This window comes from Rhipicephalus microplus, chromosome 3 (genome assembly GCF_043290135.1).
Source record: "Rhipicephalus microplus isolate Deutch F79 chromosome 3, USDA_Rmic, whole genome shotgun sequence".
Lineage (NCBI taxonomy): Eukaryota > Metazoa > Arthropoda > Arachnida > Ixodida > Ixodidae > Rhipicephalus > Rhipicephalus microplus.
In genome coordinates, this window is record NC_134702.1 from 126990168 (window position 1) to 127258264 (window position 268097).

The window sequence follows — 268097 nt, forward strand, 5'->3', positions numbered from 1 at the left end:
GGACAAGCTCTACAAATTCAGGCAACGGCGGCCAACACAGGCCTCTTCGACTTTGACTGCTGGGTTATGCAGTTACAGGAGGACATTTGCCAAAATACCCAAACGATAGATACAACCCAAATCTCCGTTATCGACAGTATAAGAGCGCACATCTCCTGGAAGCTCATGTTAACATTACGCAAAGACGGAAAACTCAAAAACACTACCGGGAACTAAGAATTCAACCCGAAGCGCTTCAAGTGCGAATAGAACAGCACAGCACAACCCATTGCAAACCTAACTGGGCTCAGATTTGTGAGAATCTCCCGGAATCCTCGCCACAGCCTGATCTTGAAATCTGTTGAACCACATGCTAGACCCCACACAATCTAAAAAAGAGACGCGTCTTAGCATTCGCCGCCTCACTCATAACCTTCGGCAGGACAGCGATGCCTTCCTTACACAGGTGATTGCACCTAAACTACACCTGGTCGTCCTACCAAACACCCCGAGTATACTGGCACACCCGAAACCCATCCTAATGCCCTTATTAGAAAGTAAGAATTTCACGCAGATTACTAAAATACGTAATACAGTACCCAGCGAAGATCTTATTACTAACGCTGCCATCCGAAATTTTGATGATGCTTCCATGTCTGATCTAGTGAACTACTTTATTGAACGTTGGGCAGCTGGTATCTTCCCTGCCTCCTGGAAACACGCGAAAATTATATTTATCCCTAAACCTCACAAACCCATCACATTTGAAAATATTCGTGCCATTTCATTACCATTTTGTCTAGCCTTACTAATTTCTAGGCTGACGATGCACATGAATAAAAATCAACTTCTCCCCCACGGTATGTAAAGATGCCATGCGCATCTTTTTGCGCAGGATGGCCTGCTCAAAATTACTCATGACATGCTTGACGATACCATTCCCCACCTTACTAAAGCTATCCTCGTGGCAGACCTGACTAAGGCATTTAATAGAATTTGACACGATGACATCTTAAGGCAACTGCAGGCACCACAAGTAGGCCTCAAAACTTAACACAATGTTTGCACCCTTCCCTCTGGGTGCACTGCCTTCTTGCACATTGATAACTTTAGCATGGCCTTCAATACGCTCGGTGAGGTCAGATCTCCTCAAATCGCAGTTCTCTTCCCCTTTCTCATTAATATTCTCATTTCCTTTCCCCGTAAAATAAATCTCATCTAACACCTGAAGCATACCTTGTACGCGGGTGATATAACGACTTAGACTACGTATGACTCTGACGGGCAAATAGAACAAACTCTTCAATTAGCAGCGGACACCGTCTCAGCTCACGCTTCATCTATTGGGCTCAAATGCTCCCCCTCTAAATCCGCGCTCCTTCTTATGAGACCAAACTCGGCCTCTAACTCGCCCATCAAAATCACATTAGGAAGAACCGCTATTTTCCTCACGCCCACACTGCGTATTCTTGGCCTTCACTTGCAGGATTCCGGACAGAATGACCACGTCCTTGAAACACTCAAGGCTTTTACGCGATCGTGATTGTACCTTTTACACTGCATATCTTCTATGCACAAGGGTTTAGATGAACCGGACAACATGAAAGTTGGACATACTTTAACACTTAGCCGCAATCTATACGCCACCCCATATCTTAAGCTGAACCGCACAGAAACTGAACGCGTGGAAGCCTTGATCCGCCTCAAAACTAAGGCAGCCCTGAACCTTTTTCGTAGCACAGCACTGCTAAACTTTTTCAGCTGGGCATGCACAGCACCCTTTCTGAGCTAGTTGAGGCACATCTTCAAGCACAGTATTTAAGAATTTCTGCTAGCGCCACTGGCCGCAATATTCTCGCCTCCCTTCACATAAACATACGCTCTAATCAACTAACCTGCCTGGCCATTCCAAGACACATTCATGCCTCTGTAATAGTCAAACCCTTGCCTCACAATGTCCACCCTCAACTGCACATCGCTCGCCACGTAGCTCGTGTAAAAGCCCTTCACAAGTGTTTCGCCCAAGCTTGGGGTGACATTTGAGTAGACGCCGCTTGTACAGCAGAGGAAGCTGTGGCAAATGCCTACAACCCTACGCCAACACAACTCCTCATTCATCGTCTGCTCTCAGGCTCTAGAAAAGACCGCCATCGTCTTAGCCCTTGCGCAATATGATGCAAAGTACTTCTTTACTCATTTAAAAACTGCTCTGTACAACTACGCCACAGGCAGAATACACCTCTCGGACTGGTTGTCGTTGAACACCCCCACGCCAAATTTACCGAAAATAGTAGAGCTCCCGAGGATACCGGCTCATTAAGAGAACCCCGGAAATGAGGCTGCCAGTAAATGAGCCCGAGCGTTGATTTGCCGGGCTCATTACAGTCTAGATTCAGGCTTCTCGAAGGAGTGGCCGCACACTTTCGCAGAGCTCACGCAAATACCTCGTTTCAACCGTTGGATCTACCCTCCTCCAAAACCCTCTCTTACACACTCCCAACAAGTCCTATGGAGACATCTCCAGACTCGCATTTTTTCTTAGCTTCAGCTGCAGTACCACTACTGTGGCACCTCTCCGGATGGTTTCCTCTGTGGTGAACCTCACGACACCCTTTCCCACATACTATTGAGCTGCCCTGCTCATTCTCCCTCACAGAGACAGCCTGCCATCTCAAGCTGGGAGGACTGGGAGGTCCTGCTTTCGTCGGGGACCCGGCATTGCAACTTGCTGCGGTGACTAGGGCAGCCGATGTTATCGCGGCGAGAAGCATGACCGTGTAGACGTAGTGCGGGACGGCGCGGTTTTTCAACGGGAGGGGGGGAGGGGTCCAAGCACATTTGCTAATAAAGATTTCTTGTCTGTCTGTGTCAGAGGAGGCACAGATCCTTCTGTGTCTTGAAGTGCCGTCGGTGCTTGCTGTTTGCCAAACAACAACTGCGTTTCCCAAGCAGTGAAGCAGCGCAGACTTACGTGCCAGGAGGCTGTCATTTTGGTCGTTTCTCTTCGCGTCACGTGATCCTTCGCTCACAAGGACAAAGGTGCAATTTTAAATGCGAAGTATTTCTTAGTGAACTTCGGTGACCTTGAGCATATCTATCTATCTATCTATCTATCTATCTATCTATCGATCTATCTATCTATCTATCTATCTATCTATCTATCTATCTATCAGCTCCCTACGACATTTAGCGCTCCTGGCCGTTTAGGTAATGCAATTCATACAAACCTTGTATGGCATAACATGACTGTATCAAGAACATATTGGACTAGTCATAACAAGGAAATCATGACATGTATGCCATAAAAGTCATGATTTACATTTAATGTTCCTGTTGCTCTTGCGGTGTTTTTCACATCGCATGTTGCAAAACCGATGTTGTATGACACGATTGCATGGCGAGCACAAGGACAGACCCTAACATGAAAATCTTGACATGCGCGTCAGGTAACAACATGACTACATGCCACGCTCATGATGCGCTGGCGGCCGTTTCACTAGCGTCACTAATGCAAAATTTGATATTAGAGTACTTGAATGGATGACAAAGGTATGTGACTGGTGCAAACATGATAATCATGAGATGCGTGTCATGTAACAACGTGACTACATGCTACGCTCATGATGCGCTCGCGGCCGTTACGCTAGCTTCACATATACCTAGCTCGGCAATACGCGACGCGAACGTATGACATAGGTAAATGACACATTCAAACATGATAATCACATCATTACATGACACATGCGTGTCATGTAACAACATGACTACATGCCACAGTGATGATTCGCTCGCGGCCGTTTCGCTAGCTTCACATTTACCAAACGTGATACCAATGAATGACGAATGTATGTAACTGGTGCAAACATAATAATCATGAGATGCGTGTCATGTGAGAGCATGACCACATGCCGCAGTCAAGGTGCCAATACATTTCGACTTGACGTGGTGCGCGTGCTCGCCGGCGTTCATTTTGTCGCGTCACGCCTGCGTTGCCCCGCTAGGTGCCGGTCACTGTGCCCAGTGTCACTGTGCCCAGCGTCACTGCGCCCAGCGTGCGCGCGCGTCAATGCTACATTGGAGAATTTGGTCCCTTCATAATGCGCTCGCGGCCGTTTTGCTAGCTCCACTTATACCAAATTTGGTGTTACACGAAGTAAATGGATGGCAAAATACATGGCTAGTGCAATGCATCATAATCCTGAGACGCGTGTCATGTAAGCACATGACAACATACCACGCTCATAGCGTGGCACACGAGCCCTTCACTAGCTCCACATATACTAAATTTAGTATCGCGTGATGCAAATAGATGACGAAGATAAAGGAAACATCGAAACATGATAATCATGACACGGAAGTCATGTACGGCATCATTTACCTCCACCTCGTAACGTGGTGCTGGCTTTAAAGTGACATATCAACCTTCCTCATTCGTTCTTCGCATATCATGGATTCCCACTGTACGCGGGATTGGCCAATTTTGGGATGTGTATAAAAGCATTCCTTAGGATTTTAACATCATTCGCCGCATGTTTAACCTTGTTTCAAAGCCTTCGTTATAAGGGGAATGTGGTCCATTCCCTGCACATATATCTGTGTCACTGTCAGTGTTTTCTGTGTGTGTTTCAATCATTGCTTACTCCTGTAAGAGACTTGGTCAGGTTACTAAGAAATTTAGCCTTTGCGTAAAAACGTTATTAAAATTGTGACCGATTGAACACAAAAATAAAAAAACAAATATGCATCAGTAAAAATTTCTAAAAGCCTGAGCTTGTCTACAGCACACTTTTTGACTTGTGTCTGCTATGCCATTCTTTATAAAAAAATAAAAAATAAAACAGGAGGCTTCTTACATTCATACTCGTAGTCAATGATGGCATATGCCGTCGAGATATCATGATACCACTCGTTCCTGGGGCTGAACCAGCGCAGTAGTTGTGCGTAGTATCGTAGGTTATAGTGCTCCTTAAAACTACGGCGATGATGCATCCAAAACTTTTCTTGTACACTGACAGAAAACTGCAACCATATAAAGAAAGCAACATATTAGAAGTGACAAGACACTTGGCTTACCTATAATAAAGCGGAACTGAGATATTTGACAAATGAAGTCGAATGGGCAAACTGCAAAAACCAAGGTATTGCGTGTCGCCAAGCGTTAATAATTGGAATTGTATTGAGATGTTTCTTGGATTGTTTGTTTTGTATATGAGAACAAGCCGTATTTAGGTATATTCTCTGCAAGAAGTGCGACATAAAGGGCGCTGTCGCTTCTAAGTTATGATTATATCTACGTAGTCGAGACAACTGCGTAATCTAGTTCGAAAACGCATGAATATTCTCGAGCAGGTCCTTTAGGCCAAATAAAATTGGTTTGGAAGTTATATAATTTCTGATACATCCCGCTTCTACTACGTCAAATTTATTTTCGTATGAATGCACCCAGTCACGGAAATCTAAGGCCGATCGATATGTTTTCTACACTTTACACATGTTTTCTTTTTTATTTTGAGCATCAGCCTGAAAACAATGTTTGACTGACTGTAGCTTTCACTTTCACGCTGCCAATTATATCCTTTAATTTTCACTTTTTGTACTTGACACACAGTGCCTAGCGCGCCTTGCAACGTGGCGAAACCTTCCGTTAGGAATGTTACCTACAGATGCACCTCGGCGATGGTTTCCAGAAAATTTTTACAAGCTCTGGTTTGCCTAAAATATTTCACGTTTAATGTTTGAGATGACATGAGCACCTGGACAACACCATGGTGATTCTCTGGCATATATCCGATTGCGTTGTAGACTAATTGTGCAGCGAAATTACTTTGTGAACGTGACATAATGCATTAACAGCTGTCAGTAGTCAGTGGCCGTGGCACAAGAGGTCACCGTTTCACTTCTGTCGCCTGACGAGGCTTGTCAGTTATTTACAAAATGGACACTGTTTAGCAAGGCATCACACTGAGTGGCAGCAACAGACAATCACGCTGTCGTGTTCGCAGCATGGCTAGCCGTTTCTTTTGTATATGGAAGCACGTCCGCTTCGTTTTAGTGTAAGCATGTCTGTTTCACGATACAACTAAAATCAAGATGTCAAATTCAAGTATGTAAAAAAAAACTGAAATAGCCCCAAACATTTTTAAATTCACACGCTATTTCCTTAGATAAGGTGATTTCGACAAAACGTTTTTTATTAATAAATCGAGAAAAATAAGTAAAAGTAGCACAAAAAACAAAAGGTAGAAGTTAAGTGCGACAATACTGTACAACATGGGGTCTTTTTCTTACCTGAATGCGCAAAAAAAATTTGACAAACTTTTTTTCGCCCCCTCAGTCAACATGAACTACCAACTCGCGTAGCAGTTCCTGCTTTTCAAGATAGGGTCACAACGGCATGTGAGACAGGTAGTATATAGCACGTGTCAATACGCTGGGAGCCTTTCTGCTCATAATCTTTAACCCTACTTCCGAGTAAAGATTTTCTGTGGTATGTGACATCTTGATTGATATGTGGTGTTTAACGTCCCAAAGGTATGTGACATCTTTAACATAGTAAATATACAGGTGAGTTAGTACCTATATATGCTCCATTGCAATTGCTTTTTTTATGTTTACGTTTGAAACACATAGACAAATATTCTAAAACTTGCGTATACTGGCTGTATTATACTTGAGGTAAAGAACGTCATAATTTATCACCAGCGCATGTCGCTGGGTAAAAATTTCTGATTGTCCATTTCTTTTCAATAGATCCTAAGGTGATAGGTATGGCGCACAGAAAGAACACACTGTCATGTGCGTTTTGCGTGTAAACTGGAAAAAAAAATTAGCTCACCTCAACCCGTCTCTTTCTATTATAAAATATCTTATCTTTCAGTTCAAATTCAAACACAGCAGAGACTCCCAAGTCGAGAGAGCAGCGCACAATGAGATCAACAGGGTTCAACAACGACAGTTTGGTTCCGTTGCTCAAGTCGAGGTCCAGGGATTTCATCCATGTGACGAGTTCTGCAGTCTGACAAGGATACGCGGGAAAACAATATGCTCAGGAGGTGAACATTAGATGACACAGCAATGTGTTACATGGAGTCACTATAAAGTTGACAAACAAAATAATTGCACCAAAATGAGATAAAATACTTGTTGCGCACAGGAACTATATTTTTAATAATGCGATGGCGTTTAAGAGCTCTTGTCACGAAAGTTGCGTGGTGTCTGCATTGTTGCATATAAGCAGACAAACTCGATCTTTTACGAGAGCAAGAAATTCATTCAGGCTCATAAATTTATGCACACAATCGTTCAGAAATTCATATATAAGTAAATGAGTAATAGAAGACTTGTTCTCAAGCAGGAATCAAATCTAGTTAGTCCGCACATGAGGTGTTTTTTCACAAAACGAGGACAGGACTTCTATCGCGAAAAAAATTATATGCTGATATCAGACGTCCCGAGAAGAGTTTTTTACAAGGCCAGTCAAGAGGCCCCAACTTTTTTTACACCCCCCAGAGAAGCTCAGCAATTCGTGAAGTAGGCCGTGGCGATCACGCTTTCACTATAGTACATCGCTGTGTGCCGGGCAGAGCCTCCTTTTTTAAAAACGATTCCCGTGCTTCTTTCTTGGTCCTGACAAATCCTCCTTTAACGTGCAGTGACGCTAAGTCGCCGATGGGTGACTTCACGTAGCATGCAGCTCTTTGGTTGGTTTAAAGCAATCACGATAACGGGCCTTCCCCTCCCTGTAAGGGAGAGGAGTTTCGAGGCCGCGCGAGAAGTTGAAACAGGCTGAAACCGATGTTATATTTCTTCTAACTTCTTCAATATAGCAAGCATTCACGAAATTCTTGCGGCAGGCATTTCGTAAAGAAATATTATATTAGTACGATAAGTTTATTTCCCATATTGGGGAAATACAGATGGAGGAAATGTAGAAAAAAACTGTTTACGGACAGCTTGACTAGCCTACAGCCCTTTGTATTTGAAAATAAGGCAATATTATACAGAAACATATTACACCCCACACAAACACACACAATATATATATATATATATATATATATATATATATATATATATAAACTTCGGCATTACGCATAATTATACGAAAACAAAGCTGCACAAACACGCTTATGTACAAACAGGGGCATACTAATACTAGAGCTTTAACATATTTCAACACATACTTTCAGCTTAAATGGTAACAAAATCAAAGACGTGTCAACATTGCACATGAATATATGCTCAAACCACATACATCCTTTTAGTTCTTTGAAGGAGGCCGTAATAAGATCAAACTACATCGATTTATCGCTGTTTAGTAGTGTAGGTACACATACTCCCTCTTTCATCAAATTGGAGACCGGAGGGTCGTTTACTAGCCCTTAAAAGACATATCTGTGCGTGTATAATGACCGAAAGGCTCAATATCAGCAGGCCTCACATCATGCGCGGTACGCATGGGGTGTAGAAGTAAAGTTTACATAATGACAAGCGCACACGTAATTAATCGTTATCAGATGCAGCAACGTTATCAACAAAGTATGCAGATGCTGATACCACTCATGTAAAATGTACCAACCAGCATTACGGACTCGTAGTTCTGGTTCGCTTCTTCGCAATATGGCGAAATGATGTCAGGGGCCTGACGGAATCCTTTTTGTCCAGGGATAAATAACGTTAAAGGGCAACTCACCAGGTTTGACAATTTTGAGCTGACAAACGCAATGCGTAGACGAGGCGTTCATGATCACGTCTGCCAAAACTTGCAACGCTACGCGCCGCGGAAATGGGTGAAATTTTAAGATGAAAGCTGCTCCCCTTCCCCTCTGCAGGCACACGCGTAGAGAATAAGGGCATGACGTGGGCGTAGGAATAGCCCTACGTACACGGCAATACAAGGACGTTGGTCCTCTACGTGGACGACTCTGCTCTGACGTTGTGAAAAGTATACCACGTGACATGGCAAAATCTTTTTAACGCAACGTGCGTACTTTATGAATTCGTTGCTTTCTCTCACTCACCAGGCCCCATAGCGAATTTTATACTCGGCTCACCAGGCCCCATAGCGAATTTTATACTCGGCGACAGCTTTTCTTGACATTGGAGCGAAGGCTATGGAGGCGAGGCCTCCGCACATTTGTGTTACTATGCAAGTAGTCCGGCAGCTTGCAGCCGATTTCGGTTCCAGTTTCGGTTTTCGCTTGCTCGCTGCGCTAGTGTGTTTAGCGAAATGTATGCATGCAAAATGGGAACGTCAGAGTTAAACTTTGATGAGAGTGCATACATGCAGCTAGTTACTGTGCTGTTTATATACTGGTACATATAAAATTTTCTGTTGTTCAGAACGTTTTCCCAGCATTGTATTCAGCCTTTATAATAGTGAAGTTTAGGTTCCGTGTTCAGCCCAGTATATACGGGTACGCGCTACACGTGATGGAATGTTAACGTTTACGGTATTGATCCCTGGTACAGGCAAAATGGAAGGCCGGTTGCGGCACGATCCGGCCACGGGCCTGTCTTGTTTCAGTTTTGCTGTATTCGGTTTACGCCCTCAAAGGCTGTCTGCAATGATCGGCGCAGACTGCGCCTCAGTGTTCGAGAAGCCTCACAATTGTTGTAGATCGTTGTTAAGATTGCGTGCAAGACGCGAACAGTGAAGCTTATTTCAGAGCTTGCGCGGCCACCAGTGATAAGGCTGGAAAGTTCGATGCGTGACGTATAAAAGACGGCGCGTCCCAACGATGAGCAGCTTTTCCACGGCTGATGCTGTGCTCGCCGCTGCAAGAGCAAGCAGCAGACGCAGCCGGCGTGCGGAAAACGTGGTGCCGTCCAAGAAATAAAAAAGAAAAAAAAACTAGGGCGCACGATAACTTCTTTTTAATGAACAGCGTCCCATACTTGTTCTATCCTTATAATGAAGAAAGTTTTATTTATTCGGGCCAAGTAGCTATTAGAATCAGAAAATAAAATAGGTACTAATTCCTGGCGCGCGCGCATGCAGGCGGTTCGGCTCTATAGCTTCCACAGTGCTGTGAAGAAAAGCTGTCGCCGAGTATAGTTATACAGTTGAAGTTGTAGGGTGACGGATGAGGAACGTTTTGCCGCAAAAATTTTTCGAATCCGTTCATTACGAGCGTATAAAACAGGTTTTTTGAAGCGGCGCGAAACGAGGGTGAGAGGAGGTGATCTCGAAATCCTTGCCGCTCCTCCGCGTAGCTTTCGCAAGCCAAATTTCTTCCCCACACTCTCCGGCATACGACCAAAAGGTGACGTGCGCATGACGTGCCTGAACAAGCCTAGCACCCGTGCACGCGAGCGGCGTTGCTTTGTTGACCAGCGTTATATTGTGGTCTTCTGCTGGTTTCTGTGGGATTGTTTGGAAACGCTGGCTTAGGCGCGGTAGAGTAGATGAGTACAATGAGTGAGCGAACGCGTAGGAGCGTTCCACGGTGGTCGTTTGCTGAGTACGCTGACCGTGAAACCCGAACGGATGCGAAACGTTGGCACGCGCACACGTCTCGTAGCATTTCGAGGGAAAAAATGTAAGGACAACGCGCACAATTGTTTATTGCGTTTTATTATTTATTTCAACTTTTTATTCATCTCTTAAACCAACAAGTACATGATTGATATGTGGGGTTTAACGTCCCAAAACCACTATATGATTATGAGAGACGCCGTAGTGGAGGGCTCCGGAAATTTAGACCACCTGGGGTTCTTTAACGTGCACATAAATCTGAGCACACGGGCCTACAACATTCCCGCCTCCATCGGAAATGCAGCCACCGCAGCCGGGATTCGAACCCGCGCCCTGCGGGTCAGCAGCCGAGTGCTTTAGCCACTAGACCACCGCGGCGGGGCAACCAACAAGTACACAAACTACGCATGTTGTTTGATAATTTTTGCCATGTGATGTGGTATACTGTTGATAACGCCAGAGCAGACTCGTCTAGGTAGAGGACCAACGCCCCTGCATTGCCGTGTACGTAGGGCCATTCGTACGCCTACGTCATGCCCTCATTCTCTACGCGAGCGCCGGCAAAGCGGGGTGGGGTGGGGGATCAGCTTTCGTCTTGAAATTTGACCCATTTCCGCAGCACGTAGCGTTGCAAATTTTGGCAGACGTGATCATGAACGCCTCGTCTACGCATTGCGCTTCTCAGCTAAAAATGGTTAAACCTGCTGAGTAGCCCTTTAAGAGATGAATAAAACTTGAAATAAGTAATGAGACGCAATAAAAAACTGTGCGCGTTTTTCTTACATTTTTTTCCCGTGAAATACTACGAGATGCGAAGCTAATGTGCCAGCGTTTCGCATGGGTTCGTGTCCCCGTGGTCAGCGCATTGAGCGACGACCGCCGTGGAACGCTTTACGCGTTCGCGCACTCACTGTGCTCATCTACTCTACCGCGTTTTCCAAACAATCCCGCCGAGACAGGCAGAAGACCTCAAAATAACCATGGTCAACAAAGCGACGCCGTTGCGCTCACGGGGGCTGGGCTCGTTCGGGCACGTCATGCACACGTCACCTCTTGGTCGGATGCCGGAGAGGGTGGGGAAGAGGTTTGGCTTGCGAAGGCTACGCGGAGGAGCGGCAAGGGTTTCGAGCTCACCTCCTCTCACCCTCGTTTCGCGACGCTTCAAAAAACCTGTTTTTCCGCTCGTAATGAACCGATTCGAAAAAAACCCTTTGTGGCAAAACGTCGCTCATCGGACACCCAACAACTTCCCCTGCCTAACTAAAATTCGGTATGAGGTCTGGTGTGTGACCTTTAAGACATGCGGTGATGAAGGTAATGTCACAGAATTATGAAATTTGTTCCGACTCCAGCATTGGAGTCTCGTTCGCAATGACAAAAATTGTATATTAGGCTCTTCTCAAGTTCGTGATATTAGGTTTTGTAAGCATCGCGCATGCCCGCTGAGGAGGGTTCTGACTACACCATTTGCTGGTATTTGAAACAATGCTTTCGTGAGAGAACCGAAACGTCGTTGAAAATTTTGTGGCTTTCAAGAAGATCGGCCTATTTTGTTTACGGACGTTTGCTATTAGTGGGGCAGAAGGAGAATGGTGTATAATGAGTACAGGAATAATTTTATTTCTAGGCTCTGCAAACACTTGGAATAAGGCCCAAGTTTCCTGAGCTCCTTCACTGTATACAGGAGGTAAACAAAAGGCTACGAAGATGACGCCGCTTTCCTGACGTCTGAACAATGAGGAATTTTCATCAACAATTTAGGAGTACAGTGAACTTGGGTCGATAATACTGGTTCGTAAGCTCACCACATGACAACAAGGAGGAATAAAGCTAAGGTTCACAAACGATGAGCATTGTCATTGGTATCTCTTAGCTTATTTTCTCATTCTTTTCACTGTGTAACATAATAACTTGAGGCAGGATATGCCAGACTCGCAGGTAAATGTTTTGTAATAGGAAAAAAGCCACAGTTTTATGGCAAGGACAAAGAAAAATAATGCAATAGCAACAAATTAGAATTTCAAGCTAAGAAAAGCAAGCAGATCGAAACATTCAGCACATTGCACAAGCACAAAAGGTGAATGAAAAGAAAGCATAAGACGAAAGCTAACAAGGTTCACAGCTCCACACTAACTGCCTGCTCAAGCACAAAAAGTGCACGAAACATACGCACAGATGTATCATAAAACACCGAGCATGTATCCGCTTCTTTTTTCGAGAGATCTCAAACAGGCGGAATGACTCAGCACTCTTCCCCTTTCTTTCCGAAGTCTCCAAAACCCATACCGGCAAGATGATATATGCTTCGTATCCCAGGCTTGCCCCCGTAATCCGGAACATTCCTTCACTCAATGCTTCACCTTCTCTTGAGAAAGCCGATGGGAGCGCCGTCGCTAGGCATGGCAAGTCACTGTATATCAGTGATAATCTGCTGTGATTCTTGAGTAGCGCAGCGTCATTTTGAGCCGAGCTGTGGTGCAGTGCTCAACTCTGTCAAGTAAAGGATGAAACTCGAGTCGAGGAACATTTGTGAATACGACGGTTAGGCAGCCTTTTCTGCAGAAGTGGGGATTCAATCATTCCCCGGGTGTGGTGTATCTTGTGCACTCGGTGGCTCAGAGAATGATGCGGCGCACGCCACACTCTCCGGTGTCAGTGACGTACCGACAGAAGACCGCAGATCTCCAGACTGAGTGCTTGAACCGAACGTTTGCGTGCGGCTCTGAGGAGCCGTTTCAAGAGTTTGCAGGGACGAGGGGAAGTGAAAAAAATAATGCATGAAGCTGTGCATTAAAAATACTTGAAGAAGATTTCAGAGCACATGACCTCACTGTGCAGCCAGAGCTGCAATCACGTAGCCGTAGCAGCTGGCGCATGCGCAGATGCCTGAGGGGCGTAGTTGTGAACCACGCTTTCTGCTACGACGGTGCAGTTTATTCTGTGTTTATGGACACAAGAATCTTCACTTAGAGTGACCACCCAACATTTTTTTAAACTTGTGTTACTACACCTTCAAGTTATATAAGATTTTGTCGTACACTAATGAAAAGCATTTTTAGTATGAAGGAACATACATGAAGAGATACACTCACCTCTGACCTGTTGCTTTTCAAAAAATATAGGCAGGCCTGGTACAGTCCGGCTGCTTTTTCCCACAAACGCTGATTAGAACGTGGTACTTTTGTTTCAGTAAGCCATTTAACGGTTTGCTGTTCTATGTTAATAGCAACCTGTAAAGTAAACAATAAACATTATAAACGCTATCAGAGATGAACTGTGAGTGCATATATCTTTGTCTCATTCTCTTCTAGCCTTGAACATCTATACTGTCACAACCTGCCTTATGGCTTGCAGCAGAACAACAGAACAGCGGTCATCGTTGATGTGGTATGCGGAAGATGTCGCGAGTGACATGTAAGTTGTTTTGCAGATGGAAGGCCTGCAACGAAACTTTTGAGCTGGATGACAACTATGGCGCAAACGGAGGACCAGGCACAGCGCACCCTCACGCGCCGGCAATCTGCTTGTTATGGCAATGAACACACCAACGTGTATAGCACAATATTTTGCCAAGCAATATACAAATATCTACCCACTTCTAAATGCATTGCAGTATCTGTGCAAACTTTGACTTTTACAAAACAGACCCGGCGTGACAAAGGTAGTCCACTACTGACCCGTAGCTCCCGAGATCGAATCCTGGCTGTAGCGGCTGGATTTTTGATGGAGGCGAAAATGCTGTACGCCCGTGAACACATATTTGAGTGCATGCTAAAGAACATCAGGTGGTCAAAATTTCCGCATCCCTCCACTAGAGCATCGTTCTATCACATGCTGCTTTTGGGGCGTTTAGGGGCTTTGAAACGCTTTTTCAACTAACCATGAAATGGATCCACTAAAAGGAATAATTGCCTCGCCAATTCAATGCCACAAAAGTTTTAAGAATCCGTCCAGAAGGAGCACAGTCACAAAGAACTGTAGCACGCAGCCATCGCATTCTCTTTTTTCTCATCCCAGTGAAATCACTGAAGGCTATGTAGGAAAAGGTGGCAGGGGGAAAATGTAAAAAATACGTCACGCACGCCTCGTTAACTAGAGCCCTTTTTCTTTTGTTTTCTTCGAATACACGGCTTTTCCGCATGATCTTCTGCGCATGCGCGGACAAGTCGCGGCCTCCCGCGGCGATCCCTGTAACGACAGAGCACGCCATGCTCAAATCAGCCAATGGTTGATATATAGCCTTCTACGCACAATTTTTGAGTGTCTTGCATCAATTCTCGAGAGAAAGCAACTTTTAGCTGACTCATAGTTTATTTTGGAATCTAGGCCACATGCTGTACTATAATATTTGGCTCTCGTGTTCTCGGAAGCATCTACTACTGATCTGCAGCGTTTTCTGACCATGCTCAAAACGTGTTGCATGGCCTCTTTACACAAAACATATCAATCAAATTTGTAAAATAGCATCTTTTTTCTTTGAATTGAGTGCACGAACAATTTTAAATGGCAGTTCATTCATGTGTTACTGATACGGACACCTCTCAAAATCTATGAAACTTTCGGCAACTGGTCTCGAACTGGGCAGTTGTGGCACATTAGTAGAAAAACCGACAGTCCGGATCAAAGAGGCCTATTTGAGAACGAAGCGGCTAAAGACAAGCATTTCATTGTGTTATTGGAAATTTTATTCTATAACGCCGAAAAAATTGCTGCTAGGCATGACTTTCCACGCTTGTATACACAGCATTTTTAGACATGGTGTCAAACTGCCTGACTATATTGCTGGCTCAACGCCCTTGTGCGTATTAAGCACATATTTGAAATGGCGACACGATCAATAAATTTCACAGCAATAGCGGACACGTCTTGACAAGAATGAGACTCGCCGCAATGAGGACGTGTTAGGCTTCACTACGGGTCTTTAACATGATGCAAACCAACGGTTGAATTCACATCTCCTCGTATTAGGCTGAATAAACAGCATTCTTTTCGCAACTAGTATTGCTCAAGCTTTGCTTTGTCTGTACCTTCACTCGCTATTCTGGACGACCGACATTTTGAATAATATTTTCTTCAAATAAATTCCTCCATACTTACGGTACATGATTATTATTATCTCAAGTTTTACGTGCCAAAATAACGGTTAAATGCCGGTATAAAATGCTTTTGTAGTGGCCTTCGTAACCACCTAATAATTGGTAATCATTAAATTAGACTAATATCGCACAATATACGAACCTGCAGCGTTTGACCGTTATCAATATGTGAATGCTCTGGTTTAGATCAAACCCGTGGTTTTCGGGTCAGCAGCCCAGCCCCGCAACTATACTGCATCTTCGAGGCAGTGTAGATGCAGGAATAGTTTACAATATCTTTCTTCAATTTACCGAAGGTGTAATTCGGCATATAACACCATGTCTTAAGGGAAGAAAAAGAGCGTACTTGATTCATCGTGCTGTATCCCCTGTGGGTTCCACAAACGTAACTGTAGAAATCCTTGCATGGGTTTTTTGTTGGGTCAAGTTTTGACCGAATCCATTGAGCGGCAAAGCGGCAACGGCTGCTTGTGCATACGCCAGGGCTGTAGCTTGGCCGCTGTGGTAGATAATGTGAAGGACTTAAAGGCAGACGACCTGCACAAGCAGGTGTAGTACGAGGTCCAGGCTTGGGTGAAATCAGGCGCGGCTTGATCGGCACAGGAACACTGGCAACCTGGAACCCAGGCAATGTGTCTGCCAAGCAGGTAAGTAAAAGGTAATGTTACTGCTGGTTATGCTCGACACCTAACCACCATTTGTATAAAACAATGCTTTTTAAATGCTGAATGCTAAACTTTGGACATGTGCAAGGGTCAGTAATTTGTGTATCCGCTTTCCGATACAATTAGAAGAATCAGCACGTCCAAATAATTTCTTAAAAATGCTGTCAAGGGTATGTCTTTTCCATTGTTTTATGTTCACAATTAAAATGTACTTCATAAGACACTAAAATGTAATTCGCAGAATTGGCAAGAAGCATTCATTGTAGTTTAGGCACTTTGGTCACTTGGACGTGGTCGACTCCGCACTTGGAATGGATATATATATATATATATATATATATATATATATATATATATATATATATATATATATATATATATATATATATATATATATATATATATATATATATTTATATATTTATATATATATATATATATATACATATATCTAGCTTTCTTCGTCACTATACTAACAAGCCGTACTACAAATGTTGCGTGCTAATAAGTCTTCATTGGGAAGCACCGCGTAATTTGACCAGTAAAGTAGCGCGAGTTGATTGTGACAGCTACGCAAACCACACGCACCAAAACGCGCAATTCTTCTGAATTCACTTGAGCGAGATTGCAGTCAAGCATTACGGAGCTGTACGGTACCATGTCTCTCTTCGAGGGTATAAATGATGTGTAAAGAACCAAACTTTTGTAATAGAAGAGCCGTTCCTCCACAGACACCACTAGTGTCTGGTCAAGGTGATGACCCGACACCAGTGGAGATTGTCACGTAGGTAGTGAGCATCTCTGGGGCCCTTTTTGCGTAACAATTTCTTCGCGTGACACTGACGCAGATTGTTTGCTTTCCCAGCGACGCAAACGGGAGACGTCGTCTAGTGGTGAGCAGGCACTTCATGTGAGTACAGCAATTTTAGGTTTCATGTATCATGTAGAATTTTGAAAATCTGAAGTGCATAAAAAAGCATCTGGATTGAATTTCACAGTAGTAATGGTCTTGATCGGTGAAGGGTGGCTATGAAATATCTGAAAACTAGCAACCTATTTTCTAAGCGCAAAGGCTAATTATTAGACGGCTGCGTATGCAATGCTAAACGACACACATGCTTTGAAATGGTGTGCGAAACAATTAGCAAAAGCCTTCTCATAAGCACTTCTTAAAATTCTAATAGGCGCAAGGAAGGTACAATGAAATCGCAGGACCTCATTTTTGTGCACTTCGCTTATAAGTAAAGAAACATAAAACGTGAACAATGAAATAATATATCCTGTGAACTGTACTCTACTTCATAGTTTTCGCGTTAACTGAATGATATCGCATCATAAATATTCAGTTATGTGGCTTTTCAACATACCCAATAACTTTTTTTTGCCACGACTTCAGAAATTACAACTTTGCCACGGATCCAACACACCTAATTTCTTATATGAACTAAAGCACATGCATTTGAGTTCGATCGCCAAAAGCAAACAAAAAAGAATACACGAGAGAGAACGAATGAGTGTATCATCAAAGCACGCCTTGTTGCACATCTATGGCACAAACAGGGAAAGTTCCAAAGCATCTATTTTGGCGTAAAAAATTTATATCCAGATTATCACCACGTCACAAACACGCTGACTACATTTTCCCGTCAAATTGCGTTTAGGCGTTCGTAATATCTTTGGAGACCCCTTAGAGAATTCATCACGGTAACACCAATTAAGTGAGGTGTAGTGCTCAATAGATGAAACAGTGCGTGACAATGTACCACGAGACGGCTTACATTACCCGATCGGCTGCTTTATTAATGTAAACACAGTGCATTACAACTGTTCCGTACTTACCATATCAGAGGTAAACATCAACATACCACAAGACACTTTACAGTATTCAATTGGATACTTTAGAAATGTAAACACAGCGCATTACAGTGGCCCAGTACTCACCGTTTCGGTGGTAACTTCTTTGGTCTTTGTGGAAATCATGAGTATAGCAAAGAACAAGCAGCACAGCACCGCTGGCAGAACAACGATAAGGCACAAGACAGACAGTTTGCCACAACTAATATCTCGTCCGCAGCGCTCCTTTTCGTAAGTATCGGCGTACAGAAATCGGCCACTGCCTCCCATGTTTATCCTGAGATCCTGGGTTACAGAGTATATGCTTTTAAGAGAATTGGTCGAAATCGTATACCTATTTCACGCGACTATGAAATAAAAACAATGCGAAAGAGCGTACACACTAAGCAACTCAATTCAATGTAAAAAATAATCCCTAAAAACGATAAAATATACATACCCAAATGTTTGTTGAAACCCTACATCTACCATGTATGACTGCAGATATCTTGTATTTGTGCTTGCGAGAAAGTACCATCAATCTTCCTTTGGTCAACACGGTGATAGGTATGCTATTGAGTATATTTTTGGGGATACAGATATATGTAATTAAATGAGTTCTTAGTGAAATTTTCTTTTTGAACCACATCAAAACACTGAATTACAATCACTATGGAGTCCTCACGATGCAGGATGTGTAGTCACCAGTTCAATACGCACTGTTGTCTGATAGCTATTCGCAAAGGTAACTAACGTTCTTGTATATAGCTTAAATCACAATATGAATCGATTGATGGACGGTGGAGGAGTTCTCTATTTTGGAGATGCATCATTATGTGCGCTTCCAGGAATTCGTTTCAAGAGATATATAATCTTACTGATAATCAAATAACTATGTTTTTCAGAGTACCATCTCAACTGGTCCAATTTTTCCTTCTTCTTCCACCAAAAGCTAAATTCTTCGACGACCACACAAGGAAAAACCCAGGCTTCATCAGTTCCCACATTTGTAGCTTTACACAAGCCAGATTCATATAATATGGAGAATTCACGCTCTTGGAGTTACCTTAAGCAGGACTCGAAAGTATATCGTGGGAGAACGTACCAAGCTGAATTAAAACAACAAAAGTGATATTGCAATCTGTTCAAGAATTATTTGTTGCGATATCTTTGTGAGTCTCTGCGTCTCTGTGGGTGAGCGCGTTAATAATGTCAGGTGTTAGGTTCACAACACCGTACTCGTAAGAGGAAACTTCGAGGACGTCAAAGAGAAGCGAACATTGTCTTTAAGTTTACAGGCATATGAGGATTTTTTTTACTCACCAGTACGTGCACGGAAATGCTAAGGAAATCGCAAAGTGTGAATTCCAAGAGCCGTTGATGTACTTGTTAGGACCTAAAATTGCGCTACATATGTGTAGTTGCAAGCAATCGCGAGGCTTCTCCAACTCATACACGATAAACACGCAAATACAGTGCTACAAGCTAGCATCTGATCACGTTAATAATGTAATACTTTGCAGATTAACCTATAGCATCAATTTGTTCTTGAAAAATACCAGCTCTCGAATATAATGGCTTCTCTGAAACACTCTGGCGCACAAACACCGGCTATAGTCAATGTGGGTCAGCAATAACTTTTAGTCGCACTCGCTCGCTGGATTTTGTACCGACCAATTGTGCCCCCGGGATCTCCGACGACAGAGCAGCTCTGGTCGACTGGCTCGCTCTACGCCATCTCTTGACGCTGACAAAAGCTGTCGCGGAGTGGTACCCTGTTCTCGGACTCCTGCGACCATGCCCATCTTTCCTATCTTCTCCTTACTTCCGTATGTGGCTGTCCCTGCGCCTCACTCTCTTCCTGCTCCTCTCTCTATCTCGATACCTTTTAATTTTTGCTATCGTTTTAATTCCTATTTACCCCCATTCCTCGTGAACTACTGTCTAAGTGTCATTCCCCTGAAAGACAGTTACGGGGCTCACTTTTATCTTGTTTGCATTTAGGATTGACTCCCCCCCCCCATTTTAGTCGCCATTGAAAAATTTAGAATACTCATCTTCAATGAAACAATCGATATGACCTCAAACTTATGGTGTACTTCTCAAGTGACAGCTTTGTTGCGTTGCAGACTACCATCATCACCACCTGCTAGAAGTGTGGCCCACCCGGTTTCTCGCGCTCGCGTTACAAGCAAACTTGTGTTTGCCTGATTTCATACTGACGTGAAATAAACGATGCGCAGCGGCTGTTTCATTCCTTGAGTGATTATGCGCTTTCCCTACTGGCCACGCTTGATACCTAGAATCCACTTTTTTCGTGACTGGAACGTTCGAGTTCAATCCTGCTGTGCAACCGGTGTTACGTTCATGTGATATTCCTAGTTTTCCAACAGCCTCGGTGGTCGGCATAATGCCGTTGAGTTTTGTTGGTATTTGATACCCCAGCGAAAAATCTGCTGGAGACTTGCGCTCCTTCACTAGCAGGCTGGGGTAATGGAACAGAGGTGTTTATATGCTGGTTTGTGCCACATGTCTGTTTTTCTCCAATGCTTCCTTGAACGTTCTTACGGCTCGCTCCGCTAAACCAATTGATTGGCCATGATAGGGAGCTGCAGTATTGTGTTTCAATTGGTTCTTAGCTAGAAAATTGTGGAACGCGAATTGAGGTCCATTATTTGTCACAAGAGTACGAGGTAGATCGAGCATTGCAAAACTAGCCCTGAGGGCCTCCACTGTCACCTCCGCTGTCGCACAATTCAATGCAACAGCTTCTATTCACTTCGTTTCGGAATCCATAAATACGAATGTTATGTGACGTTCAATAGGAGCTGCACAGTCAGCGTACAACCGACCCCATTTTCCTCCCGTCGTGGGCTATGGTACATGTGTTTGCGCTGGAGGCATCGCCACAGCTTGTACAAAAGCAGTACACCTACGCACCACTCGCTCAATTTCACCGTCTACACTCGGAAACTAAAACAGAGATCTTGCAATGTTCTTCGTGGTCGCTATGTCTGGGTGCGTTTCATGAAGCAAGTTCAATGGGCTTCAGTTTAGAGCCGTGGAAAGCACGATGCGGTGTCGCCAGTAAACTATGTCTTGGTAGTAAGTGAGCTCCGCCTTCTTGCTGAAGTACGGCTGAAAGCAGTTTTGCTTTTCTGAAAAAACTTCGGCCAGCCTTTCTTTATCCAGAATTTCACTTGCTGCAGCAAATGATTCGTTTCTACAAAGTACCATATCTCTGAAACTAATCGCTTCATTTTGCTTACATTCCGTGTACAGGAATGCACGGCGGATTTTCCCTGCTTGTATCGTGTAGTTTGTCCGGTAATGTCAAGCTACTTGAAGCATGCGCATTTGAATTTTCTGTTCTTCAGTGGTAGTCCAATGTATATTTGTAATTGTTCAAGAGAAGAGCCCATCTTTTCCTTGGCTAAACAAACTGGCCAGGGGTTTATGGTTGGTCACCGAAACAAAGTGATTCCCATTTAAGTATTCCTTGAATCGCGTCACGCCGAATTCAAGGGCCAATCCGTTCTTTTAGATGCGGAGCATCTTATACTCGCGCCTTGTAGTGCGCCGTCCGCGTCGTCCGCGCCGTCCACACCGCTTCTCGAACATTCGACAGCTGACGCGCGCGCATGCGCCGTCGCGCCGTCGCCCACTCTTCCACCATCTGTGCATCCCTTCCTCCTCTACACACCGCGCGCGCTTCACTCCTCCACCATCTGTGCACCCTTCCTCCTCTACACACCGCGTTCGACATCTACAATTCTCCTGATTCTCCAGTGGACGCGCATGTGGCGTCGCGCTTCGAGAACATTCAACAGCTGACAGTGCATGCGCCGTCGTGCTGTATATATACTCAAGGTCGGCGCTCGCTCGCTCAGTTGCCGCTCGTCGGTTGGTTTGTACGGCGCGTCGACGTCCAAGGTCGCGGTGAAATGAATTCCAACGAATCCACAAACACAATGATCGACGTCCCTTCGACCAGCGCCGCCCTTTCGCATACGTGTGTACGTGTTCACTCATTTAACACCCCCTCCTACAACCACGTTAACCAATTTAGCCATCGACCCAAGTAAGTCGCAATTTAACACCCCATTTCACAACCACGTTAACCAATTTAGCCATCGACCCAAGAAAGTCGCACTTTAACACCCCGTTAACCAATTATATGGTCCGCATCCTCCTCAGTGTTCCCCCGAGGGAAGCTGCGGGCAATTTCTCACTCGAAGTAGTTTTGTACCGCTTTAGGCAGAGTTCCGCAGCAAAATCGACTTGAATAGTCTGTGCCATTGATGCAGTGAGACAGTAGTGCCCCCCCCCCTTTTCAAGTAAAGCGTCATATTCCAACTGCAAAGGTTCGTTAAGGTGAAAGAGTGGCAAAAACTTGGTCGCTTACATGGCCTTTTCAATGATTCGAACCGCTTCCTTGTGTACCTGTTGCCATTTAAACGTCACTACTCTTTCAACGCACGATACTCATTCAACGAAATAGCTGTGGCACGTCGTTTATTCTACATCAGCTGTTTGGTTGAGTGAGTTCCGTGCGCTGTAACACGTATTTGAAAAAAGAAGACGTTATACAAGTCGGCATTTTCTACGAGGCTCTTTTTTAGGTTACCCAACGCTCTCAGTAAAGTGCCGTAAACTAGTATCTTCTCACCGTGCTTTGACCCTGCAGTGGCGAAGCAGAACCGGAAGCCTTGTGACGACTGCGAGCACGACGAACTGCTTCACGAGCGGTGTTTTTGTTTTGTTTTCCTTGGATGATGGCTCATACCCACTCAGGGGGATTGGCCAAGAAAGTGTAGTGCAGTTTTTCTGTGATCATTTTAACTATGTGTAATGAATTGGTATTATAATAAGACTAATGTAAAAAAAAACAACATAAACAGAGAAAACGAAAAAAAATCAAGTTGAGCAATTTTGAGACTTGAGGTGTTATGATTACCACTCAGCTGCGTTTACTTCACTCTGCCCTGGGGAGTAATAAATAATTTTTTGATTAAAGATCACAAAGGTATAAGCTTGGTTGTCTGAATATAATCGCAAACGGCATTGAAAGCATCTCTGTGGCAATGTCCCAAAACTGAGGCATCAAAGCTTAGCGCTGTTTCCGCCGTCAATCTAACGCCTATTTTCAGAAATGGCATAACTAGTAACCTTTTTCTAAGTATATCGTAGCGGCGACAATACAAAAAATAATGATCTAGTGATTCCATTTCTCCGCAGAATGCGCAGAGGGGTGATGTTGTCTGACCAGCTCTGTGTAGATACAGGTTTAGGGGGGGGGGGGGGGACACGACATCGAAATTTAGTAATTAAGACTTCTAGCTTTCTGGACTGACTCCAGTGGGGTTGCCATGGAAACATGAGGTGGCTATAGTCTGTCCATGTAGTTACTTTTTCTATCATATCAGTGGAGATTGCTGATTTTCGATATCTTACTGCCGTGATATATTCAACATCTGGCAGTATGGACAAAACTGGCCCATCAAGTGCGGCTCGTGCTAAGGAATCGGCCAATTCGTTTAATCCTAATCCACAGTGTCCCGGAACCCATAGTAACCTCAGGAGTGTCAACTGCGGGGGTACTAATGTTTTGAACGTGCTTAGAATTCGAGAGTTCTCTGAAGCTGTCAGAGCTGCACAAACTGAAAGAGAATCCGTCATTATGACTGCGTTGTTTTGATTTGATGGAAGTTTTCGAAGAGCTAAAATAATCGCCAAGAGCTCCGCTTCAAAAACTGGAGTAAAATCAGGCAGTCTCACTGAAAAGGACCAGTCAAGCGAATCAGAGGTAATGCCTACACCTGCCTTTTGATTATTTACAGAAGCATCTGTGGCTATTATATTTTTAGTTTCTGCATGTTCCAAGTAATCTAATAATATGTTATTTAAAAATTTGAGAGATTGTAATTTGGCGTTTTGGGGGAATATATCATCATATTCAATAGTAACATGACAATTCGAGCCATTAGTCTCAATTACATTTCTAATGTTCACATTTATACTTTGTAGATTCTTTTGTACAAACATTATTTGAGGTGTGTGAAACCGTGGCCAATGAGCAAGAAAGAAGGCGTCTGGGTTTGCGATAAAAGCATATTGAGATCTTCTTGCCGGTAAGCTCTAAAGCTTTAAAAACGCTTGTACGGACAAAATTCGAAATCGACAAAGTAGTGTAGGCAGGCGCGCTTCCTGGTACAGTACGTTGATACCCACAAATATAGAGAGTCCCAGACACATTCGCAGTGCTTCTCGCTCCAAGACAACTAGAGGTTTCGTTTTATAAGCAGGCCCGCCCGAGAATAATATGCAGCCGGATTCCATGATGGGGCGCATATAAATCTTGTACAACGTTATCAAGGTGTGCCTCCGTAAGCCATATTTCCGGTTACTTAGCTTGTGTAGTAAGCCTGAAGCCCGCTGTGCTTTGGTAGTTATATACTCTATGTGTGGACTCCAGTTAAGTTTGTCATTATAAATGATTCCCAAAGATTTTATAGAGTCTACTTGCTGGATGGGTTCCTGTTTATATAAAATTGAAATTGAAATTGGTTCTGCAAGCGGAAACGCCATGAGCGCACTTTTGTTGATATTTAACGATAACGAAATCGACTGCAACCAAATTTCTAACATGTTAATATATCTTTGTAATTTAAGTTGTAGTGAGTAAAACCACAGTCAGCAGCAAAGAGTGCGATGTCATCAGCAAAAGAGTAGACAGTAACTTTTTGATCTGTTGGAACTGTGCTCATTAAAGCATTAAATAATATTACAGATAAGACTGCTCCTTGGGGAACTCCGCGCGTTTGTTTAAATCTAGATGAGGAGCATCCATTTTTGACGCAGTAGAATTCTCTTGATTTTAAGAATTCTGCCACCCACTCAATAAAATATTGTGGGAAGTTCAATCTCTCTAGCGTATTTAACAATATGAAGTACTCCACACTGTCATACGCCTTGGCTATGTCAAGCGTTACTAAAGCAGCGTATTGCCTTCTTTTACGCGCGAGCTGTATTCGGCTCTCTAAATCAGCATGGGCACACCAAATAGAGAAATCACTACGAAAGCCGATTTGCTTCGGTTTTAATACTAAATTGTCTGCCATCCAGATACTTACTCGGCTATGTAGGACCCTCTCTACTAGTTTGACCATGTTAGATGTTAGAGAGATTGGTCTGGTATTATCGACTGTTAATCCTACACCCGGATTTTTTAGTATAGGAATCACCTTTGCTATCCTCCAGTCCTGCGGTACCCATGAGTTTTTTAAGGAGTAGTTAATAACATTGGCGACGTCTCGAGGCGATAAATTGAACAGAATTTTAATCATGGGTACTGTGATTCCATCTGGGCCAGGAGATGCACAGGGTAAATGTTTAATCACGTTGGATACTTCAGTCTGTGTCACTTCTTCAAAGTCAGATTTTGTCGTAGACTTGTGCCAGTTGTTTGGCACTACTGAAGTGAATCTGCTTTCCAGACCTTTACCGATTGCCTCTAAGGTAGTGGTCATTTCTTGTGCCGACAGAATATCACAAGCTACATTGACTGGTGATGGCAAGATTTTCCGAGCTCTCATATATCGGAACAGTGCTTTCATATGTTTAGGCTTCGACAGGTATTCATAATGTCTTCTGTCATATTCTTGTTTAGCTTGAGCTACCGTTCTTTTAAAGCCCGCAGCAATGAATATATATTCGGCCCAGTTTTGGGGGGATTGATTATGTAAGAGCTGCTTCCAAGCTGCCTGACGTTGTCGGTGCTCTCTTGTACATTCATCATTCCACCAACGGCTATATATTCTTTTTGTGGATTCAACAGTAAATTCGGCTCTTTTGTAGGATCTTTTAATGACTGCGTTTATTTTCAGTGCTTTTTTATCATCGCTCTCTTCCGAGTGAAAAGCCAATGCTGACTTCAGATCATTCTTAAGTTTAGTGTAATTTACAAATACTCTTACATTTCAACAAGATGGAATCATCGGGCAAGAAATTTGAAAACTTATCGGTAAGTGGTCACTGTTGGTGCCACAGTCCAGCGCTTTCCAAGAAGTAGTAGTAATGGCTGAACTGACAAAACTTAAATCTAAGGCCGACCTGGAGTGATTACGAATAAATGTGGGGGTTCTGACGTTGAGGCACGTCAGGTCATTAGCGATTGTCCACTTTTACAAGCGTTTCCCACTCAGATCAGTTCTAAAACCCCAACTCGTGTGGTGGGAATTAAAGTCTCCAACTAAAACTTTGTCTTTGCACCACGATTTTGTAACTAGATCCAAACTTCGTGTGTCTTGAACTCCATCCTGATAATACATATTAACTAAAGTGAAAGGAGTGCAGTTGGGTAGTGTAATGTCTACTGCCAAAATTTCGCATTCTGGTGATATATGTTTGCATGAGCATTTGACTTTCATACTAATTCTATTATTAATGAAGAGAGCTAGACCCCCACCTCTCGATGGACGGTCTAGTCGAAAAGATCGGAAGTCATTTAAATGGAACAAATTATGTACAGATAGCCATGTCTCTTGTAATGCTATAATATCAGGAGCGAATTTAGAAGTCAATTATACCAAATCCGTAGATGCAGAATGGATTAATCGGCAATTCCAATGGAGAATTTTAAGTGACCCTACGGTTTCGAAAGAGCTGCTTCCGCTATAGCTTTCTCTAGAATGCTTTCTTTCGAGAAATCCTTCTTTGAAAGGCTCTCCTTTTCTTTCAGATACTTTTTGTTCTTTGTTTGTTTCGGTGAGTTAGTTTTCCTTGACACAGGGGATCTAGATCGCTTCAGGGACCTAGGGTCCAAATCCATGTCATCTGAATCTATTGTATATGCAGCTTTGTCCTCACTTACACTCTGTATATCTGCTGCAGAGGATGCTGCAGACGGAGAATACAATGGTGCGGTTTCAAATTCCTCATTTTGGGTGTGGACGCCTATTGCAGAGGCTCCTGCGGGCGGATAATACGATGGCGCAGTTTCAGATTCACCGTCAGCTATTGGTCGTGAACTCTCAACATGTTCGGATACTAGGCCTGACTCTCCCGTTGTACCAAATATGCGAGTCACCTGGTTAGCCAAAATTTGAGATAGAGAATCGCAAAGGTTAGAAGTCAGTCGTTCCATGGCTTTTTCTAGAGCCTTTTCTATGGCCTCCGCTATATTCAGGGAAATCGACCCATTCATTTCCGAGAGATGTCGTGCTGCAACACTGGCATACCCCTGAGTTCTAGTCTGTATTTCCGCTATGGCTTCTCGTCGAGAACAGCGCCTACGCCCTATAATTTCAAGAATTTGCATTTCTCGAGCCTTTGCTGAGCAATCAGGATTATCTGCACAGTGTTGTTTGTTGCAGAGACAACATTTCTCTTCTTTAGCTTTGCAGTGAGCGGTGACTCAACAGTCTTCTTCTTTTTCTTCTTCTTCTTCTCTATTGAGAGTGGCGCATACCCACAATAGGAGATTGGCCAAGAATTGAGTGGTTTTAAAAATTACTGTTCAGATTCGGAATAATGGAGGTTGATTGATTGATATGTGGGGTTTAACGTCCCAAAACCACCATATGATTATGAGAGACGCCGTAGTGGAGGGCTCCGGCAATTTCGACCACCTGGGGTTCTTTAACGTGCACCCAAATCTGAGCACACGGGCCTACCACATTTCCGCCTCCATCGGAAATGCACCCGCCGCAGCCGCGATTCGAACCCGTGACTCGCGGGTCAGCAGCCGAGTACCTTAGCCATTAGACCACCACGGTGGGGCGGAATAATGGAGGTATAAGATAGAGATTACCGATAGCGTAGGAAAGTGTTGTGCTTAATGTAATGCATACAAATATTTACATAAACGAATTTATTCTTAGAACATAGCAATATTTTAATTTTATACGTATATAATTATGTTAACATGTTAGGATAATGGAACTGGTTAATTAGTCAACCTATTACTTTCATCAATATAGTCCCGGACGGCCGCGCATACTGTCGCACTAGAGAAACAAGAAATGGAAGCTCCAAAAGACAAAATGACAGGCACCGATAAGTCCAATCCAATACCACGTAAAGGTACTTTTCTAAGAGTTTTTTGTAATGTGTTAAACCGCCTGCAGGTAAAAAAAATGGTCTATTGTTTCCAGCTCATCACAGAATGCACACAGTGGCGAAGGTGCCTGAGCAGACCTGTGTTTATAGAAATTTAGATTTGGTACCCGGCAACGCAGCCTTGTGATAGCTACTTCTTGTTTACGAGCGCGGCAAAAGTCTCTTTGCCAGGGATATAATAAATGGCGATATTCTGTAGAGTTTGTTAGTGCTGAACCTTCAAAGACTTCCATAAGCGTACGTCTGCGGAATCGAGCAGCAGTCACATAAGCGGATGATGGACAGTGCGGTAGAATCAGTTCGCTGATTGACGACATAACTAAGGAATCGGCTATTTTATTTAGAAATAAACCTTTATATCCCGGCAGCCAAACTAATCGTACTTTTCTCAAATATGCAGGTACTAGTTCAAGGAACGCCTTTGTTACTTGACTATCAGCACTAACAGAAAGTGCCGCACAGAAAGATAGGGAATCTGTTATGACAGCTGATGTAATTGCTGTATCCAACTTGCGTAAGGCGAGCACTGCTGCCAGAAATTCAGCCACAAAAACGGGTATAAAATTGGGTAGTGGAAGGGAATAAATCCAATCTAAAATTGGGCTGAAAATACTAACACCTGGCTTTTCGTCATATCGCGATGCGTCTGTAGCAATAGTAACGTTCGTTGTAATACTGCGCAGGTGATCTTGTAGTAAACCATCTAAAATATTATGGGGAAGTAATTTGGCATTATTAGGAAAAATGTAGTCTAATTGAATTTCCACCGAGGCTGAATTATCAGGACTCGGAATGATGTCGCATATACGTACGTTTAGAGACTAAACAGTCTATCAAGCATTGGTGGTGTGCTAATGGTGATGATTATGCTTTCTTATTTATTCTCATGAACCCACTATGGAGTTAATAAAGAACTCAAATTCATTGTCGGAAAAATAAAGAAAACCTGTTTGCTAAACTTAAAACGCAAAAATATGAACTCACATCATCACGAAGTAGTTTTGAGAAATGAAGAAAATTTCAGAAAAGAAAATTTCAAGCATGAACAGAAACCCACTGCGCTGATTTTTTTATTTTTTTTAGTTGTGCGTGTTGATTTTTTTTATAATTGACGTATTAAGCCCCGAAACATCTTAGCGAGAACTGGGCCTGCTGCTATTGTTTCTGGCGTTCTAAGTTCATATGATGAAATTTGTGGCAGTTTATATATTTTGGTGCACTTTATATTCAAGCAGCTAAGCTCGAAAAACTTCATGCAAGGTACGATATACAGCCATTAGGCGTGGCAGCATGACGAATCTGAAATATTCGAAGGGTGGCCATTTAATTGGTGCAAATTTGTAGTATTCACATTACTATAACATTCACCTTATTCTCGACCCGCATTATTCAGACGTCGCCAAGTAAACTCAAATTGAAGACAGTAGACTAAAAAGCTCACACAGCAATGCTAGACAAAATGATGCCCTCGTCTATGAATGCATGATTATTACCGGCAATAGCTTTGTGACTCAAAAGAACGGCATCCCATTCAGTCGCCAAACTCTGTAGTGCACCAACCAACGACAAAATATTTCAAATATTATGTGTAATTAGAAGCTGTGCTGAGGGGTATAGGTTATCTTTAAAAAATATCAAGGGCCTCAGACCTTGCCAACGACCACGAAGACATGTGCCGTATGACCTAACAAAAGCGAACTGAAAAAGGTACAAATAGTCTTGTGGGAAGCTGGATACACAAAAGAACTAAACGAAATTCCACCTAATCATCAGATACACTAGAAAAGACCGACGTTTAAGTGTGGAATATATTACAAGTGCGGACTGCTGTTTGCTGACCTATGCCACCGTCATCGCTGGACGTAGCGCAGTCAAAACTACGCCATCCTTCTAAGACCCGCAGTGAATTTAGGGCCGTGAATTTTCGTGACAATGGTGGGAATGCTTTCTTGTGTGCAAATGGGAAACTTATTATATATTTATTATGCATTTGTTGTGACCTGTATGCAGCACGCTGTACAATATATTGGCACTGCGACTGCTTGGAGTTTCAAGGGAACAGAGGGTTGGTCATACTGGTGGCCAGTGATTGAAAGAAGACATTTCGCAACACGAACGTACGTTCATAATTTGCTGCTTCAAGTCTTAGCGAACAAATCTCAATGGTTGTCAAAGTTTCATGCAACGAATCTTAGTAAACTTGAGTGGGCATTGTAAATAAATTCGGCGTTCGTTCGTAATCCAATAAAACCATGGACACATTCGTGCTGAGACTTTCTATCGTGCAGCAAGAAGCAATACGAATGACCTCTTCTCACGGGAAAATAAAAACCAGTTTTTACCTCATTTGAATAGGAAGCAGTCCAGATCACTGTCTGGGCTGGTGCCAGTGTGAATCACTGCCGTTGTGTGCCGGAATCTACAGCGCTTCATTTATTATAGCATCTGCGGCAGAGACCCTGACATCAAAGAAAAAGAAGGCGACGTCCACAGCTACACCTCTGCTTGTGAATACTGAGAAAATAACTTATTTGATTGAAAATGCAGTGAAATAAACGTTCACGCTTTACAAGCACGCGTCCTGCATATGTGTTTCGCAACACAACATTAGATATATGCTAATAATGCGCAGTACAAGCGTACGTTGTCATCGGTCGTAACAACACAGAATTATCATAACGGCTCCGTAGTTTAAAGCCTATAACCCACTACTAAAGGCACACACGTTACGGCACCCTATTGGCCATGTAGGAGACGGATGCATAGCAAGTTTGATTGATTTGTGGGGTTTAACGTCCCAAAACCACCATATGATTATGAGAGACGCCGTAGTGGAGGGCTCCGGAAATTTCGACCACCTGGGGTTCTTTAACATGCACCCAAATCTGAGTACACGGGCCTACAACATTTCCGCCTCCATCGGAAATGCAGCCGCCACAGCCGGGATTTGAACCCGCGACCTGCGGGTCAGCAGCCGAGTACCTTAGCCACTAGACCACCGTGGCGGGGCCATAGCAAGTTTGAAAAGATTTTATACACTAAGAGTTCGAAGTACGCACTAGAAACAGATTGTCACCATCGCGCCAACTTTTAAAGGCAAAGCTTATGGGTCCTCCAAGTTTCTTATTCATTTTAGTAATACCTAATAATAATAATAATCGTGAAAGCAATATTTGTAATAATAAAAAAATTGGCAGATCGCACGTACAGTGTGAATCGATGATATGCGAAGAACGAATGAGAAATGTTGATACGCCACTTTAAAATGAGAACAATGTTACGAGGTGGAGTTAAGTGATGCCGTACATGACTTCCGTGTCAAGATTATCATGTTTGAATATGTTGTTTACCTTCATCATCTATCCACGTCACGTGATACCAAATTTAGTATATGTGGAGTTAGGAAAGCGGCCGCAAGCACGCTATGAGCATGGTATGTTTTCATGTTCTTACATGACCTGCGTGTCGGGATTATCATGTTTGCGCCAGTGATATATTTTGTCGTCCATTGACGTCACGTAACACCGAATTTGGTATATGTGGAGCTAGGAAAACTGCCGCGAGCGCATCATGAAGGGCCCGATATACTCCAATGTAGCGTTGACGCGCGCCCACCCTGGGCACAGCGACGCTACGTTAGCAAAACGCGAGCACTCTATATTCTGACGCCAGGCGCGACCAGCGTCTGTCAGCGTGGCCAGGCCATAGAGTAACATAATACGTTTACCTTGTTACTCTAAGGCCCGACGGCAACCAGCGCGAAACGCAATATGCCGCATTTCGCGCCGATGCGTTACCCAGACAACACTGCGTCTCCCTCTTTTCGTGACGGAAGGACACCAGACGCGCTGAAACACGCATGAGTCAAAGCAATGCAGCGCGGCGCACGCCTGAGAGGATATGGCAGGATCCTCGCCTGGCGTGGAAACCCTGGCGTGACGCGACAGAATGAACGTTGGCGAGCACGCGCACCACGTCACGTCGAAATGTATTGGCGCCTTGACTGTGGCATGTAGCCATGTTCTCACATGACACGCATCTCATGATTATCATGTTTGTACCAGTCGCATATCTTCGTCATCCATTGGCGTCACGTGATGCCAAATTTGGAATATGTGAAGCAAGCGAAAAGGCCGTGATCAAATCAAAAACATATCATATAGCCATGTTGTTACACGACACGCATGTCGTGATTATCGTGTTTGGATGTGTCATTTACCAAGGTCGTCCACTCACGTCACGTAATACCGAGTTTGGTACATCTGAAGCTAGCAAAACAGCCTCGAGTGCATCATGAGCGCAGCTTGTAGTCATGTTGTTACATGACACGCATCTCAATTTTATGATGTTTGCACCAGTCACATACCTTTGTCTATCATTCACGCACTGTAATACATATATTGGCACTGTAATACACATATTACACATATATATTAGCACTGTAATACACATATTGGCATATGTGACACTAGCGAAACGGCCGCGAGCACATCTTGAGCATGGCATGTAGTCACACTGCTACATGACACGCATGCTATGATTTTTTGATGTTAGGGTGAGTCACTTTTGTTCGCTATGCAATCATGCCATACCATAGCAGTTTTGCAACAAGCCATGTGAATGAAAACACCACAAGAGCTGCAGGACCATGAAATGTAAACATGACATTCATTTAATACACATCATTAATTTCATGTTATGATATGCCAGTTATGATCGCCAAACAGTCATGCTATATACATATCATACTAAGTTTGGTATTGATACCATTATCCAAACAGCCAGGAGAGCTAAACGTGGTAGGTGGCTAGATAGATAGATAGATAAATAGATAGCAAGCTAAAGCCTGAAGACAAGCAGAGGGAGAAAGCAAAGCAGTGAGCTGCGACCGCGCCCACGTTGCGTGGTTCGTTCCGAGCAAATTTGATGAACGGTGGCGGAGTCGCTGCTGCTCTCTCATGTAAATGCGAAGCATTTCTTAGCGAACTTCGGCGACTTTGAATCTATCTATCTATCTATCTATCTATCTATCTATCTATCTATCTATCTATCTATCTATCTATCTATCTATCTATCTATCTATCTATCTATCTATTTATCAAGCCGCCTACGAGCTTTAGCTCTCTTGGTTGGCCGTTTCGTTGATAGTATCGACACCAAATTTGGTATGGCATAACATGACTGTATGATTAGCATAATAGACTGGTCATAACATGATTATCATGAAATAAGTTATTAATGTGATTATTTACATTTTATGGTCTCATTGCTCTTGCGGTGGTTTCGTTCACATGGCATGTTGCAAAACTGGTATGGTATGAGATAACTCCATGGCCAACACAAGTGACAGACCCTAACATGGAAATCATCACACGCATGTCATGAAAGTATTGAGTCATGACTACACACCTCGCTCATGGTGTGCTCAGAGCCGTTTCGCTAGCTTCACGTGTACCGAATTTGGTATTTCACGACGTGAATGGATGACGAAGGTATGTGACTAGTCCACACATGATAATCATGAGATGCGTGTCATGTAACAACATGACTACGTGCTACGCTCATGATGCGCTCGTGGCCATTTCACAAGCTTCACATTTGGAAATTCAATATTATGTGACGCGAACGGATGACATAAGTAAACGACACGTCCAAATATGATAATCATGACATGCGTGGCATGCAACAACATGACTACATACCACACCCACGATGAGCATGTGGCCGTTTCGCTACTCCACATATCCCAAATTTGGTATTACGTCCTGTTAATGGATGACGAAGGTATATCACTGGTGCACACATGATAATCATGAGATGCGTGTCATCTGAGAACAAGACTACATGGCGTTAGTATATTTCGACGTGACCCGGCACGCGCTCGCACCAGTGGTCGTTTAGTCGCGCCACACCCGGAATGCCACGCCATGCACCGATCCGCCTGTCATATTGACGGAAGGTAGGCTGGCAACTATAGTGGCCAGCCCTTGAAGAGGATAACGAAGTGCTTTGTGAGTGCGTACTCTGGTGTTCGTGCTTTTAGCTTTTGGTCACGAAAGTAAACGCCCTGCTTTTGTGCCTGCGTCCCTGTGCCTTTGTGACATTCTCTGGTGAAAGTGCTGGGTACGGTAGATGATACGGTTCCCAGAGAGTGCCCCTGAAGCAAGCCCATCGAGTAGCTCAGCGGAGCTTACCACTGTGCACTTACGTTCCAGCTGTCGTCTCCAGGGACTCGAGCCACAGCACGGTTTGCTGCCTGAACGTTAGAGGACCATGAACCAAACAGTACCTAACGTCACCGCGCCAGCACCGGCGCACCTGGCTGTCAACCAGCCCAAGACCCCGAAGACATTTCACGGAGCTGCTTTTGAAGATTCCGACGACTGGCTCGAGCATTTCGACCGGGTTGCCGTCATCAACGATTGGACCCCAGAGCGTAAGCTACGCTCTGTGTACCATGAAGCAACGCTTACGTCATGCGATGAGTTTCACCGGCAGCTCCTCAAGGTCTTTGCGCGACAAAAGTCTCTTCGCCAGGGATATAATAAATGGCGATATTCCGTAGAGTTTGTTAGTGCTGAACCTTTAAAGACTTGCATAAGCGTACATCTGCGGAATCGAGCAGCAGCCACTCAAGCAGATGATGAACAGAGCGGTAGAATCGGTTCGCTGATTGATGACTTAGCTAAGGAATCGGTTATTTCATTTAGAAACAAACCTTTATGTCCAGGCACCCAAACTAATCGTACTTTTCGCAAATGCGCAGGTACTAGTGCACGGAACGCCTTTGTTACGTGATTATCAGCACCAACAGTAAGTGCCGCACAGAAAGATAGGGAATCTGTTATTATGACAGCTGATGTAATTGCTGTATCTTGTAATTGCTGCCACAAAAACAGGTATGAAATCGGGTAGTCGAAGGGAATAAATCCAATTTAAAATCGGGCTGAAAATACTAACTTCTGACTGTTCGTCATATTGCGACGCGTCTGTAGCAATAATAACGTTCGTTGTAATACTACACAGGTGATCTTGTAGTAAACCATCCAAAATATTATGGGGAAGTAATTTTGCATTATCAGAAAAAATGTTGTCGAACTGATTTCCAACGGGGCTGAGTTATCACGACTCGGCATGATGTCGCATATACGTACGTTTAGAGGCTCCAGTAAGTTTTGCACAAATATAATTTGTGGCGTGTGAAATCGCGCCCATCTAGCAGCAAAAAAAAAAACTGATTCCGGGGTGGAAATAAAGGCTGCTTCTGAATGTCGTATTGGTGATTCATAAATTCTTAAGAATGTCTGAACAGTCAGAAGGCGAATTCTACAAGAAAGCCGTGAGACCCTCGATTTGAGATACAACACATTGTTGGCAACTGTTTTGGGAAGGCCAAGGCATAAGCGCAAAGTTTCTCTTTCCAGAAGAATTAGAGGCCGCAACTTGTAAGCTGGAACTTCAGAGAAAAGTACACAGCCAAATTCCAAAATGGGACGAACGTACATGCGATATATCATTACCAATGTGTCTCTTCTCATATGTATGCGGTAGTTGCTTAGCCTACGTAATATGCCAATGGCCCGCACACCTTTTCCGGCGATATATTCGATATGAGGTCGCCAGTTAGGCGAGGTGTGATAAATTACTCCAAGGTATTTAACAGATTCCACCTGTGGTATATCCTCATGATGGTAAGACAGAGAGGTATTCACAGGGTATTGCAGCGGGAAAACAAGGAGGGCACATTTGCTCGGATTAAGTGAAAAGCTGTTGCCATCGAGCCAGCTCTCCAATATATTAAGGTAAGTCTGCAGCCGTTCATGGAACGTCTGACGGTTATCTGCCATTGCAAAAAATGCGATATTGTCTGCATAAACATAAGTTGTTATGTCCTGTTTACGTGGAATGGTGCTCATTAGTAAATTAAAAAGCACCGGGAAAGCACCGAGCCTTGCGGTACTCCCCTCATTTGGGTATGAGTAGATGATGAAAGCCCATCTTTAAAACAATAAAATTTCCTGTCTGCAAGAAAATTGTGAACGCACGCTACTATGTATGATGGAAAATCAAGGTATTCTAATCGATCTATCGAAATACAGTGCTCCACGGTATCATATGCTTTAGCGATGTCTAAGGTAACTAAAGCTGCATATTTTTCATGTAGCCGAGCTAATTGAAGCTGACTTTCTAGATCAACGTTGGCATCCCAAATTGAACAACCAGCCCTGAACCCAATTTGACAAGGACTTAGAATTCACCTCATGGTAATAAGTTCATTATTTCGTATATTGATGATTCTCGCAACCAATTTCACTGAGTTTGATGTCAGTGCGATCGGCCTTATGTTATCCAACGTGTATGCATCATTTTCATTTTTTATCAACAATAAATTTTGGCAAGTTTCAGTCTGGAGGTATTCATGCGTTCCCTAGCGATTAATTCACTAGTTCTAGCAAAATATTAGGCGATTTCTGGAGTAAACATTTCAACATAAAGTTCGCAATCCCATCTGGTCCGGGAGCCGTCCTCGGTAAGCTTAATACTGTCTGACTCAATTCAGCTAAAGAAGCTTCTGGAAATTCATGCAAGTTTACCAGAACGAACTGAATAGCCAATAAATTAGCAGTGAAGCGGCCTTCTAAACCTTGCGCTATGTCTTCCAGAAAGGTGTTGATTTCTACCCCGGCGTCAAGACGCATGACTGCAACGTTAAAAGCGCTGGCAGTACTTTTCTAGTCGGAAGATAAGCGAACAAAGCACGCTTATTGTTAGATTTATAAAGATAATGAAAATGTCTAGTGTCGTATGCTTCTTTTGCGCGGTTCACTGTACGCTTAATACGCCAGCAAGGAATTGATAGTCCTTCCAGTTTGTTGGGCTCTGATTACGAAGTTTTTTCCAAGCGGCTTTTCGCCTTCTATAATCACGCGTACACTCATCATTCCACCAACGAGAGGAGGGTTAGGCGCTGTGCTCCCCGTAGACCAGGACGCCAGCGGAAATGACAGCGTTGACGACTTCGTTGAGAAAGCCGAGGAAGTCCGCCAGCTTGCACGGAACCGCATTCACACGTAGCAAGATATCGACGCTTGCCGTTAAAACCAAGGTCGAAGGAACGTCCACTATCAACCAGGTGACTATGTATGGGTGTGGGCACCGGTTCAACATTGTGGGCTTTCGGAAAAGCCATTGCGACACTACTTTGGGCCTTACGAAGTTGTGCGTTGCCTCAGTGACGTGAATTACGAGGTAGTTCCTCAAAGCTCCAATACCAGTTTAAACCGAAGACGTCCACGTCCAGAAGTAGTCCATGTAGCACGGATGAAACCGTAATACGCCCGCGAGTTATGAACACTTCGAACTTTTCTTATTATCCACAACAGCGCGGGATTATGTTTGTTTGTTTTTTCGTTGACGTGACCTTTTTTTATGGCGATCTCTAACATTTTAGTCAATTGACCGGGACGGTCACTCTTGAAAAGGGGGAATTGACGCAAGGTAGGCTGGCAACTATAGTGGCCAGCCTTTGAGGAGGATAACGAAGTGCTTTGTGCTCTGGTGTTTGTGCTTTTGGCGTTTGGTCATGAAAGTAAACGCCCTGCTTTTGTGCCTGCGTTCCTGTGCCTTTGTGACAATATACTCGCAGGCGCGCGCCGCGCTGCGTTCCTTGGACGCATGCGCGTTTGAGCGCGCCCGGCGTCCCTCCATTACGAAAAGATGCAGACACAGTGCTGTCTGAGTAACTTCATCAGCGCGAAATGCAGCATGCCGCATTTTGTGCTGGTTACCACCGCGCCGCGCTGACAAACGCTGGTCGCGTAGGTCGCGCTTGGCGTCAGACAATGCTCGCGTTTAGCTAGCGTAGTGTCGTTGCACCCAGCGTGCGCGCGTGTCAACGTTACGTCGGAGTATATTGCGCCCTTCTGATGCGTGCGTGGCCGTTTCGCTAGCTACACATATACTAAGCTTGGTGTTACGTGATGTTAATGGATGACAAAGGTATTTACTAATGCTAATATGATAATCAAGATAGGCGTGTCATGTACTAACAAGCCTACACGCCATACTCATGATGCGCTCGCGGCCATTGCGCGATTTTCACATATACCAAACGTGGTATGACGTGACGTGAATAGACGACGAAGGTAAACGACATGTCCAAACATGATAATCATGGCGTGCATGTCGTGTAAAACTTGACTACATGGTACACTCATAGCACGCTCGCGGCCGTTTGGCTAGCTCCACAAATACCAAATTTGGTATCAAATGGCGTGAATAGATGACGAAGGTAAATGAGACGTCCAAACATGATAACGATGAATCGTAAGTCATGTAAGACATAATTTAACTCCACCTCCTAACGTTGTGCTGTGTTTAAACTGACATATCAACATTCCTCATTTGTGCTTCGCATATCATCGATACCACTGCACGCGGAATCCGCCAGTTTTTTATTGAATCCAGAAGCTTCACTATTGTACCGCGTAAATAAACAGTAATAAAACATTGTGCACTTGTTATTATGTTTACGAAGAGGACAATGACATGCTCAAAAACAAGAAAACGTCTTGTTGAAACGTGCACTCGCTGCAAGCTAGAGTACTGTGCATAGCACTGTGGTGAACGACAAAGTGGCGCGGTGCACAAGTAAAAAACAGGAAATTAATAATATTTTAGAACCAGCACTGTGCTTACCCTTAACTGCTTGGCACATGCATGCAAGGTAAATCACTTGATATTGTCGCCTCTGTACCAACTGATGTTTTTGTTGTAATGTTTCGGTTATCATTTTGTCGGGACTTCTGTTTGTGCATGTTGACTGACCACTAAATGCATCATAGTTAGAGCCTAATAAATGAGAGTATGAACTCATAAGATAATAATAGTACGTTCACAAGCAGCAACGCGATGAAATGCTGTAATCGTTTTGATGCAAAAACACCGCACTTCTTTATCATATTCGAACTTTCCAATATCTACGGCTTTAGAACCCGGTTCATGTCTTAACAACTGAGTTTAAATGTTCACATAGACATGTCTCTCTAATTGAATATTTTATGCTAATATTTTGAACTGAAAAACGATCAAGTACATTATGTGATTCTTTTGAAGTACATATAAATATCATAGATCATATTGAAATACTTAACCCTACAAACTGGAGCTCTTTTACATAGTATGCTTTTCAAAAGTCTTGACTACTCTTATTGATCCGAGATACGGGAGATATCGTAGGTAGCCAGAAGATACAAATAAAAAATATCCCGGAGTTGCTTGCTCAATACTAGACAAAATATAGAAAATTATTTTACGTCGTGACCGCATCGTCAGTACTGATTCTTCAGCTTGTTTGCTTCATTGAGCAATGGTGGACAAATTATTAAGTGTAGAATTAAAGTGTGTGCAGATATGCATCACTTTATGACCAGATATTGCACTTCTCTTGCGGGCTCATTGGCTGTCCTGCAGCACAGTCAAACGCATTCGAGAACTCCGGCATGTTCATCAACGGCACGACACAGCGGAAGCGGAACGGCGCTTGCTGGTGTACTACGTTGCTCTCTTTAGAGCACCATTTCAAGCAGTGGCCAATAAAGAACAGGCGTTCTGTGGAGATGTTGAGGCCGCCCAATGTGAGCCTACGCTCGTGGTAGAGCAGTGAATAGAAGGCCCTGTAAGCAATTTTCACGTCCACAAGGTCGTCTCTGTTCTCAGAGTCGATCAAGTTATCCGATTCCTGGCGAGCCTTGTGCGGTATCTGCAAATTTCAAAATCGCAAAAAGTTACAAGTCTCATACCAACACCGCACAAATGATAATTGCAGAAGGTACCGCCTGCAGCTTCATTTTAATCAAAGCTGCCACGCAAAACATGTCGCACTGAAAATAACAAGAATGAAGGTTATATGGCGATTTTACTATTAACGAATATCGCTAACTATTGCTACTATTCAGAGAAACGAAAGTTACGTCTGCAATATTTAGTGCATATTTTACGTTAGTCGTAAGGGACTGATTGCGCAAAGTTTTTTTTTGTGAACAGATTCGGCAACTGACAGTCCCTGTCACCTTTTCAAACTTGATTTTTCATGAAATCTAATGATAGAAGGGCATGACAGTTCAGCAACTGTGACAATGTGTTGAGTTATAATAAATAAGTATTATAATGTACACGACATTAAGGCATAAAACAGGCCGACAAACACCAAATTAGCGTATCGTGTAGTGCCTTTTGTGCGAATGACTTGGTTCTGCTTAGTGCTTTACTGTCAGACAAAAGCTATGCAGGTTAACAAGATCTCCTCAGTTTGCCACTTTTCAGCATTTTTTCAGTTATGCGGAACGACATAGCACAACATATATCTCTTACAATACACTCCGTTTATGTACTCTCGCACTCCACATAGAGTTTTGAGTGCGGAAAAGTGGCGCCGTGGCATTGAGATGTCTGTCTCACCCCAGCTGAGCATCTTATGTTTCAAAATCGTTAACACAAAGAGCATCTGGGCCTCAATATATGCAGTCATTCGAAGAGCTTCGAGCACAGGAAGTACGTCGCACAGAAGACGTCACAGCGTGAGCTCGGAAGTTGTTACTAATGGCTACAAATACGAACATGATGGGCGTTTGATGTAGATTTGTAGGAAAATCGCATTTAGAATTAATTAGGAATTGCTCATAGTTTCAACGCTTTATCAAGGAATTTTTATTGGAAGGTGAAAGAAAGGGGCTTAGTGGTATAGATTGATTGCGAAAACATTAACAACGAAAAAGCTTGGCAGCGCGAACAAACTTCATATACGCTTGAAACAATGAAAATTTATTGCTATACGTCACAGTTTCTTCATATCAATGATCGTCTGCAATGACCACTCGAGTCGAAAAATGGTCGCCGTATGTAAGCTGCACAACTGCACGTTGGGCAACTACATTAAAGTTAGACTAAATATAGAGTGAATCAGTACTCATGAAAGCCCGTTTACGATTCAGGTTGTCAGGCTGCTTTAAAACACAAAAAAATTCTGTTTTCCATTGTCTCCTGTGACAAGATAAAAACGGAATAATGTTTCTTTACACCGTAGCCCTCAATTTCAGTGAATTGTGAACATCACAACTATCACTTCATTACCTGTACATGTACACAACTGCGTATTTTATGTTCGGAAAATGTCAGTGACCACTTTTAAGCATTACTAGTGCTTTGTCTTATAAACCATCAGTATTTTGTTGTTTAGTACCTAACTGGAACTATTGATGGCACTGTTATCAACCAAGTTTCATTATTGTCTTTGTGAATGTCTCAGAAAAATCAGCGTTCGAGATGAAGGCATAAACTCTTTTTGCTCTGCTGAACATCTGTAGTTGCGATGTGGCACTAATTCCGTAATTCTCTTGGCTGTTTAGGAGCTTTTATTTTTCTGAGACCCTCCATGTTGTGTGCGTCTTGTGTTAAAAAAATCGAAGTTCGGCTTTATCTTCACACCCAAGATGTCCGGTTTCACGTTCTCACAGCGGCTCCGTGGGACTGTCGTAAACAGAGCGCTCTTTGATAGTATTCTCTTGTAAACAAAGCTGAGGCCTAAGGACGTGTTTCAGCCACTTCGTCGTATGCAATTCCCGTGACATCATAGGCATGCATCATCTTGTTGCTGACTATCTGCTGGTTGGTGAATTGTTCGTTGTTTTTAAAACTGCGCCATGGAAAAAAACCTTTAGAATCCTTATAATGAAGTCTCTCACGAATGAGAAATCGTGCCTAAACGCCACCCCTAGGTTAAAAAAATAATGTAACAACAAAACACATATGAAGTTCGAAAGTTTACCAGCACGTCTTTCTTATTAAGCACCTTTTTAATGAAAACTTCCAAACAATAATTCCAAAGTAGGCTAGGGGATGGTATTAGCAGTGGTTGTAATTCTGAGTGTAGAAAGAAAAATCAACAAAAAGACAACTTGCCCCCGGCAAGTATACAGTCTCTAATAAATAACCATTGTCCTAACAATTTTCATTTGTGTGTTTATTCATATTAAAAAAGTTGGTGTAAAAGACGCGGCCCACGATCTGCATGTGGGTGGCGGCTTGGCAAAAAGACCTTGCAAAATGCATCTTACTATATTTACTCACATATAGCGTTTACTAACGCATTGGTCATTGGTCGGACGGGACAGCGAGAGCGCATAGTCACTGCGACGAGAATGGGAACAATATGGGTTGAAACACAACCATGGAAGAAAATCTATATTCCAGGACCGGCCTCCACAATCCAATAATTATCCAGAGAGCTATAAATATGCGTCTAAAACGCTGAGGCCAAATCTCCCCCAGATATTATTCATATGACATAATGTAAACACTTTATTTCTAATGATGCTTCCTTCTTTTGTCACTTCTCCTCCCCGCCCTCCCTCTCCCAGCTTCAATTTCAAGCTTATTCACTGTGCCAGCTCAAAGGCGAATAAATTTCGTGATTGTGGCGTACTAGATGAGGTGAGCTTGAGACCTAAGTTCTAAAATCTGGTTACCTACTTTTATTGCCACATACCAACATTTACGAATGTTTAGCCTAACATTGTTGTTTTATTGAAGTGACAACACTCACCGTTCCAAGGACGCCATAATTGAGAGCCGGTGGACCCTCGTAGAAGAGTATTGGACGTGATATAATGGCTGTCAGTATGACAAGTGCATTTTGGGAAGCTTCGTAATATGCTTGCGCCTCACCGCAACGCCACGTAGTCGAGTCAGCCCTCAGATTACGGACGGAGGGCGAGAGCGCCCTTATCCACGATGGTTAAAGGCGGTCGAGTGGTACGTCCGGGTACGAATCTGTTGATTTCACAACCAAATTTGGTTTCAAGTGACGTATTTCATTTAGCACATTTGTTCTCGGCGTTCCTATAGTGCGTGGTTGATTCAAATTGAGAACGAAAAGTATTCCAGAAGAGAAGTCACAAACATTGCAGGAAAGGTACCCTTCAAATTAAAAAGATTGCTATGGCGTAGCTCGGCTGAGCACGGCTATCCAATCAAAACCTTGTTGCTCACAAACGTTCCGCACATTTGTAAACTGAGTGTGCGTAAAATTAATTTCGAACACATGATACCCGAGGCATGTTACGAACGGAAATGTATGCCTAGAGAAACGTTCCGCAGTGCGAGCACTCACTTGCGTCATTTCATCAATTTTAAAGCCTGTGACCGATTCATAGGTGTGGCATTGATAACCACCTCTAAAATTTCCCACTGTCATAATTCTGGATATTTATGTCAATGCTTTTGCTCACCGAAGTTCCTTTCAATCACTTGTTTTATTTAGCCCTTTAATCTATAATAAATCACTCCGTGCTTATTCAATCAACTTGATACAAAAAATGGTTACAAAATTATATTGGACCTAAAGCCTTTTTTAGATAGTTAGTGAGTAAATCTCTTACATGAGCTTTTAAATGAGGAGTATTTTAGGTGCGAAGCTCCTTAAGCCGTGGGTTGTGCGTCCCCGATGTATTTAGTAGTAGTATTAGTACATAGTCGCCTCTCGTTTAGTCCTTGAAAGGTCTGCTGAATGGCGGTACTTGTATTTGATGATTATATGATGAAAAAATGCGACATGACAGTACTTCGAATGCTTACTAGATCAACGGACGAATGAATGGACGGACAGACAGACACTATAATGGACGAATGGCCATACAGACAGAATGACGGACGGATGAACAGACACAAAATAAGATAACGGAGGGACAGAAAGACAAATGAACGAACGCATGAACAGACAGACAGAGATGAATTAATGGAGGAACGGAAGAACGGACGGACGGGATGGATGGACGCATGGACGCTCGACGAAGGAAAGCACAGACGGATGGACAGTTTGACGGACGTAGAGAACCACGGACAATCAGATGGACGCATGAAAGGACGGCGGATGGGCAGACTGACGGAGGCATGGACACATAGGCTGTCGCACGGACAGATGCACGGACCGACGGACTGATGAAAGCTTCACCCCCCTCATCGCCATTCACTCCGCGATCATGCTGTAATTCTTCAAAGTCACACCTATCTCAAATCTGGCGTCGGCAGTTTCTTACACACCCCCACCACGCATGCTTGCATCTGCGTCTCGTGCCAACGGTCGCCCTCTCCCTCCCCTCTCGCCTCACAATGGCAACTCAGGCAGCGCCTGCTAGGAAAAACTGACAGCTCACGCTGCACATCTGTTAACTGGCCATTCCGTATATGTAGGCACCAAACCACGTGCTCGAATAATTCAGTCAAGGTTGTCTCTACTTGGCTTTCGCTTGACTTGACGCTTTGATTCTATTGAGTATGTGCAAAGGAAGCAACAGTACCTTCAACCGGTCGTACGGCACAACCCAACATCAGCGTCACACCACTTGTTGAAGGCAACGCTTCTTTACATTCAATAAATAAAAATGATAAAGACGAAATAACTCTAAAGCATTCCCAAACCATACCCAATTAAGCGACATTCAAGCGATACCCCTACCAATCTGTGACGCATTTACTCGGGTTCTCCCATGGAGAGACGCGGTTGACTTTTTTTATTGCACTTAAGAAGCAGACGCGTATTCAATAAGTATATGAATCTATACGTACTTAATGACAGGGTAACTTCAAAGGTTTCTTGTATCTAATTAAATATACACGGCAACGAATACGAAAATTTCTTTAGTAATATAATTAGAGAAACAATAAAAACACTAAATCTACGCTTTGTGAAAGTACACTAAATAAACGTACTAAAAAAGATTGTGCGCAATTTGTGCTTAACACTGTGCTGAAAAATCAAAACTGTTGACTTTACATCAGAACTCAAAAAAGAAATATGTGTATGTCAAGTGAGTCATCCGAAATCGTGTACATGAGCTTAACTCTATTTCGGAATATGCAGGATTAACAAAAAGTATTTTACAAGTCAAAGTAGACTTGCATGAAATTTTTATTTCAAGTGATTTTCTGTTTCAGATTTTACCACCAGTTAACTGAATTGACCATTAGCCATATACATTCACACAATTGAATATTTTAAGGTTTCCATTGCCTGCACGCCGTGTGTTACGGGTCGGTGCAAAAAACTTACAGATAGTGGAAAGTTGGTGTTAATGACAGAGTTTATCAAAGCCCCAGATTTATAATTTTGTTGAGACGAGAAAGGCAGCATTCATGAAGGTAAAAAAAATCGGAGCTTGTAAAGAATAGGATAAACAAGTAATAAATCTCAAGACACGTTTTTGTAATTGAATGGTCGATTCGGTTTTAAGAAGGGCCGAAGGGAGGCGCCAATAATATTTTTTCCACCTACATTCTTGATGCCAGCAGATGTGAGTAGACGTAAAACGTTCCTTGCTAACAGGCAAAATTTGGGCAACAAGAATCAACGTGTAGACCTGATCAACCATTCTCGCTAAACTTTCTATCGTTTTCTGGCTGGAGTAGAAATGACGGTAGTTATAGCACGAGAACAGAATGACGACAAAGGGACAAGAATAAGTCCCTTTGTCGTCGCTCAGTTCTTGTGTTATAACTACCGTGATGTCTTACCAACTAGCCCAAAGCGCCACACTTCTGGAGTAGAAAGCGCAGTTTTGTTTTAGCTGCCTGACGGCATTATTTCCTCACAGCCTTATAATCATCTAAAAGTTGTACATTTCTTCGCATTTTGGCCCCCTCGAACATAACCTTCCTTCCTCGGTTGAGTTTGGTTCGGATATCATCACATTTCTATTTGTATACCCTTCTTAGCTATAGCAAGACAGAGCTGTAATCGTTTAAACGAACCAGAAGCAGTTTGCGGTGGTAATGGGACTAGTTTTCGCAATTCATTTGAGAGTAAAATTCCACCGCACGTTAATTGCAATCCTCCTCTCAGGACAATTATCGCTTTGAAACAGTGGTAGCCTCCACAATCGTTTCTTTACTTTATTGCTCGAAACGTTTTCACTACTTCATTAAGGAGACATAATTCTACGTGGTCACACTAGGATAAATGTTATCTATTTCGCAGCCTTCTTTTTCGAAAATTTTTATTCATATACTTATTTGGCTTAATAACATCACCTCATTGCTTCACTCCTCAAGTAATGAACTATAATCACAATTGCAAGATCGAGTCACATGAACGTACAAAGCAAAGAGCTAAATTGTCAACTTCATAGTATACCACTGTACCAGTATAACGTTACCTGAAATTTCCATAGGCTCATTCATAGCATCTCAATTGCGGCTCTCGTAAGAATACTTTGCACTCAACACTCAATGATACTAGCTATGCAAGTTTCTCTCTGACTGAGAGATTTCCGTTCTCGTCGCAGTGGTATGAAGACGTGTTAGGACCATGACAACTGCATCAAATTCTCGCAGTAGAAAAAGAATGTTCCCCATAAAATATTATAGTGGCACCTTCGTACTAATACACTCGAATTCTTGTACGTCCGCCATATAAAATAAGTCATCTTACTTTCAAGGATAATGAAGGTACCGAACGAGTGTGATGTCTTTTTGCGGATCAAGAAGAGTAGAGAATATTCATATCTGCGGCCTTCTTTTTGTTACGTCTCACACCTAGGTTACTGATAGCTTTGCCCGATAACTAGTATTCGCTTGTCTACTGCCTTAATAATAAAAGGCGGGTACGTCACTTATTAGTAGTGACTTCATACGCTGGTGGCACTTTTTTAAGATTGGTTGCCTAATATCGCATACATTCGCAAGCCGGAAACAACGCATAAGTACGGCTAGAACTACCTAGAATGCCTGGAACTTTTTTGTTGCATGTCTCTTTCAGAAAATATTTTTCTCCGGGTGCCCACATTGTTGTTTCTTATTCTTAGTTAAGCAATTTGAATCGAAATATTTATTGACAGAATGCATTCTTCTCATGTCAAAGAAGGCAAAATATGGAAGAAAAAATTGCAAATGAATCAATGGCATTGTATTGTATATTTGAACTAAAACCAGAGTCCACACTGTCTTCACTGCAGCGACGGATACCTTGGGCGAAAGCAAAACCTAAAACACCTTAAATCGACCTGATGGGATTTGTAGCTGTCATTTCACGTTAAGAGAATAACAGTATTTGCAACTGTAATGTCGTTCTTAAAGAGTATTTGCGTGCACATTCCCACATAGTTTGGAGTCCAACAACTATCTTTGTTGTTAAAATGTTAAGGTAACTCTAGTTACAGTGTAGGCAAGGTTAAAAAATTTTGTTAAAATAGCACCCATTCTTTAAATGGCTAATGTTATGTGGCCTACTCTGTTTCACGCAAACGGTATAAAAATAAAGCAGTCCTTACTGTAAAGTTTTTCCAGGTAGTCATGTTCGAGGTGCTGTCGTCGATTTCCCACAAAGTTTCTCATGTAGGCCAATTTTTTAACTACGACTCTTCGATCTTCTCCTGTGACCCGATTTGATAGCTTGAATTCTTCTTGTAAAGCATCTCAGATGTTGGACAACCATGGCCGCTGGATGAAAGAGCACATGGTACGGCCTGCCATGTCGAGCAGCTTTCTATGGGAGAGCGCGGGTCAGCCGTAGGGTCAGTTGCTGCCGCTGCAGCGCGTCCGGGCGGGGACAGGAGGGACGGGAAAACGAGTGGCGGCGGCTCCCTCGGAGCAGCAGCCGCAGCAAATTAGCTGGTGTTTGTCACAACAGTGACCCACTCAGTTGTTCTAATGAGCGTTTTTTAAATCTCATTCATCGCAGCGATGACTTATCGCATATTTAGTAGACTACGAGGCGCTATCTAGTTAAAAAGCCAATTAATTTTTCCGGAGCATGCCAAGCACCTGACTTTTTTTTTCAACAGCAGCATCTTTCTTTGAGGCTGAATAAAATATGCATAATGCGAGTGGCAGAGTGATATAGCACTAAATGTGTGACAAAGTCGTTGTTCGATTTATGAAGATGTCTGAAACTAACATATCTTGATTCTCGTGACGTTTATTAAGCACTTTCGCGTTTTCTCAGCCGGAATACTTGACAATTATTTTTTTAGACACTTCACGATAGACGCTCATAGTTTTTATTATATGCTGAAAGCCTATCAAAGAAACATCATATGAATATTTTTCATGTTATGCGGTACACGCTAGTGTGCCGAAATGTAATGAGGCTTCTAACGTTGAATAAAAGTGGTTTCTACAAACATAGTGATGTGCTCCTCATAACTTTATTAAAGAGGCGGCGAATTATAGATCATTAGAAGTGACATGCAAATTTCCTTATAGTTCTTACTAGTCAGGCCAACACACACAGATATATATATATATATATATATATATATATATATATATATATATATATATATATATATATATATATATATATATATATATATATATATATATACGGCCGGGTGTAACGCGAAAGGTTATCCCCACGTTGACTAAAAGCGCTTAACGTCATCTTTTTTGATCACATGATAACGTTGCTTGTAACATTCAGGACGATATAGCAACGTTCAGGATCACACTTTCAACATCATGGCAATGTTTTCGCAACATAGCAGCAACGTAATGTCAACATACCGTTAACGTGATGTTAACATACCAGCAACGTGATGGCAGCATGCCAGCAACGTGATGTCAACATTGTTGTGTGGCATGTTGACTTTCATGCGACGTATGCAGAAAATATATACTACTGTGTGCGTTATTATTAAAAGCATGTTGACTAGTTACGGGAACTGCCCCGAAGCTTCTGGGCAGGAAAAAAGCTTCGGTATGGTGCGGAAAGTTGCATTATTATTGTCTATGCACAAAAACTGTTTCCTAAAAGCACTTTATCAACACATTCGTGCACGCATAAACAAGTGGTGTTGGAACAGCCAAGGTATAAAAATGTCAAAGCACACTTGTGCGTGTCTGTAAGACCAAAAACACACTTTTCGAATCAAAAACTTCAAACACATGTAACATACATACTGCATTTTTAGAGCATAGAAAATGTGGTTTTGCTTTGTGTAAGCAATGACTCCAATAAGTGAGCGTGTGTTGAGGGTGCAGTATTTTTATGTACAGAATTGCAGCAACCATGAGGACATGCAGTCACACAGCCTAGGCAGGAAAGAACATGCCGAAGTGCCTGAATACCATATGAAAGAAAAAAAAACATTTATTTTGAAGCTTACTTACTTCTTACTGATTTGTAGTTGTCATAGCGCAAGACATTAATGGGAGTGTTACAAATTACATTTTAGGCATTCAGTAATATATATGAACAAGGCACGTTGCAAGTTTCTTTTATACTATGTCTACTGCAGGGTCGTAAAAAAAGAAATACAGGTGCAAAATGAAAACACAACTTGTTTATACAATCTTAGCAAAAGTTCGATGAAAAAAGCTTTTATCGATAGTATTTACAATAGCAGTGGAAAAGTGAATAGGCGAGGAAGAAGACACTGGCGAAAATGCTATGTGTTAAATACATAGGAGGAACCGAATACCATAGACAGCCATTGCCTTGTCAATAATTTTCCAAAAGTTATGTATTCATTGTATACAGTGATGATTGCCACTGCTGTTGACTCTCGATGTCATGATTTCATGAACAGAGACAATATAGCAGCATTTAAAAACTGGCACATTCCATTCAGGTACAGCTTGTTTTGATGGAGCTTAAAAGCTTTAAAACAAGGACTTGCTTTTACCAAAAGCAGAAAAACCTGCCAATATCTGTGTAGCAAAGCATGTTGCACATCAAAAGAAGCTTATCAGTTTGAAAGCAACTCAACTTCCTGAATACTGCCTGACACGTATTTAGTGAAAAGCCGCTCATTAAATGTGGCCGATTGATTACAATAAAAACATGCCTTTAAAAGCTATACGCCTTTGTAAAATACGCCTTTGAAAACACCTGGTCAGAAAAAGCGAAACGCGATCAATGGGGCAACATCTCAGTGTGATTCGCGCAAAACAATGACCTCCCATCCACAACCAAGCGAGAAATATTGATCACGAAATGAATACACAAGGCATGCAACTATTTTTTGTCCAGTTCATTACCAAGTTATTGTCCTTTTCTTCTATGGATAATTAAACTGCCTTCACGCAATTATTCTTATTCATTCAGTTCAGATTTTGTTCATTTGTGTCTAAAGGTGAGCTCAAGTTATCTTTAGATTGTTATGCACTGCTCTTAATAACTGTCTAGTATTTTCGTTTTGTGCATTTCTTGCGTTCTGTGTGCCACTAATTTTAGCATTTCAACTTTTTTGGATTTTCAGTGAAGGCAGCTTCTAAATTGATACTTTGTAGTGAGTGGTTATGCGCAACTTTGGAAAACTGGCAAAGTATCTTCACTTGTTTGCGGAAGTCGTTAGGAAGAAAGTTGATTTTTCGAAGGTATTCAGAACGAGTATTATGACCGAGTACTCTATTTCTCACCAAAAATACACCATAAATGTCAACTAAGGATACACATGCAATCATACTTGTGGGCCCAGGAACAGCAGCAGGCACAGGAAATGCAATCTTTTAGAGTAGAATGACAAATGGACACCAACCTGCATCACCTGCAGACAGACAGACAGACAGACAGACAGACAGACAGACAGAGAGACAGACAGACAGACAGACAGACAGACAGACAGATTCATCTTAGGATGCCCTCAAGAGGGCATCCCAAGATGGAATGCTCTTCAGAACCTTTTTTTTTGCCTCAGCATTAAGATCCATGGCACAAACGGAGGAGGCTGGACGGCGCGGGTATAGTGTCTAGGAGATACTTAGCACGAGGGTCGGGACTTCTCACAATGGGTGTGTCTTGTAATGCACCGTCCACTGGAAAAATTCTTCCTCCATCTGCTCGCGTGAATCTACTTTCTCTGATGAATTTATCTGGAGCTCGCCTACTCATCGACGGTCACCTCGTGGATATGTTGTGTTTTTTTTTAGATGCGGAGCATCTAATCCTCGAGGCCTGTAGTGCGGCGCCGTCCGCAAGCTTCCTCCTCCTTCTTCCACCATCTGTGCATCCCTTCCTCCTCTACACACCGCGTGCGCTTCACTCCTCCACCATCTGTGCCCCCTTCCTCCTCTACACACCGCGTGCGCTTCTCCTCTTCACGAACATTCGCTAGCTGTATAATGTAGCGCGCATGCGCCGTCACGCTTCGAGAACATCGGCAGCTGACGCGCGCGCATGCGCCGTCGCGCTTCGAGAACATCGGCAGCTGACGCGCGCGCATGCGCCGTTGCGCTTCTCCCCCTTCTCGAACATTCGAAAGCTAACAGTGCATGCGCCGTCGCGCTGTATATATACTCAAGGTCGGCGCTCGCTCGCTCAGTTGCCGCTCGTCGGTTGGTTTGTACGGCGCGTCGACGTCCAAGGTCGCGGTGAAATGAATTCCAACGAATCCACAAAAACAATGATCGACGTGCCTTCGACCAGCGCCGCCCTTTCGCATACGTGTGTACGTGTTCACTCATTTAACACCCCCTCCTACAACCACGTTAACCAATTTAGCCATCGACCCAATTAAGTCGCAATTGAACACCCCATTTCACAACCACGTTAACCAATTTATCCATCGACCCAAGTAAGTCGCACTTTAACACCCCGTTAACCAATTATATGCTCCGCATCCTCCTCAGTGTTCCCCCGAGGGAAGCTGCGGGCAATTTTTTCATGCGAAGATTGTGATGTGGACGGCACACCTCGTGTGTTGAGCGTGAGATTGCCCAATACAGATGTTAGGCGTAATAGTTAACAGCACGACTGCCTTTTCTTGTTTTTAACGACTACACACATGCACCCAACTCTATCCCTTTTTCGTGTATAGTAATTTTATACTTTAGTGCTGTATCTCTTCTCGTTATTTTTTAAAGATTATATTGCATTCATCACCTAATTATTGTAAAACATATGTGCTTTGATCCTCCAGACATTATTTAGCAGGACTTCCGCAGCGTTTCACTAGTACCCCGGTTGTGGTGACTGTAGCTGTTCCCCCCCCCCCCCTCCGAATTACAGTTGCAACAATCATGCCCCACGCCTCAAGCGTGATACTTTATGGATTATTTCGAAAACACTAGTCCATATCTTCCTGGCCATATGTGACGTTCTGTCTTTTCAATCAAAGAAACTCTTACCTTCAAGTAGATAAATTTTAACGACATGCTTAATCTCTTTGCTCTAGTTCAATTGGCGTCATGGAAAAGAAACTATCAGACTGGCTATACATCTGAGAAACAAGTATTTGTTTCTTGAATTGTGACTAATTTGATGGCTGCCTTAACTAGCTGGCATATGGCAGGGCATTCCTGATAAATAACTCTTAAAACTTGTCACATGTCGAGCTGCGATCTTCAGTTTTATCGAAAGCCAGTCGAAGGTTTTTGTGTGGTGAGTGCGTTCATTGTGAGCCATCAAGTTTATTGTAAGAACGTATTGTTGATCTGCTACCGCAGGGCCTTATCCAGACGCACCACGGTAGCCTTTTTTCCCCACGTGGATGAAGGTGCTGTCTTTCTCTTCTCACTATACTTGGAGAGACCAAGATGCTTTGCTGTACAGCGAGGCTGCACCCAACGGTTTCTACATATTACCCTACAACGATATTGTCGTATCCCCAGGCATAATGCAGAGTTCATTCTTGCATATGTACGGGCCAATCACCCTCAATAACGGTGGGCTTGGAAATGTGAGCAGCCATTTTTTAAAACAAAAAACTTTAATGTTCCATTCGATCCAGTTTAGCTGTGTACCTCCGTGTGGCAATGACACGAAGAAAGGACACTCCGTCAAGAGCGACGCGAATATTAGTTCTGGCGTTCAACTTGTGCTGAAATCGAGTGTTAGTGGAAGTAGCATTTATTTGTTGTAGTGCAAGAGATGTACCACAAATTAGGAGCCTTTGAAAGAGGACGAGAGAATACCCACGTTGTGACTGCTATTAATAATATTGGTTACCAACGTTGTCACTGTTATTATTACTATTAGCTACAAAATCATTTCTAAGACGCATAAAATTAGTTTTTGTTGCCCGTGCTGACTTGTTTTTTTGGACACTACTGGCCGAGATTTTGTAGCCTCAAATTCTGGTTATACAGCGCTTTCTAGATATACTCGGCGTTAAACTAATGCTGTACCTTAAATCACTACCACCTAAAGGCTGTTAAAATACAGTTTAATGATATCTTGATTGATAACTTGGTTTATACCATGTAGCTTTTTAGAAGCTACATTAAGACATTACGTGGCACATACGTCAACACAAGCACCCATAGCAACTGATGCGTCACAAAGCGAAAAAAAAATTTGGAATTGGCATTTTTCTCCTACCCTATATTTGTCGTCTTCTGTTCGCGTTCGAGATTTTGTGCCAATTTTGGAGCACGCGTTCTTGCGAAAATTCTAGCTCTCCGTAAAATAACGGCTTCAGTACGTTCGGCAGTAACTTTGACATACTCACTATTAGTATGTGCCTCTCTTGCTGCAAACAAGGGCTCGCCAGCTCAGAGTGCTTTAAGAGCATTAGTTTCCCCGAAGTTCGCCCAGATCTCAATTAGATCACATCGGTCTTGATTCCAGGGCATAAGAACCTATTATTCACGGCAAAGAAAGAAACTACTGTTAGAGAAATTTCCTTGATTCCAGGGCATAAGGACCTATTACTTTACGGTAGAGAAAGAAACTACTGTTAGAGAAATTTTCTGCACCTGCACTAACGACCACATCAGAATTTAAGCACTTCGTGTATCAGTGCAATAGTGAAATATGTCCAACTAGTGGATTATAAGTCGCAATCACAAGACTGCATCGTCTAATTATGCAGCTAAACTTATATTTACACAGAGCTGGTCTGGCAGCTCCCCCTCATTGTTCTTTTTGTGGAGTAAATGAGTCAACCGAACATTACCTGAATTTTTGTTATAGATACTCTGCCTTATGCAAAAACACTTTAAGTGGCGTTTGCCAATAGCGAAGATAGTGTCAAGCAAGTTTAGGGTGCTTAATGGTAGGCGTTCATTTTCCTTTCTCCTCCACCAACTCCAGGACTGTGGAGAGCGAACGCCTTCATCGGTTTCTCCATCTACATCTCTAAATGCCCTTTCTCAGCGTTTGAGAGGAAAATGCAAGGACTGCATGAGCATGAGCCTGTGTTGGTGGTTTCAGAGCTTGGTGTTTCTCACGTCGACTGCGATCACAGCATCAGAAACTATAGGGAAACAACGGCTGTTTTTTTAAAGCGATGCTGGTCTTTATTTGAAGACCATTCAACCGCTGATCTTATTAGCACTCATCTACAAATTCTTTTTCAGGATTCCTCTTACATGTTTTCTTAATCACAGATAACAGCACACGATATCATGCACGCATTCGACGTGGATGAAATACAAGTGAATAAACACAACTAAACAATTGTCACGAGCGAGTTTGTGAAGGAGTACACTAAAAGGGCACTCTGCTTGAAGCACTCGCATAAATTTGTTGTGAGGATGATTTATTTTTAACGTCTTTTTAGAATCAGTCTATTTGGCCATGAAACTTTGGTATGAAAATTTGTTTTTTGTGTCACAAGAAAATGTTTCTGCAATATTTTAGGGTACAAAATGCTCACCATTTGTAGTTCTGAGCAAGATACGCTTTATGAGGTCAAACTACTTCTGCAAATTTTCATAGTGCACTTACAATTTTGCTAATAGTTCCCTGTATTTTGTAGTGCTGAAGCATGACAGAGAGAAAAATTACAATGTCCTGCATGTAAGGTAACCACTTTTAAGTAGCTGTCAAAACCCTTTCTAAGTGTGTGAGATGGATAGCGCCCGTATAAGGCACAAACTAAAAATCAGTAGAGTAAACACCCTCTCAGATCGCATTTCATCTGTGCATCTGGTACATGTAGTTAATTCACTCTACTGTTTTCAGTTCAACGTGGTTAACTTTGTAGTGATTTCGCTTGCTGTCGTGGTATAATTACTTCAAAAAACGAACCTCTGTTGCGTTGTTTTGGCTTGCTAGAGATAAGTAAAAACGTACAAAATGAATATTGAAAACGTGCTTTTACAAAAGTTTGAAATTCGCGTGTTAGAAATTCCGATAAAATGACTACACGCTTTGTGGCGCTATTACCTGGCGTGCTTGAAAATGACAATTCACAGCAGCGTCTCACGTGCTGAAATTCAGTGCTTTTGTGCTGGATGTCTATATGGCATTGAACGTGTTTGTACTCTCAAACGTGCTTGTCACTAAAGAGTATTATATTCGTTGGTAATTGTCGAAGTGTTAAATCAACAGTGACCATCGGCAGCTCTTCTGCACGTGGCAATATAACAACAACCTGAAAGTTTGCAATGCTCGGATCTTTCGGCTAAAAAATTGCATATTTATTGAGTAAAGAAACCGAAGCTTCATGTCGACAGCAAGGTAGTTTCATTGTAGAAGACATATCAGTGATATCACATTGTGTGCTCGAATCAGGTTTCGGTGTCGCAACTGGTTCAAAAAAAACGGGAGATCAGCGAATGTTGCTTATCTGAATCTAACTTTTGTTACATATTTTTGGCGGGAAGAAATATATTCCAGCACATAACCCGCTCCTGCCTGTAAGTCACTCTTATTTTCGACCAAAAAACACAGAAATGCATTCAACCCCTTCATAGAACCAGCAGCTCAGCTTCTAAGCATATGACATTTGTTTTGTTTGTGCCCGTAATGTGCGACACAACATGTTATCTACCAAAAACAGTATGCACTTTAGGTATTTATGGGGCAATGTGTGACAGGAGGCTTGCGACATCAAAAGCTTTCTCGACTAGCAGAGGTGTCCATCAGAAGACCGTACAGCAACGCATGTGGCCCGATCCTCGTGAAACAAAGGGTAGAGTACTGAAGGGAAATAAAAGTGTTTTTTGATATATCTGATGAGCTAAGCGGATGACACTGCTGCTTTACTTTGATCAGCTTGAGTTGTAGTCCAAATACTCGCCGTTTACTTCCAGCTGTCCTTGAATGGCCTGCACGAAACCTTGAACGACACGGTGGACTCGGAGAATCTGGCCGACCTTGTGGGGACCATGGTCGCGTATGCTACCTACTCATCGTTGCCCCCAAAACACAAGTAAAAGTAGTAAACCTCGACATATCAACGGAGTGCCTGTTCTTCATCAACCATTGTGTGAACTGGTTCGCTGAGCGTACAACGTTAGAGGAACGGTACGCGCCACTCCGCTCTAGGTGCATAGTGCCTCTGATGAACATGCCGGAGATTTCCAGTGTCTTTGACTGCACGCCAGGACCTCCGATAAATCCACCCGAGAAGTGCGCCTTTTGGTAACAAATCATGGACTTCTCTTTCACCCTATAGTTCCTATTCGAACTTGCTTTGTTCACATTTTTAACGGGAATAAAGATAGGTTTTATGAAAATGGAAGTGAATAGGTCCATAAAAGTGAGAATAACTTGAATTGATTTCCGGGCCTCAACAAATAAGCGCTCTTGGTAATGAGTGTTTGAAAACATTCATACCGTTATAAACAAATCACCGATCGCCACTGAACGGTCTTACATTGTCATAAACGTGCCTGAATATACGGCGCAGCATCAGCGGGGTCAGAAAATTCAGTATTATGAACACCTTCATGAGCGTGCGTGTTCCCATCTGTAGAATGTGACAGATGAATTCAAGTTAGGTTTTGGCTCTGTCTGAGCACTTCTGTTCTGCTAATATTATTTAAAAATAAAATAAACATCACTTTTTCAGTTCATCTACTCAGCTTTGTTTGGCTGCTGTGGATTTCAACTTTTTCGCCTACTGGGTAACAAATAGGGTACCGTTGTTTTAAAATCTACTGATTATCACAATTACGTATCTACGGGTCTAAATTTGTGTTGGCAATATAATAATGAGCTTCTTTCAGAAAGCCCTGAGAAGTAGTGCCGTGTGTCTAGTCATATTCGCAAAACAAGCGAACGAAAATGTCTGAGTACTGCACAATCGCTCGTATGCGTACTACACTAACGCTCGGCTGTGTCCTCGTGGTAAGTGACAGCTCTTTTTCCTAATTGTAGCTTGAACGAAATGCTTAGTACATCTATTTAACTGCGAACACCCTGTAGATCACATTGAAGGTAGTTTTGGTCTGATATGTTTTTGCACTCAATCTTAGAGACTTCAAAAGATCAGAAGTGCGCAAGTGGGTACCATCATAATTTGAGACAACCGCTCAAGTTTTAAGATTCGTAATTTTTCTGCGTTTGTTTTTGAGGGCAGGGAACGAAATATTATTGTTTTGCAAAATCTTTTTTTATTGGTGCTGTCTTGAGACTCAGACGGTTAAACCTCCTTGCAGCGAGCGATGGTGAGCGCTCGTGGCTTCGGTAGTGGCATTGACGTCAATCGTGGGCTCCCCATAAAAAGGACCATTGTGACAGATTATCATTAATCTGAGTGCAAACTTCTGGCTGATAGCATTGGTACAGACGGGGCAAACAAGTTCCCCTCGTCTGATTTCAGTACAGACGACGATGCTGCAACAAACTGCCCCGGTACATCAGCAGGTATCCGCCAGTAAATTTCTGTTTCTCTTGGGTATTTTTATCATTGCCGCATGTTCGGGTAAGCTTCTATACGATGCGTACTTAAGGCTACGTCTATTGTTTCCATAGTGTCAGCTTCGCTCGGGTGGGAGTACTTGGCGCTATATGCTTAAGTTGACCAAGAGCGGTGGTAGTAAGATAGTCATGCACCCGCAAAAATAATAACATGTAGATGCGTTTTTTTCGAAGAGCTCACACATAGTGAGACAACCTTTCTTTCGTCGTGTCGAGAAACGTCTTCGCACGATGGCGTGACAGGCACAACTGCTTATATTTTGTTTGTATCTAAAAGCAATTGTAGTTCCAAAGCTCGAATTTGTAGTAATACTCGACAACAGCTTTTTCTGCAAAACGTACATCTCAGTCTTTTCAGTGTTTAGCTGTGCAGAGTATCAATGTTGCCCCTATGAATTTCTTGATAGGTTCTAAAATAATATTATATGTGAACATTTTGTTTGAAATGAACACTGTTTGTAAGGCCAAAATTTCTTTTATCATTTCATACCAAACACTTTATTTTTTATGACGACAAGAAGAAATGGTTGTCTTCTGCAGTAAAAAAAGAACGCTACCTTTTTCGCATTCAATACATTTGGAGTAATGAAAATGGTATGGTAGTAAACGCTAAAATACTTTGCTGGCTTAGCCTGTTGATGTGCCTGCGCAAGCCACAAAAACACAAAAAGTATGACGGTTTTGTACGATGAAATACCTAGAGTACAAGGTCATGCCAAAGAGCCCAAACGTCCGACTGTTTATTTATTATACTCTGCATCAAAACATAAAGGTTGACACATGCGCATGAAGCCAGGCACACATAGCAAACCACCCTATTCACAACCATCTACAAGGTTGATCATTGCCTTGGGCAAATTTGCCTGGGGCACTTTTGCATAAAAGCACGATGTTCGTTCTGCATCAGTGAACCTGATACTTTTATATAGAATCGTTCTAATAGTTCTCGAGTCGTGGTGTTCCTGCTTCTGCCGATAGTCAGAATCTTATTTAGGCATGGCTTACATTTATGAAAATTGCAGTGCGATGGCAAGTGCAAGTACCTCAGCTTTATCTTTCAGTGAAAGCTCGCGTTCTCGAGCACGCTCATTCACGCACCTTCATATCTGGCGGACATGCGTCTTGCCGAAGCATAGCAGGAATTCACAAACGACAGTGGTTGCCTATTTTAACGCGAAAGTCCTAACCGGCTTGTTTCGGAGACGTTCCGGTGTCATAGTCAGCGTTAGTGCGGGCGTAGTTAGAGTATAGAGCGAAAAATCACTTTGTGCGTGATCAAACATTCAGATAGATATAAATAACATAAATTAGAAACAAATCTGGGTGTGAGTAAGAGCCTAAAACCAAGGCTATCTGCGTGGCAAGTAGGTGTTCTACCACATAGCCATACATCTGCTCGGAAGTGCAGTGAAAGGAACTTTCATGCTTTACGAGGTTTCACAATACCACACGTAAATCACAATATTATTGTGTCTACAAGCATATATTACCATCAGGCGTTGAAATATGTGATTATGACGATGACTTCACGGGTTAAAGCCAGTTACCCATTACAAAAGCCGCACGCGGTAATGTACACATTTCTCTAAAACTATGTCGCAAGTGCATAGCTTGGTGGAAACTTTTCAACGCGCATTTTGCTCGTGTTCGAATCCATGCTTCCAATTACGAAAAATTCAGCCGCATGTGAAAGCTTCACTGGCACAAGGCACTTTCACTTTTATAAATAATATTATGAAATCTACAATTTAAACTTCATTTATTGATATGTCGCGTTTAACGTCCCAAAACCACCACTTGTATAAGAGACCCCGTACGTAGTGGAGGAGTCCAGAAAATTTTAACCATCTGGGGTTCATTGGCGTGCACCCAAATCTGATCACACGGGTCTACAGTGACCTCGCCTCCATCGAAAATGCAGCTGCCGCAACCAGGATTTGATCCAGCGACCTGCGCATCTGTAGCCGAGTTCCATCACCGCGGCGCACAATTTCACCTTTTCGAGTGGCATCAAACAATCAAATGTATGCACTAAAAAGTTGAAGCATGCACTAGAAACAGTATATAACTATCGCATTCAAGTTATAGGTGAAGCTTAAAGGTGCCCACTTCTTTGTGTGGACTTTCGCATGCTCTTGCCGCACCCACCTTTGTTGCTCCCTTGAGACACACAGCTCAGACAGCTTGCGTGGCGCAAACGATTATTAGTAATCAGTGCACCACGTCTGTTTGCAACATTTTCTTTAGGTTCTGTGCAACCTGGTGCACTTACTGCTCGGCTTAAGGTCACACTGTTCTTCAATCTTGTTCTACCCCAGTACCATGGTGTGCAGTCTCAAGCCTCCGAATGAGTGACTCGGCTATGTCGATGAGAAGCGTGCGAAGAAAATTAGCAACTGACAAGCGATCCAATTGGTTTTGAAACGCCTTATCCATGTTCAGTTATGACCATTTTTACGATTTCAGAATGAACCACTCGTAGCCGTACACTGTAAAACATTTTACACCCTAAAAGATGTAAAACGGGTGTGCGCGTTAAAAGCACCCAGGTGAGCACCCTTTTTACGCCCCATTTTTTTAAATTTGAGGGGTTCGTAATTAAAACACATTCAAAACACCCCATTTACACCCTTATCTTTGGGGCGTAATGAGCAAGGCTACTTAACGACCCAAAACCACGAGATGATTATGAGAGACCCTGTAGTAAAGGGCAGCGGAAATTTCGACCACCTGGGGTTCTTTAACGTGCACCCAAATCTGAGCACACGTGCCTACAAGGCTACAAATGCGCGACTTTTTCGGGCCGTTTTGCTGATACTGTTAGTATACGTTAACCATCTTCATACCAGCAAGGCTCCCACTACTAGCAGCTTGCGAGTCTAGTAATGTATTGAAGCAGAAAGTAATGCGACCGAAACGCAGTTTTCATTGATAAAGCACGCAAACTACTATAAGATGGAAGATACAATGGGAGCGACGCTTGTTGAATAGAGTAAGGGCCAATTCTCCTGTACCTGTTTCTTTCATCTGTGTCATTTGCGTGATTAGTCAACACCCACGAAGTACACTGATTTACCTGAACAAGCTAATGTTGCGCACATTGGTGTAGCCATGCATAGAACACTCCTCCCTCCCCCCAACCCCCATAAGACCGAAGCTTTTAAAGCTGGAGATAAAACAACCACCACCTGCAAAGAAAAAAACAACAGCACAGTTGTTTAGCCATAACCACTACGTCAGCAGGCCATCAGGTCCCTTAAAAACGAACATTGACTTCATGTATTTTTAGCAGGCACGTTTTATTTTATTACTGTAGCGAATGTTCATCTTCATGTGTCCTTAAGAGTGCGTCTTGGAAATTAAGAAGAGGACACCGACCATAAAGAAAAATGCAGAATAAGGACATTTCGGTGACCTTGACGCAGCCTTGCTCACAATGACTGGAGCCTTGTGGACTGAATTGCGACAAAGCTCTCCTCAGGGGAGCCGAAACGCATTCTCTAGTTCTCTCTCTCTCTCTCTCCGTTTTTTTTTTGTGGATCCCCTTCTTTTACTTTATGTAACTTCCCTAGCAGACGTGCTTCGGTCAAAGCCTTGACTTTGTAGGTAGTGAGAAAACAGCATTGATGAAATACTCTCAGCCGTGGTCTTGTTACAAGGACTGCAAGCTAAGCACAAATGTATTGCCGCAACGTGAAGACAGAAGTAGTATTTAACAGGTTGAGAAAGTAGCAGCAGGTCAGTATTTTTATTTACTGTGTGCCAGAGCGTTCCTCATGTTTCTTGTTATTGCTTGCTGCATAACAGCGTGCAGATGCGCGTATGCGCTGTCGTCTTCGTCTTCCTAGCAGTACGCACGTGGCAATATGTTCTCACCGAATAGTGTGACGGCCGATGCATGCAACGTTGCAATGTATTTACCGAATTGAAAGTGCTGATGAAATATCGCCTGCGTGACCCTGAATGTGCAGTTCCTAAAGACCTATAGAGCTAAGCAAAACGCATCAGCTTAGCTTTTTTACCAAAATTCACTACATTAGGTCGGTGAAGGTGCGCTAAACATTGCTCCTGAATATTACAAATGCGCGTTTTGACTAGTAGCTCGTGCTGGCCGCACTGCACCGTCACAAAGTTCACTGCATTTCAGATGCACTGTTAAGCAACGAGTATACCGCAAGAAATCACTGCCGCAAAAAGAAAAAAAAAAAGAAAAAAAGCAGCGCCCGCGTTATCAGCAGATGGCCGGAGCTAGCGTTAAACCGCATCTAGCCGGTCTGAGAGCGCCAGAAGGCGCCATCAAGTCTCGTCGCCTAGGCAACCTTGGCTGCCCGCCTTCCTCCTTGGCTGCCCGGTATTGCTGCGCGTCGGGCGCACAGCGCGGAAAAGGGGTCGACATAGTCTTACATGTCACTGCGTGCGCTGGCGATAAACCCTCCCATGTGTGTGCGTGTGGTGCGCGTGACTTCTCGATCGATAGAGTTTATTAGTCGGTGTTTAGTTTGAAATATGCCTGCGCTCTGTGCTCCACCAGTGTGTTCTATCAGTGCTGATTATTGCGAAGGTGCAGCATCCTGAAGACTGGACCTGTGGATTCATATTGTGGAGCACTCGAAGTGAAATAGTGAGTACCGCTCTCACGTTGTTCCGTTCAGCGCTTTGTTAACTGCGTTAGCACAAGAATAACGCCTTCAAACAATTTTGTTTTCAACTAGTTGATAAGAAATCAGCATATGTTTACTTAGCGAGAATATTTGTCCAAACTGTTTCACGTGGATGATGGCGAAGTGTGATTGTGGGCAAGTTTTTTTGTTTGTTTGTTTAGATTGTTTGGAGTACAAAGCAGAGTGAGCGTGCACCGCTGAGGTTCAGCGAAAAAATTGAAGAGATTTTTGCGGTGCCCTTTGTTGGCAGCCGTTTTTAACGGGGCCCGCTCGTGCTGCACATCAATTTTAGTTTACTAATTACATGTGTGGGGACGGCGCCTGTTCGCTCTAAGCGTCAACCGTATGTAAGACGCATATGCTTGGGCATGTCGGTAGTTCATTTACTTTCTTTTTTTTCTTATTGCACAAAAAGACCAAGAACGGAAAACAAGGGCGTGGTGTCCACGTCGTTCTTTTCGGTTCTTTTTTGTTTTGTGCGGTAACACTACCGTGATAACTCGGGTTGATGCATCGGGTGACAACACAGCATAGTGTTTGGCGTTAGGTGCGCCTCGCGAAGTTAGCCTACTTGCTAATTCAATCAATTTCGTTAAATTTGTCTTCACCGGTATTTTCGTTCACCCGCAACGTAGCGTGACACTGCCGACAGCCGTGCCTATGTAGCGGATCGAGCACTGAAGCTGGACTTTTGTTTGAACAGACCTTTCGTCTGTGTGTGTGGTCGAATTGCCTACTTGAACAGCGCAAACGCTTGTTTGAACATAACTGCTAACGTTCGAGCACATTTTATTCAGATTGTTTCCATCATGTGTAACTTTCAAAATATTCTTGTTATTCAGAGTTTTATTGCCATCGCTTCGCTTTGGCGTTTAACTTCGCTAAGTACTTCAGATGTTAAAGGTATTTTCGCTATGTGAAGCTTAATATTCAGACTTCCAGTCTGGCAACCACTTATGCAACGCCAAAAGGAACCTTGCCAGTTTTTGTTGCACAAAAACACTTTAATGTTATACATACTGCTCGGTATCCAAGCATGCGTTGCAGCCAAAATTTAAGACTGGGCAGCATATCTATCTGGGAACACAACACGCACAGCCACTGAACAGCCTACGCTGCATTGGGAAGTAGTTATGCTTTCTCACCCTGACAGCTTGATTGAAACAAATGGCCCTAATTTAGCAGTATGCAATGATCATTGAGTGAAGGTAACAGGGTCACTTTATTCGACATTTCCCAGCCAATTTTGCGGCTATGGCGAATGTGTTTGAAAAAAAAAATGTGCTGATTTAATGCACTGAAAACAGTGAACTGCTTGATTATTTTGGAGAGAAAAAGTTTTTGGTCACGTGATTGTCTTTCAAACTTTGTAGACTGTTGTTTGAGTGGTTTTTGTGAAAAAAAAATATTTTACAAGTTCCGCACCTTTTTTTATACCAAGTTTGGTACACGTTAAGTAAAGGGGCTTATGTAAGGTGTTTGAAACTCAGCCATAATAATACAAATTTTCCGCCACATACGTCTGCAAGAATTGGTCAAAGTGTGTTAAGTTTGCATTTTCTCATTGCTATACTGCACTTTGTATGAATATCTGAGCTGTGACTACTTACTTCCAAGAACAGATATTTTGATGAAAAATTATTTTTAGACATCTTAAGCTGTTAACCTCTACGAGAAAAGATCACTCATTTCACAGAATTGTCATTTTTGTCTGTATTGAGACGCAATTTGCACCATGTGGTGGTCCAATAAAAAACACCTTTTACCTAAATTGAAAGCAAATAAAAGTGTATGTGACAAGTTTCATCATTACAATTTTTATTTCAAGGAATAAAATATATTTTTTTAATTTTCCCATCAACGGCAATGGGGAACTTCGAGGCGTCGGCTGCCAGATGACCAAATGGCAAATGGGGACCTTGGAACTTCAAAAATCATTTAGGGGCAAAGCTCTTGAGGCCGTGGGTCGTTCCTTCCTCTGTAGTCGTACTAGTATTATGTAGCCACTTGATGACTTGCACAATAGATAGCGTTGTGGTTTTCACAGCATATACACGGAAAAAATGATGATTCGTGGGGCGAATCGTTCGTCCGTACATTTGTGCTTTCGTCCGTTCGTCTGTGCATCCATCCGTCTGGGTTTCCGTGTGTCGGTCTGTCTCTGAGTCCGTACGTCTTTATGTTTGTCCATGCTGGCGTCAGACTGTCTGTCTATTCTTTTGTGCGTCCGGACGGATGAACGCTGCGCCCAACTCATCATCATTCACTCCGTGGATATGATGTGATCTTTTTCTCAAAACATAAATTGCTATGACAAAATTTGGCACATGAAAAGAACTGTTTATTTGCTTCGATTTAGGTACAAAGTCTATTTTAATTCAACCACCGCATGGTGCAAGTTGCGTCTCATTATAGACAAAACAATTATTTTGTGAAATTGGCGATTTTTTCTCGTAAAGTGTGACAGCTTGAGAGGTCTAAAATATTTTTTTCCTTCAAATATACCTTATGTGGATTAAGTATTAACTCCTCAGATATCCATTCAAAGTGCAGTATTGATATAGAAAAATGGAGATATTACACATTTTGGCTACATTATTTGAGGCGTATGTGGTCAAAAATGGTAATATTACTGAGCTTCAAACACTTCACACAAGCCCTTCACTTAACTTGTAGACCGAATTTGGCACGGAAGAAGAGATACTTATGAAAGATTTTTTTTCCCAAACATCCATACGAGATTCCGGGAAGTGCAGGAGCCAGCCACGTCATCAATAAATTATTTGTCTGCGAAATATTCTAGCAGTTACCCTTTTTATTGCAGTAAAATCAGCGCGATTTTTTAATACATTTGCGGTGGTCACCAAAATGGCTGGGACGTCTGATGTAGAATGACCTAATAGCCAATTTTTCCATTATATAATCGTGTCAATGTGAGCCAGTTCAAGAACACTAGTATCATTTGCATTTTAATACGTAACTGTACATTACTTAATTTTACAAGTTACCTGCACTGAATACCTTCTCAATGCGCATACCATCATATATATTAAGTGGCATTGTGCTTTTGTGCAATACATATAAAATATGTATGTGTTGTTGCGCGTCGTACTGTATTCATTTTAATAAACTAATCAAATGAGTACCATGGTAGATCTGCAGAAATACACATGCAGCTGTGTTGATGCATACTTAAGCATAGAACTTGACATTCACTTAGATTGGTCGTTGCATGCAGCTAATGGAACATTATCAACTTGGAGCAGCACCTGTTTATTTGCTGCGCGAGAGGGCTGAAAGGGTAAAGTGAGGTTCATATACGGCACGAAAGGTATAATTATTCTGCCACAGCGTGCTTTTTATGGCGTTTATTGCTCAGCATACCTTTTCTAGCATTTCTCACTGCAGTGGAGCCCGATGCCACTGAATATGTTTGCTATGCACTCAATTTACACTTACACATAAGAAATCAGTTAGTTATGCATGGTGTACACTGTATGTTGCACTCTTTGTGAAATTTCAGTCATTCTTCCTTGTGTACTTGTTTTAGGTTTCCGGGATTGAATTTCCTATACAGAAAGAACAGCTTCGCCCCACTTCTCTCAAAAAGCACCAGTCGTCTTAGCAGCTGAAGATGATTGTGCAAGCAGCAGTGACGAGTGGTTTTGCAGTTAGAAGTGTACCAACACTGACATTACATTAATACAACCTCAATTACACTACCTTGTCGAATGTTCTCTTTTTTTAATGTCGAAATTTATACGGCAAGATGTAATATGTTGCAGATGTGACTCTAGAAACTCGCTCACCTTTTCTACGTGTTTTTTTTTATATTGTGTAGGTGTCAATCAAACGTCATACGTCTCAGTCGTTTGCCCGACCAGCCGAAATGTTTTTTGAAAGTTGTGGAGACTTATTTTGTTCAAAACAATGAACATTTAGTATGAAGAGAAAGAAACTTGGTCACGTGACATATTTCAAAACATTGCAGAATGCCATCAGAGTGCTGTTTTTCAGAGTTGCAGTTTTTCTTTAATAAAGACAGATGTTAACATATGGGCTTAATTGTTTTATGCTTCGGCGTTATGTTCGGTTGAACCTTACGCAACTGGTTACTGCTTGCACTACTGTGGTGTGGTGCGTGCGTGCGTGCGCGCGCGCGGTTGCGCTTGTGTGTGTGTGTGTGTGTGTGTGTGTGTGCGTGCGTGCCTGTGCCTGTGCCTGTGCCTTCCGCGTCTTTGTCGTTTACGGCCCAGTCTACGTACACATATATACACTGGTCTCATGCAGCTCATTCAAGACCATGGCACCTTATTTTGTCAGCCACAGAGAAGGTTCATACATGCTTCTCCCTGAGAACAATTGAGGCTTGGGCCAGTTGGTGATGCGTACTTGATAGAATGAAGTGCTATGAACGGCTCTCCTCAACACACAAGTCTAATCGTCACCTCCTGTGTCTCTGCTTTTGTTGCGTGTTAATTGCGCTTCATTTAATCAAGTATGCTCATCCATAAAACTGCCAGCGTTTCAAGGGGATTTTCAGTGTACACCCCACTCGCATGGGTGTAGCTTCATTGAACACTCATAGTTTAGGGGTGTTTATAGACGCTTATTAAAGTAGGGTGTAACGTTTCTATATACCCTACGGTTCAGGGTGTTTCTAAACACCTTATTGTTTAGGGTGTTCCTAGACACCCTAGAAGGGTGTTGCCCATGGGACAAAACAAATGCACACTTATAGGTGTAAAAATTTTTGAGTGTATGTAAGCAAACTTTCTTTCCTAACTATACAGAAAGTTTGCACAAGGAAAGGCCCGAAACCAAAACCGTGCAGGTAAAATTTTACTGGGTAGAAATGACACAGGATGAATGAGATTCAAAGTTCACTGAACAGGGGCTGTTGCTAGAATACATTTTGATCATCTCCATAAATCAGTAGCTAGCTAGAAATTTCTTTCAAGAGAAAGGGTATTAAATACACGTGATGTGTTTCATGTGGCTGTTTGCGTGCGTGTTCACATACATAATAAAAACTGAAAATTCTTTTGTGGGGTGAAAACTTTCACCCCGTTCCTAAACCAACTGGTGCTACAAGTACACTTGTCTTGACAGGTGCGAGATCGCATTGCCCGCAGCGACATCACTTGTTGATAAGGTTTTCCATACTACCGAATCAATTAGGTGTAGATTCTAAATTTTTGGCTAATATCCATTGCAGGATACAGACGAAAAAGTAGGTCTCAGCTTCCCCCTTATCATCATTCTTGTTTAGACAGTATCTTTTAGTGAGGAGTAATTCAATCTGAACTGCATAGATTAAGTGAGCTGTTGATACTGTGAAGTAGATTAGGACATGTGGTGGGAAGCAACTTCCTAAACATATTTGATATACTAAAATCTGAGAATTACTGAGGCAAACACACTTTGCCAAAAAATAAGGTGATGTAGCGCAATCTTTGTCTGTGGGATTGTGAGGCCATCATCATATACACGATCATAAAAATTAAAAAGTTCTATTGCTATTCCTCTACAGCTGAGTCTCTTAAAACTTTTATGACCACCTAGCAATTGCGGATTAAAAGTGAATGAAATTGCGGACTCATTATTTCAACGGCATTGCATAGGCCAATACTTTCGTTTTTTTTATTGAACGGTATGACTGCGATAGTATAGAGAAAGTTTCTCTCCGTACAGACGCCATAGAATCGGTAACATCCATGGACAGAAGTTCGACATTCAGAATTTTCGAGGAATAACGAGTGTTGGTCTGGCAATATCACACCAGTGTAGTTTTTTCAGTCAAGTGAAATAACTAAAACACCATTTTTGTCATTTTGTCGTCACAGGTTCCGAATAAAAGACTCCTTATTTTCTCATTCGCTAAGCTAGGGCTGAACGTCGCAACTGACAATATGCTTAGATTTGGTGCTTCGGCTCTCGGCTTCAGTCACGGGGGCGCTTCTGATTCTGTTTGCAGTTTCCTTCACAGAACAAAACGTACACGGCTTTAAGTTCCTACTTGTATGATTAATATTAAAGGATGATTTGGCGAAGCGCGACAATTCGGTGAATTGACACTAGTTTGTAGAACTACATTTATTATTTTCTGCATGCAAGTCGCAAGAATGCGAAAACCACATTTTATTTCAAAGCTGTTGCATCCGCCTTCAGAGAGAGAGGGACAAAAAAAGCGGCGGGAGGGGGTGGGGGCAGGAGGCTTTGACGTCGTGCAGAGTGGAGCCTAATGCTGCCACGTGGGCAACAGGTTGCGGACTTCTGGCGCACACACTTAGGTAATGCAACCCCTGAAGGAGGAAAATCGTATTTGGTAATCGAAAACGAAACTTTTTGTACGAGTAATTGCTTCCCATTGCTATAAAACTCATGCCTATTATCTGCATTATCAAACAAGCAAGTTGTCACACTCTTCCGAACACTCTTCACACTCTCGAAAGCATTCTACAAAATTACCTATCCTTAGATGAAAACGGGTGTGCAATCTGGTTGATCACGACCACTATTTCCAAAGGCAAAGTCATACATGTACGTATCTTGCAAGCAGTCGAACTCGAAATACCTCTGGAATTTAAACTCAACGAACTTGGCATATGTAGAGAATTACCGATACCTTGAAGTTATTTTTCGAATGCTCTAAAATGATCGGATCACATCACACACGTATAGTAGCTGACTTATCAAAAAAGCTTGTTTACATCCGAGGAACTTTATGCCTATTACCTCCTACAGTTCATAAAATTGATTGATGATTGACTTGTGGGGTTAAACGTCGCAAAAGGACAATATGTATATGAGAGACGCCGTAGTGTAGGACTTCGGAAATTTCGACCACCTGGCGTTCTTTAACGTTCAGTGAATTATGAGCACATGGCGCTGCAGTATTTTCGCCTCTGACGAAAATGCAAGCCGCCGCAGTAGCGATTCTATCCTGCGACTTGCGGGTCAGCAACCACGTACCTTAGCCACTAAACTACCATGGTGGGGCAGTTCACAAAATTGTGTACGTAACCTTCGTTCTTACTAAGTTCGAATACGCCTCCTATATTTGGAGTCCTCACAAAACCTTCCGAAATAATGTGTTGTAACTTGTTCAAAATAGGGCTGCCCGGTTTACTACGTACAATTACCATCACCAATCCGGCATCGCTTTTATTAAGGAGTCTTTAGACTTGCAGAGTCTAGCTGACAGGCGTCAATTCCGTCAACATAAACTATATTGCATAGGTTTATTTCATAAGTTTTTATTATTTTTTCTCACCTCCATGGCTCTCTCTTACCTGCTCTATTCCGCTACTCTCACCGACGATTTAATTGCAGAAGCCTCCAGCGTCATTTCAGTAGGACTGTTGCATTCAATAAGTAATTTCTTCCTGTCACCATCAAGGAATGGTATAACGTTCTGGAAGCCATAGTCTCACAGCGTGGTTTGTGCGCAAACAAACAGCTACTAACAGCTCACCTGAACTTGAAAGCCTATTACTCTACCACGGCATATTTGTATAAGTGTATTTTATACGCGTCTGTTCTCACAAACTGCAAAAGTATTGCTCCTGTATTTCTACAGTATTGTTAGTTTTATTAGTTTTTTTGTATTCAGTAAAACGTTCTAACCCTTTATGCTATGCCTCAAGGGGGCCCTTAGGGTATAATTATTTATGGTAATAATGATGGACATTACCAATTAAGTAATACACTGACACTTGCTTTGCTGAATTTTATTCCATAGGTTGGAATGTCGAAGCTTCCAATAAATTCGGTCCCGGTTCACGTGGGACTTCTTCGGCTCAAGGTCTTCTTTTTTAGTTCACGAATAATGCTTTTCTTCAATTTTTGAGGCTGTGCATATTTCGAGGCTGTCCATATGTAAATCACGAAAGAGATTAAATATGGCATATGTGACGATTTTTGTTGCGATGAAATGAACACAAGGCATCACCAATGTCGTTCGGAGGCAATGCTCTGAGATTTGGGTAGAACTTCTGCCTAAGTTTAATTGCCCATGAATAATAACAAAACAGAGTGTACTAAGGAAATTTTGTTGCTTTTATTTTTGAAATACAATATTCATTATTTTGCAGGCACTGGAGACATTCAAATTGAGTGCGCTTTAGCGGCCGCCTGCCGCGTTCGCAGTGCTGGGGCATGAAGGCGGGTCGCAGGCCGGTAAGTGAGTCTGAGGCAGTGATAATCTGCACTGCAAAATATCCGCGCACTGTCATCTACTTGCCTTACCTCAATTCGAGCAGTATTCTGCTTGCATTGTTTTTGTTTGAATAGCTTCTCTCTGCATGGCAATTATCAGTGAAAATGTTTTGCAACGCGATAACTCTGCAGACTGGGTATGATGCAGCATGACTGGCAAGGTACAATCATTCGCGAAAACACAAAACGCTGTTTTCGGCAAAAAAAAATTTAGTGGTATTCATAGTAATTTTCTTGCGTGAATAAATCAATATCAGTTTTTAACTAGTAGTATGTTAATACACTCAGACAATCCGAGTGGTAAGCAATCAGAAAGGTTAATAATCTGCTGACTGTAAAACTGCCACCTATTACACTATGAACGATGGCTTACGGTAGTCATTGAGAGAAAAAAGAAGGCTGTGGCCGGGTGACAATAAATGTTAATAATTTCCTGACTGTAAAACTGCCACCTATTATTCTATGCACGATGGCTTAGGGTAGTATTTGAGAGAAAAAAGAAGGCTGTGGCCGGGTGACAATCCCCCATAGTGGGTATGCGCCACGATCGATAGATGAACAAGAACAAGCAGTGATTTTCGCCGTTCCACTCTACTTTTCTCTTTGATGACAAGACAAGGAGACCTAAAAAAGCAAGAAGGCAAGCAAACAGCCGACGGGAGTACAAGCCTCGTTGTTTCCACGATACAACAATCAACAGATTTTTCAGCTATGAGAACTACAGACCAGGTAAAGGTTTTATGCGATTATGTTGTTTGAAATGACGCTGCGATCGGCTGGTCGATGCTCACGAATACGTCATCGCCGTTTAAAATCCAGCCGCCCGGCGCTTAAGAGCACTTCCGCCAGGATCAAGGACTGTTGTACTCTGTATTACCGCGATAGCGTTAGAAAGCTCGTGTCGCAGAAGTTCCGCCATCGGCGTCGGCACCATTGGTTGTGAGTGAAAAATTGTCTGTGGGTAAAAGTCAGGAAAGAAGCAAATAATATAAAGAATAATATTTTCGGTCTCATTGCTGATTGAACCTTGGCCATTGGCGTGGCAAGCAATTGTCCTACCACAAAGACACGATGTTACTTGCAGCGGTTTTGAGAAAAACGCTACACAAATGCCATGTAGTGAAAGTAGTCGCCTTAGCTTATTTTGTTCGGTAGGTGTCTCAATGAAAGCTAGCCCATTCGGCGATTTGTAGGCGTATTTGGGAGACCATCAAACTACGTCAAAAAAGGCCGGGATGATGCAGCCATCGCCGCTAAAAACACAAACGAACTTTCAAACAGCTCTAAAAAAGGACAACTTTGTCCATCTAGCGGAAAACATATTATGCCTTTCAAGAGGCGTTGATCAAGCAAACAGCAAACGCTAAATATTGTGTTGCCATCTCTGAGGCATTATGAGACTCTTCATGCTCTGATGAGGCGAGTGCGTGGCGTATATCTTGGAGGCCATGCGACTCTTGCTTCAGATCAAAAACCTGTATGTACAATTTCCGCGCACGCACGTAAGTGTGTGTCTGTGTGCCATCTGTGAGACATTGTGAAAAACGTGTCTCGACTACAGCAGAACGCCGCTCTAGCAGAGGAAAGTGCCTAGACTACAGTCATTGCATTGCAATAGATACGTCGTGCTAGCGCACACGCGTTGGTGATTGATTGATTAATTGGTGGTGTTTAACGTCCCAAAACCGCCATATGATTATGAGAGACGCCGTAGTGGAGGGCTCCGGAAATTTTGACTACCAGGGGTTCTTGAACGTGCTGCCAAGCCAGAGCACACGGGCCTACAGCATTTTCGTCTCTATCGAAAATGCAGCCTCCGCAGCCAGGATTTGATCCCGCGACCTGCGGGTCAGCAGCCGACTACCTTAGCCACTACACCACCACGCCGGCGGCACGCGCGCATTTGTGTGTGTGTGTGTGTGTGTGTGTGTGTGTGTGTGTGTGTGTGTGTTTGCGTGTGTGTCGCACACTAAGGGCAGGATTTCGCTACCAAGTTCAACTCTTAAATGCGAAGCTTGAAAGTCCCCCAACTTTATTTCTGTCAAGCAAGGGGAAAATTCGTGCTAGTTGGTGATTCACGCTTAACGACAGCTCAACTACCAAAACAAGAATTCAAGGAATAATTGCGAATGAGTCACCGTCTAAATCTTCCTTCGTAGCTGTGACGTAACGAGCAGTGACACTGGTTGCGTGTCCACTTGTTACTGGCGACCATAATGGGAAACGAGGCAGCCAATGTTGATACTAGTCTGTGACCTAATGCTGTCGTCATGCAGGCTTTGCGTCTGCTTGCGCTGTCGTGGCTACGTAATAGGAGCGGAACTCCAGTTATTGCATTTCATCAGTGTATGTTGCCACCTTTTTGAAAATATTCTTAGATTTTAACTTGAACTGATGGCTTTGTGTTTGTCTTAAAAAGGTCCGTATCAAAACACAATTCATTCATTGTAGGTAAGAAGAGTGCACGTAATGACAATTTATTTTTGGACATATGTTCATCACGCCCGAAATATACCCATCACGTGAAACATGACATCTATAGATTGTCACACACAAAGTGAAAAACAGTTGACAGCGATGCAGTTGCGATTCTTTGTGTGCAATTGAGTATAATATTTCTTCTGTCGTCAATATAAATACAGTATAGCCAAAAAATCTGAACATGTGTAATTTCACCTGGTTGCGCTTTCAGTCGAAAGCTTATAACATCACAAGCCATGGTTAGTTCTCACTTGTTCAAGTTCATTTCATAGATTAATTTTCTCAAAGAGAGCATCGCAAGTGTTATTTGAAGATATTGGATCATTGAGATGTTATGACTTTAGCACCGAAAAAAAAACAAAAAGCTTTACAAGCGTAACAAAACAGCCGTTTGGGCAGGTTTAGTGACGGTTAATTGTGACTGCAAGAAGTGGGGCACAGTAAGTAACGGGGGCTGGAAAAGAACAATTCAGGCGCACACTCGGAGTTGGAACTTTTTTTGAAGAGACAACACATATTTTTACCTGGGTTATAATGTTAACGAAGGCAACAGCTCGTATTAGACGGAATGGGGGAGGGTGGATAGCGGTAATTAGAAAGTCCCATTGCAGCATAACGCTATGGCACGGTCAGTGGTGAACAGAGCATTGGCCGCTGATCAACTACCAAACAGTGAAGCTCGTCGGCAATTATACAAGTACCGTCGAAGTTTCCAGCGTTAAGTGTAGTGCCCACGTAAGTGCCAAAATATTTCATGATGTCCGCGTCGGGCGCTTAATCTCAATAAAATGATTACGACAGTCCTGCAGCTTCTCGAACACTTCAAACACCAATTCCACTTCACATTTGTTACAGTTTTGTATGCGCATTACACTACCGCTGCATAGAAATTAATGTTTTGTACGCGAAGATTACGTAGGGAAAGATGGCGTCACACACTTTGTGTTGGACGTCGACGTACGTGGCCAGCCGATCAGCGATAGCCTTGCTTAGCCGCTGCGGGAGGCCATTGATCTCGGTGTGGTACGCTACCGTACGACGGCGGCTTGTCTGGCTGTATTCGAAGAAAGCCTGAGTTAGGTCAGTAGTGAATGTCATACCTCTCTCGGTAATGAGCACCTATGGTGCACTAAGGCGCTGGACAATGTTTTAAACATAGAACTTTTTACCTCGGCAGCACTACTTTCGAGCGGTGCCTTTGCCTAGGCGAAGCGGGTGGGGTACAGATTAGCAAGGACAATCAATGTGATTCCGGAAGTCGACGTCCGGAACAACCCCGCTTAGTCCATGCCTATTAATGGGAACGTATGGTGAGGTGGTTCGATAGTTGCACGTGCAGCTGGCTTAGTTGGTGGTGCCTTCCGTCGCTGAGACTCTCGGTACCTTTTTACCTAGAGGGTGATGTTGGCAGTAAAGCAGGGCCGGTAGCGCCTTTCCTGTATCACAAACTTGTGTGAAAGTTGAAGGCGCCCAGCCGTCGAGTCAATATACAGAGTGTCCAGAATTTCTCGATGTAACGCCGAGGGTACTAACATAAGGTAGTTGGCCCGATGTTGTTAGAAGTTTTTCTTGAGGAGGATGCTATTCCCCCCAAAAAACGGTGCGATTCCCCTGGTCGATTATCTTACAACAATGGCAGCTTTGCCCTCGAGGTATTACACAAGGCCACTGATTTGAGGGTCCACTCGCAGTCGTTCGGTGAGGTCATTGACGTTTCAGGTTCCCAAGAAGTAGTCATTGCCCTCGTCATTCTGTGGTTGTGGGTCAACAGGTGTGTGAGACAGGCAGTCGGCGTCAGAGTGCTTTTGTCCGGATTTGAGAGCGATGGTAACGTCGAATTGCTGAAGTCTTCACATTGCGTCGCGCAAGACGCCCTGAAGAGTCCTTCAAATTAGCTACCCACCACAAGGCGTGATGGTCGCTCGCAACTTTGAAGGGACTTTCATATACGTAGGAGCGAAGATTCTACGTAGCCCAGATGATCGTAAGAAAGTCTGCTTCTGTTGTAGAATAGTTGCCATCTGCCTTCGATAGCAACCGGCTAGGAAAACTGATAACGCCTTCTTCTCCGTTAGTCTTCTGCACAAGAACTGCGTCATGACCTACGTCGCATGCGTCAGTAGGGAGTTTTAGAATACCGTTTGCAAGCACTGCGGACATTCCGGGCGTAGTGGGCGCCATATGAGCTTAAGAATAGCGTTTGCCCTGCCGAACAGCAACGCATGATCGCAGCGACACCGTAGCCTCGAAACCAGCACTTGTGGGCTACATGCGGGCCGCCATCACCGCCCGTAGCCTCGAAACCAGCGCTTGCGGCCCACATGCGGGCCATGATCACCGCACTCAATTTCAGTTTCTTTGCGTGCGGTCCGCGAACGCGAACGCCGACTCGCGTTACGACGCATGTGCAGTGGCAGTGACCGCATCACAAGGGCTCGCGGTGCGTTATTCTAAAACTCTATAGTGCGGATTTTCGTATCGGCGTATTCGTCAAAATGTACAAGTATGGCAGTGATATGAAGGTGTCGTTTCAGTTCATGCAATAATTCCACTTGCGCCATTCCCCATACGAATTCCCCGTCGGTCTTCGCGAGCTGCGTTAGTCGCTCGGCGGTCTCATGAAAATGCTTGGCAAAGCGGCTGTATGACCGCACACGCTGAGAAATCGGTGCATGGCTATTTGTCGATTGAAGGTGGCAACCCAGCAATGGCAGCTGCTTTTTGCGGGTATGAGTGCACTCACGTCCTGTAAAACAGGAGCTTGTAGGCGAAGCGGCATTCCTCTGGTTTCAGGTGAGTTGGAAGCGCCTGATTACTTGATGTACATAACCCAAGTGCCGGAGGTGTTCGTTGAAGCCCGAGAAAAACACGACGTCGTCCAAGTAAACCGGTAATATCTTTCACTTGAAGCCAGCCAGTACTGTATCCATGACTCGTTGGAAAGTCGCAGGTGCCGAGCAAAGACCAAAGTGCATGACCTTGAAGGCCACCCGGCGATATGAAGGCAGTCTTTTCTGTGTCTCTCTCATTGACTTCGATTTGCCAATAGCCGATCTTGACGTCCATCGTAGAAAAGTACATCGCATTGTGGAGTCAATCTACGGAATTCTGTTTTTCTTCGTATTTTCTTCAGGCGGTAGTAATCGGTGCACAAGCCAAGAGTTCGTTCCTTTCTTTTTCACTAGCACCACCAGTGAAGCCCATGCACTATCTGATGACCAAATGGTGTCATCATGTGGGTTTTCGTCGGAAGGTTTTTTTTCATTACCTCAAGATCGCGCGTCGAAACTCTGTGCGGACTCAGACGAAGTTGCTTGGCACTTCCTTCTGTTAGGATTCAATGTTTTGCAACAGGGGTCTGCCGAAGTCTTGGCGATGACGAAAAGCAGTTTTTTTTACTTCAGGAAAAGGTCTTTAGGCTATTGTTTATGCATCGAAAGGCTCGGATTAACGTCGAAAGCTGATTGAAGAGTTTCAGTCGTGAGAATAGATTCGGCTGAATCGGTGAGAGCGAAAGCGCGTCTGGCTCGCAGTATTTCTCCTTCGTGAGCATCATGCACGCGTTTCCTCCTCGCATCTCAACTATTCCTCTGGCACCGCGAATTTTGTGGTTAATAAACAGGTGATGAAGCTTTTTTTGAAAAATAAAGTTTTTTAAATAAATAAATAAAGTTTTTTCATTCCATAAACAGCTGTTAGTCTCGTCGAGCGACGTTTGCATGTCTGTGCATTTTTGAGTGCCAATGAAAATGCGGGCGCTGGAGCGAGGAGCAATGGAGGCAGTGCTTTTTTTCTGTGGATAGCAAGATTGACTCAGACCTTGGGTCAATTTACGCGTTTAACTATATGTGTCGGTTCACAGTGGTAAATGTGGTTACAAACAAACATGGCAGCTCCTATGCAGAAGCGACCACACCCTTTCGTTAAAAACTTGCTCCTGCTAAATGCTCACAGCGCAGACAGCCACAAAGAGGGGTAAAATCAGCCAATGATTTGTTTCATTTTACGCTGCCGATGAATATGAGGTACATTTTGTCGTTATTAGTGAGATTTGCTACTTGCGTAGCCATATTTGATAAGCTGATGCACCGAGGCCAGAGCTAGGGCTGTGTCGCCAGACTAAGAACGCTGCATCACCAAATATCCGGTATGCATCCTCACACAGCGTCCGTGCGCATCGGATGATCCTTCGGTGAAATGAAAAAAGATAAAAAAATCACTTCAGTGAGAGGCGGGAAGGAACGCTTCGACAGAGAAGCAGTCTTACGAGTGCCTCGACTACCTTGGGAAGAAAACGGGTACCATCCGTGTTTCCTGCCAACTGTCCCCACTTAATGATTGGAGCGTTTCGAACACAGTCACAGAGCCTGTGTGTCTACAGATTTTTGTACGAGCTACCAATGCTATTGTTAAGACACCAAACTTCCTAATGGCATCGCCTCTGAATAAAAAAACTGTTTTTCATCGAGCGGCCATGGGCATAGTGTTTCTTAATATACACTAGAGGGAACTCTGGCACTAGTGTCTGTGGGAGCTGCAACACACGGCACTTCAGCGAGCAGTAGCATGATAGGTAGTACACACATTTGTCTAATTTTTGTACTTCTGGCCTGCTTCTGGCTCCGTGTGTGTTCGTGTGGTTGGAGTTGTTTTTTTATGAAAACATAAATTAGCAAATTTTCACCGTTTGCGCTTCACAACCTTATTCTTTTAGGCTTACCATTTCGAATCAAGTCACCAAGTTTAAAATGGTTCGTTCTTTCTTTCAAAACAAAACCGTAACCAGCAATAAACGAAGCCGCAAGAGCGATTCGCCGCCGCAAGTACGAAGACTAGGTAAATGTGTACTACCCATAATTCCTATGGCCGCTGAACGATCGCAGCGCCAGAGTCCCTCTAGTTAATTTTGGGAAACTTTATGGCCATGGGGATGGCCTATTAGACACTTTCTGAGTGACAGAGAGACGAGCCGTCTAAAGCATTTGCTTTCAACTTGTGCACAACTGCAACACCACAGCTATAGTTAGCGCGATTTATTTGTCACGGGGTGAATGAGTGAGTGAATGAAGATTGATTGGATCTAGCAAAACGCTACCGAACTCCCGCCGTCTGGCATGATTATCGCGGCAAGTGAACTGACGGCGCTGATAGGTCTTTCCATTCTGTCCGATCGCGGCCACAATTCGGTCATCAAAGATGGCACTTCGCATGAGTGTGTTAAACTAAGGAACGCTGAATTGGGGTTGTGTGACGTGATTTATTTCTACGTATACTTCAGCGTCAGTCAAGAGACATTACGTGTAGAACATCGAAAAGCGTGGGACATCAAGCACCTTGAATCTGGACAAGCGCGAGCTCGTCTCTCCTTATGTGATTGGCACTAAGGTTTTGTTCCTTCCTCGTGTGTCTTGTCTACGTCCTCCTTTCACTATGGAAGTAGTTAGCTTGCAAATGTCAGAAAAGGTTTATCTGCATCCTGACGAGCTTGGAACGAGGCAGCAGGCGGCTGCTTCTCTACTGTAAAGGAGTTCAAAATCATGCGCGCTAGCAGCACCTCTGCGTCCTGGCGAGGGGAACTCGTCCGATGCTAAAGTAGTGCGGTAGGTGAAGCCATGCGCAGCCTCATTGGCCGATTCGTAGAAGTTCACAGTCCCCCCCTCGATCAACGTGACACGAGGAGTTAACCATAAAAGGCCAGGTAACCAAAAGCAACTAAGATGTATTACATATCCGCGTGTATTTCAAGACGATTCCGTAGTGACTGTTTCTTTTCTGGTTCATCCTGCGGCGGCCGCATTTCCGATGGTGGTGGAAATGTTGTAGGCCCGTGTGCTCAGATTTGGGTGCACGTTAAAGAATCCCAGGTGGTCGAAATTTCCGGATTCCTCCACTACGGCGTCTCTCATAATCATATGGTGGTTTTGAGACGTTAAACTCCTCATATCAATCAATTAATCACTCAATCATTTTCTCGTTCATACCATCACTAAATATGCGTCAATTTTCTAATCTTCAACGCTTTCGCGCTGTACATGAATGTGAATTGCCAAAATAAATGAGAAAAGGTTTTTAATGCGTACCAATCTCAATTCATTATTAAAACCAGCGAAAAAAAAACTTGGGTTGCTTTCTGATTCCCGCTGCCGGTGGTGCGCTGTCGTCATTTCGACGGGAGCGACAACATGAGGCACGGCTGGGAAGGTCGCGCAATTCTAGTGGCTTGACGTCACTGTTGCCAATAGTGACGTTGATCCAGCAACAATGCAAAGGACGCTGTTGCGTCTGCTTCTTTTTTTTTTCCTCCTCAGCGAGGATCATTGCAATAGAGTTGAAACAACGAATAATTTTGCCTGTGATGTTATCCCTTGTTTGTTATTTGTGTTGGCTGTTTCTAAGAAACAAATGAGCTCTTCGAACACTCCACTTCTTTCAAGTGGAATGATGACACGCTGCAGTTACTGGTTTCTTAGTGTACTGACCCGTGAGCTGCTGTTTCTTTAGTGTTTTTTTTTCTAGATGTGGGAAATGTGCCGAAATATGAAGACCTCAAGTGATGTTGCACCGCCGGCCTTTGCTGGAATTACGACACAGAAGGCCAACATTACTATGTATCGTAACTCAAGATTTTACGCAGAAAATCAGAGTATGGCTGCTGCCTTTCCAGTGATTATAAATGTGGACATTGATCTTGATGAGCTTTTGTCGCAGAAAAAAAATTTGGAGGCGTGCTAGCCGTCACAGTTGTTCATCGCAGTTTGAAATGCACTTTCTTACCCAGGTCTTTCTCAGCCAACCGTGGTATGAACTGCCCTTCGAAAAGTCAACTGAGAACTTTGTGCAGAATACTGCACAGGGGAGCAACGAGAACATCACAAGCTTGTTTGCCGTATTCTTCTGCGTGATCTCTGCGGTTTTTGGAATCCTGACCTTCGTGGCTCTCATATTATATTATGTCTTAATTGATTCGGCATCCTGGACAACCCTTCAGGTAAGAGCCGTTTTTACGTTTAATGTTCCAGAGGAACAATAAATGCAGAGCACAGATATACAATACATGCGAAGCGAAGCAGCGAAATGATTAATACTCAGCTTTTTATAGCAAGCTTTATTGGCTTTGATAGCATAGTCACGTCTGCACATGAAAAAACGTGGTTGTTCTGGACGGCTTGTGGGTGACCTATTTTCCTGGCACTGTCTGCAGCGTGAGTAAACATTAAACTTGAGCTATTCCTCACGCTCATTTTGCAGTACTCATGGAGTGTCTGACTGAAAAAATAGAAAAGTTTATGATATGTGGTGACGAACGCTCTTTAGGTGTCGTGGCATTAGTTATACAAATTATAAAAAATTGAGTCACTAGTAATATTAGCAATGAGATAATCATGTGTGTCATGATGGGGAGTGCACGTTAATTTCAGTACGTTTCATTTTTTACCATCGTTTCTTGTTTAGGCACACCTGGAACTTTACAGTTTACACCGTTATATAGCTTAATGTTGATTAAAATTAAGAAACTTCGCCTTCGCACATACTCAGTTCTCGGCCACGCGAAAGAGGACAGAGGCGGAAACAACTATATAGTAACCGACTAAAACCCAGTTTGCTAAAGAGCAGGGCATGAATGTGATACACGTGTACCAATGCACAACACCAGCAGTTACCCTCTCTACAGATATGATTTCCTACAACTGTATTTAAAGGTCTCTTGTGTGCGAGAGACAGTACAGTGAACGAGAATTTTACAGTTAGACCAGGCGGTGTAGCTATGTCTTGTGTTCCTGAACCTCACCTTCATGCCCACTCACATGCCGGAAGATCTCAACGCTGAACAGGAAAGACATTCTTTCACGACGGTTCAAGCCATCGCCAGAGGTGCTTGCTGTGTTTTCGAAAGAAGCTGCTGTAAGTTTGGTAGTGGTTATAATAACGTGCTCCGATCAACAGTTTTATGGTTCTCCACATCCGATTTTCTGTCCGTTTTCCGGAGTTTGGTATCATATAAATTTGACTGCTAAAACTAGCCATGTCCTTTGGCACTTGCAATTATCACTAGCTTAGGTTGGCTTGGCAATGCAGTGTAACGGGCAATCGCATGATTCTCAGTGGAGCCATCACATGGGGCCAGCTCCCGGCTACATTATTAGCTCTGATGGGATTGAGAGCATTGTGCAGTAGCACACCATGGCATCGTACACTCGTATTATTTTTAATACAGAAATGTCTAATATAGAGTAATATACTGTATTATGTCGCTTATGTAGCTCAATGGTCTACACAATTGTTATTCTTGTGTTTACAAAAAATCAATTATTGTCGAGACGGTGATTTGTAGCTCCGAACGCGCCTTGTAACTACCGGCTGACTGAGTGCACAAATGTATGTAGGTTCTGAGAATACACAGTCATCAGTCAAAGTTCCGAGACTTTGTTGAAAAGACGGACGACGAAACAAGAGAGAACGTTGCCTAATGCTCATGAACGCATGAAAATCATGAGTGCGTTTATGCAACTTTTACCAGGAAACAAAAGCCGTGGGAACTGCGTTGCAGTAAAGTAGAACTCATCCCAAGCAGCCTTTGGGTCGAATTGCGAAAACTAAGAGTCGTCCTTCTGATAATGATTTGCTAATTGGATTTACAATTTCATCGCTTGAATGTGCACCACTGAAAACCTGAAGTTTTTTACACTCACAGAACTTGAGGGGGTACAGTGCAAGAGCAGAGGGACTGTGTTACTCTCCCCAGAATTCTTTTACTCCGTGGTAAAGTAGGTCAGATTTGGCCGCGGAAGATACTCTTTCTTTGAATGCAGAGTAAAAGATACTGCGAACTCTCTGCTACTCAAGTGAAGTTAGCAATATATGCAACTCTTGTGTGCCGATGAGACGTGAATTAGAGGTGGCACTCCGTCCTTGCTGCGGAGTACGATAGAGCGCGTGCATGTTACCACTAACGCCGCAAAGCAACATAGCTGTGTTCTAACTATACGCCTCGGCGTATAGCCTCAGGTGTAAGTTTAATACGTCAAGTAATAGAATAGCTTTCAGTGATAACTAAAGCATGCTTGTGTAATCATGAACGCTCAGTTCATGATCACACAAGCATGCTACCACTAACAATACCTTTGAAGCAAGAAACAGCGGCAACATCTTAAGCGTCACCAAAAGTTAGTTTACCACCCAAACGAATTGCTACGTGGGTAAGGTAAATCCTAGCACATATCGTAAAAAGAAGTTTTGAAAAATTTACGCAGCGGGGTTAGAACTTGCCGCCTACGTATGACGAAGCGGGTACTCTACCACTACGCCGCGTTGTGTCATGCTCACTGCTGTGTAAAAAAAAGCCAGATCCCACGTAGAGTGGAAATCGATGATATGCGAAGCACGAATGAGAAATGTTGGTATATCACTTCAAATTCAGCTTAACGTTACGGGGTGGAGGTAATCGATGCCGTACATGACTTCGCTGTCATGATTATCATTTTTGGAGGTGTCGTTTACCGCCATCATCTATTCATGTCACGTGATACCAAATTTATTATATGTGAACCTAGCGAAATGGCAACGAGCATGCTATCAGAGCGGTGTGTTGTCATGTTCTTATATAACACCCGTGCCAGGATTATCATGATTGCACAAGTCATATATTTCGTCACCCATTGACGTCACGTAACACCAAATTTGTTATATGTGGAGCAAGCAAAACAGCCACGAGCGCATCATGAAGGGCCCAATATACTCCAATGTAGCATTGATGCGCGTGCAAGCTGGGCACTGTGACGTTACGTTAGGAAAACGCGAGCACTCCATAGTCTGACGCCAGGTACGACCAGCGTCCTTCGGCGCTGCCTGACGGACATGCTTCAAAATCAGCGCGAAATGGACATGCTCCATTTCGCGCTGATGCGTTACCCTAACAGCACTGCGTCTCCTTCTTTTCGTGACGGAGGAATGCCGGACGCGCTACAACGCGCACGCGTCAAAGCAACGCAACGCGGCATGTGCCTGCGAGCATATATGGCAGGACCGGCGCCTGGCGTTGCAACGCCGGCGAGATGTGACGAAATGAACACCCGCGAGCACACGCACCACGTCACGTCGAAATGTATTGGCGCCTTCACTGTGGCATGTAGTCTTGTTCTCACATGACACGCATCTCTTGATTATTATGTTTGCACCAGTCAGATACCTTCGCCATTCATTGGCGTCACGTAATACCAAATTTGGTATATGTGAAGGTAGCTAAACTGTCGCAAGGGCATCATAGGTGTGGAATGTAGTCATGTTGTTACATGACAAGCATGTCGTGATTATAATGTTTGGATGTGTCGTTTAGCTATATCATCCGTTGGCGTCGCGCAATACCGAATTTGGTACATGTGAAACTAGCGAAATGGCCGCAACGCATCATGAGCGTAGCATGTAGTCATGTTGTTACATGACACGCATCTCGTGTTTATCATGTTTACACCAGTACCATACATTCGTCATCAATTCACATCCCGTAATACCACGTTTGGTATATGTGACGCTAGCGAAACGGCCGCGAGCGCATCATAAGCGTGGCATGTAGTCATGTTGGTACATGATACGCATGTCACGATTTTTGAGGTTGGGGTCTGTCGCTTTGGTTCGCCATGCAATCATGCCATACCATACCAGTTTCTCAAGATGTCATGTAAACAAAACAGCCGTGAGAGCTGCAGGACCATGAAACGTAAATCATGACTTTCATGAGAAGTATGTCATGATTTTCATGTTATGACTTCTCAAATTTGTTTTTCATACAGTCATTCTATGCTATACCAAGTTTCGTATTGATACCATTATCGAAACGTCCAGGAGAGCTAAAAGTTGTAGGCGGCTAGATATATATATATATATATATATATATATATATATATATATATATATATATATATATATATATATATATATAGATGAAATAGATGATGAGAGTTTCTTCCGGCTACCGTAATAAAAGTTATAAACTTCGAGAATAGTGCGGTATAGGAAACAAAACAATAAAATATTTATTTAATCCTAACAGTTTCGGCTGGTGGACCAGCCTTCTTCGGAGGATGTAAGTGAAATGATACAAGTTCCCGTAGCAGAGGGTCACCCTCACAGTCACCCTCTCTTTTTTTTGGAGGGTCTTTAAACTGTGAGGGTGACCCTCTGCTACGGGAACTTGTATCATTTCACTTACATCCTCCGAAGAAGGCTGGTCCACCAGCCGAAACTGTTAGGATTAAATAAATATTTTATTGTTTTGTTTCCTATACTGCACTATTCTCGAAGTTTATAACTATATATATATATATATATATATATATATATATATATATATATATATATATATATATATATATATATATATATATATATATATATATATATATATATATATATATATATATATATATATATATATATATATATATATATATATATATATATATATATAGATATATATATATATAGATAGATAGATAGATAGATAGATAGATAGATAGAAAGATAGATAGATAGAATCAAAGTCGTCGAAGTTCGCTAAGAAACGCTTTGCACTTAAATCTATAGTGAACTAGATTATGATCTAGTGGCGCGACCGGCTTGGCTACGGTGTCAGCTTTCACGCGGATGCCACCAGGTGGAACCGTTGCTACTTTTCATGTGTGTGGTGAAGGAAGCTGAGACCGATATGTGGAGAATTGGCATGATTAAGAAGCCCGCACTAGAGATATATCGAACTTTTAAGCAGAAAATTGCCAAGAAAAAGATCTATGATAATACTCGGGGTAGTTCTCTACTGTTTGAGGCCAGGACGGCAGTGTTGCAAACCAAGACATATCGGGCCAAATACGAAGGGGTAGACAAGGTTTGCAGTGCGGGTGTAGAGGAAAAAGAAACTGCCGAACACTTGATAGTGTTCTGTAAAGGGCTTCACCCTATAGTTCAGGATGATGGCGCACAGTTTTTCAAAGCACTGGGGTTTAGGGACAGGGGGGAGGGGCAAAATAGACTTTAAGCGGGTAGAAATAACTAGAAGGAGGTTATCTGATTGGTGGCTAATGTCAAGGCATGAGTGAAAAATTAAACCCTTCACTACAAAGTACGAATCCTTAACCTCGCTATTCAAAGGTAAAAAATAATAAATCTAGCTTTTGGTTCATTAAGTATTACGGCTTGGTGGCGCTAGCCACCGCCCGATCTAAAGGGTACAGCCATATCCATCCATCCATTCATGCCTGCTTCGGCTGCGTTGTCGGGCTGTTGCGGACTCCTGCAAAGCTGCGGATGTGGTTACTTCTAACGCGCGTTTGCTTCGTGGTTCATGCAAATGTAAAATTACGAGGTTAGTTACTTCGTGCACTACCTGGCAAAAACGTTTGCGTGGCATCAAGAACCAGTGAGGAGTTTCTTCGGGGAATACGCACTTCACTGCCATTTATAACGTGCACATATTCGCGCAGGGTGTATCTTGGCTGAAAATGGTGTTCACACGCCGCTGAAGTTTCTGTCAAAGGCCTGTCAGCCCTCTGGAGGTTGCGCTTCCACTTTCAGCGGAGATCGTCATCCCTGGAAGCTACAAAAAGCAACGCCTTCGGAGCGCCCCGGTAACCGATTCGGCAATCGGGAGCAAAGCAATGAGAATCCGTTCTCTGCTTAGACATGTCGCGAGCTACATGTTTGTTGGTGCGGGATATCTCTTTAAGTACAGACCAGTATACTGGTGAAAGAACGTAGCAGATTGCCCCACACGTGCAGTAGAGTAGCTTATTAGAACTGTAAAGGCTCGTTCACACCGAAGGCGGGGCGGCCAAAGCGGCGAGACGGCAACGCGGAAAGCGGGAAAAACCTCCATTCCAGGCGGCGAAAGCGGGAGAAAAACCAGGCGGCAAGGCTGATCGCTCTCGGAGCAATTTTTTGCCGCCTGCCGAGGCTTGCCGCTTTGCCGCAGCCAATCAGAACGCCACGCAGTGGAGGTGTGGCGTTGGCGTGGGTGTACGTTTCGGAGAAGCACTGACACGTCATAGCAACGCGTGCACAAAATCGCGAGATGCCCGCCTCTTTTGCAACGCGGCCACAGAAGGAGGCATGCGGTCTGAACAGGTTCACGCTCTCGCCGCTTCGGAAATCCCGCTTCGCCGCTTTGCCGCGCCGCCTTTGGTGTGAATGAGCCTTTAAGTGCAATAATCCGGCTTGCAAGAGATGCCCATCGGCTTCGCTCGCTTTGGCGTCTCACGTCCCACAAGGGCACGGTACTTGTACCGAGAGAACACTTGTTGAGAAGCGTGCACACGGACCAGAAAAATAAAAAGCGCGTCTTGTGTGCGCAAGGTTTGCTTTCTCACCGTCGCTGACTCTCTAGTCGACATCACTCGGGCTAAAAAAAATATTTAGAACATCTGCGAATGACAAAAAGGTGGCAGCATTAGGCTTCCCGTTTATGGTATTGGCCTGTACGCGTCCCTCAAAACGCGCGCATAAGATAATACTGACACGAAATAACATGGAAACAACACGGTAATAGATGCAACTCAATACAAGAAACGATTGAAAATCAGTATATTTACTTTTTTCATGTTTTGTTGGGCTAAAACTTTCCCTTATGATAGCCCGTATCTATGCCTTCTGTGCGCCTTGGTCAGTCAGAAATACAATACATACACTCGCGACCTAGATTCACGGTTTCCACAGAAATGTGGACATAACACTTCCTTGGCACCGGAGCTGCTCGCAATCTGGTCACTCACCAATGAACCCGAGCACAACCACAAGCACCGCACATCACAACTCTGAAGAGCCCGACAGCACACAGAACGATGCAACATTCGTCGTTTCTCATCCAAGCACCATAATGCTCAAAAACTGCAACGCCAAAGCGAACGAACTGCCGAATGCCAGCGTCGGTTGCGATGTGTGCCACCACAGCGCACAACACAACCAGCGTCGGCTGCCCGTTGATATATGCGGTAGAGCTTCCAGGCCTTGACGAAGTTTCTTCAGGTGGCGGTGGCTCAATTCGCAAAACCCACACACATACTCACGCACACGCACTGATGAAAAGCACACGCACACGCACATGACAGGAAAAGGCACAGTGGCGCCGCGAGAAATCCTAGCGGGCATCGATGTCATTCTAGACGGCCGAGACAGCAGCCACGGCCTGCTGGTTGCGCCGTCCAAATTATCATATTCTACTTCACTATACAAAAAACTAAATTACATGCGTGTGAAAGTGTCACATAGTGTTACTTTATGCACGCACACCGAACGAAAAGTCTGTGTTTCCACGTATAAGGGACTGAACTTCAAGTTAGCGAAGCAATGACAGTGCCGCGCCTGGCTCTGGCGGCGAGATCCGGAACACTTGTGGAGACACGCGGGAGAGTTCGCAGGCGACTGAGTGTGTTTTGCCGAAACGGGAACGCGTCCAATACACGCTCCCGCGCAACGCGTTCTGCAGTCGGTGCGGCGAAACTAGGTGCCATGCCGTCAGCTTTGAGCGCAAAAACGAAATGCTCGCTCTGCGAAGTTGCCTTTCCGCGATGTAAAAAGCGGCCCCACGGAAGCGTTGGCGAGGTCCGAAGTATTGTGTCGTTGGCTGCCACAGCAATGCAGAAAACAAGGAACGCTCTCCCCGTGTAAAGCTGTATTAGTTTTCCATCGAGTCAAGTCTGGTGAACACAGTCGCGTTCGCGAAAGATGCAGCAATCTTGACACGAGAGCAGAAAAAAAAAGGGCGAGCACTTCGACTTGACTCTCTGTGGCTAAACTTAGCTTGCAGCTTGGCGGCGACGTCAGCGGGTCATGTGCGGCATGGTGGACATGACTGAAAATTCTCGGACATTTTAATGCCATGACCGTATAACTTTATTCTAGGGACGTAGCTCTTTATTGCGGCACCCGTTCGTCCCTCGTAGCCATTGTAGTCTCTAACAAGTATAACATTTTGACCTCCAAGGAGGTGCTGGTGAGAGATTTCTTCTGTGCGTTGTTGAAAAATAAAAAAATAGTGCTCAATGTACATGCCAATGGCTACTAAGGGGGAATAAGAGACAGGAGAATTCGGCTTTCAGTAAACGCGCACTCTGCGAATTTTTTATTGTTCAACAACGCACAGAAGACAAGAAAGGGTTGCTACGGTATACTTGCTGGGCATAACCCCCTTGGTTTTATAAGAGTTTTGCGAGCGTTGGGCTGCAGTGCCATGAATACAGTGAACTAGTATATACCGTGAACTCGAGGTGGTTAAAGGTGGGAAGTAGACACGAAGCGCAAGCCATAAGAAAGTGTGCGTACGCCTCCTCTCGTTCAGTGCTTGGAATTTCCGCTGGATGGCGGTGCTTCTATTTGAGGAATATATGATAAAAAAATGCGAGATGGTGTTACTTGGAGTGTTGAATAGATGGACGAACGGACACACAGACAGATGCATGGACGGACGCACGGATGACTGCACGAACGGATGGACGGACGCAGGAGCGGATGCATGGATAAAAGCAGGGACGGACGCACAGATGAACATGCGGACGCACGAACAGACGCACGCACGGACGGGCGGATGGATGCACGGGCGGCCACACAGATGCACGCATGAATGGACTAAAGCAAGAACGAAAGAACGGATGGATGCTTCGCCCCACTATCCATCATTCCCTCTGTGGATATGCCGCCTTTTTTTCTAACGTAGCGTTGCTGTGCCCAGCGTGCGCGCGCGTCAATGCTGCATTGAAAAATACTGAACCCTTCATGATGCGCTCGCGGTTGTTTTGCTAGCTCCACATATAACGAATTTGGTGTTACGTGACGTCAATCGATGACGAAATATATGACTGGTGAAAACATGATAATTCTGACATGCGTATCATGTAAGAACATGTCAACATACCACGCTAATGGCATTCTCGTGGCCGTTTCGCTAGTTCCACGTATACTAATATTGGTATTACGTGACGTGATAAATGACGAAAGTAAACGACACATTCAAACATGACAATCATGACATGAAAGTTATGTACGGCATCATTTACCTCCACCTCGCAACATGATGCTGATTTTAAAGTGACATATCAACCTTTCTTATTCGTGCTTCACATATCAGCGATTCCCAATGTACGTGGGATGGCGATTTTTTCAGATGCTGACGCTTGTCCCACGCATGTGCGGTGCGCATGTGCTCTGCTCGCTGTCTTTCCACTGTGCATGCTGCAGATAAGGGCCCATCAGTTCGACACTCCCCCCCCCCCCCCCCACTGAGTGTTTAAAGGCAATAATGAACACCACACTCTAAGCCAAAAATGGCCAAAATGGGAGCAACGGCTGTTTTTACTCCTTCAGACCGACTGTTACTCTCCGAAAAGACCAAGCGGAACAAGATGGCCGACTTGTTCGAGAATGGGGGAGCAACTGTATTCATCTTAAGTTTGTAAGGGAGCAACGGAAGGAGGAACCGCTGTAAATGCTCTCGTCACGCAACGGTTACTCCCCGGCAGGACACCGCACACAAATATGCATGCCGCCCACATTGATATTCATGGGCCAGATTATTGTTTGTTCTGTGTGCCAAACTTCACCAAACCAAAACAGTGATTTATTTTAGCATCCGTAGATAATAAGATAGCAGCGCTGGCTGAACACAGAAGGCCTGAGAATACAGTACGGCAAATACCTAACACACGCAGCAGCAGGATGGAGAGTTGGCACGTCAAAGCGGACCGAACGCCGAAACACGTGCAAAACAACGATAAAAAAAGCCTAGACACGCCGTTCGTCCGCGAAGTAAGGGCGTCAAAGTCGATCAAGCACCGAAACACGTGCATAAGGAGCCCCCCCCCCCCCCCCCCCCGCCCAGATATATCAGAGAAGAAAAAAAAAGCGGACCCAGACGCGCTTCTCATCAGCTATACACTTAGTAGCACGCTTCACCGTGTACTTTGAGGGCAGAATGACAAATCTGCGCCATCTGCGCCCGCACGACAATTGTGGCACTAGTGTAGCAACCGATGTAAGTTACAAAGTAATTTTTATTCAGTGTTTATGTTGACTAGCACTAAATAAAAATTACACTCAACTTTTTATATTCATTTATGAGTTTTAGTGTACCTCAGTTTTTTTTATAATTGTATTAGGAGAACACACTGAAATTATTGCGCTGACGCCTGTGCTGCCACTGCTCGACGTTTTTTTTTTTCGGCGCAACTAGGTTCGCGTTCGCACTACTTACTCATTTTCATATGGTCTGTGGTTGGCGAGCACATGGACGTGCGGGCTTGTGAGCTATGTTTTGATCGTGTGTGTGTGTCGCAGATTTGCGTTTCTACTTATTCGTCATGAAGGTTAGTGTATATTTATCTTTATGGAGCGCGAAGTAGTTGTGGATTTTGCTGCTGGGTGGAACAAACACATCGTAAATACGTCTTCAGCTATCTGCAAGCCTGTTCGCTCGTCGGACAAAGGACTGTGCATGCATCAGCGTGCAGGTGAGTGGCATTTCCAGCAACATTTAATGCTCTTACAATACATTGTTGAGTGGTTGCGCTATTGAAAGAGAAATGATTTGCTCTTATTCACCTTATCCATTGCTAGCCGTATCGGACTAAATTACCTCGATTACCGCCTGCATACCATCTTGCTTCCCCTGTCACCACTGCAGTGCCAGTGTACTTTTGCAGTTAAAAGTTCATTTCCGCAACACTACCTCGCTTGAAAAAACATTGGGGCGGGGTTGTAGCTGTATTCATACTGGCACTTTTCTACCATTGGCTTTATGTAATGTTAACGGCTGAGTGTTGGGGCCTTGGGCCGCATTTTTTAGAGATGTAAAGTGTATGTAAATCAGTAAGTGAACAAATCATTGTCGCATCACTTCACTGGCATAGCCAGGCGGTTGCGCACAGAATTTTTTTAGGCCGGGCGTAGGGAGCCCAAATTGACGGCCATATTCGCTTGCCCGGCCTATTCAGATAAGCGGACCCCCCCCCCCTCCCCGCACGCCTAAAAAAAAAAAATCTGCCCACATCACTGCGTCACTTGCTTCACCTCTGCGCTGAACGTACTATTTTATAAGCGCACCATCAAGCAAGCAGTTTACATATTGACAGAACAATTGGAGGAGGAATGACCCAAATCTTTCAGATTTCTTTAGTGATGCAAAACCTTAGTAAAACTGAATATTGTAAAAGACAATCATAAATGCTGTATGTTCTCGTTAGCGCTGTCATTATTCTGCATCATGAAATCTTTATGCGCTGTGAAAACTTGGCATGCCGTTGAAGTCACATATCGACGTTAATACCAATCGATGAAAATTTCGACAACCTCAATAACGCCGTTTGGGATTTGCTGCATGCACATAATCAGGCTGATTCCCACTTGGCTGTTCTTAACCTGACTTCACTGCTACCAAATGAAACAATATTTGATGCATGTCTGTTACTTTTTTTCAGTGATATGACACAAATTTGGTTATACTGCAGATAAAGATGCTCCCAAGGATGCTAAAGTACAGAAAGCAAGTGAATTTTGGTAAGTGCAGACTTTTTGTACTACGTATATGAAAGCATCGCTTTTTAGGGGCAAACTGTGCATGTGTTGGCCAGAGAATAGTTCATTATGCCACATGGTTACACTGGCACTGACAATTCGACATGGCTCCGCTGGCCCGTGTGTGTGCTCACACTGTTACCGTTAAGATAAAATGTTTATGTTTTCATTGCAGGGATTGCTGTTTGTACTAAAAAGCCAACTGCCAAGATTTCTTTACGCTGGTACTCCTAAAAGTATGCTTTCCCTAGTTACATGGATTTTGGCTTGCACAAAGCATAACACTTGGGCCTAGATTCACAAAGCTGTCCATGCGCAGGCCTTCATAACAGTGTTTCTTGACTTGCCTTTACCCTGTTTTCTGCAGATGTTTCGTGGGTTTAAAAGTGCCACAGCATGTTGACCTCCCCCACTCTGAAATATTCGCGTTCAAAGTTCCGCAAGAGTGGGCTTAACTTTCTTGTGCATCTCTTTGCTAGTCCAAGATATTGAAGTGTTATGCTCTTACTAGAGGTGGCAGTGTTTCTAATGTTTGTATTTCCATCACATTAACCAAGTATGCGATCTTGGCTTGACTGGTAGCACATCCTCAACAAATGTCTTTGTGGCACATGTAGAAGGCAGTACAAAATAAATAGGCAGACATTCACACCGGGAGCTAACTTCTAATAATGATTTTTTTTTGGAAACCATGGTGCGCTTATTCCAATTTGTCTAACAAGCAGTAACCTGTTTGGCTGTGAACCAACAAGACGTTGAACTAATAAAAGCTTTAGTTCTTGTTGCTCTCAAATATACATGTATTGGCAAGCTATCTGTGACACTGTCAAACAACGAATCAGAATATCTGTGCATGCCTTAAGATATATTGCTTCGTTTACATATCTCGTGGCTGTGACTCGTCAACCGAGTGAACAAATGCACCCTAGTTTTCTAAATTTAAAGCATTTTTTGAAGGTAGCACGGTCTACATTTATTTGTCTATAGTTTTGTCCAGCCGTTTGCGTCAGGTACAAAGAAATATACTGAAGATTATCATGTAACCTCTGCAAATGGTTGCTTTCAAGCAGGCTTTGCATGCTTGGCTTGTGCCTACAGGTATTGCACAATTCAAGACGCAGCAGCGTATGATAGAACAGTAGAATCAAGAGCAACTTTGTGCACGAGCTAAATAAGTATTTTAACATGAGCGGATAGTACGTGTTATTTGCCACACACATGACCTCATTTAGAATGCCCATTGGTGAATGGGCTCATAGAAATGTCACTCAGCTGTGTATAGGAAACAAGTTAACTGAACCTAAGGGTATGTTTAGCTACTACAAATATGCCTTGTTGAGGTGCTGCACATTTTCTTCCAGAATATTGCTGTCTGAGACATCATGTGAAGAGCGTCTACCACATCAGCATTTATATGGCTTGCCAAGTAACGTTTGGCCGAACCTTCCTTTTTTTCACATTTCGTTTTGCAGTAGACATCCTAGAATGTAAGCGCTGCTGCAGTGTGTGTGACTCATTGTTATGAATTGATTCTGGCATGTTTAACCTCACACTTCTATTTTTTTTTTCTTGCAGCAATGAGATGCTTCACATATGCCTGCGGTGACGTTCTGCTGCGCTAGCCTAATGGAAACATCAGCTGCGAAACTTGAGTTCTTCAGAATTGGAGAAGTTGCCCTTCTCTCACCAATGATGACACAGACTGCCCTATGCTAGAAATTCAAGATTGTTTTTCCACGGATGACGCAGAAAACCTTTGATGTAATATGGTGTTTGTTTAGTGCTGGTTGTGGTGTGGCGAAGTCTACTTTTACGTGTGGTCAAACGTCGCCTCATAAAAAGAACAATAAAGCATTTATTTTCCTTTCAATATTGTCCACTTTTTGTGTTAGAAGCACCCAAGCAGTGCTCTTCCAAGGAGCTCTCGCCATGTGTTAAGCGTGTGACAAGCATACTCGAGATAAATACTCATTTCCCCAAGGAGTAACTGGAAGCATGTGCAGTTGGTTTTCAGAGAGTAACTGCGAACACGTGGGAGGAACGGTAAAGAGTAACTGTTGCTCTTAGAAGAGCAACTGGTGGGAGTAATGGTTGGTCGGCAGGGAGCAACTGGTGGGAGTAACTGTTGGTCTGCAGGGAGGAACTGGAGGGAGTAACTGTTCATCCCCCGAAGGAGGAACTGAAAGGAGAGCAACGGTTCCTCCCTCTGCAGTTACTCCTTTTAGGACAGTAATGGGAGTGGCAATGCAATTGCTCCCTGAAAGGAGCAACCCCTATACCCCTGTTGCTCCGTTTTGGCTTAGAGTGCACAATAAAAGTGAACTACGAAGCAGTCTCGTTTTAGGGTGCGCAGTTCCTCGGGCACCACAATTCACTATTAGTGGCATGTCACTGTCTACGCAGTTTGTCAGGCACTACAACACATCTCCACTTGCCGCATGCCTTTGTCATGAGTTGCACCGAATGGAGCTGGCGCGCAGGTCACACATCACATAACTTTTTCGTGGCCTGTTTTTGTCCCACAGGTTGCACAGTGTGCAACGTGCACACTGTGCACGTTGCACACTGTGCGGTTGGTGTTCACAGCAGCCTGTGGCGGTGTTCCATGACGGGTGTCCGCTTTGTGCTTTGTCGCTGGCCAGCAGGCACTGAACATGCTGCGGGTGTTTTGCAACACGCAAGATTACTACAGGAGGACAACAAAAAAGCACCACATTCTGATTGACAAGCAATACATAAGCAGGACAGCATCGTCGACGATAGTGGGGGAATGTGTTAACGTCTCTAGTGGGTGCTCGTCATAAACTTTGAGGTCACACACGTTTACAGGGCCTGTTACCCGACAAACTCGTTTGTTTTTGAGAAGGTATGCTAACCTAGAAATTCGCTTTGCAATCACGTATAGGGACCCTCGCATCGTGGTGATTCTGTTCGAATGTTGTGTATTTGCAGCGTGGTGGTTCGAAGTCATAGGTGAGCACTTGTTCGATGGGGAATTTAAGCTCGCGACCTAATAATATAGCTGTCGGATTGAATCCACTTGAAAGATTCACTGTTGTTCGCGTGGCGAATGCCATTTCCTGTACGCGGGCAACCCAGTTCCTGTGCCGGTCAGTGAAAGCCACCAAGATTGTTTTGGGTTTCTTTGACGTGCTCAGTAACGTATGCCTGAGGGTGGTAAGGTGTCGTTCTTTCATGGTGCACACCATGAACTTTGTGAGTGTCCACAAATATTCTGCCTGTGAAATATGTGAAGTTTGTTGTTAGCTGCTTTGGAAAACCGAAGAGAGTGAACGTCCGCAGCAGACATTATCAAATTATTTTTTAATCCAGCCAGCGTAACGTGTACCATTCTACCCATTTCGAAAAAGAGTCAGAGACTACTGACAAGTATCGGCACCCCTTTGCTGATCTGGGACATGGGCTCATTGCATCACAGGCAACGATATCCAATGGGTATTCGCTTTCCACAAATTGCCTGAGGCCTGGTAGTTTGCCTCGGTCTTGTCGGTGTTGCGTTCTGGCAGGTAGGTCAAGTGTGAACGTGTGAGGTCACGTCCTTTCTCATGTGCAGCCATGTGGTGACACGACACAACTTTTGAAAAGTTCTCCTGCCATCAATGTGACCAGCGAAGCCTGTGTCATGAAAGTACGCCAAGAAAAGTCTGTGTAGAGTCCGAGGAACGAAAATGCATATTAGGAGCTCGCCCTCATGCATATCAAGTGAAGGTACATAACGCAGATACAGGCCGTCCTCGGCTTGCAAGTAGCTGCGATAGGTGTTTGTGGACCATGTTTTCCCGTTGGCACTAGTGACGGCCAGGCCCCTGCATATTTGATTGCACTGGTCGTCGCTTCTGTGAGCGTCAAAAAAACTTCTGCCATGAGTCCAGTGTTCCTCATGCATCTGCAGGCATTGTCACAATCAGGGCGTTGGTGGCTGGTTCGCCATCTGCAGGCAGTGGCGCTCGGAAAAGCGCGTCAGCCGCTTTGTTGCCAAAGCCTTTCTTGTACTCCGCTTTGTAATTATATTTCTGAAGTGAAAAAGCCCACCGGGCCAGATGACTGGATGGATTTTTCAGCTTCGACAGCCATGACAGTGCCTCGTGATCGGTTTGAATCGTTAATGAAGCTCCGTCCAGGTACATGTCAAATTTCTTCATCGTGAATACAATTTCAAGGCACTATTTCTCTGTTATGGTGAAGTTCCTCATGCGCCCGAGAGCATGTGGCTCGCTAATGCTAGTGGATAAAGCATCTCTTGATGTTCCTGGAGCAAAACTACTCCAAGGCCATATTATATAGCTTCGGTCTGCACAAAGAAGGGTAAGTTTAGATCAGGGAGCCACAGCCGTTATGTATCGGCGATAGCCTCCAACAAAGCCTGGAATGCTGCCTACTGCACGTTAGTCCTAGACCAATGTACACCCTTGTGCAAGATCTCGTGAAGCGGCCTTGCGAGATCGGCGCAGTGAGTAATGAGGGGGTGGTAGAAGCCTGTTATACCCAAAAAACCGTTGCAGGCTCTTGACGCCCGTTGGTGGTGGATAATTCAGTAATGCCTGGAGTTTCTGTTCATCTGGTCGTATTGTGACTTGCTGGACAATAAAACGTACAAGGTTGATTTTCTTTGAGACCAACTGAACTTTCTTGGAGTTGATAGTAGTACCTGCTTCCTGCATTCGTTGCAATACGGTGGCTATGTGAATCAGGTGCTCGTCGAAGGTTTCCGAAGCGACTACCACGTTTTCGATGTAGGCCACTGCATAGTTGAATTGGGCGCCTATGAGCACAATGTCTATGACGCGCTGAAATGTCACGGGTGGATTGCACAATCCGAAAGGTTACCTCGTAAACTCGAACAGTCTTCTTTGGCAAGTAAATACCATTTTCTCAGCATCAGATTCAGTTAACAGGATTTGCAAAAATCCTTTGCTACCGTCAAGGGTAGTGAAGAATTTGGCGGCCCCATCGGAGTACATAACAGAGCCGATTGATAAAAAGGGGTACGAGTCTCGAACCGTGACGGTGTTTACTGGTGGTACATAACACACAATCACGTAAAGCCGTCCTTCTTTGGAGCTGAAACATATCGTAACGCCCATGCATTGTTGGATGCTCTTACAGCTCCCAGCGTCGAGCGTTTCTTTAAAAGCAGCGTCCAGAAGTTCACGCTTGGGTACACTTAAGAGACGGGGATTGAAACGGATAGGGCATACGTCACCTGTGTCGATCCTGTGTTCCAATACATTGACGTTGCCGGGAACATTAGTGAACATTGGCGCAAAGCGCTATAGGGCTCTTTCAATTTTAAATTTTAGCTATGATGGCGCTTTGAAGTATTCGATAACACTAAGAAGTCGTCTGTGGTCTCAAAGAACGAATGCACAGTTGTTGCAAGGAGATCAGACGAGTGTTCAGGTGAAGTAGGCACAAACGTCAGCTGTTTTTCAGTGATGCTATAGCTGTAGGTGCCCGTACGGATATCAGGCACGATACGCATTTTGGCTGTAAAATTTCGTCCCAAAATCATGGGCAGGAAAGTCCGGGTAAGAGTAGACGACGTTGACGAAATTTCCGCCCATCGAATGTAACCACTAAACAAGCTTCGAGTGCAGCAGAGACGGCATGAGCAGAAGCAACGCGCAGATTAGTGTTTACCCTTCTATATGCTAGGGCTCTAATCTCGCAAACATTCGTGAGGCGATCCCTGCAAACAAAAACAGTTGAGCCAGTATCTAAAAGTGCCAGGACGTTTACTACTTTAATGAAAACCATCACCAATACGGCTTTATCAGCGTGGGTGACGAGAGCCGGAAAATCCCTCAGCGTATTCTATAGTAAATCGTGGCTGTTATCAGCCGGGGAGCACTTTGAAGGAGCGGTGGTAGCTTGGTTCTCTGGTAGTTGTCCGGGTGGGAAGAAACGTGGCTTTATTTTATCTCTTTGGGCATATGCTGCTTTGCCGAAAGTTTCCTGTTGTTCTGGTTACCGGTGGCTGGATAATTTGAAGATATATACACCTGGCGTCGACGCCTCTGCGACGCGCCTGGCTGCTCTTGAATACGAGCCGTTGTCCACGCAGGGGCCGCAGTAGGCTTTCCAGGACCTGCGTAAAGTGAGAGGACCCCGGGGGGCGGTAGAATGTGGGCCGGTGATTGGTATGTGCTCACCATTGCCGGGCCCGGTCATTTCCCGGGCGGCTGGGTCCTGGTCTGCTTAGGCACTGACGTCTATACAGACCCCGACCTCCACACTGTTCCTGTTTGCGCCTCCTGCACTAGAGTGGGTGGCGGCTGCTACGGACTGACCTTGGGTCGAGGTGCCCGGTGTGCGTCTCTCACGTTCCTTGGTCCGTGACGTGAAGGCTGACGGAGCGGAGAAATTGTGGTGGCTGGATGGGTCAGGGGTCCTTGGTAGGGCCGTCGGTAAGGCCATTGGGTTACACCGACCATGCCACGCACAGGACGGCCCGAGAGTAGATTCGGGAGGGGCGGTTGCGGGTATGTGAGCTCCGCCAACATCCCGGACTGAATATCACCTGCTGATCTAGCGAGAACGTCTAGTGAAGGGAATGAGCGAAACCTTAAACACGTGAAAACGCGTATGTGACTGCACAACTGCCCGAGTCCTCTTTTTCGCTTCAGATGCTGAAGGATCGACCTGGTCATAAAGGGAGACCTCCTTCCACCGTGCGTGCTGCAGTTATGGGCCAGTCGGCCCGACAGTATACAAAAGCGTAGTTGAGAGTTCGTGGGAATGCGTGATTTAGCTAAAGCAATTTGGCCTTCTTCATGCGGAGTAGTGTGGACCGTCATTGATTGCAGTTGGATATATTTAGAGTGTCAATTATAAATAGTTTATGAACATGTGTTACGGCAGTGTCCAGTGCCTCTCACAGGCTGTTAGGGCTGGTGGTGATGAGCCAGTCACAGCGAGGTTTCCCTCCCGCACAGGTCGTCCAGAAGACCAGAAATACGGTGGTTAGGCTGACGCTCAAGCCCCCGATGCCGAAGTGCGTTAGCTTAAGGGTAGGTCTTGAGGACTCCAATAAAGTCTGTCATACCATACGATACCTATATAGACAGGCTTGCTAAGTCTTAACGAAATTGTGAGGCGCATCGTTTTTTTACTTAGTGAGCCAAATATTTGCGAGTTTTATAGTCAAGCATGACACGTGGTTGAAGCTCATAGTATTCGCTTTCATTGTTCTGGCTACATCGGGTTTAGCAAACCTCAAAAGGTGGATCAGCATTTAGCAAAGGCTCAAAATGCTACAGTTTTCAGACCTAATAGTAGCTGCTAGGGATATCAATAAATTCCTTTGTCGACCCCTGACAATTAAATGGTGGCGCGAGTTGTACTGAAATAAAAATACTAAACTCCAACCCCGAAACATACACGTGTAGTTTAGGAAGATGTGTTAACGTCGAAAAATGTCACCAAAACCATTGAAAGAAACTTTCCTTCATTCGTCTGGCGCCAATAGGGGAGTTCACGGCCTTCCATGGAGATAGGGATAATAGGGGCCGAAGATAACGACGTACTTTTTAAAGGGACCCTGCATTACCTTTGGAGCATGGTCACAAAACGAGGCGATCGATGAATACAGGCTCCCGAGAATACGCGTATCATATAATATAGCGAAGCACGTGGTCTATTATTTGCAATGAATTATCCAATTCATCTCTAAATCGCTTTCTCTTCTTTCGACAAATGATGGAGGACGCTCAAAATAGTAATTACAACTTCTTCTAAACAGAACCATCTGTGTGTAGGTGCGAAGCAGCGGGTGATAGCTCTAACACTGACGATATATGAAAATGCACAGCTTGCGCGTTAACTAAAAGCAAACAGCAGCGATAAGCGCTAGCGTAAACACTAACCTCAGCGTAAGCGTTAGCGCCCGCTGCTCTGCATATGTACATAATTCCTTTCAGCGGGAGATGGTGTAACTTTTCTTTCCACTCACGTGTAATATTTAGAGGTGAAGCTCCTTACGGCGTACGCTTGTCTGCCGTAGTTGTCTGTCATAGCCGCCCCCAGTACGCCGGATTACGACAGGGGCCTGCAGTCAAGCACTCACGTTTAAGAATTATTTAGTATAAAAAAAGTCACTGCCTATAACGCCTGCTGATCACAGTTTTATGCCAGCTGGAAGAAATTCATTTCTATTGCTTATTACACAGGGCGAGCCAGGATCAGAATCTCGCACCCCCGGCTCACTTGGATCATCGGGTGATGGTATCGTCGTACCAGTGATTAAAGGGTCAATGCCTGCCACAATCAATATTACGATGAGTGCTCTCGTTTATACAACTGTTCGAGCTACCACAACGTCTGATCACGTGACCACCACGCCTGTTCAACTGACCACGACGCGTGCTCCGGTTTCTACGACGCCACTCCTGGTGACAACAAAAAGTGTTCCAGTCTCTATGGCGACTGTTCGGGAGACTACGGCTCCTACTCAGGTGACCACGATGCCTGTTCGAGTCCCTACGACACCTGTTTGGGTGACCACGATGCCTGTGCGAGTGACCACGAGGAGTGTCCCACTTACTACAACGACTATTCGAAAAACTACGATGCCTATTATGGTGAAGACGACACCTAACCAGCTGACTACGACGGCTATTCGTCTGACTACGATCCCTACTCAGGTGACCACATCACCGGTTCCTATGACTAACACACGTCTTCGGGTCTCTACAACGCCTGTTAGTGTGACCACGTCGAGTGTCCCGATTTCTATGACGACTGTTCGGGAGACTACGCCACGTGTTCTGGTTACCAAGACGACAGTAGTAATGCCTACGACTGTAGCGAAGGTGACGACGACACCTATTCCGGAGACTGTTTCACCATCACCTGGAGCCAACACCACCGTCTGTATGACCGAACAATGCCACTACCTGGCCCAGTGGCTGCGTCAGAAGCTGAACCCAACTGCCGACCCTTGTGAAGATTTCTACAGCTATGTGTGTAGCTCGTTCAAGTGGCCGGGACCCGACACCTTTTCTGAGGTACTCCTCGATTCGGTATCTTTGCGCTATACGCTATACGCAGCTATCACTTCTATGGTCTATTTCAATGATAACACGACTTAACAAAAGAAGCAGGATAAAATAACAGTAAACCATAAACATATGAATTACTTTTTGATCTACAAGCAAATTATCGGCATCAAGTTTCGCAAAAGAACTTCGATTATAGAGTTTAAAAAATGTCAGCATCGTTCTTCTGAATTTGAGGGCCTGATTTGAAAAACAAATTTCGAGTGTACCGCAAGCATTTCGTGTAAATTATTTCAACTTTCATCCACACTAATTCATAACTTCCAAAGGTTTTCCAAGACCTCATGTGCTAGGAAGGTACTCTTGGAGCGGAATGTATTCGCTGCTAAGTAAAGATTAGTGAAGATGCTATAGCAGGTGACTTAAATGGCACGTTTGTTAAGTGGTGTTTTCTCTTACTTGGGTCCTTTTCTTGGTGAGATTGCTGATTTCTTTTATTGTGAAGCAGTCACCTTCTAATTGAAAAAAAAACAGCGTGCTTCTATTTTACCTTTTTAACAATTGGGACACTTTACGGCATGAAAGTAACTTTTATTCTCTACAGCGCAAAAATAGCTAGCCAACGTTCACATTAATAACGAGAACCAGTGCAGGAGTTGAAGTAATTTATTATTACTAAGATGTCATATTGTAATGAATGTGCCAGCCTTACAACAAGGATGTTCTATTTAGACGGTTTATTAAGGGCGAACTTGCGCTCAAAGTGAACGACGCACAGCAGTCAAGAAGATCCGAAGGTCGGTAGTCCTCGTGAGCCTCTGCCTCGAGCACCCTTGCTTTCTTCTTCTTCACGCGCGTTGGCCGTTCGGTTGAGCACCGTGCGTATGCAGGGCCGGCTCGTGCATTGCGGCTGGCTTCGTCGCTCGTAGTCGTGCCGTTAGCGTTTCTCTTGTTTCCCGACGTCCGCGTCGCGCGGAGCCATGGTAATTTCCTATGGCAATATATAAATGGCTTCGGAGGAAGAATATATTACATGCTTATCCGAGAGCTAAACCCTAACAAAACTAAGAGGCTGCAAGAAAACAAGTGATAACTCTTAAATATTACGTGCCAAAGAAATCAACTACGCCAATTCTTTTTCTAGTATGACTATCGATGGCCCGCTCAATCAGCAGCTTCAAGCGATCGTCGCCGTATCACATACAATTCTATTGCCTTCGTTAGGCTGGGGCGCCAGAACCCTTGCCTTTTCAAAGAGTAGCTGGAACCCCCATTCAGAAGAATGACAGCTCAAAAATTAAGACTTCCTGGCAATGTTCTTACAAGATTCTTACAAGACACCTGCCCGTCTGAAATTATTATCACCATGAGGCAAACACACACACACACACAGACACACACACACACACACACATATATATATATATACATATATATATATATATATATATATATATATATATATATATATATATATATGTATATATATATTCGAGGTCTAATAGGCAATAATCCCTATGAAATTATAGGGGAAGTTATTAGACCAAATCGTTATGTAAATGTGGAGAAAGAAAAGTGGAAAGCGGGCATATATATATATATATATATATATATATATATATATATATATATATATATATATATATATATATATATATATATATATATATATTAAGGAAAAGAGGTGTATACCTAAGGGCTCGTTTTTCCGTGTTTTAACACAATAATAATGAGATCTAACAGACAGTAATGCCAAGGAATGTACAGGGGAAGTTATTAGAACCAATGAAATGTAAAATAAGAAGAAAGAAAAGTGGATGAAAAAATAACCAGCCATGGGCAGGAATCGAACCTAGGACCTTTGAATAATGCTTTCGATGCTCTAACCACTGAGCTACCCCAGCGGCCTTCGCTCCATCCACTTTTTTGGGTTTATATGTGAATTTAGAAGTAGGAGTGACAGTCAGCGCCATCTATAAGCCAAGCGACGAGTGTGAAAACACTCTTTTATGCACATGTTTGGCGTCACGTAGCACGTGAACTTAATATGAGCGGGCAGCTGAATAATGGTCCCTCGTATACAACCTAATGACACCAAGTCTGCCAGTACGAGACCCTCGTTTAATGAAATAAGGGAAAGAGGTGTATACCGAAAGGCTCGTTTTTCCGTGTTTTAACACAATAATAATCAGGTGATTTTTTCATCCACTTTTCTTTCTTCTTATTTTACATTCCATTGGTTCTAATAACTTCCCATGTACATTCCTTGGCATTACTGTCTGTTAGATCTCATATATATATTGTGGTGAAGCCTTCGAACAGTGGGTCGTCCTCTCCAGCGCCTTCTAGTGGGTTGCCCTTTTTAGCAAGAAGAGAGCAGCTCGTGCAGAGAGTCGGTACCCGCATTGACTGTCACTGTCAAGCATCGTCGACAACAGTCCGCCAATAAACGTCTCAACAATTTGGTGGAGAGTGCTGGGCCCTTCTAACACCTTCGGTTAGCATTTGATGCCCCTGGAGCTACGATCCCGCACCGTGCCTTCTACCATGCACCAAGACGCCGCACAGCAAACGCTTCCTCCTGCGCCGACGCCATGTTCCGGTGTTCCCCGCATCCGGGACCCTCCTGTCTTCACCGGCGCGGATGGCACCGACGTCGAGGACTGGCTTGCTATGTACGAACGCGTCAGCGTCCCCAATCATTGGGACGAGGCAGGAAAACTCGGCAACCTGGTTTTCTACCTCGCGGGTGTGGCCGGCATGTGGTACAACAACCACGCATCCGATTTCCCCACTTGGTCCGCTTTTAAAACCGCCGTCGTCGACGTGTTCGGCCGTCCTGCCGTTCGTAAGCTCCAAGCCGAACAGCGGTTACGTGAACGAGCACAGCAGACCGGTGAGTCCTTCACAAGCTACATAGAGGACATTCTTGACTTGTGCAAGAAAGTGGACGCGAGCATGTCAGAGGCCGACAGAATTACCCATGTTCTAAAAGGCATCGCCGACGATGCCTTCACCATGCTCCTGGCCAAGAACCCTCGCACTGTGGCAGAGATCATTACACTTTGCCAAAGTTACGAGGAGCTGCGACGGCAGCGCTCGATGACCCGTCGACCACCCTCACGTGACGCTGATCTCTCGGCCTTGTCAACACTTCCGGACCACACCGCCTTGCTTGCTGAAATCAAGTCATTCGTGCGTGAAGAAGTTGCCCGCCAGGTCTCTTTACTGGCCTTTGCTTCCCCGCAACGTGCTGAACAGTCGTCAAGCACACTTCTGCCTCCCCTCCGCCGAGCCATTCAGCAGGAAATCGCGGAGGTCGTTCCAGAATATCACCAGCCCCCTCCAGTATCTACACCACTCAGTTACGCCCAAGTTGTCGCCAGGCCACCCCCACCGATTCCTGTGACTGGCCCTCTTGGTTACACCGAAACCATCGCCAGACCCCAGGCCTTCGGAGAAACTGTGCCGCCTACATATACCGACGTCATCCACGTGCCCCGTGTGCCGCCCACTATGCAGTTATATCAGCAGCCGGCTCGCCCATCGCGTTCTTCGACATGGATGGGACCCGCGAACCGATGGCGCACTGCGGACAATCGCCCCATCTGCTTTGCTTGTGGTTGCGTCGGGCACGTAGCACGCTACTGCAATCGTGTGCAGCGACCGCAAGTCGCCTCCAATTTTCCCAGCCAATCGAGCCGCTTTTATGACCAACCGCCACCTACGTCACCGTCGTCCCGCCCCGCTCCATCTACCCGCCGCTCACATTCTCCGCGACGTCGCTCACTGTCGCCGATGCGGCCACGTCCACTAGAGGGTGACCAGGAAAACTAGTCGTCGCAGTCCACGAGGCAAGGGCTGCGACGCTGTCGAACTGCGGAAGCCCTCAGGAAAGACCATCGAACGTGATAGACGTGCTTGTGGATGGTGTTCGTGCATCTGCCCTTGTAGATACTGGAGCCGCCGTATCCGTGATGGACGCAAAGCTTAGCCGATTACTGCGCAAAGTGACCACGCCACTTTCCGGGCTCTCCCTCCGTACAGCCAGCGCCCAAAGCATTCACCCTACAGCGATGTGTACAGCCCGCCTCATGATTCAGGACGTGATGTATGCCGTTGAATTCATCATAATTCCTTCATGCTCTCACGACGTCATCCTAGGATGGGATTTTCTCTCCCGCCATGACGCCGTCATTCATTGCGCACCAGCAGAAATAGAGCTAACACCATTCTCTTCTTTGACGCCGGCCGACAGTCCATCTACTGCAAGCAAATTACTCGTCAGGGACGACACGCAAGTGCCTGCAAACTCGTCCACGGCGGTGTCGGCGTACTGTGCAAGTCTTTCAGACACCGCTGCACTCCTCTCACCATTTCATTGTGTTTTCACCAGAAAAGGTTTGCTGGTTCCTTTCGCGACCGTGCAAGTAACTCGCGGCAGCACCACTATTTTTGTTCTGAACTCATCCCCGTACAGTGTTACGTTGGTGCGAGGGGAATGTCTCGGCAGCGTGGAACCCATCGAAGACGCACAAGTCATGGATCAACCTGATGACACGCACTGCCGAAGTTCCAATACGCTTAGTGCTGTTTCTACATCTGTTTCATCATCCGCTGATGTATTTGGTTCTTCCATTGCTGACAACCTTACGCCGGTCCAGCGCTCCCAGCTTCTGGCCCTGTTGGAAGAATTCCGCTCTTCTTTCGATGTCTCTCAACCTTCTCTCGGCCGCACATCCACTGTTACGCATCGCATTGACACAGGCGCCCAACCACCACTACGGCAACGTCCATATCGCGTATCTCCCACAGAACGCCGTGTAATCAACGAGCAAGTGGACGACATGCTACGCCGCGATGTTATTCGACCCTCTAACAGCCCCTGGGCATCTCCTGTCGTTCTCGTCGCGAAGAAGGACGGTTCTGTGCGGTTCTGTGTGGACTACCGACGTCTCAACAAGATCACTCGTAAGGACGTGTACCCACTACCGCGTGTGGATGACGCGATTGACAGCCTGCAAGGAGCCGAATTTTTTTCATCTCTAGATTTGCGCTCAGGGTACTGGCAAGTACCTATGGCTGAGGACGCTCGACCGAAGACCGCTTTCGTCACTCCCGACGGCTTGTACGAATTTAACGTCATGCCGTTTGGGCTGTGCAATGCGCCTGCCACCTTTGAGCGCATGATGGATACCGTCCTGCGTGGCCTGAAATGGCACACGTGCCTGTGCTACCTCGATGACGTCGTCGTTTTCGCTCCGGACTTCTCAACGCACCTTCAACGCCTGCGGCATGTTTTAACGCGTCTGAGTGACGCCAGTCTGCAACTGAACCTGAAGAAGTGCCGATTTGCAGCTCGGCAGTTGACAATACTCGGCTACGTCGTGTCCAAGGACGGAATTCTCCCCGATCCAGCCAAGCTTCGGGCCGTGACCGAGTTCCCCAAGCCGACATCCATCAAGGAACTGCGCAGTTTCTTAGGACTGTGTTCCTACTTTCGGCGCTTCATCCGAAACTTCGCGTCTATCACATCGCCGCTGACAAAACTCCTCGGTAGTAACGGGCCTCTCCATTCGTGGTCATCACAGTGTGACGACGCATTCACAAAGCTCCGTCGTTTACTGACGTCGCCTCCCATACTCCGCCACTACGACCCAACTGCCCCTACAGAGGTACACACGGACGCCAGTGGTGTCGGTCTCGGCGCTGTCCTTGCGCAGCGCAAACCAGGGTTCCCGGAATATGTCGTGGCGTATGCAAGCCGTACGCTTACAAAAGCCGAGACTAATTACACCGTCACTGAGAAAGAATGTCTGGCAATCGTGTGGGCCCTTACCAAGTTCCGACCTTATTTATATGGTCGCCCATTTGATGTAGTCACCGACCATCACGCACTATGCTGGTTGTCCTCATTGAAAGATCCCTCAGGCCGTCTCGCCCGGTGGGCACTTCGCCTGCAAGACTACGACATCCGCGTGCTGTACCGCAACGGAAGGCAACATGCTGACGCCGACGCCCTGTCGCGCTCTCCCTTGCCTGACGACAATGCCCACGACTCAGCGTCTCACCTTGCCGTTTCTTCCATTAGCATTCATGCCGTTGCTACTGAACAGCGCAAGGATCAATGGATTGCCTCACTGATAGACTTGCTGACTGATCCATCCACTCCATCCACTCGCGCGTTGCGTCGTCAAGCCCACCATTTCGCCGTTCGCGACGACCTTCTCCACCGACGCAATTACAGCGGTGACGGCCGCCAGTGGCTACTAGTCATACCCCGCAGTCTGCGCTTTGACATATGCGAATTCTTTCATACTGATCCGCAATGTGCGCACTCCGGCGTATCGAAGACTTACCAGCGCATTCGCCAACGGTACTTTTGGCGCGGCATGTACCGCTATGTGCAGAAATTCGTTCGCTCCTGCATAGAATGTCAGCGCCGCAAAACTTCAACGCACCTGTCGCCGGTAGGTCTGCAACCTCTACCCTGCCCTGCCAGGCCGTTTGGACGCGTTGGCATTGATTTGTATGGACCACTTCCACTAACGTCGGCCGGTAACCGCTGGGCCATTGTTGCTGTGGATCACCTCACGCGATACGCCGAAACTGCCGCTCTCCCCGCGGCTACAGCGAGCGATGTGGCCTCCTTCCTGCTCCAACGATTCATGCTGCGACACGGTCCACCTCAGGAACTGCTCAGTGATCGAGGCCGCGTCTTCCTGTCTGAAGTCGTCGAAGCCAATCTCAAAGAGTGCAACGTTGTTCACCGCAAAACTGCTGCTTACCACCCGCAGACGAATGGCCTTACTGAACGCTTCAACCGTACGCTCGGCGACATGCTCTCCAAGTACGTCGCCGCCGATCACACAAATTGGGATTCCATTCTACCCTTCGTCACCTACGCATATAACACCGCCCCTCAGAGCACTACTGGCTTTTCACCTTTCTTTTTATTATATGGAAGGCACCCGTCGCACACCATCGACACTATACTTCCGTACAAGCCAGATCCGTCAGAGTGGGCGCCTATTTCTGCTACAGCCAAGCTTGCTGAAGAGTGTCGAGAGCTCGCAAGGACCTTTACAGCGCATGATCAAGAGCGGCAAAAAGGCATTCGCGCTGACACCAGCACTCCTGCGCCCATGTTCCTCCCTGGAGCGCTCGTCTGGCTCTCGATCCCTACCACTTCAACTGGCCTATCTTCAAAACTATTGCCCAAATACGAGGCCCCTACCGTGTCGTCGAACGCACTTCCCCTGTAAATTACTTGATCGAACCCATCGAACCATCTTTGGACATGCGCCGTCGAGGGCGCGACATTGTCAACGTGGAGCGCCTCAAAGCCTACCACGACCCGCTCATAGCTGCTAGGTCGCCAGGCGGCTCCCTCTTCGTACCCGGGGTAGTTGTGGTGAAGCCTTCGAACAGTGGGTCGTCCTCTCCAGCGCCTTCTAGTGGGTTGCCCTTTTTAGCAAGAAGAAGAGCAGCTCGTGCAGAGAGTCGGTACCCGCATTGACTGTCACTGTCAAGCATCGTCGACAACCGTCCGCCAATAAACGTCTCAACAATATATATATATATATATGTATATATATATATATATATATATATATATATATATATATATATATATATATATGTCTTTTAGTATTAGTAACTCAGTTGATAAATTTTCGCACTGAGCAGTTTAATTAGGGAATACAATCTAGCTCAATAGCACACTTATGACAGATGGCTGATCCATGGCCAATCCAGGGATATCTTCTAAAGAACCTGACAGAACGATTGGCTTGGTCCACAAGAGCTGAACCATCATTCCATGAGCCGTGGTGCAGCAGCTTTTATGGCCATCGGCTGCTGATCTGAAGGACTTGGGTTCGGTCCAAGTGTTAGTGGAAACATTTCGATGGAGGCAAAATGCGATACGCTTGTCCTAATTAGGACAGTGCGCGGTAAAGAACACCAGACTGGCAAAATTTTTGGAGCTGTACACTGCAATGTGTCACGCTATCACGTCGTGTTTTCGGTGCGTGAAAGCTTAGGACAGATAGAGCGTGGATCTGGGAACTTTGCATGCAAATACTAAGAATCAGTCAGAAGCAGTTGAGCATTTCACACAAATGCTCCGCAGCGTCTCCTGAAATATAGTTTGACGCTAACGCCACGTATCTTTGGGTTCTGATGCCAGGACTTTACCAATGCATGCCGACATACTTCTGAAGCATACCGATGTTTTAAATTGGCAGCAGCATTCATCGCTTTGCGGCTTGAAGTAGTCATAGTGGTGCCGGTAATGCATTGGAGAGTTCAGGTTAGGCTTGCTGACGACTGTACACACGAGAAGTGACACCCGCTGGGCATTGCGCAGCTTCCATGCAGAACCCATAGAAGAAGTAGCATGCGTGAATTGAAAGCGGCACGGGCCCGACAAAAACGCAAGACTGCAAAATTAATATGACTTCCTCAATGCGCGCATACGTTGTGAAGCAACGCGACAAAAATCGCGAACTGTTTACCTGCCCTTCGCTAAGATGCGATGCGTGTGTTTGTGAGGTGGAAGCTTCAGGAATGCGTCTTGAGGGCTTCTCTTTAGTGTTCATTCCTCCATGGTCCACATATTCTGGAGCTCTTCAAGGATGTGATTGTGGCAACCAGCCCAACTTTCTATCCTGCTATTTTCAAAAATGATTATCTTCTAATTGCGATATTCGCTGGAAATTTTTTGACCACTTTTTTAGGCTCTCTTCCCGCAATATTGTACATTCGTAACTTTGATTTTGTATTTATGCTACATTTAGGTTATAACTTATCACATGACTGCCGCTTTTGCATGTTCATATAATTTCGCTTTTTGGTGCTTGTTTCATCATGAACTTATAACATGTGCTGTGCTGGTTTGCGCCGTTATGCAGTAGCAAATTCATTACACCGTAATAACGGGAAGCTGCTGTTACTTCATCCGAACTCGAAGAGCAGTTCATGGTAGAACAAAGGGCCCGCAACAAAGCAGAGAGACTTCATGCTTGTGCCCCGACGTGGGAGTAGCCCGCAACGTGTTTAGTGAGAGCCATCAAAAACCATAATAGGTTTTTTTTTTCATCCATCCATGGATTCATCGCCCTTCCGAATATATAGCAGGAGTTCGCCTTGCCCACCATATAATATCCGTACAATAGAACAGATCGGTTTGCCTTAATATGATTCCGGCACAGTTAAAGTAAATGGGAAGTTTTTTAGTTATGGCACGTCATGCTAACGCATCCTAAATACGGAAATCCTCATTTGACGTTTTTTTCTACCTATAATACAGTGAATTCCTAGAACCACTCGAAGGAATGTGGAGCATTTTTGAAGTTCAATTTCGGGCAACTCTCATGCCACACGTATCGTAGTCAAACAGCAACGGAGAATCGTGCCAGTGCTTTTTTGCGGCTTCCTCTTGATAATGAAAACTTTGATTTGGTGGTATGATATACAGTATACCTGCTATGTGAGCTCATTGACGTGTCGTCATGGAACTTCTCGTGACAAAGCGAAAGAAGAATCCAAGACCTATATTCTATAGGTCATTTGTTCTTGTCTAAACGTTGTTGCGAATGATACGGGTCATTATCTCACTGATTGCAAGCACGTGAATGGGAGTGGCCTGATGCTTTATTATGTCTAGTACTCAGCCATCCATAGGGATGGCTGCCCTATACAAGTGAAAAAAAATGTTAGGCTGTACTGCGATAGTGTGCCATGTACCGCTGCAGATTGGCTGTTTGCTATACAACTTACTTTAACACCGCCCTAGCATATCTCTCACTTTATGAAAAAAGGCACCAACACAATGCTAAATTGTGTGTATTAGTTATATCGTAATCGTATCTATTCAGCCCGTAATAGCACCATGATTGAATTAGTCTTCTCTAATAGCCGGTAATATAGAGCTCTGTTAACAAGAATAACAATATTACCACTATTAGATATTGCTGTCATTGATTTACACGCTCAAGCAACTAAATGTTTGTGAAGCATGCGGTAGCCGCAGATACCGCCATCAGTTTATCCCATGGGAATCTTTACAGAGAGCTCAAAACTGTACGAAGCGAAAATACACTATCGCATGCGTTTCTTCCATTTGTTCACTTTGTATTTGCAGATTGATAGGTCCATGAAGAGTATGATAATTGGAGCTGCTTACACCACCCGTGTTCCACAAACCCGTCAGAGTTCATGGCAAAAAGCTGCTGGCATGTTCCAGGCTTGCGTTGCCCTCGTAAAATCAGGGCGCAGCCAGGTACGTGTTTAAAAGTGTGAAAAGTAGGGCCGTTCCTTGAGAAATTGTAGTTTTTATAGACGCTTAGCATGAAGAAAGGATGGTGTAAACTTAAGGGCTTACCTTGAACAATGCTTTTCATAGATATTAGGTCTAGCGAGAAGGACACCAGTGGCTGGTGTTTTTGCAGTCGTCTCTGGGGTTGGTGGTATCATCTCACACACACACACACACACACACACACACACACACACACACACACACACACGCACACGCACACGCACACGCACACACGAACGCACACACACACACGAACGCACACACACGCACACACACACACACGCACACACGCACACACGCACACGCACGCACACGCACACGCACACGCACGCACACACGCACACACACACACACACGCACGCACGCACGCACACACGAACGCGCACGCGCGTGTTAAATTTGAAGGGCGCGGAAAGTGTGAATTTCAGATTGGTCGAACTGCAACATGCCTTGGCTGTCGCTAGGCGAATCAATGACTGAAGCTGGCGTCATCGTACGACTATAAATTTTGATCCGGTTGAAACTTTCGCATCGTGCGTGTGTATCGAGTGCTAGAGCGGCTGCATACGGTAAACACCTGCGGACCATGAGTGCAAGTTGGAGTGGGAATCTAGCGCTACGTCGACGCCAGCTTATAGTACTAAGTCTTCATGTTACAGCCAAGAGATGCCGAAGTTCCACTGATTCGAAAGTAGCGCCTTCCGCAGTTCGTGTTTCATTACATCGTGATAGTACGTACTGATGAAGTAGCTTTTACAACCTACTATGCGCATGCTGTAGATTTTTCAGAGTGTCGAGTAGGGTTCCGGACCTTTTACTCGAAAGCGCACAAAATTGTAGAACGGGAAAAGTGCGAAACCATCTTCCAACCGGACTCGGGTTACGAAGCGCTGCGATAGATGTGCAAAGCGTCTGATAGCATGGCAGTGCCAGGTGTCGCTTCGCCACGCTTCCAACAGATGGCGCGACGCGCAATCTCAGGTATCTAAAGGGAATGGCTAAGTAGCTGGGCTGAGACGAAGAACTTGCTGACGGAACTACAAAATGGGTTTCGTTCGGGTCGTAGATTGGAGGATAATATTTTCACTCTGACCCAGTGTGCCGAAACAGCGAAGCTTGAAGGGCGATCTCTGCTGTGCTGTTTTCTGGATGTAGAGAAAGCTTACGATAGTGTCCCGCAGGCAGAATTGCTTGATTGCATGAACCACTTGGGCCTTCCAGAGATCCTCATCTCGACCGTGAGACGTATGTACAGAGGCAACACTGTAGTGGCACACTTCGGGGATGTTGAGTCAGACCCCATTGTAGTAGTGAAAGGCCTGCGTCAGGGTTGCCCACTTTTACCATTACTGTATATTTTTACGTCTCAAGCCTCGAGAGGAAGCTTCTTAGCTCCAGCCTTGGTTTTCGGCTCCACCACACGACCAGCGGTATCGACGAGAGGTGTCGTCTACCGGGATTAACCTTCGAAGATGGCATCGTGATCATGGCAGAAAGCACCGAGGAAATGCAGGCACTGCTGGACATCTGCCAGAATGAAATCACCCGCCCTCTGCTTCAGCGTTAAGAAGACAGCCCTTCTCAGATTTGTGGGGGAGTGCACCAAGAAGAGTGTTGTGACCCTGGGAGATGCCGAAGTCAGCAGCTGCACCGAATACAGGTACCTGAGTGTAAAATTATCAACATTGACGGACATGTACAGCCTACATGAGGCGAAGACGCGTGAAGCTGGACTGCGGGCTCAGAACATCCTCCGGTGCCGCTGTTTGTGGGGCTGCGACCGGTATTTAATGGTACGTGACCTTTGGAAGCTCGTCCACGTGCCTGGACTGACATTTGTGGACGCAGTCGTGCTTATGTCAGCTGCCACCTGGGAATGGTTGGAGCGGCGACAGCGGGAAGTAGGACGCATCGCTCTGGGCGGTAATGGCATGGTGTCGAACGAGGTGGTCCAGGGCGACATCGACTGGTCGAGCTTCGAAGTGCGTGAGGCGGCCAGCAAACTGACGTTCCACTGCTACCTGATGTACATGGCCCGCGAGAGGTGGTCTCGACGAATTTTTGACTACCTCATGGCGACATGTATGCGCACCAAGTGGGTACGACGAGTGTACCAACTTGAGAAAAACTTTGGGTTTTTCCAGGTGCCATTGGCGGCCGAAAACCAACGGGGCACACTAAGGAAATTCACCAACGTATTAAGGAGGCCGAGGAGGAGAAGTGGAGGCAGGCACAAGTGAACAAGTCAAGTCTCCTCCTCTACCGCCAGCACAAGGACACCATTGCTCCAGTCCCACTGTACGACAATGGCCTTGGAAGTGTGCTGTTGTTTGAGGCGAGAGCAGGGGCCCTGCGTACTCTCGTCCGTAAGCAAGTCTACGACGGTGAACTCGTGAGTGTGGTGTGTCGCGCGTGTGGTGGGGCTGACGAGACCATCGCACACATCGTGACTGAGTGCCCGCAACTGAGCCCATCCAGTTCGAACACAGATCTCGCTGCCGCACGGGGTTTTGTGGACACAGGTGATGTGGTGGACTACGCCGCAGTGAGGCGCAGCAAAACTCGCCTAAAACAATTGAGGAAAATAACTTTCCGGGAACTTCAGGAGGGTTCTTAACTCGGCAACCCGCCCAGTCTGTATTTTATTTTCTTATTTTCTTTGTATTTTTTTACTATCGGCTTGGGTGCCAAAGTGTGCCCGCCCGTTACAAAGGAAATGGCCTCATTATCATGATCGTCATAACATAAGGCAGCCCACACTGAGCTCACTGTGTTCTTTTTTATGTGACTAGGAGAAAATAAAAACTAACTATACGGCATTGGTCTCGCGACTGGTCTTCATGAGCTGTGTTATGGGTTATATCGTTTTCAGCGTCGTACCCAAGCATGTGCTTCATTGGCTGCGTTATGGGTGTCGTTTTTCATCCCGTCGCAGCCATGGCGCCTTGCACGCACACATCAGTTTCTTCTGAAGAGTTCGACATGTGCAAGCGAGGGACGACTCTAGCAGAGCGCCAACAGTCTAAAGATGACCGAGTTCGCAATCACCGGCCGATGCCGCAGTCCGGAAACAAAAACAGGCCCGGGAGGCCGAGTGCCGATCGCAGCAGCGAACCAATTATTCTGCTGCTTTCCAAGCCCCGCTAAATTCTAAACGGATATGCAAGCGCCGGTGGCGGGTGGATCCTGCAAGCAATGGCACCTTGTTAGCTCGCCGTGTCAAAAGTTTGCAACAACGCCACGCCGAACAAGTGGCTGTGCGGGCTAAACAGCGCCAACGCGATAATTGCGCGTTCGCCCGGCGAACGATGGCTTTCGGTGGTAATTTCTCCAGCGGCACTTTGCCTTCGGCGGCCACGTCTGTGGTTTGGAGAACAACCACTGCGATTAATGCATTTAGCCAATTATTACACGAACGCTATCATGTGAGGCACAACGTGCGACGTGTGAAATAAACACAAACTCAACGTGTGTCTAACCCCATTAAGGGCCCTGCCAGGGTTGTCTAGTGGCTAAGGTACTCGGCTGCTGACGCGCAGGTCGCGGGATCAAATCCCGGCTGTGGCGGATGCATTTCCAATGGAGGCGGAAATGTTGTAGGCACGTGTACTAATATTTGGGTGCACGTTAAAGAACCCCAGGTGGTCTAAATTTCCGGAGCCCCCCACTACGGCGTCTCTCATAATCATATAGTGGTTTTGGGACGTTAAACCACAGAAATTAATCAATAAATCTCGTTAAGGGGCACTAACAGTAACGAATTGTTGTGTAAAGCTTCAATGCAGCATCGGATTGAGACCACTGCTATACACCGGAGCCGCACTTTTCAGGTTTCGCTGGTTCACCCTTAGTACGGAGGTCATGGTCAATTCATTTGCTTCGCCAATTCCTGCATTGTGCATGCATTGCCTGATCAAAATTTGCTGGCACAAACCTGTTCTTACAAATATTTTCCCAAGTCTATGCACTTAAGATAAGAGCACTATGCACAAGAGAAGCGACAATGTTTTTTTTATTTCCTCTTTTCGAGTAATGCGTGACAGAATAGCAAGACGCGTGACAAGTATGGAGTATAAGATATCATTTATTATATCTATTTATGAATGTATTTTTCACGCAGAGGGATGACCTTCTGAACTGGTTGGCTTCTGTACATCTGGACCTGAGAGATTGGACAGCACTGAACACCATCGATCCAAAGGACATGATAGTGCGGTGTTCCCTTGACTTTGGTGTACACGTGATCATTGCTATAAAACTATACGATGAAGTTTTTGCCAGAAAGAAACGGCAGATTTATGTAAGTAATCGATACATTTATTCTAAGAGCAATGTGTTGTCAGTTGCTTGCATTGGTTGTGGTGGTCACAGTGTTTATTATGGGTGCGGATGACGTGTACTTCTGGCAGAAAAAAAACGGTGACATGCACCGCACATGCACATTTCTTGTCTGGTACGGTAAGCCATTTCTGATCAAATGGGTAACTTTATAGCCTTTTTGAACTGCGACAAGAAGGAACATTTAAATACAGGTTGTAACATAAAGTATCATTATATTTGTCTCAAAGTTATCGCTCCACGCAAATATTTGCTGTACGTTGCGCTCCACAGAAATTAGGTGTGGCTAATCGCACAAGTCAGTTGTTAATAATCATGCTACGAATTAATTAATGACAATACAAAAAACACCTAAAATATGTGAAAGCTCAGGATACAAACGAAAGCATTTTTGCAAAAAGAGTGACCATGAACGGTTGTGCCAGTTCGGGAAACCTGTGTTGGTTTTGAAGACTAGGAACTTGACGACCGTTTACTTCGTGATGTCAGTTCACATAAATACCACCAGGTGGTTAAAGTTTTTAGCAACCTCCTTCACGGTGTCTCTATTGCCTCATAATTGTTAATTATATTTTTACTAATATTACTGAGAACTGTGATCATTGATAAAAACTGAGATCACACAGGGAGGACGCCTAATAAAATTGTGCCAGATAAGAATGAAAATGGCTATTTGAGAACGTCCACACATGTGCCATCAAGTGTGTTGGTCGAGAAATCTCGTTAACGAAAGCGAGAATTGAAACTAAAAAAAAATTCCCTCGTTCGGCTTGAGGTCATATTAATTAATATGTACACTATGCCAGTGTTGCTATAACGAGACATTTCTGTATAAATAATGTAAGTGACATGTGGTAACATAGAAATCATGATCTCCCTGTCATTAACGGGATGACTTGATTTCTATGGTCATGGTGTACACAAAATGGCTATGCTACCTGGCTTGATATATTAAGTGATATGTGAGATTGAACGTCCCAAAACCATCACATGATTATGAGAGACGCCGTTGTTGAGGGCTCCGGAAACTTCGACCACCTGGTGTTTCTTAAAGTGCACCTGAATCTGGCACACGGGCCTACAGCAATTTCGCCTCCATCAAAACTGCAGCCACCGCAGCCGAGATTCCATACGTCGTGGAACCACGGTGCGCATTTGGTTCTACAGTGGTGTCGACTTTCAAGGTAAACACAGCTCCACCGGGCAGCTCTCTGCCGAGTGCTAGTGCAGTCAGCATAGTCGCGTATCGAATCTAAGCGGCGCAGGTGCACACAAACACGTCGCTTTTGCTCTACTACAGACAAGCAAGATCAGTGCTTCGCTACTTCAGAAGAGCGCGCTACAGTGATGCAGCAGACGACATAAAGCTTATCTCACGTGTCCGTGTGCGCATGCGTCCCTACGCTGCGATGCGCCGCCAAGAAGGCACAGTGGCGCTGCGGGGAGTGTGGTCACAATAAGCGGTGTTACCTTTTACAGTGGACTTATCTGCACCCGTGTGTGCTTCCTCTGCTTTCTCCGCAGCGCTGAACTAACACATGCCGTTTTAAGGCGTGAAATAGAGGTCTGTTATGGAACCCACAGCATGCATAACCGCCATGCGCTTGTCAGCATTATAACGAGAGTTTGATGAGATTATGACCGTATATGTTACAACCGACTTAAAGAAAACGATGACCTAGCTTCTGAGTTTCATTATTCTCATCGTCAAGACACTTGGGGTTATGAGTACAATGTGACATCTACAAGCTGTTCCTGTTCTAGTTCCGAGTATATCTCTCTCTTCACATCCTTTCATGTATTATTAGGGGCGGTCATGTTACGCACTGGCGCAAGGATGTCATTTAGGCCACGCTTTATAGTAAGTTTTTTTATAATTTGTCGACATTGTTTTGCTGGGGAATGTGCAGAGTTTTCATTAAGCTACGTCACAAGTAGAATTTCTAGCCTACAGCCGGCACCCACGACAAAATCCCGCAACTTGCTGTAGTCGGAGCCCAAATTATTTCAAGCAAGGTAAAATTTGTTGCCAGTTTCCAATGAAGCTGAAACTTGTTCTCTACTTTATTAACATTACTTCTATTCATATACATATGAAACACTAATTTAGTTTGTTTTCGCTTAAACATTCCCCTGATTGTGTCAGAGAAAATAAGCAGTGGTTTCGCGGCCAATAATCCTGATCTGTATTCGCCTTTAGGAAGTAATGAAACCATAAAAAATCGAACAGAAACCACGCTGGTAATTGTGTTTATTTGTACAATGAATATTCTGAATTGACATTATATGCCCAGTGTTGTAATAAGAACATTTTTTTATCTTATGCTTTAGTTATACACTTATGGTATATGCCCATTGTTGTAATAAGAACATTTTTTTTTATCTTCTGCTTTAGTTATAGACTTATGGTATATAGCAACCGAATATCAAGTCATGCATTTCTACATTTCTTAGAGAAAGTGCACCTTACTGTCTTTGAGAAAAAAGGGACAACGTTATGTCTCTGAATTGGCAGGAAATCGTGATTATTACTTGCGATCTAAATACTAGGCACTGTCATGGGTGAAGCACCGTGTTAACGACACCTGAAAAGTTCAACAAAACACAAAGCAGAAAGTTATGACCTGGCTTCTGCGGAACTTGGCAGGCAAAACAGGTATTGATTGTCTGCAAAGCAGTGTATATATATGTTAACTGCTTCAAAATGTGAACCATGTACGCTGGTGCTGGACCAAGATTTCTCTTCTGAGTATTACAACCAAGTCTTTAGATTGTTTTCGCAAGGATGCATTAGTGGCTATTGCATCGAATTTACTCTGTGTGGCCATTTTGGCGGAGCAAGCTCAATTGAAGAAGCTGTGCGCAGATGGATGCAGTAACCATGTGACTAAGACTTCCTTCACGCTGTGAACTGTGAAGGCACCAGGAAGCTGTCAAAGTAAATATTATAAACTGTTTTTTTGCAGATGGCTTACAGCGAAAGTGATGAACAGTGGTGGATAACAACGAGAAGCCTTCCTCAAAATGAGCTATTTGAGATATACATACACTTCCTGAATTTGTACGGCTTCCATGATGAGATCGCTGTCAATCTTGCTGAATATATTAGCCTAATTGAGAGAACAAGTGAGTAATATATGTTCTCTCACAGAAAGTATTCCAATTGATTGACTGAAAATATTATTTACAGATAACTGTGAGCAATAGATTGGCAAAGACCAAATAAGTATCAGACGGTGCTATGTACGATAGATGGGGCTTTATTTATTGGAATTTGCAATGATCTAATCTACGGCCCCTATTTTTCAACAATCCGATAATGCTTATTAAAAGGGCATATATACTGATCAGCGCGCAGTGCCATTCACTGATTACTGTACATGGTGCCCCTTAAATGTGGTCGACAAAGTTGGATGCTGCCTTAGAACCAGCCCCATCTTCGTTTATTCATTTGTAGTTAGAATGCGTGCAGAAGCGGACACATGCAAAAAGAGTGCCAGAAATTGTTACTAATAATATTCTTTGAAGATAATTAGGAGCTGTTCTAGTGTATTTTAAGAGCTTAATAACTGCAGTAAATAAAGCTCTGAATAATTAATGTGTGTCCTGCGAGAATTGATCGTGCCGAGTGGTTTTTAACGCCACGTGGCAAGAGCTCATCACCAAGGTGACGTGTATGATCACAAAAGTCAATTTCTACCTACTAGCACGTTGCTCGAAGGCTTCCCTCCCTCCTGTTTCAGTTCGTCGTCTGTTCGCTCCCAAATACGTGCGCTTTGCTGTTAAGCTAGTTATCTGTGTGGTGGACCAAGATAATTGCGTCAAAGCATGCGATGACAAAGCTAGTACAGCCGTGTTTATCGAAGACTACACTTACTGCGGCTGTGTCACGTGAAACCACGGTAATTACGAGTCCACTAAATAAAATTATACTAATGACATTAGCCATACAACTTCATGAAGGAAGACGTTCTGTAAAAAGTTAGTTTCTAGAAAAGCCAGAAGTCAAATTACTGCTAATTCCTGCCCTGTCTCTTATCTGGTAGACATGGGCTGCCAGTCAAGTAATTTGTTTTGCTATTGCATATTTGCACAGCATATTTTTTTTTCCGTGGTTACCAATACAAGTGTTTCGCGTTGAATGTTATCCACGTCATCCCGCTGCTGTTCGGACATCGTAAACAACGAATTTCTCAACGGTGAAGTGTACCTCACAAGCTCGCGCACACAAAAAATAAACTTTCTCCGCAATAATTAAGAGACCACATGCATGCTGCTGCCATCAAGCAAGCACCCCGGTGACATTTGCGACAAGAATAGTCAGTGTTTACTTGTTTCTGGTGCCACAGTTTTAGTAATTTGTTACAGCAGAAGACTGACCATTTAATTAAAAGTGACATGGCTGTACACTTGCCAGTTAGATGTATAAGAATAACAATAACCTCCCAAATGTGCTGCATGTGCATGCTCACTCGGCTCTCGAAGACAAATTTACTAGCGGCAAGAACACGCGCGAAATTCTGCGTGCGGCACGTGCGTAAAAAATGAGTTTTCTTCATTGGAGCACGGATGAAGATTATCATATTCACCATCTCTACGTTTGAGTTTGGCGACAACGCGCGCGTTATACTAAGTCCAAACAGCGCAAATCATTCAAGCATCCACTGTGGACAAAACCGTGGTCACTAAAGACACGTCGTAGCATCCATGCTGTTAAAAAGACGTGCGTGCAACCTACGGCAAAAGTTGACTTTGGACGGCTGAGCATCGCATATGCCATTAAAGATGCTCTGCTCGCAAAAGCAATCACGAATAATGACGACGCTATTCTGAAGGCCCCCATTTCAATAAGCTGCCTTGGCTGCTTTGCGCGTCACACGTACGGCACTTCGTGCTCGTTGCACTCCGAGGTTTGTCCGAGTTAGGTGAGTTACAGCCAAAAACGACCGCATTAGCGACAGTTCGGTGTCATTAGACAGCGTATGTTCTTCCCAGTACAACAGAACACATCCGAATCATGGGATGTTTGGACGATGAATTGACAGATGTTTACTGTAGTAAGATAAGAAATGACACAAATATATTGAATAATGCACCAATTTTATCGATGCTTTCTTAACTGTTTAAACTATGACACGAATGTCTTCTGTTTAAAAGGAAATGTGTTTCTTGTATATTGTAGTTGACAGCATTGCCCTCAGCAATAGTGCCACCTATTCCCCGGTTGTGGTTGGATAAATACAATACATGGGGCAGCTGACAGCTCCGTACATAACCGGAGGTACGTGCAAATCTCTCAGCACCTACTTTGAAAACATCCAGAGCTAGTGATTAGGAACGTAAGGGTGACGACAACACATTGCGCATTGTCTTTTCGTCTCCCATACTTCCTTGTTTCTTAGCCCTCAATATGTTTTTTTACGTTTCCGTTTACCGACATGCCCCGAAAAATAGCAATGCTGATTTCTTACAACTCCTACGTGTAATTGAAACTCGCGCCACGTTTGGTGGGTGGCATCTGCAAACGCTTAAAAATCACAGTCGACGACGAGAAATTGAACCTTTACTGTCGATGAAGTCGGTGCTCTAGGCTGAGCGATGCAAAGTCTACAGAGCATGACTGGAACTCAGACGTTTATACACGAGCGTGTTATTCTGTTGAAGCGCATTAAGAAATAGAAACAGCTGCATACCTGATTTTGGCAACAGAGAGAACTCGTGACGCAAGTTCTTGCGTGTTTTGTCTTTTCGTGAGTACCACTGGTTTTCATAGCAACTGCCATACTGTACGCTTGTCTTCTTGCGGCTTTCAGTGGAATGGGCCTCCGCTTTTGCCAAACACACCAACAATTCCTACCTGGGTGGCGACTCGATTATGTACACAGCGCACCCACTCTACACTGTCGCGGGACTGTTCGAAACTGTAAACGCAGGAGGGATTCGCTTCCTGATTGCATGGAGCCTGTTCAGACAGCTGGTGCCGTTTGCGAATCCGACGTTCTTTCTGAACGACGATGCTTTAACCGACACTTGCTACACGGACGTCCAAAAAGTGATGAAGCTCGCATTTGCGGCCCCTTACTTGCATCACGGTAGGTGTGCTCCTTTGTTCTGCTGCTTTCGAGACGTGATTATGTAAACTCGTATATGAGAAACTAAGAAGAATGACACGATAGAAAGAACTACAGAATCACTAAAAACTTTTTATTTAAAAAATTTAGGTCTTCAATATAATTGTGCTGTCACGCAAGAGCAACAACTAAAAGAAATACCAAAGCAGGACATGTTTATTTCTTATGAGCAACCACCATAAGAAAGCAATTACTCTGACTACTTTCCAGCATATCGGAAAGTGTCAGACTGACTGTGAAGGCGGGGTCATTAGTGGCAATGTTTCGTGTTAATTGTCATACCTCAGTATTGTGGACAAGCGCCCTCAACACAATGTAATACCTTTTAATCGGCAGTTCTGTCAACAACACATTAGCTCTCCTACCGGCCATCCTATTTTCTTCTGGCAGTAGCGGTTTTGTTTGTTCTTATTGTACCCCTAAACCCTAAACTTCTTGCGGTTTTATATATATATATATATATATATATATAGTGTAATTATGCGTGTTTCGTATTACTCGAGGAAAGATGATGCAATATTAAGGCAACCGTGATTGCGCAAGCGGATATTCTCATGTCGGCAGCAACAGGATAGAGGTTGAATAGATAAATATGCGATACATTGCACGTTCACTCCATCTGCGCATTAGTAATGCTTTCATATCTATTCGTGATTGCGTAATTTCGGCAGCCCTTGCAATGTACAACATTCTGTTCCCCCATCTTTCACTTCTCTGTATTACTACTGATGCCTGGTCAATTTAAATATTAGGAACCAGTAGCATTGCATTTCTTACAATTTCACCATGCAGATGCTTGAATACTAACTGCCCCAAGCTGGGTGTTTTAGAGGCTACACGTACACAAAGCTTGTGATTTGCGTGAGTTTGTCACAGAATAAACGCTTCATTCTCTTGCTGACGAAAAAAACGCTGGAGTGAGTCAGACGCATCCCACAAATACATAGACGAACAAATTTTTTGAAAAGCTAAAGTAAGACTGGCCCCGCCGCGGTGGTCTAGTGGCTTCGGTACTCGGCTGCTGACCCGCCGGTCACAGGATCGAATCCTGGCTGCGGCGGCTGCGTTTCTCGGAAATTATGTAGGCTCGTGTGCTCAGATTTGGGTGCACGTTGTTGCGATCGACGAGCCTGCCTGGGCCGCGGATGCCGAGATGGCAGAAAGACAGCCACCGATAAGAAGGAACGCGAAGACTCCCGGCTACTTTTCATAATTGGGTAGATGCGTGGTTGTAATTACTGCACGCAGCACTGCTGTCTCTTCACTCTTGGAAAAAAGTTAGTAAAATGGTAGCAACTGCAAGCAAACAGGTAGTAACTGCAGCGCTTACAACATTTCTCGAAACATTACTACCCTTTTGCAACATTTTTACTACCTACGAGAGTAAGCAGTAACTAGCTGCAGCCGTTACTAACTCCTTGCGACCTGTTTACTACCTATGTTAGTAAACAGTTAGTAACTGGGTGATTCCACGAGAGATCGACACGGGCCCAAAAGTTGATATTTTAGATTTTATTGAGTATTTTGTTTTGTATTTTATGCACCTCTCACCAGGTAGCCCGAAAGTCAACTTCGTTTCATGATTAACGGCATAACTTACAAGACAAAAAATATCAAACTTCACCAACACGGAGGCACCTATTTCGTCACCTGTCATTTTCGAAAACTGCAGATGCTATAAAAAGAAAAATATTCTTGTTTCAAGGAAGATATTTTTTACCTGAAATTCATGTCTAAGTAAGAATGAATTCGTACGGTTTCAAGTTTGTAGACCTGAAGAAAATAGCTTTTAAAAATGTCTACTTTTGCGACAGTTTAAAAGAAGTTACGTATTCCCCAATTTTTTTTCTCCGAAAGTAATGCAAGCAGCGTTTTAAAACTTGACACGTTTTAAAGATATAGTGTGTTCATTAGGTACATAAATTATTGTTGCCGCAGGGCAAATGTAAATTTTTATATATTGCCTAAAATTTCTCATATTGGCAAAAGTGTACTCCACTGATATGTGAATAATAAAAAACCACATCTTCGATTTTTCTTAAAATCTCGTAAGTAGACAACAGAAGGCCATCATACAGTAACATAGAAAAACATGTTGCATTATTTTGCTTTTAGCGACAATATTCGAGGTACAAATCAGAGCTTTTCGAGAATGCGCTGATAAGTTGAGAAATCTAGAAATCGGAACGGAAAAGCGGCAATAAGCTTCAAACGCGAGTAAACGTTACAGTACACCTCATGGTGGCTCTGTCCTACTAGCTGGTTCGCAGGCAACTCGCCAGAGCAGCGCATCGTGTGAAATGTATGCGCGTATAGAGTAAGGGTAGGCGTGCCACCTGGGCAGCGCTCGCTTCCCATTGAAATATCGAGTGGTGGATTCAAAGTGCCATACACAATTATTAGACGAGTGTGGCGCCAGATTCTGGAAGGCTGGTACACTGTCTGACGTATGCTCGACGCGGACCCGCGGAAAATCCGTTTTAGGCCAGAATATGGTTCCCAAATTGTTTTCAAAAATTCTGTTCGAGGCTAGATTGCAATTCTGACTAAAATACAATCACTGCAACAAAAAAAGCATCACATTAGAACAAATAACTGTGAGTTGGCGAAGCTAAAATAAGCCCGTTGATGTATACATATAGACTGCAAGGTGACTCACACACGATACCGATTCACAACACTTCAAAAACAAAAAAAATGTGTTTTTTCCTTACTTTGCCTAGAGCTCAATTCCGATGGCGTATACTTTAATCACCTTGTTTGGAATTACAGATTTGGGTCTCTCAGTACTCGCGACACCCTCGCAGTGTTCCGGATCACAGCGCACATCTGGCAGAATTGAATACCAGACCAGCGCTACATACAATTGATTGATATGTGGGGTTTAACGTCTGAAAACCACCACATGATTATGAGAGACGCCGTAGTGGAGGGCTCCAGAAATTTCGACCTTCTGGGGTTCTTTAACGTGCTCCGAAATCAGAGCACACGGGCCTGTAACATTTCCGCCTCCATCGGAAATGCAGCCGCCACTGCCGGGATTTGAACCCATGACATGCGGATCAGCAGCCAAGTACTTTACCCACTGGACCACCGCGGTGGGGCAGCTCTACAGACAAAGACTGACGAAAATATTACACAGAGATTTGTGTGTTAATGTCGTCATTCTAAGACTGCAGTGCTGTTTTTATATTCAATGGTGTCTTATCAAATTCGCCAAGTTGCGACTTTTCATAGTCAGCTATCGAGTTTTCATAGTCAGCTATCGAGTCAGCTATCGAGTCAGCTATCGAGCAATACATATCTTTAGAGATGTAGTTCATAGTTTATTGTGTATTTGTGTATGAGAACTTTTACAATGTATATTTGTGTTTGGCTGCTGTACAACCGTTTGACGGTAATGCAACCATGTTGACGCCTACAGTGGTACATATCCACCCTGAAAGCTAATGCCCTCTGTATTATTTATTACTTGTGATAGCTGAAGTCGTTGCCATAAGCCTGGGTACAGCTTATCGTGAACCTCGCGCAAAGCCGTAAATCCGGAGATAAAAAAATTGACACATTCCACGTACAGTGCGAATCGATGATATGCGAAGTGCAAATGAAAATGGTTCATATGTCACTTTAAAATCAGCACAACGTTACGAGGCAGATGTATATAGGCCTTACATGGCTTCCATACATGTTATGATGATAATATTTGGACGTGTCATTTACTTTCGTCATCTATTGCCATCACCTGAATATATATTTGCTATAAGTGGAGTTAGCGAAACGGCCGCTACCGTGCTATGAGCGTAGCTTGTAGTCATGCTTTACATCGCACGCATATCATGATTATTATGTTTGGACGTATCATTTACGATCGTCGTATATTCCCGTCGCGTGATAGCAAATTTTGCATATGTGAAGCTAACAAAAAGCCCGCCAGCGCATCATAAGAGTGGCATGTAGTTATGTTTTTACATGACCCACATGACATGTATTTCATGTTAATGTCTGTCCCTTGTAATCGCCATGAAGCATGTCATACCATACCAGTTTTGCAACATGTCATGTGAACGAAACCACCACAAAAGCAGCAAGACCATGAAATGCAAATCATGGCATTCACGACATACATATCGTGATTTTCATGGTATGACTAGTGACTTGTGCTCTTTGCACAGTCATGTAATAGCATACAAAACTTGGTATTGATATCATTATCGAAATGGCCAGGAGAACTATATGTCGCAGGCGGCTAGATAGATAGATAGATAGATAGATAGATAGATAGATAGATAGATAGATAGATAGATAGATAGATAGATGATAGATAGATAGATAGATAGATAGATAAATAGATACGCTCAAAGTCACCGAAGTTCGCCAATAAACTCTTTGCAATAAAAAAAAACTCAGTTTCACCGTAAGCGCAAAGGAAGCTTTATATTCGAAGTTGATGCCAAGATCGACAAGGAGCTACAAAATTGCTGCGGCGCTGTTCCGCCACTAAAGATGCTGCTGAAGAACACCACAGGACGATTGCAAACGAAGAACTGTCAAAGCTTGGCGCTTAATGAACGCTGTATAAATCGAGGTATACGTACGAAATGAACACAAAAGTGTAGAGATTAGCATGGACTGAAAATTGTCCCAGGTTTTATCTTTATATGTTTGATTAGTGCTTTGCTTTTGCAAAGCCCTTTGCTTTGCTTTTGCAACTATTAAGTGCGCGTTGATGGCGTTTACACGCAAACCAATGACGCCATACCTTGTTTACATCAATGGGCAGAGTGTCAAATATGCACGGACGCATCGTTTCCTGGGCATAATAATCGACAGAAGTCTTTCGTGGAGCCCACATTGTGCGTACTTGAAGAGACTGCTATGCATTGTGCATATAATGAAATTCATGTGCGGGAAAGCATGGGGAACTTCTGTGGCCTCCATGCAACAGCTGTACAGGGCCCTATTTCTGGGTCTATTGCGCTACAACTTGCCGGTACTAACACTTGCAAATCCAATACTCATTCATTGGAGAGTTTGCAGGGTCAGGCACTGCGTATCTGCCTCGGACTGCCCCGATGCGCTTCTACTCATGCCACAATCATGCTTGCCAAAGTATATGTACTTTGGAAGTACGTCATGCTTGCCAAAGACCATCCGGTCAAGACAAATAGAGTTGTGGATTGCCTCAGAGCGCACATTCGACATGCTAGCCGTGTCCCTGACCACCACTTGGCCCTTCTACCCTCCGGAAGACCACGTGCTTCGTTTTCAGACGTCATAGCCAAGCACCTAAACAGCATTCCATCAGGATATACGCCAGCTGCGAGAATGGCATGTCCTTTGTGGTGCCTCGACCAGCCGCAAGTACGTCTAGAAATTCCGGGTATCAAAGAGAAAAGCAATCACTCCAGAGTAGCATTGAAGCAAGCAACACTGCTAGTATTACATGAGTTTTACTTGGACCAAACGCAGATATACACTGATGGGTCCGTCTCGTCCAGCAGCTCATCAGGTGCCGCTGTAATTCCGGCTGCAGCAATGACAATCAAGTTTAAGTTGTCGCATATGGCTAGACCTACGGCATCAGAGCTTGCTGCTATAAGGGCTGCTTTACAATATCTCGTTCAAGAACGTCCAGGAAAATGGGTCATATTCTGTGATTCGAAGGCAGCGCTTCAGAGTTTGCAGTCTACCATGCGTAGGAGGAGTCATGAACAATTGGTACAAGAAATAAGACATTGCCATCATGAAGCTCTAGCACGAGGGCATGATATTATATATCAATGGCTGCCTGGACATATCGATATTACCGGAAATCAATTAGCCGATGATGCAGCCCGCTCAGCCCATGAAGGAACCCGTGTAGCCCCGATTCCTCTATCAAGGAATGATGCAGCAAGACAACTTTATCTGCTGGCTCGAGATCTCACACGCACGTTCTGGTCGTCTACCAGCTTCCAAAGGTGTCAATTTTATGAACTGGATCCTTCGCTCAAGATAAAGCTACCATCACAATTTTCCCGCTCCGATGCGACACTGTTATGCCGCCTTTGGTTGGGTGTTGCAATTACAAAGGTGTACTCCTTTCGCATTGGTATGGCAGACACTCCTACATGCAACTACTGCGGAGCTGAAGAGACCATCGAACACGTCCTGTGCAGCTGCGCTTGCTACGACACACAGCGATGCCAGCTCCGGATGGTTTTGAATCAACTTGACCCCGGACCTTTTTGTGTGCAGAAGATACTAGGACCTTGGGCATCTGCCTCAGTTGCGCAGAAAGCGACTAAAGCACTGCTACTTTACTTAAAGTCAACAAACCTGAGCGACCGCCTGTAGACTGTGTGTGCTCCCCGAGTGTGCTCGTGATTGTGTGTACCTTCTCATCTCTCTGCAACCTCTTTTCTCCCCTCATCCCTTCCCCAGTGCAGGGTAGCAAACCGGATGTGCATCTGGTTAACCTCCCTGTCTTTCCTTGCATCTTTATCTCTCTCTCTCTCTTGCTTTTGCAAATGTTGGTGCTGTAGCAAACAATGAGACCTTCGTGTGCTTTATACCTTCAACTGAAGCATTCTCGTTAAAAGCACAAGATGTAGAAACCATCCCCATTGCGAGATAAGCACATGCTTCCTTTCAAAGCACTTCCCTGTAATATATAAGCGTCCAAATCATAGGCCACTAGCTTTACACACTTGTCATAGACTGTGGTCTTCAACTCTGCTAACAGCTTTCTGGGTCTGCCAGCCTGACATTTCCGAGAGGCTCTAGACAAGAGGAAAAATTAGGTGTGAAGACAGTGAAAGGCGTAATGAGCATAGAGCTCGCTAAGCTTACGGTGGTGTAATGCCAGCTCGCTCGTCTATGTAGACTGGTCGTCACATGCAATAAAGCGCAATTCAAAACTTTTAAATGAAAATAATTGATGTAGTGTAGAGATGACGACTATTTATTATCAACGTGCGAAGATTCGAAACCTGCAGAGTTTAATTTGCAGAATACACTTTTGAATATGATTCACAAGTTACATCCACTATCCTAAATATACAGACATGAAACTTCATAGGTATTACAATCGGGGCCAGGAATTTCATGCATGTGCTTTATTTTGCCAAATTCCAGGTAAGGATGTAGAAATAAGGGTCACATGCTGAATCACCCTGCACTAGATACTGTAACTATTGTGGCAGTACTCTAGTGTGGTGCCCAGTGTGCGATACAACTGTGTATCAGCGAGAACATTCTTTTGCAACTGTGTGTGGTAGTGAGGGTGAACAACCTGACCAAAAAAAAAGGAATTCATTTGCAATGTTGTCCTTCGATCAAAAATAATAATGCATCACACTGTTGATAATTATTCCAACAAATGATCTCTGCAATGAATATTTTGCAGACCAGTTGTCAAAGTCATTTTTATTCTAAAAGGATTCTGAGAATAATAAGTTCCGGCAGCGCGCTTAGCACTCTGGAAGTAGAATGGCTAATGAGCAGTTGCTTCATTTGCCCAGAGCAGGAACATGTGACATTCCCTACAGTGGCACTGTTACCCCTACCTATGAAGCAAGTATCCATACTTCCGTTTTTTTACCAGATATGTGGTACTACGTAGCAGCATTGTTTCAGTCATAAATTTTGCGAGCTTGAGTTTTTTTTGTCTGGTTGGAGATCAAAACTTATTGCTTTTTTGCTATAGAGTTTTCCTATCCTGATTAGGCAATGAAATAAATATTTGATTCAACTAAAACATTGTTTTTTATGGAAATTCGCTTATAACCCTGAAATCCCATAATGCCATACACCTTCTACTTATTTTTTTTCCTCGCTGCTCTGGACTACTGTACCGACAGCCTCTCCATGTTTCTTGCAACAGAGCATTTGCACTCCGTTTCTTACTTGAGCACCGACTGGTGCTTTATCGATGCGTATGACAAATCTCAGGCTGCTTTGTTTCCTTTTATAATATGTGTGCCGTGGTGGCCAAGTGGTTACTGTGGTTAGCTTTTGACATGAAGAACCGCAAGAAGCCCATCTACTCTACGATGTCAGTGCATGGTCGAAAACATCAGCTGGTCAACATTTCCGAAGTCCTCTATTGCGTGTTCTTTTTTTACAATGATAACGTTATTTTCAGTTTGACATTCCAGATGGTAATATACATGGGTAACATTTGTTCTAGTTACTATAATTGAACACCCAAACTGTGCAAGTACTATTGTTACAAGAATACTATTAGGTTTCATTACTTGGTAATTCCTGGTGTAAGCACAGCAGCCCATCTTCTGCACTATGTGTGTACACTCTCAACCCTATGCAAGGCAAGCAAACACATTTAGCAGAGGGTATTGAATTAACATAAGCAGGTACCTTCCTCCTTCATGTGTCATCTTCACTGCACTACCTGTGATAAAAGTTATACCCAGCAATGCTATGCCCCGAAGAAATTCTACACTTGATGTGTCTCATGATAACTCTTCTGTGTCTACCTTCTGTGGATTTCTGCAGGTATATCTGTTGCAAATATCTCTACCCTTGGGAACGTTCTTACAGTTGATACGCAATAATCTATTCATTCAATGATAATCTTAGTACCATGCGACAATGTCATAAAATATAAGCATGCTCATTTCGCAGCATCTGAATAAGCCTATGAGACTCAGAAAGATATTTTATCACGCGAGTCTTCTTGGTCATACGTAGTGTTTTCCTCTACTGCATATGGATGATCCTGAAGCGATGCGTGAAGTACGAGGAATTCCATGTAAACTGTTTCACCCACTGCTCGGCCATATTTTAAGCGTTCATATCTGGTGCATAAGTATTGAACTCAATGCCAGAAATTAACGAAGAACTCTGTTTTCGTTTTGACACACGCAAAACAGTGACAAATATTGACGCAGTGAAGATGGCAACATCAATGGTGCGAAGAATTCGCGAGGCCTTCCGGACAGCCCTGAACACTTCGAGTTGGGTGACAGGCGTCGCGCGGGAAGTTGCAATCGAGAAGATCAGCAACATGCAGTCCCACCTCGGAAGTCCTGGCCAGCGGCTCGACCCTGCTAAGATAGATGACTATTACGGTAAGGAGTTAAATCAAAATAACTATCCTATGATTCATGTGGCGAAACTCGACAAAACTTCTTAAAAAGAGTCATTCCAATTCTGGGTGCGTATAATTGACCTCCCACTTTAAGTACACTGAGAGACGGCTGTGGGTCATAAACCCTATAGGTATGGCGGTAAATTATTTTGGCACTGTTTAGTTAGTCGCAACTAAATTAATTTTCATATCACCATTTCAGTTCAGTTTGGTTATACTCACTCAATCAGTATGTCCTGTAGGCTGGTCTTCTGTTGCAAAATATATACACATTTATGTGTCATACTGTGTCACATACCATAGAAAAGAGCAGTGTATTATTAACGTGAAATTCAGACAGTATATTTGAGCTATATTTTCTGTTTCTGCAATATCGAGGGACAGCAACAGCGAAATACTATGATAGCACACGGCGATTTTGAAGGTGCACTCTGCAGTTCCATTTCGCAGTGTAAAAGTCTGAGTACGTGAGTTAGCAGCCTGATATTGTTCAGGAATGCGTGCATTATCGATGTTGAACAACGGAAGTATTGCCACTCTAGCGAGAACGTCAATTTCTTGGCAGAATACAAATTATTAAGCGCATATTAGAGGACATGACCCAGGAGTTGTGTTGTGCTTTTTTGTCCTCACGTCTGGCTGCATCCACTTCGCACGTGCAAACAAATATGTCAATACTAAATTACTAAGTCACCAGCCGTCCCAAACTACTGTTCTATGATATGCAAGATCAAGAAGACCATCACCGCGCATATATATATATATATATATATATATATATATATATATGGAAACGTATACACTTCTCTAAAACTGTTTATTTGTCAAACATTCGGTCTTCGTGAATTGGGTATTCAGACCAGTCTTCCCGAAGACATGAAGTACCAGGTTTCAGCGCGCTTTTAAATATCTATTCTCCGATCCAAGAGAGAAAGAAAAAAGGTTAAAAGGTTGAAAGGATTCAAGGGAAAGATTGTCAAATGAGTCACCGAAAGAACACGCGCACAAACTTAGGCACACGCACAACACACGTTTTCTTCAAAAACCAAATAAACAAAAAGACAAAGGTGAACAAAAATAATTCTGGATATACATATATGGTTTTGGTTGACCAAATAAGTGCATTATTTCCGTCCATTGTCACGCCTTTTTCTGCTTCCCCGTCCTCATTTGGTGGCGAAGCCTATAGCTAGGAGGTGAAGATTCACAAGAAGTGATAAAGGCTAAAAAATAGATTCAACGGTATAAACGCGCAGTTCAGACACGTGAAAAGTTTAGGATATAGGTGAAGTCTGGTCAAAAGTCGTCAGGGCGCTCTTTTACAGCAATTCATGGGATAGTGGCCTGCGAAGTTTTAATTGTCCCCCACCCTCCTTCATAAGGTCAATGAAAAGCAGATAGCTACAAACCAAGGCTTGTCACTCAAGATGTTTTAAAATAAACTGCAGAATACCCTTCAGATTTCTGACAGGGGGTTAAATTTTTCAGTCGCTTGAGCGTCGGAGCAGTGGTGTTAGTTTAAGTGAAAATATTCGAAACCTGCCCATGCTTTCTCAGAATGTGTTTAGGAATGTTGCATGTACGACACCTTGCTCCTGGCGATACCTAATAATAATTAAAAAGAGAGCTTTCGTAAAGATTTCCAATATCTTAACGCATATAAAATAGAAACTAAAGACAGTATGACCTGACTGGACTTCAGTTCAGCCTTGAAAGCTATACATTGTTCAATGATAAGGCATTCTAGCTTTTGACGCTTCTTTTTACCGCAGAAACTGCGTGCTAAGAGTACAAACTTGGTGGAATCAAGTGAACGAGTATAGCAATATACACGCCGATACAGAGGAAGCCCCGAAAGCAAATCAGCCTATACATATATATGATTATTCCTTTCTGGGTCTGCCTTTATCTCGACCTGACATGTGCATGAGTTTAGTAGTTTTTTTCGTTTAGTAATTAGGCGTTTGTTAATTTCTTTGGCGTGTCCATGGCGCAGTGGCTAGTAGACGACAACACCCTGATCAATACATGGCAAATTCATTTGAAATAAATTCTACAGATTCAGTGCCGGATGTGGATACGGAAAGGTTTTTCGAAGCGTATAGAGCCGCTCTACAAGCTTCGGCCCATCGACCATGGAAAGACCCGAGGACATTCATCTTCGACGAAACTGTACCAAATGCTTTCTATAGGGCCAATATCAACAATCTCATTGTATCCGCAACATTGCTTCAGCATCCATTTTTCAATTTCGAAGGTCCTGCTGCTTTGAACTACGGAGGCATTGGCACAGTGAGTAGCATGTGATGCATACGCGTAATATGAGAATAGGATTGAAAATGCAGAGGTATACCTGAGAAAGAAAGAAAATTTGCTGAGCTGCTCTGGAGTCAATCCAGGTACGTCTCTCTTGGTTCTCTCAACTTTCACCAATCAGGATTCACATCTTGTTCCACAGACCGTGCCCTCCGGTGATTCAGTTGATAGGCTAACGGTCAAAACAGTTGCGGCTGGCGGCCTGTGATACCTGTGGGTTGCGGCACTGGTGACCATCGGTAGTGAGTCCAGATACTCGGTGTATAAGATTAGTCAGGTGGCCGAAAACTTGAAACCAGCTTGAGTGGCGGGCCGAAAACTGCTGATACAAACCCCGCTTGTGAACCATTTATAACCAGACCCCCTTTTGTGTAAGCGCACCCTTTTAATTGCAAAGCATTTCTTAGCGAAGTTCGGCGACATTAAGCGTATCCACCCACCCACCCACCCGTTCATCCATCCATCCATCCGTCCGTCCGTCCGTCCGTCCATCCATCCATCCATCCATCCATCCATCCATCCATCCATCCATCTATGCATCCATGCATCCATCCATCCATCCATCCATCCATCCATCCATCCATCCATCCATCCATCCATCCATCCATCCATCCATCCATCCATCCATCCATCCATCCATCCATCCATTTCGATACCATTTCGATAATGGTATCGATACCAAACTTGGTATGGCATGGAATGACTGTACGAAAAACAAATTTAAGTTGCCATAACATGAAAACTATGACATGAATGTGATGAATGTCATGATTTAAATTTCATTGTTCTGCAGCTCTTGCGGTGATTTTGTTCGCATTGCATGTTCCAAAAGTGGTATCGTATGGCATGATTGCATGGCGCACACAAGCGACAGACCCTAACTTGATAATATTGAGATGCGTGTGATATAAAACATGACTACATGCCACGTTCATCATAAGCTGGCGGCCGTTTCGCTAGCTTTACTTATACCACATTTAGCATTACGGGACGTTAATGGATGACGAAAGTATGATTCTGGTGCAAACATGAAAAACATAAGATGCGTGTCATGTAACAACATGACTACAAGCTACGCTCATGATGCGCTCGCGGCCGTTTCGCTAGCTTCACATTTACCAAACTCGGTATTACATGACGCGAAAGGACCACATAGGTAAAGGACATCCAAACATAATAATCACGACATTTACAAAACTCGGTATTACATGACGCGAAAGGACAACATAGGTAAAGGACATCCAAGCATAATAATCACGACATGCGTGTCATGTCACAACATGACTACAAGTCACACTGTTGATGCGCTCGCGGCCGTTTCACTAGCTTCACATATGCCAAATTTGGTACTTCTCGACGCCAATGGATGACGAAGGTATGTGATTGGTACAAACTTGATAATCACAAGATTCGTGTCATGTGAGAACATGACTACATGCCACAGTCAAGACGCCAATAAATTTCGACATGACGCAGTGCACGTGCTCGCCAGAGGTCATTTCGTCGCATCACGCCGGCGTTGCCACGCCAGGCGCCGGTCCTGCCATATACTCGCAGGCGCGTCCGCGCTGCATTGCTTTGAGGCATGCGTGTTTCAGTGCGTCCGGCGTCCTTCCGTCACAAAAAGAGGGAGACGCAGTGTGGTCTGGGTAACGCATCGGTGCGAAATGCAGTATGTCGCATTTCGCACCAGTTGCCGTAGGGCCGCGCAGACGGACGCTAGTCGTGCCTGGCATCAGATTATAAAGTGCTCGCGTTTTGCTAACGTGACGTCGCTGTGTCCAGCGTGCGCGCGTGTCAATGCTACATTGGAGTATATTAGGCCCTTCATGATTCTTTCGCGGCCGTTTTCCTAGCTCTACATATACCAAAGTTGGTGTTACGTGACGTCCATGGATGACGAAGGTAAATGACACAGCCAAACATGATAATTATGACACGGAAGTCATGTATGGCATAATTTACCTCTACCTCGTAACGCTGTGCTGATTTTAAAGTGACATATCAACATTTCTCATTCGTGTTTCACATGTCATCAATTCCCACTGTACGTGGGATCTGACAATTTTTGTTTACCAAACGCAGAAATTGCGGCCGTCGTAACAGGTCCGAGAGCGCTGTCTAGATGGCGTAGCTCTGAGGTGTGCGGCGTGACAGGCTATCGCAAAATAATGAGCGCTGCATAGTGACTCGGTCATTGATGGTATGCTTTCACATCCAGCTTGAAAAGCGGAACAGTTTCGAGAAAGCTTCGATTGACACGCGCATAACGCACAGAAGAAGTCGGGGTATCCTGTCGGCTTACGCGTCTTTGTGTTGTACGCATATATGATGGAGAAGTGTACCTTGTACACTTTATTTTTCTTGTACTCAACGTAAGTTGATAGTATCCTTGTTATAGTCCTGTGGGTACCTAAAGGGACAGTAAAGTCAAACATTTACGTCAGAGTGAAAACTGAATGTATGAAAACACCTAAAGTGACAATATTATCAACAACAGTGCTCCAGTTACCGAGAAATTAAAGTAAATGCACAAGAACACAAGCACCGCAGTAGGACAATTTCAAAATGGTCCCGATGACATCAGACGGACCACCTAAATTAATCACTAGTAATCGATCTGACTGCACTAAATAAAAAACGTTCCGTACATTCAAAGACGCAATAAAATGCTGCTTGTTTGTTTCTGGTTGATTCATGGGAAAAGGAAGCGCTGGACGCTACAACGGGAAATGGCACGACTGATTCAAAAATTAACTTTCGCATGGTTACACGGAACAAGTGGTGCCATCTAGTGGGCGCAGTGGAAAGAAAAACGTCTGTATTTTTGAAACGTATGGCGGGAAATTGATCGATGGCTGTCGTTGCAGGTGTGGCTCCCACTGCTTTCAGTCTGCTGCTACTAGAGCTGTTAAGCCGGGAAATGTTGCGCATGGCAACAGTGGCGTGAGACGGTCTGGTCGGTCCGCTTCTTGAGGCGGGTAATTTGAAGTGTGCTAACCCGATGTGGAGCACTAAAACAAGATTTTATTAAAAAATAAGCTCTTCCTTAGCACATAAGTACACTACGAAGTTTCTGGTCCGCCATTTCAACGTCAACGTCGAATTAATCGTTATCTTTAGTGTACCTTTAAGAAACATTTGGTGACGGGCGACAACGTATGTTACGAAGAAGCTGGCAGGTGAACAAAACCTGAGTTTATTCAACGGCTCAGCGGTACTAACGTCCTCGATGGTTAATTAGTTCTAGAGGACCGGCGGCCAGAATGGCTTGCAAGGCTGCTGAAGTATGTATTTTTGTGATTTTAGTGTATGTCATTAAGAGGTCAGTGCTTATGAGGACCCATAAATTTGTACTCGTTGCATACGCGTATCGGCGTCCTAGGTGGACACGAAAAATCTGGAAGCGAGAGTTTGGAGGTGTACAACATGAAGAAGGGCGGGTGGCATATTAGTGAAACGCTTTTGACGTTCAAACTGTATGCAACCCGCTGAGCTATTTTCATGTGGCGTCGCGTTTAGGGTAAATATAAGCCTCAGAATGTAGTATCTCAAACCATAAAATGTAAAGAGCGTTGAACTTTAATAAACAGCTTCATGGGTGCCCTGGAGAGAACACTTCTCGTGTAAAGGCTGTGGTAATATATAAAAGACCTTCGGTTTGTGTTGTCATTCGCACAGGCTATTAGATTATCTCAAGAACGGTCCTCGTGTCGGTGCGAGGGTCGTTGGCCCGAGGAGCGAGTGTATTTCAAAAACAATATTACAGCGTTTTCTGAAGCAAAGGGTCCTAAGCACTCTCATTTGTTTGAGCTGCGATTTCTTTGCTAACAGCGAGGGCTCTTAGCGTGTCTTTTACCCAATGTATCTATCAAGCCCCCCCCCCCCCCCCCCACGTGTGAATGCCCTCGTGATCTTTCGCTCAACTTGGAGTAAACCAAAATTAGTTGGGGAGGATCATATGGTTCAACGAAAATAACTGGTTGTTCACGGCATGAGTTATCTGAAAATGCCATCACTTACCTCGTCACGTCTTTCCCGCCAGACACGAGTGAATCATGACCATGTACTAAAGGCCGGTGTGTGCCACAGGTTTGCGGGTACGCGCCACAAGTGTCTGATGGTTTACACCTGCACTGGAACAGCAAGAGCACGTATTGGTAGTTGAAATGCATAGCGTTAAGCTAAAATAGCATCGACAGTGTTGACACAATGAGTGCAAGAAATATTCCCAGCTGAAATCAAACCCAAGTATTTTGTGTTGCAATCAGGTATTCTACCACAGGGCCATGCCAGGTCGCGGAATCGCTGTGAAAATATACCTGACGCAAGTGGTATGTTCCTAAAACTTCAGTTCTGTTTGCAGTGCTAGATATTCTGTAACCATCACATATATACTTCTATTATAAAGCCGTCATGTTGCGTTGCCGTCAGTTCTAGTACAGCGCAATCCACTGAAGTTGAGTTATGTAGCGGTGTCATGGGCTACCAACCTCACGAGCACACACGCTACATTTCAATCTACTGCTTCTGATGCTGCTAGTACTCCTGTTTCTGTTGGCATTAAAACGCAACTGTAATCTGATTATCTAAATCAGATGAGATTATTTAACATACGTTATTGCATGTGAGATGTGTACATATCTATGACAATATTTTGTAACTTTTCACTCAATATAAAGATTGAAACACAGTCACCTTCCCTCCGCATGCTCCGCATAACATGTACTCGGTGTACGCGGGATGTTCCATTTATTTTTTTTAGTACGCACTAACAACTTTATGTATGTGGTAACATTTTTGGGAGGATATGTGTGTTGGTAGTTATATAAGCGGATGTTGGTTATACAACTTCTACTGTATGAATTTATAGTTAAAATTACAATAGCCTTGACGGATCACGTTTTGAATTGCTTTTGTATCACAGATAATTGCCCACGAAATGATGCACGGTTACGACGTGGATGGAATCAACTATGGTGCGGATGGCACGCCGCAAGAATGGGTAACACCCGAGTTTCTAGAAAAGTACACGGAAAGGACGCTTTGCTTGAGAGAGTCGCACAAAGCTGCAGTGAGTGTGTGTTTCTTCGCTTGGTAGGCTAACGTGAATGTACCTTCCAGCAATTTCGAAAAAAAAATTTGAGCGCGCATGCTTGAGACAGTGGTATTATTGATGGCAAATACATATACCATTGCAGCATTTGACTCGTTCCAGTAGCAAACACTGGTTCAACACTGTGTGCTTAGCGCCTCCCCAGGTTTGTCTCGTGTAACTCGGTGATGAGCGCCAGTGTCAACGCCACTCTCAGTGTCACTGTTAGCACTAGCACAAGCTCACGATAAAGTAAACCGTCCCCCGCTCAATGGAACCATCTCCTTGCTGCTTCGCATCCAGGCGTGGTTTCCTTTAGCGGGAGATAGTTTAATGTTTTTAATGGGCTTCTTTAACACTTGGCGAAATGTGCGGTGTTATTGCCTAATAATTATAAACAGTCAACTAGGTTGAGAACTGTTGCTAAATCAGTATTTACATGAAAGAGCTTGCAGTTTATTCACTAGGAATGATCAATAAAACTTTGTATTGAGGGCGTGGGTGCAGGCGCCAATGTTTCGACCAGCCTACTTGAAATGTTCAAGTCTGTAACTGATTTTTTAGCACTTGTGCGTATATGCTTTGTCCTCTCCCATATCTAAGCCAATTAGGCGCAGAGACCGGCTACAAAATTTGAGTGAGTTTGAAGGAGATGCCACCATGACTAATTGGTTGAGTGAACAAGAGCTGTATCGTAAGGCAAGAACAAAGGCGCTACATGCTTCTTTCAATTATGGTTTTTTATAGCTTTCATTATGTGTGTACCTTATGGTGTGATGTGAAAAGCCCCTTCTGATTCTCCGGTTAACCTTCTCTGTTTGACTGAAGGACATAAAGTTTGAGATCGTGAAGATGTGACCTGGTACGTTAAAATGTTGTGCCACTGCTTCAGGCAATTTTTCGTCAATATGGTTGATTGGGCGAGTTGGTGATTCATGACCGTTTTGAAGCGCTTGTTCCTGTCTTTCTGTCCGCGTCTAAGTAGTGCGCTCTCATTTCAATTTTTTCGCCATGGCTAAGCGATGCCCGTATTACTTCGCATACACATGATTTCCTCATTTACTAGTCTATGCGATTTGTGACAATATAAACATTTGGTTTATATGATGTACGTGTTCATTTTCGGTGCTTTCAACCTGAACCTTATCAATTGTTAACCATAATTATGGCATGACTGCATGGTGAACACAAGCGACAGGCCCCGACATCAAAATTATTAAATGCGTGTCATGTAACAACATAACTACATGCCACGCTCAGGATGTGCCGGCGGCCGTTTCGTTAGCTTCACTTATACCAAAATAGGTATTACGGATCGTGAATGAATGACGAAAGTATGTGACTGATGCAAACATGATAATCACGAGATGCGTGTCATGTAACAAGATGACTACGTGGCACGCTCATGATGCGCTCACGGCCGTGTCGCTAGCTTCACATATACCAGGTTTGGTATTACGGGTATTGAATGGATGAAGAAGGTATGTGACTAGTGCAAACGTGATAATCATAAGATGCGTGTCATGTAACAACATGACTACATGCCACACTCATGACGCCCTCGTGGCCGTTTCGCTAGCTTCACATATGGTATAACGTCACGTGAACGGATGACGAAGGTAGGTGACTGGTGCAAACGGGATAATCATGAGGTGCGTGTCATGTGAGAAGGTGACTACATGCCGCAGTGAAGGCGCCAATACATTTCGATGTGACGCGGTGCGCGTGCCAGCAAGCGTTAATTTCGTCGCGTCACGCCGGCTTTGCCAGCCCAGGCGCCGCTCCTGCCATATACAGGCAGGCGCGCGCCGCGCTGCGTTGCTTTGACGCATCCGCGTTTCAGCGCGTCCGGCGTCACTCTGTCACGAAGAGAGAGAGACGCAGTGTTGTCTGGGTAATGCGTCGGCGTGAAATGCAGGATTTCACATTTTGCGCTGGTTGCTGTTGGGCCGCGCTGACGGACGCTGGTCGCACCTGGCATCAGACTATAGAGTGCTCGCGTTTTGATATAACGTAGCGTCGCTGTGCCCAGCGTGCGGGTCTGTCAACGCTACATTGGAGTATTTGGGCCCTTCATGGTTCTCTTGCGGCCATTTTGCTAGCTCCACATCTACCAATTTTGATGTTACGTGAGGCCCATGGATGACAAAATATATGAATGGTTCAAACATGATAATCCTGACGCGCTTGCCATGTAGAAACTTGACTACATACCACGCTCATAGCGTGCTAGCTGCCGTTTCGCTAGCTCCACATATACTAAAATTGGTATCACGTGAATAGATGACGAAGGTACACGACACATCCAGACATGATAATCAGGACACGGAAGTCGTATAGGGTATCATTTACCGCCACCTCGTAACGTTGTGCTGATTTTAAAGTGACATATCAACATTTCTGATTCGTGCTTCGCATGTCATCGATTTTCCCTGTACGTTGGGTCTGCCAAATTTTTATGAAACCTTCGCAGTTGACGACGAGAGCCCGTCAGGTTGTGCTCAACGACATCATCGACTCGGAGAACTTGGCCGATTTTGTTGGCACTGCAGTTTCTTACGCGGCCTTCACTTCCTTACCGCCTGTTGAACGGGATGTGACGCTTCCGGGCGTCAACCTTACTGCCGAGCGTCTTTTCTTTATTGGCTATTGCAGCAAGTTGTGTGCGAGCCGGTATGTGTTTACCGAAAGGTACGCCCCAGACCCCTCCCGCTGCATTGTGCCAACCATGAACATGGCCGAATTCTCGGACGCTTTCGGATGTGCACCGGGCTCTCGCATGAACCCGTCTAAGAAGTGCGCCTTCTGGCCATGAAGACATCTTTTGTGTCTGTTACGGTGGTTTTGATTTTCTTTTTCCAAATATATATTTTGTAAATTCGATGTCACTAACGCGAAAACCTAAATTACTATGACCCAGACGTGTCATGTGACGTGAAATTTGGAAACAGTGGGTGGTATACCGGCTGCCGATGTTCGGACAAGCGGGCTTTTCTTTTCTTCTTTAATTTTTATTACTGTGCTGTGACACCGTTTGCTTCCGCCTATTCACCTAACAATGCCCCAAAAAAGAGAAAAGGCATGCAGCACGAAAACCCGAAAGCGCACTTACACAGTAAAATTTTTTACACCCTTAAGGGTGTAAACTGGCTTGTCGCCAGATGAACACCCCATGGGTGTTTTCAGATACACCCTACTGAAAGGGTGTTAGCTGAACACCCTACACAAAGGGTGTTCAGCAAAATGTTAGGGTGTTCAACACCCTTCTAAGAGGGTGTTGAAAGGGTGTGCGACCTTCGAGTAAGGCAATATTCGAAGGTCGCAGGTTCGGTTCCTGTCCATGGCAAGTTATCTTTTCACCCACATTTCTTTCTTCACATTTACACAACAATTCGGTCTAATAACTTCCCCTATACTTTCATTGGCAATATTGTCTGTTTGATCTCAATATATATATCTGTATATATATATATATATATATATATATATATATATATATATATATATATATATATATGTGTGTGTGTGTGTGTGTGTGTGTAAGCAAGCTTACTGAATTGCAATGATATTCCTCAAAGCCTTCTTTGTAAAGCCGACTATAGAAATTTAGACTGCCTGTTATGGTTATAAAATTAAATACAAATATTTAGTGTTAAATAGCAAGCATCTCGGGTATATCAATTGGTGGCTCAGTGAGTTGATACAGCAAAAGTGCTTGGTATGCATACGTTTGTGTAGACACAGAAACACATTATATTGAAAACATTATTACCCGTAACAGTGCACACGTCTCATGCAGGATGTAGACATATACATATTTCAGCAACTTAATTTGCAGTTTCACTTGGTATCGCGAAACCATGCGAGTTCAGCCTCGTGTAGTTTATTTCAAACTTTCTGATTATACAAAAATAACAGAGCTGCTTTGGTAGACATCGTTTCCACTTATAATTAAATATCTTTTCCCACTTCCTAAAAGTAGACATATATTAGCGTAAGATAAATGTCAAGTACATGTAGCACAACACAGGTTTTCTCTCAACTGAAAGCAAACACATTTATTTTGATATTTCATACATACTACAGTTAGAGAATTTTACCGCCAATATTCGAACAGGTAAGGTCTGCGGCTGAAGAAAGATGATTAACAGATCAGCCCTCACCCCATGAAGCTTCACCACATATTAAAATTTCAAGTTTTATTTTTCAGCATCTTTTTAGGTAATAGAGACAGCATCAGCATCCATTTCTCAAAAACACACTCTTCACAACAAAATCAAAATGAGGGCCGACAGGTGGAAACGCCTCAGATAGGCTGACCAAAGTTTCGTTAGGAGAACCTATCTTCGTCAAAGGTGCCTAGCCTTCTCATCCTTGGCATATTAGTTTCAAGAGGGTTAGTAAGGACGTCATGTCCTGGTGGTGGCATGTGTCCCTGTTATCAATCGTAGCCTGAAAAAAAACTATGAAGCAGAGGAGTGCAGTCCTTGCTTCATTTCAAGTTGGGTGGTAGTGATTCAGACTGTTCTCAGAGAGTGGAGAAAAAAAGAAAGGAAAAAAAGGAAACACCCAAAGTAGGAGCAGTGTGCTGCCAATGAGTGGCCGCTACAGACACGAAAAAAGCAAAGAGCTTGAAAGTTCGAAGCCAACAGACGGTCCCTACGTTTGGCCATCACAAAGGGTTGCCGGCAATAACGGCCTATGCTGTTCTCGAACATCTATGAATGGGAGTCATAAGAAAGAGGTTACGAAAAGGCGCAAGAGAGAAGCAGGCGGCTACTTTTAAATGCCAAGATGTCAAAGGTAAGCGACACCAGATGTGTTCGGAAGACAACGTGTTTATAGGGGAAGGTCATTGGTTAAAATATGCTTTCACTATCACCGCAGGTGTCCCGCTCAACGGAATTGCCTCAAGAATTTGGTGGCATGTTGGCAGAGAAATAGGCAAGTTCGGAATGCAAAGGGAATAAGCAACAACGAGAGAAACACAAAAGAAAAGAAAAATGAAAGAAAAAAGACGGATTGGTGGTAGGTGACACGCTAGCGTTAACAGACGAGGAAAGGAAAAAAGAGACGCAGAGAAATTTGTGGCTTGGCAATGACTTATTTGTGCACGGTAGGAGTGTTTTTTGAAGCAACAAAAGAGGAAAGGAAGTTGTGGTTGAAAGGTTCTGGAAAATAAAAACTTTGTAATTGTGTGTATAAGACACATGTATATCTATAATTAAAATTTTAAAATTTTAGAGTGATATTATTATTACAATATGTAGGTTAGGAGTGATTCCACGTAATACCAGTTATGTCTATTTGAAGGTTGAACGTTTCTAGTCCCTAAATACGGCCGCAATTATGCAATGGCTTTCAGCAATTCCAAATTACCACGTGCAACATTGATTCCTGATGGGTGTAGGGACATAAATTTGTGTATAAAGTATGATTTCATGTATTTGTTCTCTCGTGGTGACCGGAAATTATTTTGTAGAACGTAAAGCTTTGCTTTTTCGAAATTGTGGTCCTGTTGGTGGAAGTGACCGGCTACTACTTTCGGTAAATTGTGCTTTGTGTCTGCACGGTGGCCGTTCAGTCTTACGTAAATTGGCGGCCCAGTTTCGCCTATATATTGTTTTCCACAGCTGGCACACTCAGAAAAGTATATTAGGTTGTTTAAAAGTGCAGGTGAAGCTCTATGTGACCTTGTGAATGTAGTCAGATGCTGTGCTTTTTATGTTGGTAGCCGGCTGTATATATTTGCAGGGTGAGCACCTGGGCCGGCCACAGGGATCAGACGTCCTAGTATAAGTTTGCGTGAACAATCATGTCTTTAAGTTAGCGTTGCAAATGCCACGTGCCACGCATTGCGAATTCCCGCAAAACTTAAAGCAAACACTAGGACGTTTGGTCCCTGTGGCCGGCCCAGATGCTCCACCTGTAAAAATATATAGCTGGCTAACAACTTAAAAAGCACAGAATCTGACTACATTCACAAGGTCCCATCAATCTTCATCTGCGCTTCGAACAACCTAATATACTGTCTTAAGTGTGCCACCTGCAGACAATATATAGGCAAAACTGGGCAGCCAATTCTTGTAAGACTGAACGGCCACTGTGCAGACACAAAACACAATTTACCAAAAGCAGCAGCCAGTCACTTCAACCAACAGGGCCACAATTTCAACCAAGCAAAGCTTTATGTTCTACAAATTTCTGCTCACCATGAGAGAGGAAATACATGGAATGATATTTGATACACAAATGTAAGCACCTAGACCGATCACGAATCAATGTAGCACGTCGCGATTTGGAATCGCTGAAAGCCATAGCATAATTACGACAGCATTTAGAAACGAGAAAGGTTCAACCTTCAAATAGACATAACCGGTATTACATGGAATCGCTCCTAGACTACAAGTTGTGCTATTGATGTTCTCTCAAAATTTTTTAAATTATAAATATAGATATACATGTGCCTATATACACACAACTACGAAGTTTTTATTTTCAAGGACCTTTCGACCACAGCTATCTTTCCTCTTTTGTCGCTTCAAAAAACACTCCTACCGTGCACCATTAAGTCACTGTCAAGCCACAAATTTCTCTGCGTCTCTTTTTTCCTTTCCTCATCTGTTAACGCTAGCGTGTCACCTACCTCCAACCCGCCTTTTTTCATTTTTTCCTTTCTTTCTGTGTTTCGTTGATGCTCAACTCCTTTGCATTCTGAATTTCCCTATTTCTCTGCCAACATGCCGCCAAATTCTTGAGGCAATTCTGTTGAGCGGGCCACCTACGGGGATAGCGAAAGCATATTTTAACCAATGACTTTCCCAATTAAACACATTCTCTTCCGAACACATCTGGTGTCGCTTACTTTTGACATCTTAGCATTTAAAGGTAGCCGCCTGCTTCTCTCTTGCGCTTTTTTTAACCGCTTTCTTATGAGTCCCATTCATACATGTTCGAGAACAGCATAGGCCTTTATCGTCGGCAACCCTTTGTGATGGCCAAACGCGGGGACCGTCTGCTGGCTTCGAATTTTCAAGCTCTTTGCTTTTTCGTGTCTGTAGCAGCAGCACACCGCTCCTACTTTGCGTGTTTCCCCTTTTTTGCTTCCATTTTTTTCTCTACCCTCCGAGAACATTGTGAATTGCTACCAGCCAACTTGAAATGAAGTGAGGACTGCACTTGTTTGCTTTCTAGTTTTTTTTTTTCGGTGGCAATTGCCAAGAAAGACACGCACCACCACCAGGAGATGACGTCTCTACTAACCCCCTTAAAGCTAACATGCCAAGGATGAGACACTTTTGACGAACATAAGTCCTCCTATTGAAACATCAACCAGCCTATCTGAGGAACTTCCACTGTTCACCCAGACTATCCCACTCTTGACAACAGTTTTTTCTGATCCTAAGGTAGTTTTCAAAGCATTAGAAACACTAAGGGCTGTTTATACAAGCTCTCCACACACAATTTAGCCATCTGATGTACAATATGCAAAGTATATCAGAGTGATTGTTCGGCTTTACACTCTTACAGAGTATAAACGAAGGAAAATTCGTAACCTCATATGTAACTCAGAATACATGCAACAATCATTACCTCTTGCAAAAAATTAGGAATGTAGTAAGCACCAGCACACACTTCGCAGAGCTGCTCAGAAATGCATCTTGATAAAATAGTTAAATATTGCAGTAATTTATGAATGCAAAAACACAACACCAGTGCCCTAGTAGAGATGCCTGGTTGGCAACAAACTGCTGTACTTAGGATGCATCATGGAAGCAAGACCACAGCCCACAATTAATATACGCTTCAAGTAACCCTTGACTGCTAAACTGAAGGCCACAAAATCAAACCATGGCTGTGGTGGCTGCAATTTCGATTAAGGAGGAAATGCATGACACCTGTCTGCTTAGACGTGGATGCATTTAAAGAACCCCAGGTGGTCAAAATATCTTAAACCCTCTACTCCACTGTCCCTGATAATTATATCGTGGTTTTAACACGTTAACCTCGGTAAATATTATTTATCAGTACACTTGACATGAAATAAAGCAAGCAGATATTACTATGTAGTTGAAAAAATTCACCATTCAACCCCCCGATCCAAGGACTCGCGTTACAATATTCTAGTATGCCTTCTATCAGTTATCATTAACAATGTTAAACATGAGTATGTATCACTGTAAAATATCCGACATGGTTTGGAATTCGCAAAGTTAGTTACGATGAAGCATGACAGTGGGAAAACACTTGATTGTACTTATGAATTAAACTTCCCAAAGGCAATGAAATAACTACAGTGACAAAAATATATTAAAATAGAATATTCAGTGAAGGTTACACTGAAGATAAAATCATTAATGTGCTACTTTTTATCACAACACAAAAAGGGCTTTTAAATGGCCAATTGCACATAAGGCATCAATTAACATGACATGCAAGTCTGGCGAGCAACACACTCAGTAGATCTTGGAAAAAACAAAATATCCAATAAAGAGCTCAGTAAGCAGCACTGACACATTCTTAAATGCACTGCCTAGTTACATTGAATTTTAGCCTTAAGAACAGAAAAACACCTTGGCAGATTGTGTCCAGGGGGACACAAAGTAATAAAATAATGCTGTCATCTGCCCTATCAACCAAAAATATTGAAATTTTAGTAACGCAAATAAGCAGGTATGTTTGCATTAAAAAGTTGGAGGCAGTCGTGTTTCTACACAGTCCCATTTGGAAAACTTTTTTGATTATGTTTATGCTCCTAGATATCCCGTTTGAAAGTTTAATTTTGCTTTTCATGATTACGCATGCAAGGCAGTGAGGTTCAGCAAAATATCACTCCATAGCGGAACGAGCAGTCGGTTCTTGCTATCGCCAGCGAATAGCAAGAGTAACCATTTTAATGTTTGCCCATGCCTTCCACCGACGGTCAGATTAAATGCATGAAATCAGAGTCTGTGCTAGTGCTCACTGTCCTGCACAGATAATAATGCAAGCCGCAACTAAATTTCCAGCAGGACATCTGAGCACAGGCATGCTAGAATTCTTACAAGTGATAATATGTAGAAATGTGACTGGCTCAAATATTTAACACATACACGATCTCCTGCTGTGGTCACTATTAAGTTGATTAATAAAACTTAATGGCACCGCTGACAGTGATAATTAATGTCTCACATTGCATCCTCCTGGATACATAGCTATCAGCAGAAATGGCTTTACGTACATAACTTACAGCGCTGACTTCTCTTTAAAAAAAACAAAAGGGTTAACTTTGAACACCCTGATCCTTTGTGCTCCTTGAATACAGCTACCAGGTGGCTCTCTGCAGCTCGCTTTTCAGAAGAAACAGAAGCCATGCACCGCTGATGTGCACCAGCAGTCGAATTTTCCACGAGCCAGCCTTGATGATGGGCTAGTCCAGACGTCTCCCACACTCTCTTCCTACGACGAGCATGTATAGACTGCGAGAGAAACAAAAAAAACAATTTACTGATGTGTCTGTTAGCGAAGCAGAATTTGGAACTAAATTTAGAATGATCTGGAACGTTGTGTTTTAAAAGAGTAGGATGTACGAAAACCAGACATGCTACAACAAAAACATCCTCAATGTTTTTGGCGAACATAGCTGCAACCTTACGAAAGAATATGCATTTTTCACATAACAGATGTGTCACAAAATATACTTGAATAGCGCTCTGGCATAGTGCGTATACATGCCAATTCAATAATAGGGCAGCGCGTACATGACGGTATGCGCTTTGATCAAGTATCCATTGGAGGTAACACATAAAGTTATATTACGAATTTTAGTTTGAACACAACTAATGTAACTTTCTTTCGGCTGCCTACATTAGGACGATTATGCCGATAACATAAAAAATTGGTTTCACTAAATTACTATTGTCAACTGCTAAATTATGGCTGTTAATTCAATGATTCCAGGTGGCTAGAAAGGCAGTGCCGCTCACTCATCCCTAACATACCCCTCATTACAGGCTGTCTAATAAATAATGAAAAAAAATGTGGAAATGCTAATACAACGCACCCATCTTGAGCTAAATACCATCCCAATAAAGCATGCAAGCTTCTGCAACGTTCTCTAGTAACAAGAATACTGGAAGGCATTGGTCACAATTTAGCAATACACAATAAACGTTTGATTAGACTGATTTCTGAAGTTGTTTAATTGCGTCAATGCCAACAGCTTGGAAACATGCAGTCTATATTAATGATTGTCAGATGAACATACTGTCCAATTTTCCATTTTCACAGCAACACGTGCATGCCTTATGTATGCATACAATGATGTATAACATTATTGCAAATTTTGAGCGTTAAATGATATATTCGTTTCTCCAAACACCACAGATCCCTTCTATAACTGTAGCGCATGCCTATAGAATTTACTGAAGCTTGTCATCTGATGCGAAGACAAAACAACATGGTGACCCTAATTGAAAGCATGACGTTTTGGCCCCCACACAAAAGCCCTATTCACAAGTGACAAAAACTGTGCTTTTATTCGTGGCCAGTGTGTGGTTTTTCAATATTTTCATGTGTGTTTCTGGCCAGATCGGCATAAGCTTGTAATCTGTTATTAAATGCCATTGGAGGTGATGGTCTAAACTGTTCTTACTGTTCGTACAAGTAAAATTGCTTAGCAAAGTTTGAACACAAAGTTTGGGCGAGGCACATACAATATTTAATAAACCGCCACAAAATAATGAAATCTAAGCATAGCGAAAACAAGCTGAATAAAATAAAATGTGCTCTACCGCATGAACTACTGTTCGAATTAGGGCTTGTACAGTTAAGCTACAGTTATTCGGCCCCAATAAGCCATGAAAATTTTGTTCGGAAATACAGTTTAAGTTTAACGAACGGCTCAAAATTAATGGGTTCCGAATGCATCAGACAACCTATGTTGCGGGTGTATAACGTAAGCTCAGATTTGACTAAACGGGCTGCATAAACACCTAAGCGTACATACGTGCAAGCCTTGCGAGCCGTACCTAAGACGAGGCAGCATGCTGCACGCGAACTTGAGTAACACGGTAGTTCAAAGATGCGTGCCGGCGTGGATGCATACACCGGCATACGTTCGGCTACCCGCAGCAATTTCTGACCGCAGTTTAAAAAAAAGGGCGTACAACATATGAAACTTTCCAAACTGCTTTGGACGTACAACATATGAAACGTACAACATATGAACCCGTTGACTCCTGTAGCACACAATATGAACATTGATTTGTGGGGTTTAACGTCCCAAAACCACAATATGAACAGGCATGCAAAAAAAAACAAAAATCCTCAAGTTAAGATATCCAAACATACGCGCCCTAGGCGTAATCAACGCTTACAGCTAACAAACGCCGTCTTCGCCCAACAATTATTTAACCAAAATATTGGTCCATCGCGAGCAGGGCTCCCTGCCAACACCACTGCCGACAGAGGCGAGCGCCGTCACAACTCGCACAAACCCGCCGCCAAATTCCCACTGCGCACGCACGCGCCATGTGCTTCACACACCGAAGCATGCTTGAATCGAAAGAAAAAGCTCGCCCACGCTTGACTTCCTACAAAAACGCCTACATCCTGATGAAATGACACACACAAACAGGTTCGCTACGTTAAAAAACTTCACTTATCGCCTACATGTAACGAAAAACGTAGCATGGCGTCGTTATCACGCTCTCGGTGTTGACAAAGCACCGACAGCAGGAATGTGGTACGTACCTGGCGAGTGTTCTAAAATGCGACGCCACACGTCCTCGCTTGAGTAGAGTTCATCTTCGTAATAGGCAGCACCGGCAGAACACAAAACACGAACGCAGCGCGCAAGCACACCTCAAAAAACGAGAAAAAACGATGCAGAACCGACAAGCTGCAGCGCCCGACCAGCGAGCAAGCACGCCAAAACAAGTTCGGAGTTACAGCTCCGCAGACGTACAATGGCGCAATAAAATGCTTTAGTGATGCGGCTAAGTATAAAAAGTAAACGGAAATATATATAACATAAAAACAAAGAAGGCAAAATAATTTTATCTTCACGAAAAAACAAAATTAGAAATTAACACAGGACTTTCGCGCGCGAAGTTTGAAACGCTTGCAGGTACAATGCATTTTTAACAAATGAAGAACAGCGGTAATAATCACCTAAAACACTCATGTTCTTGAATACGAAATGTACTATTGTTGACGCACACATTTACACACAAAATTTTATTGCAATGATTGGTGGTGCCTATGCATAGGCGTGCCCACCACGGTGGAAGGGAGGCGGGGGCGGCCCTTGGTCACTTAGGGGGCAATGTAAATCCCTATAGGTACATAGAGAAATAGAGAGCGGGCACTGTAACTCGACGTAAGTTTTTTAACTCGACGGGGGTTGCAGTGCCCCCTGCTGATCACCTCATACACCCCCCCCCGAGGGGATGTCAAACAGAATAGATAGCAAATACAAATTTTACGGCGTGGATCGCAGTGTCCCACAATATATATATATATATATATATATATATATATATATATATATATATATATATATATATATATATATATATGTGTGTGGGGGGGGGCGAGAGGCGTGTCTCTCCCTCCTCTCGTACCCTTCTCCCCTTCGCTTCGGAAAGACGCTGCGTGCACTGACCGTGCCATTCTCTGACCTTTATTTCTTCACCTAAAGAACCACTTCCCGTGCTCCCGCATGGTTGCAGAAGGTATACTGCATTGTTTTCTTTTTCGACCAAGCACGTCTCGTCTTCGATAATCTTGTGAAAACAACTTGCACTCGAACGGCTTTTGACCGAGCAGGGGTTTTTTGTAATAAATTCAACCTTTTTTGTCTCAATTGCTTCTAAACATGAATATGTGCTGTCCGTAGATCGTGACAGTAGCCCATTCATTTATTCACATATAATGTGGACGATATAAAACGGCAACGCATGTCGAATCATACAGTGCGAGAAGAAGTTAGTCTCTTTTACATTTTCTCAATTATTCTTAGTGTTTTGTAAAATTTGTCAATGCCTCAATCATTTGCTTGATTTTTTTCATCCCTACGACATTGTTATCTTAGGAAAGGCATGCATTCCTTGCGCTATGCGTGGTATTTGATTTGCAAGCATGGATGCAACTTGATTCTTGCACGTGCACTCCCGCGCCGGTGGTCTGGTGCTTATGGTGCTGAACTGTTGACCCGCAAGTCGCAGGATTGAATCCCGGCAGTTCACGGCGGCCACATTTTTAATGGACGAGAAAGAGTGCGAGACCTGCGTAGTTAGACTTAGGTGCACCTTAAGTAACCCCAGGTGGTTTAAATTTTCGGAGCCCTTCGGTACAGCGTCTCTAATGATTATATGAGAACTTTGGCACGTTAAATGGAACAATTTTTATTCCAACATTTATAGGTGTACACCCTTCTGTTCTTCAACACCCTCACGAACGGCATATTATCACCCTTTTGCCAGTTACACTCTTCTCTGAGGGTGTACCAGCAAAGAAAAGGGTGTTACATTTATTCAAAAAGGGTGTAAATCTTGAAAACACCCTTTCTACACCCATAAGGGCGTAAAAAATTTTATTGTGTACTCCTCACCTTGCTTTCGCAGTTGTGTCTGTAGCTAGAATCGAGATAGATCGGCAAATGTACTCATTTGTCCTATTTTTGCCATGCATTGAGTACACTCATTTGCAAGAGTAGTCGGATGAACAACTATTGCATTGTGGGAATTTAACAACTCATTTTGCAATAGGCATTCAATGATACCTTGAAACTGGCAATAATACCAGTACAGTCAGTTGTTCATCATTCTTTTGAGAAGCGTGGTATCCGCAAAACACTTGCAACGAACTTTGTGTTGCATTCAGTGGCTGACAGCGATGAACAGTAACGCATGAAGTGGGAATGTGCCACAGTTGATAAGCGATGAAGACACAAGCATATTAATTTGTTGGAGAATTGGACTACCGACTCGTTACGCAATTCGCATTGTGTGACGGTTGCTTCTATTTTTGCGGTTCTAATGCGCTTTATTAAGGTAAGCTTGCGAACGGCATGTTTGAGGCATGTTTGCGAATGAATCCTAAGGACCAGCGTGTTCAGCGGTAGAATACTGGGGTGGCTCGCAGTGGACGCGAGCTGAATTTCACTATGTCAGCACATATTTTTGATCTTTCTTATTTGAGTTTCTTTTTCTTATTTTATGTGATAGTGGTTACGGACACTAGCAGTTGCGGTGGACAACTACGGCGCTGCGCGTGAATCATGTTGTGGTCTCATACCAGTTTTACTGTAAAATGGCTGCTAGTTCGCTCTACACAAACGTGGCCACGGCTAAACTCCTGGTAACAATAGAAACCGCTCTGCTCGAAACTTTTGCGGAAATATATTCTAGGATGGGAGCATTCGGGGGGGGGGGGCACAGGTTGTATTTATTTTAGGCTTAACAAACTGCGTACGGCAGGCCATTGTGCGTGGGCTAGTTTTATTTGTCTAGCGGCTAGAAGAACATGAAGACACTGGCTTCGATGATTGGGTGTGGTTCCACGAATAAGAAAGGTAGCGGCTTCGTTAGGGGCCAAGAGTGAAAAAAGTATATCATTCCCTGTGGTAGATAGAAGCGTAAAAAATATTGACTAGATTTGGCACATCCCATGAAAATGAGGGTAAGAAATTTGGCAGACTTTACCCATTGTGGGAATCAATTTCGTGCGACGCAGTCGGTGAGTGATTATCTGTGCTGCATTTTCTAGTCTTTGACCCAAGTGTTACAAGGTTGATCAAGCCGTTTTAAAGTATGATGTTGTGCGTACATTTTGGGATTACCTGGAACGATGAATGCATGTAGCGCGTAAAGAATAAGTTATGCGGTCATGTAACATCAGCAATCTCGGTGTAGCGCAGACAAAGCTATTGTTTTTTCATGTGCACTTTAAGGAGTGAAGATGCAAATATCATAAGCTTATTTCGTAAGCCTACTGGACTAGCTAGAGCAACTTGAACACCAAATGGTGAATCACGGGAATGCACGTGCAATGGTTATTAGACTTTCATCAAAGCAGTGCCTACACTGGAACCACATTTCTCCTTTATTGATTTGTTGCGAAAGGAGCTGCAAACACAGTTGAAGATGCACCGACATTAGGTATACATAGGACGGTTTCTCAGAGCTGTTTAAAGACACGACGTGGCTTTGAAGTAGTGTACCTTACGCCAAAGAGAACAATTGTTTTCTGCATGGCAGAATCCTTATTTCATTTTTTTTATTCTTTTTCCTAGTCTCACTTTGATTCTTTTTATTGGCCGAGTCAAAACTTCAGCCTTTTTTTAATTTTTCTTTAAGTTATCAACGTCTGTTCAAGCTGTTCCTTCAATCTCGAACATGTAATTGTACAGGTATGCACTTATAACACCATGTATCGATAGGGCAGTTATGTTTGGGGCACGCGAATGATGGGCAGTCGGTAGACGGCGCCCGACAAAAAGGTAAGTTAATGAAAAGAGACTGCCCAGACGCGGACTAAGCCGTCCTCCTGGGAACGCGTCTTTCTAGTTGCACCCCGTGAGCCTTTCTTCACCGCATCTTGTGCTGGGGACTCATCTGCACCCCAGTAGCGCTCTCACGGTGAACCAGACTGAGAAATGAGTAGCCGCTGTCGCGACACGGCTCCCGACCAGATACTGTGGTGCCATGCTGTAACAATACTTGTGGATATATGGCAGAATCGTGTGTACTAACACCAGATAGACGACCGGCCATCTAGATAGGCTTGTTGTTGTGCGAAAGTATCATTTAAGCTGTACGTCGATAAAATAATGGAGTTGTTCTTAGCTGATGCTCGGAGGATAGCAAAGTGTGGGAACGCAGTGGCGGAGACCAATCTCCGAGGAAAGGACAGTTGTTTGCTCCATTGGTGGAGCATCGAGTAGAAAGTATCCATTGAGCTGTACGTCGATGAAATGATGGAGTTCGGGGGATTTTCGGAGGATAGCAAAGCCGACGTTCGGAGGATAGCAAAGTGTGGGAACGCAGAGGCGGAGATCCATCTCTGAGAAAAGGGCAGTTGTTTGCTCCATTCGTGGAACATCGAGTAGAGTTCGTCCCACGAGGCTGTCTCAAATGAGACGGGGGGTATTTAATGAAGAGAAATGAAGAGAAGGGGAGCTTGGTGCTCGAGAACAAAATCGGGAAGCGGGTACAGAGGTCGTGCTTAGCGCAGACTCTGATCCAAGGTTGATACTACGTTGAGAGGGTCAGAGTGAGTGCTTAGCGCTGACTCTGATCCAAGTTTGATACTACATCGAGAAGTTGGTGTAGATTTTTGGGAACACAAAAAGCTCGGCAATTAACGCCGACGATAATAATAATCCAGGTTAGTGCTTACTGTGTAGTCGGTTTAGTGGCCACCCCGGTTTTTGTTTGTAAATAAGTGTCAGTGTATATGAACCAAAGTTTGCCAGGAAGTCAGCAAGCGGTCCAGTCTTTCAACGCGTCGTCGTGATCGTCTGAACCATCGGGATTACATCCATCATCCCTACCTTTACTGGCGAGTCGACAGCATGTCGCGGCGGCTTCCTGGAGGACAATGAGACATCCTGCCTTTCTGGCACACACACACACACACACACACACACATCGAAAGCCAAAAGTGAGAGTGAAAGAAGATCATCAGGTGACGTCAGAGCAGACATGAAAATATGCAGTTCAAGAAACCTAAAGTCTGCGCAACACTGACCGGGGCGATCAACTGAGCCAGAGTTGAGAGCGACAACTTCTTACGCTTGGACATCGGCTTCTCACACAGAGTGGCTGACGACGACTGGAGTTATGAATAAAGCCAGTGGGTGACCAGCGACCGGCACACCTATGAATGGATAGACTGAGTGGTGCACGTACATCCAACTGCAGCAGAAAATTGGTTCCACTGCCTTCTGACTAGAACTTCTACCCGGACGTGGTGTGGCGACTCATCTACGCACAGTGAACCACATGTGGGTCTCTGTTCCATTTTCTTCGCGAGCACCATGGCGACTAAGGTGACGAGAAGTCAGAGGGCAGAAGGAACTACCATTACGATCTGACTCCTGTCTCATCGTAATGAGACAGGAGTCAGATCGTATTGAGATCGCAATTGTGGTTTCTAGTGAAAGCACTGATCTTGCTGTTCTAGTTCGAAGGAAGGAACTAGAAATGTAGAGATTGAAGCTCCAAATTGAGCTAGAAAAAATGAAGCTTCAGTCTCAGAGAGGAGATGAGGTGGAGCGGAGTGACAGGTCTGGTTTGGCATGGTATGCAGATTGGCTGCGAGCAGTTTTTCAACCAATGCCGGTTTCCGATGATCTGGTGCCCGCGTGGTTCCGCAGCACTGAACATATGCTTAAATGTTGCGGTATTCCCGAAGATGTTCAGGTTGCTATCATTATGCCGTTTCTGATTGAGAAATCTCAGAATTGGTAGCAGACCAAGCCGAGGAACTGAAGCTTACCCCCGAGGAATACAAACGCCATCTTCACACATGTCGGGAGTGAGATGTGACGGTGGGGGTAGTCTGTCACTAGGCTTGAGATCCTACTCGACTATTACCACTGTAGTTGGGAGATCATAACATTACAGGACCTACGTGCGTTATTGATTTCAGACCACGTCCAACCGCTAATGAATGAAGACATGCGGACACACGTCCTACAGAATTAGACAGCAGAGTGCCTCAGGCCCCAGCCTCTAGCGAAGCTTGCGCAGAAATATGACGAGAGCACAGAGCAGATGGGAGAAAACCAACGCCGCTAAATTGAAGAGAGGGGAATCGTTTAATCACCACGCGGTGGATCGGCCAGCGCCAGGAAACAAAAAGACGACACTTCAATGCTATGCTTGCAGGGAAAGCAGACACTATCAATGGCAATGCCCGCAAACTACACCGGAAACATCGGCAGCAGAAAGGGGCAAGACGTACCCCTGCCTGAAAGTTTAACGGTGAGGGCAGTGTGCGAAACTATGACAGGAGGGAAAGTTTCTGTCACATACTTGATTAATACACCAAGATTAACATGGGTTGAGTTAGTAAGCGGGGGAGCACACTTAAGGCCCGACTAGATTCAGGATCTAGCATAACCGTTCTCAGAGAGAACTTCATTTTCGCTGTAAAAAACACAAGCGAATAGGAAAAGTATGTCAGAGAGGAGCATTTGGGCATGCTGCTCAGGCTGACCTGATGTATGTGCCGTTAGTGTTGAACACTTCTGAAAGAGCTGCTGCTCCTGAGCTGATTGAACTGTGTTTAATCGCAAATAAACTTTCATGAGTAGATGCTCTACTAAGGCCAAACACTTAGGACAAACTCAAGCACATTCAAGCAAGGTCGGCGGAATTGGCGGTTCATATATTAAGAACGGAGCAGGCTATCGTTGAGGCGGTCGATCGTAAAGATGAAATGAAAGCAGATGAGACGCCAGAGTGGCCAAATACAAAGGTTTTATTCCCCGAGGCTGCGATGCAAGTACAGGCTTCAGGTAGTGAGAAAAGGGCGAGATTTCCGTGAGAAAATGACGAAAATAAAGCTCACTGCGGATTACACGCGATTACGGACTGGACAGTGAGCGGGGTATGTTCATAGGACAGAAAACAAGTAAGTGCATTCGGAGAGCATAATTTTGGCTCACACTAACTTTGGTTCTGGGTGTTATAATGTCAATGGACCTTGCAATGAACCTGGAAAGATATTCAGTCCCACAAACGCATATCAGCTATCCCGGACACATCTTTGACAGTTGTCACTATCCTAAGCTTGATAGGGTAGGCGTGGTTGCGCAATTTAACACTCTGCGTCCTATACAAGAGAGACCTGCACAGTGTGATGGCACATGTAAAACATTACCAAAAACAGATACCCGCGCAGTCAGAGTTAGTGAGCCTGTTTACGGACCTCACGAACCACTTTGTACCTATTTTTTAGGGAGCTGGAATGATAAAAATTACTTCGATTCTGTTACGCTGGCTCTGAAGGTCGTATTTAAGACAAGTGCCCCGCATCTGAGAAACGGGATAGCATTATTGACAGGCGCCCTTGTTGCTCAAGGGAAAAACAGAGACGAGAGACCTATTACGTTTCTCAGAAATAATATCAGTCCTCAGCAACTAGATTGTTTGCCAAGTAAAAGAGCGGTGTTTACCGTCGTATGGATGCTCAGCCTGTCGGACATGCGGCCTTAAGATAGTAATCGCACGTAACCCGCTCGTGTACCTGACCCTATCCATATGATCTGGTGCTCGCCTGACCCGTTGGGCTTTGGCATTACACAAGGAAATCTCTTTTTTTGTCACATAAAACGGATCTCTTAATAAGGTCACCGATGCCTAGTCGCGATTGGACAGCGGGAATCTGTAGAGTAAGCCCAGGGAGACGGCTGGAAGGTCTTTTTTTTTCTTTTTGTTGACTACTACTACAAAATGGGCTTGCTCTGAAGTACTAGTATGGAAGTTTGTTAAATTTAAGAAGATAGCAAGAGAATGATGTCTGAATGTTCATAATTTCCATGGTGCACCAAGGAATGTACGGGACAGGGTTCAACCTGCGAGTTACGATACAACCAGTGCGTGGGTGTGACTACTCGAGTACGTTTCTCCGCATTTTTTTTTATTTTCGAGTGTGCCTCTCCTCATGACCTTCTGCGTGACTTTGTGCATTTGGGTGACCACAAACATTTTCGGAAGGGTAACTTGTGCGATAGTGCTTTGTAATGATGTAATTACGTTATAGTGAATCCCTTGTAAGACGTTTTTGTTGTTGTTGTTTACGTACTTTTGTATGATGTTTACGCAAGACGCGAAGTGTCGGCAGTGCGCCTAGTGCGACCCCCCTTTTCCCATATGGTTCTTGAAGTTGTATGTACAACAAGCGTGCATACAACATTCTTGGGTTGAAAGGAGTGGTGTTTGGGGCATGAGAAGGATGGCCATTCAGTAGACGGCGCCCGACGAAAACAGAACTTAATGAAAAGGGGCTGCTCAGACGTGGACTGAGCTGTTGACCTCAGAACGCGTCTTTGTCGTCAAAGCTCGTGAGCCTTTGTTCACAGCCCCTTGTGCCGGGGAGTCACCCGCACGACGGTAGCGCTCTCACGGTGAGCCAGACTGGGAAATAAGTGGTCGCTGTTGCAACACGGCTCCCGACAAGATAATGTGGCGCCATGCCGTAACAATACGTGGGGATATACAGCATAATCGTGTCTACTAACACTAGACAGCCGACCGGCCGTCTAGACAGGCTTGTTGTCGCACGAAAGTATCATTGGGGCTGTACGTCGATGAAATCTTGGAGTTCGGAGGATGCTCGGAGGATAGCAAAGCCGATGTTTGGAGGATAACAAAGTGTGGGAACGCAGAGGTGGAGACCCATCTCTGAGGAAAGGGCAGTTTTCGCTCCATTGGGGGAGGATCGAGTAGGGGTTCGTCTCACGAGGCTGTCTCAGATGAGACGGGAGGTATGTAATGAAGAGAAAGGAAGACAAGGCGAGCTTGGTGCTCGAGAAGGAGACAGGGAATCGGAGACAGAGGTCTTGCTTATATAGAGGAGACTCTAATCCAAGGTTGATACCACATCGAGAAGTAGGTGTCGATGTTTGGAGTATATCAAGGGCTCGGCAAGTAACGCCAACATTCATATTAATACAGGTCAGTGCTTAGTGTGTGGTCGGTTTAGTGGCCACCCCGGCCTTTGTTTGTAAATAGGTGTCATTCTTTAAATAAACCGAAGTTATCCAGAAAGTGAGAAGGCAGCCCAGTCCTTCAACGTGTCGTCGTGATGGCCTGAATTATGGGGATTACATCCATCATCCCTATTTTAACTGGGGCCATCGTCAATGAAGCCAACAAGCATGTCAGGAGTACCGAATGCATCTTTCTGTTGTCTTTTCACAGGGTATTAGTAAAGGGCAAAGAAGCTGTCAATTACCTGTGGCGCATACGCGTATAACACGGCTCGTGGCATACAAATATATGCTACTCCTGTCCTGTGTGACGGATATGGTTAGATTACATACCTGATATGGTTTCCAGGTTAATCACGCCATGAGCAGTCAATGATATTTGTCTTTGGCTTTCTTTATTGTCGAGCATGCAAGGCTACAAGTATGAACCTATGATTTGTAGTTACCAAGTTCTGAACACCACTTCAGTCTTTCAAGGGGGGGTTAAGTTCATTGCAAAGGAAAGCATATGTAGCACCATGAATATTGATAGCTTGTTCTCTCAGGTCTGTTACGATACACCATGAAGCTTTTCACTTTCTATTTCTGATGCCAAAAGCAGGTCGGGAGGTCTGGGCGGCTCAATATTGGGTAACCTGAGCACCTATTATCGGTTACCCAGTTCAAGGCTTCAAGGGATCTCATTATTTTGTGTGCGTACTAATGCAACCTCGATGTTAAGAAACGAGTGGGTTCAATTTAAATATTGGTATCATCGGAAATTTCAATCACCAGGACACATGACAAATCAGGGAATGACAGGAGAAAGCTGCCGTAATTTTTATTGATTTTTTCTAGCGGCCGCGGTTAATGTTAATAACAACACTGAATGGCTACTGATAAAGTTTTCCGATGTCCACGATCCTACTAGTGCGCGGTAATTATGCAGCGCTCATAATAATTGAAACAATCTGTTGTGGTGATAAACAGTAGCGTATGCCAAAGAAAATGATATATGCACATTCGAGACGTCACAGCGCTAGGTGCCTCAAAAAAGGTGCTACGCTGTCTCGAATGTTTCTTCCTTTTTCTTTGCGGTTAGCCTGTACCGCTATTAGTTAGTGTGTCACCATACCAAGAAGCCCAATTCGTCACGATCATCAAAATAATTTATTGTCCCCATTGCTCGTGGCCGCTTATAAGCCTTAGTCCGCTTTTATTTCACGAAAAGCAAGAACCGTGAAAAAAAAGGCCTTGAAAGCAATTGGCACACGATAAATGAAAGCCGAAAACCTTTAGAAGCCCGGTTCTTTGCTTTTAATATCTTCTTATGGAAGTCATGCTGGGGATGTTTTTTGGGAGGTCTACGGCCTTGTTACGCAATCGGAAGGTTTGGCCATAATGCGGATGTCTCCTTTGTTAATCGGAGAGTTAGTTGGCTGGTAGAGGCGTTGCCAGTCTTCGCTTATTTGCCGAGACCGTTGGCCTCATCTTTTGGTCCTTGTCCACCTTTTACAAAGAGTCTGACTGGCATGATATGGCTTGCATCGATGTGGTTGACGCATGTAGGCACACTACAAGAGTGGTACTTCAAGCAAAGAAATACGCGTTCCAACTATAGAGAGGGTGAGAACTCGACGCCACAACCACAAATGTGCACTAAGGGCTCCAAAATTCCTAGGCAGAATCTCGACGCTAGAACACACCACTGATACGACAATAGGGTGACATGGAGCAAATGCCAGCGAGTGACTTCAATGTCTTCCGCAACAGAGCGCGAATCACCTGAGCGTACCTGCGCAGCAGGATACGTTGCGGGCTCAAAGTTCATTGGCAACAACCACGCACTGCGACACTGCAGCCTTGGCCAAGACACCACAAAAAATGGAATCGCACTGAAATACGTGCAAGTCGATTGTTTCCCGGATGTCTCACTGTATACGCTTCGTATAGTTTTCTTCAACAAAAATGAATCGAGCGGCAACCGATAAATTCAGGGAAGAAAAAAGACGAGCCCGCATGCCGAATAAGGTGTGTAAAAAAGACAGCGGAATAGTTAGCAAAAAAGGAAATAAAGCAGGGAATAGCCGTTTACCTGAATCTAACCTCCCTGTCCTTCCTCATTTATTCCTCCTCCTCCTCCTTGTCTCTCATATGAATGCACCAGCTGGCAATGATAGTTTAATTGGAATAAGGATGGTTAATACTTTCTAGAGAGTCTTAGAAAAATTTGTTAGAAATATGCATAGTTAGGGGTTCTCACCGATTTTCGTTGCGCATATATGAGAGGTAACGAAATCAAGTGCCGCTTCGGAAACCTTATTTTTAGTTAGCAGGAGTGTATCTAAATTGCGATTAGTGAGCGTCTCTAATATGTGTTGCCAGTTGGTGACCAGTCAATTGGCTGAAACACGTAAAGTTTCAGGTCACTCGAGTTGGGGGCGTGCTGCAACAAAAATACTGTGCCACTGGTTTCCGTACTGTCTTGGCCATGTCTGTGTGATTCGAATTCAGTAGAACAGGCTCGTCAATTACAACGGCGCCCCTTGGGCGTCAGTAAAATAAACGAAGATGAGAGCAGTCAGCCTAGTAATTTATGACGATGAAAGGAAGACGACGGTGCATTGTTTCTTTCACCTGGTGACAGTACTAGACGTTACTGATGTCTTATGCATGTGTTGTGAGGTTTCTAGGTTGAATGTGCCCTTAGGTTTATTTTTAGTTGCTAGCTCTAGTACTGCGGGTCTACCATCTTTCTGGTGTCGCGATATTTTGCAGGCTATTCTTCAAGCAGCTTATTTCTTTCAGTCAAGAGAGTATAGTATCATAGAAATGAAGCTGCTTCTAACAATATTCTCATTTCAAAGAGCATGAAACTATATGTACATGTCAAGAGAAAAAATTAATGCCTACCCACGGAGTAAGTGATAATAAATGGAGCGAAGCATCCGCCTGTCCATTCGTCCATGTGTCCAGGCGTCCAATCTCGTTCGAGAATGCAGATGGCACGTGGGTCAAGGAAGCCGAAATGCAAACAAGGGAAGCTGTGAGCAAGCGTCTTCAACGCACCCGCTGGTGGGCTTCGTCGATGCCCCGCCAACGATACGCCACGTACAATGACTATCCAGGAGACTAAGAGAGGCTCTCTTTTTTCGCGTGCCCAGGTGCAGCCCGCGTAGCTGTGCCTGGCACAGCAGCCAGTCAGAGAGTAGCGGTAGAGTGCCATCTATAATATCCTCACTCAACTGCAGTTAGCATGTATTTAAATGAGACTGCGCCGTCTAATCTACTCTTTAGAATATACTGCCTTCTTTTCTTTCTCGTTTTTTGTTATTTCGGTTACGCACGACGCGTCACGCGTCACAAGGCTACAATAGGAGGAGCTTTGCCCTAATATCTGAAATATTCAATACCGTGCCTTATTTCGCGAGTTATTGGTATTGCACGCAAAGCGCAAGTTTCAAGAAAAACACGGTGGAAACACCCCACTTTCACAAACTCATCTAATATGTGTCACATACGTCTCACACTTAGGGACAGTAAGGCAGACGCTAAAGATTACTACGGCAACGTGACATTGAAAAACATTCATAACGCAGCTCCGCCTAAATTTTGGAGGCGTTTATTGTGAAGGCGGAAAGGCCCTTCAATTTTTCGGCGAGTGCTGACTACGTGTTAATAATACATAACTAGCATTCACTTTTCACAAAATTTTTGCTATGTATTTGTACGGGATGAAGATCGCGATAGTATTTCAATGCTGGGCAAGACACTCCATCTGTAAGTTACAATTTTGTATCAAAGAGTGGGTTATTGCACCACTGTTGAAACTGCAACAAAATTGTTTTTGAATTGATGGTAAAATGAATAGCTTCTTAGTGACGTCCGCTGGATGGTACTTCTTTTTCATAATCAAAAGCTCTATCAGCAGCTCAATTGCCAAAAGAATGGGAGTATAGTGTAGGTATTCCGATGCCTTAAGGTGGCGACTTGCCCTGAGTAATCTATTACAGGCCAGTCTCCTTGCTCCTCTGTTATTAAAAGTACTTTAAGACATAACTTTCACGCACACATTGTCATTCCTAAAAAAACAGCCTTATTGACAATAGGTCACATGGCTTCATTGAAGGGAAATCAATAAGAACAGCTATGTTTGACACCACTCATCATTTTTAGACTATCATAGATTGGCAGTCTCTGTACTTGACGCAAATTTTCGGTAGACTTCCAAACAGCATTTGAATTTATTTAGTGTTAAGAGCTGGTGTAAAGGGTTTAGGCATACTTGGAAACATTCCACTAGTGTTAGAAGTAGATGCCTCCTTTAACAACGGACAGCCAGGTGTATCAACTAAAAACGTTTGCTCAAAGTCCCGCAGTTGTTTGATTAGGTGCTCAACAAGTATCGGCGTTTGTCACTATATTTTTTTAATACGTAATATATAAAAACGATAAAGTGCCTGTAAGAATTTAAAAATTGGCAGGCGACTGGAGAATTTATATATCACTCCTGTTTACACTCAGAACCAAGTTTAACTTTAAAAACCTTGAATACGTTAAAATATACTGTAAATCCTCGCAAATAAAAAGTAATCACCCACAAACGAGTCTCATGGAGATCACCAGAAAGCATTCACCACCAAATTTCGGCGACTGCCTAAATCTAAAAAAATCTTGTTTGAAGTAGGCAAGCTGTTGTAAACACCTAGGCTTCATCTCCCATGGTATCTTCCATGTAACGAGCAAGGTTTTGAACACAAAAAAATATTATGATCCACTTTCCTCCAAGGTCTTCAAGATAATAAGGTATTACTTTGTATTACGTTTATCCTAGCAATAATCGAATACACATCAGTAGTGTGCGACAACCTAAGAAAAGAAGCATTGCCCACTTAGAATATGTTCAGTGACAAGCAGTACGTCTTCTTTTTAGTGTGTACAGCAGGTAAACACTGGCAAGCACACTTGTGTATGGGGCTGAACTTGAACCCCCGGTATTCCTGCGTCAGACAAAAAAAAAAAGAGACTACAGACATAAAGCCCTGGTAATCCTGCATTGCACGAAAAAAGACCAAAACCTTGAACTAATTTTTCCTGCATGGTATAAAAGTAGACTACAGTAGCTATACGATATTCAACAGAACCTAACGTAATTGAAAAAAAATCGAGGCCTACGCGGAAGGCGCGCAGGCCTCACACAGTCACAGCAACACAGTCAGCACAGTCACAGCAAAAGCTATAAGAGCGGCTTTTCAAAACCATTTTTAAACACTGATTGGGTAACTGCTGCAAGAATACTTGCTTAATGCCCACTACGGCATTAATAATAAAAGATAGGGTAGTAGACTGGCATTCGCTATGGTATTTTTCGTAGTTTTTCTGAGAAGCGAGGTATCCGCTGAACTACTGCGAGGAATTTTGTACCAATTGTTGATGCAGTGGTTGACGACGATGAGAAGTTATGCCTCAAGTGGGTATGCGCCACAGTTATTAGCCCAACAAAAAAAAAACACGCTTTTGTAATGGGTTAGAGTACTGGACGACCCACTCATGACGCTATTCGCATTGTGCGACGACTGCTTGTTCTTTCGCTGTTTTAAAACGCTTTATAAGTCGTAATTACGCGATCGCTTTCGGGACATCAAGCCTGCCTAAGGCACGTTTGCCAATAACTCGCAAGCATCGCTGCAGCTAAGTGGTAGAATACTGGGCTGGCACCCAGCGGACCCGGGTTCGAGCCGCACTGTACCATTGGTGAATTTCGCGCGATGTGGTTACGAACACCGCTGGAGGCGGCTGCGGAAAACATGCAACTGTGCTGGTCCAAAAAGTTATTTGATAACAGCTTTCTCTGTAAAAAAAGAGCCCTTAATTGAACCTTCATAACAAGGTTTCATTACTCAAAAAGCCAAAACTACGAGTCTATAACTGTCAAACAGCAGTGTTTGAAATCAGATTTTTTTTCCCGTGCAGTAAGAAAATCGAATTCACTTCCAACTCATATCGTGAAACTCACATTACATCGACATCCGTCATGCATCAGTAATGGGTCACTACCTACAAATGTCTTAAATTCACGAAGATATTTTCAATGTACTCAAAATTACATACCGAAAAAGAAAGTTAAGCAATGCGTCATTTTGAGCGAGTTTCAGTCAATATTTATTATTCGCATATAAAAGAATATTTAGTTTTTTCCACATTTATGAACGTTCCATCTTGACACAACGTTAGGAAATAATACGACGGGCTTTGTTTCACCTAGGTGGAGAGGCGGTCGCTGGAAGTGCTCAGCGAGCGGAGGGCCCCCATTTTTCAAAACCGCCACAACGTATTGTGAACCAAACAAATGGGATTGTCTAAATAAAAGCGTTGCCTGCAGTACGCAACTATCCCAGAAAAGCACCAAGGTGTGTAGAAAATTATGTGATCCAGTGGGTTTGTTTTTTGTTTGTTTGTTTGTTTGTGTGCATATTGCTGCTAGCTTAAGAAGGTCTGTAGGCAGTAGTGGTAAGAGAACAATGATGCAATATCTACAGAATAGGCAAAAAGCGATAACGACGGGCTCCACTCTATCAGTACTTCTCTACTGCAAAACTACCAACACTCATACTAAGATAATCACAATTGTGCATAAACCCAATAAATTTTATCTTGTATATACTAAATCTATATACCCGACACAGCTTAAAAGTGTGTATGCATTTTCACATGAAACATGACCAAAATTGCCTTTATGTATAATAAAACATACAGGTAGTTGTATACCAGAGGGCATTGACAAAAGAAATCTTGAGAGGCAGACTTATTTCCTTCTGTGGTGATAGTTTAGTTTGTGTACGCTATTTATTTACGCTCGCGGTGACAATTTGTAGTGAAGGATGAATGGAAACATCTCCATAGACAGTAGGTCTTCATTAGAGAGCCAGCAAATGATCCCGAGGTCTGAAAAAGAGTTATATACACCTTTGCATAAAAACTCGAGTGCGGACGTGCCGAAAACACACTTGGAGGCATTCACAACGAGGTCAACTGCTGTATGCGTTGAAACGGAGCACGCAGATGCTGCTCATGTTCTTCAGACGTCCGGCTGGCGATGAGAACATCAAGGTACGCAAACACAGCAGGAAGGCCTCGTGTGACCTTAGAAATGAACTGCTGGAAGGTCTGAGCGGAATTGCGCAGTCCAAACGGCATCGGCACGCCTTCAAACAAACCACAATGCGCAGTGATGGTGGTCTTATGTATGTCAGGGGGCTCGACGGGAATCTGTTGGCATGCTTTTGCAAGGTCTACTTTGGTGAAAATGGTGCAGCCGTCCCGACTTGATGTCAAATCTTGGATGTGAGGTAGAAGATAGCCGTCATGGGCAGTCATGGAGTTCAGCAGTCGATGGTCTCCACAAGGACGCCAGTCACCGGGGTCATGCTTTGGCACCGAATGCAGTGGAGAAGCCCATGCGCTTGACGACGGGCGTGCAATGTCGAGCTGCAGCACGTGGTCAAACTCCCGTTCGGCAACCACTAGGCGGCCCCCAAATAGGCGGTGCGGTCGAGTGCCTACTGAAGGACCATAATGGTGTAGTGCCCGCAAACGAGGGCACTACAAACCTGACACGCACCTATCGTACGCGTTGAAGCATGTCTGTACGTGTCACCTCTCCTTCGCTTCATCATCTCTACATCTGGCAACACTCGAGCGCACATCAAAATGTAACACTCGGTTAGTTTATCTGTGACGGAGAGGACGCCGTAAGATGACGCTGCATCGCCCACTCAAACTTCCACTGATGTGAACACGCGTAAACACACAGTAGCCAGCGCTGCGAAGGTTAGCAAAGCCTAGCGCGTTCACGAATGGCGACGTCGTTTACTCGAGTAAACGCTACACCAAGTTTCGCTTCAAACAGTCGGTCCGGAACCCCCGTCGACGCCCGCTTCAGCCGGGCGAAAGGTGTGCGCAACGCTGTGGCTTCGCATATCATAAGGGTTGCCTTCGGAGAAGTGGCAAAGTATATGTAAACTGGTAGCGTAACTTCCATAGAAGCCCATGGATCCAAATGTCTGTGGCTAGCTGCCACCGTCGTTATGCACATGAGGAGTGGATAACCAACAGCAAAAAGTATTATTAAAGTATGACTTCACAACTGGAAGTGCTTGCGATATCGCGCAATTGTCCTACATGAAGCGAAATCGGAATTTTGCCAACTGATGACCTGCTACGTGCCTTTATTATTACGCGAATTTATTGCGCCCTAATGGTGTCTTGTTAATTGCATGCGAGAGAGAAAAGAAAAAAAAGAACAAAGATTGAGGAAGCAAAGTTGCTTTATTATCCAAATGACGCACTTGCAATATAAGACACCTCGCAGAAGCAATGGTGAGACAGCTATTCACGGGCACAATAGTATATTAGTTTGAAAACTCACGTTTCCCAATCGGTGAAAACCACTGCAGCGATACAACAGCTTTGAAAACAAAGCTTTGACAGCCGCAGAGTGCAGTGTCTTGTTGCTTTGCCTGTCGCGTTTAGTCACCAAAGGTGAGGGCACGCCAGCCGTGCGCCAGGGAAAGCAGTCGGCTGTCAGAGGAGCGGCTATCTGTACATTCTGTGAGCTAGTTGAGCTCTAAAGTGCACATAAAGAATGAACTTGTGAAGGTACACACAAAACCACCACGGAAAGGTGAGCGATGCCTCGCTGACCTCATTTTTTGCCGAATAAAACAACACGACAAACCAAACACAATTTCTGATGGCATATAGTTTAAATACGCTCCCAAATCCGTTGGCCCATATCACCAGACTGCCTGCATGTGGCTGCTGTTCCAGAAGCCAAACGAAAAAATAAATGACGCTCAACCACCTACCAAAGACCGAACCTTTATTGAAGTAATCTACTAATTTTTGTAACAAAAAAAAAAATACCACTATTGAAAATAAACTTCTAAATAATTTTGCAGTTTTCGCTTTTTCTCCCCCCCCCCCCCCTTACCTATTCACGCTTCAATCATCACGCGGTTGTTGATGTCTATGTCAATGGGTTTCAGACCACATTCCGTTCCGACTTTCACGACCTACTTAGAATGACCATGGCAATGGACCAAGTTTTAAAGACGATAATCTTTCTTGGGGTACTTCGACGTAAAATATTCCGCAGACTCCACGTACCTGAGAATCGACGTATGCAGAGAGGAGATTACCGCGTTTCAATTATTTGATTGAGCGACACGTCATGAGCTCATGCTTATTATATTTACATATGTTGCACGCACAGAACTATGTAGAAGAGTTGCAGATGCTTATATAACCAGTTGTATGCGCTTACGCAATGATGCCAACTGGAACATGCGTATTAGCAACATAAGAAGCTGATATGAAGCGCTGATGCTCGCGAAGATGCTGGCCCTGGACAATGCTACATAAGTTAACTTCAGCGCATGGCAACTAATCACAATTGACGTTAACCCGACATGACGGCTCTATCAAGAGAGTACAAATGTAATGTTTAAAAATTGAGTAGGCAGCACTGCAACCAATGTTGACGTTTCACGAGAATAAGCGTCTATTTATAAAATGGCAGCATATCCACGGGGTGAATGATAGAGAGTGGGGCGAAACATCTGTCCGTCCTTTCGTTCTTGCTTCCATCTGTCCATGCGTCCGTCTGTGTAACTGTCCGTGCTTCCATCCACCTGGCTGTGCGTGCATATGTTCGTACGTCCATGCATCCGTCCGTGCGTTTGTTCATACATACACCCCTGCGTCCGTCCATGCGTTCATCCGTCCGTGCAGCCATCCGTGCGTCCGTCCATGCATTTGTCTGTGTGTCCGTTCATCCATCAAGTCAACACTCCAAGTACCATCACCTTGCATCTTTTCATTCCGCGTATAAAACCGCCACCATCCAGCGGAAATTCCAAGGACTAAATGAGAGGTGGCACACGCACACTTTCTTAAGGCTTGCGCTTTGTGTCTATACTTCCCCTTAAACCACCTCGAGTTCATGGTATCTTTTAGGTCACTGTATTTATGGCACTGTGGCCCAACGCTCGCTAAACCTTTCTAAAACCAAGGAGGTTACGCCCAGCGAGTATAACATAGCAACCCTTTCTTGTCAGATAGGGCTCAATGTTTATGCCAATGGCTGCTAGTGGGGAATGAGAGACAAGAGAATTCGGCTCTTGCTTCGTGTCTACTTCCCACTTTTAACCACTATACTATACACTAGTTTACTGTATATTCTAGTTTACTGTATTCGTAGCACTGCAGCTCCACGCTCGCTAAACATTTCTAAAACCAAGGAGGTTTCACCCAGCCAGTATAACGTAGCGACCCTTTCTTTGTCCGATAATGTTCGATGTACATGCCAATGGCTGCTAATGGGGAAAGAGAGACAGCAGAATTCAGCTTTTACTGAACGCGCATGCTGCGAATTTTATATTGTTCAACAACGCACAGGAGAAATCTCCAACTGGCACCACCTTGCAAGTCAAAACGTAGGACTGTTTACGCACTACGACTACGACGAGGGACGAATGGGTGCCGCTTTAAGGAGCTTCGCCCCTAAAAAAGTTCTGAAACCTGGCGTAACTCTGTGGTAAAACGCTTCATTGCCACGCAGACTGCTTGAGTACGATTCCAGCTGGGAAGCTGACATCAATTCTTTGCATTTTTCAGGTCAACGCTACCGACGTAGGGTATTTCTTAACGCTCGCCCGTTAAAATTGTCCATGTGTGTTCTCGTCGTTGCTGACTAGATACTAAGTTTTAATCACCTATGGCACATACCCACCCGTGGGTATGTGCCACTGTCTGGTGGGAAGTGTAACGACGTACGCGACACAATTTTCAGATTACTCATGTTTTGACTAGCGCATTGCATTCGTAAAACTATCTTACCCTCCCATGCTAATTTTTGTTCATGCCAAGTGAAAGGAGTGACCACAAAAGCACACAAACGTCAGCGACTAGATCAATAGATAGATACGCTCGAAGTCACCGAAGTTCACTAGGAAATGCTTCGCAATTAAATGTTTGACCGGTCTGTCTGTATTTTTGTCTGTTTGTCCATAAAACGATATCCGAAAAGGTCAAAATTGACCCCATCCGCAGCGCACACCGATATTTTTAAGTTTCCGCATTCATACTTGTGCGATTGTGAATCATAAAGCAATTATTGTGCATATCTGAGGCCAATAAGAACGCGTTTGTATTCTGTGGTGTGTCTCTTTCACTAGTTAAGGCACACATGAGTAATATTAAGGGGTTGTAGCGTTTATCACGCTGCGCTGATAATGCAACGCTATGGTCAAAAAGGCAATTTTTCACAACGGTTTTCAAAGACTACATGGTGGTGCCACCTACCCCTCGCTGTGCTCTATACACATTATCGCCTCTGAGACAGGCGCGCACGCCACCCCTTGTTTTTGAAGATAACAGCCACATAGCACTCGTGTCCCACGGGCGTCGATGCACTCGTTCGCCTCCGCTTCACGAATCGAGACACTCTAACGCAGTGCCCCCAGGACACAATTCACCAGTTTTTTCGCGCAAAACACCAAATAAACGTTTGGTTCACTCTCCCCAGACACAAGACATCGTCTTTCGTAGACATTTGCCGTGAAACATGAATAAAAGGCGTGATTTTTTCACCAGACTTCGAGTCTCGACTTTGTGCTATCATGGTTCTTTGGTTTATAGGACGTATACGGTAACTGAAATGGCATAACACGATTGTATGGCAAACAAATTACAGCTAGCATTAGAAAAGTCACAAGTATGCCATAAATGGTATACTTTGCTCGCCAGAGTGTTGGCACTCCTGCAGCTATTCATTACCTTAATATTATGATAATCTGTATGTCCGAACAAAAGGGAAGACATACACAACTGACCAGCCTCAAGGTGAAAATTGTGGCAAGTATGTCATTTCATGTATGAATGGTAGTTCATGGTCTCGTGGGCGTCGCAGAAGCGTAATACGTGAAAAATTGGTGTTTCGTGACGTCATTATATCACGAAAAAAACTAACAGGTGTTAAATTTCCAAGCTCTTTCCAAGCTTTTTTCCAAGCTCTTTTCCAAGTTTTCCAAATTTTCCAAGCTCTTTTGCAGTTATAATATTTTGCAGCTGTATACAAGTGTATTTGCCCCGCCACAGTGGTCTAGTGGTTAAGGTACTCGGCTGCAGACCCGCAGATTGCGGGAACCAATCCCGGCTGCAGCGGCTGCATTTTCGATGTAGTCGAAAATGCTTTAGCCCCGTGTGAACAGATTTGAGTGAACGTTGCAGAACCCCAGTGTGTCGAAATTTCCGGAGCCCTCCACTATGGCGTCCCTCAAGATCGTGTGTTGGTTTTGGAACGTTAAACTCCACATATCAATCAAATAATCAATACTTGAGTATTTCTTGTTTAACTAGATCTTATTCAACTCGTCGATATTCTCACTTTCAATGTATAATTGTGTGAGGATGTGTTCGTCATTGCTATACCATATAAATATTTTAATTTCTTGAACGTTTCAAGCAGCGGTGTTCAGGCGTATTCCCCAGACGAAGAAGAACTAACCTGCAATTTCTCCCGCCAGCTGTTCTACATTCGTTGTAATAAGAAGTGTTGAGAAATTTGTCCAGCATGATCGTTGGAGATTTTTGTTTTTATATTTCACTTTCACAAATTTATATGCATTGGCATTGTTGTGCAAGAGTATTTCTTATCATTGATAAACAGTGCCCGAACTAAACCTGTCTATTGGACTTTTGTATTAAAACTATCAGTTTTGTCATATTCCTGCAAATGCGAACTAAAGAACATTCACAAAAAAATGAAATGCAGCGCGAAATTTCACCTAATACACGAAAAAAAAGAACAATGATCACGGTTCTTGTGGACACTATGGCATATATCCACTCTATAGGAATGATTTAGAAAAAAAATATAGTAGCCTATGGACAATAACCCTTCCAGTTAACTAGAAGACCAGCCGTTTGTTTCCATTACTGAAGCCTGGTAAGTCGCCATTGGTGCTCACATCGTACCGCCCGATTGCACTGCCTAGTTGCTTGGGCAAAGTGATGGAGAGGATGGTACTAGGACGGCTAGAATGGTTCCTGGAGCATCGCAACATCTACCCGGACGCTATTACGGGTTTTCGCCGTGGCCGGTCATCAATTTATAGCGTCATAGACCTGGTCAGCTACGTGAAACACGAAAAAGGCCGTAAGCGTCTCAGCGCTTCTTTATTTCTTGATGTTAAAGGGGTTTACGATAACGTCACATATGAAGCTGTCCTCACCGCTTTTAAGGAGGTAGGAGCGGGCGGTCGGATGTTTCAGTGGCTACGCAGCTATCTCTCTGAGCAATCCTTTTTCGTGAGAACAGAGAATGGTGACACTTCGCTACATTACAGCCACCGTGGTGTTCCCCAGGGCGGCATACTTAGCCCTGTACTATTCAACCTGACGCTAATAGCTCTCAATCAGCATCTGCCAAGTACTGTCAGATTGTCAGTGTACGCGGACGACATCTGCGTTTGGACGTCGGCAGTAACACGTCTACAGCTGCGAGCGCCAATTCAGTGAGCTGCCACTCAAGTTGCTATTTACTTCCGTGAACGAGGTCTGGAAATTTCCTCTGAGAAATGCGCACTTGTGGCATTTACGCGCAACCCATTCAGAACTACAGCGTTCTGATGAACAGCGAAAGGATACGTCACCTCCTATCATACAAGTTCGTAGGTGTTATAATTGACAGAGACCTCTCATGGAGACCACATGTATCATACATGAAAAGGCGATTGACAGGCATCTGTGATTTGTTCAAGTTCTTCGCTGGAAAGAACTGGGGAATGTCCACAGCTGCTGTGTTACGACTATAGAGGATTCTTTTCCTTGGATTCCTTCGGTACAGCCTAGATGTGTTAACCAACGCGAGTAAAACAAGCATACGAATGCTTCAAAGTGTCCAGGCTCAATCACTCCGGATTTGTTTAGGGATGCCCCAAAGTGCATCAACAGCGGCAACTATCGCCATCACAAAGGACCACCTCATCAAGACCCACATTAATATTGAAGTGCTCAGGACACATATACGACACCTTGCTCAAACTCCTCTACATCACCTAGCCTCTCTAACAGTGGACCGACCATGCACATTTTACTGCAAAACAGTGACCGCACATGGTGAGTAGACCCCAACTTCGTTCTCTCCAGCCGCTAGACCTGTGACTCCGCCATGCTGCCTCGCTCAACCCATCATTATTATGAACATACCTGGCGTCCAGAAAAAGACCAATTTGTCGTTACCGGCTCTTAAACAGCTCACACTACTTCTCTTGTATGAGAAATACCAAGACTCCACATGTATATACACTGACGGATCGGTCCAGCCGGACAATTCTACAGGAGCAGTAGTGGTACCAAGGCTGGCCACGACAATTAAATTCAAGACATCTCACGCAACAGCATCAACGGCAGCAGAATTGGCAGCACTTCGTGCCGCGTTGCAATTTGTCGTTGATCAACCTACACGCAAGTGGACTATTTTCTGCGACTCAAAGACGGCACTGCAGTCTCTACTATCAGCCTTACGCCGTGGACCACACGAGCAGCTGGTACTAGAGATAGCAGAGGTTATACACCACCTGACTAAGAAAGGGCACCAAATTACATTTGAGTGGTTACCCAGTCACTGCAGAATCATCGGCAATGAACGGGCCGATCAAGCTGCCCGCTCAGCCCACACAGAAGATCATAAACAACTAATACCACTTTCTAGGACAGATGCTGCACAAAAGCTCCGCAGGCTTGCTCGTTAGCAAAACACATCACAATGGAATCAGCCACACGTCAAGCATACCCGACTATACTCGCTTGACCCTACGCTAAGTCTTCAAGACCCGTCGAGGCTTTGCCGAGCAGAGCAGACCCTGTTATATAGGCTGTGGTTGGGCGTTGCGTTTACCAACGCCTATGCTTTCCGCATTGGGATGGCCGACACTGCAGCCTGTGGCCACTGTGGCAAAGAAGAAACAATCCAACATATTCTTTGTGACTGCCTAGAGTGTAGTAAACGACTATGCCTCAGCAAGGAACTAAGCAAATGCGATAATCAACCTCTGTCGGAGCAAGGAATTCTACAATATCGATAAGATGCAACTTCACTGAAGAAGGCCCTGAAAGCGCTACTACACTTTTCGCGATTGACCGGCCTTACTGAATGGTTGTAGCTAGGACGCCCTTCCTGTGTGTGTTTTCGTTTTCACATGAGTGCGCGTGTTTTTTTTTTCTCTCTATCTACCCCCTCTTTCTTGCCCCTATTTCCCCGCCCCCAGCGCTGGGTAGCAAACCAGTTGCCAATACCTGGTTAACCTCCCGGCCTTTCCTTTCTCTCTCTCTTCCTTACAATGAATGATGTAAAAGACAGAAAATATTACAAAATAGAGCAAAAACATAAGCAGTGAAAAAGGAAAAGAAATAAGCACTATTAAAATAATAAAAATATAATCTTTCAAGCTGACCAGACATTTTACTTTGCCTGACGTCATTATTTGAGATGCATGTCTTACATTTCATGGCATTTTAAAATTACTTGGCGAGTAATATGCGAAGCATTTCTTAGCGAGCTTCGGCGACTTAGAGCGTATTTATCTATCTACCTATGTATCTAGCCGCCTACGACTTTTAGCTCGCCTGGCCGTTTTGTAATTGGTATCAATACCAAATTTTCTATGGCATAACAGGACTATATGACGAGTAGAATTGACTAGTCATAACATGATTATCTTGACATATATGTCATTGTTGTCATAATTTATATTTCAAGGTCTTGCTGCACTTGCAGTGGTTTCGTTCACATGACATGTTGAAAAATTGGCATGGTATGACATGACTGCATGGCAAACACAAATGACAGACCCTAACGTTAAAATCATGACATGCATGTCATGTAAGTCATGATTGAAGACTACGCGTCACGCTCAAGGTACGCTCGCAGTCGTTTCGCTAGCCTCACATATACCAAATTTGGTGTTACGTAACGTGAATGGATGACGAAGGTATGTGACTGGTGCAAAGATGATACTCATGAGATGCGTGTCATGTAACAACATGACTACATGCCACACTCATGATGCGCTCGCGGCCGTTTCGCTAGCTTCACATACACCAAATTTGGTATTATGGGACGTGAATGAATGACGAAGGCATATGACTGGTTTAAACATGATAATCATGAGACGCGTGTCATATAAAACATGACTACAGGCCACACTCATGATGCGCTCGTGGTCGTTTCGCTAGCTTCACATACACCAAATTTAGTATTAAGTGACGCGAATGGATGACGAAGGTATGTGACTGGTGAAAACATGATAATCATGAAACGCCTGTCATATAACAACATGACCATCTGCCACGCTCATGATGCGCTCGCGGCCATTTTGCTAGCTTCACATGTACCTAATTCGGTATTACTTCACGCGAACGGATGACGTATGTTAATGGCACGTCCAAACATGATAATCATGACATGCGTGTCATGTAACAACAAGACTACATGCCGCACAAATGATGCGCTCACGGCCATTTCGCTAGCTTCCCATGTGACAAATGTGGTATTACGTCCCGTGAATAGATGGTGAAGGTAGGTGACTGGTGCAAACATGGCAATCGTGAGATGTGTGTCATGTAAGAACATGACTACGTGCCAAGCTCAAGGTGCCAAAACATTTTGACGGGACCCGGCGCGCGTTCGTTTCGTCGCGTCACGCTGGCGATGCCACGCCAGGCACGGATCTGTATGAAATATACTCGCCAGCGCACGCCGCGGTGCGTTGCTATGACGCATTCGCATTTAAGCGCGCCCGCCATGTTTTCGGCGCGAAGATAAGCAGACGCTGTACTGTCTAGGTGACGACGTCAGCGCGAAATGAAGCATGTCGCATTTCGAGCTGGTTGCCGTCGGGCCTCGCTGACAGACGATGGTCGCGGCTAGTATCAGAATATAGAGTGCTCGCGCTTTGCTAGCGTAGTGTCGCTGCGCCCAGCGTGGGCGCACGTCAACGTTACGTGCGCTCGCCGCCATTTTGCTAGCTTCACATATACCAAGTTTCGTATTACGGAACGTGAATGGTCGACGAAGGTATGTGACACGTCCAAACATAATAATCGTGATATTCGTGTCGTGTAAAATAATACTACATGCTACGCTCATAGCGTGCTTGCGGCCGTTTCGCGGGCTGCACATATACCAAATTCGATATCATCTGACGTATATAGATAACGAACGTAAATGACACGTCCAAACGAGATAATCATGACATGAAAGTCACGTACGGCATTATTTATTTCCCCCTCGTATTGTTGCACTGATTTTAAATTTACACATCAAGCTTCCTCAATCGTGCTTTGCATATTAGCGATTCCTACTGTACGTGGAATCTGCCAATTTTTTTTCTAGCGAGTATTTATGAAAGTAGGCTTTTTAAGGTGGCATGCGTTTAGTTGGTTAAAAGGACGCTGAAGTATTTTAAAAGAAACGAGTTTGTAGTGTCGAGGTAAGTGGTTTCGTTCAATGCACTCGAAAGTTAAGTGAGAAATTTGCAGTAAACGAACGCCAATAAGTTTCTATTGCAGAAAACAAGAAACAGGCGCCGCTGCCGGCTTCGCGAGTCTCGCCGCCACCATTGATTGCCCGAAGCTTCATGGCATCACACTCGCGGCAGTGAGGACAGCTGACTGCGGTCACCGCGGCAAGTGATGCGAGGCTTATCTGTTGAAATCGGCTAGCTGCTCTTAGTATGACAAACTGCGGAAGTGATAACGTGTTCACTGTATGTACACCCGTTGCATCGTCGTTGCACCAACTGCATCGTCGCGCCATCTGACATGGAGAGTGCGCCTGCGCGTTTTTCCAGTTACGCAGCCATACCCTTTTTCTCTCTTGCAGCGTACCAGTGATTCGTGCTAGGCGTTGTTTTCTTCATTCTGTGACGTGCTCAGGTCAGCGAGGGCACAGTGGCGGTGAAGTGTTCGCGGCTCGCTTCACACACAGCGCGGAGCAGCCGAAGTTTTCACATAACGCGCTCGTGGTAAAAGCTCCTCTAACAGAAATTCCGGTGTCGATGTCTACGTGAGCGTCCTTGGTAGTGGGCGAAAAATAAGCGCGTTCTGCGCGGCGAAAATGTGTTGCTGTTACACGTATAGGCTTTCTTTTTCTCATGGCAGGTTGAGGACAATTGTGGAGAAGGCGGTGCCAAGTAATATCGATCGAAATTCTCGTGTTCTGCTTTTGCGCGTGTTCTATTTGTTTGTCCTTTGAAGGTCAACCCATGACCTCGCCTACTAAAGCAATAGTTTTTTTCTTCTTTTTTTTTAGTTCATTCGCCTATTTTGCTGCATGTGCAGGGCGATCTGCCTGCTCCTTGTGATGCTAACAAACTGAAGCATTGTTTAGGCCCAACGCCCTTTCGTTTTCGATGCACTCGTTCGTGTTTCCCTATCACATAGTACAATTCAACTACAATTCAACTGCGAAGAAGAGTATTATTGACGTGCGTGGCACCAGTTTGCCACTGAGAAAAGATATGATATCTCTTCAATCAGGGTGCAGCGAGTCGCATACACTTCACCACCACCAGACACCCGTCGAACTGAGCTCTTTATAGAATGAAGGAAGCGACGCCTAGCACGAAACGGTACGTGTAATCACTGGTACGCTGAGAGAGAGTAAACAATTATGGCTGCGAAATTGAAAGGACGAGCATGCGCACTCTCTATGTCAGATGGCGCGGTGACGCACTTTTATCAGATTTCGATCGTCGCTCGCACGTACCGATTCATTTTGTCAACGGGTACATGTGTGCATTTGTGCCTTTTCGAGCCGCTCGCCACTGTAGAGTGACAACTGAAGACGATATCAGCGCCCATGATGCGACACCGGAAAACCAGTCGCAACCGACAACTTTCACCCGCGTCCGAAACACAAACTGGTACGTATATGATTCATGCTAGTGCTTGATTTCGCTGTGGTGAACTGATAGAAATGATGCGTTCAACAATTAACAATAAATTCAATAAAGAACGGCAGCATGGGCTCTCGCTTTTAGCCGCGTGTTCGCACGGCTGTGGCTACGCATGAGCATCGTACGGAAACATAAGTTCTTCGTGGATTTCCCTGCTCAGCATGCAACTTTGCTTAAGAAGTCAGTATCGCTCTTCGCTACGGGCAAGGAGCGTATGGTGAGTCATTGTGCTACGACGACAACTAAAAAGCCACACGAGTGCCACGCTTTTGCCCAGTGGTGACAAGTGCTCCGCACAGCGCTGCAAGGTTGCGAATAATAGTATGTCGCATATATATCACTTCTGTTTAAAGCAACTTCACTTTTTAGTCAACACTACAGTGATGGCGTGTGAAAATGCAACTAGTATATTAGCTGCGTTAAAAACATGCGACTGTCTTGTAGAATGCGCGATTTCGATGCTGCGCACCGATATCTGTGTACACGTTTTTATGCCACACGTGCTTACGTAAGCACTGCGTACAAATGGGGAAAGAGAAAACGTAAAAAAACAAGACATGTCTAAACATTCATGCTAGCAAATTGTATTTTGCAGTCCCACATTTCTTTTCTTTTTCTGTGCAGTGTCAGTAAACTAGAAGAGTGTTTCCACTTAAGATTGAACATAACATGGCTTGTCGGCCTAATAAATGTATTTCATAATTTTGTGTATTTTCTTTATGAAATTTCCGCAATCGGCTTTGCCGGAAAATTTGATTTGAAGCACAGCAAAGAATCTTCACAATGAAACGCCGTGCCACGCTGAACTTTTCAGCTGCTTTTTCCGACTTTGATGAAGTACACAAAATATATAAAAGCTATGCACCTCAAGAATATTCACCTAAATTTCATACGTGTTAAAACTTTCGTTCAGCTTACTGTTTGTCTGGGTAATGTATGCAACTTTACAGGAAATCTCGGAATCGACACAAGCAGCGTTTTTTTTTTCATGCCTTTTTTCTAGGTCGTTATTTAAAAAGGCCTAATGACAAAGGAGTGAAGATTCTGTATTGCGGTTTGAGGATATTTATTTTTTAAAACTGCCACATTCGCTCACGTGATGAACAACTCCGTACAATTAGGTAAATCAAAACTGCCAATGTTTATATTGTTAAAACTATTGAATAAAAAATATAATCTTGCTAACTTTGAAAAAACAGCATACAATGGGAACTTCGAATATCAATAACTTAAAACCTACTTTAGCCTTTTTCCGAACTTTACCCACCTATTTATTCTCTTGTATACGAGCTTTCACAATAAAGACATGTTGCACAATTCGTTCTCACTTGCAGTGGTGGCCCATCAAATAATGCTCTTGCGCATAAATAGGCAATCGTATATCAGATTTTCTCCCCAATAAGTGAGGAATGCAGGCCGTATTTCGGTTTTTAAAAGGCAAGCAGCACTGAAATGCCTGTCGGCTGCACTGAGAATGACAATTTAAAAACGATTGGGTCACGCGAGTGGCAGCGCGCATAGATGGAAATTGATCCAAACACGTCCAAGTAATGTCGATGTCTCATGGCAGGGAACGTGTCGATGAGCCTTGGACGCTCTTTGTGCTTGAAACGTAATAACTGCTGCATAACGAACGTAACTTACACAGCGCTGAAAAATCTCCCGCATACCAAGCAGTCGAATGAATGCCACATCTGGAATTGAAATTTTGGTGTCACTGCCTTTTTTTAAGGTTCAATTCATGACAAGCATGTCTTTAAAGTATAATTTCTATGTCATCGTCTCGTGACCCTCGTAGCTGTTTAATTTAACAAATACGCAACAAAATTATTATTACGTGAAGTGACACTATCGCGAAAATAAGAGGCAGGTGTTAACATGAACTTCGTTACATGCATATCGTTTGCCCTTTTTATTTAAATGCCAAAGGCAAAGGGCGCTCACTGTTGTGTTAACCGCTTTTTATACACCAAAAATCGAATGCGTGACGTCACTGTATGACGAACACACACAAGAGGTGGTAACATGAATATCATGACATGCATGTCATGTGCACTATGACTTACGTGCTACGCTCATAGTCAGCTCGTGGCCGTTTCGCTGGCTTGATATACACCAAAAAAACCTCGTATTCCGCGATGTGAGTGTATGAATAATGTATATGACAGTAGGCATGAAAAAGATTTACTATTATGTCTTGCATACCAGGGTGTAAATTCAATGCTGACGGTGAGCTCTCGGTCGTGGCGCTCACTAGATATACAATAAAATTGGGGTTGTCGGATGTCATCGTTTGGTGATCATATATATCAGGCGTTGATATGAAAATATTGGCATGTATGTCGCGAATGTTATGGCAGGCTCATTGAGCTCGTAGTCATTTCACCCAATTTATATGCACCAAAGTAGGTATTGCATGACGTGACTGCGTCATGACTTTATACGATACGTGGTAAAACGCGTACGTCGACAAGCATCTGTTGGGCACCCTTATTTACGTGTCATGCTCATAGTAGGCTCACAGTCATTTCGTTTTTTGATGTACACTAAGATTGGCTCTGCACGAAGTGACTGTATATCAAAATTTTATGAGAGGTCTTACCATGAAAATGTTCAATTGCATGTCGCATGACATTACTTACATACCACGCTCATGGTGAGCTCGCGGCCGTTTTGCTAGATTGATGCACACATAAAGTTCTATTACCTAAGCCGATTGTACGAGCAGCTTACACGGTAATACGAAAATATAACATTTATGTCGTGAGCATGTTTACTCACAAGTATGTCACTACTTGCTGGATGCTTTGCATTACACCAATTCCCCGGTACGGAGGATCGGCTGGACATGTTTTACTACTAGGAAACACCCATGAAGGAAAATGACCAACAGTCAGTGAAAGATATGCAGTAAAGTCTATTTTTTTACTACCAAAAGGTGCACTTCTCCTTTGGATTCATCGCTGTTTTGGCCGCGCATCCAAAAGCACTGGAGAACGGCCGCATGTTCATAAGTGGCACCATGCAACGCACACGGGGTGGTGCATGTGGTGGGTTTACTGAGTTGTCCTCAGAACACCACCTCGCACAGTGTCTGATGAAGAACAGCTGCCGCACTGACATATTCAGCCCGGGGAGATTTTGGTCTCTTTGTTCACTCACTAAGTACTCGAAAGCATCAAACGCCATCTTGGTTCCAACGAAATCGGCCAGGTTCTCACTGTCCAGCTCTTCACTCAAAGTTTCTTCCGCGCCACTTAGGGACAGCTGCAAAAAGCGGTAATTCTTAGAATGCATGGAGTGTGGACATTTTACTCCTAAAATACTTGTGCGTATAAAATTCGTGTTTATTACACGTGCAAAATAGTGAAACAGTACAGTTTTTAACGTTTTTATCTGGTTTTAAATTCCATGTATGAATTCATAGGCACTTTGTGTGCGTACAGACATTACGCATGTTTCCTCTTGTTCTTATGCCATTTATGGTTAGACCCTGAGACATGCGAATAAGAATTCACTGATACAAGCTCTCTCCGCCACTCTTCAATAAGAATGTTTAGTGAATGGTGACGCTGGCACAACTTTGTTACAGGGCGGCTACATATGAGGGTCCTGAAATGTAAACTTTCACGTCTTTGAAGGAATACACCGAATATATAGGCAAAACCACATCCTAACTGAAGACAATGTTCACTATGACTGCTCTAGTTTTTTCCATCGATATATTTTGCTGATTTATATTTTCCCGCACCTTTATATCCTATTTTTACGATATAAATATTGTGCCTACTATATTTTATTCCTGTGCAACGCATTCTCGCTATACCTTTTGATTATGTTTCGCGCCCTACTCTTACTCCTGATGACTTAGCCACATTCCCTTTCTTTTTCAATGATTTTTCCTAATGTTCTTCATTGATGTCCTTTTTCGCTTGTATCATATAAGCTTATGTCATTTAAGGTCTCCATATTGCCATTAGGTATATAATGTTCAACGTGTTATCATGCACAAGAGGTCTCTTTTCAATCTTTGATCACGGGACCTCCATCTGTATATTCTAACGATGTACCTAACCCTATGTTTGATTTGAAATAAATGATTCTGATTCTGATTCTGAATTCGCTTTGTATTATCTTACAGGTGTTTTTGGCATGGAAAAGCATGTGAAATGAAACGAAGACCTTAGTGGCTGCCACGTCACTCCAGATATGGCATGCTTGCCTGCGTTGACGTATAACGAAAAAACACCAAAAGGTTCTAGTGAGACCTAAGTTCGAATGAATATAGAACAGACATACACTAAAGATGGCTATGCTCACTCCTCACTTCTTAACCGTGACAATAATTGCACACCTGTTATTTTTCTTTGTCGCTTTTGGTGATGGCGTGATCAGACTAATTACATTTCTCGCACTTCCTCGGCTATCTGTGTGGACTCAATAATGTGAGGCTTGTGCCCTGAATTGTCACTTATAGGCAGCATTGCGGTTAAAGGCGTGGTGACTATGGGGCCATACACAATCTCGAAGGGCGTCAGCTTACCAGTCTCCTGCAATACGAGTGAATGTTGCATATGGCAACATCTTCCCATGCACGATGCCCCAAGTGATGTGAGTGGACAAACCATCAGTGAGCGTTCTATCGGTGCTTTTTTATTTACGAACTTTATCAAGGTGATAGGCAGTATTTTAACTTGGCAGGATTGAGTTCAACTTGGTTCTCTGCTCACTGCTGCCGCTTTATTCCCGCAAACTTTCGAATGCATTGTGCGCACGTAACTTCCCGTTTTTCCTTCACACGCATATCTTCTTTTGGAATCCAAACAGCAACCCTTATTGATCAGCCTACGCGCTACATGCCCGGACCATGTAAACTTTTTTTCTTGATTTCAGCTATGACAACCTTGACCCCCATTTGTTTTATGACCCACTCTGCTCTGTTCCTGGCTACTAAAGTTAACCTATGATTATCCTTTCTAATGCTCGCTGCATTATTCTCATTTAATTTGAAACCTCTCTGTATGCCTCCAGGTTTCTGCTCCGTTGATAATTAAGGCAACAAAGAGCGGTTATATACCTTTTTCTAGAAAGATACTGGCAGACTGTCATTCGTCAATTGAGAATGCTTGCTGAATGTTCACTCAATTCTTATTGTTCTACTTATTGTACTGTCAGGTTTTCCTTCCGCGGTTACTACCTGTCCCAAGTAGAGTTATTCCTTTACAGTTACCATTGTGTCGGCACCTATCGCAAAGCGCTGTTTTCCGCCGACACTATTGCACATTACTTTTGTTCCATCAATAATAATTTTCAGACCTACTCTTTTGCTGTTTGTGTCAGGTTAAGTAATAAAAGGTTGTAATTGGTTCCCTGTGTTACTGAACAAAGTAATGACATGAGCGAATCAAAGTTTCCTAAGATGCTCACAATGAACTCTTATTCCCAAATCTTTTCAATATAGAACCCCAAAAACTCCCCGCAAATATTGCGAACACGTCGGGAATAGCACTGCAGAGAACTTGTCTTGCTATCTTATATATTTTTTGGATTCTATCACTTCCTTTATGGAGGATGTGATGGATGTGGATGTGCTGTATATTTCCTCCAGTATGTCTATACAGGCTACCTAGATGCCCCGATTCCACAGTGCCTCTATGAGTGGTGATATTTCCAACGCATCAAATGTGTTCTTGTAATCAACAAAGGTTATGTATAGAGATATTGAGGTTTGTTGTATTCGACATTTTCTCTATCAAATGAATATATATATATATATATATATATCTATATATATATATATATATATATATATATATATATATATATATATATATAGTGCGTGGAAGCTCAGTGGTAGACCATTGAACGCGTTATTAAGGTAGCAGGTTCGGTTCCTGCTCAAGATAATAGGCGGTCTAATAACTTACTCCATACATTCCTTGGCATTATTGTCTGGTAAATACAAGTATATATATATATATATATATATATATATATATATATATATATATATATATATATATATATAGATATAACACTTCACGGGTGAGTGGCGGAAAGGACGATGAGAAAGATGAAGAGCCAGAATAAACTGGTGCTTTGACTGACGCCATGTCGCATCCGTTACAGTAAGCCAGCCGAAATACTCCGGAGCTGAAGACGGCATCCCTGTTGACAAGTGGTTGCACCTCTTCGAAACAAAGGCGAGCAACGTCAGCTGGTCCAAACGGAATCGCATCGACTGCATCAGCGAGTACCTCGAAGGTGAGGCATTCCGCTGGGTCCTCACCGAGATTTTTGACGCAGAAGTTACGTGGGAAGGCATCAAAACAAGCATAATAGCACGATTTTCTGCACGTGTCAGTGAACTTTTCCACCAATTCTTACACTGCAGGCTCAAAAGAGAAGAGCGAATCAGGTACTACTACGAAGAGAAGACGTGACTTGGTCGCCTCACAGACTTGAAAGACGCTCACGCAGTATCAGGATTGACCAACGGTGTACCTGAGATGATCGAAAGGCGCCTCACTGGACTGACACTCACCAGCCCGGCCAAGTGGCTTGCTGCTGCGCTTCAAGCGGAAGACTCTGTTCACAGAGATGCTTCCCATTACTTGTCAAAGTGGCAGCTCGTGGATCGAGAGCCCCGTTCTACGCGACCATGGCTCCCTGCAACATCGATGCGCACCCCTCGCAGTGAGTGCCGACATTGTGCATCCGCTGGTTTGCCAAATCAGTTTCACGTACAATGAGTGCCCTCGTCGTGAAATGGTGTCTGCTCTAACTGGCAATTAGGGAAACGAAGAGGGCAACCCAAAGATTTATTATTACGTTTAGGTGCACTTGTGAACAGACACATGGTGAACGCAACTCTGTATACAGGAGCGACTATTACCTGTATCAACGAAGTCGCTTTAAAAAATAACTCAAGCAGCAGTTGCACAAAAAGTTATGCATTAGTGTCCAACAAGCCACTTCAACCGCAAAAACTTTGGGCCGCACACACATACAGTTGGAAATAGGGAAGATAAAGCAGGGAGTCCAAGCACACGTTCTACCAGGCACGAAGACTGAATTCTTGCAAGGCGTTGCCAACGCCTTCTTTTTCAATCTGTCACTGGACTTCCACACCGTGACTTTGCTTCAAGACAACAAAGCTCTGCAGAAATCCTTTCAAACTCAAAAGCGGGTCTTCAGCGCCGATACAACCCCACTCCGAGCCGTTGACGTCACGCACCTTCCACCATCGCAGCAAGCTCCTTTGAGAGAGATGCCTCACAGTTACGAGGACGTTTTTTTCGAAGTTTCAAATAGACTTCGGATGTATCGTGGTTGTACGACACATCATTTCCCTCAGCAATAACGTCCCTACCCACAGACCTCCGTATTGATGCTCCCCGGCAAATGAAGAGGAAATTGTTAGGCAAGTGGGCTTACTTCTCAAGCAAGGTGTAGTGGGTCCATTTTTTCCCCCATACGCGGCTCCCGTCATTTTTGCAGAGAAAAAAAAGGTGAAGGACGCACACGTTTATGCATTGAACATCGAAAGCTTAACTCTGTCACTGCGCCTGACTACCAACCTATTCCGCGTATAGACGATGTTCTAGACTACCTGGGAAAATAAAAATTTCTTTCCACATTGGATATCACATCAGGCTACTGGCATGTCAAAATGAACCCACGGGATATTTCAAAAACAGCTTTTGTCACGCCGAATGGCCATTATAAGTGGCCTGTTACGCCTTTCGGTTTAAGAAATGCCCAAGCTACGTTTGAAACAGCTGTGAAATCAGTTATCAGAAAACGTAACCTAAAAATGTCGTTAATTATTTTGATGATTTTGTAGTCTTCGACTTATTTATTGAGCCTCTACAGCACATCTAAACTCTACTGCATGTCCTAAAAATGGAGAATTTAAAACTTAAACTGAAGAAGTGCAATTGTGCCCAAGATTCTATTGAATATCTGCGTCACAGAGTGTCGCACGGTACAGTGTCGCCTATACGAAGAAACATAGAAGCTGTATTGCGATTCCCAAGACCGAAATCCCCGAAAGAGCTTCAGCGTTTTTTAGGCACCACCAACGTTTACAGCCAATTTATACTGCCATTCATTGACAAAATATTCCCACTTACGAAGCTGTTGAAAAAGGACACACCATGAGAATGGGATTTCTCATGTGAACAAGCTTTTCAAAACATGAAATACTGTCTGACCAATGAACCCATTTTGAGAATTTTTTCTTGCGAGAAACCGTGCATTCTTTATTGCGGCGCATCTAACGTAGGTGCAGGTGCAGTTCTGAAGCAACGAGATCATGTTGGTAAAGAACGCCCCATTGTCTATCACTGGAGCAAGCTACTCACGCACGAACTAAATTATGCCATTACAGAGCTTGAATGCCTCGCTATAATTGACGCTGTTGACAAGTGGCACTTCTATCTCTATGGACAACCATTCACTGTTCTCATCTATCATGCTGCTCTACAATGGCGGAAAAACATAAAAAAACTATGACCGGCTCTTTCGATGGTCTCTGAAGCTGTCGATGTGTGTCGTTAACATTCGACATCAAAGAGGCAACAAAAACATCGAGGCGGTCGCATTTTCGCGGAGCCCTATGGTTCAACTCCTTTCATTACCAGAACTTTCATTACCAGAACGACCGCTCTCGCTGCAAGTACACAACGGAAAACGGGGTCACTATCGTAACACGTAAAGGTATTCGCAAATTGTACGTTCCTCTCAAGCTTCGACTGGGCCTTCTGCAGAAAGCACCGTGTCAGTTGGGACACGTCAGAGTAAAGAAAACTCTGGGCTTGTTGTGATCATCCTACTATTGGCCGGAAATCATCACAGACGTTTTATCCTACATCCGTCACTATGAGATATGTCAACGTTGCAAGAAGTCGAAAACCAAGAGATTCAGATCTCTCGAGTCACTACCACCTGCAGAACAACCCTTTAATCTTTTATCAATGGACAGTATAGGTGACTTTTCAGGATACGGCTCGACAAAGAAGTTTATTCACTTGGCGATAGACCACTCTACGCGGTATGTCTTGGCGTTTCCCCACAAGAACAAAACTTGTCACGCATACATTTCGTGCATCACCGCCATCTTTGCTGCAAGAAAGCCAAAGGAGTTCCTATCTGACGGTAGACCAGCTTTTACATCTGGAAAATTCAAGCAGTTTCTAAAACACATTGGTGTCCACCAATTGTTCACGTCCTCCCAACACCCTCGATGAAATGACATGAACGAACGTATGAATAAAAAAATTGTAACCCGGCTAAAGTGCAAAATGAATGAGCAGCCAGAAAAGTCTTGGGTCAAACATCTTTCGAATGTCGTAGATGAACACAACAGAATCCCACATGAAGTAACACAGTATACGCCATCGTACTTCATGTATGGAATCCGTTCATAAGACACAATTTTAGACGCACCATCGGAGAGTGTACAAGAAGCAATGAAAAGTGCAATCAAGAACGCGCTTGCCTACCATGACAAGAACAAGATCATCTACGACGAAAACTTCCTACCACAAGATCTACAAGCTGGCGAATTGGTTCTCTACGAAACACCTTGGCACCCGAACAAAGGAAAGCTCAGTTCGGTCATAGAAAGACCTTACACAATTCCTCGCAGAGTCTCTCCAGTGAACTATGAGATCGACCGCTACCTAGCACCGTTAAGCAGAACTACTGACATTGTGAACGTAAACAAACTGCGTCGCTACTATTGTCCCATTAGGTTGACGCTCTCTCGGGGGAGGAGGAAACGTGTGACACTTCACGGGTGAATGGGGGAAAGGAAGATTACGAAGACAAAGAGTCGGAATAAACTAGTGTTCTGTCTGACGCCGTGTCTCATCCAACACACACACACACACATATATATATATATATATATATATATATATATATATATATATAGTCCAGTAGATCCTCCGTGAGTGGTCACAACGTGGTTTATTTCGACGTTTCGGCCTAGAGTCTGGCCTTCATCCTGATGAAGGACGTTCTGTTGTCGTTCAGGACGTTCTGTATGTCGCCCAATTCATCATCATTCCTGCATGCTCTCATGACGTCATCTTGGGATGGGATTTTCTCTCCCGCAACGACGCCGTCATTCATTGTGCCGCCGCCGAAATTGAACTCTCGCCCTTCTCGCATTTGACGCCAGAAGACGGTCCCTCGACACTGAACAAGATTCTTGTGAAAGACGATACTATAGTGCCTCCAAGCTCGACGATGGGCGTATCGGTCTACTGCACCGGTCTCTCCGACACAATTGCACTTGTTTCGCCATCCTACCGTGCTTCCAGGAGGAAAGGGTTGCTAGTACCTTTCGCGACCGTGCAAATCACCCAAGGCAACGCCGCTATTTTTGTGACCAACCCATCCCCGTACACTGTTACCTTGGTTCGAGGGGAATGTCTCGGCAGAGTGGAAGCAGTCGACGACGCACAAGTCCTGGACGTACCCGAAGACTCGCGTTGTCCCGATTCACGTACCATCAGTGCTGTTTCTACTTCTGATCCATCATCTCCTGATGTATTTGGCCCATTCATTGATGACAACCTTACGTCAGTGCAGCGTTCCCAGCTTCTAGACCTGTTGCAAGAATACCGTTCTTCTTTCGATGTCGGGCGAAGTTCTCTCGGTCGCACGTCCACTGTTACGCATCGTATTGACACTGGTGCCCATCCACCATTAGGGCAACGTCCATACCGCGTGTCGCCTGCTGAACGCCGGCAAATTAACGAGCAGGTTGACGATATGCTCCGACGCGACGTCATTCGGCCCTCGGACAGTCCATGGGCGTCTCCTGTTGTTCTTGTTGCGAAGAAAGATGGTTCTGTGCGGTTCTGTGTGGACTACAGACGGCTCAATAAGATCACTCGCAAGGATGTCTACCCACTGCCGCGCATCGACGACGCAATTGACAGCCTTCACGGAGCCCAATTTTTTTCTTCTCTCGATCTGCGCTCGGGGTACTGGCAAGTACCCCTGGCTGATGACGCTCGACCGAAGACTGCCTTCATCACACCCGACGGCTTGTACGAATTCAACGTCATGCCGTTTGGTCTGTGTAATGCACCTGCGACATTTGAGCGCATGATGGACACCGTACTGCGCAACTTGAAATGGCACACGTGCTTGTGTTACCTCGATGACGTTGTTGTCTTCGCTCCAGATTTCTCCACCCATCTCCAACGTCTAAAAGAAGTTTTCGCACGTGTGAGCAATGCCGGCTTGCAACTAAATCTGAAGAAGTGCCGCTTTGCAGCACGCCAACTCACCATCCTAGGGTACGTCGTGTCCAAGGATGGCATTCCTCCTGACCCAGCCAAGCTTCGGGCCGTGGCCGAATTCCCAAAACCTGCGTCCGTCAAAGAACTGCGTAGTTTCGTGGGCCTGTGCTCATACTTCCGACGCTTTATACGAAACTTCGCCACGATTATATCACCGCTGACGAAGCTCCTTGGAAGTAACGGGCCCCTCAATTCGTGGTCGTCAGAGTGCGACAACGCGTTCTTGAAGCTCCGCCACTTGTTGACGTCTCCTCCCATTCTCCGCCACTATGACCCTACGGCCCCGACAGAAGTGCACACGGACGCCAGTGGTGTAGGCCTCGGCGCTGTCCTGGCGCAGCGCAAACCCGGGTTCCCTGATTATGTTGTGGCATATGCAAGCCGTACGCTCACAAGAGCCGAGACAAACTACACCGTCACGGAAAAAGAGTGCCTGGCGATCGTCTGGGCTCTTACAAAGTTTCGACCTTATTTGTATGGTCGCCCATTCGATGTCGTCACTGACCATCATGCACTATGCTGGCTGTCATCATTGAAGGATCCCTCAGGCCGCCTCGCCCGTTGGGCTCTTCGCTTACAAGACTACGACATCCGCGTCCTCTACCGCAACGGACGCCAGCATGCTGACGCCGACGCCCTCTCGCACTCCCCTCTGCCTGAAGCTAACGTGCTCTGCTCAGTATCCTCGGTTGTTGTTTCTTCCATTGATGTTGACATCATCGCTACCGAACAGCGAAAGGATAATTGGATCGCCCAACTGATCGACTTGCTCTCTGATCCGTCCGCAACGCCATCCACGCGTGCCTTGCGTCGTCGAGCTCACCATTTCGCCATTCGTGACGGCCTCCTACACCGACGCAATTACGACGCCGATGGCCGGCAGTGGCTACTCGTGATACCCCGCAGTCTGCGGTCGGAGATATGTGAATCCTTCCATTCTGATCCACAGTGCGCGCACTCTGGGGTATTCAAAACCTACCATCGCATTAGACAACGCTACTTCTGGCGCGGGATGTACCGCTACGTCCAGCAGTTCGTTCGCTCCTGTCTCGCTTGCCAACGCCGCAAACCGTCCGCACACATGTCACCAGCCGGTCTGCAACCGCTACCTTGCCCTGACCGTCCGTTTGGGCGCATAGGTATCGATTTGTACGGACCACTTCCTCTGACGTCCACTGGCAACCGCTGGGCCATCGTCGCCGTAGATCATTTAACGCGATACGCCGAAACCGCCGCTCTCCCTGCGGCTACTGCGCGTGATGTTGCGTACTTCCTACTACATCGATTTATATTGCGCCACGGTCCACCCCAGGAGCTTCTCAGCGATCGAGGCCGTGTCTTCTTGTCAGAAGTCGTCGATGCCATTCTCACTGAGTGCCATTCTGTCCACCGCAAAACTACTGCTTACCACCCGCAGACGAATGGTCTGACCGAACGCTTTAACCGCACCCTCGGCGACATGCTCTCGATGTACGTCGCTGCCAACCACGCGAATTGGGATACCATACTCCCCTTCGTCACTTACGCCTACAACACCGCCCCTCAGAGCACGACTGGTTTTTCACCTTTCTTTTTGCTGTACGGAAGGCACCCGTCACACACCATCGACACGATACTCCCGTACACGCCGGATCCATCTGAGTGTACACCTATTTCCGAGACCGCCAGGCTTGCTGAAGAGTGTCGCGAGCTTGCCAAGACTTTTACGACGCATGAGCAAGAGCGGCAGAAGAGTATTCGTGATGGCTCCGCCACTTCTGAGCCCACCTTCCTTCCTGGTTCCCTTGTATGGCTCTCAATCCCGACCTCTGTAGCTGGCCTTTCTTCCAAACTACTCCCGAAATATGAAGGTCCCTACCGTGTGATCGAGCGCACATCTCCGGTCAACTATCTTATTGAGCCAATTGAACAATCTTCGGACATGCGCCGCCGCGGGCGCGACATAGTCAACGTGGAGCGTCTGAAGGCTTACTATGACCCACTCGTAGTGACAAGCTGTTAGGTCGCCAGGCGGCTCCCTCTTCAATCCCGGGGTAATTGTACAGAAGCCGCCGAACACTGAAGTGGGTCGAACTCTTGTGCTTTCTAGTGGGTCTGCCCAAAGAGAACGCCGCTCGCGCGGAGACCCCGTGTTTTGGCCGTTACTATCGCCATTGTGTAGACTCGCTGTGTGCCGGCTAGTAAACGCCATAACAATATATATATATATATATATATATATATATATATATATATATATATGTATATATATATATGTATATATATATATAGGCAGGCATGGTGGCTGAGTGGCCGTAGCGTTGCATATAGTCCAGTAGATCCTCCTTGAGTGGTCACAACGTGGTTTATTTCGACGTTTCGGCCTAGAGTCTAGCCTTCATGGCCTGATGAAGGCCAGACTCTGGGCCGAAACGTTGAAATAAACCACGTTGTGATCGCTCACGGAGGATCTACTGGACTATATATATATATAAATTTCGACGCGTCGATGCGAACCAGCAGTTCATCTATGCGTAGCGCAGTGCGTTAGAGAACTCAACTCATGGAGTTTCTTCTATAGGAGCTAGAAGGACTTTAGCGCTACTGCCTATGCGGTTTGTTTCGATGGCACTTCAAAAGATCACATCAGAATAGTCTGGAGCGCCCAGCCCACAACTCCTGCTGCTGTTTGCTTCAGAAATATGTCTGTATCGTGACAGGCCGCCATAAGTATTCGTCTGAATTCGGCAAAGTTTAACGCTGGCATCCTATATAGTGAGGCTGGTCTAGATGTGCTATTCGGGTAACTTGAGGGTGTTAAATGGGCTCAGTGAAGTCAGGAGGATATATGAGGTCTATACAGTGCTACAGAACTGACAAGTCCTTTACTATCGTGGCTTGTCTGACAAAAGAGAACTCGGGTAGGATTTTCTTTCCACAGAAGTATAGGTATTAGCACAGAGTTATAATACAGCATGATTGAACAGGTGGCAAGTATCGTAATTAAACTTATCAAGAGACACAGGATGAAGGTGGTTGAGGCCTATGCTCATACACCCAACCATGATGACGTATTAGTGGAAATGTGTGAAGGCATGTAATCAGCATTGAACAAGGTGAAAACACAGCATACTATACGGTTGGGTGACTTCAATGCCAAGGTAGTGAAGAAGTCGGCTAGGGAGCAGGCAGTGGAGGATTACGGCATTGGTGCTCAAAATAACAAAGAGGAGTTAATAATAGAATTAGTAGATCTTGAATAGCTTGTACCGAAAATGAGTGAACCATAAGGGGACATGGGGGAGGCCGAATCGTAAAAGTAAGAACGAAATATACTTTGTACTGAGTGCACACCCATGAATCGTGCAAGATATGGAAGTCCTCGGAAAGGTACGATGCAGTGACCACAGAATGGTAAGGTCTTGAATCCGCCTAGACTTGAATAAGGAACGACAATAAATGATACGCAAGAAGCCAATCAATGAGCTGGCCCCAAGAAGGAAAGTGAAGAAATACTTATTCTCGCTTAGAGACAGATACTTGACACTAATCGAGGAAACCGACCGTTGCGTTGAGGCAAAAAGCAATATTCTGACGAAAATTACTAAGGAGTGCGCAGGGGAAGTTCTTGGTAAGGTAGTTAGACAAAAAGCAAGCTGTCCTGGGAGACGAAGAAGCTTCTTAAGTAAAGTCAAAGTACGAAACCTCAGACACAACAGGTAAAAAGTACTGGCAGAGTTGTCGAAGTGGATTATTATGTGTAAGCTATCTATATGAATGTATAACATGGAAAGAATTGAACCATCTGTAAAAAACAGAGGAAACTTCAAAGCGGTGAAGAGGAAACTACGGTTAGGCAAAAACAGGTATACGCACTTGGCGAAAAGGAAGGCTAAGTAAATACGAATCTTGATAGGATAGTGAAAGTAGCGGAGTTTCCATTCATTTCTTTTAAAGTTTACTTTAACCTTCAGGACTGAAATATTACAGAGTGGTGTGGTTAACAATACCTAAAAAGTAAGACAAAACAAAGCAAGAAGGTTGCTAGGCAACACAAAAAATATTTGGTCTGTTAAGTCCAGGAGTTATCATGTCCGCAATGGCCAAGCGAAAGTTAGAGTGGTCCTTCATAAAAACAATAGTGCCGGTAAAGTAGTTCTACTTTTGAAACCTACAGAGAATAAATGATTCGTGACAGGTTCTGGTAAAGCAGTGCATTGTTGCAACCTTATAGACATGATCATTGTGACAAAAATGTAACAAATGATATATAGTTATAATACAGGTTAACTGTAGATACATAAATTAGGGAATAAAGCTTAGTGAAGGCTGAGTTATTCAATCATATGAGTTGTAAAACTGCATTCCGAAATCCTGACACGCCATTGGCCGACCTAGCGGGGGTGAGCAGATCGTCGAGCCATCAGGGAGGGACAATACAAAACATGGCATTGCCACTTGCGCGTTCGTTTTTTTTTTTGACTGCTCAACTGCGCACGCTTCACTCAAGTTGTCGCCTCAATAAGGGGCATTGGCTTGCACCGTTCCCTGTTCCGCCACCGCTGTCAGCTGTTCTCACTCTGCGAAACTGTAATCAAAGCCGAGTTGTAGCGTCAAGTTTTATTTCGTCGAAGGTAGTGCTTGCGATGTCGTGCTACTAGGGTTTAAACGCTGTGCCCTTATTATTTCTATTATTCCTCGTTTGCTCGTTTCAAAACGTGCGCTTGAGACCGATGCTCACGGGAAGTTTGAAGAGTCCTTTAACTGCTTCGCTCTGCAGTTCACGATGTGTCTCTCTAACACAACGTGAGTTGTGGTCGCAAAGACAAGACACAGATGCAAACCAAAGCAAAACACTACTGATCAGTACTTATCCCGAATTGGCTGCTTTGTCTTGCACGCAGCGGTTGAATTCCACTAATCGCGAAATGACTGAGACACTGACTGGGATACCTTATAATTATGAAAGCCCGATAACAAGAAAGTCAGAACAGTGAACATTGCTATTTACTTGCAACTAGGACTGCAAGCGCTCTTTTTTTAGGTGTGATGTTCGTGGAGTCTTTTCAATAGCACTGGCGTTTGCTGCTCGGCCGACGTCGTCTGTTGCCAGCCATTGGCAGACTTACAGGTTGTATCCACTTGGATCAACGCTGCATCCCTCTTGTATCACGCCTTGCCACTTCCTATTTCGCCAAAATGTAAACATCGTAGTCTCTCCGCATAAATCTAGTAAACTACCGACTTCTCTGCGTCGTATATTACGCCGCTTTTGCTGTGCGGTCATTGAAGTTCAGCGGCGACGGATTCTGTGCCACTGAGATAAAACAAACAACACGTTGACCACACGAACATGCCGTTTATAGCCACATTACTTCTAGCGCAATGCAGAAAACATGAAAAAGGACGGAGCATTAATAGAACGAGCAGCTCCTCTGCCCTTTATCACGCCTCCACCACTGCGTCAAAGTAAAGGCATGTTCAGCACCCTTAGGCGCCAACTCACCTAAGAACAAGTTCTAGCCACTGTCATGCTGTTTAGTAGAATGTGGCTGCACTTACAATCTTGCTAAATGAATAAACTCAAAATATTGCATTTTCTGGTTATTTTTGCTGCCAAGAGATTGCGCCAGAATCTGCTCAATAGGTATAACACGGCCAATGTCATGTTAGGATTTTGATACATGGAGCCTATAGGGAGTTTCGCAACTGGTATGCTTGAATAACTTTGGGTAAAAGCACTTATGTCGGGGTGAAAGGGCCTAAAGTCAGAAAATATTAAGGAATTTTTCATGGAATTTACGCTTGATGTTTGCCTGTAAATGCTATAAATGAAATGAGCGCCATTATTTTGAACTAGTTCAAGCGATTCGAAATGAGTTGCCGAGTGAGAGTCCTAGGCGGATGACGCGTAATACATTTTACTTCTAATGAGTGCTTTACATAAGATTAATTTTAATTAGAAAGGTGCAGAACATGAACTTTGCCGGATATAACCTATCAATCGGTCAGTCTTGCTAATTACCTTATAAATATGTAAAAAGCAGGAAAGTGCCGAGGTTATGTCGACGCCAAGGTATTTGTAGAATTCTGTGCTTCATGGTTTCTAGGGAAATGTTATTTAGACAATAGTTTGGCAGAGGAATACTCTTAGGGGTAACACAAATTGTTTTATATTTAGCCACTTTAGTCACATTATCCATATGTTACGCCAGTTAGAGCCAGCATTAATATTGTTTAAACAGTCTTGTTATTGTTGTTATCTGAGACCTTGCAGATATTTTTACAGTACCAACGATAACCACTACAAATATGCAACAACTTGCAGTACCTCAAATGACACCCCACCAGTAATGACAGAAGAAGTAAGGAAAGCATTTTAGGGAATGTGAACATGCAAAGCCGCTAGTGAGAATCAGGTAACATCAGATCTGCTGACAGACGGAGGACAGAATATGTTAGAAAACTGGCCACCCTGTTTACGAAGTTTCTTCAGAAGGGGAGAGTACCACTATCTTAAAAGCTGGTATTATCTCATTTCATAAGAAAATGGACGTCAAGGACTTGAAGAATTACAAACCGATCTGCTTGCTTTCCATCATATGCAAGCTATTTACAAAGGTATTTGGCAATTAATTAGGAAGACTTTAAATTTAATCAACCAAGAGATTAGACTGAATTTTATACAGGCTACTCAACAATCAACCATATTCATGTTGTCAATCAGGAGATAGAAAAAAGCTCAAAATACGCCCAACCACAACACATTGCCTTTATAGATTACTAGAAGGCATTTCAATCAGTAGAGATATCAGCAGTCATGCATACATTGCGAAATCAGGGCATCGACAAGGCGCACTTAAGCATCCTCGAAGAAATGTTTTGTGGATAGACTATTGGCATGGTCCTTTCTAAAGAAACCGACAAATTGCCATTATACAAGGTAATATGATCTCCTCAATGCTCTTTACCGCGTGCCTAAATGAGGTTTTCAATTGCCTAGAATGGGAATAGTTAAGGATACGAATTAATGAAGAGTACATTAGTAACCTACGCTTCTCTGATGACATTTCCTTGATGAGAAACTCAGGGGGCGAATGGTAATTCCTGACTACTGAATAAAAAAAGAAGAGCAGAAAGGTAAATATTGAAATTATTCAGCAGAAAACGTAAGTAATGTACAACAAGCTCCGAAGAGAGCAGCGGTTTGAGATGGGTAGCAGTGAACTTGAAGTTGTAAAAGAGTACGTCTACTTAGGACTGGCCGTAGCGGCGGAGATGAACCACGAGAGTGAAGTAACTAGAACAATGAGAATTGGGTTCAGCACAATCACCAAACATTCTGAAATCGTGAATAGCAGACTGCCACTGTTCCTCAAAATAAAGGTTACAAAATCTACATCCTTGGCTGCCTACCTTCAGAGCAGAAAGCTGGAGGATTACAACAATTGTTCAACCTAAAATGAGGACGACGAAGCGGGTACATGAAATGAAAAAGATAGGTGTAACACTGAGAGATAAGAAAAGAACAGAGCCTATCAGGAAAGAAACGCATGTTAAGGATATCATAGTCGAAGTCAAGAAGAATAAATAGTCATGGCCGGGTACGCGTAACACGAGGGTAAGATAGCCGCTTATCATTATGGATCACAGATTGGATTCTTAAAGAAGTCAAGTGGGTGTAGGGGAGACCGAAATTTAGATGGACAGATTAAGAAGTTTGCGGGTATAACGTGGCAGCAGCAAGAACAGGACCAAGATCACTCGCGGTACATGAGAGATTCCTTTGCGCTGTATCGGGCGTAGTCAGGCTGAACATGTAGTAGGTGTACTTACCACAGATCTGCGAGATTCGCGAAAGCAGAGTGCCCGCTTCGTGTATTCTCTCATGACTTCGTCCTTTGGATCTGGCACATAGCCATTGAGGGAATGTATGCCTCGTGGGTCCAATGCGCCCATAAGCGCTTGGCCAATCATCTGTAAACAGCAAGACATGATTGATCAATCGGCATAGGAATCTGTATATTACAAAAGTTATATGTCATCACAGATTTATATTTACGCTTACTTACATAAAACACGCCTTCGCTCTGTTTATTGGTGTTTCACAGTGATACGACCATTTAACGGGGATGCACTTGTGGAGTTTTGATGTAGGGAGCGTCACCATGCTCTTGGAGTGAACAGACACAGTATATGCGCTAAAAACAAACGGAGCCAAACACATTTATTTTACATCGAGCACCACCATGCTCTTGGAGGAAACAGACACAGCATACGGGGTCGAAACAAACCAAGCCAAACGCATTTGTTTCAGTTTTTTAGAACGACGATATCTTCAGCGGAATCAATCTACATCAATTGTGCTGAAACTCGCTCAATCAATTTTAGACATAATTACGCAACACATAACAGCATAACAAGCACAAGGCGGCAGCGCCTACGCTTGACTCACCACAAGGGTCCCCGGCAGATTGCTCGCGGTGCGTCGTGGACCCAGGCGAGGGACAACCACCCGCGCCCGCTGCCACGTGCCAAAAAGACCCGCTTATCTCTCCCACGCTGCCACAAAGGCTTCCCGCCAGGCGTCACTGCCAGCGCCATCGTCCTAACCATGAGGATGATGGTGGTAATAACCGCTGGCGAGCACACCGCCCCCCTACTGCTCGATAGTTGTCACTCTGAATGTGGCTTATGCGCGAGACACGATCGCCATGAGGCGCAAACAACAATACAGGGGGTATCAGCACCCCCACACACTGTAAATGAAAATAAGGCCAGGTGGAAGTAACTGACTAGTCCTCTAGCGCACGCCCGATGGGGGATTTTCAAACACTGTCTGGACGAAGTGAAAAAGTTACTCCCTGACAGAATGAATTTTTTGATGAATTCAGGGGAGTTTCAGGGCGAAGCTCTTTGAGCCGTGGGTCTGTACATCCTCCGATGTTGTCGCACGTATCCACTGGTGGCACATACCCGCTCTAGAGAGGGTATGTGCCAAAAGCAATGCGCGACGGAAGATGGCGGTACTTGAAGTGCGGACTGGATGGACGCACTGATGGGCGCATGGACGGACGAACAGACAGACTCACAGACGCATGGACGGAAGGATACGCGAAGTGGGTATATGCCACAGGGGATGCAACATGGTGGTACTCGGAGTGTTCACTAGATGGACGCACGAAGGGACGGACAGACAGCGTAGAAGACGGATGGTCAGATTGGGGGATGCACGGATGTACGAATGGATGGACACACGAACAGACGGATGGATGGACTCATGGAAAAATAGATGAATGCATGAATGGACGCACGGATGGTCGCGGAAACAAGAACAAGCTGACAGATGGAAGAACTGACGGGCTGACCGACGCTTCGCCCCACCCATCATCATTCACTCCGTGCATATGCTGCAATTTTTCTAATGAGATAATGTTACTAGGGCATCTATTGAACATTGTGTATAGGGTGTTATTACGTGGTAACCAGGCAGCCTATGAGAGTCTTTTTTTGGGAGAATGTTACTAGGGCGTCTATTGAACACTGCTGATAGGGCGTCACTGCACCAGACAGCCTGTGAACATGGTTCTATTTAAAGTTGGTGGCCAAATGCAGCCAGAGAGTTGACAGATTGTTGGTAAAGCAGTCTAAAGAGAGTTTCTAGACACTTTTTTGAACTTTGGTAGGTTGGTAACAATCGCTTTTAGACAGTCAACTTATCAATCCTAAACAACTTTATTAAGAGATGGCCCCTTTCTGTCATTTAACAGTGAGAGTAAGCGCGTTCATTAGCCCTCAATTTCAGTCAGCGAGTACAGTACATATTGCCACGTTCCATTTCCCAAGTTTTTGTTATCGTCCCAAAACACCACACGATTCTTAGCGCAAACCGCGCCTGCAGTTTTCTAGAAGGTTCCGGACTGTAGTGGATCATTTCGATAAGATCACGCCCACTGTGCGAACGGTACAGATTGTTCTGGAAGCTACGCCACCGCTAGCGATAACGCTAGAACATTCGACGGCAAGAGTATAAATGCCGACGCGCTTCGCCGCTTGTCAGTTGTTGATCGAAGGCCGACGCTCCGTTCGCCGCTATCAGTCCGAGACTGCTATCTGTGCGAGACTGCTGCTGTAATTGGACTTTCCGTTTACCGGGCACAGGTTCGCCCAAATAAACAGTTAAACTCCAACACGAAGTCTCCTGTCTTCGGCCACGTCACGACCCCGTGACATCTGGTGGAGGTGCTGCTTCGTTCATGTACCGCACGCCCCCGTCAAGCCGTGAACCCAGCCCACGTCGCGGAGAAGACACCGACGCCAACCAGGAGCAGCGAACAAGCCGCCGACAGCAAGGGCTACCACCGGAGTACGGGATTCTAGAAGACAAGGCGCGGAAGACCAAGGCCATGACCGCGACTGCAGCGACAATGACAACCGCCGCATCCCTGCCCACGATGGTCATGCATCAACCCAGGGAACCACCAATTTTCCATGGGTCATCGTTCGAAGACCCGGAGTCCTGGTTAGAAACATACGACCGTGTGGCCGCCCTCAACCACTGGGACAACGAAGAAAAACTCCGGCGTGTGTACTTCTACCTGGAAGACACCGCAAGGACCTGGCTAGAGAATCGTGAGTCCACGCTCCGAACGTGGGATGTCTTCTGCGGCGCATTTCTGCAAACGTTCGCGAGCGTCGCTCACAAAGAAAGGGCCGCTGCTCAACTAGAGACCCGGGTTCAGCTTCCAAATGAGAAGGTTGGAATTTTCACAGAGGAGATGACCCGCCTATTTCGTCACGCTGACCCAGACATGCCTGAGGAGAAGAAAGTTCGTTTCCTCATGCGAGGGGTCAAACAGGAGCTCTTCGCGGGACTAATGAGAAATCCACCAAACACCGTCCAAGAATTTGTATCCGAGGCGACCACCATCGAAAAAACCCTTGACATGCGCACCAGGCAGTATAATCGTCGCCTGATTCCAGAATGCGCTGCTGCTCAAACCAGTGACTCTGAAAACCTGCGTGAAACGATCCGAGCGATCGTGCGGGAAGAGCTGCGCAAACTGTTGCCTTCGGGGCACCCTCAGGTGGATTCGATCGCCGACATTGTGCGAGAAGAAGTTCGGCAATCGCTTCAAGTTCCCCACGCATCGCTGCCCGAGCCGGAAGCTATGAGCTACGCCGCTGCACTGCGCCACAACGCTCCTCCCGGCCACGCCAAAACGCCGCCCCATCGCACTTCCGTCGACAGACGCCACCGCCGCCACCACCCCCACCGACGTCATACCGTTCGCCAGCGGCCCAGCGCAGTGCACCAAGGAAGACTGACGTCTGGCGCACCCCTGACCATCGCCCGCTCTGCTACCACTGCGGCGAGGCCGGACACACATACCGCCGTTGCCAGTACCGACAGATGGGACTGCGTGGCTTCGCCGTCAATGCACCGCGTCCACAGCCAGGAGAACGACCACGTGACATCGCCGACTACCTGACAGGAACTCGGTGGACACCACGAAGCCCTTCGCGTTCCCCGTCGCCCAGCCGCCGCACGTCACCGCACCACCGGCAGTACTCTGGCCCAACGCGGGGCCGGTCTCCTAGCCCGTATCCGGGAAACTAAGGGCAGCAACCGGTGGAGGTGCGGTTGCTGTGCGACGAACTACCGAAGATCCTCCTCCGACGACGACGCCGCGACGGAGCTTTCCGAACACAACGCCAAACAGGCAAAGCCCTGACGGTGAAAGCTCACTTACCGAAGGTGGCCTGACGACGCAACATGGAGGCAGCGGAACAAGCCGACGCAGCCGTGACCCGACGCCACGCCCTAACTGTAATGCGAGACGGCGAACTAGCGACCTCGACGTTCTTATCGACGGCCACAGTGTGACCGCTCTCGTCGATACTGGAGCCGACTATTCTGTCATCAGTGGGTCGTTCGCCGCGAAGTTAAAGAAAGTTAGGACAGCTTGGAAAGGCCCTGAAATCCGCACAGCCGGAGGTCATCTCGTAACGCCTGCAGGAATCTGCACAGCGAGAGTCACCATTAACGGCCGTATTTATCCTACAGACTTCGTAGTCCTACAGCGTTGCTCGAGAGATGTCATCCTTGGCATGGATTTCTTATGCCTCCATGGTGCTGTCATCAACCTAAAAACAAAGTCGATAACGTTATCCACAGAAGAAGCACTACCGCCGCGCACGCCGTCAGGACACCATGCCTTGAATGTGCTGGAAGAACAAGTCACCATTCCGCCTCGCTCAAGCGTCATTATTTCAGTCGGCGCTCCTAAATCACCTGACTTGGAAGGCGTCGTTGTAGGCAGTCAGCACCTGTTGGTCACCCGAAATATTTGCGTCGCAAGAGGAATTGCAGAGCTGCGGGGAGGCAAAGCAACGGTTATGCTCACGAATTTCAGCAATGAGTACAAACATGTGAACAAAGGAACAACGGTCGCATACATCGAAGAAATTGTCGAAGCCACCAGTGCTTTCGCCCTCGCCGATTCTGCGGAACCTGCTCAGAGGAACCAAGCCCCTCCTATAGCTTTCGACGTCAATCCCAGACTTCCGAACGATAAGCAAGAACAGCTCAAGGCCCTGCTCCTGCAATACGAAGATTGCTTTTCGTCGTCATCGAAAATTCGGCAGACCCCAATCACGAAACATCGCATCATAACCGAAGAAAATGCCAGACCACTCCGTCAGAGTCCGTACAGGGTTTCGACGCGAGAACGTGAGGCCATGAAGAGACAAGTTGATGAAATGCTGCGGGATGACATTATCCAGCCGTCCAAGAGTCCATGGGCATCCCCCGTGGTGTTAGTGAAGAAAAAGGATGGGACCCTACGTTTCTGCGTCGATTATCGCCGCCTGAACAAAATCACAAGAAAGGACGTGTATCCTCTCCCACGAATAGACGACGCACTTGATCGGCTGCATAACGCCAAGTACTTTTCGTCAATGGACCTCAAGACTGGCTATTGGCAAATCGAAGTCGACGAAAGAGACCGAGAGAAGACGGCGTTTATAACACCGGACGGCCTCTTCGAGTTTAAGGTGATGCCCTTCGGCCTTTGCTCAGCGCCTGCAACTTTTCAACGCGTTATGGATACAGTACTGGCAGGATTGAAGTGGCAGACTTGCCTTGTGTACTTGGACGACGTCGTCGTGTTTTCCTCGAGTTTCGACGAGCATCTTCGGCGCCTTGAAGCTGTACTTCAAGCCATCAAGACTTCCGGACTCACACTGAAGCCAGAAAAGTGCAGATTTGCGTATGAGGAGCTCTTGTTCCTGGGGCACGTTATCAGCAAGTCTGGAGTTCGTCCCGATCCACGGAAAACAGCCGCCATCGCCGACTTCCCGCCGCCCACTGACAAGAAAGCAGTGCGCCGATTTCTGGGCCTGTGTGCCTATTATAGGCGGTTCGTGAAAAACTTCGCCCGCATCGCCGATCCTCTCACTAACCTTACCAAGGCCGACGTGGAGTTTAAGTGGGAAACGCCGCAGGAACACGCTTTCCAGGAGCTAAAACATCGCCTCCAGACGCCTCCGTTACTTGCCCATTTCGACGAATTCGCCGAGACAGAAATACATACTGACGCAAGCAGCGTAGGTCTTTGCGCCGTTCTTGTGCAGAGGGCTGACGGACTTGAAAGGGTTATTAGTTACGCCAGCCGATCGCTATCCAAAGCAGAAGCAAATTATTCCACAACAGAAAAGGAGTGCCTCGCCATCATCTGGGCTACGTCGAAATTTCTCCCCTACCTCTACGGCAGGCCCTTCAAAGTTGTGAGCGACCACCACGCATTGTGTTGGCTAGCCACCTTGAAGGACCCTTCAGGTCGCCTCGCACGATGGAGCCTGAGACTTCAAGAATATGACATTACTGTCATTTACAAGTCTGGCAAAAAACACTCCGACGCCGACTGTCTCTCTCGTGCGCCTGTCGACCAACCGCTACCCGACGACCCGGATGACGACTACTTCTTAGGAACGATAACTACCGACGACTTCGCTGAACGACAGAGGGCCGACCCGGAACTTAAGGCCCTAATAGAATACCTCGAAGGCAGGACCGCCGAAGTCCCGAAGGTATTCAAGCGCGCACTTGCGTCGTTCTTTCTACGGAACGGTCTTCTACAAAAGAAAAACTTTTCACCGCTTCGAGCTAAGTACCTCCTTGTGGTGCCTTCAGCTCTCGACCAGAACTCCTGCAGGCCCTACACGACGATCCGACGACAGGGCACCTCGGTGTTTCCCGCACGCTCGCGAGGATACAAGAAAGGTACTACTGGTCACGTCTTACCACCGACGTCACTCGTTATGTGAGGACATGCCGGGACTGTCAGCGACGCAAGACACCGCCGACAAAGACAGCGGGACTTCTGCAGCCAATTGATCCACCTTGCCGACCTTTCCAGCAGATTGGTATGGACCTACTGGGGCCGTTCCCGACGTCGGCTTTCGGAAACAAGTGGATCGTGGTAGCTACCGACTACCTCACCCGCTACGCCGAAACAAAAGCCCTGCCAAAAGGCAGTGCATGCGAGGTAGCTAAGTTCTTCGTCGAAAATATCGTCCTACGTCACGGCGCCCCGGAGGTCCTTATCACCGACACAGGAACGGCATTCACTGCCGACTTAACTCAAGCGATCTTGGCATACAGCCAAACAAACCACCGCCGGACGACAGCGTACCACCCACAGACCAACGGCCTCACCGAGCGGCTTAACAAGACGATCGCCGACATGCTGTCAATGTACGTCGATGTCGAACACAAGACGTGGGATGCCATTCTTCCGTATGTGACCTTCGCATACAACACGGCGGTGCAGGAGACGACGCAGATATCTCCATACAAATTGGTCTACGGAAGGAGCCCGGCAACGACGCTCGATGCCATGTTACCCAACGTCACCGACGAAGAAAACCTCGATGTGAGCGAGTACCTTCATCGCGCCGAAGAAGCCCGACAACTTGCGCGGCTCCGTATCAAGAATCAACAGACGACCGACAGCCACCGTTACAACCTTCGACGACGCTTCCTGGAATACCAGCCCGGTGAACGTGTTTGGGTGTGGACGCCAATACGCCGACGTGGACTAAGTGAAAAGCTTCTGCGACGGTACTTCGGACCGTACAGGGTGGTTCGACGTCTCGGCCTTCGTCAGTGTCTCAAAGAGTACGAAGGCGATGGTGTTTTTGGGGTCATTTGAATTCCGTAACAGAAGAATGCGCATATAAATTTGAAATAGAAAGCAGCCAAGTACAAAGCTTGATTTTGGCATTTCCCTAGCCTGGAAATCACGGAATAAGAAAAAAAACAAACAAAAACTCTGTGTGTCATTTAACATACAGCTGCAATAAGCTTCAGATAGGCCCTCAAAAACGTTTGCAGGACTGAAAAGTGTGTCGCATAGCGGCTAGCATTATGCAAGCATTGTCAGGATGTATTTATTATTTCGGAGAATTATCAAAAAATGTTCGCTCATGATGCAATACACGTTCTTGAAATGAACTTAAGACATGGAAAGAAAGGCCGCATAGAAGAGAGAAAGAAGCAAGTTGAAAAATTTCGGCAGATCATATTTTCATGTAGCAATCGGTTGCATGCAACGAAGTCGGCGAGTAACTGCCTATGCTGCGTTTTAGGGGCGAAGCTCCTTAAGGCGTGGGTCTGTACATTCTCCGATGTAATACGTAGCCACCGGTGACGCATACCCGCTATAGAGCAGGTATTAGCCACAGGGGATGCTAGATGAGAGACGGCGGTACTTGGAGTGTTCCCTAGATGGGCGAACGACAGGAAGCATGGACGGACGGACAGACAAACTTGCAGACGGAGGGGCGGATGGACGGATGGACGCGCAGAGCAGGTATGATAGATAGATATGTGGAGTTTAACGTCCCAAATCCACCCTATAATTTTGAGAGACGCTGTAGTGGAGGGCTCCGGAAATTTCGACCACCCGGGGTTCTTTAACGTGCACCGAAATATAATTACACAGGCCTACACCATTTCCGCCTGCATTGGAAATGCAGCCGCTGCAGCCGGGATTCGATCCCGCGACTTGCGGGTCAACATCCGAGTACCTTAGCCACTAGACCGCCGCGGCAGAGTGCAGAGCGGTTATGTTCAACAGGAGATGCGAGATGCGAGATGATGGTACCTGGAGGGTTCACTAGATGGACGCATGGACGGACGGATGGACAGAAAAACTAAAAGACGGATCGACAGATGGACGGGCGCGCGGAAATGCTTACAGATGGACGCACGAACGGACGGACAAAGGCATAGACGGACTCACGGAAGGATGCACAGGACAGACGAATGGACGCATGCATGGACGCGCGGGTTGTCGCGCGGACGCTTCGCCCCACTCATCATCATTCACTCCTGAATATGCTGTATTTTTTTATTTACTTTCGTATGAGAACATTTTGAGGTAAGTATGGGAGTAAATATTTCTATTTATTGTGGGAAAAATTCCCATCCACAATCATACTATGCTCAAGCGGAAATTCAAAAAAAAATTATGTCGAAGAACGCAATATTGTTACACGAAATCGGCAACGAAAGAGCATCGACCACTTGCCCGACAAATCCTCAGACCATGCTGCCGACTCGACGCAACCTTATTGACGTTGAAGTAGATGACACACCCGTTGTTGCAATTGTGGACACAGGGGCTCACATATCAGTGATGAATTCAGAACTTCATTGCCGCCTTAGGAAAGTTTTAACACAACCCACAGTGCGACTCATCCCGGTCGCCGACGGCGGCACGTTTCCAGTGCTTGGAATGTGCTCCGCGCGTATAGGTGTGGCTGATCGCTCCACGACAGTGCTATTTGCTGTGCTCGAGAAATGTTCCCATGAACTTATCCTCGGCATGGAATTTTTATCCGCCCACTCTGCCCTTATTAATTGTGGAACCGGCATGCTTCAACTTGATTTACCGTGTTACCATGATGACCCAACACCAGCTCAACCCCGTCTGTGTTCTGCAGATCACTTTCGCCTAGCACCTCAAGCCGTTACATACGTGAACCTGAGACCTGCCCCTCCTGTTCCCGATGATGACTTCATGTTGACACCTATTGCTGACATTATGCTGGGCAAAAACGGTGCCATGCCTCACACACTTTTGACAGTCATGGGAAAAACAGCATCTCTTCCGATCCTAAACTTCAGCTGGTGCGCTCAAGTTATTCCAGATGGTATGACTTTGGCAAAACTTTTTTTATAGATGCTGTCATTTCGGCGTTCGTTGCCGAATCTTCTTCGTCGTCTGCTCCGTTCTCATGCTTGAAGAGCGCAGCGGATGCCACCATCGACAAGACGATCGGTCCGGACCTTTTTCCAGGACAGACAGCTAACATCAGGCACCTGCTGAAATCCTACCGCCACATCTTTGATTTTGATGACCACTATTTGGGTCAGACATCCTTTGTAACTCATAGGATTAACACTGGAGACGCCAGCCACATCCGACGACGTTCTTATCGCGTGTCTAATGCTGAGCGACAAGTTATCTAGCACGAAATTGAAGAAATGCTCACAAAAGACGTCATCGAACCTTCCGGCAGTCCATGGGCATCGCCGGTCGTGCTAGTCAAGAATAAGGATGGCAGCTGGCGCTTCTGCATGGACTACCGTCACTTAAACAAAGTAACACGTAATGACGTGTATCCACTGCCGCGGAGTGACAATGATCTCGACTGCCTACATGGGTCTGCCTACTTTTTATCTATCGACTTGCGATCAGGATACTGGCAGATTTCTGTCGATAATCGAGACCGTGAGAAAACCGTATTTATCCCACCGGATGGACTTTTCCAGTTCAAAGTTATGCCAATTGGATTGTGTATTGCGCCAGCTACATTTGAAAGGATGATGGACTCTCTCGTGCGTGGATACAAATGGACCACGTGCCTGTGCTATCTCGATGACGTCATCGTATTTTCACCTACATTCGAAACCTTAGGCCACCTTAGCCGCCTGACGGCTGTTCTTGAGGTTTTCCGGACAGCAGGAATTCAGCTCAACTCTTCCAAATGTCGCTTTGGTTGTCGGGAAATCACTGTGCTGGGCCACCTTGTCAGTGCTTGAGGCGTGCAACCTGATCCTGACAAAATTCGAGTTGTCAAAGATTTTTCCATACCACGTTCCGCAAAAGATGTACGGAGTTTTATCGGCCTTTGTTCTTACTTTCGACGTTTAGTGAAGAATTTTGCTGACATTGCCCGACCACTTACGGAGCTATTGAAAAAGGACATGCCTTTTTATTGGGGTACTGACCAAGCAGCTGCCTTCAGCACCCTTACAACATTACTTACTTCCCCACCCATCTTGGCCTATTTCGACCCGTCAGCCCATACTGAAGTTCGTACCCATGCCAGCGGACGTGGAGGTGGTGCTGTTCTCGCCCAGCGACAACGAGGACAAGATCGCGTCATTGCTTATGTCAGTCACCTCTTTTCTCCTTCGGAGAGCAAGTTTTCCATTACAGAGCATGAGTGCCTCGCACTAGTCTGGGCAGTCGAAAAATTTTGACTGTACTTGTTTGGCCGCCCCTTTTCGGTAATTACAAATCACCATGGCTTGTGCTGGCTGTCGTCCCTTAAAGATCCATCTGAACGACTTGGCCGTTGGTCCTTGAAACTACAAGAACACGGCTTCGACATGGCATACAAATCTGGCCTAATGCACCAGGATGCTGACTGTCTATCCCGTCACCCCGTGGACCCACCTGACCTTTTAGCACGTGATTCTGACCCTTGTGTCTTCGCCATGTCGGCTTTCCCTGACATACACAAAGAACAGCTCAGCGATGTCCACTTACGGTCTATCATGCAGAGTCTATGTTTGCCCCACGTAGACCCGTCGCTACACTTGTTCGTTCTACGCGATGGCATTCTTTACCGACGCAACACCAGCGCCGAGGGAACAAAGCTACTACTCGTAGTTCCTGCGACACTCCGTTCCGCTGTACTAGAACAGCTTCACGTCGCTCCAACCGCGGAACATCTCAGGGTCACGCGCACGTACGATCGCGTGCGGCGTAGATTCTTCTGGCCAGGCCTTTACCGTTCTGTGCGCCGATACGTTGCTGCATGTGAGTCCTGCCAGCGCTCCAAACATTCCACCTTGCCACCAGCTGGTCCGCTCCAACCAATAGACATACCCAGCGTTCCCTTCTACAGAGTCGGTCTTGATCTCGTTGTACCATTTCCTACTTCTCTCACTGGAAACAAGTGGATAGCCGTAGCCACTGATTACGCCACAAGATACGCTATCACACGAGCGCTACCGACAAGCTGCGCCACTGACGTCGCGGACTTCTTGCTTCATGACGTAATTCTGTATCAAAAAATCATGAAAGCCTTGTGTGCATGAGCTGTTTTATGTGAGGAGAGCCGCAGTGCTCGGTCGTGATGAGATCTGGAAGATTACAGTACTCTCAAGGACGAGTTGACAATGTAGGTGATGATAATAACTCTAGTTTTTCCTGGTTGCATCCATCACACAAAAGGGTGTTTTCGTGTTGGCATTCATAATTCTAACTAATAACTATCCAGGCAAGAGGTCGGTCGCAATTGTTATCTCTTCCACTGAAATCTTTATGCATGATTCACCGAGATCTCGTCTGATTTATATTAACGTGTTCTCCTAGAGTTTTTTGCACAAAAAAATTGGACACCTTGTTTTTTATCTTCACCCATTGAACATCAGCATCGACCGATGCTTCACAAACTTCTGCACTGAAGTCACCTTTCTTTATTTTAGCAAACGTTTTATCCAAGAATGACTTCCTCGACGATGAAAGTTTGTTGAGGAGAATGTGGCCTTGAAGTAACGGTTTTTTTTAAGTGCTGCTCCCACTGACGGTTTTTTTTTTCACATGAAACCTGCGAGGCGAATAGCACGCATTGCACTAGAAAGGTGTTTTTCTTTTGTAGACCTTTTTTAGTGAACTTGTGCTTGTACTATGTTTTCCTTTGCGGCTGTTGGAAAATTAGTTAAATAGCATGAGTTCAAGCGTCTGCCGACTGAGCACTGCCGCTGTATATACATGCAACAGCTTATGTGCATAAGGCTGCTGCACTTGTATATCCTGAATCTATATCCAACCAAGAATGTGCCGAACATTGTTCACAGGTGCAGATATAAAAATAGCAAAACAATAAATCCTAATGCACGTGAAATAACCACAAAATTCATGTTCTTTGCGCTGGTTCAAGAGCTATTCAAAGTGGTGATTGCGTAAGCAATGATGGGAGCTTTATGCTGCTGCTTCTTTCAAAGTGGACGTCAAACGCTAAATATTGGTGACCTTTCCAATGTCTTCTCACCTGCTTTCACATGTATGACAAAACAATGTTTCTCTACACCAGTTGTATGCTCATAACTGCTTTCGCTATATAAAGATTACAAAGGAAATAGTTCTGTTAATTATAGCCGTACCGGTAACCTCTAATTCCAGAGAAGGCGCTAGGGCACGCAATCAAGCTTACCACGGTCACAAGCGCCTTTGATATCTATAGCACTTTCCACTGAAAGCGGTCTTGGTCGTTGGGGTGGTGTCGCCCTGTGCAAGCGGTACAGTTAGCTTATGCATCATGACCGTGGCCTTGCGATTAGCTCTGCAATCCGTAGCCGCTAAGTGTCCATCTCATTTGGGGCCTTTACAAAAGAAGTGCACTTGATGAAGCCCTCAACACACTGCGAGAGGCGACCTCAGGCCAAGCGTCGGCCCCACTCATAACTAGAGACCGGATCTTTAGACAAAACGCCTATTTTTTTCCTTCAGTTTGTTTCGAGCCTATTTAACATTTGAGGACACACTAATGGAAGATAAATGTTTAAATCAAACATTTATTCTGTTGATAAGTGCCCATTCGGAAGTTCATGTCTATATCAGCCTATTAGAGCCTAAAAATTTCTTTTAGCCTTTGTCGAGTACACGTTCTGCTTATATGACCCACTTATAAGCAGAAAACTAAAAAGCACTTGGTAGGGCGTTAATAACTACAACACGCGTATAACGTGCTAGTTATCTTTTGTTTTTGTTCACGTTTTTAACTCCTTTTGAGGCGCCAGCATAGTGCGACATATGGTAGACGCACGCACTCACCGCGGGTAGTCTTTGGGCAAAAACAGATCATAGTTCGACACACTGCTACAGCCAACGTGTAACCAGACTCGGCTGATTCACTCCGACACATGCAACGCTCACCAACGCGGTGGTAACGTCGGACAACAAACACGCCTTTTCGTGAGCGGGGCTGTACTGTACCACACCGAGGTGAAGCGACGCTAGCCTAGCGCTAGTGTGCCCCCTCCCCCACCCCCCTAGAAGACTACCAGTGTGTTGAGGGCTTCATAAAATGCACTTCTTTTGTAAAGGCACCAAATGAGATGGTCACTTAGCGGCTACGGATTGCAGAGCTAATCGCAAGGCCACGGTCATAATGCATGAGCTAACTGTACCACTTGCACAGGCCGACGCCAACCCGACGACTAATACTGCTGTCAGCGGAAATTACTTCAGATATCAAAGGCGCTGTTTGAACGTCGTGTGGTCGATTGCGTGCCCCGGCTCCTTGTCTGGAATTAGAGGTTACCGTTACGACTATAGTTAAGAGAACTATTTTTTTTCTAAGTTTTTTGAGCGGAAGCAGTTATGAACTCACAACTGGTGTCTTGCGCAGCACCGTGGTTCTGTATACCGCCGCCTCCGCTGCCGGTGCCCGTAACTCCATCGCACGAAATTATAAAAAAATCCTAGCACCAATGACACAGCTGTGCTCAAACCCGGGTCCGCTGGGTGCTAGCCTAGTATCATACCACTGAGCCACACCGGTGCATGGGGCTTGTTGGTAAACTTCCCTTAGGCAGGCTTGATGTCGGGAAAGCGATCGCGTTATTACTACTTATAAAGCGTTTTCAAACAGCGAAAAAACAAGCAGTCGTCGAACAATACGAAAAGCGTTACGAGTGGGTCGCGTGATACTCTAACCTATTACAAAAGCTTGTTTTTACTCAGCAAATAACTGTGGCACATAGCGACTCCAGACATAATTCCTCATCATCGTCAGCCACACCATGAACAATTGGCGCAAAATTCCGCGCAATAGTTTAGCGGATACCACACTTCTCACACGAACGACAAAAAACAGCTTAGTGAATGCCTGCCTACTGGTCTAACATTTTTATTAATAATGCCGTAGTGGGAATGGCGCAAGTGCGCTCGCAGAAGTTACCTAATGAGTGTTTAGAAAAGGTTCTGAAATGCCGCTCTTCTAGCTTTCGCTGTGACTGCCGCTGCGCATTCCGCGCAGGCCTGGCCTTTTTTTAATGTTGCATTGAGGCCTGATATAATTCACTGACATCCTCGTGTACTTGAGCATAAACACTTTAGTGGTAAAAAGAAAATGAGAATAATTTACGAAACAAGCAATATAAAGTAGTAGCCTGAAAGTAAACATTCGACAAAAGTCTGTCTGGTTTGTATGAAACTGAGTTTTTCCCAAAGTAGTAGCTGCTGTAGCCATAAGTAGCTGTTGCTCGCATTGTCGACCTATAATGACGACACGAGAAGCGGCCACCATAAGCCATCCAGTTATCCCCATGAACAATAAATACAGCCAAATCGGTGTGTTGGGCTCCTGTCAAAGGTGAAGACCAAAAGGCACGCTTCCATCGACGCCCGTAGTACATGTGAAACGAGATCGCTCTGCGGGTTTAAGGGACGAAGCTTCTTAGGATGTGGGGTCGTTTCCTCCTGTGTAGTATGGATGTAGGCAAGTCTACTTCCTGAATTGCTGAATAGATACCGTTGTGTATACATGTCCTTGGAAATAATATCACAAGATGGCGTTAGTGGTATTCATATAGTGAACGATATCAAAAGTTGACGGACGGAAGTACGGACAGCCAGACATTGAGGAAGAAATACAGACGCACAGATGCTTCGCTCCACTTATCATCATTCACTCTGTGATTTTGTTTTACGCCTTGCTCTGCTCATCGTCGTTTACTCTATGATTATTCCATGAGTGTTTCTGTAAGAGAGCAACAGATGTCACTTTTTGTACGGCGGTGAGGGGTGTTGTCGAGATGAAATGATGAAATAGACACTCAGGCCTTGCAGCCTCAACGTGATGATACTGAGTTGCATTATTATATGTATTCCCCACGTACCCGTAGGATTGTTCTAAAACTTGAAGTTTAAGCCAGCATTGACAACGAGCTTACAATAGCGTTTTGTATCTAGTTGCGAACAAACACAAAACTATTCGTGCTTGAACAGTGCAAAGTACACTTGTAGAAGGTTGTAAAAACAGCAGCATTATGTCATTTGCCGCACAAATACAATACAGAAAGGCTTTAAAATATGCATGCACAGTGACTTGAATTCGTTGTAGCAATCGACTGAACAAGGTCGTGATCCATCGGCTGTAAGAGTGTTTCTGCCTTTCTGCCAATGTGAATGATCCAAGTGCGGTTCAATCCCTAATTGTGTCGCCATATTACAGCGAAAGTTGTTATGAGATCACTTTTCGGGTTACGTGCAGTTGTTGTTTTCCACCGCGGCCGCCGCCGCCGGTGTCCGTAACCTCAACGCGCGAAATTAGAAAGAAAATCCTTGCACCATGCAATGACACAGTGGGGCTTGAGCTCGGGTCCGCCGGGTGCCCGTCTATTATTGTACCACTAAGCTACACCGTTATTTTTTTCCTGCTTTATTGCCTGTTTCCACACACTATGTACACGAACAATGCCGTAAAGGTCGCGAAATTAAGTGGTGGCAGGCCTACTGAATTGACACTAGCTTTAAAATTCCTTGAGAGCTGTCACCAGTTCCACCCTCGACAACCACTTTGTCTCTCATGCCCTGCTTCTTGCCATACTAGACCACGTGAATGTTGGTTCGCTAATCAGAGATGGTCTTGCTTTGACATATCGCAAATGTCTGTCACGTTTAGTAGAAAATAATACATAAGGGGACCCCACTAGCGCTAGGCGTTCCGTCGGTCAGGGATGCCTGCTTGGTCCTTTTTTTTCAGCGTCTATATAGAAATGTTATGCATAGCTATAAGCGAAAGCAGCAGCATTCACGGTTTTAGTTTGCAGGCATCAGAAGAATAAATTCTGGCATACGCGGATGATGTCGCAGTTTGTTGCACAGAGAAAGAAAGTGTAGCGGAGGTTATCAATGTAGTGACGAGTTTCAGCAATGCCACTGGTAGTTGGGTGAACTGGGGAAAGTGCTTGGGTTTTTGGCACGGAGAGTGGTCATTCATATTGAAATTGTTCACCATTATGAAGCGGGGGACGTCACCTGTCAAATACCGGTGGTTACCACTAGGACAATATAAAGACAACAATGGCTATTGGCAAGAACAGGCTTGCGGAATTCAGTTGAAGGCGAGTAGGTCGCAGAAGAATCACCTGTCGATGTTCTCGAGAGCAACATTTGAAATTTGTTCTTTGTCTCGAAACTGTCGTACGTGAGGCAGGTGTTGCATTTTTCACGGGCCAATATACAGAAATGCCATAGTGTATTCGCGGTGTTCGTGTGGACCTCAAGTTGGGAACGATGGAGCCGAACTAATCTATTTAGGCGTGTTGATAAAAGTGGCTTGGGACTACAACACCCATTCATAAGGCAACTCATAAACATGTTTTTCTTCTTTCGTAACGTGAGTCATCCATTCCTGCGTACGGTGTGCGAACTGAGGCTCACGAGAGCTTTGCCTGCCTATGTAGTGGGCACAGACCACTGGAATCGTGCTGTGTGCAGATATCTCAAGGAAGTGATCTTAAGTGTCCGCTTTTTGTCTCTCAGATTTTCCAATGAGTACTTATTTTCAATGTCACGCACAAAGCAGTACAGAGATGTTTGTGATATCATTTTACCTGTTCCGCTGTACAAGGCCATATACAGTGGAGGTCAAGGGCAGGACGTGCTAAAAAGCGTTAAAATAATGCAAGTAGTTCCTGCCACAAAGACCTTTGTTTAGGCTTCACACCGGCACTTTGCACGTCAAGGTATTTCTAGAAGAGCGGGGTGTATTTCTACCTTGGAGGTCGGACCGTATCATTTGTAAGAGGCCAGAAACTATTTGACCACGTTTTCTTGTATTGCTTAGAGGGAGTGTATTTTTGGAATGTATTGCAGAGGATAATCAAAAAAGAATTTCCGCTAGACCCCTACGGCATCAGATCTCTGCCAACTGAAAACGAGGATGGTTTGTCATTTGACCCAATATAGTTAACAGGCTTCCACTGTTTATGGCGGGCCCGTATAGCAGATTGTCACTGTGATTCAGATGCATGGCCTGCAAGATTGTACTTTCGAGAGTACATGGTGAGATTTGTGAAACTTCCGAAAACACAGGAGTCTGTTACTGAGTTACACTTGTGCTTGTGACTTGTCGTCAAACTTACCTTAGGCAGGCTAGATGTCGTGAAAGCGGTCGCGTCAATACAAGTTATAAAGCATTTTACAACAGTGAAATAAAAACCAGTCGTCGCACAATGCGAATAGCGTAACAAGTAAGCCGTACAATGCTTCAAATCGTCACAAAAGCTTCTTCATGTTCCCCTAATAACTGGGTCACATACCCACTTCAGCCATAATTCCTTACCGTCGTCAACCACTGCATGGACAATCGGCACAAAATTTCTTGTAAGTGTTTGGCGGATACCACGCTTCTCAGAAGAATGACGAAAAGCATGCAGCATAGTGAGTTCCGGCCCAATACCCAAAAGTTTATTAATGGCCTAGTGGGTACCAAGCAAGTGTACTTGTAGTAGTTACCCAATGACTCTTCTGAAAAGACTTTGAAAGGCCGCTGTTGTAGCTTTCGCTGTGACTGTGCTGCTCCTACCACGCAGGCCTGGCGTTTTTTTTTCCTTCGCTGATGCATGACAGCCAAAAGTGACTGCGCTACTTTTTTTTATAAAAAGCTACTATATGCTGTTGTGACACTCTGTCAATCGTGGTGGTAGGATCTGCTAACGCACAAGCTTCTGGCATTCTGTGTGTGCATTCATTTTTGGGCACCGTCACTACTTTGTAAGAAAGTGTAGTGAGATCTGCAGAACTGGAATAACGGCACCCTACAACCCTACTTTTTATTGAAGGCCTGCCAATGAGCCACAAGTAGATAGAAAGATAGATAGAAAGACGAATGGTTTGATAGATAGATGGATAGATAGATAGAGAGATGGATAAATAGGTGGATAGATAGATAGATAGATATATAGATAGATAGATAGATAAATAGATAGATAGATAGATAGATAGATAGATAGATAGATAGCTAAATAGATAGAAATATAGATTTTTTCCTTCGGCCGTACATGCTTCAGATATACACAATGTGAAGGATAGCATTTGGCGATAAGAATTTGTGATTTCATACAAGCCTTAGCATGCGGGTCAAGACACGCCTTTATAACGTGTCAGAAGCGCAAGTATTTTTCCTAAAAAGTGAATCGAAAATATTGTCCACTTGCAAGCTATCCAGTTGAAAGGTTTCCTGTTGATTTCTTTCCAAAGTGCTTATGAACTGCGTATCAATGCGGCAACTGATACCGTATTTTGATATCTTTTTTTGCAGCAAATATGTGCTCCTTGTAACTTCAGCATAAATCAAAATACATGAGCTAGTACCAATTTGGCAGCGCCTTGGTAAAGCAGCATGTTTGGCACTTCAGTGCGGCTGTGTAGAAACTAATAACGCTGGTTGCTAACTTAGTATCGTTCAGGGTGAAAGACAATCCTATTTCTTTTTCTTACGCATCTTCAGCAGTGTTTTAAAAATACATCTCAGCAGTCGTATCTGTGTGTTAAATACAGTAATTTACAGAAATGGCGATCAAGGAATGACTGTATGGAAAGAAGCACAACACAAATTTAGCGTAATGAAAGTCAGCGTGCGTACCGTTCCAAGGCCACCGTAGTTCACAGCGGGGACCCCATACATATACATGAATGGACGGAGCATGGAGGCGGTCGGTACCGTGATACGGTTGACATCACTGTCATAATATGGACCGATGGCAGTTTCGTCGTACAATAGTGTCGTTGTGTCAATCCACATGTACTGAGAAGAAAGACCTAGAGCCTTTATCCACGTCGGGAACAGTGCATCTAGGTGAAGCGGCGCATCAGGGTAGGGTTCTGTGTCAGAAGATGAAAAAACAATCGAGAACCACCTAACAAAAAAACCGTGAGACATATCTATTGCCAACAGATTTCTTCATTTTCGAGCAACCGCAATTTTAATGTGACAGCAACGATACGGACACCCGCGGCTGCATTTGACCACCGGCGTCACCGTTGGTGACCGTTGTAATTCAACATAAATGTATGAGGATCTATATGCATTAAAAAGCCTAAGAAAGAAAATAATGCAGAAAAATATTTCGGCGCACGTAATCGTACTTCCGACCTCTTTCCTGTGAGTGTGTGGCGTTAGCCACTGAGCCACGAAGGAGCATCTGTTGTAACGCTGAAACAACAGGCTATTTACCACTAAAATTTACAGCTAGTGAGGTCTGTCTCGGGGGAACTATGGTGTTTTCAGCATTAGCACGTGAAATGGCGTGATGAGTGCTCGTCACCTAACGCCCCTAGAAATTCGCAAAGTAGCGACATAGGTAGATGAAGGTGCACCTTCTCTTCCTTCTCTGTTCCTTGCTCTCTCAGCGGCTGGCGCTGCGTTGGTATTGGCTCGATGCCGTCACGTGCGACCAATCGCAGCGTTTGTTTAAAGTCGCTCTCGATTACCAACTTTACTCTTCATGCGCTTATGTACGCCTCGTCTGTTTTATGGACATGCGCGTTGTGCTATGAAATACATTTCACCAAAGAATGACGTTTCTGTTTCTTGTAATTGCTGGTTGATGCGCCTTCTGATTCCAGAACTTTAAGCGACGGCCAAAAGCTCTTTATTATACCACCTGGTAAGTACTGAGCCAGGTCAGCTTTGCGATAAAAGCGTGTGCCTCTGATTTAAGCTCGCAGATTTCCGCGGATTCATAAAAGTGAATAGTCCAACGTTGAGTACTCCACTTTTCGCAGACGTGTCCGCCAGAGCATTGAAACTGACTGCATTTTGCTTTGATTTTGCGACTTTTTTATTTCCGTGTTTTGTCAAAACTGCCAGAATTCGAATTTAACTGAGTTTCCATTCGCAGGTGAACCCTTCTCAAAAACTTACCCTCCCCCCCATGTTTGTTAAAATCGGCCTGGAAAAGAGACGGCTAAATCATTCCTCACCTCACTTCCCCGCAACCTCCAGTTTACGGCTACATCCACCACAAATAACGTTAGGCGTGGAACAAACTTTAACCGATTTTGCGTTCTCAGACTCGTCACGCTTGCATTTTGTGTGATGAATGCACACAAATACGGCACAACAAACGTGATAGCGGATGGTGGGCGCAAAAGCGGCTCTACTTGAGTATCGGAGAGCCACTCTGTGTAAATGGCCTTAGACATGACGCGCAGAAGTAGCGCCTTCTCCACAATGCCAGCGCGCTGCGCGAATATGCTGAGCCTGTGGGAGCTCAGTATTGCTCGGAGGCGAATAAACCCTATTTCTTTTGATTGCCTATTCAATATTTTTCATAACAAAAGCAATTGAGAGCACGTCATTATTACTGGAAGAAAAAAATGGTGGCATTGTTATAGTTCGAAATCATGCATGCATCTCTGGTTGCGTGAAACTTGAAAAAGTGCATAGCACGTCATGATTGCATCATGGGCGCTCCAAACTCGCACCTCCGCCTCAAGGGGGAGAAACGTTTTGACACGATTCACGCTACCTTTACTTCGCGGGTACAGGTTATGGTTATGTATCGACGGGCCGAGTGCAAACAGTGGTGCTGGGTCGGTTTTACGAACACATTAGTGTTCAATTATTAGAGCAGTTCGGTGAGCGCTATGACAGGCTCCTGTGTGGCACTGGGTATTGACATGCAAAAAGTCAACTGATCTTTCGCCTCCTTCTTAAGATAAAGCTAGGTAAAGAATCGGGAGGTGCAAACGAACCTCGACCACAGGCATCCGACTGATGGCACCAAAATGTGCGAGGCAGGATTTAGACTTAAAACGAATATATAAGCGTCTATTTTTCATGACTGTTGAATTCATGTAGCGGTTGAAAAAATGCATGCACCAAATAAGCACTTTAGCTGCATAACAGAATTATTCTCTGAAGCTAGAGATGAGCGTGTGGGGAATGAACGGAAACTTGTCTCAGAGCTTGTTTATGCCTATATAACCAATTTAAAGCTTACACTTTAAAGCCTAACGCTTGCATAGGCCGGTTAGTTACAGCTCTGTCTTATTAGGCCATCAATAAAAAAAACATCAGTACAAAATGATGCCAATTACATTGTTCGATGCTGAGGAAGGCCACATAATCTGTTGGATCAAGACATCTTATGTTTAAAGAATCTTTCTTTAGCGCACGTGTTCCGGCCTAAACAAGCTTGTGGAACCCAATCAAGTCCGCTCTTAGAAGTCAACTCTTCCTTGAAAAATGGACTGAACTCTTGAACACTATTTCAAGAGTATTGCACGACATGTTTTTAGATAAGTCGATGACTACTTGTTTGTTGATCACGCCAGATTCATGCACTCTATGATCTAAGCTCTGAGTACGTTTCAGAAACGGGGCTGAGACGTGTGCTTCACTTCTCAAGTGTCAAGGGTCAATGTCTTGCAATTATATTTTTCATTACGGCTCTCCAAACGTCATGTTTTTTGGTCGTATACCACTCTCTCCCCCGTAAACAATGAATGAACCTCATCTTATATTTATTCTGCTTCAAAAAAGGCTTGTTTTCCCGCTGTACGTGATATTTTTTGCAGCAGCTTGACAGATCAAAAGTGGGTGGTTTCTCACACATGGCTCTTGCGTTCACTTCACATAGCTTGTCACAATGCTTGAAGCGAGAACAAAAAGACAGTCCAGGTGCTGCGGTGTTGTCCAGCAATATGCCCTCGGATAAGCAAAAAAAAGCCTTCACCGTTATGCCGTAGCTGCACTCTGTCACATCACCTAAAAAGGCTCCTGCACATTATGACGTAGTGTCGACTTCCATGCTGGAAAAAGACAGGAAGTGTGCGCGCGGGAGTTTTACCAAAAGTTGCAGAGGGGCGCCGCTCACCGGTGGTGAGAGGCATTGTATGAGGCACTTTAAAACTTTCACCTTATGTGCAAGTGGAGTGGTGAACACCATCAAACGCCTTTTGTGGAAATTACACAGGTTCAGGCAACAGCGCCGCAGACTCAAACATGACAGTGACTATGCGGACAAACTCTCCCAGGGGAGGGGTTGATGTGGTGGTGTTTTTGTGAACCTTGCTTTTTTGTGCCTTGCTTTGATGCGTTTAAGCGCCAGCCAGACATTCCTATTTTTCATTAAGCATTGTGCTACCTGCAGTGTGTTACATTATGCTTTTTGTTGCGTGCTACCCCCACATGCTTTTCAAATAACAGAGGGATGACGTGATATATAATGTTCGGTTATGGCTCCAGTTTCAGAACCGGTTGGCTGGCCCCTAGATGATATTGTGTATTTGTATATACAGAGATGCTCGTGTACGTATTAAAAGGTTTTCTACCCGGGTCTCGGCACTGTCACTTTCTCCGCTTTCCCGGCCATGCTTCGGGCGCCCGGCCTCGTGCAGTCCATGTGTCACATCGATTTACAATACAACAACAAGCCAAGAGTATGGAACAGCGTTATGGTGTTTTGATGGGCACATGTGGCAAATGGGACGATATGTAAACGTCGGCCTGAAAGTCCGGTCAAGTCTTTCAGACCCTAGCACTTAGAAAGGTACGTTGTCCGCACTTTTGTCTCTATATGTACGGGTAGTGGGGTTGCACAGCTGTGCTAAACGAAGCCGCAGCAGCGATGAAGCAGAAGGACAAGCGTACACGTGAAGTCAACGAAATGTTAAAAAAACAAATATATATAGGGGCACAAGCCAGCCTTCCATCTGCATTTCTCGTTTCACTATGCTTTCGGGTGCACGTTATAAGACCCCAGGCGGCCAAAATTTTCGGTGCCCTCCCCTATGGCGTCTTTTATTATCATATAATGGTAGTGGGATGTCAAATCACACGTATCAATCAATCATTTAAATGTGATGCCCCATGCTGTTTTGAGATGGCCTTAGTAGAGGCTGTGGAAATCAGTATTTCTAAAAGCAAAGCTCTCTGCGATAAACAGGCGTCGCGGGACATTTTTTTGCAGAGTCTAAGGCAAAATTACCCAAAAAGGAGTAACGGAGCCCAATAGGCGCGCGCGATGAACTGATAGACCGCTGAGGAGCAACCACAGAGGGAAGCGTGCCGCGCGAAAGCCCTTACTCTCCAAACACGCTCCAAATGGATGAACCACCTGGGGATTGCAGGCAGCGCGAAAAGCGTTCTCAAAAGACCAGCCCTCTTTCTCCTCCTCTGCTGGCTCAGTCTTTCCCCTTAATGTGCCGGTGACGGTTCGCGTTGCGTCACGCTCGGAGTGCTCCACCACGGCCGCCTGGATTCTACGATCTAAAAACTACGACGTGGTGCTTGTGTGTAAGTTTGGATGATTGTGGGCTGCTGCTTTTGCGTTTCGCTGCACCCATGAAGTCTGCAGCAAGTCTCGGCACGTCAACACGCCGCGCTGTATATCTCTGGCTTCAAGATAGTCACGACCAACACACGACAGCAACAGTTGGGATGGTCAATATGGCGGACGAGAAGACAAAAGGCCTATCGGATATATACTTCAGTCGGACTCAGGGCAGAAAACAGCGCTGGAGTCTAAGGCAAGTAGGTTATCATTCTTTTTTCTACTCTACTGGTCGCGCGCGTGATAGGAATCGCGCTTGCCGGCAACGGGCTCGGTCGTGTTAAATATCGCACACACGAAATGTGCGAAATGCATCGCGAAGGTCAGCTTCGGCGTCTGCAGTTCGGCTGTGACGATGTTGGGCTGAGACCTCGTTGCTGTGTTGGAAGTCATCGGAAACACGTTGCTGGTTCTCGTGAAGAGCTTGGTTGTAGTATGTAGCACGCTGTAAGTGCACCAGCACGGGCTGGCGGGGCTTTCGCTAGCGTCGAAACTCAGTGAAAATTGGTCACCTTTACAGTTGGCTTTCCCGTCAGTCGGTCGCAAGCATCTCGGCGCCATCCATTGGTCGCGACGGCGGACTCGCGTGTGCGCGCTGCACTCACTCGAGTTTGTGGAAAAGGGAACATTAACGTCAATTTCTTCGGCGCTAGCTCCAAACCAGCTCGGCGCTGTTCGTGGTGGCGGCCAAGCATACGCTCGCTCTTCTGTTCGAAGTTTGCTTGCGGCAGACACTCCGAGTGCAGCGCCGTGTTGTGTCTCGCGTTCGCTTGCTCGAGCTGAACAACGTCGCTCACGTAAAACTCACTGACCTGTTTGCGGGATGGTGGTTGGCGGAGTTGTGGCTGCGGCCTACGCTCCTAAGCTGTCGCGCTACGGGGATCGAAATGAGTTTTTGACGATGTGTGACATCACGGTGAAATTATTAGCATGTCATATCTCACGTATGTTTTCCTTTCACCTTGCACGTATTTCTCATATGCATTTGTACTCATCCTCTGTCACGTTTGACTCACTATGTTACATACTTATTGTGCAGACACGGGCAGTCACCGTGCTGAAGACTGTGCGCTGGCCTCTGCGATGCCTGTCATCCATCTCTTTCGGTAGAGTAGCTTCAAAAGGACTGTGCGAGAAGCGAAGGTAAAGTTGATTGTGTGTCATTTTTAACGCTTGTTTTTATATTAACGTGCACGTACTTGTCATATGCGTGCATCTCCATCTTCTGTCACGTGTGCCTAACCATTTTTACTATATTATTGTACGTGCAGCCGTGGGAACATAACAGGAAGAAGGCTGCCTGCACTAGCTTCTGCAATGCCTGTCATCTATCGCTTCCGTCGGATGAGCGCCCCAAGGAGTGAACAATATTCGACAACGAGACTGGACTTGTTCACTTCACCATGAATTCACTCAAAAGAATGGAGAAACTTCATGTGTATGTAAAAAAAATATAAGATTTCGATGTCTCACTTGCGTCGTTCGTTGTTGCCGTGACTATGAAGGCAGTTACGTATAGGTGGCTAACTACCTTTCCGCGTGTTCTTTTATGCGCAATTTGTTGCTCACTGCGCAGAAAAACAGACAAAAAAATTTTTGGGCCTGGCGGAAAATAAACAAAAACAATGTTGGAACTGGGTACCAAAAGTTCATCCGATTTGGAGTATTTGAGTGGGTCAGCCGTTTGTCCGGCAAGGTGCAACTGTGAGGACTAACGGTTGCTCGGTAAGGTGTAAATGTGGGGAGTAACAGTTGCTCTATAAAATGCAAATGTGAGGACTAAATGTTAGTCTTTGAGGTAAATTATGGGACTAATGGTTACTCACTAAGTTGTAAGTTTGAGGACTAATAGTTCTTTGAGCTCGTCTGTGCGGACTAACTATTAGACCCGGTGGCGTCAGTCCTAAAAAGGATTAATGATTGTGGCAGCCCCATTAGCCCATAAAGGACGAACCACATACCCTTTTAACAACCTTTTGCCTTAGAGTGTAGGGTAGAGTGCATGCGCCGGTCCGCCATGAGAAAGGCGGATGGGTGTACTAATGTTGATGTTTTATGCCTACAACATATGTGGTTAGGTGTTTGATTGCGGTAGATAGTATTTTTAGTGCCGTCTTTTTGTTTATGCCACATTTCAACCAAATAATCTTTAGTAATCAGACAGCACTAGTGAGATACTTTTTTGTTTCGTGTGCTATTTACGTTAGCCGTTATGGGCACAATCCAAACATCAAATTTGTTATAATATTGCTGCATTCCTTCGAAATGACCACTTGTGAAAGCCTCGAACTGAATCTCTGCACTCTAGACTAGGCGCACTTACGTGGCATTACCTTTTTTTATTGTAATCTTAATTTTATATTGTGCTATATATAACCAAGTGATGTCGCATGGGTTATACCACGGAGGAAACAGGATACATGGGGCGGGGGCAGTGCTCGGAGAAGGCAAAAGTGCTCTTTGTAGCAGGCTTCGAGCATCGAGAAATGCATTTTCGAGCATCTAGAAAAGCCTTTTAGAGCAAGTGTAAAGCAGTCAGAATACTTAGGTGAAACGCAGCCCAATGTCGCAGCATTGGCGAAGCAACATTTGTCAAATGCTGCATTTTGCAGCCACTAGGGTAAATTGTGCAATAGCCTTAATATTGCGGTAGCAATCATATGAACAACTCTCGAAGGATTTTCACCGTTGCTGTTACGTCCCGTATACTGTTAAACTTAAATTACCTGCGAGTAAGTTCTACGCATTGGTAAAAGCACACTAGATGCAATGGCGAAGGCGGCTGAAATAGAGATCAAACTAGCCAGCTGGGCTCCGTCGCTTCGGGGGCGCATGTGGTAACATCACCAATGTGCAGATGCCTGCCGTCAAAGCAGCGAGAGAACTTCCGCCCATCACGAATGAGCACGAAAAGAAAGCAAAGGGGGGAGGAGGGGCAGGGATGGACGTATTACTTGAGCAGCAACTGTTCATTTTTCTTGTAAGAGTGCGGTCGCCATCACTGACGCGCGCACTAGCAAGAGATTCCATCAGCCAGGGACTCGTGTTCAACTGCTGCGCTCTTATTGTGAAGAGACTGGGCCAATGAGGTAGCTTTCCTGAAAACGCCTGTTTTTCCTTACACCAGTCTTTTTAGAATTACGTGAGTTTCAATACAAAAGAGTGAACTGACAGCCTCAATATGATGACGCTACATTTTGTTGCTATTGCATTATTGCTTCGCGCTTTGTCTCCAACTAGCCACTGATATTTTAATTGCGATAACCATCACATGGACACTCTAGGCTAGATTTTATCACTGGTTTCGGCGTTGCTGCCACTCACCGTATATGAATATATATATATATATATATATATATATATATATATATATATATATATTGCAACGGTGTGTTGGTGGCAAAGACGAGAGCGAACAAGTCAATGGCTGCTGTGGCTGAGTTAACGGTCCTCCACTTCGAGTTCCTGTCTATCGTTTTCTCTCTCGACAGACTGGTGGAGGTGCTGGGTACTGTACTGCCACGTCTTATGCCTACTGGTCCTGAACCAGAAGCAACCACCGCCAGTGCACCAGAGTCTGCTGATATCCATCGAAGCAGCCGCCGCCTTCAAGGACTACCACCACAGTACGGCCCCTTGGCAAGTTCCATGAGGACAATGTTTGCCACATCTGCAATTGAAACCGAACATGACCCATTCGCTAGCGTACCCTATGTCATCAACACGCCTCGCGCACCCAACCAATTCCATGGTGATGCCGGAGAAGATGTCGAAGACTGGCTTGACAATGTCGACCGGGTCGCTGCCATCGACGACTGGAACAATCGCCGTGAGTTGAAGAACATGTATATCTCCCTCTTAGACGCGGCAAGGGTGTGGCGCGAGAACCACAAAACTTCATTCACCAGTTGGCAAGAATTCCATCGGCAGCTTTGCGAGGCCTTCAGCAACCCCAAACGGAAAGATAGAGCGGAGCAGGCACTTTCTTTGCGATTTCGAATGCCGAACAAGAGCATCGCCATGTTTGTCGAAGAGATGTCGCGATTGTTTCGACGGGCTGACTGCCACATGCCAGAATACAAGAAAGTGCGCCTTCTAATGCGAGGCGTAAAGGAGCAACTTTTCGTGGGCCTTGTGGGCAACCCTCCTACGACTGTGTCAGAGTTCATAGGTTAGGCCACAATTATGGAGCGCATGCTTCGGCAGCGGTTGTCGCAGTATGAGCGACAGACGGCCATGCCCAGTGCGTGCTCGCTTGTGCCAGGCGGTGATAACAGGCAAGTCCTCACAGAACTCATACGTCAAGCTGTACGCGAATAACTTCGGAAATTTCATGCAGCGTCCCCTTCCAGCAGCGCTGCTCTTACGGACGTCGTTCGTAACGAAATCAGGCAATTCGTTCATTCCTCACCACTATCGCAAGTCGAACCTCCCACGCTTTCCTACTCGGATGCCCTACGTGTCTCTACGCCGTCGACGGCACATTTTGCTCATTCACCTGCTGGGACCCCCAGACGCTTTCCAAGTCCAGCCCATCGCCTGCCTTTTCAGGCTGATTTTTGTCCTGGCCCGCGGAAGTCCACCGTCTGGCGTGCACCCGACAATCGTCCTTTGTGCTACCATTGTGGCCAAGTTGGACACATTTACCGCGGCTGTTACTACCGACGAATAGGCCTACGCGTATTCTACCCAGATGCCCGTTTTTCCACGCTAGGGTGAGCCCCCACAAGAAATTGCGGATTACTTGGAAGCTAGTCATCACGCTCCTGTCCCGCCGCGGCGACAGTCACGGTCCCCATCACCCCGTCCATCCGCATCAACACACCGACGCTGACTGTCTTTTCCGCGCACCCGTCGAGGTCGCTGCAGAGGACAAGGATGGAGGCTTCAGCTGCCTTGTTATTCTCGCATCATTAAACGTGGCTGAGCAGCAACACGAAGACTTGGAATTACAACGACTGATCGAATACGTTCAGGGACGTCACCCACAACCCCCACGTCTGTTCGCGCGTGATTTGTCATCTTTCTGTCTACGCCAAGGCATTCTCTACAAGCGCCACTTTCATACAACGAAAACTGTTTACCTCCTCGTCGTTCCTCCTGCTCTCCGCGATGATATTTGGCATGCTTGTCACTACGAGGCATTGTCAGGGTATCCTGGCTTCGCGCGTGCTCTGGCGCGGATCAAGGACAAATACTACTGGTGTAAACTTACAAAAACAGTACGGCAATACCTCAAGACATGCAGAGCCTGTCGGCGCCGCAAAAATCCAACGATGAAACCAGCTGGTCTGCTTCAGCTTTTGTGGCTCCCTCACGCACTTTTTGAAAAGGTCAGGATGGATTTACTCGGCCCATTTTTGAAGTCTACGGCTGGTAACCGATGAAGTGTGGTTGCCACTGACTACTTGACCAGACACTGCGAAACACAAGCCGCCCAGTGAGCAACTGCTTCCGAGGTAGCTGACTTTTTCATCAAGAACATCGTCCTCCGCCACCGTGCTCCCGCTGTCGTCATCACAGATCGTGGTACTGCTTTCACGGCACAGTTGCTCTGAGAGATCCTGTGGATGAGCGGCACGACACACCGAAGAGCAACTGCGTACCACCTGCAGACTAACGGATTAACCGAACGCCTTAAGAAAACAATTGCAGATATGCTTTCGAGGTATGTCGCCAAGGATCAGAAGAATTGGGTTGAAATCCTCCCGTATATAACATTTGCCTACAATACGGCTCTGCAGAAAACCACCGGCTTTGCTCCTTTTCGTCTGGTTTACGGCTGCGACGTCACCACAATGCTTGAGACCATGCTGCAATCCACTCTGCTGTACACGATTAGCCTAGACGCAGACGTATTTGTTCAGCGTGCCGAAGACGCCCAGAAGCTGGCGCACTTTCGCATTTTTTCGCGGCAAAATTAAGATGCTCGCTGGTACAACACCCACCACAGAGCAGTAATGTACGAACCCGGTGACCTAGTCTGAGTTTTGACTCCTAAACGTCAACGTAGACGCTCAGAAAAACTGTTATGTTGGTACTTCAGACCCTACCTAGTTCTTCATCGCCTCGGCGAAGTGAACTACGAAGTTGTCCCAGCAGACAAGTCACACCGTTCTCGTAGACTACGCTCCTCGAATGTGGTTCACGTCTCCATGATGAAGCCTTACTATTCGCGTTTACTGCAAGTCATCACTTTGTGATGTGGCAACAGCCTTCAAGACAATTGTACCTTTCTTTTTTGCTTCTTTATTTTCATCTCGTTCTTTTTCATTTCAATGAACAGAGACATTTTTGAGTACCTTTTTTGTTTTTTGGAGCCGCGGCATTCATACGATGCTTCTTCTTCTTCTTCTTTTTCTTTGGGAAAAGGGTAAAGCCACGATGTGTTGGTGGCAGAAGGCGAGAGCGAAGAAGGGAATGGCTGCTATGGCTGAGTAAACGGTCGTCCACTTCGAGTTCCTGTCTATAGTTTCCTCTCGCGACAATATATATATATATAAATTCAAGAAATAAAAATTCGGAAAAAGACTACGGACGTGAATTGGCACTTGTGTCCTAGGAATCGTGGGTGCGAGGCGTTAATCACTGAGCCACCAAAGAGCACGTCCTCCAGCACTCAAACAGCAAGCTATTTATATCTACCACTTGCCGCTGTGATGGGCATCTCGGAAACTAATCAGCATTACCAGCAAGATGGTGCAATGAGCAGGTGTTACCGCATTACGCGGCAGCGCATGCTCCTATCTCCCATGGGTACTTTGCCCCGCTTGGAGGAGGAAAGGGGGGGGGGAGGCGGGGCTGCCTCGCGTGCCCTAATCTCACGGTGGGGAAAAGGGGAGGATCATGCGTCTTGGCTGGCTTCAGGCTTTACCTGGAACGATTATGTTGTAGTTACCGGGCACACAAATGTCACTCCAGTCGTTGAAGTCTCCGTTTGAAGAAAGCGCGCGGTTATTCTGAGACGCTTATTCGCGTGCATCTGTACCTGTGAGTACATTTCATGCGTCATTTGTGTGTGAGAAGCATGGGGCACGTTTTCATCTGCTTTTAATTTCGTGCGTGACTTTCCAATTTGCTGCTATCGCATTCATTGATTCGTCTTTGCGGTAAAGTGGTCACTTTCTTACCTTAACGCACGCTCGTTGACCACCAAGTATAGAAGTTTTGTATTGTGGAGCACAGTGTCGAAACGATGAGAATACGCACGTGCGCTCGATAAGTGGTCCTGTGCACCTGTCTTTGCTAGGCTGTTCTGCGAGCTGCGTATCAACTCTTTCTGAGTACCCTTACAGTCATTCTTTTTTTATGAACGCAGCCGTGAAGTTACAAAAAGTCTTCCCACAAGGGCGAAGCAATGAATGTGATAATAAGTTGAATTGTTACAGGAAGTGAGGCTCCCAGCTAGCTGATTAAGATCCAATATCGCGTAACACAACCATATGCTGCTTCGAGAAATTATGACGCCGCCAGGAAGCAATCCTTTCGCCATACAGTAGTTCATCCCGTTGAGAGGGCAGCAGGTAAAAGGATTCATGAGTCAGCGATCATGACCGTGCCCTTAAAATCATAGTTTACAACTGCTGCACGAGCGATTGTGTTTTTGATAAAACAGAAAACAAAAGCCTTGTGATCGGGTATCGGACTTGATGGCTTTCACACAATGCGGTAAAATTTCGGTGCTGAGGCGTAGTACGGTGCCGATAACGAGTTAGGTGCAACAGGGTTGGTTTGGCGCAGTATGGCATATGTAAATAGGCTTGATGCGCAATGGCGCAAATGGCGCAGCGTTTATATTCTTGGTCATACAGACATCCCAGCATACACATAAGCACATACACACGGCATAATGTCCGTAGCAGTGCTCTTAGGCAGGCAGCAAAAATGTCATTTCTGTTTTGTTGCTGGAAGGGAGAGGTGTTTGAAAACCACATTCAAGTTACGCAAACGCCTGTAATAAAACGCAAGTTCACATCACCCCGTTCAGCTGTATGTTACCTGAAGCTTTATACACTATATTTCATTATTCTTCAGTAAAAAGTTATATAGTCGTTGCCAGACTCCCACGGACCAGCTTATTCCTGCCAGTGCCAGAGGAGACGTTCTTCCTGCTTCTTCAACTTGCGGCCTCTATTGCGGCCTCCAGGCAGAGTATCACCTCAACCCCCCCCCCCCCCCCTATGTTGTGAGACCGTACGTATCGAGAGTTGATAACCGCAATCAATCTTTCTTGGTTAATACAATCGACGTCGGGAATAACCCAAGCCCAGAAATATTTGATGGTGTGATTTTGCTCGAGGGTTTCGACGAAAGTCTTCTGTCACTGGACTGTGTAAGCTGTGACTCTGTGTATACTACTTTTTTGGTTTTTAGTTTTTATTGCGTTGTTTGTGCTATGTTGTTTGTACATTATTATGACGCTTGCAATGCTTTTTCTGTATTGTGAACTATTCCAGCCATCAAGAGCGCAATATGGCCAACAGTATTTAGAATAAAAGAATAAATGTACGACACTTGTGATATCTTGTGTTCTCGCAACAACAACAAATCGTAAACTAAACTGAGTTGAAAAAAATAATTGAAAAATATGAATCCTCGTCTACTTACGCTCGCAATAATTCAATCATGCTACCAGGAGATGTTTCAGTATATTCAATGGAAAACATGGCACACACTTTCAATAGACTTTGCCTTGGCAATGTGCGTAGTGGATTGCTATATTTATATATTTATCTTGACAGGAAGTGAATCGAAGTGGTATAGAGTGTGCTTAACACGAGACTGAACTGAAACCGCATTGCCACTCGGCGCTTGAGCTGAGAGTGTAAAATGGGTACGACCAAAGCATTATTTTCTTCAGGGTGCCGCGAAGCAACGTTTGTTGCCGTAATTAGGTTTCAGTCGAAGTTGAAGCTGATTGATAAAATTATGGTTTATCGAATTAAACAATTTAGAGTAATTCTAGAAACATCTCTGCAGACGTTCTGGCACCATTGGGTGGTATGAAAAAACGTAATTTATCTGCAAAAGCTGAAACGCGCAAGGTGATGCTAAATACAATGAGCTGCGTTCCGTGGCTGGATTTCAAGAGTTTAAAGTGCATGTGGGTATTTGTTGCAATGAAACATGACGGCTCCAAAGTCACACTTATGAAAAACTTAAAAAAACTGAATATAATACTACTCGTTAAGCATGACGAAACAGTGCAGACAGAGCAAAGATGCTTTGTCGCACGTGCCATTGATCCACAGAGGAGGTGCGAAGCGCCCTCCCACCGCCGTTTGCCCTACCCCCCCCCCCCCCCTCACTGTACACACTCTTATCTATGTAGTTTTGTAAAAACATGAATACTGACTGTAAAGTGCTTCGACATAGTCATGGTCTAAGCGCTGCCCGGGACTTCCCACGTAGGACAGCATATCTGTCATCTTCTTTACAGCAGCTTGTCGAAAGGTGGTGCTGAGCCAGGGTGAGTCATGCAGGCCCCTCACGTAGGCATTGCGGATTTCGTCCACCATGTTCCTCACTCTTCTTATCATGTATGATTGAACCTCTGCTCAAGAAAGGATGATAAAAGCAAGTTGTTTAGAGGAAGCGTTTTTGAATGTAGTATGCCACAGTATTATGTTGTATTACCATAATGTTTTCTTCTCTGTCGCCCTAAATAAATTTTGAAAGGCAGCGTTGGATAAATTGGGGATCGAAGTCAGGCATTAAAAAAAGAAAAGAGGCTGCAATCAATGTGATAAATTTATTGTTAAAAAAGAAAATACGTAAAATTGGGTACATTCGGGACACGCTTGGTTAAAAGGACAACAGAAATAAAACTATTAGCCCACAGGACGTTTAATAGGCGCATATTGAAATATGCAATAGCGGCCAAGACATTCTCTAATAAACTCAAACTAGAAAGTATCCAAATGAAACTGCATAGGTTTATCTATACCAGTTATAGTTGAACAATGATACAGTCGCTTCTTCTAGAAAAAGCAGGAAAAGAAAAACTGTAAATGAGGCGCTATTACGAAAGATTAAGCTTACTCTGCTGCATAGCGTTAGGAGTTCATCAATCTGCATTAACGGCACCTCCTATTAGCAGCTTTTCCTGATCTATTTATACAAAAATAGTGGTCACGCTGAGATGCAAAACAAACACTTGTTTGAACCCTTTCTATCGTCAGACAATTGCGAAATGACACGCCTCATTCACTGATAGTGTTTTCTGCAGACGATCACAAATGTAGTGCCGTAAGTGTTACAGCGCTTCAAGCGTCTTGTTACTCCATGTCATCACTTGCCATAGGTTTCCACTTTGCTGTGTTCGAATGAATGGTTATAGTTTTTGTTTTTTATATTGTTTTCGCTTTTCGTGATGTAGATGCGAATACTGACTGCCGGAAAATGTGTTCTCTTTTCGTTTTAAGTACCTTTTGCGAATGTTGTTGCTTCGCAGAATATTACTTCATATATATTTTTTTCTGCTGCCCGTAATATGCAACTCTATTCAATACTTCGAGGTGGTGTTCTGCAGTCGTGTTGGACACTTATACAAAACTAAGACCCAACGGTCGACGCGGGTCGAGAAATGAATTTTTTCTGAAGTGACCTATTTCTGCATCTGATTGTTTATGCAAGTCGAGCTTTTATATTTAAACGACAAAATATTCAATATTGTGAATAAACATAAAGTAGGCTGAAAATGCTCACACAGCGCTAGTTCACCAGATGGGTACTAAAAACAAAAGAAAGAATCAATTGTCTAGAGTCCCACAGATTATGCCACGCGGGTGCTTCTCATTGAATTTCGCATAGGCAGTTCACCAAAGCCACATGCCTAAAATACCGATTATTCCTAAGCTCTCATTATATGAAGAATTTTAGTAAGCCAATTTCTGCCTAATAGATGAGCTGCCAATCATATTTCAAATGCTTTTTGTATCAAGATACAATTTGCGGCAACTTCTGCTTTTCAGGCATCTTTTTTTTATACTTATGATGACCAGATGGGCCAGAAGTTTTGCACACATATTTCTGAACAAGTGAAGAATGTAGTTGACTTGTTTATTAATTGATATCGCCTGTTTCGATATTGCGAACCCAGTGTAAGAAACTGGTATGGTTGCAGAATGTTATGATCTTTAACTGAATTTTTACTTATTCATTAAACAATCTAATATATACTTTATTGTTAGTTATTTGTGATATACAATCAACACCGAACATAATCAGGTGGCACAATTGTCACTGCACTTGATATGCGAAGTGCCATATGTGTCGTGCTTGAATCTCATAATATTTCTTGTAATCGCTATCAATTTTCACTTTCCTGTGTTCAAATTTGTTTGTTTCTTTAGTTTGCATATTTTTTGGACTCTCTGTTACAAATTCGGAACAGAGAGTCCAAAAATGTGCTACCTGTTTTTGTTGAGTTTGTCTTAGCAATGTTGTGGCTTCGCCAATTGTGTTCGTGTATTTTTTGTCTTGTTCCTAACGTGCGATTCCGTTCGGTGCTTGAAGGTATTGCTGTTGCCCTCTGTATTTATACATCACTAATTCATGTGGCCTCCAGATAGCCGGCATTGTTTACCCAACTCACTTAATAACTAAATAGCTATGAAACAACCATTCCGCAGCGCGTGTAGAGGACACTAACTTTCATTCGTGTGTGCTACACAACTACCGATATTGGTGTCCGCATGCTGTCATGCTCTTTGGCAGCTGGTATTAAAAGGAGGTATTCACGCGATAGTGTTAGAGATCTCGTTTTGCAGAAATTTCGGCGTTGATGTCGGCGTGGGCGTGGTTCGGTTTGAGCGAAAAATTGCATTGTGTGTGACTAAGTATCAAGAAAGATGCAATAAAATAAGCAATTAGGATAACAGCATATCCACTGAGTACATGATGATTGGTGGGGTGGTCCATCCGTGCTTTCGTCCGTCGATGCGTTCGTGCGTCCATCCGTGTGTCCATCCATACTTGTTACTGTTGGTGCGTCCGTCCATGCGTCCTCCATTCATTCGTTCGTCAGTCTGTCCATTCGCGCGTCCGTCCGTGCACCTGCCTCTCTTTCTGTCTGTTCGTCCGCGCGTCCGTCAGTTCATTCGTATATCTGTGTGTCCATCCGTCTGTCTAACTAGTGAACACTCCAAGTACCGCCATCTCTGATCTTTTTACCATTTATTCCTCATATACAAGTACCGCCATCAAGCCGACATATAAGGACTTCTTTCTGGGGTATGTGCCACCGGTGGTTACTACAATAACAGGACGATTGAGGGACGCGATGAGAAGCCTCGCCCGTAAAATATTGGCTTCGGAGTCATGATCGAGCCCACGCCATTTGCAATGCAGGCAGTGTGTTCTGGTGTTCTACCTCAAATCCACGCACCTCCTCAGCAGTATAGTTAATGTACCTTGTTTTGCTTGAAAATGCCAAGAAAATACCGTTCAAGCTTGGTAATGATACAGCATGTAATATGCATGGTACAAGTAAAACCACGGCCACGTTTGTGTAGAGCGCTCGAGCAGTCGGTTTTTGCTCTGCGGGCCGAGACCTTGAGGCAGTTTCGGGATCTGGATTGATGTATCATGAGCATGCAGGGCCTAGTTGTCAGACTGACCACGTCAGAGCCTGATATTGCCCCGAGGTTTTGCCCCACAGAGAAAAACCGGGCGTTGGCGTGCTCTGCGCAGACGTGAGCGCAGCTGTACATTGTCATCGCTGTCAAAACATGTTAATCAAGAGGATCAACCTCTACGAAAAAAAACACAGCACATCCACGGAGCGAATGATGATGAGAAGGGCGAAACGTCCGTTAGCCCGTCCGTGCTTCTCTCCGTCCGCGCGACCACCCATGCGTCCATCCATACTTCTGTTTGTCTGTCCATGAGTCCGTGCGTAAGTTCGTCCATCCGTTTTTCGTTCATTCGTGGGTCCATTCATCCGTGCGTCCGGGCGTCCATTCATCCTCCGTCCTTCTGCTAGTCTGTCTGTCTGTCTCTGCGTCCGTCCGTGCGTCCATTTAGTGAACACTCTAAGTACCACCATCTCCCGTCTCCTGAGGCACATACACGCTCTAGAGCAGGTATGTGCCACCGGTGGCTAGGTACTGCTCCATACATACGGAGGAGCATAAGGAGCTTCGGCCCTAAATGTACACATGCTTGTGCGTATTCTATTAAGACTACGTAATGGGTACCTAGCAAGTACAAAAACGTTTGATGCACATGATTTCTCGTGTTTAGGACCAAGCTCTCCATACACAGAATACTGATATATGAGAAAGATTCAGTCTCACAACCTACTTTTACGCCAACTGAGTATATTGTAGAAATTCACTTTTTAAAGTTTTCGATTACCATCATAGAATACAAGGTATACACTAGGTGGCCAAATGGCGCACTAGGGACCACACACCTCTCCTGAATCAACTCCTAAAGGCGAAACAAAAGAGTCCCCTAATTTTTCGGAACAGGAAATGCACACACGGTCAATCGCAGTATGTCCACAACCTAAGATCTGCAGCGTTGACTTACCCAGAGAACACTACACTAAGTGCGGACACGCCGACGATCGAAATTTTTACGTTTATGTAGGTCAAACATGGCAATATTTCACACACGTGGAATAGAAACAAAACTAATAAAATTAATCAGTTATGATTGTTAAAATGTACTCTGACTTCCTGAATAAGTTTAGTGTCATCATCACAGGCAAATTGATACAGCAGAAAACTAAGGCGAAAATTTCGAGCCAAAATTTCTGCGTAGGCGTGATGAATTTTGAACTGAATGTTTTATCTTACGGGGACATTTGTTGAACGAAGCTCATCAAAACTTCTAATTTATTCTACCCGGCTTCTTAAAAAAGCCAACATGGAAAATAATAACTAAAAAACGACGTTAAAATTAATCATGATGATTAGTGCAGGAGTATCTTGGTGCCGTCTTAACCCGCACTTTATTTTGAGCGCTTTGCGGCTTGTAGTATAGGTGTCTTTTCGAGACCGCCGTTGTTACGGTATTTTAAAGAATATTTCACTTATGACAGAAAGCTCTTTATGCTTAGTGTGAAAGAGCAAAATGCTCCGACTGTTCCCGTGCGTCCACTTGGTTTCTCAATTTTTCACTTTAGCTATGTCTCGTCCCCTTCCATGTATGACAAAACACTTTTTCGCCGCGCTTGTGACAGTGGCTTCAGGAACGGCCATAAGTGCAGGGCACACTGTGGTGGCTGTGACCAGGAGCGATGCAGCAGATGTTGGCCTTAAGTCTCTACAACTGATTATATGTGCTCACTTTTGGAACAATAGAGCGATGGCGCTTAGGCGATCTACACTGCAGGTGTACAACGAAAGAGACTCACCCGACTGCAATAAGGGGCTGATAACAGGCAGACTCATAACTTGTGTGACGTGTTCGAAGCAAGCATCGCTCTCAGTCCTATTGTCAAGAAATATGTAAGGCTCAGTGAAGCGAACGAGGTGCGTGAAGAATTTCCAGGCAACCAGATATCGTAGCGCTGTTCACCCATATCCTTGTAGATCTTCACGAGAACATGAAGGGCTGCTTTTCGGCAGTAAATGTAGTCTGCAGCCTGATAGCTGTTGTTGGTGTACAACATAATATAATCAATCCAATGGTCTGAAAACAATAAAGAAACACTGAAGGAAAACAGCTTACACAATGACGGTAGCATAGCGCTGCCGTACTAACGTCCCTCAAAACAAGGCACATATTTGGTGCAGAGTTTCTCTAGCATTCAGGATATACTATATTAGATTAAACTTCATAGTCCTGTTATAGGTGTAACCTAGTTTAAATAGTATAGGTCAGTGAATAAATCACATTGACGTCAAGGTAGACACTTGCTAAGGGTGTTTCCCGTTGAAGTTTGTCTTCAACAAGTCGTATTTAAGATTTATTAAAGTTACGCGCAGCCCATTCTCCACAAAACGATCTTTGGAATTTATTTGATATGTGGGGTTTTACGTCCTAAGACCAGTTTACGGTTATGAGAGACACGTTGGTGGAGGGCTGCGACAATTTCAACCATCGGAGGTTCTTTAACGTGCACCCAAATCTGAGCACACAGGCCTACAGCATTCTCACCGCTATTAAAATTGGAGCCACCGCCTCCGGGATTTAATCATGCGACCTGTCGGTCAGCAGCGGAGTACCTCAGCCACTAGACCACCGCGGCGGAGCTTTCTGCAATTTTAAGCGCTTTCAATAGACCAGAAACGAAGTGCAAAGGGGAGACGTGCTTCAGGTTTCAAAGCGCACTTTAACACTCGAGGTTTCTCAAGTGCGTCCCTCAAGATTTACTGCGAATTTTTATGCTTGGTTTTGAAATGTGCGGTGAATATGCAATTTCTTAACATTTGCGTCTATTTGTGTCTAGGGTTTATTGGAAGTCATTCACTAAGAATTATACATGTGATTGTACCACGAAGTTTTCAATAATAAAAATTCACCACTGAACAGAATAATGCTTCAAAAGTGCTAACACGTTAACAGCAAAGTTGGCCTCTCAAGTAAAAAGGCACCAAGCAATCGAGGCAACAGGGTAATGAAGGCGTCCTTTGCTGTTGAAATATTTTCGTTTACTTAAGTCTCGCGTGACTCCCATGGGATGAATATTAGGTGTTGATTGGCCAAAATACGAGAGATGAGCTGTGAATTTCCTGTTCCGTGCTTTGCCACGCATTCCCACGCTCATTCTGCCATTTGTTGCATGACTGTCGAGCACGATCAATTCCTTTCACTTGGGCTTATTGGGTTTTCACTGCGATGGCAAAAATAGACAGATTATTAACGACATGCTGATAATTTTAAGATCATGTTTGGACATTGCGGAAGTGGTTTATTATGAAACAATTGGCGATAAGGTGATAACGCTTCCAGGAGAACACCTCTTGTCTTTCAGTTCACAGGGGATAAAGGGCCCTTAATCAAACCTTTATCTTTGCGTGGGAGTACAAAAAGTGCTACCATTTTTGGCATGCATTAACTCAAACAGCATAGCCTGAAAAGCCGCAGCAGCCTTCCTACGTGTTCCTATTGTAAACTTCGGCACGCAAAGCACCCTAATAAACAATTGATTATTCAGTGCTTGTTTGCCCTGAGCGGTGAACAATCTTGGCAATTTTATGCGAAAATGGAAATATATAACCAGATTGGTCAATATTTCAAGATATGTGTCTCCCGTTGAGGTCTTTCTGTATTGACGTCACCTTCCGCCAATCTGATCATTACGTGCAGTGCAAGATATTCGTACTTCTGAACATTGAAGTCCGTTCGAAGTGTTTATTCGAGTGTTGGTGTAACAAATATGGTGAAATACATTTCAGCGAACATTACAAGCGATTCCCTGTTAAAAATGTTTCTGCAAAAGACAATTGAAGTACTTTTAGAAAACCCAGGGTGGTCTAAAGTTTTGGAGTCCTGTAATACAGCATCTCTCATAATCATGTGGTGGTTTTGGGACGTTAAATGCCACATAATATTTATTACTGATAAATCAATATCGTCGAAGAATTTGTGCAATATGCTTTCACAATCTCGGTGATTAGGCTTGTGTTTTTTGTCGCGAAAGCGATGAAGGTATCAAACTGGTCGTGATGTGCTGCTGGTCGTCAGTAGTTTTACCCAGCGTCATTATTATCGTCACAACATCAGCTTGACTACGCCCACTGCACAGTTAAGGCCTCTTCTATTTTGCGCCAATCAACCTGGTCTTCTGCATTCTTTTCTGGCTGTGAACTCATTAATCTCATCTGCCTTCTCTCCCCTTTGCACGTTTGACTTATCTCGGAATCCAGAAGAAACCACTAATGAGCAGCGTTTATCCTGCTTACGTGCTACGTACCCAGCGCATGTTTGTTTCTTCATGGAACTATGATTGCCTTAACCCCCATTCGTCACCTCTGTGACTTCGTTCTAATCCTGCCTTTTAATATTGCAACTATCACTGTCGTTTACAAATTAGTACCCCCGGTTCAATATTGTGCGAAACATTTTTTCTATCTGTAAGCTACAACTTTTCTGTAGCCAGTCATCAGCTGGTGGAGAACGCTATGGTTCAGTTGTTCTGCAATTATTTCAGGTGTTTCCACGTGCCGTGCATATTCGCTCATCTGTTAGGAAGATGACTATTATTCTTGCTTATTTCATTAGGGTGTCGCTGGCATGTTGAAATAACATAAGACATAAAGCTGCTGAAAGTACTAACGAAACAAATACGAAATCTTCTCCTACCTGAAGTAATGTATGGTGCTGTGTGGATACCGAGGTCGTTGATACGAATGGGCTCCAAGTTTTGTTCCAAATTTGTGGTTCCTTCGATTAAATGAACTGCAGAAACATTAAAAAGCATTATAACTTCCTGAAAACGGTAATTTATATTTTTTTATATTTTCATCACCAGGAAACAGTTTACGGATGAATACAAAGTAAATTCTAGTAAGATAACTTTTGTAAACAAAGCCATGCAATATTACAAAAAACCGTTGATATCGATGTCACAGGGTTATGATAAAAACGTTGCAATGTAAACGTAACTAAGACAATAAAAGTGATGAAATATTTTTCTCAACGCACTGAATTCTACAGATGGCTCTTTTTGTTTGCAGCGAAGCTTACACGGAACTGTAGCAGTATAGGCAAGAAATGGGTCACCAGGCCATAACAATCCAAATTTGTGTCCTCATACAAGCCAAATAGCAAACACGCACGTAGCCACGTCTTAGAAAAAGCATGAACATCATTAGCGATAACTCGTGTTACAAGAAAAGAGGAAGCTTCTCACGTTGGTCGTCATAGTTTTTTATCTTCGCAGCAAGTTTCTTATCCCAAGGAGGATTCGCACCATACATTAATATGAACTTCGTGTAATACGTCACGTCACAGCCGAAATAATGCGATATAGTGTAGTCTTTAAAGTAATCAAGCTGTAAAAGAGCAAGAAGACATTACGTTTGCGGTTAACTTCAGAGTACCTGTTGAAAAAAACATTGCAATATAATGCTAGACAAACAGCTGCTGGCAAAAACGCAAATGTTGATGTAAATAGAAAATCATCAGAACCTTTCGTACTAAGAACTTTTGGTGTGACAACGATACAAAGAACGGCGCTTGTGCAGTGAACAAAACTTTGCAAGGCGCGAAAGTGTGATGAAGAAAGCAGCACGAAGCACGGGGGAAGGTGTGCGGGTGGTGAAAGCATGCAGAGCCATGGAGGAGTACTCAATGTTGGCCTTCCTTCCGCGCTCGCGCACACGATTGTCACAGAAAGGCCCGCAGAGTGCCACCTGAGCCAGAGGGGAAAAACTGAGAAAGTGAGGTGGCATATTTCTGTGGAGCGCGCAGTGTAGAATGTCGAAGGAGACAGCTTCACACGGGCAGCGAAGACTCAAGTAATCTCTTTCTGGAGGTTGCGGCGTCAGGGGGCCAGAAAGCAGCTATCAATTATGGTACTCACTGGAAGACTCTCTCCAGACCTGCAGCACCTCGTAACAGCAGTTCAAGAGACATCTACCGCTCTCCACTTTCTTCACAGGACGGCTGCTACCCCCTAGAAACTCCCCGGAGTGCAGTCAACAGTTAGGTCGAACCCGCCGAAAGCCATGACGGCTAAGTAACAAGTAATGGAGGCAAAGGTATTGTCAGAAAGGTAATGATGAACGGCAACTGGTTTATCACGTCCCGAGTGTCAAGGACTTCGAATACCAAACACTTTGCGTAGTTTCAAGATAGAATAACGACAGTAGTACGTTTGACTATAGCATGACCACATGAAAACAGCAACAGAATAGGTACGGCTGAAGTACTGAACAAAAAATGCGCACAATAATCGGCTACACAGTAAAACCTGGAGCACAAATCCAAAGTCAAGTTCAGACTTTACCCCAATCGGGAATTTTGAAAACTTGTTCGTCTTTATAAGACAGAACAGTGAGTTGAAGAAGCCAAGGAAATCAAATATTTATCTGTAGTGATTAGGATGTAAATATGAATAAAGTAAATGTTTTTGTTTGTGGTTGCGCTAAGTGAAATGACCCAAATGTCTCACGCGGTTGTGTGCTTTAAACGCAAATTATGCATCTATGAAATGTTCTGTTTTATTTTCTTCGTTGGGTCAACCTTCTAGGCGTGATCGACAGTGAGTTCAGCACAACCACATTAGAGTGCTGCGCCAACTAGCCTCAATTGAAGCTTTGCTGTAAAAAGCAAAGCAGACAACCAATTACTTATCGCCGGTAGAAACCGAACATGTGGGTCTCATATTACCTATGCGGTGCTCTGCACTCTAAAGTGCAGCGGCAGTTCTGCTACCGTTCACTCTGCGACGTCTAGTCTAAAAGATAGGCGCACGTACACTCGGCAGTGTTTGCGCTGCTAGCAGTCACGTAGACGAGTGCGGAACACTGTTTTACCAACGCAGTTGTTCTTCGTCGAGGTTCTCGTGTTCGGCGTTGTGGCAGCAGTGATCGCGTGAGCACTTATTGCGGCGAATTAGTATAAAGGGGAGGCCTTCAGCTGCTGCGTGGCAGGAGGGTGGAAGATGCCAGGGGGCCGAAACTAGTCCGAGCCAGTTATTTGGTGTCTACACTCTAAGGCAAAATTACCCGAAAAAGGAGTAAGGGAGCCAAATAGGCGCGCGCGATAAACGGATAGACCGTTGAGGAGCAACCACAGAGGGAAGCGTGCCGCACGAAACCAAGGAATGAACTGCTCGGCCATTGCAGGCAGCGTGAAAAGCGTTGCCAAGGTGACCAGCCCTTCTTCTCCCTTCTGCTCGTCTGCTGGCTCAGTCTTTTCCCATATTTTGCTGGCGATGGTTGGCGTTTCGTCGCGCTCGGAGTGCTCGACCATGGCCGCCTGGATTCGACGATCTAAGAATTACGATGTGGTGCTTGTGTGTACGTTTGGATGAGCATGGGCTGCTGCTTTGGCGTTTCGCTGCACCCATGAAGTCTGGAGCAAGTCTCGATACGTACCACGCCGCGCTGTCTCTGGCTTCAAGATAGTCACGACCAACACACGACAGCAACAGTAGGGAAGGCGAATATGGCAGCCGAGAAGACGACAGGCCTATCGGATATATACTTCAGTCCGACTCAGGCCCGAAAACAGCGTTGGAATCTAAGGCAAGTAGGTTATCATTCTTTATACTACTCTACTTGTCGCGTGTGCGAAGCGGATCTCGCTTGCCGTCAACAGGCTCGGTCGTGTTGAATATCGCACGCACAAAATATATCGCAACGGTCAGCTTCGGTGTCTGGAGTTCGCCAGTGCTTTGCGACCGCCTGTAAACTGACCGTTATTGCCATAGACCTCCCGTACGCTCGCTCGTTGAGTGCTCGCCTGTTTTCGCCACCGCGATGAGCTCTGGGCTAACGATGTTGAGCTGAGACCTCGTCGCTGTGGTAGGAGTCGTCAAAAACATGTTGCGAGTTTCCGTAAAGAGCTTGGTTGTAGTATGTCGCAGGCTGTAAGTGCCCCAGCACGGGCAGGCGGGGCTCTCGCTAACGTCAGAATTTACTGAAAAATGGTCGCCATCACAGTTGGCTTTCCCGTGAGTCGGTCGCAAGCAGCTCGGCGCCACCTGTTGGCCGCGGCGGCGGACTCACGTTTGCGCACTGCACTCGCTCGAGTTTGTGGAAAAGGGCCGCAATACCGTCGATTTCTTCGGCGCTAGCTCCAAACCAGGTCGGCGCTGTTCGTGCCGGCGGCCAAGCGTACGCTCGCTCTCCTGTTCGAAGTTCGCTGGTGACAGACACTCCGTGTGCAGCGCCGTGCTTGGTCTCGCGTTCGCTTGCTCGAGCTGAACGACGTTGCTCGCCTAGGACTCACCGACTTGTTAGTGGCACGGTGGATCGCGGAGCTGAGGCCGCGGCTGCCGCTCCTAAGCTGTTGCGCTAAGGGGATTGAAATGAGTCTTTGACGATGTGTGACATCACGGTGAAATTATTAGCATGTCATAGCTCACGCATGTTTTCATTTCACCTTGCACGTATTTTTCATATGCATTTGTATTATTCCTTTGCCACGTGTGATTCACTATTTTACATACTTATTGTGCAGACGTGGGCACACACCGTGCTGAAGACTGTGTCACTGGCCTCTGCAATGCCTGTCATCCATCTCTTTCGTCAGGCAGCTTCAAAAGGACTGTGCGAGAAGTGAAGGTAAAGTTGATTGTGTCTCATTTTTAACGCTTGTTTTTATATTAACGTGCACGTACTTGTCATATGCGTGCATCTTCATCTTCTGTCACGTGTGCCTAACTATTTTTATTATATTATTGTACGTGCAGCCGTGGGAGCGCAACAGGTAGAAGGCTGCCTGCGCTGGTGTCTGCAATGCCTGTCATCTATCGCTTCTGTCGGATGAGCTCCCCAAGGAGTGAACAAGATTGGACAACGAGACTGGACTTGTTTACTTCACCATGAATTCACTCAAAATAGTGGAGAAACTTCATGTGTATGTAGAAAAATATAAGACTTCGATGTCTCACTTTTCTTGTTCGTTGTTGCCGTGACAACGAAAGCATTTACACATAGGTGGCTAACTACTTTTTTGCGTGTTATTTTCTGCGCAATTTCTTGCTTGCTGCGCAGAAAAACACGCGAAAAAGAATTAGGCCTGGCGGAAAATAAACAAAAACCAATGTGTGAACTCAGGACAAAAAGTCCATTTGAGTGGATCAACCGTTTGTCCGACAAGGTGCAACTCTGAGGACTAACGTTTGCTCGGTAAGGTGTAAATGTGGAGATTATCAGTTGCTCTATAAGGTGCAAATGTGAGGACTAAATGTTAGTCCTTTTAGGTGACTTGTAGGACTAACGATTACTCACTAAGGTGTAAATGTGAGAACCTAATGTTGGTCCCTTGAGTTCGTCTGTGGAGACTAACTGTTAGACATGGTGCCGTTAGTCCTTAAAGGGAATAGTGGTTGTGGCAGCCCCATTAGTTCTCAAATGGACGAACCACACACCCTTTTAACACCCTTTTGCCTTAGAGTGTATGCAGAATTGGCAAATTGGGTTCTACGAAACAGTGTAAGCCTATATACCACACTCCCGCTTGTATAATAGCCGCATCTCATGCATATCTCCCAATTCTTGGTGTAATATGGTCAATGATGATTCGCTTTGTGTACCTCCATTATTCTCTTGTTATTACGAAACTCCATTGGGCTGAATGAAAAGGAAATGAATGCTGGCACTCCAAGCTGAAGAGAGCCACGAACAATCATCTTCATGGGATTCACTTTAGCCAGCCTATTCTTGTTGAGGATGTCCAGGTCCATTGAAGCCAGCCATTCGACGAGATATTTTGTCTGTAATAAAAGCAGGTGCAAAATTATAGGAAACCCTATATTGAAACACTACATAGGAAACACCATATAAGAAACACTTTCGCAGGTGTCAAAAATAGAAGAATACTTGGACAGACCAGCTATGTGGAATAATTTTAATCTTCTATTCAGAATGATCGCAAGCAAAATCTGCACAAGTCTTAAAACAAGTATACGGGAGAAAACATTTATCACTTTATATCGAACAAACAGCGCAAAAAGCTTTCAGCCACTCACATCCTCCTCGATCGTGCCACGGTTCAGCTTTATATAATTGAAATGTCGTAATTTAGGCTGTTTTTATGGAATAAATAAGACGTGATGCTTGCGCGTCTTTTCCTCACCGTACCTGAAGTGGCTTACCATGGCATTGGACTTAACTGTTCTAGAGAATGAGCAGAGCAGCGTAGCAGCACTCTTAGTTACTTCCGGAAGTCAAAAGAGAACAATAAAATATTTAGAATGGCTACTCAAGCCTACTGGCTTGCTTTTTTTATTGCAGCATATCCGATACGGCAGTGCCACTGCTGCCTAAAGGTATTATCCTAAAGTATCAGGAATAGTGCGTACCTTGAAAAGCAGGCTGCATAGTACTTTTAGCTCGCAAGCCAAATCTCGCCACTAGTGTATTTCTTCGTATAATTGTGGAAATCGATAAAACATCGTGTTCTGCATTAGAGTTTCTTGAACTTACGCCACCCTCTGAGGGACAGCCACGTTAGTGTGAGTTGGTTTGGCATAGATCATAGATGAAAGTTACAAGGAGCGCGAGAGATGGTGATGTTGAGAGCTCAGGATAATATCGAACATCTAAATGGTCTTTAAGAAGTGTATAAGTTGACTACACTAGCCGATAGCGTGTCGCGTGTACCTATGTGCAACTCTCTTGTACAGAATCGAAACCACGTGTTTTTGGTAAAACGCCGTGCACTATAGGCCTTTAGCTATGGGATTCGGTCAATTACAAGACATCGACATTGTAAGTACTTCAGTACTTCTTTTCAGTTGGTATTTTAGGAAGAGGATACCCCTATGCAGGTTTTACCCCCTTATCTATTATTATAAGATTATTTGGCATTAAAAATAGAGTATTCACACTCACCTCTGGTTCATACCTTGATGCGAAATTCAAGCAAGCATGGTACAATCCAGCTGCTTTCTGCCACGATTGCTGATTCGAGTCAGGTATATACGGAACGATAAGACGTAATTTGGTGATGACGTGAATGGAATTTAGAAGCTGTTGTGAAAGAAATACTTCATGGTATTAGCTTCCCAAAATTGCAACAACAGTTACACATTTTTTTTATCAGAAAAGGGCAGACGTTTTGTAGATTGTCTTCGCGAGGATTCTCACTCTCACGTGCGTTGTCTGTCTGCAAAGTGATTGGGCAAGGTCTGGTTAGAACAATCAAGTTGATGTTATTATTACATTGTATTTATTCTTGACAAAAGTATTTGGACTCCCTTACACGGAGTAGTATACTAGCTATGCTATTTCAGCGCACCCAGAAAGTCACGAGCCCTGACCTATCGATTAACATTGGCTGCCCATTTGAGAACACTGTGAAGTCTGCAGGCTCACATCAGATTATATGTAGTCCTTATACATTTACATTGCAAGCCAGACTTGCTTCTCCCCGTACCTAATTATACAAAGAAGCCTGAAGGGTGACTGCTCTGGTGGTATCGGCCCATAAAACAGTCTATCACAAAGTTTCTGAGAGAAGTAATCAGAGCTCCGATTCAGGGAGTCTTGGTACTAAGGAGATCTCGTTGTACTCGGTGTATAAAAGGCCAAGAAAGCTATACTTTAAACTTTGACATGCGATTTACCGTCTGCATCCAAGGCTAGTCTCTTTTTAACAAACCCAATATTATTTCACGGTCACGCAAACGGTCTGCCTGTCACAGCACTTCAAACTTCCAGCGTTTGCGCTGTTGGGACATCTTGATTGTATCGGTGGTTGCACTCCCAGCTTTTTAGGATGTCTTAGACTTTTCTCAAGGAATGTCACTAATATCATCATCAGCAGCAGCAGCATCATAATCATCATCAGCAGCAGCAGCATTCTGACTACGTCCACTGCAGGACTAAGGCCTCTCCCATGTTCCACCAGTTAACTCGGTCCTGTGGTTGCTGCTGCCAATTTATACCTGCAAACTTCTTAATCTCATCTGCCCATCTAACCTTCTGTCCCCTCCTGACCCGCTTGTCTTCTCTGGGAATCCAGTTAGTTACCCTTAATGACCAGTGGTTATCCTGTCTACGCGCTACATGCCCGGCTCATATCCATTTCCTCTTTTTGATTTCAACTATGATATCCTTAACCCCCGTTTGTTCCTTAATCCACTTTGCTCTCTTCTTGTCTCTTGAGGTTACACTTACCATTTTTTTTCCATCGCTCGCTGCGTCGTCCTCAACTTAAGCTGAACCCTCTTTTTAAGTCACCAGGTTTCTGATTCGTAGCTAAGTACCGGCAAGATAAAGCTGGTATATACCTTTCTCTTGAGGGGTAGTGGCAATCTACCTGTAACAATTTGAGTGTGCTAGCCAAATCTGCTCCACCCCATTCTTATTCTTCTAGTTACTTCAATCTCGTGGTTGGGCTCCGTGGTTATTACCTGCCCTAAGTAGACATAGTCTTTTACAACTAGAAGTGCACTATAACCTATATCGAAGTTGCTCGTCCCTTCCGAGATGACATATATAGTCACTTACATATTTCTTCCACAGTAAGGCCTTGGGCTGCGCTTTGTAATGTTATAAGCAGCTAGCAGCAATATAGCAAAATTTGAATTAACCCACAAAGTTATTTTTCAGTTCAATCACAATAATCAACAGAACTACTATAGCACTTCTTAAAAACACAGATAATTTGTTGTACACACACAGAGCTGCAACGCTTGTTTTACTGCGACGTTCTTTCCACAAGTTTTTCTATCAATCCGTTACGTTGTACTCCATTCCCAGCAGAAAGCGCGCCTACAATGTTCAAGAAGCTTCTGGATGGCAGTAGATCATTTCGTTAAGATTACGCCCCCCTCGTGAACATTTCGAAATATTAAGGAACCTACGTTGCCGCTAGCGATAACACTATATTGTTCTAAGGCAACTGTACCAATGCCGACATGCTTCGCCGCATGTCAGTTGATCGACGGCTGACGCTCTTCTCGCCACTATCACTGCCAGTGCCTTGCTGCAATCTGATTGTCATTTTACGTGGCCACAAGTTCGGCGCAAATAAACAGTTTATTTTTCAACCCGCAGTCTGCTCCACTCGTCCACGTCACGACCCCATGACATCTGTTGGAGGTGCTGATTGATTGATTGATTTGTGGCGTTTAACGTCCCAAAACCACCATATGATTATGAGAGACGCCGTAGTGGAGGGCTCCGGAAATTTCGACCACCTGGGGCTCTTTAACGTGCACCCAAATCAGAGCACACGGGCCTATGACATTTCCGCCTCCATCGGAAATGCAGCCGCCGCAGCCGGGATTTGAGCCCGCGACCTTCGGGTCAGCAGCCGAGTACCTTAGCCACTAGACCACCGCGGCGGGGCTCTGTTGGAGGTGCTGCTTCATTAATGTACCGTGGACATGAATGTACCTTTAAGCCGTTAATTCAGCCCACGTCACGGAGAGGGAGCCGCGGACAGCTGCGTAGAGGGAGCCACCTTCCACTTGACTGAAATAGTGTCGGGTTCAGTGTGCGTTGCCTTATATTTCCGAACAGGTGCGTCAGCGTTGCTACGTCCCTACATGCGGGGCAAGCGTCATTAGGGAGCACGTCGAGATAAATAGCGTGAAGGAAGCTCAGATTAGGGTATTTATTCGTCGGCAGTAGTCCGAATGTAAGGGCTCGTGGTCTATTAAGTTTGGGATGATGGAGTGTATATGCTTTTCGCGTGAGCTAGAAATGTTTTGTTATTTCGTTGTACGTGGAAAGCGCGTCACTGTTCTCCGCAACCCCGTTGTACACGAATCATCAGACGACGTCAGTTGGCACGTGCGTGGTCTTGTGGGCAGACTTGTTGAGGGTTGGGGGAGCGCCTGGACCAGGCCAGCATCTGTGAGTAACCAGATAAGTACGCGGTGCTTGATAGCGTCATGGCCGCTACATTGAAGCACGTGCAGGGCTTTCTTAGAGACGGCACCACGCTCGAAAGCACGGATAGCTAACCTGGAGTCACTACAGATGACCTCCCTTTCATCATCCAGTATAGCCAGGGCGAAGTCCACTTGCTCGGCGATAGTCAGATCTTCAGTGTGCACGGATGCGCCATTGGTGATAAGTTGTTTGAAGTCGACGACGATTGCGCAGATGCACGGCTCCCGTGGTACCCTGCCACATCGACAAAGCTGTCGCCGTGCTCCTCACTGTGGATTTGCTTGATAAGTGTGGCAGCTCTAGCCCGTTACTTGCCACGATTAGGCTCGGGATGGATATTCCTCGGTATCAATACCGCGGTCGCGAATCCCACAGAGCACCTGTTTCATCTTGTCGTCCAGTTCAGCCGGTGAGTGGCCGAGCTTTCGGAGTATATGTCTGCTGGTCTGGAAGGTCGAAAGGCGCTCGTTCTGAGCACCCCTGCGGCATGCCATGCGTGCCCAGCTCGATCTCCTCGGAGACGACGTCTCCCACTCCGAGGGTGCCTCTCCTGCGGTTGGAGAACGATTTGATGTATTCGTAGAACCTCGTTCCGGGGCCAAGCTTGGCAATCGACTGCAACACGAAAGAGTGAGCAACATTGTCGAAGGCTTTCTCTGAGTCGAGGTCAACAATGCCCGCATGTCTCGAGCGCTGCAGTCGTTGACTTGGTGCTTGAGAAGCTTCATAGCATCTTGCGTTGAAAGCTTTGCCCGAAAACCAATTATGGTGTGTGAGTATAGCCCGTTGTCCTCCAAGCACCGATCAAGTTATTGAGTACCACATGCACGGCTACCTTGCCCTCGTAATAGGAGAGAGAGAAACAACTTTATTTTTGTCAACGTAGGACGGGAGCAAAATGGGGCGCATGTTATCCAAGTTGGGCTTTGAAATGAGCACGGCGTGTGCGACCTTCCACTGGTCGGGGAGCTCGCCGCTATTTCAAGCTTCGTTGATGACTTCGGTGAGGTTGTCGATTGACAGGTCATCCAGGTTGCGCAGGTTTTTATTAGTTATTCCGTCAGGGTCCGCAGCAGACCTTCCATTCAGTTCGTGAAGTGTCCACCGAACGTCTTCGTTGCAGATTTCGGCGTCAAGTTCAGTGTTAGTCGTTTCCGAGTACTCGGGCGACGTTGTTGCCAGGCTCGAGTCGACAGAGAGGTATTTTAGCACCAGCCTGCTTCGAAACTTCTTCTAAAGAGGACTGCTGAGCTTCGTGCACGGCTCGCACAAGTACGTTCCGCTGGATAGTAATGGTATTAGTCTCGTCAAGCAGGTGCTCAAGCTAGGTTCTTTGCCTTGTCATTGCGCATCTGGCCATCTCACGCGTTGCAGACGTCGCCGCACTGCTCCTTGGCGAGGACGCGGCAGTGCTCCTCTATGGTCTAGTGAAGGTTGGACATCTTGTGCATCCCGATATTGAGGCGCTGCCCTTTCCAGTGGGCGAAAAGCGACTGCTTGGCGTTGAGCAGGTAGGCAAGGTGGCTGTCCATCTTTTCAACTGAAGGTCGGTAGTAATCTTCTTGGTGGTACTTCTGACGTCGTCTCAGACCTGGCCTATTCACTTCTCGAGGATTAGCCGGGTTGTAGGAAGAAGCCGGTCGTTGCGCCCTTTGCGAAACTGGTCCCAGCCTGCCCAAGAAAACTCCCGCGCCGTCTTGCGGACGAATGAGAACTGCGTCACCAGACGTAATGATCACTACCCAAGTTATTGTTTGAGTTGGTTGTATACCTTGGTGAGATTCCTGACGAAGGTCAAGTCGGGGCTGGAGTTTCTGCAGGAGAAGTGCCCAACCGAATGGCAAAAGCTTTGTCGTTGATTAGAGTCCAGTTCATATCAGTCACGTTCTGCCACATTTCCACGCCCTTGTTGGTATTGTACGGGTAGGCATTAAAGTGGCCCTCCAAAAACATGGGCTTAAAACCCACCAGGTTCACGAACTTCTTTATCTGGGCCCTGAAGCGCTGTCTTCCGGGCTTAGGGCCACTGTACAAGTCAAGATAAAAGATGCTGCTTTGATCCGAGCGGCGTGGTGAAATTTTGATCATGACATATTGGGTATTGCAGGTGGCCGTTCTGAGGTCGTGAGAGATTTGTGCGAGCTTGTTAAGGTGCATACATCTCGGCCATCGATATAATGCAAGGTGGGCTGGTAACCAGTCAGTGTGATGCTAGGAATTAATCTTTTCTGAATATCAATAGAAATAAAACGAAAAGCGTTTAATTTCTGCACACAGTGTGAACTAAGTAAAAACAATAGAAAAGCACGTGTTACAAAAACATCAAGATTCCAAACATGTTATGTGAAGGGTGATGTATACTTACGCTGAAAATATTTTTTCATTCATGTTTTCAGCACTCTCACTTGGCTTATGCTATTGCGCAATAACGTTTGAACACGGTTATAAGTTCTTGACTCCCATTTACATATTGTAGCTGCTATGCATATTATATATTGTTATATGTTATTGTTTTTCAGTAAGACACATAGCTAGTTTCAAAAGAGAAAATTTTTCTAAAGGACTGAAAAAATTTCGTCTGAATTACCGCAATGTAGTAGGAAGCTTGCAATTGCCTCACCCTCACTCCATAGCACGTCAGTGTGAGGTTGCAGCAGTGTGCCTTTAGGTAGCGAATAATGCATGTCATACAGCTTCTTGACACTGGTTTCAGTGTCAAGAAGCTGTATATATATATATATATATATATATATATATATATATATATATATATATATATACCCTCCTTTCTAGTATTGTGCCGCACCCCTTATATAGAAGTGCCGTCATAACTTCTGTACATAGTCGGTTGCCGTTACCATGTTGTTACCCTTCTTTCAAGTGCCGTGTCATGCCCACCCCTCATGTAATGTCCCTATGGGACCTTTGAGGAATAAATAAACAAATAAACAACATATGTGACGCTACAAAATGGAGATACGTCATGGTCCAGATGCCATGCGTTTATTCTAATGCACGCGCAGTTCCTCTTCGTCAACTTCTCCTAGAATCACCTTGTTAATGCGTCAAACTTCCGCCTTCCCTCGACAAAGTCTCAGTTCAGAAGAAGGTTCAAAATAACGCCGCAGTTTGCTAACATGCACAATGTCAGAGTTTCTACGTAAGGGTAGGACGGAGCGGTTGATCTCATAGCTCACTGTTGAGACCTTGCGTAGAATCTTGTAGGGTCCTTCCATGACAGAACTCAGTTTGCCGTTGTTGGGATGCCATGGTGTCTCATAAAGGACAAAGTCACCGACTTGGAACTCAATCGGAAGAAATTTTCTATCATAAATGACTTTGTTATTATTGTGGTAGGCAATGGAATTGGTAACTGCAGTTTTTCGCGCTTCTTCGACAGTTTCATCTCGTTGTTCCTGTACAGTAGAATAAGATGGAATTCCATACACCAGGAAGGAAGGTGCGTATAGCCGGTCACTTCATGGGGTGTTCTGTTGTATTCGTCAATTACCTCCGGAAGCAGCTTAGTCCACGACTTCTGTGGTTCATCATTATTCTTACATTTAAGTCTCGTTACGATAGTCTGGTTTGTCCGCTCGTTCATGCCGTTGCACTGTGGATGATGAGATGAGGCGAATAGATGGTGTGTATGATTATGTTTTAAAACTACTTAAATTTTCCTGCGGTAAATCCTGTTCCACGATCTGAAAGGAGCTTCCGTGGTTTTCCAGAAGAAAAACTTGTTTTTAAGCATGAAATGTAGGCGTCGCTGTTCCCCCTTTTATGAGCAAACGCCCATACGTAGCGAGTCGCATGATCAATAACCAAGTGTATAAACCTCTTTGACGAGCCATATCCAGAAAATCCTCCAATGATGTCTTTTGCAAAGAGGTCGAAAGGCTTTTCAGCTGGAGGCAGTGATTCAAGCGTCCCATACTTTTTTGTTTTCGTCTTCTTGCATCTCTGGCATGTATTACAATGGCGAATGTAAGTGGAAACATCGTTTACCATATGCGGCCAATAATATTGCGGAGACAGGAGTGATAGCGTCTTCTTCTCTCCGACATGCCCAAAATGTTGATGTGCATTCTTCAGAATGGTTGGGCGTAGTTCATGAGGCACGTATATTTTCCGTAGTCCTTTCTTTTAACGATGATCATGTTATTTTTCAATGAGTGCGTTCCTTTTGGACGCTCATTGTTGCATCGCTGTCGACTTCTGCGGGGAAACCCCAATGGATTTCGAGTCCATGACGCCTCGGATGCCTTCATGTCGAAAAGAAGCCACTTGTCGATGGGGACGTCTTCTGGTGTTCCCTTGAACTTCTGTATGTTGAGCGGAGGCTTTGGCATAGCCATGGCACGTTGATGAGGTCGATCCTGTCGACTTGTGTGACGCTACAAAATAGAGACACGTCATGGTTCAGATGCCGTGCGTTTATTCTAATGCACGCGCACTTCCTCTTCGTCGGCTTCTCCTAGAATCACCTTGTTAATGCGTCATATATAAATAAATATATATATTGTTACGGATGTGATGGGTTTATTTACAATGAAAAATGTCAGTGCTCTACCGTCACTGCCGAATCACCATCGCTCGAGCGCGTCCGCTCTCTTCTTCTTCCTCGCTCTTTCAGTCCGCGTTACATTTCCCTCCGGGCCAGACGAAGCTCACCGAGCGACTAGAAGCAATCGGTTGTTGTAGGGCTTCAATCGGGCAATGTGCACAATTTGCGTCTTGCGCGAATGCCGGTTCCGAGCTGTCACTTTCGCAACAGCCTAAGTGATGTCACTTAAGCACTGACTAATGACGACTGGTCCTGAGTACTTAGAAGGAAACTTCTGGCAAAGTCCCTTATTTCGAACAGGCGTCTACAGCCAGACCAAATTACCTGTAGCGAAAGTCACGGGCGGGTGTTTTGCGTCGTAATAGTCATTCGCGCGAGCGTGGGCGGAAAGAGTTCGGAGCCGAGCAAGTCGACGAGCTTCTTCGGCGCGACACAATGTCTGCGCGACACTGGCGTTTTCGTTCGTCGAAAATGGAAGTGTGGTGTCAAGGAAACTTTGGGGATGACGAGCATAGAGAAGAAAGAAAGGCTTATAACCTGTGACTTCGTGTTTCGCGGTATTAAAGGCGTATGTAACAAAAGGTAATACGGCATCCCAGTTCTTGTGATCCACTGCGACGTACATTGAAAGCATGTTGATGATGGTACGATTGGTGCGCTCAGTGAGGCCGTTGGTCTGAGGGTGGTATGGCGTGGAATGGCGATACTGACACCCACAAAGCCGTAGCAACTCTTCGACAGTGTCAGCGGTAAACTGTCGGCCGCGATCGCTTATCACCACCCGAGGGGCCCCATGACGAAGTATGATCAAGTGTAGAAGAAACCATGACACATCAGATGATGTGGCTGAAGCAACCGCCATCGTTTCAGTATACCGCGTCAGGTAATCTACGCACACAATAATCCAGCGGCGGCCGGCGGTAGACTTGGGGAAAGGGCCCAGTAAATCTATGCCGACTTTTTCGAATGGTAATATCGGGGGCTTAACCGGCTGCAGTGGGCCGGCCGATGGTGCGGTAGGTTGTTTGTGGCGTTGGCAGACATCACAACTTGCGACGTAGTGCTTGGTGGTCTTCCAGAGTCGAGGCCAGTAAAAACGTTGTCGGATACGGTGAAGCGTTCGGGCAAATACAAGGTGCCCAGACGTGATGTCATCGTGCATGGCTTGGAATACCGCAAGATGCAGGCATTCTGGCACGACGAGGAGTAGTGTGGAACCTTGGCTGGAGTAATTTTTGCGATATATTAGGGCGTCATGAATCACGAATGGCGTGGCGCGTTTAGAGCTACGAACAACATCAATCATTGGTTTCAGCGAAGGGTCACGCTGTGGCTCGTGACGGAAGACATCCAAAAATGGGAAGTTGGATGAGATTGCGGCTAGGTAGTTGTCGAAATCATCATCATCAGCATCCACAGTCGGAGATGGAAGATAAGATAAGCATCTGTGGCATATGCGTGACATCTACCGCTCTTGTAGGTCACAGAATAATTATATTCTTGAAGCCGTAAGGCCCAGTGAGCCAACCGACCAGCTGGGTCACGTAGTCCGACAAGCCAACAAAGCGAATGATGATCTGTGACGATCTTAAACTGCCGGCCGTACAAATAAGGTCTGAACTTTTGGACGGCGAAAACAACTGCAAGACATTCCAGTTCGGTGACCGTATAATTCCTCTCCGCCTTAGTCAAAGTACGACTTGCATACGCCACGATGTGCTGCCGGCTATCGTGACATTGAACTAGCACGGCACAAACACCGATACCACTAGCATCTGTATGCAGTTCCGTGAGTGCCTCCGGGTCGAAATAGCGCAAGAGGGGCCCGGAAGTAAGCAAATACTTCAGCTGCTGGAAAGGAGCCTCACGCTCAATGGTCCATCGGAATGGGGTGTTTTTGCGGAGCAACTCTGTCAGGGAATGAGCAAGCTGGGCGAAGTCTTTGATAAACCGATGAAAATAAGAACACAGGCCCACGAAGCTACGGAGATCCTTCAAAGACGTCGGTTGCTTGAAGACTCGGACAGCACTGATTTTGTGCGGGTCTGGTCGTATACCGTCCCTGTCGACTAGATATCCAAACACAAAGGCTTGACGCTCACCAAATTGGCACTTCTTTGCGTTTAAAACGAGACCAGCTTGTTTGACGCAATCTAGAACAACGCTAAGCCGATGGTTGTGCTCGTGGAATGTCTTGCCAAAAATAATTACATCAACGAGATAACACATACATATCTTCAATTTGAGACCGCGAAGGATGGAGTCCATGAATCGCTCGAAGGTAGCTGGGGCATTGCATAGGCCAAACGGCATAACGTTGAATTCAAATAATCCATCAGGCATGACAAAGGCAGTCTTCTCTTTGTGAGACAGATGCATTGGTATTTGCCAGTATCCAGACCTTAGGCCGACGGACAAAAAGTATGCGGCCGAGTGCAGACAATCAACAGCATCGTCGATGCGTGGTAGCGGATACACGTCTTTCTTTGTGACGGCGTTGAGACGGCGGTAGTCTACACAAAATCGCCAAGAGTTGTCTTTTTTTTACCAATATAACAGTAGCTGCCCAGGGACTGCTTGACTCTTGAATAACGCATTTCTGCAGCATGTCATTGACCTGATCGGCGATCACTTGCTTCTCTGATGAGAATACGCGATAGGGTTTCTGGCGTATCGGTGTAGCATCTCCCGTGTTGATGCGGTGGTGCATACGGGATACGGGCAACATGGAACAACGCTTGTTTTGAGCAAAATCTAAGACTCCCGCGTAGCGTGTAAGCACCTCCTCAAGGACATTCTGCTCGGAAGAAGGCAACAACTTATTGATCATACGTTTAATCTCGGCTGAGTAGTTGGGCGCAGTCTGACTGATGGCTGGAGACTCTGAAACCATTCTGACGTCAATTGTCACCTGCTCCTCGAAGGTTCCCAGTTTGAATCCGGCTGTTAGAACAACAGGCTCTGAGGCTGCGTTGAGCGTCCACAAGCAAGCATGTCCGTCGATGGCTGTAAGGACAGACCGAGGGACCAGCACATTCTTCTTGATGGCGTTTGCATGATCAGGCTCCACAAGTCCAGTGCAGGGTCCTGAGCGGACATGAGAAGAGCATACGGGTACAAACACTGCTGTTCGACCAGGGATCGTCACATCTTCAGACAACGAAAGAGCATCGACGGGAAGAGTCGGAAAATCGTCAACTATTGCAGCGGGCAACGTACTTTGTAGAAGAATCTCTCCAGTTCGACAGTCAAGCGTAGCGCCGCATTCATGAAGGAGGTCTATCCCTAAAATCATGTCATGAGTTGCGCGAGCCATAACAGTGAGTTCAACTCAGAAATTTTGTCCACCAATCGTGAGTACAACTGAACAAATACCAACAGGGCATAACGCCTCGCCTCCAACTCCACGAAAAGTTTATTTACGATTCCACGCGAACATAACTTTGTGACCCAAGAAACGATGTTTGAAACGAAGGCTCATAACCTAAACAGCAGCACCAGTGTCTACAAGAGCAAGAGTATCTACACCGTTTATACACACACGCACTTTGTTCATCAGCCCCACAGCAGAAGGAGGAATTGGCGAAACTGACCGTCCCACGACTGCACCTCCACCGGTCGCACCAGTTAGTTTCCCAGCTAATGCGGGAAAGGTGACTGACGACGCGGAGCAGAGACCGGCGGGACCATGTTGGAGGCGGCGTCAGGCTTCTCTCGGAGGCGGGGGTCTCGCTGCGAAATTCGTTAGGCCATTACTGTCGGGGACGGTGATCGGCCGAGTGAGATGTCCAGGTTTCGTGCATACGAGGCGGGTGCGTCGAAAAACGTGGCGGCACAGGCGTTTCGTACATACGAGCCGGATACGTCGAAAAACGTGACGGTGCAGGCAGCCGTCTGGGACAGAAGCGCGAAATATGCCCTGGGAGACCACATGTGTAGCAAACGGGGACTTTTCGACCTACATTAGCAGGAGCAGAGGTAGCAGAAGTACGCGGAGACGGGTCGTGCTCCGCAGGAACATTTTGTAATGACGCATAGTAATCTTCTGATAGAGGCCTGGTTAACGACGGTCGGAGGTCTGCAGCGGCACGTGGAGATGATGACATCCGGTGGCGGCCACGACCCGTCGGGGAAAACGGAAGCCGCGGGGTAAAATCTGCAGTTTCTGTGCGTGGTCGGTTTTTGACGTGACGCTCTCGCATCCAGTAGGGAGGTGGTTCGGGGCACGCGGCGAACGAGCATTGGTAGTGAACGCCACCTGCTTGAAGTCGTACGAGCTCTTCTCGAACTACCCGACGTACGAGGAAGGAAATGTCTTCGCAGGTGGTGGCGACGTCCATACTTGCGACAAAGGGAACATTGTCCAAGCCCCCAAACTTGGGTAAAATTCTTCGGGTCTTCAACGCCTCGAATGCGCGACACTGCTGCCTGAAAGTCGAAGGAGTGTTCAAGTTTTTTTTTTGTTATCAAAAAATTGTACACCTCCGTTGCGATGCCTTTAACAAATGACCGACTTTGTCTTCGTCAGACATATTTGCGTTGACGATCCCGCAAAGCTTCAACACTTCTTCAATGTAGGTTGTGCACGTCTAGCCGGGCAACTGAGCCTTACGTGACAGCGTTTGCTCAGCTTTCTTTTTCATGGAACTCGTGTCCCCAAAGCAGGCCTTCAGTTCCTTAACAAATATACCCTAGTGGGGAGGACATATTCACGGTTCTCAAACCAAAGCAAGGCTGTCCCGGCATGGAAGAATGCTACGTTCACGAGCTTCGCCGGTGCGCTCCATTCGTAGTAGCGGCTCACTCTGTCGAATTTTTTAGCCAAGCGTCCACGTCTTCGTCAGTTTTACCTGAGAAAATTCGTGGCTCAGGTGCCCAGTAGTCTGGTTGTCGAGGTCGACGGCCACCTTGTGCCGTGTCGATGGCACTGGTAGATGCAGCAGCGTAGGACGTCGATGGGATTGCTGTATCGTCGTTCATGCTGATGTTGTCTGGGGGTAGGCCAGCTAAGCGTCTGCTTCTTCGAAGAACTTCTGCTGCGGGGTCCAGGAGGGCAAGTCACCCAGCACCGCTCCACCAAAGCTGGTACGTATGTGATGGGTTTATTTACAATGAAAAATGTGAGCGATCTACCGTCACTGCCGAATCACCATCGCTCGAGCGCGTCCGATCTTTTCTTCTTTCTCGCTCTTTCAGGCCGCGTTACAATATATATTATATATATATATATTGTAGTGAAGAAGATAAGTGCTACTCGGATAGTCAGGGGGTATGACTCAGTCTGTGAAGAGAACGACGTTTGGTTGGCTGGGTACACAGGCGGGTTGCGCCATTACCACTTCACTTGTCGTGACCGCTCTGCTGTTTTATAAAAGAGTGCCGCTCTAAGACGCCTCATTTTAATTGGTGGAGCTGCTGGGTAACGCATAACCCAGTAATTGCGAAACCGTACGTTGCCTCCAGTTGCTACGATGTCCACGGACGACGATTAGCAGGCGGCCACCTCGGCTCCAACTACTGCAGCTCCTGTCTGTCTCGGCTTTTTTCGGCAATGTGATCCGCCTACCTTCAGTCGAACCGATGACAAGGACGTGGAAGACTGGCTCGACGAATACAACCGGGTGAGCAAGCACAACAAGTGGGACGATGTGCACAAGCTTACTGTAGTCCAATTCTATTTGACAGACGTCGCCAGTTTGTGGTACCGTAATAACGAGAGAGACCTCCCCACCTGGTCGGCCTTCCTAACGGCGTTTGCGGACTTCTTTGGCCGCCCAGCGTTTCGAAAACTACGGGCCAATCAACGCTTGCGTAATAGGGCTCACCAGAATGGTGAGAATTACACCAGGTATATCGAAGATGTGGTCGACCTTTGCCGGTGTGTCAACTCGGCCATGACAGAAACCGAGAAGATCAAACACATCTTAAAAGACCTGACTGACGACGCATTTCAGATGCTTGTCGCCAAGAGCCCACAAATGGTAGCGGAAGTGATCCAACTTTGTCAGAGTTATGAAGAGCTCTGGAAACAGCGTGACACCACTCGTCGGGCCAGCGCGCCATATGCAACAATCTCCGCGTTAACGTCGGCTGGCACTGCTATAGACCACACTAGTTTGTTTCTCGAAATCGAGCAATTTGCAGGAGAGGAGATCGCACACCAGTTGTCCCTCATGCCTTATACCTCCGAAGGTGTCCCATCTACTTTAGCGCCATCAATACAGCGAGTAGTTCAGGAGCAAGTGTCCGAGGCGCTCACGCATTACTCGTGGCTGCTCACGCATTACTCTCACGCATTACTTGTGGCTGCTCCACAGACCTATGCCAAAGCACTGAACGGAACCCGACGTCCGCCTGTCGCGAACGCCCACGTTTCTTTGTCACGAACGCCTACGTCCACGCGCCTCTTTGTCGTACCGACTGAGCCTATGTACCAGGCTGCCCGTCCTTTTTCCCGGCCACCACCACCACGCTTTCGGAACCCTTGGCGAACTCAAGACAACCGCCCCATATGCTTCGCCTGTGGAATTGCGGGTCACGTGGCACGATTTTGTGAACGGCGTGAGTTTTTTCTGCGTGACAACGTCCGGCCCCACAATTCTCATTTCTCACCACGACCGGAGCCTGCTCTATCTGGCGAGCCTGCCACCATGGATACATCACCTCGCCGGAACTTCAACAGACACCAGTCGCCTTCACCTCACCACCATTCCCTTTCCCCTATGCTACGCCGACCTCGCCCAGTCCCTGAGGAAATCTAGGAGCCGGAGTTCCGGGGACAAGAACTGCAGATCTTTCGAACTCTACAAGACCTTGTTTTTCGCCATCCAACGTCGTTGCTGTCTCCGTTGAAGGTATACCTGTTTTTTTTTTATTGGTTGACACTGGCGCCGCAGTGTCTGTAATGACTGAAATACTTTGTCGTCGACTAAAAAAGTCACAATGCCTCTGCACGACTTCGTTTTGAGCACTGCGAGCGAGCAACGAATTCGCCCTTAGCTGCATGGACAGCACATGTCGCTATTGCTGACAATATTTATTTCGTCGAGATTGTAGTGCTCGCGCAGTGTTCCCATGACATTATCTTAGGCTGAGACTTTCTCTGCACTCATGATGCCGTCATCGACTGTGCTCGCACCGAAGTAGAGGTGGCGCCGTTATGCGACGCTGTGTCAGTCGACTCACCCCTTTCACCTGCAAAAATTTTCGTTGCCGCCGACACTTCGATACCCCCGTTCTCATCCGCCCTAGTTCCGCTTTCCTGTGACGTCTCTAGTGGCTCAACTGTTCTTTTTACGCCTTCTGAAACCGCTGTTTGCCGCAACTGCTTCCTGATCTCTTTCGCCGTTCTGAACACTCCCGATGGATCAAGTGCAATTTATGTTTCCAATCCGTTTCCCTCGCCTTCCAAGCTACTGTGTGAAGAGTGCCTGGGGTTTGCCGATGACGATGATGCCTCGAGTGCACGTGTAGTTGCTGACCACTCGACTACACTACCTATTGATGCTGTTGATTGTTGCGCGTCACGCTCTTCCCCATCATTCACCGACGCAATTTCGCACTGCATAGACACCAACTTTACGGCCCAGCAGCGCGGCGACATCATCGCCCTCCTCGAGCGCTTCTGCGCCAGCTTCAATCACCAACAACTGACTTTGGGCCGTGCTTCCACAGTATCTCACGAAACCTACACTGGCCTTCACGCTCATTTACGTCAGCGTCCGTATCGGGTATCGGCATCTGAGCGTCGTATAAACGCGGAGCAAGTTGACGACATGTTGTAACGCGGCGTTTTCGAGCTCTATAACAGCCCGTGGGCCTCCCCAGTTGTTCTAGTCAAGAAAAAGAATGGCTCAATAAGGTTCTGGGGCGACTATCGCCGGTTAATAAGATCACGCGCAAGGATGTTTACCCGCTACCTCGCATAGACGATGCCCTTGACTGCTTACAAGGCACGGAGTTCTTCTCGTCACTAGATCTGCGCTCAGGTGATCGGCAGGTTCCCATGGCCGAGGCTGATCGCCCCAAGACGGCTTTCGTTACCCTGATGGCTTATACGAATTTAACGTCATGCCATTCGGGCTCTGCAATGTGCCTGCCACTTTCGAGCGCATGATCGACATCCTCCGCGGCCTGAAATGGCAGACATGTCTGTGTTATTTAGACGAAGTCATGATATTTTCAAGCGACCTTTCAACGCATCTTCAGTGCCTCGAGACAGTGCTTACGTGCCTCACCTTCGCCGGTCTACATCTAAACTTGAAGAAGTTCTGCATCAGCGCAAGAAACTGCTAATTTTGGGCCTTGATGTATCCAGAGATGGCCATCTTCCGGATCCGACAAAACTCCCTGCCGTTGCCGAATTTCCTAAGCCAAACACCTTAAAGAACTTCGCAGCTTCCTCGGTTTGTGTTCATATTTTCGTCGTTTTATTCGCAACTTCGCCTCCATCATATCACCCTTGACTGACCTTCTTGCCGGACACAGTCACCTTTCTAGTTGGTTATCAGCTAGTGATGATGCATTCGCCACACTCCGCCACCTTTTTCCGTCACCTTCTATACTGCGACATTTCGATCCTCTTGCCCCGACGGAAATACGCATGGATGCTAGCGGAGTTTCATTTCATTTCATTTCATTTTATTTCCTTAAAGACCCCATTGAAGGGGTATTACATAAGGGGTGGGTACATATATGAAAACGTGAAAGCCATTTTTTTTACAATGCAAGGTAATTTGTTACGGTGTTCAAAAAGGTGGTAGGACAGGTTATGGCGATGATTTCGTTAGAAAGGCCGTTCCAGTCTGTAGCTGCACGAAAAAAGAATGAGGACGAAAAAGTGACGGTGCGCGTACGCGGCCGCTCAACTTGTTGCGGGTGACCAGTGCGATGGGAGATGCGTGCCGGAGGAAGAATGTATGGTGGCCTGCCGAGCGAGCTGTAAAAAAAAACTTGTGAAAAAGGGAAAGACTAGTAATGCGGCGACGAGATGCAAGCAATGATAGGCCAGATTCTGTTTTCAGTGCTGATATGCTGACGTCGTAAGAGTACGTAGAATGAATAAATCGTGTGGCTCGATTTTGAAGTGACTCGAGTTGATTGATGAGATACGCTTGATGCGGGCTCCAAATGGCTGATGCGTATTCGATCTTCGTCCTTACGAGGGATTGATAAGCTAGTAATTTGACACTATTAGAAGCGTGACGCAAATGGCGTTTTAAAAACCCGAGTGTTTTGTTAGCAGATGCAATGATGTTCGCAATATGCGTTGCCCAGGTTAAATCGCTACAAAGGGTTACTCCGAGATATTTATAGGAAGGAACTAATTCGAGGTTTGTGTCAGCAATTTAATACGGGAATACTATCGGATTTCGATGGCGGTGAAAGGAAACAGTTCTACATTTGTTAGGGTTGAGTTCCATTAGCCAAAGGTTACACCAATCCTGTAAGCTTAGTAAGTCAGTTTGAAGAGACGTGTTATCCGAAACGTTGTTTATTTTACGATAAATAACGCAGTCGTCTGCAAACATGCGTATGTTAGAAGATACATGTAATGGTAGGTCATCAATGTAAATCAAAAACAGAAGCGGGCCTAGGACAGACCCTTGAGGGACACCTGAGGTTACCGGGGTAGTGTTAGACATTTGATTGTTGACGGAAACTGATTGTGAACGATTAGTTAAGAATTCTTTAATCCATGCTAATACGTCATCATTTAAATTCAACGCGGCAAGCTTTAGTAGTAGGCGCTCATGAGGAACTTTGTCAAATGCCTTTGCGAAATCGATGAAGATGGCGTCAGTCTGAAGGTTAGAGTCAAGGTTAACATGCAGGTCATGAACAAACATAGCTAGCTGCGTTTCACACGAATACCCTTTCCTAAAGCCATGCTTCGCAGGATGAAAAAAATATTGGAATCAAGGAAATCCATGATATGTGTGTAGATGATATGCTCGAGGAGTTTGCAGGGTACGCTGGTTAATGAAATGGGACGATAATTTAATGGTGATTGTTTGTTACCTGATTTGTGGACTGGAACGACACTTCCGTGCTTCCAATCTGGAGGCAGCATTCCTGTTGAAACTGATTGTGAAAATAGTAGACACAGATACGCTGCACAGATATGTTTAGTATTTTTCAGGAGTTTGGATGTAATGTTGTCTACACCAGCTGTGCTCGCTCAGCGTAAACCCGGATTTGATGAGTACGTCGTTTCTTACGCCAGCCGTGCACTCACAAAAGCAGAAGCCAACTGTTCAGTCACCGTAAAAGAGTGCCTAGCCATCATATGAGCCATAGGCAAGTTTCGACGCTATCTTTACGCGCGCCCATTCAGCGTGGTTACAGATCACCATGCATTATGTTGGCTCTCCTCGTTAAAAGATCCCACCTGCCGGCTCGCAAACTGAGCGCTTTGGCTACAAGAGTACGACATTCACGTCGTTTACCGATCTGGCCGAAAACATTCCGATGCAGACGCTTTGTCCCGATCACCTCTACGATGTTTTGACAAGTCGTCGTCTTCGCCTGCCCCCGCCACATCTGCACTTAGTGTCCGCGACATGCTACAGGAGCAACGCCCCGCCGCGGTGGTCTAGTGGCTAAGGTACTCGGCTGCTGACCCGCAGGTCGCGGGTTCAAATCCCGGCTGCTGCGGCTGCATTTCCGATGGAGGCAGAAATGTCGTAGGCCCGTGTGCTCAGATTTGGGTGCACGTTAAAGAACCCCAAGTGGTCAAAATTTCCGGAGCCCTCATTTACAGCGTCTCTCATATTCATATGGTGGTTTTGGGACGTTAAACCCCACAAATCAATCAATGCTACAGGAGCAACAAAAAGATCCTTGGATCGCTTAACTTATCAACTTGTTCAGTCTAACTCCCTCGCAAAATATCCCTAGAGGTACGCGCCGTCAAATACAGCACTTCGTTATCAGAGATGGTTCACTATACAGACGGAATTATCTCTCCGAAGGACGCCAATGGCTCCTAGTTATTCCCAGACGTCTCCACTCAGACAGATGCGCCTCCTTTCATGATGACCCACAATGCGCCCATACTGGAGTGTTAAAAACCTACACCCACCTGTTTTGCCGCTACTACTGGCGTGGAATGTATCGCTTCGTTCGTCGCTACGTACGTTCCTGTCTTGCTTGCCAGTGCCGGAAGAATCTCACTCCAAGTTCTCCAGCTTCACTACCACCCATACCTTGTCCTGCCCGACCATTTGACCGTGTTGGTATCGATCTGTATGGACTTCTTCCGATTTCACCGGCAGGAAATCGCTGGGTAATCGTCGCTATCAATCACCTTACACGCTACGCAGAAACGTCACCACCCTCTTTTACGTCAGCAAGTGACGTCGGTCATTTCATATTTGCATCAGATCATTTTACGTCACGGTGCACCACGTGAACTCCTGAGTGACGAGAGCATGTGTTTTTGTCGAACGCCGTCGAATCGCTTTTCGAAGAATGCAAGTCATTCATCGCACACCACCGCATATCATCCCCAAACTAATGGCATTACAGAACGATTCAACCGTACATTAGGAGATATGCCGTCAATGTACGGCGCAACCGATCACTCCAACTGGGACAGTTCTCTCCCTTTTGTAACATACGTGCATAATACAGCTGTCCAGACAACCACTGGTTTTTCTCCATACTTCCTCCTTTATGGTCGCGAGCCCTCTTGCACGCTAGACACCATCTTTCCTTACCGCCCAAATATTACTGAGTCGTCGACGATGCCAGAAGCTGCTAAATACGCGGAAAAGTGTCGTCAGCTTGCCCGCTCCCTAACAAGTGCTGAACAGCAACGCCAGAAACACAACCGCTATAGCCCAACGCCTCCGGCTTCTTATGCATCGGATGACCTTGTCTTGCTTCGCATTCCTTCAACCAGCCCTGGTCTCTCAACAAAACTGATGTGCAAGTATAACGGTCCTTACCGTGTAGTTAAACAAATTTCACTCGTCCATTACATCGTGGAGCCACTTGAGCAACCCCATGATCAACGACGCCGTGGACGTGAAACCGTCCACACAGATTGCCCGAAACCGTATTACGATCCCTCTATTGTCTTCTGCCCACGAGTCGCCAGGATGGCTCTTTTCCGGAGGGGAGGAAAAATGTAGTGAAGAAGATGAGTGCTACTCGGATAGGCAGAGTGTATCACTCAGTCTGTGAACAAGACGACGTTTGGTTGGCTGGGTACACAGGCTTGTTCCGCCATTACCACTTAAATTGTCGTGACCGCTCTCCTGTTTTATAAAAGAGTGGCGCTCTGAAATGTCTAATTTTACAATATATATATATGTATATATATATATATATATATATATATATATATATATATATATATAAGTATACGCCTCTAAAATACTGTTAATTGGTAATGTTTCGATTGGAGACTGATCTTCATCAGACAAAATTTTGTAGGCTCCGACGCGCTTTTATGCCATCGTCCAGCCGAGAGAGGGAGATAGAGAAAAGGAGAGAAAAAGAAAAATATACATATGCCAGTGGCCCAACTACCCATCCTGCACTGATAAGCAGCCAAACGGCCACGTGTGCGTCGCACGTGGCCGTTTGCACGTGGCCGTAGCACGTGGCCGTTTGGCACGTGCACATAGCACGTGCCCTTAAAAAAACCGCACCTGGGCCGGTGGCAATATCACCCATTTTACGCTGATAAGTAGTCAAACGACCACGTGTGCATACTACCAATGACAGGTGCAATTTGTAAAGAAGAAAAAAAAAACGAGTGGTCAAACAACTTACCATCGCGGCAAGTTTTTTGGTTCAGGTGGCTAAACTAGGCAAATTCCAGTGATAAACTGTTTGACTCTTCAGATTCACTTCTTATCAGTATTCTGGGTAGCTTGTAAAGAATACCAAAGTACATTCCTTGCGATGATTGTCACTGTCGCGTTCCACTTGTTCTCCCCCACCATAGTTGCTCTTGAAGCCTGGCGAGGAGGGCTACGTCAGAACGATGTGATAAAATAAAAAAAGAAAAAGAGAGAGAAGAACATCAAACAAGGTCTACGCGTGTCAAGGCTCCGCACGTGAGGAATAGGCACATGCCAGGCAGCTACGATCTCCGGTCAGTGGCTCAAGCACCTTAAATATATGGTGGAGGTTTTTTTCAGATTTTTACTTCGGGGGTAGAATGTGTCATTTTACTTGGTTGTCTGGTGAGTTATTTCTTTGAGGGGGGGGGTTAGGGATTCTTGGACAGTGGTTCACCTTCCTCGGAATACGCGTGCCCATGCTGCACAACCGAACACGTGCTGATCGAAATCAGAAGAAACGAAAACTGATAATTATAAAAAGCTTTTGGTTGGGTTAAATATGATCTTGAATCTTCCAGAGCGCGAATCGAAGAAAGTATGATTGGAGTGTTATTTAGACCAGCTTTTAATGTATGAAATTTATAAATCTTGTATCATTCGCGCTGTTCACGTGCCCTTGTGCTAGGGAAACCGCTTTGTAAGAGTGTGACCCTTATGGAATCAAATGGGTGGTTTCCGCAGTTAATATGCCGAGATAGAGGCAGATCCGGAAGTGAATGAACATGCGAATGGTGGTTATTGAAGCGGACGCGAAAGGCTGTGTCAGTGTGTCCTATGTATTGAATATCGCATCTTCCGCACTCGAGAAGGTATATTGGATTGGAGCTGTCACAGTTAAAATTTGAATTAATGAAGTACCTGAAATCGAATTGTGTGCTTTAAGCAACGTTGGTTACCTGTATGATGATGATATATGGTGTTTTTTGGCGCAAGGGCAATTTGATGGCCAAAGAGCGCCAATTCATGGGACAAGGAATGTGGACGATGATTGTGATTAGCGGCTGTATAAGGGCCATAAAATTCCTCGCGGTAAGGCGGGTAAAAACATACAAGTAATAAAAACATGACCATGCCGTGAAAGGTGTGTGTGGTGCGAATAGATGACAAAAGTTAGTGATAATAAAAACGATGGTGGACACGTATGGCATTAGCACACGTGCCTCACTCGTTCATACCCTTGCGTCCAACGGCCGTGAGGCAAGTGCTTTCTTGTGTAGCCATCGCAGCGAAAACCTCTCTGGAGAGGTCGTGCTACGGAATGCCCGGGTATATGATAAGAAAACTATGAATTTCTTTTAAAAACGCTAACAATGATTTGTGACTAAAAGCGGTTTCCTACCGACAAACATTGCAGGGTGTAAAGGTATATGTTGTCGGTAGGGTAATGGAAAGTGTTGTTTTCTTAGAGTGTTCAACTGTTTGCACTGAATTAAATTGTGAAGAACTGTTAGTGCTTCACCACATCTGTCACACAGTGGTGGGTCACAACCGGACAAAAGATATTAGTGTGTCTTGTATGTGTGTCCTATCCTGAGTCTCGTTAGTATTACCTCTGTGAGACGCGATTTTGATACTGGCAGCCAATGACCAAGGTGTGGCTTAACAATGTGTAGTTTGTTTTGTGTGTGTGTATCCCACTTGTTCTGGCAGTAGTCCCTGAGGTTTCGTTTAAGAGACGGTTTAAGATCAAGGGCCGGCATTGATATGGGTGTAAGGGCAGTGCTTTTGTGGACGGATGCAGCGAGCTGATCCGCCCTCACGTTGCCTTGAATCTCACGGTGCCCTGGCACCCAGCACACTACAACATGTTGTTTGAGTGGGTAGAGTGTGCACAAAAGGGAGTAAAGTGAGACAAGGACTGCGTTTTTTTTTGTTTTTTAAGACTGTGCAGAGCCGTTACCACACAGAGGGAGTCTGTATAAATTACTGTTTTTTGTATTTGTAATTGTTTGATGTGTTTAGCTGCCACAAGTATCGCGTAAGCTTCTGCTGTGAAGATACTTGTGCCTGGATGTAGAGGGCCAGCATCCGAAAAGGATGGGCCGACAGCAGCGTAGGACACAGAGTAGTTGGACTTGGAGGTATCTGTAAAGAACTCACGACGTGTGTATTTGTGTTGAAGTTCCAGGAAGTATGTTCGGATATGGGCAATAGGCGCATGTTTTGTAACTTCTAGAAAGGACACATCGCAGTCTATAGTCTGCCATTGCCACGGTGGCGGATATGCTATAGGAGCCATTAAACTGTGTTCAAGTGAGACTCCAGTTTCCTCAGCTAGACTTTTCAGGCGAATTGAGAAGGGCTGCCTCATCGAAGGCCTGTTTTGAAACAGAATTGAGCTCGAGAAATCATTAGGAGTAGAGTATGAGGGGTGCTTCTTATCCGCTTTCACTTTAAGGAAATAAACAAAGGACATGTAAGTTCTCTGCAGATGAAGCGACCACTCAATTGACTCAAGATAAAGGCTTTCTATGGGGCTGGTGCGACAAGCACCCGTAGAAAGGCGGATGCCCAAATGGTGCACGGGGTCCAGCATCTTCAAAGCAATTTGCGTTGCAGACTGATAAACAACGGCCCCATAATCTGAGCGGGAGCGAATCAGGCTTCTATACAGGTTCATGAGGCATTGCCTGTCACTACCCCACGTAGTACGTGACAACACTTTTATAACATTCATGGCTTCTAAATATTTTGTTTTTAAATACTTGATGTGTGATACGAAGGTCAACTTGTTGTCTTAGATTATGCCTAGGAATTTATGCTCCGCATTGACAAACAGACGTTGACCGTTCAGTTCAATGCCTAGTTCTGAGTGCATGCCTCTCTTTCGGGAGAACAAGACACGCATGCTTTTTTCTGGGTTCAGCCGGAATCCGTTTTCCTGTGCCCATTTGGAGACCTTGTTTAAACCTAACTGAACCTGCCACTCACACATTGCTAGGTTGCATGACTTAAAGCCAAGCTGGACGTCATCGAGATATGTGGAATAAAACATGATGCGGGGGATGGACAGGTGCAAGGAATTCATTTTGATAATAAAAAGTGTACAACTAAGTACACCACCTTGCGGTACTCCCGTTTCTTTCACAAATGTTTGCGAGAGAATACTGCCCACACGGACACGGAATTTCCGATTGGACAAGTGACTCTCGATTACGGAAAGCATTCTACCGCGCAGACCCAGGTGAGACAAGTCTCTTAATATGCCAAAACGCCATGTTGTGTCATAAGCCTTCTCGATATCGAGAAACACTGAGAGGAAGTATTGTTTGTGGACAAAAGTGTGTCGGATCTGTGCCTCAATACGCACCAAATGGTCGGTGGTGGATCTACCCTCTCGAAACCCGCACTGAAATTGGTCGAGCAGATTGTGTGTTTCAATGAAATGTAAAAGTCGGCGGTTTATCATTTTTTCAAAAAGTTTACAAAGGCAGCTGGTTAGTGCAATTGGCCTATAACTTGAAACAGAGGAAGGGTCCTTGCCCTGTTTCAAAATAGGGATAACAATGGCTTCTTTCCAGGAAGTAGGTATGGTGCAAGAAAGCCAGATAGCATTGTATA

At 44.9% G+C, this 268097-nt stretch overlaps 3 protein-coding genes and 1 long non-coding RNA gene across 6 annotated transcripts; 3 read left to right on the forward strand and 1 right to left on the reverse strand.

The window, feature by feature from the left end:
- Positions 1–39591: 39591 nt before the first annotated feature.
- On the reverse strand, positions 39592–48802 carry LOC119168527 (neprilysin-1). Its single transcript, XM_037419926.1, has 3 exons — positions 48748–48802; positions 42772–42839; positions 39592–39930 (listed from the first exon to the last, which is right to left on the reverse strand). The coding sequence occupies exons 1-3, from the start codon at positions 48800–48802 to the stop codon at positions 39592–39594; spliced, it is 462 nt and encodes a 153-aa protein (XP_037275823.1).
- A 22444-nt stretch (positions 48803–71246) lies between these two features.
- LOC142803914 (uncharacterized) lies at positions 71247–118941 on the forward strand. The gene is made up of 6 exons (XM_075890204.1): positions 71247–71363; positions 79894–80103; positions 99854–100690; positions 110829–110966; positions 115126–115305; positions 118310–118941. The coding sequence occupies exons 1-6, from the start codon at positions 71346–71348 to the stop codon at positions 118475–118477; spliced, it is 1551 nt and encodes a 516-aa protein (XP_075746319.1). The 5' UTR covers positions 71247–71345; the 3' UTR covers positions 118478–118941.
- Positions 89953–93534, forward strand: LOC142803913 (uncharacterized). Its single transcript, XR_012894366.1, has 2 exons — positions 89953–90601; positions 91568–93534. It is a non-coding gene; the product is annotated as an uncharacterized LOC142803913 (long non-coding RNA).
- A 1595-nt stretch (positions 118942–120536) lies between the features above and the next one.
- On the forward strand, positions 120537–182561 carry LOC142803915 (neprilysin-2-like). 3 transcript variants are annotated; one of them, XM_075890208.1, is made up of 6 exons: positions 120537–120624; positions 121157–121435; positions 130348–130545; positions 132625–132857; positions 137809–137955; positions 181823–182561. In XM_075890208.1, exons 1-6 carry the CDS (start codon positions 120591–120593, stop codon positions 181847–181849), a joined length of 918 nt encoding a protein of 305 aa, XP_075746323.1. In that variant the 5' UTR covers positions 120537–120590; the 3' UTR covers positions 181850–182561. The 3 variants fall into 3 exon arrangements, with proteins under 3 accessions (XP_075746323.1, XP_075746322.1, XP_075746321.1); XM_075890207.1 differs by lacking the exon at positions 181823–182561 and adding an exon at positions 164925–165487; XM_075890206.1 differs by lacking the exon at positions 181823–182561 and adding an exon at positions 140450–140891.
- The last annotated feature ends 85536 nt before the right edge of the window (positions 182562–268097 follow it).

Coding starts and splice junctions, on each gene's coding strand:
- LOC119168527 (XM_037419926.1), bottom strand. CDS start 48,802: ATGCCACACAACAATGTTGACATCACGTTGCTGGCATGCTGCCATCAC. Junction 42,840..48,747: donor ATGCTGCCATCACGTTGCTG/GTATGTTAACAT, acceptor TCATACTGACAG/CCATTATATCACGTCCAATA. Junction 39,931..42,771: donor ATTATGGCGTCCTTGGAACG/GTGAGTGTTGTC, acceptor TGAAATTTGCAG/ATACCGCACAAGGCTCGCCA.
- LOC142803914 (XM_075890204.1), top strand. Junction 110,967..115,125: donor TAAAATCAGGGCGCAGCCAG/GTACGTGTTTAA, acceptor TTTTTCACGCAG/AGGGATGACCTTCTGAACTG. Junction 115,306..118,309: donor GAAAGAAACGGCAGATTTAT/GTAAGTAATCGA, acceptor GTTTTTTTGCAG/ATGGCTTACAGCGAAAGTGA.
- LOC142803915 (XM_075890206.1), top strand. CDS start 120,591: ATGGGGCAGCTGACAGCTCCGTACATAACCGGAG. Junction 121,436..130,347: donor GGCCCCTTACTTGCATCACG/GTAGGTGTGCTC, acceptor CACGCAAAACAG/TGACAAATATTGACGCAGTG. Junction 130,546..132,624: donor TAAGATAGATGACTATTACG/GTAAGGAGTTAA, acceptor TAAATTCTACAG/ATTCAGTGCCGGATGTGGAT.